Below are 276788 nucleotides of genomic sequence, written 5' to 3'. Positions count from 1 at the left end.
AGACGACCGGCGAGGTGAGGTCAGAGGGCTTTAAAGCCACCGGTGACCAGTTTCTGAGGTGGACGGGCAACCCCCGGAGGGTCTTGAGGAGCGGGGAAACGTGCCTCGAACATTTCTGCAGAAAAAGTGCTGAGCACTTTGCGGAGCACTACACTAAGCGTTTGTGACCGTCCCATCCGTTCCTTGCCCCCTAAAGAGCTTAATTGAACGGAGAGAGCGAGTTGGGGTGGGGGTCGGGGGGCCCGTCTGAAGATGGAGGAAGCCCACCCCCTTTATTATCGCGCTCAGAGGAAACACCAACGAGGACAAAAAAAAAATCTTTTGTTTCACTGCCGGAGGGGAGCGTGCGTGTGTGTCCTGCAGCTGGGGGAAGGAGAGATGGGAGAGCTCCTGTCGTGTCTGTGAGCCTTGTTTTCATTCATGCGGTCGTATTTATTGAGCGCCTCCCGGGTGCGGAGCACTGGACGGGGCGCTGGGAAACTACAGTTCAGCAGCGAAGAGAGGCAATCCCTGCCCGCAGCGGGCTCACGCTCTAGAGGCGGGGGAGACGGGCATCCAAACAAGTCAACGGGCATCGATAAATAGAATTAGAGATATATACGCAGCGGAACAGGCGAAACAGGCATTAACGTAAATAAATAGAATTAGAGATCTGTCCGAATATACAGAAGAGTTGTGGGGCAGGGAGAGGGGTAGAGCAAAGGGAGGGAATCGGGGAGCTGAGGAAAAGGGGGGCTTGGTCTGGGTGTAGTTTGGTAACTATTTCACACAGTGTCTATGTAAATGTGTATATATCTACACACGCAGAGCATATGTGTCTACGTCTACATAAGTTGTGCTTTTATGCCTTAGCATGTAGTAATAATAATAATGTTGGTCTTTGTTAAACGCTTACTATGTGCCGAGCACTGTTCTAAGCGCTGGGGTAGACACAGGGGAATCAGGTTGTCCCACGTGGCGCTCACAGTCTTAATCCCCATTTGACAGGTGAGGTAACTGAGGCACAGAGAAGTGAAGTGACTCGCCCACAGTCACACAGCTGACAAGGGGCAAGCCGGAATTCGAACCCGTGACCTCTGACTCCAAAGCCCGTGCTCTTTCCACTGAGCCACGCTGCTTCTCTTAACGTGGACGCATGCAAGTACGTTGGCATACGCTTACGTGGGTATGTTTGCATACGCCTATGTGTGTAAAGAAGCAACCTGGCGTCCTGGGTAGAGCCCCGGCCTGAGAGTCAGAAGGAGCTGGGTTCTCATCCCGGCTCCGCCACTTGTCTGCTGGGTGACCTTGGGCCGGTCACTTCCCTTCTCTGGGCCTCAGTTCCCTCATTTGTAAAATGGGGATGGAGACCGTGAGCCCCACGTGGAACAGGGACTGGGTCCAACCCGAGTTGCCTGTATCCACCCCGGCGCTTAAAACAGGGCCTGGTACGTAGTAAGCGCTTAACACAAACCGTAATTATTATTATGAAGCAGCGTGGCTCAGTGGAAAGAGCCCAGGCTGGGGAGTCAGAGGTCATGGGTTCAAATCCCGGCTCCGCCGCTTGTCAGCCCCGTGACTTCGGGCAGGCCACTTCACATCTGTGCCTCAGTGACCTCATCTGTAAAATGGGCATTAAGACCGTGAGCCCCACGTGGGACAACCTGATCATCTTGTATCCTCCCCAGCGCTTAAGAGAGTGCTTTGCACATAGTAAGTGCTTTATAAATACCAGCATTATTATTATAATATGCATGCCCGTGTGCTTGTGTGTATATGTATGTGTGTGCATGCACGTGTTTGTATGCCTGATGTGGATGCGTGTTGTGTGTGTGTGACTGTGGAGATGGATTTTTTTTGGGGTGCGTGTGTATGTCCGGGTGTTCGTGTGTGAGTGTAGCTGAATCTGGGCATGTGTGTAGACCTGTACATGTATGTATATCTCTGTATATACATCTGTGTAGGCCTGTGTGTGTGGGGGCCCACCCTTCCCTCCCTCGAGACCAAGCTCTCTGTGGGCAGTCATGGAGTCTTAGACTCTACTGACCGTTCAGTACAGTTCTCCACACAAAGGAAGCGCTCAATAAATACCACCAATTTATGGGTGGGTCTGTATCTGTGTTAAGTGGGTATAGATGTGTATGTGTGTGTGGTGGTGGGAGATTATAGAGGTGTGTACATATAATAATCCTGATGGCATTTGTTAGTGCTTATTATGTGCCAAGGACTGGGATAGATAGGTGGTCATCAGGTTGTCCCACTTGGGGCTCACAGTCTCGATCCCCATTTTCCAGATGAGGTCGCCGAGGCCCAGTGAAGTGACTTGCCCAGGGTCACACAGCAGACAAGTGGCGGAGCGGGGATTAGAACCCACGCCCTCCGACTCCCAAGCCGGGGCTTTTTCCACTATGGTGGAGGGGAGATGAGTAGATGGGGGGTGCAGGGTGTGTTCATTTATTTCCGGGGGGCGTTGTTCTAACGGATTCTCCCAAGCGCTTAGTACAGTGCTCTGCACACGGTGAGCGCTCAGTAAATAGGACTGACTGACTGACTTGTGTGTATGTGTGTATTTGTGTGGTTGGGGGGCGGTCCAGTTGCCAGGACGACGATTCTGAGGACTGAAAAAGGATCTTGAAGAACAATAGCCATAAAGGCCCCTGGGGGGAGGGGGGAGGGGGTTTAACTAGCAATGGGCAGAGCCCTGCGTGGCCTAGTGGGTAGAGCCCGGGCCTGGCAGGCAGAGGACCTGGGTTCCCATCCCGCCGCCTCCGCCTATCTCCTGGGTGACCTTGGGCAAGCCACGTCACTTCCCGAACTCGGGGGTCCCTCAAAGTTCCGTCCTGGGTCTCCCTCTTCTCCATCTCCACCCCGTCCCTTGGAGAACCCATCCGCTCCCACGGCTTCAACGATCACCTCTCCGCGGACGATTCCCAAATCTCCATCCTCAGCCCCTCTCTGCCGTCTCGCGCCTCCTCCCGCCTTCCGGACGTCTCTGCTCGGAGGTCCTCCCGTCGCCTCCAACTTAACGCGTTCAAAACAGAGCTCCCCGTCTTCCCGCCCAAACCCCGTCCTCCCCCTGATTTTCCCGTCACCGTAGACGGCACCGCCGTCCTTCCCGTCTCACGAGGCCGGGACCTCGGCCTTCTCCTCGATTCCTCGCTCTCATTCCACCGCCGTAGTCGATCCGTCACTAAATCCTGTCGGTCCCACCTTCACCACATCGCTAAAATCCGTCCTTTCCCCTCCATCCAAACATGCGCCCACGTTAATCCAAGCACTTCTTCTCTCCCAGCATCAGCCTCCGCGCTGACCTCCCTGCCTCCTGTCTCTCCCCCACTCCTGTCCGTACTTCACTCTGCCGCCCGGATCATTTTTCTACAGAAACGTTCGGGACATGGCCTCCCGCTCTTCGGAAAACTCCACTGGTTGCCCGTCCGCCTGAACTAAGACGCCTCACCCTTGGCTTTAAAGCGGTCCATCCCCTCGCCCCCTCCTACCGCCCCTTATTCATCCGATCGTATTTATTGAGCGCTTACTGTGTGCGGAGCGCTGAACTACGCGCTCGGGAGAGGACAGTCCAACAGTAGAACGGACCCATTCCCTAGGTCACAGGCCTTGGGGGATTTTATTTGAGTCTCTTTCTATTTCGATCCATCAGCGGTATTTCTGAAGCGCTCACCATGGCCAGTCACGGACTCCTTTCCTTCCTCTTCCCCAAACTGACTTCTTGGGCTCCAAGAATTCAGTTTTCTATCCGTCTCCCACCCAGGGGGCGAAAGGGAAAGTAAGTAGCAGGAGGAAGTTCTGGGCTGTAAATCTTTTTTTTTCCTCCCTCCTATCAAGTGCAGAGTTTTTTGTGGTTTTTTTAAGAATGCCCTCTCCCACCGGCCCCCAATCCTCCCCTGGACTTATCCTTCACCTCAACTTTTCAGGCCTAGCTTCTGCATCTGAATGATTTCCTTCCCCATCTTAATGACGAGGAATTATCGTCATTAAGGCTTTGTGCGGCTTAATGACGATAATTAACATCTATAAGGTGCTGGCAGGGCTTGGGTGAATAATAATCCATTATTCTCCCAAACCCCATTATTCTCCCCAAACCGGGAGAGGGGGTGCCAGGGTTGGTCCCTGGTCATGGGTGGGTCCCCCCACCATAATGGTGACCTCTAATTATGTAAATAGAGGCACCCTGTCTGGTATAATAGGCTTTTTGGACACCTATTCATGCATTCATTCATTCACTAAATTGTATTTATTGAGCACTTACTGTATGCAGGGCACTGTAGAGAAGCAGCGTGGCATAGTGGATAGAGCAGGAGTCGGGGAGTCAGGAGGTCATGGGTTCTAATCCTGAATCCGCCACTTGTCTGCTTTGTGACCATGGGCCAGTCACTTCACTTCTCTGGGCCTCAGTTCCCTCTTCTGTAAAGTGGGGATTGAGACTGTGAGCCCCACGTGGCAGTGTGCCCTACCTGAGTTGCTTGGAGCCACTCCAGCACTTTAGTACAGTTCTTGGGACATAGTAAGCATTTAAATATCATCATTATTATTATCAATAATTCATTCAGTCATATTCATGGAGTGCTTACTGCATGCAGAGCACTAAGCTAAGCTGTTGGGAAGGGAGAATAGAACAATAAGCAGACACATTCCCTGCCCACAACGAGCAGACATTCTAGAGACTCTACCCTCCTTCCTGCCGGCCCCTGGTTCCCGAATCCTCAAGTTTTCCCCGTCATTTCATTCATTGATTTATTCGATCGTATTTAATGAGCGCTTACTATGTGCGGAGCACTGTACTAAGCACTTGGGATGTACAATTCGGCAACAGACAGACCATTCCCGCCCAATCGACGGGCTCACAGTCTAAACGGGGGAGACAGACGGCAAAACAAAACAAGGAGTCTGGCGTCGATATCACCGAGATAAATGGAATCGTAGATATATGCACATCATTAACAAAATAAATAAAGTAATAAATAATATATACAAATAGGCACGAGTGCTTTGGGGAGGGGAAAGGGTAGAGCAGAGAGAGGAGGGGGAATGGGGAGGCGGAGCGGAGGGAAAGGGAGGGCTCAGTCTGGGAAGGCCTCCTGGAGGAGGTGAGCTCTCAGTAGGGCTTGGAAGAGGGGAAGAGAGGGCAGAATTAAATCGGTGGTCTTCTCTGACCTTCCTGCTTCTCTAGCCCAGCCCACACACTCCCCTCCTCCGATGCCAACCTGCCCCCCCCGTCCTCTTAGTGGGTAGAGCCCGCGCCTGGGTGTCCGGAGGACCTGGGTTTTCATCCCTGCTCTGCCCCGCGTCTGCTGAGTGACCTCGGGCCAGTCACTTCACTTCTGGACCTCAGTTCCCTCGTGTAAAATCGGTAGAAGAGTGTGAGTCCCATGTGGGATGGGGACTGTGAACAGTGCTCTGCACATAGTAAGCGCTCAATAAATACTATTGAATGAATCAACCCGATTAGCTTGGATCTACCCCAGCGTTTAGAACAGTGCTTGCCACATAGTCAGCACTTAACCCATACTGTTATTGGTATTATCTCGTCTCTCTCACCGCCGCCCTCTCGCTCGAATCCTTCCTGGAACTCCCTCCCCCTCCGCATCCGACAGACCTGGTCCCTGACTCACTCTCCCACCTTCAAAGCCCCCCTCAAGCCACACCTCCTCCAGGCAGTCTTCTCCAAGCCCTCTTTCCCCTCGACTCCCTCTCCTTTCTGCATCGCCCTTGGACTTGGATCTATCCCCCTTTCCAGCGGGGAGATTTTGCCTCCTCCCAACCCCTTGCCGCCTGCCGGAACAAAAAACGGCCCTCCAGGAAACCAGTTCAGCCTCCGTTTGTTTCCAGCCTCCCTTCCTCCCCGGAGGCTGGGAGCCCTTCCCCCAGGCCGGAGCATCGGAAAAGGCCCGGGCCGCCACTTCCTGTCAGGCCTGAGAAACCTCAGGAAGAGCCGTGCCCAGAACCTGAGCCTCCCTCTCTGTCTGTCCCCTTCTCCCCACAGTCTCCTCCTTCTCAGCCTCCCCTCCTCTTCCTCCTCCTCAGCCTCCTGCCTCTCATCCTCCTTGGCCTCCTCCTCCCCTCAGCCTCCATCTCCTCCTCTTCCTCCCCTCTCCTAGGCCTTCTCCCTCTCATCCTTCTCTCCAGCCTCTTCCCTCTCATCCTTCTCAGCCTCCTCCCTTTCATCCTCCTTGGCCACCTCCCCTCCTTCCTCCCTTCTCCTCAGCCTCTTTCCTTCACAGCCCCTTCCCCTCAGCCTCCCCCTTCTCCTCTTCCTCAGCCTCTTCCCTCTCATCCTCTTCCTCGGCCTCCTTTCCCTCACATCCACCTCCTCCTCCCTCTCATCCTAAAGGGAGCAGCGTGGCTCAGTGGAAAGAGCCCGGGCTTGTGAGTCAGGTCGGGAGTTCTAATCCCGGCTCTGCCACTTGTCAGCTGGGTGACTTTGGGCCAGTCAGTTCACTTCTCTGGGCCCCAGTGACCTCATTTGTAAAATGGGGATGAAGACTGAGCCCCCCATGGGGCTACCTGATCACCTTGTGTCCCCCTCAGCACTTAGAACAGTGCTTGGCACATAGTAAGCGCTTAGCAAATACCAACATTATTATTATTATCCTCCTTCCTCTCAGGCTCCTCCTCAGCCTCCTCCCTCTCATCCTCCTCCTCAGCCTCCTTTCACAGTCCCTTCCTCCTCTTCCTCAGCCTTCTCCCCCTCATTCTCCCTCCTCCTCAGCCTCCTTTTCCTCATCTTCCTCCCTCTCATCCTCCTCCCTCTCTTCCTCCTTCCTCTCATCCTCTTTCCTCTCCTCCTCCTCCCTCTCATCCTCCTCCTCAGCCTCCTTTCCCTCCCAGCCACCTCATCCTCTTCCTCAGCCTCCTTCCTCCCAGCCTCCTTTCCCTCACAGCCCTCAGCTGATTTATTGAGGGAGACCACGGCCTTCTCCGTCTCCCCCAACCCACCTTCTCCGGGAGTTGGGGGGCCGGACTTGAGGGGTGTGTGCGTGGGTGGGGGGGTCCCAGAGAGGCGGACCCCGGCCCCCCCCCCATCTCTCTGGGACTCCTGTCAGGTCACCGTGGCGGGGGTCCGAAGGACGGGATGGGGTTTGGGGGGGTGGTCCTTAAAGCCCCCCCGACTTTTCCCTTCATGCAACTGGCCCCAGCTGGAGGGAGCAGGCGAGGAAGAGGGGGGTAGGTGGGGAAGGAGCGGATGACGGACGGGAACGTCGTCCAACGGGAGCCGGAAGATGGGCCGGGGAGGGGCTTCTGCTCCCATGGAGACGGGAGAAGCGGTTTCTGTCCTGGAGGTTGGGGGGGCCGGGGGAAGAGAGAGAGAAAGAAAGAGAAAGAAAGAAAGAGAGAGAAACAAAGGGTCGGGAAATAAGATCCCCCCTCCGGGCCGGGGGGAGGGGGCTCCGAGAGGGCCGGGGATGGGGGGAGGCGGGGTCCGCCCCGCACTGGGGGAGACCGGAGGCCGCCGACCCCGGGACCCGGGCCATAAGCTTCAGCGTCTCATTGTTTGAAGTGGAGGTCTATGAATGGGGCGCCCCGAGGCTGCGCTTCTGGGGGCGCCGGAGGCAGGGGTTGGGGGGGGGGCGTCACCGCTCCCACCCCCGGACCTCCGGGGGTCCCCGCGTCTGTCGGTCGGGCGAAGCCGGGGGGCTTCTGGGGACGAAGCCACCCGTCCCGAGGCTCGACGGGGGCTCTTCCGGACCCTGACGGCGACCCGGCAAGGGATTCTGGGAGGAGGAGAGCTGGGGCCTCTGGGAGATTCCCCATCCCCCCACCCCGACCTGGTGCCCCCCAACTTTCTCACCTGCCCCCCTTCTCTTTCCCCAAGGCCGCCATGAAGGGAGGGAAACGAGACAGACGGGACCGCAACGGGGCGACGGACCTGGGGTTCGTCAACGGGGGCGACCGCCGAGACCCCCACTCCGACTTCCAAGACGCGCCCTCGCCCCCCATCCTGGAAGCCATCGGGGGCCCCGACGTCAAAGGTGGGTCCACTTGGGCCCGAGCTGTGGGGGAGGTTCGCTCAGAATTCGCCTCCGGACCCCTTGGCCTGCGGGGCCCCGGAGGATGGAGGGGCGAGGCGGGGAGGGAGGCGTGAGTCTTCTTGGATCAAGGGGGCTGAGGTGCTAATTTTAGGATTTCTGGGGAGGGGGTTGCCAGGCCCTGGCTGGGGGGAAAACCGTGGGGGTGAGACGAGGATAACTGTCTCTGTCCGTGGTGGGGGTCTCTGGAAGTTGAAAAACTCCCTCTTCAATCGATCGCTCCATCGGTGGCTATTTCACCTGCTGCGAATCGTATTGTCCTCTCCCAAGCGCTCAGTTCAGCGCTCGGCACAGAGTGAGCACTCGATGAACGCCACTGATGCTCCGATCGTGTCTACTAATTCCATTAGACTTCCCAAAAGATTAGTACAGGGCTCGGCGCGCAGTAAGCGCTGGGCACAGTAAGCACTCAAGGAATGCCACTGATTGATGCTAGATCATGTCTACTAATTCTATTAGACTTCCCAAATGCTCGGTACAGGGCTCTGCACACAGTAAGCGCTCGATAAATCCCGTCGAGGCGGGGATCTTGATGTAGATCGATAAACGACGGATCTGGACGTAAGTGTTGCGGGGTGAGGGATGAATCAAGGGAGCAGGTCAGGGCGATGCAGAAGGGAGTGCCTAGTCAGGGAAGGCCTCTTGGAGGAGGAGGTGGCGGGCCTTCTCTAAAGAGGGGGAGACGGACCTGAAGAGAAATAAATTACAGACACGCACGGAGTCGGTAGACACGTTCCCCGCCCTCAAGGAGCCGATGATAGTCGATCAATCGACCAGAGGTGTTTATCGAGCGCTGACTGTGTGCAGAGCGCTTGGGAGAGTCCAGGACAGCGGAGCCGACGGGCCCCATCCCTGCCCATGAGGAGCTGAGTCTGTGTGGTTCTGGGGTACTGCAGCATTGCCTTCTGGTACAGTACCTGATTGGGGAAATCGAGGCCGAAGGCCGCTGGAGAGGGGGCTTGAACCCCACTGGATTGAGAAGCAGTGCGGCCTAGCGGATAGAGCCCGGGCCTGGTTGTCGGGACCTGGGTTCCAATCCCGGCTCCGCCACGTGCCTGCTGTGGGACCTTGGGCAAGTCACTTCCCTGGGGCCTCAGTGACCTGTAAAATGGAGGTTAAGACTGCGAGCCCCAAGTGGGCCGGGGGCCCCGATTGACTTGGATCCACCCCGGCGCTTAGAACAGTGCTCGAAGAGAATCATAATGATGATGATTTACTGAGGGCTTCCCGCGTGCGGAGCACTGTACTGAGCGGTGTAGAGAGAGTCCAGTCTAACAGAGTTGGTGAGTGGAGGGTGTAGGGGGTGGTCCCTGGGCTGGCGATGTGGGCCAGAATGTGGGGTGCGATGGTTGGGTCAGGAGCCCGGCCTGACCTTGGGGAGGGGGCTTCTTCCCACAGGGCCCTCTCACCTCGAAGACGGCTCCAGCGGCGGGAGCAGAAGGCTGAGGAGGGGACAGGCCCACAGAGACTCTTCCTGGACTCTTGGCTACTCGGACGGGGTGCGTACCTGTTACCTGCCTCCTTCCTCCCTTTCCCTCCCTCTCCTCCTTTCCCTTTCCCTCTCTCCTTCTTTCCCTCCCTCCCCTTCTCTCCTCCTTCTCTCCCTTCCTCTCTCCTTCCCTCCCTGTCCCTCACTCTCCTCTCTCCCTCCCTTTTCCCTCCCTCCCTACTTCTCTCTCTCCCTTCCTTCCCTCTTTCTCCTTCCCCTCTGTCCCTCTCTCCCCCCTCACCTTCTCTCTCCCTCTCTCCCCCCCTTCTCTCCCTCCATCTCTTCTTCCCTTCGTTTCCCTCTCCCCCATTTCTCCTTCCCTCCTCTCGAATCCCTTCCCCCTGTCCCTCTCTCCTCTCTCCCTCCGTACTTCTCTCTCCCTCCTCCCTCTTTTCCTTCTTCTCTCCCTCTTTCCCTCCTTTCTTCCCTCCCCATTCCCTTGTCTCTCCTCTCTTCTCTCCTTCTCTCCCTTCTTCATCTCTCCCTCCCTTCCTGTCTCCCTCTCTGCCCCATTAATCCCTCCCTCCTCTCCCTCTCTTGCTACCTCCTTTTCTCTCTCCCCCCCCCTCAGTCTTCCCTCCCTTTCCCTCCCTCTCTCTCCTCTCCCATCTCTGCCAATCTCCCTTTCTTTCCCTATCTCTCCCTATCTCTGTGTCTCTCCCCTCCCTCCCATCGCCTTCCCCACCCTAAGGACCGGAGCTGTCTAAAGGCCGTGCAGAGATGAGGGGTTGTGATTATCCCCATTTCACTAGGATGTGGGGAGGAACCAGCCGGGCTTTGTGACCCTGGACCAGTCACTTAATCTTTCTGGGCCTCAGTTTCCTCGTCTGTAAAATGGGTGTCCTCCTTAGCCCGGGAGCCCCTTGTGGGTAGGGACCGTGTCTGACCTGCTGACCTCGTGTCCCCCGACTCCTCCCGGAGCGCACAGCGTGGTGTGTGTCAGCGTTTCACAAATAACCGCCCTAATTCTCGACGGATTCCCGCCCCCTTCCCCACAGGACCTGGCGGAGGACAGGGAGACGTCGGAGCTGGACGTGATGCCCAAACTGTTCAGGGAGGCCAAACTGCGGTCTGAAAACCCAGCCGTAAGTGCCGCCCCCCAACCCCCACCCCGCCCCGCGCTCTCCTTTGTCCCCCACCGGCCCGGTGCCCCCAGTGACCCGACAAGATGGAGGCCTTGCCTCAGGGCACCGTTTTGCTTCAGGAGCCGAAGAAAAAGCAGCCAGGCCTGGTGGGCAGAGGGACTGGGGTCCAATCCCGGCTCCGCCCCCTTATCTGCTATGTCACCTTGGTCGAGTCCCTTCACTTCTCTGGCCTCAGTTGCCTCATCTGTAAAATGGGGATTCAATCCTTGTTCTCCCTTCTTCCTGAGGTTGGGAGCCCCAGGGAGGACAGGGAATGTATCCGATCTGATTATCATTCTCCTGCCCTAGGGCTTGGCACATAATAAGCACTTAATAGCATAATAATAGTATCTTTTAAAGTGCTTATTAATAATATAATGTTAATAACGTACTGGCGGATTTATCATTACGTTATTATCACCACCACATCATATATTATCATATATCATACGTTATTATATAATTAGCATGTACTACTAAAGCATGGCCTAGCGGAAAGAGCCCGGGCCTGGGTTCTCATCCTGTTTGCTGTGTGACCTTGGGCCAGTCACTTCATTTCTGTGCCTCGGTTCTCTCACCTGTAAAATGGGGATGTAGACTGCGAGCCCCACATGGGACGGGGACCGTGTCCTACCCGACAAAGTTGTATCTGCCCCAGCGCTTAGTACAGCGCCCGGCATGTAGTCAACACTTAACAAGTTGGCCATTTAGGGAAAAAGATGGCGGTAGACAGAGGGGCTGGAGGGAGAGGAGAGATGAATCAGGGAAGGCCTCCTGGAAGAGGTAGAAGTTCAGGAGGGCTGACGACAGTAAAATGGAAGAGGGAGGGAGAAGAGAGATGAATCCGGGAAGGCCTCCTGGAAGAGGTGGGATTTCAGGAGGGCTGAAGTGGCAGTAGATGGAGGGACAGGGTGGGGGAGACAAATGAATCTGGGAAGCCCTCCTGGAAGAGGTGGGTTTTCCCCGGCTCTGCCACTTATCAGCTGTGTGACTTTGGGCAAGTCACTTAACTTCTCTGTGCCTCATTGACCTCACCTGTTAAAATGGGGATTAAGACTTCGCTTAGAACGGTGCTTGGTACAGAGTAAGTGCTTAACAAATACCAAAATTATTATTACTAGAGCTTTGAAGATGGGGAGAGCAAAAGTCTGCCGGGTATAAGGGGGGAGCAGGGAAGGAGGAGATCCATTTGGCAGAGGGAGGGAGTCTTCTGGAAAGTCGGGGGTGGTCCGGGATGGGGCGGGCACTGCCCAAGGCCTCGGGCGGACCGGGGTCTCCCACCCTCCCGCATCCGCTCGCTCTGTCGTCTGAGGCCCGGCTTCCCGGCGCCGGGAGACCCGGACACAAGCCACCCGCCGTCCCACGGAATCGCCACGGAGAAGCGGCGCGGCCTAGGGAGAGAGGCCTGGCCTGGGAGTCGGAGGACCCGGCCTCTCATACCGGCTCCTCCACTCGTCGACGAGGTGGCCTCGGGCCAGTCTCTTCCCCTCTCCGTGCCTCAGTTTCCTCGTCTGTAAAATAGGGATTCAGTCCCTGTTCTCCCCCCTGAATAGATTGGGAGCCCCGTGTGGGACAGGGACTGTGTCCAAACCTGTAACTCTTCCAGTGCTTGTGGCAAATAGTAAGTGCTTAAGAAGATTATCATTATTATTATTATTATTCAGGGTGGCCTGGGACTCTCAGAGGACCTGGGTTCTCGTCCCGGCTCTGTCGCACGTCAGCTGGGGTGACCTTGGGCAAGACGCTTTCCTTCTCTGGGCCTCGGTTCCCTCAGCTGTAAAGTGGGGATCAAAGCTGTGAGCCCCATGTCATTCGGTCAGTCGTGCCTACGGTGTGCAGAGCACTGTACTGAGCGCTCAGGGGAGTCCGCACATGTCTGCTGTGTGATCTCGGGCGGGTCACTTCACTTCTGGGGCTCAGTTCCCTCATCTGCGAAATGGGGATGGAGACTGTGAGCCCCTGTGGGACAGGAACCGTGTCCAACCCGATTAACTTGTCTACCCCAGCGCTTAGAATGGTGCTTGACATAATAAGCGCTTAACAGGTGCCATAATTATTATAGTTAACCGTACTTAACGGACACGTTCCCTGCCCCCAACGAGCTGTGTGACCATGGCTGGGTCACTTCACAACTCTGGGCCTCCGTTCCCTCGTCTGTCAGATGGCGATGAAGACCGTGAGCCCCTCGTGGGACAACCCGACGACCACCTATCTACCCCCGCGCTCAGTACGGCGCCTGGCACGTAGTACAGCCCTGAACAGACCCACTCCCCCGCTCACCAAGCCCTGTCTCTCTTCGATTTTTTAGGTGAGACCCCGAGGGTCCGCTGGAGGGAGAGCGGCCTGAGGCAAAGACCCTCCTCGCGCATGTTCTTTTCAGGCCGGGCCCGCAGTCAACTGCAGGAAACGCAGAGCGGGGCCGTCAGTCGGAGACCCCCAAGGACACCCCACCCGTCCGGGTTTGTTTTCCTCCGGGGACCCCAGTCCGGCTCGAGGCCCGGAACTTTCCGGCCGGGGCGGCCTCTGCCGCCGGTTGGACGCTCCCGCGGGGAGGGGTCGGCCCACCGGCGGCTCCGTCGGACCTCGCCCGGCGCTCGGTACGGAGCCCTGCCCGCGGTGGCCCCTCGGCGGCGCTTCGTAGATACCGTTGATTGGTTGGATGAGCAGCGTGGCCTGGTGGAAGAGCCCAGAGCTGGGGATCAGAAGGAGCCGGGTTCTAATCCGCCCCCGGTCCGCTGTGGCGACTGGGCAGGTCCCTTCACTTCTGGTAGAGAAGCAGCACAGCCTAGTGGGAAGAGCCCGGACCTGAAAATCGGAAGACCGGGGTTCAAACCCGGGTCCGCCCTTGTCGGCCGTGTGACCTTAGCCCAGTCACTTCACTTCTTTTAGAGAAGCAACGCCGCCCAGTCGATAGGGCCCAGATCTGGGAATCAGAAGGACGCGGGGTTCTAATCCCGGCCCGCCCCTTGTCGGCCCGTGTGACCTCGGGCAAGTCACTTCTGTGGGCCCCAGTCCCCTCACCTGCAAAATGGGGATCCGATCCCCGTCTCCCTCCTTCTTAGACTGGGAGTCCCATGTGGGACCTGATGATCTCATATTCACCCCAGGGCTTAGTACGGTGCTTAGCACATAGTAAGCATTGAACAAATACCACGGTTATTATTATCATCGACCCAGCTCAGCCCCTTACGTCCTGCGTGATCTTGTAGAGTCACTTTCCTTCTGGGCCCTCATCTGCAAAATGGGGCTTCAAAACCCATTCTCCCTCCTCTAGCCTGAAAGCCCCCGTGTGGGACCCCGATGATCTTATCGCTCCCTCAGCGCTTAATACAGTGCTTGGCACAGGGTAAGCTCTAAAGCAATACCCCAGTATTCTTATTATTGGAGACCAGACATCTCCCTACTGGGAAAATGGTCAGCTTCTCCCCAACCCACAACCCCTCCCCCGAGGTGGAAGGGCCACTTTGACTGTGACAACTGTGATCAATTGTAATTTATACAGCGCCTTCTGTGTGCAGAGCACTCTGCCGAGCACGTGGGCGGCAAGGTACAGTAGCTCTCGAGTCGCTCACGATCCACCGTCAATCGGGAGTAATTTCTGAGCATCCTCCGGGAGCAGAGGGCTAGTCCGACGAAGTCTCGTAGACCCCGATCCCCGCCCTCAGGGAGGCCTGACGATCCGACGCTGCGCTGACTTCTCTGGTTTTCCTCCTCCTCTGGTTCTCCTGGTTTTCCCTCCGCTGGCTCTTCGGGGCCCCTGTTCTGGACCCTCCCGCCCCCCAGTATGCCTCCGTACGCCTAATCCGGTCTCCTTTCCCCGCTTCCCCACCGTGGAGGCGAAGACGAGAGATTGAGGGTCGCCTGCTCTCGGGTTCCTCTCCAGGGCTCTGTCCCGCGGACTCCAGAATCCTCTGTCTTTCCCACACCCCGAACCCTAAGATGGCAGCCCCCTCTTCTTCCTCCATCTCGAGGAGGGAGACGGGACACTGTCGGGGTCAGGGAACGGGATGGAATCGCGCTCCGTCGTCTCTCCCCTCAGCGAGGCCCTCGTCGTGAGATGATCGTGTCCGTCGCCCGCTTCTCCTCCCCGCCGAGCACTTCTGCTTCCCGCCGACCGCCAGGCTTTCTTTCCGCGTCTCCCTCCTCCTCCTCGCTCTCGGCCTGCTCCTTCCTCACGCCTCAGCCGCGTCTCCGGCCGACTTGGTCGCCTCCGCCCTCTGAGGACTCTGGGAAGGGGCTCGGAGGGAGGGCGGGGGTGGATACTGTCCCGTTTCCCGGTTTTCCCCGTCCCTCCGGCATTCCCGGCTGTGTGTCCCCATCCAGGTGACGAGGAGGCGGGCGGCGGGGGCGGGCCAGGTTCCGGCCGGGAGCGGCTGCCCCCTCATCGACCTCACGGAGGAGGAGGAAGATCCGAAGGTGACCTCGATCCACAGCCCGGACGGAAAGTCTCAGGAGCCCGAGAGCCGGGAGCCGGCTGATCCGGGGGAATACCAGGTCCGGCGGGGCGAGGGAGGGGTCTTCCCGGGGTTGGGGGCGAGGGGTTAAGGGTGTCTGCATCTCCTCTCCTCCCTCCTCTGGGCTCTTAGAATCCTCTCTGTCTCAGGGTTGGTGGCGAGACTGTGGGCCCGGTGGATAGAGTCCCTTGTCTACTCTGTGCCTCAGTTTCCCGCTCTGTAAAAAGTCTCATCTCTTCCCCCTCTCCAGGATGGAAAGGAATTTGGAATCGGCGAGCTCGTCTGGGGGAAGATCAAGGGGTTTTCCTGGTGGCCGGCCATCATCGTGTCCTGGAAGTTGACATCCAAACGACAGGCCATCTCCGGGATGCGGTGGGTCCAGTGGTTCGGGGATGGAAAATTCTCCGAGGTGAGTACCGCGGCTCGCAAGTTCCGCCTCTTCTCTTCTCTCCCAATACCGTCCCCAATCTGTGCTTTCCCCAGTGCTAAATAATGATGGTGCTTGTTAAACGCTTACTCTGTGCCAAGCACTGTTCTAACCACTGGGAGAGATACAAGTTGATCAGGTTGGACCCAGTCCCTGTCCCACGTGGGGCTCGCAGTCTTCATCCCCATTTACAGATGAGCGAACTGAGGCCCAGAGAAGTGATGTGACTTGCCCAGGGCGACACATTCGGCATGTGGGGGAGCCGGGAATTAGAACCCAGGTCCTGACTCCCAGGCCCATGATCTATCCACTAAGCCGCCCCGCTTTGCCTAAGCTGGGTCTCCTCCAATCGATCAATAACCTTGTCTGAGCCCCGACAGCGCGCACTGTATTGGGTTCTAATCCCGTCACCGACACGATCCCTTCCCGCAAGGTAGCTCACAACCTACTGTGTGCAGAGCATTGGGCCGAGCACCTTGGAGAGTCCGATTGAGTGAGGAGACATCTTCCCTGCCCTCAAGGTCTAATTTTCCATGAAATATCTCGTCTTTCTGGAGGACCTCCAAGGACCATTTAGTCATAATAATTATAACTGTGGTTTTGCATAAGCACCCACTATGTGCCAAGCACTGAACTAAGCGTTGGGGAGGATAAAAGATAAGCAAGTCCCACAGGGGTCTCTCGGGCTAACTAGGAGGGAGAGCAGGGATCGAATCCCTATTTTGCAGATGAGGAAACTGAGGCCCAGAGAAGCGAAGTGACTCGGCCGAGGTCACCCAGCAGACGGGCGGTGGAGACGGGATGAGAACCCGGGTCCTTCTGACGCCCGGGTCTGGACTCTTTCCCTTCTCTCTTTAAGAGAAGTGAAGTGACTCGTCCAAGGTCACTCGGCAGATAAGTGGCGGAGCCCAGGTCCTTTTGACTCGTAGGCCCGAGCTCTTTCCGTTAGGCCGCGCTGCTTCTCTAAGGGAAGGGAAGTGACTCACCCAGGGTCACAGAGCAGACGAGTGTCAGAGGGGGGATTAGAACCCAGGTCCTCCCGACTCCCTCCTGTTTGACAAGGTTATTTCCCCTGAGAAATGGAAAAATACCCCCCCGTGGTAATTCTCCCTGCTGGCCAATAGGGGGAACCCTAGGGCCAAGCATCTGATTACCCCCCCCAAAGAAATGACTTGCCCAAGTTCACACAGCTGCCCAAGGGACAGAACTGGGGTTAGAACCCAGGTCCTTCTGACTCCCAGGCCCCGGGCTCTAGCCCCTAGGCCATGCCTCTTATGTGTGCAGTGGTATCTAATTCATTCAGTCGTATTTACTGAGCGCTTACTGTGTGCAGAGCACTGTACTAAACGCTGAGGTGGATTCGAGGCGAATCGGGTTGGACGCGGTCCCTATCCCAGTCCCGTATATCACTGTTATCACTGTGATGTCTGTTAAGCGCTTACTATGTGCCAGGCACTGTACTAGGCGCTGGATTGATTACAACCTGAGCAAGATGGACTCAGTCCCTGTCCCACATGGGGCTCGCAGTCTTATTCCCCATTCCCCATACGTATTATCATTGTCATTATGGTGTCTGTTAAGCTTTTACTCTGTGCCGGGCACTGTACTAAGCCCTGGAGTAGATCCAAACTCATCAGCTTGGACACAGTCCCTTTTCCCAGGTTAATCTCTATTTTACAGATGAGGAAACTGAGGCCCAGAAAAATAATAAATAATTGTAGTATCTGTTAAGCGCTTACCATGTGCCAGGCACTCTACTGAATGCCGGGGTCGGCACAAACCCATCCAGTCGGGTCTCCCGGTCTGAGCCAGCTGGATCTGTCAGGTTGTTGCGGGCAGGGAATCTGTGTCTGTTTGCTGTTCCGTTGTCCTCTCCCAGGCGCTTAGCACAGTGCTGCGCACACAGAAGGTGCTGTGTATGTGATCGAATTCTGTCACGGCCTCTCCAGGTTTCGGCGGACAAGCTGGTGGGACTCACGGCCTTCAGTCAGCACTTCAACGCGGCCACGTTCAACAAGCTCGTGTCCTACCGCAAGGCCATGTTCTATGCCCTGGAGGTGAGGAGGAAAGGCTGCGGCCCTCACGGGACCCAGGACCCTCGGGGGCGGAAGTCCCGGCACCCTCCGGGGCAGGAGCGCCAACATCCCAGGTCGGGGTGGGACATTAAAGCGGCGGCGGCGGACTCCCCGTGACTCCTGTCTCTCCCCCCCTCCCCACCGGCATCTCCCCGACAGGTGGCGAGGAATCGTGCGGGGAAAACCTTTCCTGCCAGCGCCGGGGATTCCCTGGAAAACCGGCTGAAGCCGATGGTGGATTGGGCTCACGGGGGCTTCCAGCCCATGGGATTCGAGGGGCTGAGGCCCCCCAAGACCTCAGGTGGGGGCTGCCTTCCGCCGCCGTCTCGGTCTCCGTCGGGCCCGGGGGGACGGCGACGCGCTGCCGTCGGGGATGGGACCAGGAGGTCAGAGGTCAGGTGTGGGGTCTGCACGGCTGCAGTGCCTCAGTTTCTCTGGCCTTCCCCAGCCTCCTGTGACAGTCTGAAACCTCCTGCCCGTTTTCCTACTCAAGACCCTCCACTGGTTGCCCACCCACCTCTGCATCAGAGAGAAACTCGTCACCGTCGGTGTAATAGCCTTCAATCCCCTCACCCCCTCCTACCTCACCTCGCTACTGTCCTACTCCAGCCCGGCCCGCACGCTTTGCTCGTGTCCACATCCCTCATTTATTTCTATTAATGTCTCTCCCGCGCCAGACCGTCAGCTTCTCGCGGGCAGAGAGCACCTACTTTGTGCAGAGCGCTGTCCTGAGCGCTTGGGAGACTCCAAGCTAAGACTCCCCCGCCCTCTAGGAGCTTCCAGTCAATCAGTCAATTACTATGGGGTCCACAGCACTGTATTAAGCGCTTGGGAGAGTCCAGTCCAACCCCTGGCGGACTCGTTTCCCTGCCCCAAAACCGTCCGCTCCGGACACGAGTTCTGATGGATCGGTGCCGTGTAGCGAGCGCCCGCCTGGCGCGTGCCTGGCTCCGGGGTGTCCGGCCTCGGATAGACGGACCACTGTCCTTGCAGAGAACGGAGCGCCCAAGCCCCGCCCGGCCGACTCGGCCGTCGTGGAGTCCTGCCCACCCAGCAAGAGGCTCAAGACCAACCTGTGCAACAACGGCAAGGAGCGAGCCGAGGAGGATCGTAGCCGAGGTGCCCGCGGAGGAAGGAGGGGGCGGGTGTCGGGCGGAAGACGAGAGTCGGGGTGCCTGGGGGAGGAAGGGGTGGCCGAGGAGAGGGAAGAAGAGGTCATTTCTCTGAGGCGAAGTGACTCTGTCCAAGCTCTTCTCTCTCCTACAAACCCCAATAAACACACACTCCCCAATACTCCCCACAGACCCACAAATCGCACGGAGAAGATGGAGCGAGCTTCCCCTTCCTGCCTCTTCCGTGATTTCCCACCCGCTGCCCCCCAAAGCCCTCGTTCAAGGCATCTTCCGGGGCCGGTCCGTCCGAGGCCCGGAGGACGCCCTCCCGTCTCGGGACAATCTCGAAGCCGTTATTTCCCCCGATCGTGAATTTTCATCAGCCCCGCGGCCATCTCGGGCCACCCGTTAACATTAATTCATTTAGCGAGGGGGCTCCGTCGGCTGTTAGAGAGGGGGAAGATGGCGGCTCCGCGGGGATTGGTTGGGAAGGAATCCGCTGAGTAAATTAGAAGGGGGATGCGTCTGGACCGACGGGAAGACTCTCGAGGCTCACACGTCTCAAAAAGATACCTGGAGCGGGGGGTTTCTTTTTATAAATTGTCTTTTTTTTGTAATGATATTTGTTGGGCACTTACTATGTGCCAGTCACTATTCTGTGAAGCAGCGTGGCTTAGTGGAAAGAGCACGGGCTTGGAAGTCAGAGGTTGTGGGCTCTAATCCCCGCTCCGCCACTTGTCTGCTCTATGACTTTGGGCCAGTCAACTTCATTTTTCTGTGCCTCATTGACGTCATCTGTAAAATGGGGATGAAGACCGTGAGCCCCACGTGGGACAACTTGATGACCCTGTATCTCCCCCAGCGCTTAGAACAGTGCTTGGCATATAGTGAGCGCTTTACAAATGCCATCCTTATTATTCTAAGGGCTGGAGTGGATACATACAAATCAGGTTGGACGCAGTCCCTGTCCCACGAGCGCCTCAGTCCTCATCCACATTTTCCAGATGAGGGAACTGAGGCACGGAGAAGTGAAGCGACTTGCCCAAGATGACGCAGCAGGCAGTTGATTTATAAGCTTTTCCTGAGATGTTCGCTTTGGTTCAGTCGTTCTCTGGGACTGGGGGTGGTGAGAGACAGAGAGACAGAAGTAGAGGGCAGAGAGACAAAAGACTGAAAAGGAGAGGGGAGAGCAAGAAGAGGAAAGGGTAGAGAGATCGAGACAATGAGGGGAGATGGTAGAGAGACAGAAAGGGAGAGGGTAGAGAGACAGAGGGAGGCTAGAGAGACAGCAAGAGGAAGAAGGTAGAGACAGAGAGGGAGAAAGAGGAGAGAGCAAGCCAGTCAGCCGGTGCTGGTGCTCCCTGAAGCTATTTTCTCCACGTCTTTGTCCCCGCCAACAGAACAAATGGTGTCCGACGTGACCAACAACAAGAAGTGCCTCGAAGGTAATGGTCGAAGCCTCCCCTTGCCCCCCAACGGTGGTGGGGTCTCAGCCAGAAAAAAGACGTTTATCCAGCATGTCAGCCAGGTGGTCATGGGTTTCGGCCAGGCAGCCGGTCTGTCTTCCCCTAACCCCCGGAAGGGAGGGAATTGGCCCCCCGGGACGTCGCCTGGGCATCTAACTGGGTCTTGAGCCGCCCCCCTTTTGAGGGGGCTAAGATGGGAACCCCTCTCTACAGTCCTCGGGGAGGTGGGCTGAAGGGTCCGGGGTTGAGTGCTTGGTGTGGTCATCCCACCAAAGTCCTCACCTGGTTCTCTTCCCTGCCTCTTCTCCCACTCCCTGCTCGCTCACCTTTCCTCTCTCCCCCATCTTTCTTCTCCCTCTCCCCCCGCTCCCCCTTCCTCTCCATCTCTTTCCTTTCCCTCCTTTCTTCTCCCCCTTCCTTTTCCTATTTTTCCTTTCCCTCTTACCCTTCCTCTCTTCCATTCCTCTTTCACTTTTTCCTGCCCCCTTTTCCTCTTCCTCTGTATGCCTTTCCTCTCTCCCTTTCCTTTTCCTCCTCTTTCATCACCGCCTCTTTCCTCTCTTCCCCCTCGCCCTGACTTTCCTCTCCCCCACATCTCCTCTCCCCATGCCCTTCCCTCCCTTTCTTCCTTCTCTGCTTTTCTCTCCCTCCTTTCCTTTACTCTCTCCCTCCTTTCCTCATCCCCCTTTTCCCTCTCCCTCCTCTTTCCTCTCCCTCCTCTTTACTCTCACTCTCCCCGCCTTTTCCTCTCCCCCCCTTTCCTCCTGCTCCCTCTTTCTTCTCCCCTCCTCTTTCACCTACCCTCTTCTTTCCTCTCCCCTTCTCTTTCGTGTCCCTCTCTTCTCTCCCCCTCACCTTCCTCTCTGTTCCTCTCTGAGTCTGGAGTGAATATCAACTGCTTAAAGGGGATGGAGCCAAGGGAGAGAGTGGGAGAAGAGGGAATGAGGGCTTAGTCAGGGAAGCCCCCTTGGTGGAGGTGTTCCTTCTGGAGGGTTTGGGAAGCGTTCTCTCTTGGGAAGTGTCCCTTGGGAAGAGGGACGGAATTGGGCCAAAGTCCAGAGAGAGGAAGCCGGGGATCTTCAGGGGGTGACCTTTCGAGGGGGGTGGCAGTAGGGAGACGGGGGTTGAAGGCAGAGTGGATGGGGGCGACGAGAGGAAAAGGGAAATGATGTAATGGCTGCCGTTTGTTCCCCTCACACCCCGCTCCCCTCTTACAGACAGCTGCTTGTCATGTGGTAGGAAGAATTCAGCTACGTTCCACCCGCTCTTTGAGGGGGGCCTCTGCCAGACCTGCAAGGTACGAATCAATCCATCCACCGGCGCTATTTATTGAGCGCTTATGGAGCACTGGACTTGAGCACTTGGGAGAGTCCCAAAACCAGAGTTTTATTGCCCACAGGGAGCTGGCGGTCAAGAAGGGGGGGCAGACATCAGTATAAATAAATCATAGACATAATCAGTCAAATTTATTGAGCACTTCCTGTGTGGAGAGAACTGTACTGGAGAGCGCTTGGGAGGGTCCAACACAGCAGAGTCTCCGACTCGTTCCCCGCTCCCAACGAGCTGACAGTCTAGACTGTGAGCCCCATGTGGGATGCGGATTACATCAACCTAGTGCTTAGGATAGTGCTTGATACGTAGTAAGCGCTTAAGGAATGCCATTATTATAAACCGATTACCTTGTGTCTACCCCGGCGCCTGGTAAACTGCCTGGCACTGGCTCCCTGGGAAGTTCAGAATAAAGAAGAGATCCCCTCTAGAGGTCTAAGTAGTAGACATGGTATTTATCGAGCAGTGCACGCTGTGGTGAGCGCTTAGGAAAAGGCAAAATGGAGAAGGGTTGACAAGGACCTCCTGATATAGTGGCAGCCGTGGTATTTACTGAGCGCCCCTCAGGTCGGGTGGACTGTGCGGGACAAGCACCCCCTTTCTCTATTCGTGCTTCGGGACCCCCACACCGGGCTGCCGGTCGACCCTGCCCCTCTCTTGTTCCCCTGCTCCCCCCAGGACCGCTTCCTGGAGTTGTTCTACATGTACGACGACGACGGCTACCAGTCCTACTGCACCGTCTGCTGTGAGGGGCGGGAGCTGTTGCTCTGCAGCAATACCAGCTGCTGCCGGTGAGAGACCACCCCCCTCTCCTCCTCCCACCCCCACCCCCCAACCTGAGAGCGGGGAGGCCCAGCCGGAGCTGCAGGAGATGCCATTTGATTTCCCCAGCCGCGATGGTGACGATGCCCTTCGCGGTTGGTTCCACCTGCCCCGGGGGGCGGGGGAGGATCTCTGGCTTTCTCTCATGAGGGAGAGGGATAGGGGAGGGGGAAGGAAGATGGAAGGGAGGGGAGGTGGGAGGGAAGTAGGGGAAAGGGAAGGAGGTGGGGAAGGAGTAGAAGGGGAAAAAAAACAGAGGAAGTTAGAGAGAGAAGAGGCAGGAGAGGGAAGGAGAAGAAGAGGGAGAGAAGGGAGAGCGACAAAGAGGGAAGACAAAGGAGAGGAAGAGGGAAGACAAGGGAGAGGAAGAGGGAGAAGAAGGCAGAGAAGGGAGAGGGAAGTTGAAGGAGGCAAAGAGGGAAGACAAAGGAGAGGAAGGGAGGAGAGGATGGAGAGGAAGACAGGAGACAAGGGAGAGGGTGGGGAGGAGAAAGGAAGGAGAAGAAGAGGGAGAGGGAAATGGAGGGAAGATAGGGAAGACAAAGGAGAAGAAACAGGGAGTGGAAGGGAGAGGGAAGTGGAGGGAGAGGAAGAGGGAAGACAAGGGAGAGGAAAGGAGAAGAGGGTGATGGAGGGGGGAGAGGAAGAGAAGTAGAAGAGGAAGGAGGAAGACAAGGGAGAAGACAGAAGGAACAGAAGGGAAAGGAGGAGAGGAAAAGTGTGAAATGGAGGGAGATGAAGGATGAGAAGGGAGAAGAAGCACTGGGGTGGAAACAAGTTAATCATTGGGCATAATCATTTAGTCAGTCCCTGTCCCACACAGGGCTCACAGGCCAAGTAAGGGGGAGTAGGATTCAGCCCCCATTTTACAGATCACAGAGCAGGTGTGGGAGAGGGGAGGGGTGGGAGAAGGAAAAAGTGAGGATGTTGAGGAAGGGAAAGGGGAGAGGTGGGGATGGGGAGGAAGGGAAAGGGGAGAGGTGAGGTGGGGAGGAAGGGAACGGGGAGAGGTGAGGTTGGAGAGGAAGGGAAAGGGGAGAGGTGAGGTTGGAGAGGAAGGGAAAGGGGAGAGGTGAGGTTGGAGAGGAAGGGAAAGGGGAGAGGTGAGGATGGGAAGGATGGGAAAAGAGAAGAGGAAGGGCAGGGAAAAGAGAGGCAGAAAATGGGGAGGAAGGGAAAGAATGAGGAGGGAAAGAAGAAGGAAAGGAAAGGAGGGAGAGGTGAGAATGGTGAAGAAGGGAAGGAGAGGAGAATGGGAAAGGAAAGGAGGGAGAACAGGGAGAGAAGGCAAAGCTCTGGGCTGAGCACCAGGGGTTGGCACAATGTGGGAGTACAAGAAGGGCTGGGGGTTGGGGCGGAGACCACCCAGCGCCCGGCGAGGCAGAGTCGGAGCGTGCCCGACATTGATCCTGCGTGTCTCCTGCCCCTCCGCCGCCGACCCCCGCCCTCCCCTTTCCCGTGGGCTCAGGTGCTTCTGTGTGGAGTGTCTGGAGGTCCTGGTGGGGCCTGGCACGTCGGCCAACGCCAAGGAGCAGGAGCCGTGGAGCTGTTACATGTGTCAGCCCCAGCGTAGCCACGGGGCCCTGCAACGGCGACATGACTGGAACCGCCGCCTCCAGGACTTCTTCACCAACGACAAGGGCCAGGAATACGTAAGTGACTTGCCCAAGGTCACACAGCTGACAAGCGGCGGAGCCGGGATTAGAACGCACGACCTCCGACTCCCAAGCCCGGGCTCTCCGCCGGGCCACGCTGCTTCTCATAATTAGGTTGTTGGATACAGTCCCTGACCCTGTCCGCCTCCCCCTGAGACTGTCAGCTCATTGTGGGAAGGGAATGTGACTGTTGATTGTTCTGTTATACTCTCTCGAGCGCTTAGTACAGTGCTCTGCACACAGTAAGCGCTCCATAAATGGTATTGATTGCATGACAGGATGAATGAAAGCCTTCCCTCAGCCAATGTGAGCATCTGGGAGATTTTTTTTTTTTCCCCCAATCCTCCCCAGATGGAGATCTCCATTCCCTAAGTTTGATCTCTTTCTCTCTCTCCATTTCATTGACAGGAGGCGCCTAAAATTTACCCAGCAGTGCCTGCGGAACGGAGGCGGCCGATTAGGGTGCTTTCCCTCTTTGACGGCATAGCAACAGGTGAGGAGACCGTCCATCGAGGAATCTGTCAGGAGGGGACAGACATTAAAAGAACAAAAATTGTGGTATTTGTTCAGCCGCATGGCCAAGTGGCTCTGCCACTTGTCTGCTGTGTGACCTTGGACAACTCACTTCACTTCTCTGGGCCTCAGTTACCTCATCTGGAAAATGGGGCCCACGTGGGATAGGGACTGTGCTTGTATCCACCCAGGAGTTTAGGACAGTCCCAGGTGCATAGTAAGCCCTTAACAAATGCCGTAATTATCAGTATTATTATTATTATTATTATTCAGCGCTCACTGTGTGCCAGGAGGTGGGGGAGACACAAGTTAATCAGGTTGGACACAGTCCCTGTCCCCCGTGGGGCTCGCAGTCTTAATCTCCCTTTTGCAGATGACGGAACTGAGGCCCAGAAAAGTGAAGTGACTTGCCCAAGGTCACTTAGCAGACAAGTGGCAGAGCGGGGATTAGAACTCAGGTCCTTCTGACGCCCGGGTCTGTGCTCTAGCCATCAGGCTGTGCCACTAAAAGAGCTCACGATCAGTAATTTTTATTTGAGTATCTGCTGTGTGCAGGTCACTGAAATGAGCACATGGGAGAGTGCTATACTGATACTGAGTGCTTAACATGTGCAGAGCACTGTACTAAAAACGCTTGGGAGAGTCCAATGCAGCGGAGTTGGTAGACATGATTCCAGCCCACAAGGAATTGACAGTCTAGAGAGGGAGACGGACATTTAATATCACCACAATCAATGGTAACATGCCCTGCCCTCAATGAATCAATTATTGAGCACTTACTGCGTGCAGAGCACTGTACTAAACGCTTGGGAGAGGACAACAGAGTCAGTAGACACATTCCCCGTCCACAACGAACTGACGGTCTAGAAGGAGAGACAGACATTAATATAACCAGTCAGTCAATGGTATCTAAGGAGCGCTTACTCTGTGCAGAGCATCGTACCAAATGCTCGACAGAGGACGACAAGATTTGCCAGACGCGTTCCCTGCCCGCAACCAACTGACAGTCTAGACCAGGAGACAGACGTTAATTTAGATTAATTATGAATGTGGTCATAATTGCTATGGGGCTGAGAGCGATGGAAGATGCCAGCCGGTGGTTTCCCTCTCCGGGTTTCCCTTCTCCGACAACGGAGTCTGGGACGAATCATGTGGTGATTTTGGTGACACATTTCGGGATGGTCCTCGGGCTTCTCCAGGCCTAGCCGACCCATGGTTTCACGGTCCATGGGATGATGAGAGCCGGGATGGAGTGAAGGGGGAGGAAGTATTAGGGGAAGATGGGTCCCCCGTACCTGAGAATCGGGATTACGGCGGTGAAACCGAGGTCAAACCCGTGCGCTGTGACTTGAAAGATGGAGGCCCGTGGGAGCTCCTCATGGAAATTTCCACCCCTGGGGGGTGCTTGCTTCCTCTAAATTGGTGGAGAGGGAGGTGAATTTCCACCCTGGGAGGGGGCACTTACTTCCTCTATATTGGGGAGGGGATCGATCGATTTCCCACCCTTGAGAGAGGCCCCCTTCTTCCTCTAAATTAGGGGCGGGTCAGTGCAATTTCTTGCTTCCTCTAAATTTGAAGGGGTGGTAATTGAATTCTGTTCCCCAACGACCCCACCCCGTGTTTGCTTCCTCTAAACTGGGTGGGGGGGGGGGGGGCGATCCATTGAATTTCTGCTTTGGGAGACTGTCCCTTCCTCTAAATGTTTGAATTTCTGTCCCCAGAGGGCTACTTACCTCCTCTAAATTGAGGGGGGGAGCAATTGAATTTCTGCTCCCTTTAAATTGGGGGTGTGTGGAATTATTGAATTTCTACACTGGGTGGCTGTTTACTTCCTCTAAATTTTTTTGGTGGTGGTGGTTGGGGGGAAACAACTGAATTTCTGCCCTGAAGCTGCATGCTTCCTCTAAATTGGGTCAGGGGGTCTCTTGAATTTCTGTCTCCCGGGCCTGCCTGCTTCCCCTAAATTCAATAGTTCAATTGAATTTCTTCCCCTGGGGGGCTGCTTATTTCTTCATAAAGGAGGGGGATCGTAACTGAATTTACCACACTTTTAGGGGGCCTCTTACTTGCTCTAAATTGGGGTTGAATTTCCACCCTGGGGGGGCCGTTTGCTTCCTCTATATTGGGTCGGGGGGCTCAATTGAATTTCCACCGCTGGGAGTCTGCCTGCTTCCTCTAAATTAGAGGGGGTATGGATTGAATTTCTCCAAATAAGGGACGGATAAGTTGCAGTTCTGCCCTCCAAGGGCGGCTGTTTGCTTGCTCTAAATTGAGGAGCAGATCAATTGAATTTTCACCCCTGTGGCTGCCTTGAATAATAATATAATAATAATAATAATTTTGGTATTAAGTCCCTACTATGTGCCAGGCACCGTACTAAGCGTTGGGGTGGATCCAATCAAATCGGGTCCGGACACAGTCCCTGTCCCACCTGGGGCTCACGGTGTCAATTCCCATTTTCCAGATGAGGGAACTGAGGGCCAGAGGAGTGAAGTGACTTACCCAGGGTCACAAGTAGAAAGCTTGAAGTTGAGGGGTGAGGTGGCCCAGTGAGCGGTCGGGAGACCGAGCAGGGTGTGAGGGTTGGAAGTGGAGAGGGGTCCCACCTCAGCCCCTCAGCCCTTCCTGGCCCCCGATAGGTTATCTGGTCCTCAAGGACCTGGGGATCAAGGTGGACAAGTACGTGGCCTCGGAGATCTGCGAAGACTCGATCGCCCTGGGCACCGTCCGTCACGAGGGGAACATCGAATACGTCCACGACGTCCGGAATATCACCAAGAGACACGTGAGGGCAGACCCTCCCCCCGGGAGAGGGACCCACACCCGGAGAGGCGTAGTAGGATGGGTGGGAGGGGGTCCTGTAATAATAATAATGATAATGGTACTTGTTAAACACTTAGCACTGTTCTAAGCTCTGGGCCAGGTACAAGTTAAACAGATTGGACACGGTCCCTGTCCCTCACGGGGCTCAGTCTTCATCCCCGTTTGACAGATGAGGGAACTGAGGCCCAGAGAAGCGAAGTGCCAGGCCCACGGTCCCACAGCAGACGTGGGTCAGAGCTGGGATTAGAACCCAGGTCCTTCTGACTTGCAGGCCCGGGCTTTAGGCACTGAGCCACGGTGCTTCTCTAAGAGAGGCGAAGAGACTTGCCCAAGGTCACACTGCCGACACGGGGGCAGAGCTGAGATGAGAAGCTATACCCACTAGGCCCTACATCTTGGCCGCTCTCCTCACCCAAGTTTGTCTTTTGCCAGGGAGGATCCGGGCGGATCCTGTGGCCCGAAGGGGCCACTTTCGGAGGTGATTTTAATTGATTTTTAAATTTTGTTTTCTCCTCCCTTCTCCCTGGATCTAGATTGACGAGTGGGGCCCCTTCGACCTGGTGATCGGCGGAAGTCCCTGCAACGACCTCTCCAACGTGAATCCGGCCAGGAAGGGTCTGTATGGTGAGGATCGGAATGTGGGGGGTAGATCGGGCGCCCCTGGATGGAGGTGGGGCCGGGTTCTCCGTCGTGGGGGCGGCAAGGACGGGGACCACCCAGAAAGGAAGAAGGCTAAGTCGGACACCCCAGCTGTCCGGAAATGAGGGCGGGATGTTAATAGTAAAGCTGTTCCGGTGGAATTAGTTGTCGTAGCTGCCATAATTAATAGTAACGATAATACCCTGTATCTCCCCCAGTGCTAAGAACAGTGCTTGGCACATAGTAAGCGCTTAACAAGCACCGGAGTTATTATTAGTAGGAGCAGCAGTAAGTGCTGAACATGTGCCAAGCCCTCTTCTAAGCGCCGGGGGCGATGCAAGGCAATGGGGTTGGACCCAGCCCCCGTCCCACATGGGGCTCCCAGGCCCCGTCCCCGTTTTACAGAAGAGGCCACTGAGGCCCAGAGAAGTGAAGTGGCTTGCCCCAGGTCACTCGGCGGGGCCGGGATTGGAACCGGCGAACCCCGACTCCCGACGGCGGGCTCTTGACGCTAGGCCGGGCCGTTAGCAATAGTAGCTGAAGCGGAAATAGTGGAACCGGGTAGGAGTGATCATTCGGTGGTGTTTACGGAGCGCTTATTCTGTGCAGAGCTCTGTACTGAGTGCTTGGAGAGCACAGTTCGGCAATAGAGAGAGGCAATCCTTACCGGTAGTCGTAATAATATGAACAGCGGTAACTGTAACAGTAATAGAGATAATAGGAGGGATTGTGATATTCCCCACCCTCCCGCCCCCACAGAAGGCACTGGACGCCTTTTCTTTGAGTTTTATCACCTCCTCAACTACGCACGTCCCAAGGCCGGAGAGAAGAGACCCTTCTTCTGGATGTTCGAGAACGTCGTGGCCATGAGGGTGAACGACAAGAGGGACATCTCCAGGTTTTTAGAGGTGAGCCATCTGGAATCCGTCCTTCCGTCGGGGGGCTTTACTGAACGTCCACCGTGCAGATCACCGGTCTAAACGTCCTCAGTGTTTAGAGATCAGCCAGCCCTCTGCCCCCGCTCTCGGCCCCGGGAGGGATGCTGTTCTTTGAAGCTGAGACAGAAAATGCACGTGGAATCAATGCATTCATCAGTGGGATTTATTGAGCGCTTACTGTGTGCAGAGCACTGGACTGAGCGCCCGGGAGGGGAGATTATAAAAGAGTCGGTGGCGGCGGAGCCGAGAGGGGAACCCAGGTCCTCCTAGGCCCCGGCTTTTTCCGCTAAACCGCGCCGCTTTCTCCGTTCTCCCCGAGCTGTCCTCCCTACGTACCTCCCCGGCTGTGACCCCCGACCTCTAATAACCCTCTCACCGAGGGTCGCCTCCCTGGCTGTGACCCTAGTGACCCCCGACCTCTAACCCGGGCCTTCTTCCCGTTTCCAGTGCAATCCGGTCATGGTGGACGCCATCAAGGTGTCGGCAGCCCACCGCGCTCGGTACTTTTGGGGCAACCTGCCCGGGATGGACAGGTAATCCACTCCCCTTCCCCACTCCCCAACCGTTAGACAGGGCTCAAACTAACAGCCGTAATCATCGTCATTGCGTTGACTCCGTGCTGATCGCTGTGCTCGGCGCCGGGGATCCCAAGGTCGGACACGCCTCCCGTCCCATAAGGGGCTCGTGGGCTAAGGGGGAGGGAGAGGAGGGATGGAAGCCCCATTTTGCAGACGAGGAAACGGAGGTCCAGGAAAGTAAAGTGATTCCCCAAGATCGCCAAGATGGGGAAACAGGCCCAAGGAAGTAAAGTGACTCGCCTAAGGTCCCCAAGGTGGGGAAACTGAGGCCCAGGGAAGTAAAGTGACTCGCCTAAGATGCCCAAGATGGAGAAACCGAGGCCCAGGGAAGTGAAGTGACTTGCACGGGGGACTCAAGATGAGGAAACCGAGACCCGGGGAAGTGAGGTGTCTCTCCTTCGACCCCCAAGTTGGGGGAATTGAGGTCCAGGGAAGTGAAGTGGCTTGCACAGATAGAAACGATCCTTTCCCACAACCATACAATCCGTCAATCGTATTTATTGATCGCTTCCTGTGTGCCGAACCCTTGGGAGAGGATGATACAACAGAGTTGGCCAACACATTCCCTGCCCGTAACGGGCTGACAATGGGGAGACAGACATTAATGGGAATCAATAGTATTTATAATATTTAATTTAGATGTGTGGACGTAAGTGCCGTGGTGGGGAGAGGGTACATGAGCCAGACTCTGTTGGCCACAGAGAGGCCTAGCGAGTTAGAGGAGCTAAGAGTACGAGCTGGAGTGTTGGTGGGAGAGCGAAGGTAGGTTGACCCGATTGGACGTCTTACAGCCGACGGTGAGGAGTTTCTGTCTCATACGGAGGCGGGGCGCTAACCGCTGGAGCGTCTCTAAGAGCTGGGGAGATGTGGACCGAATGGTTTTGTAGAAATCTGGAAGTCTGGACTGAGGCGGACGTCAGCGAGGAGGCTGAAACTAAGCACTTGAGAGTGTCCGATCCAGGCAGTACTCACAGTCCCTCCCCTAACTAGCATAGAAAACTGATTGAGAAGTCACAAAGGGTCTATATATTATTTTTTGAGCGCTTACTCTGGGCAAAACACTGTACTAAGTGCTTGGGAGGGTACAATAGAACATCAGACACATTCCCTGCCTACAAGGAGCTCACAATCTAGAGGGGGAGATTGACATTAATATAAACAAGTAGATAAATTACAGATTTATATAGATGTGTACCTATGTGCCGTGATGGGTCGATGACAAAAGAATAGAAAGTCCCTTCTGGAAACGAAGACCGTTTCTTAGGCGGTCGTCGTCGCCGGAAAGGGGTGTCAGGGAGAGCTCAAGATTATATAAGAAGAGGGCGGTTTTCGGACTGTACGGGGCGTACTAAGTTTTGGCTAATTCTCAGGCCGCTGGTAGCTTCAAAGACCGATAAACTTGAGCTTCAGGACTGCCTGGAGTTCAATAGGATAGCCAAGGTAAGCGTCGTCCCAAAGCATGGTCTCCCCTCCCCGCCCCTGAAAATCCGTTTCCCCATCCGGGGAGAGCAGTCGCTCCGTCGGTGATGTTTGTGGAGCGCCGACTGCATGCAGAGCACTGGACTGAATGCTCCCGTGGCTTCTGACGTCATCCTCCCCCCCCCCCCCCCCCGGCTCCCCGCTTCTGGGAGTCCAAACCGTCTCCAGGACCCGAATATCCGTAACGAGGTCACGGCCCAAAATGGGCGTCTCTTTGCCTCTCCCGTGATGGTTCTCTGGATCCCGGCCCAGTTCTCTTGGCATTTGGATGCATTGGCCCGCCCCCGGTCCCCCTCTCCCATCCTCACACCCCCTCCCGTCTCACCCGCCCCACCCCCCCGTCCACCTAAAATCCACCTCCCCAGTTCTCCGCTTAGGGCTCGCTCCACCCACCCATGGTACTTACTGAGCGCTTACCACGTGCAGAGCAGCGGACCGAGCCCTCGAGGGCGTCCGCTAAGCCGAGCGCTCACTACTCGATGTTTTTCTTCTTCAGTTGAGGAAAGTACGGACTATTACGACCAAGTCCAACTCGATCAAACAGGGGAAAAGCCAACAGCTTCCCGTTATCATGAACGGTAAAGAAGACATTTTGTGGTGCAGTGAGTTAGAAAGGTGAGAGGGAAAAAGGAGAGGGTGAGATTGGGGGTCCGGGGTGCTGGGGGGACGGGAGTCGATTCCCGAAGGAAGGGCGCTTCCGTCCGTTAATCGACGGGGTTTATTGAGCACCCAATTGATGCCGAGCGCTGTGCTGAGCGCCGGGAAGGCACCCGCCGGCCCTGCCCCTCGGAGATCTTCACGGGGGGGGATGACAGGGCCGGCGTTAGAAGGCGCGTCGAAACAACTGACGCCGCTCATCCACTGCGTGACCTTGGGCGAGTCACCTCGCTTTAAGAAGCGGCGTGGCGAGCCTGGGGCTGCGAGTCGGACGACCTGGGTTCTAATCCCGCTCGGCCACTTGGCTGCCGAGTGACCCTGGGCAAGTCACTTCACTACTCGGCCTCGGTTTGCTCATCTTTCAACCGGGGATTCGGACCAAGGATGGAACCGATCCCTTCTCTAAGTAATTGTCATACGAATCCTGTCTATCAGTGGTATTTAGTGAGCGCTTTCCATGTGCAGAGCACTGTACTAAACACTTGTAGGACAATACAATATCAGTACGATGGTATTTTTGGAACGCTTACCGCTTGCAGAGCTGTGTACTTAGCTTTTGGGAAAGGACGATACAATATCGATCAGGACAGTACAGTTGGGTTGGTGGACAGGTTCCCTGCCCACAAGGAACTGACAGTCTAGAGGGGGAGACAGACCTTACTGTTAAGAAATAATTAGGAAATAAGTGCCGTGGGGGTGAAGGGGAGGATTAAAAGGGACAAATCAAATGCAAGGGTGACACGGAAGGAGTGGGCGAAAAGGAAATGAAGAGTTAGTCGGGGAAGGCCTCTTGGAGGAGGAGGCGGGCCTTCAATAAGGCTTTGAAGCCGGGGGGATTCATTTTCTGTGGGATTTGAGGAGGGGGAAACAGTCCGGGCCCAGAGGCAGGACGTGGGTGAGAGGTGGCGGCGAGATAGGTCGGGGAAGGCGTGATTTCAAAAAGGCCTCGGCGATGGGGACTATTCATTTTTCGTGGCGAGGCACCTGAATTAACGTCCCTGATCCGGTCCCGATTCCGACTGCGGTCTCTAGCCCCCGTCTCTCACCCGATCCGCTGTCTGTCATTCCCCGTCGCCTCTGGGATATCTCGGACCGCCCCCACAGCACGACGTCAAACTCGGAAGCGTCGGGAGCCCTCGATCTCTTCCCCCCTCTAAAGCCTTTCCCCTCTTGCATTTTCCCTCCGGCCCCTTGGCCTCTCCGCTCCCCGTCTCACGCCCCATCCCTGCCCATCCCTCCTCCCGGATCCGGCCCCTTCCCGTCTGTCCAAGCTGCTTCCGCCCCGATCCGCGAACCTCCCCAGCCTCTCCTCCGTCCTCCGCCCGGTTCGGTCAATCTTCCCGAAGGGTCGCACGATTCACGTCTCCCCCCCAAACCCTCCCGGCGGCTCCCGGGATCTCTGGGGATTTGGAGACCCCCGACTCTCCTCACACGGATGTTCTCTCCCCCCCCGTTCCCCGGCTTCCTCTCTTTGCCCCTCGCCGTGGACTCTCCCTCTCCCACTCAGTCCCCTCTCAAGCCTTCCCGCCTCTGACGGACCCCCGGCTCTCCCCCACTTCAGATCCCTCCTCGAATCCCACCTCTCTCAGCAGTTCTTCCCCGATTCATCTCCCAGCCACCCCCACCCCAGCCCTCAATTCTATCCGCTCCCGGGTGCGGCCTCCCGACCTTGGGCCAGTAACTTCCCTTCTCTGGGCCTCAGTCTCTTCACCTGTAAAATGGGAATTCGACCGCTGATCTCCCTCCTCCTTAGACTGGGAATCCCGCGAGGGTCAGCGGGACTGGATCCACCCGCTGGGTGACCTTGGGTAAGTCATTTATCTGCTGGACCTCAGTCTCCTCTGTTAAGCGGGGGTGAAATACCCGTTCTCCGCGCCCCCGCCCCCCAACCTTCGACCTCGAGCCCGTGAGGCACGGGGACCGCGTCTGGCCCGACGGTGTCAGCCCTGGGGCTTAACGCAGTGCTCGGCACACAGTAAGTGCTCCACAAGACTCAGATTCAGAGGCAGCAGAGAGAAAAGGGCCGGGATTCTGAAACCGGGGGCGGGATTCAACGCGGTGCTTTCATCGACACCTCAGCTCTGCAAGCTTGATGGCGGGCGCCACACGGCCGTCTCTTGGGGGAGACAGTCGCTTCGCTTCTCCGGGCCTCGGTTCCCTCATCTGGAAAATGCCCCACGGGGGGCAGGGACCGGGTCCAACCCGATTCGCCGGCGTCCGCCGCAGCGCCCGACACGTAGTAAGCGCTTAGGAAATACCACAGTCATTATTATCGTCGTTATTACGTGTGTGTCTGCGTGTCAACATCCCCCCACCCACCACCCCAGCACTCAGAGTGCCTGGCACATGGTGACCGCTGAACAAATACCACAATTATTATCATTATTATGGTAGTTGTGTGGGGTTGTGTGTGTCAACCTCCTGCCGATCCCCCACCCACCCTTCTTCTTTTCCAGGATCTTCGGCTTCCCCGTGCACTACACGGATGTGTCCAACATGGGCAGGGGGGCTCGGCAGAAGCTGCTGGGGAAGTCCTGGAGCGTTCCTGTTATCAGACACCTGTTTGCACCCCTCAAGGATTACTTCGCCTGTGAATAGCCCAGAGCCGGGGGTGGGCGGTGGTGGGCGGCTTGGGGGGAGACGGGCCCGATCAGAAAGCGGGGCGGGACGTCCGTTCCGGAGCCCCATCCCGCCGCCTGACCTCGAAGCGGGTCTTCCCGTGACCCCGTACCTCAGCTTTCCCATCGGCGGAACGGGAACGGCGATAACCTGTCTCCCCGCTCGTTCCGTCCCCCCACCCCCCGCCCCGGATCCCAGGCACTGAAGCGGCCTCGGAGGCCCCCGAGAGCGGCCCGAGAAGAAACTTGAAGAGAAATCGGGGGGACGAGGCCTCCCCGTCGGGTTTTTTTTCCTCCCTCTTTTTCCCGTACCCCTCGGACGACTGCTAAGAAACCAAAACCTCAAGCCCGCGTCCCCTTCGGTAACCGACCGGCCTCCCGCGGCCGTTCGGCCTGCTTTTTTTTATTATTATTATTATTTTCGATCTCCTCTTTCCCCTTTCCTCGTCTCCTCCGTCCGGCCGCGTCCTCTCCGCCGTCGGCCGCCGACCCTTGAGGCGGGGGGACGTGCGGACGGACGGAGCTGTGCTGTGAGGAACGTAGGGTGACGGTCACTCATTCAACCGACCGTATTTATCGAGCGCTCACTGTGTGCAGAGCACTGTACTGAGCGCTTGGGAAGTACAGCTGGTCAACGGGGAGAGACAGCCCCTACCCGGCATCGGGCTCACGGTCTAGAAGGGGGGAAAACGGGGAACGAAAAGCAAGTAGGCAGGTCGTCTTCTAGCCGTAGCGAGGAAAGAAACCGTGCATGTGTGTGCGTGTATGTATGTGCCTGTGTGTTCGCGTGCTTGTGCGTGCCTGCATGTGTGTCGTAGCCATGATTTCGTTTCGAAAGTAATCAGGAATCCCTCTGACGCTTCTTAAAGGAAGTCGCGGCGGGGAGGTTGGAAATGGTCGCTGCCGGGTTTAAGGCAGGGTTCTTCCGCCGCCCCCCCCACCCCGCCTCCGGCCACCCTGTACTGCTTTTATTTTTCGTTTCGTTGTTTTCCTTTTAAAGCGATGAGATCAGCAGGGATGATTTCGTGTTTTTCGGGGATCAGTTCTCTTTTTAAAGAAAAAAAAAAAAGGAAGTCCAGGGCAAGAACCAAGCACAAAATCTCCGTTAGGTCTCTTTCTCCAGGCCGCAGTTTGGGGGGGCGGGCCGGAGGTAGGCCAGCCGGATGGAGAAGCCGTCCGGCCCTCGTACTCCTACCTCACGTCTTCCCCCGGACCCCCCCGGTCCTCCCCCACCCCCGGCCGAGACACCTCAGGGAACGGAAGGGGGCAAGATCGCCTCCCGCCTCTCCGCTTCCTCGCCCGGAAATTCCCCTTCGCCGGAAGCCGGGCCCGCGGGATTCGAACCCAGGACCTCGGGGCCCGCCCACGCTCCGACCGCCGCCGTTTCGGAAGAACTTTCCCCTCCTGCTTGGCGGGAAAGACAGAGGATCTGGAACGGAAGCGACGCCCCCCTCTCCCCCAAATCTGTCTTTTCGCGAAGCTATTTTACGGGGGGTCCGAGGGGAGGACCGGACTGCGTTTTAGAATCACGGTTGTAGTGGGTTTTCGAGGCCCTTCTTACTCTTCTCACTGGTGCTATTTTTTTGGTAGACTCAAGGACGTTGGAAATTTCGGTGGGGTGCTTTTTTTTTTATACAGCCTTTTTTTAAAAAAAATCATCAGACTTCTATTTTTGGGGGTTAATGTTTCATAAACATGTTTTGTAACAGGAGCCGAGTAACAAATAAGAACAAACTCAGAAAACTGTGCCTTGTCTGAACAGTTTGCTAATTTTTAGGATGGAAAAAGACAAAAATAATTAGTAGACCTGATTACAACAGTTTGATTAAAGTCAGTATTTCTCTATGGCTGGACAGCTTTCTTTATCTCTCTTCTTTCCCCTGGTATTAAATGCCGAAGGCCTCCTGAGAAAGGAGCACACGCCTGCATGTTTTCTAATCAGCTCTGCCTCTCTCACACACATTCGCAAGGTTCACAAGGGTCTTCCAATTGAGTTTCGTAATTTAGCTTCTCACACCCAAACGTACGCAGGTTTTCTAAACAGGATTGCGCACGGATACGATTTCTGATAAAGCTCAGTGTTGATGTGGGCGCGCATTTTAACTCAATCGTATGGAGCGCTTACGGTAAGCACGTGGGAGAGTACGAAACAGACGTGTGCGGGCACGCTTTCTAATTCCTCGTCACCCATACGTGTTTTCTAACCAGTTTAGCGTGTGGCACCGGCACACGCGTGCACGGGACAAAACGTAATTGGCTAAGCTTGTCACGCAGACGCAACGTTTACAATTAGGTCCTCGTGGCACCGTCTGCACAATGTCACAGATTTAGCCTAATTTGCTCTCTTTTTTCCCCTGTCACAGGGCACTGATAAAGTTGGCCTGTGTGCTGAGGATAATCCACTGAGGATTATATTTTATTCCAACTCCAGAAGATTTCTGATCACTCTGGTTTGTTCATTCATTCATTCAATAGTATTTATTGAGCGCTTACTATGTGCACAGCACTGTACTAAGCGCTTGGGATGAACAAGTCGGCAACAGATACAGTCCCTGCCGTTTGACGGGTTTACAGTCTAATCGGGGGAGACGGACAGACAAGACGACTCAATACCAAGGGCGATGGGGAGCGGGAGTTGAAGTGGACTCTGCAGCCTGGTTTCGCTGTCCGTGGCCCTGGGTGGACGGTTGTGAGATGAAGCCGATAGGAGCAGGCCACTCTCGATGGTGACGGGTGGGATTTGAAGCATCGCCTAGTGGCTAGAGCCTGGGAGTCAGAAGGTTCTGGGTTCTAATCCCAACACCGCCACTTGTATGCTGTGTGACCTCGGGCAAGTCGCTTCACTTCTCTGGGCCTCAGTGCCCTCATCTGGAAAATGGGGATGAAGATTGTGACCCTGAAACTCCCCCAGCGCTTAGAACAGTGCTCTGCACATAGTAGGCGCTTAACAAATACCAACATTATTATCATTAAGCAGGCAGGAATGAATGAATGAATGAAAAATACCAACATTATTATTAAGCAGGCAGGAATGAATGAATGAATGAACGAACCCACGACCTTCGGACTCCCCAGCCCGGGCTCTAGCCATTAGGCCATGCTGCCTCCCAGGCCCCGCCCCCTGCCTCAGTCTCCGTCCCCATTGGCCCCGTCCCTCAGGCCCCTCCCCCTCCCCTCAGGCTCCGCCTCTCCCATCAGACCCCGCCCCTCCCCTCGGGCCCCGCCCCCTCCCCTCATGGTCCATCCCCATTGGCCCCGTCCCTCAGACCCCTCCCCTCAGGCTCCGCCTCTCCCATCAGACCCCGCCCCTCCCCTCGGGCCCCTCCCCTCCCCTCACGCTCCATCCCCATTGGCCCGCCCCCAGGCCCCGCCCCCTCTCCTCAATCTCCATCCCCATTGGCCCCGTCCCCCAGGCCCCTCCCCTCAGGCTCCGCCTCTCCCATCAGACCCCGCCCCTCCCCTCGGGCCCCACCCCCTCCCTCATGCTCCACCCCCATTGGCCCGCCCCCAGGCCCCGCCCCCTCCCCTCAATCTCCATCCCCATCGGCCCCGTCCCCCAGGCCCCTCCCCTCAGGCTCCGCCTCTCCCATCAGACCCCGCCCCTCCCCTCGGGCCCCGCCCCCTCCCTCACGCTCCACCCCCATTGGCCCGCCCCCAGGCCCCGCCCCCTCCCCGCAATCTCCATCCCCATCGGCCCCGCCCCCTCCCCGCAGTCTCCATCCCCATTGGCCCGCCCCTCCGGCCCCGCCCCCGGCGCCTCCTCTCCCCTTAAAAGGCCGCGGTCGGCGCGCCGGCGGGTGACGTCATTGGACGTGAGGGGAGCGCGCGTTGCGCGTGGCGTCATCGCGCGGCGGGGCGGGGCGGGGCCGGGACGTTTGAACGAGGCGGAGCCGCAGGCGGAACCGGAGCGGGAGCGGGAGCCGGGGCGGGGGGCGGCCGAGCCGGTGAGGGCCGCGGGGGGGCGCGGGGGAGGGGAAGGGACCGGGGCCGTGACCCCTCGGGGGGGGGGGGGGGGAGCGGGGTTTGCCCCCGGAGGACACGTGACCGGAAGTGCGGGGGGCGGGGGCCGCACCACGTTTCTTTGGCCGCCCCCCCCCCCCCCGCACGACCCTGCGCCCGACGCTGCGGAGAGACACCCAGGCGTCGAGCAGGTGCCCCCCCCTTGTCCTCAGGGCGCTTCCGGTGCACAGCACTGTGCGATCGGCTGTGCAGGGAGGGGCCGGGGGAGGGTGTGCGGAGCCCTGTGCTGAGCGCTGCGGGGAGGCAATATAGTTGGAAGACGCTATTCCCATCCCCTAGGAGCTGACAGTCTACTGGGTGCAGAGCCGGTGCTGAGCGCTGGGGAGAGTCCAATAGAGAGTAGACGCAATTCCCGCCCACTAGGAGCCGACGGCCCGCCGTGTATGTGGTGCCCTGGACTGAGCGCTTGGGAGTGTCCAATAGAGTGAGTAGACACCGTCCCTTCCCCCCGAGTCGACGGCCTGATGTGTGCAGAGCACTGTACTGAGCGCTGGGGAGAGTCCAACCGAGTGGGCACCATCCCTTCCCCCTGAGTTCCTGGCCTGATGTGTGCAGAGCACTGTACTGAGCGCTGGGGAGAGTCCGAGTGAGTGGACACCATCCCTTCCCCCTGAGTCGACGGCCTGATGTGTGCAGAGCACTGTACTGAGCGCTGGGGAGAGTCCAACCGAGTGGGCACCATCCCTTCCCCCTGAGTTCCTGGCCTGATGTGTGCAGAGCACTGTACTGAGCGCTGGGGAGCGTCCGAGTGAGTGGACACCATCCCCTCCCCCTGAGTCCCTGGCCTGATGTGTGCAGAGCACTGTACTGAGCGCTGGGGAGAGTCCAACCGAGTGGACACCATCCCCTCCCCCTGAGTCCCTGGCCTGATGTGTGCAGAGCACTGTACTGAGCGCTGGGGAGCGTCCAACCGAGTGGACACCATCCCCTCCCCCTAAGTCCCTGGCCTGATGCGTGCAGAGCACTGTACTGAGCGCTGGGGAGCGTCCGAGTGAGTGGACACCATCCCCTCCCCCTAAGTCCCTGGCCTGATGTGTGCAGAGCACTGTACTGAGCGCTGGGGAGAGTCCAACCGAGTGGACACCATCCCTTCCCCCTAAGTCCCTGGCCTGATGTGTGCAGAGCACTGTACTGAGCGCTGGGGAGCGTCCGAGTGAGTGGACACCATCCCTGCCCTCGAGGGGCTGGGGGGTCTGTCAGAAGCATGTCCTGAGCGTCCCCCCCGGGGTGCAGAGCATTGTGCTAAGCACTTGGGAGACGCGATTCCCTGCCCTCGGGGCTCTTATAGCCTGCTGTGTGCAGAGCGCTGTAGTAAGCACTTGGGAGAGTCCAATCCTACAGCGTCGTGAGACACATTCCCTGCCCACGAGGAGATGACCGTCTAGAGGGGGAGGCAGACAGTAATATAAATAATAATAACGATAATAATGACTACGTGCCAAGCACCGTTCTAAGCGCTGGGGGAGATACGGGGTCATCAGCTTGTCCCGCATGGGGCTCTCGCTTTTAATCCCCATTTTCCAGATGAGGTGACTGAGAATAACAGTAGTAATGACGATGGTATTTGTTAAGCGCTTACTCTGTGCCAAGCACTGTTCTAAACGCTGGGGTAGTTACAGGGTCATCGGGTTGTCCCCCGTGGGGCTCCTGGGCTTCATCCCCATTTGACAGATGAGGTCACTGAGGCCCAGAGAAGTGAAGTGACTCGCCCAAGGTCACACAACTGACAAGTGGCGGAGCCGGGATTAGAACCCACGACCTCTGAGTCCCCAGCCCGGGCTCTTTCTGCTACGTCAGTTGTTTCTCTTGAGCGCTTCCGGCGTGCAGAGCGCCGAGTACAGTGCTTGGGAGAGTCCAATACAACAATATACCAGACACGTTCCCTGCCCACAAGGAGCTTACTGTTTAGACGGGGAGATGGACATGAAGAGAAGTGAATAAATGAGGGCTGTGGACAGGAGTGTCGCGGGGAGGAAGAAAGGGAGCGAGTCCGGGTGATGCAGAAGGGACGGGGAGAAGAGGAAAGGAGGACGCAGTCACGGAACCCCTCCCGGAGGAGGAGGGGGGGGGGGTGTGCTGCTCCTCCAGGACAAGGGCAGTGACTCGCGCCAGGTCACCCCGCAGACAGGTGGCGGAGCCGGGATCGGAACCCAGGTCCTCCCGGGCCCAGGTTCTCTCCACTGGGCCACGCTGCTTCTCTGAGGGGTGAAATGACTGGCCCGGCGTCACCCAGCAGACAGGTGGAGGAGCCGGGATTAGAACCCAGGCCCAGGTTCTCTCCGCCGGGCCACGCTGTTTCTCTAAGACGCGAAAAGACCGGCCCAGGGTCACTCGGCAGGCGGGTGGCGGAGCCGGGATCGGAACCCGGGTCCTCCCGGGCCCAGGTGCCCTCCACTGGGCCACGCGGCTTTTCTGACGTGAAATGACCGGCCCGGGGTCCCCCAGCAGGCGGGAGGCGGAGGCGGGATTAGAACCCAGCCCCGGGCTCTCCCCACTAGGCCGCGGAGCGGCTCACGGCCGGTCACTTGCCGTCGGAAGGAACGGGCCGCTCTGCCGGCTCCCCGGGGCGGGGCCGGTGGCCTGACCCGGCCTCGGGGGGCCCGTGTCTCTTCCCCCTCCCCAGACAATGGCCGTGAACGTGTACTCCACCTCCGTCACCAGCGACAACCTCAGCCGCCACGACATGCTGGCCTGGATCAACGAGTCGCTGCAGCTCGTCCTCACCAAGATCGAGCACCTCTGCTCCGGTGAGACCCCGGGGACGGGCGGACGGAGGGACGGAGGGACCGGGCCGGGGGGGGGGGGTCCCGGCGCCGCCGCGGTCACTTCCCTTGACGCCGAAGGGAGCGAGAGAAGAGAACGGGGCGGGGGAGGGGGCGGCTCGGGAGGGCCGACGGCCGGGGGTCGAGGGTCACGGGTCATGGGTCATGGGCAGGTGCGGCCTACTGCCAGTTCATGGACATGCTGTTCCCCGGCTCCGTGGCCCTGAAGAAGGTGAAGTTCCAGGCCAAGCTGGAGCACGAGTACATCCAGAACTTTAAGATCCTCCAAGCCGGCTTCAAGAGGATGGGCGTCGACAAGGTACCTGGCGGGAATCTATTATGATTATCGTGACGGTATCTGTTAAGCGCTTACCACGTGCCGGGTACCGTGCGAAGCGCCGGGGCCGACCCGAGCAGATCGGGGCGGACCCGATCCCTGTCCCCCGCGGGGCTCCCGGGTCTCCGTCCCCGTTTTCCAGAGGAGGGAACTGAGGCCCGGAGAGGCGGAGGGGCTTGCCCGAGGTCACGCGGCGGGCAAGGGGCGCGGCCGGGATTAGAACCCGTGACCTTCAGACTCCCAGGCCCGGGCTCCACCCTCTGCACCGTGCTCAGCCGAGCCCCCTGCCCCATCGCCACCCCCCCAGAATGGGCGTTTCCACAAAACGGGGCTTTCTCCAAGTGCCCGCTGGCTGCAGAGCACTGGGCTAAGCGTTTGGGAGAGTCCGATAGTCAGTAGACACGAACCCTGCCCTCAAGGAGGTGACGGTCTCCCGGGTGCAGAGCGCTGAGCTGAGCGTCTGGGAGAGTCTGAGAGTCACAATCCATCAGTGAATCGGTGGCGTTTACTACATGCCGAGCCCCGTCGCGAGCGCCTGGGGAGTCCGAGAGTCGGACGCCGTCCCCGCCCTCAGAGCTGACGGTCCGTCGGCGGCGTCTATTGAGCACCCGCCGTGTGCGGGGCACTGTACCGAACGCTTGGGAGAGTTCAGTGCCGCAGACTTGTTAGACACACTCCCCGCCTTCGAGGCGCTCGCAAGCTCTCAGTCCATACCGTGCGCAGAGCCCTGGCCCGAGCTCTTGGGAGAGGCCAGTCCGGTTGTTGGAGGCGGTCCCGGCCTTCGAGGGACCGCCAGTCTACTGTGCGCGGAGCCCCGGGCCGACCGCTTGGGAGAGTCCGGTGGAGTCGGTCGATCCCTTCCCTGCCCGGAGCGCCCGATCTACTGTGCGCGGAGCGCTGGACTGAGCACTTGGGGGGGGGTCCGGTAGAGCAGAGGCAGAGGCGATCCCGCCCCTCGAGGGGCTTCCGCTGTAACGGGGGACCCGGGCACTCCGAGGAAACCTGCGGAGAAGGAAATTTGCGACGGTTCAATATCTGGGAGTGAGAGGCCGAGGGGGACGGGGGATGCTGGGAGACCCTCCCCCCGACTGGGGGGGTTGGGATGGGGTCGGGGGGCTGGGGGAGACCCCCGGGGCCAAGGGGCGACTTGGGGGGCGCACCGGGAGACCCCCGGGGCCGGGGGGAGGGCCGAGGGGGGGCAGGGAGGCGCCCCGGGGTCGACGGAGAGGGGGCCGGGGGCCGGACACCCCCGCCCGGGGGTGAGGTGGGGAAGGTCCGGGGGGCGTTTTCGGGAGGCGGGTTTCGGGGGCGCCCCGGTCAGCTTGGCGAAGGCGGTCCGTGGCTCGTCGGGCAGATCATCCCCGTGGACAAGCTGGTGAAGGGCAAGTTCCAGGACAACTTCGAGTTCGTCCAGTGGTTCAAGAAGTTCTTCGACGCCAACTACGACGGCAAGGACTACGACCCCGTGGCCGCCCGCCAGGGCCAGGACCCCGCCCCCGCCCCCGCCAACGCCAACCCCTCCTCCCTGCTCGCCCCCGGACCCAACAAGCCCAAGAAGACCCTCAGCTCGGGCAGCGCCGGTGAGTCCGGGGGGCCCGGCCCGGCCCGGCCCGGGGAGGTGCCCCTCCAGGCCCACGTGGAGGGCGGGGGTGGAGGGGGGGGCGCCCCCTGGTGGCCACGTGGTGAATGGGGGGGTGGACGGGCAGGGCGGCGCCCCCTTGTGGCCACGTGGTGACAGGAAAGAGGTGGGCGGGTAGGGGCGCGCCCCCTTGTGGCCACGTGGTGAGCAGGGACGGGGTGGATGGGCAGGGTGGCGCCCCCTCGTGGCCATACTGGTGAATAGGGAGGGGGTGGATGGGCAGGAGGGTGCCCCCTTGTGGCCACGTGGTGAACAGGGACGATGTGGACGGGCAGGGTGGCGCCCCCTTGTGGACACGTGGTGACCAGGGAGGGAGTGGCCGGGCACGGCGGCGCCCCCTTGTGGCCACGTCTTGAGCAGGGACGGGGTGGCTGGGTAGGAGGGTGCCCCCTTGTGGTCACGTGGTGAATGGGGGGTGGATGGGCAGAGGGGCGCCCCCTTGTGGCCACGTGGTGGACGGACAGGGGGCGCCCCCTTGTGGCCACGTGGTGAACAAGGAAGGGGTGAGTGGGCAGAGCGGTGCCCCCTTGTGGCCACATGGTGAACAGGGAAGGGGTGGACGGGCAGGAGGGCGCCCCCTTGTGGCCACGTGGTGAGTAGGGAGGGGGTGGATGCGCAGGAGGGTGCCCCCTTGTGGCCACATGACCAGGGAAGGGGTGGACGGGCAAGAGGGCGCCCCCTTGTGGCCACGTGGTGAACAGGGAAGGGGTGGACGGGCAAGAGGGCGCCCCCTTGTGGCCACGTGGTGAACAGGGAAGGGGTGGACGGGCGGGGCGGCGCCCCCTTGTAGCCACGTGGTGAATAGGGAAGGGGTGGATGGGTCGGGCGGCGCCCCCTTGTGGCCGCGTCTTGAGCAGGGACAGGGTGGCTGGGTAGTAGGGCGCCCCCTTGTGGCCACGTGGTGAATGGGGAGGTGGATGGGCAGAGGGGCGCCCCCTTGTGGCCACGTGGTGAACAGGGAAGGGGTGGATGGGTCGGGCGGCGCCCCCTTGTGGCCGCGTCTTGAGCAGGGACGGGGTGGCTGGGTAGGAGGGCGCCCCCTTGTGGCCACGTGGTGAATGGGGTGGTGGATGGGCAGAGGGGCGCCCCCTTGTGGCCACGTGGTGAGCAGGGATGATGTGGACGGGCAGGGTGGCGCCCCCTTGTGGACACGTCTTGAGCAGGGACAGGGTGGCTGGGTAGGAGGGTGCCCCCTTGTGGTCACGTGGTGAATGGGGGGTGGATGGGCAGAGGGGCACCCCCTTGTGGCCACGTGGTGAACAGGGAAGGGGTGGATGGGCAGGAGGGCGCCCCCTTGTGGCCACGTGGTGAGCAGGGAAGGGGTGGATGCGCAGGAGAGTGCCCCCTTGTGGCCATGTGGTGAGTAGGGAGGGGGTGGATGCGTAGTAGAGTGCCCCCCCTTGTGGCCACGTGGTGAATAGGGAAGGGATGGACGGGCGGGTGGCGCCCCCTTGTGGCCACGTGGTGAGCAGGGAAGGGGTGGACGGGCTGGGCGGCGCCCCCTTGTGGCCGTGTGGTGAACAGAGAAGGGGTGGGTGCAGGAGGGCGCCCCCTTCTGGCCACGTGGTGAGCAGGGAAGGGGTGGCTGGGCTGGGTGGCGCCCCCTTGTGGCCACGTGGTGAACAGGGAAGGGGTGGCTGGGCAGAGGGCGCCCCCTTGTGGCCACGTGGTGAACAAGGAAGGGGTGGGCGGGCAGTGCGACGCCCCCTTGTGGCCACGTGGTGAGTAGGGAAGAGGTGGACGGCAGGAGGGCGCCCTCCTGTGGCCACGTGGTGAACAAGGAAGGGGTGGAAGGGCGAGGGGCGCCCTCTTGTGGCCCCCAAATGTCACAGGCCAAGCAGGGAGGCGGAGGAGGGGGTCACCCCCTGTCCGGCCCCCAAATGACAGCACACGGTGAGGAGGGAAGCGGACGGCACTGTTAGAGCCTTTAGGGCGGTTAAGCACCTACACCGCGTCAAGCACTGCGGTAGGCACCAAGGGAGATACAAGTTAATCAGGTCGAACGTGGTCCCTTTCCCACGCCGGGCTCCCGGTCCAAGAAGGAGGGAGAACGGGGATTGACTGCCCGTTGTACAGAGGAGGAGACCTGAGGCACGGGGAAGCGGCTCCACCGAGGTCACACGGCAGACAAGTAGCGGAGCCGGGACGAGAACCCAGGTCCTCCGGGCAGGCCCGGGCGCTCCCCGCCGGGCCGCGCCGCTTCTTAGCGTCGTTGGGAAGGACGCTAATAATTGTGGTGATCGGGGCGTCTGCCAAGAACCGTGCCAAGCACTGAGGTGGATCCCGGATAATCAGGTCAGACTGAATTTTTTTTTTATGGTATTAAGCACTTATCTTGTGCCAGGCACTGTACTGAGCGCTGGGGTAGATCCAAGAGAATTGGGTTTTACGGTCCCTGTCCCATTCACGGTTTTAATCCCCATCTCCCAGATGAGGGAGCTGAGGCCCAGGGAGGTTAGGGTCACCCAGCAGGCAAGGGTGGAGCTTGGATTAGAACCCGGGTCCTTCTGACTCCCAGGCCCTGGGCTCTTTTCACTAGGTACTGATAGAACAGAGTTAGACTTCATTTTGGGAAGAGGAAAAGCGTCAGTCCAGCAGTGGTATTTATTGAGCACTTACCACCGTACTAAACGCTTGAGGCAGTCCGACAGAACGGAGTTGGTGGACACACCTGCCCTCAACGAGCTTCCGGTCTAGAGGGCTCCCAAAATTGGGAAGCAGCGTGGTCTAGTGGGTAGAGCCCGGGCCTGGGAGTCAGGACGACCTGGGTCCTCCTCCCGGCCCCGCCGCTCGTCTGCCGGCTGACCTTGGGCCGTCCCTTCCCTCCTCTGGGCCTCAGTTCCCTCCTCTGTCAAATGGGGATGAAGACCGGGAGCCCCAAGGGGGCAGGGGACCGTGTCCGACCTGATGAGCTTGGGTCTCCCCCGGCGCTTAGTACAGTGCCTGGCACAGAGTAAGCACTCAACAGCTACCGTAAAAAAAAATTGTAATTAAAGTAGCCACATATCTGAGGTGTGTTGAGTTGGTCTTGGTGGGCGGGAGGTGTTAAATGCCCATTTCAGAGTGGGGGGGGTCGCCCCAGCTTCCCGCCGGCCGGAGTCAGGGATCCCTTCCCCTTCTCTCCGCCCGGTCCGGCCCGGCCCGAGGGGCGGGCGGGCGGGCGGCCGCCGGGGGCTTCGGGCCACGGCCGGAACTGCCGTCCCCTTTGCAGAAGACGGCCCCGTCCGGACCCCCGAAGAGAAGCCCCGGGAGAAACAGGCGTCCGCTCCCTGCGGGGACGTCGTCGGTACCGGCGGGCCCGCGCACGCTGTGCTCACACCCCCGCCGTGGGGGACGGGGGACGCCTGGGGCCCACACCACGACCCTCTATCCTCACCCCCGCCTCCTTCTCCTCACTGGTCTCCCCCTCTTCTTCCCTCCCTTCCTTCTCCTCCTCCTCGCTGGCCTCCCCTCCTTGGCTCCCTTCCTTCCTCCTCCCCTTCCCTCCTTTCCATCCTCCTCCCCTTCCCTCCCTTTTTTCCTCCTCCTCTTCCCTCCCTTCCTTCCTCCTCTTCCCTCCCTTCCTTCCTCCTCCACTTGCCTCCCTTCCTCCTCTTCTTTCCTCCCTCCTCCTCTTCTTTCCTCCCTTCCTCCCTCCCTCCTCCTCTTCCCCTTCCTGTCCTCCCTCCTCTTCTTCCTCCTCCTATTCCCTCCCTTCCTCCTCCTCCTCGGGCCGCTTCTCCTCCAGCCCCTCTCCCGCCGGCTCCGCGTCCCTGGCGGGTCACCCCCGGTGTCGTGTGTGCCGGGGAGCGCCGGGTGGGTCGCGGAGGAAGTCACCGTCCCCCCAGAGGTGTACCCGCCTTCACCCCCCACCCCTCCCGGCCGGGCACGTCTCACGCGGCCCCCTCCCCGCCCCCGTCCCGCTGTATTCCAGCCCCGGCGCGGCCCGTGTCCACCCAGAGAACGGCGGCCTCCACCCCCAAGCCGGGCTCCGGGATGGCGCGCAAGGCCCTCGGCGGAGGAGGCAACGGCGAAGACGAGTCGGCCGAGCTGGTCCAGCAGGTGTCTGCCCCCCCACCCTCTCCTGGCCCCCCAGACCCTGAGCCCCTCCTGAGACCCGTCCCCTGCCCGGAACGAGTGTTTCCTCGTCTGAGAGGCGGCGCGGCTTAGTGGCCCGGGCTTGGGCGCCAGGGTTCTAATGTCGGCTCCGCCCCCTGTCCGCCGGGTGGCCTTGGGGAAGCCACTTCACTCCTGGGCCTCAGTGACCTCATCTGGAAAATGGGGATGAAGACTGTGAGCCCCACTGATCTACCCCCAGTGCTGAGAACAGTGCTTGGCACATTGCAAATGCTTAAGAAAAGCCGTTACCATCATTGTTATTATTTATACGTAACCCCGGTCACCGGGGCCATGGCTACCACTTCCTGTTCCCGGCCCACCCGCTCCTTCGGCCTGTGTTTTCTGGGGTGGGGGGTGGGGGGGCCGGGCCGGGGGCCTCCCCAGTGACCGTCGGGTCCCGCTCCCGGGGCAGATCCACGTCCTGAAGCTGACGGTGGAGGACCTGGAGAAGGAGCGAGACTTCTATTTCGGGAAGCTGCGCAACATCGAACTCATCTGCCAGGAGAACGAGGGCGAGAGCGACCCCGTCCTGCAGCGGATCGTGGACATCCTCTACGCCACGGACGTAAGCCGGCGGGGCCGCGGGGAGGGGGCTTCGCCCCCGGACCCCGCCCCCGCCTGACCCTTTCCCTCCCTTCTCTCCCTCTCCCCCCACCAGGAAGGGTTCGTCATTCCCGACGAAAGCGGGCCGCAGGAGGAAGAGCAGGAAGAGTACTGATGGTCACGTCCGTCTGCCCGTGTCCCCGTCCCCCTTCCCCCCCGGTCACGTGTGTGTGTGTGTGCGTGTACGCGCGTGTGTGCGTGTGCCCTGCCCCCCTCAGCGCCTCGACCTCCCCCCGCCCCGGGCCGGCCCCCTCCTCCCCCCCCCCCCCCGCCACCCCAAGGACTGTTTCTGGTTTCCTCCTCTGCCCACAAGCAGCAGCAGCAAGTACCTCTTCTCAAAGTGCACTTGGGCCCCACCCACCCTGACGCGGCCTCTCTCCCCGCCCCGCCCCACGGGGAGACCGAGGCAGAGACGTCTCGGCCAACCGATGCCTTAACAAGTGCTTAGGCGCCCCCTCCTCCCCGCCCCCCATCGTGGCCGGCCTGCGGCGGAGAGAGGCCGGGGCCCCAGGCGCCCGCGAGAGGCCGGCCCCCATCGGAAACGGCCGCCGGGGGAGGGGCTCCGCACCTCCCACCCCGATTTTCAGAAGCAGGCACCACCCCCCCCCCCCCCCACACCCTCCACCTCCGGTCATCCCTCCCGTCCCTCGTCAAAACCCAGTCGGGCGTCGGTTCCGGCCGCCACCTCGGAGGGTGCGACTCCGAGCCGGCCGGGCCCCCTCCCCGCCGGACCCCCCGGGCCCCTCCCGGCCGTTTCGGCCGCGGGAGCGTGGCGGGGGCCTCGCCGGACCCCAGCGTTGAGGGGAGGGCAGGAGCGGCCGGGGATAAAAGTCATTTGATGCGGTACCCGGCCTTGACCGTGTCGTCTGTTGGGGCGGGTGGGCGGGACGCAGAGGAGGCGGGTCTCTGGTCTGAATTAATACTCGTATTTAAAGAAAAAAGGAATCCAAGGCTCCCTCTGCCCTCTTCTCACTCACTCTCCGCCTCTCCCCAGGTCCCCCTCCTCGGTCCAGCTCGGGTCCTTGTCCACCCACCCACCTTCCCCGGGGTTGCACGCCCTGACGTGGGCGGGAGTGAGTGAGTGTGTGTGGGCGTGTTAAAGGCGAGAGCTGGGGAAAGCCCGTATTCAACTACCGAAAACGCCAAAAACAACACGAAAAAATCAGCAAAGAAACCCTCAACTTCCCTTGGGGAAATGGGGAAGGGAGCCACGCCCCTCTCTCTCCGCTCTCTCCCCTTCCTCTGCCCCGTCTCTGTCTCTCTCCTTGTCTCTGCCCCCCCGTCTCTGTCTCCCCTCCCCGTCCCCTTCAGACTCTGGTTGCCCTCACTTTCCCCGGAACCCACACTGTGCCCGGCCTTCTGCCGGGCCTTCCTTTTGCATTGGTGGTGTAAACCATTTCTAAATAAACTTCTGGATTTCAAGAGCCCCCTCCTCCTTCTCCTCCTCCTCCTCCTCCTGCACTCCTCTGGCTTGGGCTGTTTTGTCAGGGTGGGAGGCGTCGTGATCCTTTCTTCACGCCTAAACGTTGCAGCTGTGGCTAGGCGTGCATTGCTCTGACCGGGTAGATGTACTGAGCGCCTGCCACGTGCAGGACAGTGCACGGAGCACGGGGCAGAGGGCAGTAGATATGAGGGACCCATCCCTGCCCTCGAGGAACCGAACGCTTAGCAATCGGGGGTATGTACTGGGCGCCTCTGGGGCACAGAGCGTTTGGGAGCGGCCAGTACAGCAGAGCGAGCGCAATCCCTGCCCCCGAGAAGCCGATCCCATCGATCGGGGGCATGTACCGAATGCCTGCTGTGTGCAGAGCACCGTATCGAGCTGCTCGGGAGAGGACGGAGCACTCGGTAGGCGCGATTCCCCACCCTCACGGAACTTAATCCCTCAGCCAGTTGGATTTATCGAGTGCCCGATGGGGGTAGAGCGTCGTACTGAGCATCCGGGAGGGTCCAAGAGAGTCCCGCGAAGGGTCGGGGCGGGGGCGGAGGTCTGGGTACCCACCCCGCCTGGCGTGGAGAAAGGCATTGTTAAGTGGCCGGGTGGGGGGCGGGGGTTCCTGGGTCCCGCCCTCCCCCTCCTGCACATCGTGTCCCCATTGTTCCCGAAAAGTCGGGGCTCCCCGGGACAATGGGAACGCGGTGTTCTCTCTGCCCGGGCCGGGGTGACCCCGACCTGCCCCGCCACGGCCCCTGACACCCCCTCCCAGGCGGCCTCTAGGGCTCTCGACCCCCTCCGAGGTTACTGGGACTTTCAGTCCTGCCTCACTTTCGGGGGTCTTCCCTGCTCAGGGGCTTATGGGATTTTAGGTCATCCTCCTCCCCCGCAGGGGTCTTCCCTCCTAGGGGACCCCGGAGGTGTGGCTCGGTGGAAAGAACCGGGGCTCGGGAGTCAGAGGTCATGGGTTCAAATCTGGGCTCTGTCAGCTGTGTGTGTGACCGTGGGCAAGTCACTTCACTTCTCTGGGCCTCAGTTACCTCATCTGTAAAATGGGAATTAACTGTGAGCCTCACGTGGGACAAGCTGATTACCCCGTATCTCCCCCAGCGCTTAGAACAGTGCTCTGCACATAGTAAGCGCTTAACAAATACCATCATTATTATTGTTATTATTACTTGCACCACCACCCCCCGCCTCACTTCTAGGGTTCTTACCCACACAGAGACTCTGGAGGCTTCTGGGACTTGTCAGCCACCTCACTTCTTGTGGTTTTTTTGATGGTATTGATTAAGGACTTACTCTGTGCCAGGCATTTTACTAAGTCCTGAGGTAGAAGGTAATCAGGTTGCTTTGGGGGGGTGGTCTGGGTTGCGGGGAGGGGGACCAGGGTGTCGCCTCCGGGTGTGCGTGTATGCGGAGTTGGGACCAGGGGGACGAGGGTGTCACTTTCGGGGGTGGGCGTGTGTGGGTGCGTGCAGCTGTGGGCTTGTGCCTGCAAGGAGGTGCCCCATTGGCTGCCCAGGCCGGGGCCTCCCCGCTTAAAGCCACCCCCACCCCTCTGCCGGTGACCAAACCGCCGGCGGGACCAGCGCTCTTCTCCTGGACCGGGCCTTCCGGCCTCCCGGCCTCCCTAAAGGTTGTAAGTTGGGACCCTTCCTCCCGGGTAAATCGCCCCCCCCTCAGCACCCCACACTTCAGGGAGCAGGACCGCCCCCCTTCCCCTTCAGGAGGCCCCTCTGCCCCAGAGGGATGGGATGAGGGCTCTTCCAGCTGGGAATTCTGGGTTTCCAGCTGCCGCCTCCCCCACCCCATCTCCCTCTTCATGTTTCCCAGTAAGTTCTGAGGCCGTTTTGTTTTTTTTAAATCATACTTGTTAAGCACTTATTTTGTGCCAAGCACTGTTCTGAACGCTGGGGTAGGTACAAGCGAGTCAGGTCGGACACGGTCCCTGTCCCCCTTGGGGCTCACGGGAGAACTGAGGCCCAGAGAAGGGAAGTGACTGGCCCGAGGTCACCCAGCAGACAAGCGGCGGGGCCGGGATGAGAACTCGGGTCCTCTGACTCCAGGTTTGGGCTCTAACCTCTAGACCACGTTGCCTTCGCCCATTGGTGATTCCCAGAGACCGAGGAAGGGGAGAGGGGGAAAGTGAGGGAGAGGAGAAGGGGGAGGAAGGAGAGGAGGGAGGGGAAGGAAAAGGAGGGGGAGGAAAGAGGGAGAGGAGGAACAGGAAGGAAGAGGGGGAGGAGAGGAGGAACAGGGAGAGGAGGAACGGGAAGGAAGGGGTGGGGAGAGGGAAGAGAGGGAGAGGAGGAACGGGAAGGAAGAGGGAGAGGAGAGGGAAGAGAGGGAGAGGAGGAAGGGGAAGGAAGAGGGGGAGGAACGGGAAGGAAGAGGGAGAGGAGAGGGAAGAGAGGGAGAGGAGGAACGGGAAGGAAGAGGGAGAGGAGAGGGAAGAGAGGGAGAGGAGGAAGGGGAAGGAAGAGGGAGAGGAGAGGGAAGAGAGGGAGAGGAGGAACGGGAAGGAAGAGAGGGAGAGGAGAGGGAAGAGAGGGAGAGGAGGAACGGGAAGGAAGAGGGAGAGGAGAGGGAAGAGAGGGAGAGGAGGAACGGGAAGGAAGAGAGGGAGAGGAGGAAGGGGAAGGAAGAGGGGGAGGAACGGGAAGGAAGAAGGGGAGGAGAGGAAGAGGAGGAACGGGGAGATGAGGGAGACGGAGAAAGAGAGGAGGAAGGAGAGGGAGAGGAAGAGGGGGAAGAAAGGAGAGGAAGAGGGGGAAGAAGGGAGAGGAAGGGGAGAGGAGGAAGGGGAAGGAGGGGGGGGGGAAGGGGAAGGAGGAGGAGGAAGGTGGGAAGAAGTGGGGAGGGAGGGCGGGGAAGGGGGGTGTTGGGGGGTCCCGCTCCTTCGTTCCCCCCCTCCTTCGTTCCCCCCCACCCCCCAACTCCCCGGGGCGGCGGAGGGTGAGAGGGGGGCTGTGATGGACCGGTTTTCCTCCCGCTCAGTGGATGAGCCACGCCACAAGGGATTAGGGGAGATTTCAGCTGCTTCTCTCTCCGCCCCCCCCCCCCCGCCCCCGACACCAAGCACTGTGCTGAGCGCTCGGGCACAGGCACGAGGAGCAAGTGCGGCCCGGGCGCAGCTCCCAGCCCAACGGGGAGGGCGGGGATCTGATAGCGGTGGGAACCTATTCGGCGCTCACTATGTGTCAGGCACTGGGCTAAGCCCTGGGGGAGATAGGAACTCATTAATCAGGCAATCGGGGCGATGTAGCCATCCATCTAGGGTATTTATCGAGCGCTTCCTGTGCGCAGAGCACTGTGCTAGACGCTGGGGAGAGTTCCCACACTGGGCTCCCAGTCTGAGGAGGAGGGAGAACAGACGGTATAATGACGGTGGAATTTATTGAGCACCAACTCCGGGCCAAGCACTGTGCCGAGCTCTGCGGAGAGAGACGAGATGATCAGGTGGGATGCAATCCCTGGCCCACCTGGTCTCAAGGGGAGGAGAACAGGGAACGGGTGCGCTAATTTCTCTTGTAGCGTCCTCTCCCCAGCGTTTAGGACAGTGCTCCGCACATAGCAAGGGCTCGATAAATGCCGTGGATTAATGGATGGAATTTGGCATTCATTCATCCGTTAATTCAATCGTATTTATTGAGCGCTTACCGTGTGCAGAGCACCGGATTCAAGTGTTCAAGCGCTTAGGACGGTGCTCTGCACACGGTACGCGCTCAATAAATACGACTGAATGAACAAGCACCAAGCACTGTGCTGGACGCTGCGGGGGAGATACAGGATCACCAGGTTGGACACGGTCCCCGTCCCATCTAAGAGGGAGGGAGAACGGGTGAGTAATATCGGTGGCTCGGTGGCAAGAGCCCGGGCTTGGGAGTCAGAGGTCGTGGGTTCTAATCCCGCCTCCGCCACTTGTCTGCTGTGCGACCTTGGGCGAGTCCCTTCGCTTCTCTGGGCCTCACCTGTCAAATGGGGATGAAGACCGGGAGCCCCACGTGGGACAACCTGATTACTTTGTATCTCCCCCAGCGCTTAGAACAGTGCTTGGCACAAAGTAAACGTTTAACAAATACCATCATCATTATTATTTAGCACTATTTGCCGAGCACTGTGCTGAACACTGGGGCGAGATACAGGATCATCAGGTTGGACACAGTCCCTGTCCCATCTAAGGGGGAGGGAGAACAGGTGTGTAAGAACCATGGAATTTATGGGACATAGCATGGTGCAGTGGGTAGAGACCGGGCCTGGGAGTCAGAGGAGGTGGGTTCTAATCTCCCCTCCTCCACTTGTCTGCTGTGTGACTTCGGGCGAGTCATTTCACTGGTCTGTGCCTCAGTTCCCTCATCTGGAAAGTGGGGATGAAGACCGTGAGCCCCACGTGGGACAACCTGCTCACTTATCTACCCCGGCGCTCAGAACAGCGCTTGGCATATCGTAAAAATACTATTAATAATGTTGGTATTCGTTAAGCGCATACTAGGTGCCGAGCGCTGTTCTAAGCACTGGGCTAAATACGGGGTAATCAGGTTGTCCCACTTGAGGCTCCCAGTCTTAATCCCCATTTTACAGATGAGGGAACTCTTATTATAGGAGATTGACTATTTGATAGATGCGTTAACAGTGTCGATCGCTCCGGGCCTCAGTTTCTTCCTCCGAAAAAAGGGAGTCGCCCCCCATTCTCCCTCCCCCTGAGACGGAGAGCGCCGCATAGGATGGGGGTCTGTGTTTGAACTGATGATCGGCTGTCGCCCCCCCAGGGACCCAGAGACCTCTGTCCCCGCAGGCCGTGGCGGTGGAGATGTTGGGGTTCTTGTGGCTGGTGCTGGGGTGCAGCCGGCTCGGCGGAGCACAGAGCGGGCCCGAACCCAGGCCTGGGGTCCTCTGCTCCGTCAGCCAGTGGGAAATTCAAAATGGTGAGTGGGGGGCTGGGGGAGGGGGGGATAGGGAGACATCCCGGCCCTCGGACCCCCTGACGCTAGGACTTTCTGGCACTGAAGAGCTGACAGTCTAGAGAGCCGTCGTTCAAACAATCGATCCACCCCTGGTATTTATTGGGCGCTTCCTGTGTGCAGAGCATCGTACCAAGCGCCCGGGAGAGTCTAGCCCAACGGAGTTGGCAGACAGGAGCCCTGCCCACAACTAGCTGACGGTCTAGAGAACAATCAATCCATCCCCGGTGTTTATCGAGCGCTTCCTGTGTGCGGAGCTCTGTACTGAGCGCTCGGGAGAGTCCGGTCCAACAGAGTTGGTAGCCGCGATCCCTGCCCACAGTGAGCTGACAGTCTAGAGGACAATCAATGGTATCTATTGAGCACTTTTTATATGCAGAACACTGTACTGAGCGCTTGGGAGAATCCAATCCAACGTTCCTTGCTCATAAGGAGCTGACAGTCCAAAGGAAGCTGTGCATATGTACACATTTGTAATTTATTTATTCATATTCATGTCTGTCTCCCCGTCTAGACTGTCAGCTCCCCGTGGGCAAGGAATGTATCTCTTTATTGTTCTTTTGGACTCTGTCTAGCGCTCAGAACAGTGCGTTGCACTCGATAAATAGGACTGGCTGACTTCCCCAGCGCTTGATCCAGTGCTCTGCGCAGAGGTAACGCTGAATAAAGATTGACTGGACGAATGAACGTTTCCACGGCGATTCTCTCAGTCTGCAGGGATCTGGTCAGGAGGGATGGAGAGCTGGAGAATCAGTTCAAGACGATGCAGCTTCCCGACATAACCCGGGGCAGCGGGATTCTCCTGCCTCTGCTGTCAATTACCAAGTGAGTGAAAGCCACCCCCCCCCCAGACCCCCTCTGCCCTCTGGGTGATAATAATAGTAATAATTAATTATGGGATTCATTAAGCACTTTATATATACCCAGCACTGTACTAGGTGCTGAGGTAATAATAATAATATTAATTATTATGGTATTTGTTAAGCACTTACTATGTGCCGAGCGCTGTTCTGAGCGCTGGGGGAGATACAAGGTAGGTTGTCCCACGTGGGGCTCACTGTCTTCATCCCCATTTTCCAGATGAGGTGACCGAAGCCCAGAGAAGTGAAGCGACTTGCCCGAGGTCACCCAGCAGATAAGTGGTGATGCCACGATTAGAACCCATAACCTTCTGACTCTCGGGCCCGGGCTGTAGCCACTATGCTATGCTGTGTATTTATTGAGCTCTTGGGAGAGTCCAGTAGAGTCAGTAGACCATCCCTGCCCTCCAGGAGCTTCCAGTCTACCGTGTGCAGAGCACTGGACTGAGCGCTTGGGAGCATCCATTACAGTTAGCAGTCACAGTCCCCGTCCTCCGGGAGCTGACAATCTAGTGGGGGACGAGAACTCGGGTCTCTTGACTCCCAGAACCGTGCCTCATCGGCCCACAAGAGGAGGGTGGGTGCTCCCCCAGTCCCCCACCCCCATCCCAACCTCGTGAGACGCCCCCACCCAAAAACACCGGCCCTCCCGGGAACCACCAGGTTGGCCAATCCTGGATGCAACCGGGAGCAGGGGACTGGGGGTCACCGCTACCCCGGGAGGCTCGGGCCACTCTCCGGGTCGCCCCCTCCTTTGCCCTGTGGAGCCAGCGTGGTGTTAGTGGGTAAAGCCCGGGCCTGGGAGTCAGAAGGACCTGGGTTCTAATCCCGACTCCGCCACCCTTCTCCGGCGGGACCTCGGACCGGTCACTTCACATCTCTGGGCCTCCGTTCCCTCATCTGGAAAATGGGGATGACGAGTGTGAGCCCCACGTGGGAGCGGGGACTGAGTCCAACCACACGAACTTGTATCCCACCCCAGCGCTTAAAACGGTGCTCGGCACACAGTAAGCGCTTTAACAACTATCGTGATTATTATTTCCCTCCGCAGCTTGAAAATCCTCTCCATCCGGTTCCTCGAAATCGCAGTGAAGTTACAGCCGCCGCTGGGCATCCGGCTGGCGGTCAACTTGAGGCTCAACATCAACGGCAACTGGTGAGTGGCGTCCCCGGGCCTCCCACCCCGTCCTTCCCGCCTCTCCCAGATCCCACCTCCGGACTCCTTGTGGGCAGGGAATGTGTTTTATTGTTACATCGGACTCTCCCAAGCGCTCAGTCCAGTGCTCTGCACTCAGGAAGCGCTCAATAAATACGATTGACTGACTGCCCCCAAGGAGCCTCCTGTCTGTGGAGCGGGAAGCCGGAAGGAGAAGGGCGGTAAGACGGATTTGAGGTCAGGACCGCGCCCCATCCCCTCACCGGAATTCTCCTTCCTCAGCCTGCTGAACCTCGTGTCCGGGCTGGTCGATATCTCCGTGGATCTGAGGGTGGACGTCCGAGTCCGCCTGGGAGACGTGTCGGCCGGGAGCATCCTCTTCGTCTCCGACGGATGCGATCCTCTCATCGCGGCCGTCAGCGTCAACCTCCTCTCTGGGTAGGCCACCCTCCTGTCCTCCTCAGGTGGGGCTTGGACTGAGGCCTGACCTCCTCTTGACTGGGGAAAGGAGGACGGAGTCCAGCCTTCCTAATGGTTGGGTAAAGGAGAAGGGAGTCCAGCCCTCTTAGTGGTTGGCAGCATGGTGTAGCTTATTATTATTATTATTATTGCTATTATTGGTTTCTTTACAGAATACTTCCTATCCAGGCCCGAATCTTAATTTCAAATAACGTCCGGGAAACGCTTCCGGTTTTGGTAAGCCTCGTCTGCGTCTCCATTCTTCTCTGTGGGTCCTTCTTTATTGCCTCCCAATCTTTTTTTTTTTAAATTGTATTTGTTAAGCGCTATCTATGTGCCAGGCACTGTACTAAGCACCGGGCTAGATACAAGATCCAAGATTGGACGCAATCCCTGTCCCCCGTAGGGCTCAAAGTCTTCATCCCCATTTCACAGATGAGGGAACTGAGGCAGAGAGAAGTGAAGTGACTGGCCCGAGATCACACAGCAGCTAAGTGGTGGAGGCGGGATGAGAACCCGGGTCCTTCTGACTCCCGGGTCCGGGCTCTACCCGCTAAACCTTGCTGCTTCTCGAGCGGCTTCGGCAGCCAGTGGATAGTGATTAGAGGTCAGCGGCCAGAGGACGTTGAGCAATGGTCGGGGGGTCCTGGGCAGCGCGCAGACGTCGGGGGCCGGTGGGCAGTGGTCAGAGGTTCCGGCCTCCTCCTCGGACTTAGCATCGCCGTCACCCCCCACCCCGGGGGCTTTGGGGTTCGCCTTTAGGCCTGCCCCCTGCTGAACGACGCTTTGATTCGGACCAATTCCCAGATGTTTGGCACGGTGAACTGTGAGTTGCCCGTCTACCCCGTAACAGTGATGATAACTGTGGGATGTATTAAGGGCTTACGATGTGCCAGGCGCCGTACTAAGCCCTGGGGTGCCTACGAGGTAATCAGGACGGCCCGGGGACGGGAGGCGGGCCCAGGGGGTTGAGGGGGTGGGGGGCGGGGATCCCCCGGGGTCACGACCTTCCCGTCTCCCCCGCCCCCGGCAGCGCTGGCCTCTCTGGGCACCGCGGGCACCGTCCGGTACCTCCTCGCTCGGCAGCCCCGGGTGACCGGCCAAGCCCTGAGCCTCCACCTGACCGTGAGTACTACCCCCCGCCCCCGGCCCCTGCTGCCATCCTGGGCCACCCTGGGCCATCGCCTCCCCACTCGCTTCACTCCTAAGAATTATAATAACGATGGTACTCGTTCCGCGCTCACTCGGTGCCAAGCACTCTTCTAAGCGCCGAGGGAGAGACAAGTTCGTCAGCTTGGCCACAGTCCCTGTCCCACATCGGGCTCTCACTCTCAATCCCCATTTTACAGATGAAGGAACTGAGAAGTGAAGGGACTGGCCCAAGGTCATACAGCAGACACGTGGAGGAGCCGGGATTAGAACCCATGACCTTCTGACTCCCAGGCCCGGGATCTAGCCACTAAGCCACGCTGCTTCTTCAAGAGGAGAGGTTGGCTCCTCTAATGCCGACCTTCTCACTGTCCCTCAGCCTCGTCTGTCTCGCTATCAACCTCTCACCTCCATCCCGCCCCTGGCCCGGAAGATCCTCCCTCCTCAAATCCCACAGTCGACGACACTCGCCCGCTTCAAACCCTTACTGCAGGCCCGTCTCCTCCTCCAAGAGGCCTCCCGTGACTGCGCCCCCCCCTTTCCTCTCCTCCCACTCCCTTCTGCGTCGCCCTGACCTGCCCCCTTTATTCATGCCCCCCTCCCGGCCCCACACCACCTGTGCCCATATTTATCATTTACTGATTTCTATTCACGTCTCTCTCCCCGTAAGCTGCCAGTGGGCAGGAAAGGTATCTGTGATATTATTCCGTTGGACTCTCCCAAGCGCACAGGAAGCGCTCAATAGATACGATCGAGGAATGAACGAACCCGGGTCTTCTGACTCCCGGGCCCGGGCTCTAGCCGCTAGGCCGCACTGCTTCTGCCTGAAGAGGAGGGAGTCGTTGGGTTGTTCAGCCCGGGGGTCTTTTGGTCGAAGGTGTCTGTCCGCAGGCTGGGAGGAGGCTCGGTCGGTGTTCCGGTCACTTCGATTCAACCCACCCTGCCGGACCTGCGGGGCAAAACGATGTCCATGGGCATCTGCCAGGACTTCCTGTCTGCCGCCCTCTCCGTCCTCGTCAACTTCCCCCCGCAGACCTTGGCTTGCGACCAGCAGAAAGTGAGTCTGGGGTTCCCGGCCCCAGCTTCCCCCTTCCCCCACCTCTTCCTGCAACCATCTCCCCGGGCTAGGATGGGGGGCCGGACCTCCAGCAAACTGGGCGACGATCGCAACCCGTTTCCTTCCCCTTCTCCCCCTCACCCACCCCCATCTCGTGGAGATGAGTCCCCTTTCCGGTGGGGTTTAACTGGGATGGGTTAAATCCGGGTGGGACTTAACTGGAGTCCACGATAGGGAACGGAAATCGGAGCGACTCACTCTCCCTTCTCCCCTTGGCCAGTTTCCTGCCTGCGGTCAGTTGAGGAACACGATTTTTGCCCTGGCCCCTTCGGCGGTGAGTAGGTCAGAGCTTGGAGGACTCTTCTTCAGGCGGAGGGAAAAGGGGGTGTCTTGGGGGTGGTCCCGGGCTGGGGACGGGGCTGCGGTGTCAAGACTTCGGGGGCTCTGGCCTTTACGCTCTTTAAACTAGTCGCCTCCGGACGCTAGGCCGTGAAGACGGGGGTCCCGGGTGCCCAGCTACTCCCGCCTTGATCGGTCTCCTGGTCTTTCCCCCGGTTGAAGAGGGGGACGGCGCCTAAAGCGTAGGGGTCTTCACCCCATCTCCCTCAAGAGATACCACCTGGCACACCTCCAAGGCTCGGTTCCATTCATCTGTGGTTGGGTTTTTCCAACTGGGGGCTGCTTGCTGGGCATTTTCCCTGCTGATATTTGTTCCCACAGGGGCTTGTCGCCGATTCACTCATTCATTCACTCAATCATATTTATTGAACGCTTACTGTGTGCAAAGCACTGTACCGTTGATCATTTTGCCTGCTGATATTTCCTCCCAGAGGGGCTGGTTGCCGATTCACTCACTCATTCATTCAATCATATTTATTGAGCGCATACTGTGTGCAAAGCACTGTACCGTTGATCGTTTTGCCTGCTGATATTTAGTCCCATTCGGGACTCGTCGAAGATCATTTTGCCTGCTATTTCCTCCCACAAAGGCTGGTTGCCGAGTCGCTCATTCAGTCAATCGTATTTATTGAGCGCTTACTGTGTGCAAAACACTGTACCGCTGATCATTTGCCCACAGATCTCCGCCCCAACAATGTGGCGCTGACCCGGCCATCCTCAGCCGGGCCCACCATTAACATCGGTCACAACAGAGCGAGCGGTGCTAGGGCCCCTGGCCCGGGCTGGGGCCGGCCGTGACTCCGGCCTCCTCCTCCTGGCAGGCCTCTTAATTAATGTTGGCATTTGTTAAGCGCTTACTATGTGCAGAGCACTGTTCTAAGCACTGGGGGAGATACAGGGTCATCAGGTCGTCCCACGTGAGGCCCACATAAAATCCCCGTTTTACAGGTGAGGTCACTGAGGCACAGAGAAGTGAAGGGACTTGCCCACGGTCACACAGCTGCCAAGTGGCAGAGCCGGTATTCGAACCCATGACCTCTGACTCCCCAGCCCGGGCTCTTTCCACTGAGCCATGCTGCTTCTCTATAAGAAAAAAATGTTGTTGTTTATTAAGCGCTCTTTACTCTTCCCGGCAGTGCTCCTCTTGCCCAGCGGCTCCTCTGCTGACCCTCACGATCTCCCTGTCCGGCGCCGTCTCGGTCCTGCTGGAGGACGGCAAGGCTTCGGTCAAGCTGTGCGTGTTTATCCAGATATTTATCCGCAAGGCAGACGGCAGCCTCTTCACCCTTCTCGTTCTAAAAGCGGTAAGGGGCTTCCGGGGTCTCCGGTTGGGGTGGTAGGAGGTGGGGGTCATCCAGGACCTGCTTTAGGGTCGGGGCGGGGCCCTGATCTTTAATGATTTTCAGTCAGTCAATTTTACTTATCGAGCGCTTACTGCGTGCACAGAACTGTACCGAGCGCTTGGGAGAGTCCGAAAAAACCATAGGACAGACACATTCCCTTCCCACGACGAGCTGCCAGTCCAGAGGGGAGACTGAGAACTTATAGAGCAATAAATACCATCGATTAATTGATTGTAAGCTCCTTGTGGGAAGGGAACAGGTCAATCCTTTTGTACTGGACTCTCCCAAGCAGTCAGTACAGTGTTGTGGCCACAGTAAGTGCTCAGTAAATAACACTGATGCGTTGATTTATATTAATGTCTGTCTCCCACTCTGGATTGTCTGTGGGCCAGGAATGTGTCTACCATCTTTCATTTATTCAATCGTGTTTATCGAGTGCTTACTGTGTGCAGAGCACCGATATATTAGACTCTCTCAAGCGCTCTGTAGAGTGCTCTGCACAGTAGGTGCCCAGTAAGTGCCACTGATTGATTAAGAGCTTCCTACGCTCTAAGCACTGTGCTAAGCCCGGGGGAGAAATGAGCTCGTCAGGCCGGACACGGTCCCCATCCCACACTGGGTTCCCGGTCTAACGGGGACGGAGAACGGGGATTGAATCCCCATTTTAGAGGAGGAAACGGAGGCACGGAGAAGTAAAGTGACTCACTCAAGGTCACACAGCAGGCGAGCGGCGGAGCTGGGATTTGAACCCAGGTCCTCCTATTCCCAGGCCCGGGTTCTTTCCTCTAGGTCACACCGCTTCTCCTGGCGTAGATTTCTCTTCCCCGCAGAGCAGAGCGCCAGGCGGGAGAGTGAGGGCTGGGAGCTTATCTGCGAGGCCTCCTCCTTCTGCAACGGGCCTCGTCCTCGGGCCGGAGGCTGATTCTCCATCACAGAGGAGCCTTGCGGCCTAGTGGGTAGAGCCCGGGCCTCGGAGTCAGAAGACCTGGGCTCTCGTCACTCACTTCACTTCTCTGGGCCTCAGTTCACCCATCTGTCAAATGGGGATTCAGATGGTGAGCTCCTTGGGGGACAGGGACTGTGACTAACCTGATGAGCTTATATTTACTCCGATGCTTAGTACAATGGCTGGCCCGTAGTAAGCGCTTAAACGGAGACCAGAAAAATAAAAGTAAAAAATTTCTCCTGCAGAACCTGAATCTAAGGGCCCGTTTTACTATTTCTGGGAGTAAACTGATGATTGCTGTTACCCTGGAAAGGTACTAGATTTAAGCCAATCATTACCATTCATTCGATCGTATTTCATTCAATCGTATTTATTGAGCGCTTACCGTGTGCAGAACACTGTACTAAGCGCTTAACCGTATTGGGTGCCTGCTGGATACAGAGCACTGTGCTGGGCTCTCACTGGGTGCTGAGTGCTGTACTGAATGCCAGTTGTGTGCAGAGCACTGTACTGGACGTCTGCTGTGTGCAGAGCACTGTACCGGGTACTCGGGAGCACGCAGTCGAATGGGGTCTCATCCAGTCTCTAATGAGGACTAAGACGGGGAGCCCTACATAGCACGGGGACTGTGAACATCCCGATGATCTTGTATCTCCCCCAGCGCTTAGAACAGTGCCTGACACCAGTAAGCCCTTAACAAGGACCACAGAAATAAAATAAAATAATAAAAATGAAGGACGGGGGCCTGGTGGGGAGACCGATGAGGCTCGCGAGGCCGTGGATGGACCGGTCAGTGAGCTGACCCGAGGCGTCAGACGTCCCTCCCCGCTGCCCCCCACTCCGGGAAACACATCCGAGACCCCCCCCTTAGCCCCCCAACCCAGCGCTCCCCCACTTCTCTCCCGCTGCAGCTCCTCCCTGCTCTTGGTTTCGTCTTCCATCGGCAACATCCCGGTGAGTTCGGGGGCTCGGGAGGGTGGGTGTCAGGGGACAGGGCTGGGGGTCTGAAGTCCATCCATTAGACCACACTACCTTCCCTTCTATGGTCCTTTCCTCCTTGACCCCCAGCACCTGAAAGGAGTTGGGGAAGAAGGTCTCTGGGGGATCGGGGGGAGGGGAGGAGGTGACCAATGGGTTGGGGGGGCGTCCAGCCCTGACGGAGTCCCCTGATTGTAGGTGTTGGATCTCATGCCGCTGATCAATAAGCTGCTGGCGGATCTCCTGGTGCCCAAGATCGACGGTGAGCATCCCCACCCCCCCGCCGCCCTGGATCCGGGACTTCCCGTTGGCAGGAGCCCGGATCCCCCCGAGCCCTCCGCAGACGCGGCCTGATGTTCCCACCCGGCTCCTCCTTAGCCTTCCTGCTTCTACCCTCGGCCCCGCTTCTTCCTCAACTCTCTCCCAGAGCCTTTTTTCTCCCTCACCCCTAACTCTCTCCCGTTGGCTTCTTCCTGCTTCTTCCCCAACTCTCTCCTATCAGCTTCTTTCTACTTCTGCCCCAACTCTTTCTCTTCGGCTTATTTCCGCTTTGCCCCAACTCTCTCCCGCTGGCTTCTTTCTGCTTCACCCCGTAACTTTCTCCCATCTGCTTCTTTCCCCTAACTCTCTCCTCTTGGCTGTTTTCTGCTTCACCCCCAACTCTCTCCTCTTGGCTGTTTTCTGCTTCACCCCCAACTCTCTCCCGTCAGCTTCTTCTCCCCCAACTCTCCCATCAGCTTCTTTCCACTTTTCCCCCAACTCTCTCCCATCTGCTTCTTTCTGCTTCACCCCCAACTCCTTCCTCTTGGCTGTTTTCGGCTTCACCCCCAACTCTCTCCCTTCAGCTTCTTTTTGTCCCCCAATCTCCCATCAGCTTCTTTCCACTTTTTCCCCAACTCTCTCCCATCTGCTTATTTTCACTTCACTCCCAACTCTTTCCCCTCGCCTTTTTCCTGCTTCTCCCCTGCTGTCTCTCAAAAGCTTCTTTCTGCTTCACCCCAACTTTCCGCCATCAGCTTCTCTCCTCTTCTCCCCCAGCTCTCTCGGTAATAACTGTGGTATTTAAGTGCTCTACTCTGTACTAAGCACTGGAGTAGATTCAAGTTAATCGGGTTGGACAGAGCCCTCGTCCCAGACAGGGTTCACAATCTTAATCCACATTTTATAGATGAGGAAACTGAGGCAAAGAGAAGTTGTTATTATTATTATTAATAACATGGTATTTGTTACAAGCTTATTATGTGCCAGGCACTGTACTAAGCGTAGGGGGAGATACAAGCTAATCGGGTTGGACCCGGTCCCTGTCCCACGTGGGACTCACAGTCTTAATCCCCATTTTACAGATGAGGTCGCTGAGACCCAGAGAAGTGAAGTGACTTGCCCAAGGTCACACAGCAGGGATTAGAGCCCAGGTCCGTCCGACTCCCGGGCCTGGGTTCTTTCCACTAGGCTACGTTGCTTCCCTGTCAGCTTCTTTCTACTTCTCCCCCAACTCCCCCCTGTCGGCTTCTTTCTACCCTCATGCCACTCGACCGTGTGCAGAGCACTGTACTGAGCGCTTGAAGGAGGGTCAAATAGAGCCAGCAGACAAAAACCCCACCTTTGAGGAGCTGACAGTCTACTGCGTGCAGAGCACTGGGCTGAGCGCTTGGGAGTGTCCAATAGAGTGAGTAGACACCCCAGGAACTTCCGGGCCTTCAGCTGTTTTTTAGGCCTTGTTGCGGCCCGCACCCGCAGAACCCCTCCTCTGTCTCCCCCGCAGGCTGCCTGGACCCAGGAGTCCCTCTCCCCAGCATCCTGGGCATCAAGTTGGTGGGTCCGGACCTCAAAATCCTCCAGGTGAGGCTGGTGGGGTTGGGAGGGAAGAGGAAGGGAAGGTGGGGGGGTCTCTTCAATTGCTCCCCTTGATGATCATTTACTACAACCCAGCCTACACACCCTGCTCCTCTAATGCCGACCTTCTCCCCGGGCCTCCATCTCATCTCTCTCGCCACTGACCTCTGGCTCACGTCCCGCCTCAAACCCCACAGACCGTCACTCTCCCCCCTTTTCAAAGCCTAATTGAAGACACACCTCCTCCAAGAGGCCTTCCCTGACCACACCCTCCTTTCCTCTTCTCCCACTCCCTTCTGCGTCACCCCAACTAGCTCCCTTTTATTCACCTCCCTCCCCCTCCGGACCACCCACTCATGTCCGCACCACTTATGTTTCATTTATTCCTATTAACGTCTCTCTTTCCCTCTAGTCTGTCGGCTCGTGGTGGGCAGGGAATGTGTCCGTTTATTGTTCTACTGGACTCTCCCGAGCGCTCAGTACAGTTCTCTGCACACAGTAGGCTCATTGAGTGATTGCTTGTCCTCCAGACTGTCAACTCGTTGCGGGCAGGGAACGTGTCTACCAATCCTGTTGTATTGGACTCCCCCAGGAGCTTAGTCCAGTGCTCCGCGCACAGTAAGCGCTCAATAAATCCCATTGATTGACTGATAGGTCAATTGATAAGTGCGGATAAGCGGCGCGGAGGTAATTCTCCAGAAGGCCACAAGATGGCAGAGCAAACCAAGGCACAGCGTGAAACTGTCATTCATTCATTCACTCGCTCAATGGTATTTATTGAGCGCTTACTGTGTGCAAAGAACTGTTCTAAGCGCTTGGGAGAGTCCAGTAGTGTAATAGATCTATTCCTCCCCACAACGAGTTCACAGTCTAGAGGGGGAGAGAAAAAAACATCCCTTAATGCAGGAACCCATCAATCAATAGGGTTTATTGAACGCCCACAGTGTGCAGAGCACTGCTGTAAGCGCTTGGGTGAGTCCAACAGTGTCAGCGGCCCTGATGGCTACCCTCAAAGAGCGTTCCAGAAATCAGCAGTATTTACCGAGCGCCTAGCTTGCGCAGAGCACCGTATTACTATTCATTCATTCGATCGTGTTTATTGAGCGCTTACCGTGGGCAGAACACTGTACTAAGCGCTTGGTGTTTATCCCTAGGGGATGGTGTTGGTGACCGTGTGAGCGAGGCGACCCATCTGGAGAAAGAAGGGCAGATGGTCAGCGCTTCTTGGCTTTGGAAAGAGAGGAGGAAAGGAAGGAAGAAGAAAAGACTCTCCTCAACCCCCTTGCCTCATTTTGTCTCTGTCCTTCAGGAAGCCAGTAAGATGAACCCCCAAACGGAAGCACCCCCTTTTTCCTCAGTCCCCCCAATGGCTTTCCAGATGGAAGCCGTGCATGATGAGAAGGGGGTGGGGGCCAAGGTCTCTTTCCCAATAAATTTCCCATTTCCTCAGCTGAGATGGCGTGATCCTCTCTTGTTTTATAGTATTTGTTGAGAGCTTACCGTGTGCCAGGATCCGTACTGAGCGCTGGAGTGGATACAAGCTAATCGGGTTGGAGAGTACCAGTCCCATTTGGGTCTCACGGTCTTCATCCCCATTTTGCAGGTGAATGAACGGAGGCAGAGAGAAGGGACTTGCCCAAGGCCACATGGCAGATAAGGAGAGGAGATGGGATTAGAACCCAGGACCTTCAGAGGCCCAGGCCTGGGATCTATCCACTAGGCTTCTCTTTCGGGGCTTCCCGGGGCGTGTATGTGTGTGTGGGGGAGGGTTGAGATTTGTGGTGTGGAGGTTCACAGCGAGAGAGGCCTGAGACCTACAGCTGTGGAGGTTGAGGCCCACACTAGTGGAGGCTGAAGCTCAGAGTGTGGAGGCCCGCAGTGGTGGAGGCTGAGGGCCGCGGGGCAGAAGCCCCCAGTAGTGGAGGCCCCCAGTAGTGGCAGCTGAGGGCCATGGGATGGAGGCCCACAGCAGTGGAGACTGGAGTGCAGTGTAGAGGCCTACAGTGGTGGAGGCTGAGGGCCGTGGGGCAGAGGGCCCCAGTAGTGGACGCTGGAGTGCACTGTGTGGAGGTCCATAGAAGTGGAGGCTGAAGCACACAGTGTGGAGACCCACGGTAAGGAGATCTAAGGCTCGCAGAGTGGAAGCCCACAGTGGTGGAGGCTGAAGAGCATAGCGTAGAGGCCCAGTGGTGGAGGCTGAGGTCCACTAAGTGGAAGCCCTCCGTGAGGGAGGCCTGAGGCCCATGGTTTTGAGGCCCACAATGGTGGAGGCTGAAGACCACAGTGTAGAGGCCCTCGGTGGTGGAGGCCGGCCTTTCACTGCAGAAGTCGGTCAGCAATGGGGAGGACCACGATGGGATTCCAAGGGCCGTGTCTGTCCTCCCGAATCCTGGGACCCCCGGTCCTCCCCGACAGCAAGAGACGTGACCGGTGGTGTTTCCACACTGTCTTCAGTCAATCCATCGTATTACATGAGCAACAACTGGGTGCCGAGCACTGCGCTAAGCCCTCGGGAGAGTCCAGTAGAGTCAGCAGACTTGATACCTGTCCTCGAAGAGCTTAAATCTGTCAATCTAAGCAGTGTGGTCTAGTGGGTAGAGCAGGGGGCTGGACGTCAGAAGCATCTGGGTTCTCATCCCAGCTCTACCAGTAGTCTTGGGTGTGACCTTGGCCAAGTCACTTCCCTTCTCGGGGCTTCAGTTCCCTCAACTTTAAAATGAGAATGAAGACTGTGAGCCTCACATGGGCCAGCGACCGTGTCCAACCTGATGAGGTTGTCTCCCCCTCAGCACTCAGTACAGTGCCAGAGAACGTGCCTACTCGATACCCGTCATATTGGACTGTTAAATTGGAGAGTCACCAATTTATCGGACTCCCAAGCACTTAGTACAGTGCTCTGCACCCATTAAGCGCTCAACAAATACCACTGATGATGATATTCCTTGGCATGTGCAAGTTTGGACTGTAAGCTGGTCGTTAGCAGGGAATGGGTCTATTTTGTTCTGTTGGACTCTCCCAAGCGCTTAGTAAAGTGCTCTGCACACAGAAAGCGCTCAATCAATACAATTGACTGATTTAGCAAATATCCGTTGTTTTTTTTTTGAAATAATCAATGCCATTGATTGGTCAAAATAATTTTGAGCCAAGTCTGTGTTCCAGATTCTGGGGTTTGGAGAGATTTTTTCCTACCTGGCATCTCCCTTTGGGTCCACGGGGAGGGTCTTTCTGGACTCCCCCGGGGGCTCGGATGAGTGGGGGACGCCTTCAAGAGTCTGGTCTCTGTGTTTTCACAGACCTAGGTGTTTCGATCGACAGGATTTATTTAATAATTGTGGTATTTGTTGAGCGTTTGCTGGGTGCCAAATCCTGAAGCCAAGATAAACAGGCCGTTTCACAAGGAGTGCCCGCTGTCAGGGAAGAGATATAGAACAAAGATGGTGTTTTTTAAGCGCTTACGCTCTCCCCCCTTCAAAGCCTTATTTGAAGACCCCATCTCCTCCTCCTCCAAGAAGCCTTCCCTGACTGCACCCTCCTTTCCTCTTCTCCCACTCCCTTCTGCGTCGCCCCGACTCGCTCCCTTTCACCTCCCCATCAGGCCCACACCACTTATGTCCGGGTCTGTAATTCCATTTATTTCTATTAATGTCTGTCTCCCCCTTCTAGACTATCAGCTCGTGGGCGGGGACTGTGTCCATTCTATTGTTGTACTGGACTCTCCCAAGCGCTCAGCACAGTCTTCTGCCTACGGCAAGCATTCCATAAATGCCACTGATTAATTGATCGATTGTTCCGTGGTCAATCTGGTGAGGAGAACAAAGGGGCCGAGAGTCAGGGGACCTGGATTCCAATCCCACCTCAGGCCCTGTCCCACCAGGCAAGTCGCTTCACCGTTCTGGGCCTCGGCCTGTACCCCTCCAGGGGGATGTATTGGGGAGAAAAATCCTTCAGTTGATCAGTGGTATATATTGAGTGCTTACTTTGAGCAGGACACTGTACTGAGCACTTGGGAGAGTCCAGTATGACAGTTGATAGTCACAGTCCCCACCACAATAAACTGACAGTCTACAGAGCAATCAACTGTATTTAATAATAATAATAATTATTATGGTATTTGTTAAGTACTTACTATGTGCCAAGCACTGTTCCAAGTGCTGGGGTGGGTACAAGGCCATCAGGTTGTCCCATGTGAGGCTCACAGTCTTCATCCCCATTTTACAGATGAGGGAACTGAGGCAGAGAGAAGTTAAGTGGCTTGCCCAAGGCCACCCAGCAGACAAGTGGGGGAGCGGGGAGTAGAACCCACGTCCTCTGACTCCCAAGCCCGGGCTCTTTCCATTGAGCCATGCCGAGAGATTACTGTGTGCAGGGCACTGTGCTGAGCGCTTGGGAGAGTCCACTACAACAGAGTTGGCAGACACGTTCCCTGCCCAAATGGAGCTGTCTAGAGGGGAATGAGATTGATGTGAAACTACTTCGGAAAAATGAAAATGCTCTCAAACAAAACCAAGGAATTTTCATTCCTGCCCTTGATATTCTCCCCAACCTCAGCCCCACAGCACTTAGATCCCATATTTGTAATTTAGTTGAATATCCTTCTCCCCATCTCTTCTGTAAGCTCCCGGTAGGCAGGGAACGTGTCCACTAACTCGCCCAAGCGTTTAGTACAGTACTCTGCGCCCGGCAAACGTTCACTAAATACCACTGATCGACCGACTCGAAGGCAGAAATCACGTCCCCTACTCAATCCAGTGCTCTGCATACAGCAAGCGCTCGATAAATACCATCGATTATCAAGTTTCCCCGCACAATCCAAGGTGGATCTCTTTGACTCTAAGACCCGGGGAAAACACTTTGGGATTAGATCCAGCACCTCCTCCCCTCCACCCACCCGGGGCTGATCCTCAGACTCCAGCCAAGAATCTCCTCTCTTTCCGGCCCGGATTATCTCTGTTGGCATTCACCAAGAAACCCGAGACCACAAGTTGGTTCAAGGACTGTGTATTTTTGCAGAGATGGGAGGGTGTTTCTCTTCTCCGCTTTCATGCTGGAGAACGTTGGCACCCGAAACAATGCCCTGTCTGGTTTTGTTCTTTTCCCGGTTCGATTACAATCAAGAAACAAGGCCAACATTATGTGGGGGTTCACCTCCGGGGCAAAAGCCGCTCGGAACAAGCTCCTTGGGGGCTGGGGGAGATCTCCCGGAGGGGAGGGAGGTGTGTGGAGACAGACACAGGAGGCGATTTATTCTCCCCTTCTCCATCTCCCGGGTGAAATGGAAAAAAGCGTCGTCAGTCCGGGTCGGCATTGTAATAATAATAATTAATCACTGTGGTATTTAAGCGCTCGCTGTGTGCCAGACACTGTACTAAGTGCTGGGGGAGAGACAAGCTAATTGGGTTGGACACAGTCCCCATCCCACATGGGGCTCACGGCCCTCATCCTCCGATTTACGGACGAGGGATCTGAGGCATGGAGAAGTGAAGCGAAGGTCACGCAAGCAGACGAGCGGCAGAGCCGGGATTGGAACCCGGGTCCTTCTGACGCCCAGGCCCGGGCTCTACCCACTAGGCCGTGCTAATAGTAGAAATAGTCGCGTCGGGGATGGGGGTGAGAGTAGCGAGAATAACAGTGTGGCTCAGTGGAAAGAACCCGGGCTTGGGAGTCAGAGGTCATGGGTTCCAATCCCGGCTCTGCCACTTGTCAGCCGTGTGACCGTGGGCGAGTCACTTCACTTCTCTGTGGCTCAGTGGCCTCATCTGTAAAATGGGGATTAACTGTGAGCCTCACGTGGGACAACCCGATGACCCTGTATCTACCCCAGCGCTTAGAACAGTGCTCTGCACATAGTAAGCGCTTAACAAATACCAGCATTATTATTAACAGTGAGTTATTCTCACTGTTATATGACGGTGGTGGAACTGGTAGAGGGGGTGGTCGTGGCCCGTATCTCCCCCCAGCGCTTAGAACAGTGCCTGGCAAGGAGTGAGCGCTAGACAGATACCGTCATCGTCATCATTATGAGAGAGACAAAGGCCGAGGAGAAGGAAGAGACAGAGGCCGCAAGGATCCGGTCCAACTTTATATCCGAAGACCCCCGGCTGCTAGGCCGCAGGCGGGGGCTGGGGGAGGTGGGGAGGGGTCAGCAGGCGGTGGTCTCGGGCTCTCCCATGGTGCCGTGGGCCCGCACACGGTACAGACACGTGAAACGGGGGTGGCCCCAGTTGGACGTGATTTTTAGTTTTATGGAGCCAAAGGGCTTGGCGTGTTTGTTCTGTAACGAGAGCCAAAGGAACCCGGAGGCTGCCACGGTTCCGGTCCGTTAATCGTGGAAACCCCCTTCCCCTCCCGCCCGGCTCCCCGGACCCTCCCGGTGGGCAGCTGCGGGGTCGGGGCGAAGGCGCCTGATCGATGGCTTCTCATCCCGGTTCTGACGCTTGTCTGCTGCGTGACCTCGGGCCAGTCACTTTTCTAGGCCTCAGTGACCTCGACTGGAAAATGGGGACTAAGGCCGGGATGGGGACTGTGTCCAACCCGACACTACTCAGTACAGGGTGTAAGCGCTTTAAAAGGATGTTATTTATTGAGCACTTACCGGGTGAAGTGCTGAGGACAGTGCTGCGCACGTAGGAAGCGTATAATAATCATAATAATAATGGTGTTTGTTAAGCTCTTACTATACGCCGAGCACCGTTCTAAGTGCTGGGTAAGATACAAGGCGATCAGGTTGTCCTGATCACATGGGGCTCACAGTCTTAATTCCCATTTGACAGACGAGGTAACTGAGGCCCAGAGAAGTGAGGCGACTGGCCCAAAGTCACACAGCTGACAAGGGGCGGAGCGGGGATTAGAACCCACCATCTCGAACTCCCAAGCCCGGGCTCTTGCCACTGTGCCACGCTGCTTCTCCATTAAATATCACATATTCAATCTGCCACCAGATCCTCTCACTTCGACCTTCACAACATCGCTAAGATCGGCCCTTTCCCCTCCATCCGAGTCACTACCACATTAATACCACATTTATTTGTGTTGATGTCTCTCTCCCTCTCCAGTCTGTGAGCTGGTTGACATCCAAGATTGTCACTCTTGTTGTACTGTGCTTTCCCAAGCGTTTAGTACAGTGCTCTGCTGCACCCAATAAGCACTCAAATACGACTGACTGAATAAAATGATCACTCATCCTCTCCCGCCTGGATTACTGTACATATCAGCCTCCTTGATGACCTCCCAGCCTCCTGTCTCTTCACTCTGCTGCCCGGATCAGTTTTCCACAAAAACATTCAGGCCAGGTTTCCCCACGCCTCAAGAAACTCCAGCGGTTGCCAATCCACCTCTGCGTCAAGCAGAAACTCATCACCATCGGCTTCAAAGCCTCCCATCCCCTCGCCCCCTCCTACCTCACCTCGCTGATCGTCTACTCCAGCCCGGCCACATACTCCGCTCCTCTAATGCCAAACCTGTCCCTCCATCTCGTCTCTCGCGCCGCCAACCTCTCGCCCACGTCCCGCCTCTGGCCTGGAACGCCTTCCCTCCTCCGATCCCACAGACGATGACTCTCCTCCACTTCAAAGCCTTAGCGGAGGCCCGTCTCCTCCTCCGAGAGGCCTTCTCCGACTGCACCCTCCTTTCTTTCCTCTTCTCCCACTCCCTACCACGTCGCCCATTTTCCCGATGAGGGAACTGAGGCCCGGAGAAGTCAAGTGACTTGCTCGAAGTCACACAGCAGGCACGTGGTGGAGCCGGGATGAGAACCCGGGTCCTTCTAAGTCCAGGGCCCGGCCTCTTTCCGCTAGGCCACACACATTTCCTGCCCACAACTAGCTAAAAAAAAATCTCTCCTCTTTCCTTCCGGAACCTTCTCGAGCGTCTCAAGACGGAGCAATGGATGGTTCATCTCTCAGCTCCCCCACGGGCCGTCGTCCAAAACACCACCGGGGGTGGGCTCAACTAGTCACCCTTGACACGTACCTTGAGGTCAAATGTCTGGAGAGCGCTGTCGGCTTGGAACACGAAGGCCCCCAAGAAAACGTCTTCCCCGGTGTCGTCGACGCCCTGGGACGGAAGGAGAACGCAGCGAGGAGACCGTGGGCGGGGAAGGATCCATCGAGCGACCGCTCCGTTGGATTTACTGAGCGCTTACTGTGCGGAGCGCTGTACTAAGCGCTTGGGAGAGGAAAATGTGACAGTTGCTAGACATGTTCCCTTCCCGCAACGAGCTGACGGTCTATCAATCCGGCAGTGGTACTGACTGAGCCCCTACCGTATTCAGAATGCTGTACTGAGCGCTTGCGAGAGTCCAATATAGGAGAGTTGGTAGACACTAGCTTTTTGGTTCAGAGGCAGGAGATTAGAACGGGAGTTTGGGAGCCTGTAATATCCCTGGAACGTGGATTAGAGAAGCAGCGTGGCTCAGTGGAAAGAGCCCGGGCTTGGGAGTCAGAGGTCATGGGTTCGAATCCTGGCCCTGCCACGAGTCAGCTGTGTGAGTGTGAGCGAGTCGCTTAACTTCTCTGTGCCTCAGTTACCTCATCTGTAAAATGGGGATGAAGACTGTGAGCCTCACATGGGACAACTTGATGACCCTGTATCTCCCCCAGTGCTTAGAACAGTGCTCTGCACATAGTAAGCGCTTAACAAATACCAACATTAGTATCATTATTATTATTACGGGGTTAGGTCCCAGAGAAGCAGTGCTGCCTGGTGGTTAGAGCCGGGGCCTGGGAGTCAGAAGGACCTGGGTTCTCATCCCGGCTCTGCCATTTGCCTGCTGGTTGACCTTGGGTAAGTCACTTCACTTCTCTGGGCCTCAGTGCCCTCATCTGTACAACGGGGTTTAAGACCGTGAGCCCCACGTGGAACAGAGACTGGGTCCAACCTGATGAGCTTGTATCTACCTCAGCGCTTAGTACAGTGCCTAGCACATAAAAATCATTTAACAAATGCCATTTTTAAAAAAAATAAAGTGGGATGGGATGGCTAGAAAAGTAGTCGACCTTGGGGAACCAGTGCTCCCCCATGTAACTTTATCAACTCTGCACAGACAGTTCCGTTGTTTTGGGCACTCCTAAGAGCTTAGTACAGCGTTGCGCGCATAGTAAATACTACCGCTGGATGGATTGAAACGACTCACATAAACGGCGAAGTCTTTGGGGGCCGCATTGAGGTTTCCGGAGAGCGAGACAGCCTTGGGGATGTGCTGAATGGTGACGTTCGTGAGGTAGATTTTTCTGGCCAGGCGGATGACCACTTGGCCGTGGTGGCCCAGAAAGGGCCAGCAGTTGCCCGGGGTCACGTTGGGCTGGAACGAGAGCAGAGATAAAAGATGACGTGCCATCTGAGCGGTCGGAGGACCTGAGTTCTAGTCCCGGCTCTGCTCCGCCTGCCGTGTGACCTTGGGTCAGTCACTTGCGCTTCCCTCCATCTGTAAAATGGGGATTTAATACTGGCTCTCTCTCTCCTTCAGGATGTACGCTCAAAGACTAAGGAAGAGGGAGAAGGGGGAAGGAAGGAATAGCGAGACTTTAGCGGAGCAGGAACCGGGAGAAACGGTGTGAGGCTTCAAAGGGCAAAAAGGCCGAGATTTGCCATTTTGATCTCTTTAGGCTTGTCGGGTTTAGGTCTGGTCAGAGGAGTCGTTTTGTAGCTCCTCAGCTTTGTCAGGAAACCCTCTGGTTTGGTCAGAGAGCGGGGACGAGGCCACCATCTTATAACTCCTCAACTTTGTCAGGAAACTCTCAGGTTTGGTCAGAGAGTGGAGATGAGGGCACCATTTTGTATCCCCTCAGCCTTGTCAGATAACGCTCAGCTATGGCCATAGAGCTGAGGTGACACCTCCATTAATCAAAATATTATTATTCAAAACCTCCTCAGCCTTGTGAAACTTTCAGGTTTGGTCAAAGAGCGGAGATGAGGCCACCGTTCTGTTCCTCAGCCTCGTCGGATAACTCTCAGCTATGGTCGTAGAGCTGAGGTGACACCTCCATTATTCAAAATATTATTAATCAAAACCTCCTCAGCCTTGTTGGGAAACTTTGAAGTTTGGTCAAAGAACAGGGACGAGGCCTCCACTTTGGATCTCCTCAGTCTTGTTGGGAAACTTGCAGGTTTGGTCAAAGAATTGGGACGAGGCCTTCATTTTGGATCTCCTCAGCCATGTCGGGAAACTCTGGTCGGAGACCGGGAATGAGGCCTCCATTTAGGATCGTCTCGGCCCTGATCGTCGGAGAGCCGGGAACGTATCTAGCGACTCTGTTATACTGGACTCTTTCAACTGGATTCTAGCTTGCAGTCTGGCAAACAATCAATCAACTAATCAATAGTATTTACTGAGCGCTTACTGTGTGCAGAGCGCTTGGTAGAGACCGCTGCGGCAGAGTTGGTAGATACGATCCAGGAGCTTCCGGGCTAGATGGGGGGCATAATACGAAGATCAAAGCCCGATTACCACCCCGGAAAGGAAAGTTGGGAATTCTCACCTCCAATATGACTTCCGGGGAATGGGCGAAATCCCAGAGACGGAACCAGTTCCAATAGGATCTAGCTTTGCTGCAACTGTAAGTTGCCGACGTGTGCTCGAAATCGATGGCGGCACCTGAAATGGAAATTATGGATGCCCCCTCCCCAAGTCAGGGACAAGGAGAAGGTTTGGGGTTGGGGCTATTTTTTCCCCAAGGAGAGGCCGACAGGCTAAAGAAATAATAATAATAATAATGTTGGTATTTGTTAAGCGCTCGCTATGTGCACAGCACTGTTCTAAGCGCTGGGGTAGATACAGGGTGATCAGGTTGTCCATGTGAGGCTCACAGTCTTCATCCCCATTTTACAGATGGGGTAACTGAGACACCGAGAAGTCGCCCACAGTCACCCAGCTGACAGGTGGCAGATCCGGTATTCGAACCCATGACCTCCGACTCCCAAGCCCGGGCTCTTTCCACTGAGCCACGCTGCTTCCCTGAAAGAACTGTAGAGTCAACAAATCCCGAGTTCTAGTCCCGGCCTGCTGTGTGACCCAAGGCGAGTCACTTCACCTCTCTGGGACTCAGTTTCCTCATCTGTAAAACGGGGAGAACTCAGATCCCCCTCCCTCTTAGACTCTGGGGGACAGGACCTGATTCTCTTGCATCTGTTGCAACACTCAGTGTAGGGTGTGACACATAGTAAGAGGCCCAGAATCAGCGCCCTCATCAGAGAAAAATTGTGGCTCAGTGGAAAGAGCCCGGGGTTGGGAGTCAGTGGTCATGGGTTCGAATTCCGGCTCTGCCACTTGTCAGCTTTGTGACTGTGGGCAAGTCACTTCACTTCTCTGTGCCTCAGTGACCCCATCTGGAAAATGGAGATTAACTGTGAGCCTCACGTGGGACAACCTGATGACCTTGTATCTACCCCAACGCTTAGAACAGTGCTCTGCACATAGTAAGTACTTAAAAAATACCAACATTATTATTATTTGTGGGGTGCAACTAAGGGTGGAACAACTTTATTAACGGGGCACCCCCTATAGATTCCTATAGGGTACACTGATTTATGTACCAAGGAGAATAGGCATTTGCAATGCAATAAGCCATGATTTTTTTTTAATGGCACTGAAGTGCTTACTATGTGCCAGGCACTGTTCTAGGCGCTGGGGGAGATACAAGCTAGTCAGGTTGGATACAGTCCCCTGTCCCACGTGGGGCTCTCAGTCTCAAACCCCATTTTCCAGGTGAGGGAATTGCGGCCCAGAGAAGTAAAATGACTGGCCCAAAGTCACCCAGCAGACAAGCTGCGGAGAGGAATTAAAACCCAGATCCCGCTGACTCGCTTGGGCCACGCTGCTTCTTTTTTGATCTGATGATTCACAGCTTTTTATTTAATCCCTCGGCATTTTCGTCCATATCCATAATTTTTTTTATATCTATTAATGTCTCTCTCCCCCTCTAGACTCTTAGCTCGCTGCGGGCAGGAAATGCGCCCGTCGTATTGCTCCGTTCAGTGCTCCGCACACTGTAAGTGCTCAATAAATACCTCTAACTGATCAGTTTAGATTAATGTCCGTCTTTCCCTCTTGACCGGCAACTCCTCACGGGCGGGGAATTTATCTACCGACTCTGTTAGATCGGACCCTCCCAAGCACTCAGTAGAGAGGTCTGCAAACCGTAAGGGCTCAATACGTATCAGTGATCGATCGATCGGTCGATTGACTCACCAATAGATTTTAGGGCAAAGTCAGGCTTCTCTATATAGTCTCCTTGGATCATCGTCAATATCTTCTGGACAATCTTTTGCTAAAATCCCAGGAAACAGAAGAAAAATACAAATATGAACTCTGTTAGATCAATATCGGGAGCAGGACTGTTCGGTAGCTCTAGACCGTCAGCTCCCTGTGGGCAGGGAACTTGTCTACCCATTCTGTGGCGCCGGACTATCTCCTAAGCGCTCAGTACAGCGCTCCGCACACAGTAAGTGCTCAATAAGCATCACTGATTGATGGTTAGACTATCAGCTCCTTGAGAGCAGAGATCACGTCTACCGACTCCTTTTGAATTGACCTCTCCCAAGGGCTTAGGACAGTGCTCTGCACACATTAAGCGTTCAATAAATACCAGACAGATTAACCCTTGTCTTCTTTTTGCTAAAATGAAGAGGAATCGCTTCTGCTGCAGTTGATTCTCCCCAGGGTCAGTACAGCGCTCTGCACACAGTGAGTGCTCAATGATTGATTTTGTTTAGCACTTACTCTGTGCCAAGCACTGTACTAAGAGCTGGGCAGGCACAAACTAATCAGGTTAGACCCAGTCCCCTGTTCCATACGGGGCTCTCAGTCTTCATCCCCATTTTACAGATGAGGGAACCGAGGCCCAGAGAAGTGACTTGCCCGAGGTCACCCAGCAGACGAGTCCCCGTTTTAGACCGTGAGCCCGTTGTTGGGCAGGGACGCTCTCTATCTCTTGCCCAATTGTCCATTCCAAGCGATTAGTACAGTGCTCTGCACACAGTAATCGCTCAATAGATACTATTGAATGAATGATTGAATGAGTGACCGAGCGGGGATGAGAACCCAGGCTCTTCTGAGTCCCAGCCCTGTTCTCTACCTACTAGGCCGCGCTGCTTCTCTAAGAGAAGTGACTGGCCCAAGGTCACACAGCCTGCGCCCTCCACGGAGGACAGACATCCCATCTACTTGTATCCATCCCTCGACAAACACCAGTAAGAAGACCGTGAGCCCCATAAGGGAGTAGGACTGGCTCTAATCCGCTTAGTTTGTCTCTACCCCAGCGCTCAGCACAGTGTCTGCCACATCGTAAGCACTTAAATACCGTAGATGGAGGAGCCTCACCTCATCCGACATGGCTCTGATCTCCTGCAGGGTGGCTAGTAGCTTATCCGTGATGGCTCTGAGGTCTTTGATTTCTCTAGCTTGGAGTTGGACCATCTCCTGATACTCCCTGTTATGGGAGAAGAAACGGGGACCGGGTCAGCCCAGTGGGTAGAACCTGGGGGGGGGGGTCAGAGGATCTGGGTTCTAATTCCAGCTCTGCCACCTGTGGGCTGCATGACCTTGGGTAAGTCATTTCACTTGCCTTAGAGAAGCAGGAGCCGGGTGGAAAGGGTCCAGGCTGGGGCATCGGAGGACTTGGGTTCTAATCCAGACTCGCCTGCCCTGTGACCTTGGGTACATCCCTTCACTTCTCTGGGCCTCGGTCTCCTCCTCTGGGAAACGGGGATTCAATCCCCGCTCTCCCTCCTCTCGTGTGGGACAGGGACTCTGCCTGATCTGATTAACCTCTATCTACCCTAGCATTTAGAAGAGTGTTTGGCACACTGTGAGCACTTAAACACAATAATAATAATAACAATAATCCTGGCTCCACCAAACTCGTTGTGGGCAGGGAATGTGACTACTGTTTGTTATATTGTACTCTCCTAAGTGCTTAGTACAGTGCTCCGCACACGGTGAGAGCTCAATAAATACCGATGACTGACTGTTATTTTGGACTCTCCCAAGGGATGAGTCCAGTGCTCGGCCCACATTAAGCGCTCAATAAATACCACCGATTAATTGCTACTAGTCTCCTTCTTGCCAAAGGGCAGTAACTCCGTTGTATTGGCCTCTCCAAAGCGTTTAGTACAGTGTGCATTAAATGTCACTGACTGCCTGCCACTTGTCTCCGTGACAAAGTGAAGGGGACGGTCTCTGTTGTATTAGACTCCTCCAAGAGCTCAGTACAGTGCTCGGCATACAGTAAGCGCTCAATAAGTAGCATTTAGGATCGACTGAATGATGATGTGACCATCTTTTCTAGGTTATTGGGTGTCTCTGCCTCTCTCTCCCAGAGTCCCCTGTTTGCCCCTAAAAATCCGAGATCCCCACGATCAGAAATATCCACCAGAAGCAGGATTGGGATAAAGTGGAAATTTCCCGGTTGGTTTTTTTTTTATGGTATCTGTTAAGCATTTACTACGTACCAGGCACTGTACTAAGCGCTGGGGGAGATACAAAATCATCAGGTTGGTCAGTCTCTCTCCCACAAGGGGCTCACAGTCCAATCAGTGGTATTTATTGAGCGCTAAGTGCAGAGCACTGTACTAAGCACTTGGGAGAGTCCAACAAAACAGAATTAGCTGAAAGTTTCCCTGCTCCTAATAATAATGATGGTATTTGTTAAGCGCTTACTACGTGCCAAGCACTGTTCTAAGCACATAATGAGCTGACAGTCTAGAGGGAGTAGGAGGGAGAACAGGTATTGAATCTCCATTTCACAGAGGAGGTAACTGAGGCTCAGAGAAGTAAGGTGACTTATCCAAGGTCACACAGCGGACCAGTGGCGGAGCCGGGATTAGAACCCAGGTCCTCTGACTCCCAAGCCCGGGCTCTACCCATCAGGCCGCGCTGCTTCTCTATCTTCTCTCATCACCATTTGCTTTCGGGTTGATCTCGGGATCAGGATGGAGGGACACGATAGGTCATGTGGTCCATCCCCCTGCCTCTGAATTTAGCCTCCTGTGAGGATTACAGGGAGCTGAGTTTCTGAGGAAATTCTCACCTCAGGGCTGTAGAGTCAGGGCCTAAAACCTGGAGGCAAAACAAAAACAAAATCAATCCATCCATGGTACTTACTGAGGCACTTACTATGCCTAGAGCACTGTACTAAGCACTTGGGAGAGGACAACAGCAACGGATCGGGAATACGGAGGCTGGGATTCTACTCCTTGGTCTAATAACGATAACTGGGGTAATAATGATAATAACAATAGTACTTGTTAGGCGCTTACTACGTGCCAGGCACTGTTCTAAACACTGGGGTAGTTACAAGCTAATCAGGTGGGACCCAGTCCCCGTCCCCCGTGGGGCTCCCAGTCTTCACCCCCATTTGACAGAGGAGGGAACCGAAGCACAGAGAAGTGAAGTGACTTGCCCAGGGTCACACAGCAGACAAGGGACGGAGCCGGAATTAGAACCCAGGTCCTCCTGACTCCCAGGCCCAAGTTCTAGCCACTAGGCCCTGCTGCTTCTCTGACCACCCTGACCCGATTTGCTCGCCTCCATCCCGGCGCTTAGTACGGAGCCCGGCACATGATAAGCGCCTAACAATTTTTTAAAAATGGTATTTAAGCCCTTCCTAGATGCCGGGCACTGGTCCAAGTGCTGGGGGAGAGACAAGCTAATCCACAAACAAGCTAACAAATCCCACAGTTACCATCATCGTCATTATTAGTATTATTCTCCGGGCGGAGGTGGGCACGGGGGGTCTCGGCCAGGGGGGCGGGCCCAGTTCTCACCTTCTGCAGGAAGTGCGTCTGCCACTGTCGACTGAAGCACAAGCTCAAACCTGCCAGCGGACGATCAGTCGGTCAATCGATCGATCGGTCAATGGGTCCGTCGAGTCGGCGGCGGCTGGCCCACCTCCCCGGGCACCGGGCCCGAAGGGGGGACTGGCCGCCCACCTCCTCCACCCTCCAAGGGCCACTTGCGGTCAGTGGTCGTCCCCTGCTAGGCTAACTAACCTTCCTCGCCCACCTCCCTCAGAAGTACTTACCTCCTACTCTGAGACGTACTTACCTAGGGCCCCGAGAAGTACTCACCTATCCCCTTGACGATTCGCCTCCCACCCCGAGAAGTACTTACCTATCATCTTGAGGATTCACCTCCCACCCTGAGAAGTACTTGCCTAGCATCCTGAGTACTTACCTCCCACACTCACTTACCCTGAGGACTTACCTACCACACTCAGTCCTTACCTACCACCCTGAGGACTTACCTACCACCTCGAATATTCCCCTACCACCCTGAAAAATCCTTACCTATCATCCTAAGCACTTACCACCCACACTCAGTACCACCTTGAGAAGGACTTACCTACCACCCTCGGTACTTACCCCCCACCCTGAGAAGTCCTTACCTATCATCCCAAGCACTTAGCCACCGCACTCAGGACTTACACACCACCTTGAGAAGTACTCACCTATCACCCCGAGGACTTACCTACCACACTCAGTACTTACCCACCACCTTGAGTACTTACCTACCATCCCAAGTACTTACTCTTGACACTCCAGAGTACTTACCCAACCACACTCAGGAGAACTCACCTCCTTTCCTGAGTACTTACGCTTGACACTCAGAAGTACTTCCCCGCTATCCTGAGAAGTGCTCACCCATCACCCTGAGAAGTACTTACCTACCCCCCCGAGATGACTTACCTATCACCCTGAGTACTTATCCACTGCCCTCAAAAGAACTTACCTACCACCCTGAGTACTTACTCAACGCCCCCAGTAGTATTACCCACCAGTTCGAGAAGTACTTACCTTCCACCCTGAGTACCTATTCCACAAACTCAGTAGAAATTACCCACCACCTCGAGAAGTACTTACCCGTCACCCTGAGTACGTACCCCCCGCCGTCAGAAGAGCTTACCTACTGTCCCCAGGACTTACTCAACACCCTCAAAAGTACTCACCCACTTGCCCTCAAAGGAGCACCTACCCAACCACAGTCAGAAGTACTTACCTACCACCCTGAGAAGTACCTACCCACCACACTGAGAAGGAGCAGCACCTTCAACCTCTTCTGGAGCACAGCCACTCTGAGGAAAAAGGAGGAGGAGCCCGGTGGTGGGGGACAATTTGCCGTGTTTCATCTGCCCGCCGATCAGTTAAGACCATCGACAGGAGTAAAGTCCAGCTCTAGACTGTCAGCTCGCTGTGGGCAGGGGATGTGTCTACCGACTCTATTGGATTGGACTCTCCCAAGCGCTCAGTCCAGTGCTTTGCACGCAGCGGGAGCTCAATAAATGCCACTGATGGATTGATAATGTCTGTCACCCCCTCTAGACTGTCAGCTCCTTGTGGGCAGGTAATGTGTCCACCAACTCTTTTGCACTGGACTCTCCCAGAAGCTCAGTCCAGTGCCCTGCACACAGGAAGCACTCAGTAAATACTACTACTAATTATGGTACTTGTTAAGCGCTTACTATGTGCCAGGCACCGCTCTGAGCGCCGGGGGAGATGCAAGCTAATCAGGTTGGACTCAGTCCCTGCCCCACATGGGGCCCACAGTCTTCATCCCCATTTTCCAGATGAGGGAACTGAGGCCTAGAAGAGTGAAGTGACAGACCCAAGGTCACTCAGCAGGCAAGGGGCGGAGCTGGGATTGGAACCCAGGTCCTTCTGATTCCCGGGCTCACGCTCTACCCACTTGTATCTCTCTTTCCCCCAATCCAGTTTATTTCACTCCCGTGGGTCTCCCCATCCCTTCACCCCACTTCCGTCATACCTGGAGCACTTGAGGAGGGCAGCCTGAGAAGTTTTCTCCAGGTAACTGATGAGGCTCACTCTCCAGGCTGTTGAAACAATCAATCAGTTGTATTTATTGAGCGCTTACTGTATGCAGAGCAGTGTACTAAGCAGTGGGAGAGGAAAGCATAATATAGCAGGGTTGGCGGACACAGTCCCTGCCTGCAACGAGGGGACAGTTTAATAGGGGAATCATGAAGAGAAATCAATAAATGAGGGACATAAGGGATGTGGGGCTTGGGGAGGAAGAAAGGGAGCGAGTGAGGGCGACGCAGAAGGGAGGAGAAGAGGAGGAAAGGAGGGCACAATCAGGGAGGGCCTCTTGGAGACTTATTGAGCACTTCCTATGGGCAGAAGACTGGACTGAGCACTTTAGAGAGTCCGAGAGAGTTCATAAACGTGACCCCTATTCTCAAGGAGCTGACAGTCTAGCAATCAGTATCGATCATATTTACTGAGCGCTTCTTGTGGGCAGAGCAGTGTACTAAGTGCTTGGGAGAAGCACGATCCCTGCCCTCAAGGAGCTGAGGAGGTTACTGTGTACAGAGCACTGTACTGAGCGCTTGGGAGAGCCCGATAAAGTTAATAGACCCAATCCCTGCCCCGAACGACAAACTGAACAAGTACAGTTTTCTTAATTGCTCTCTGAAGAGAAGCCACGCGGCTTTAGCGGCTCGAACCGGGGCCTGGGATTCGGGGGACTGGGTTCTTCTCCCGGCTCTGACACTTGTTTGCTGAAGTCATTTCACTTCCCCGGGCTTCAATTCTCTTGTCTGCAAAATGGGGATTCGATTCCCGCCATCCCCCTCCCCCCTCCATAACCAAAGGACGATAGCTCTCCCCTCTCTTCAAAGCTTTATCGAAGGCCCTTCTCCTCCTCCCAGAGGCCTTCCCTGACTGCGCCCTCCTTTCCTCTTCTCCCTCTCCCTTCTGCGTCGCCCCGACTCGCTCCCTTTCTTCCTCCCCCCTCCCAGGCCCAAGACATTTATGTCTAGATCTTTATTTAATTCATTTCTATTCGTGTCTGTCTCCCCCTCTAGACTGTCAACTCGTTGTGGACAGGGAATGTGTCTGTTATATTGTTATATTGTACTCTTCCCAGCGCCTAGTACAGTGTGCTGCACCCAGTGCTCAATAAATACGACCAAGTGTTCTCCCTCCTACTTAGACCGTGAGTCCTGTGTTGGGCAGGGACTGTGTCCAACCTGATTATCTACCCCAGCGCTTACTACACTGCTTGACATATAGTAAGTGCTTAACAAATGGCATTATTATTATTATTACAGACATAGTAAATGCTTAACATACACCATTATTATTACAGTGCTCTGCCTACAGTAGGTGCTCAATAAATATGATTGCTTGCTAATAATGATAACGATAGTAATAAAACTTTCATACTCAACTCACTTTTGAGGGGAGGAGGAGGAGGAGGAGGAGGAGGAGGAGGAGGAGGGGGAAGAAGAGGAGGAGAAGGTGGAAGAGAAGTCCTCTCTGGGTCTGTACTGCCTGTTTCTTCCCCTGTGGAAAACCACAAGATAGGAATTAGTCAAGCAAAAGACATCACCCCGGGGCCCAGCAGAGAGAATAATATTCAAATTATATCATATTCATTATTATTAATTAATATCAATATAATAACAATGATAAGTGTGGTATTTAAGCGCTTACTATGTGCCAGTCACCGCAACAAGCGCTGGGGGAGATACAAGATACACATTCAGCACGGTGTAGTGGATAGAGACCAGGCCTTGAGAGTCGAAAGGTCATGGGTTCTAATCCCGGCTCCGCCACTTGTCCGCTGTGTGACTTTGGGCAAGTCACTTCACTTCTCTGGGCCTCGGTTCCCTCATCTGTCAACTGGGGATGGAGACTGTGAGCTCCACGTGGTGGGCAGGGATTGTCTCTCTTTATTGCGGAATTGTACTTTCCAAGCAGTTAGTACAATGCTCTGCACACAGTAAGCACTCAATAAGTACGATTGAATGAATGAATGTCAGGGACAGTGTCCAACCCGATTGGTTTGTATCCACTCCAGCGTTTAGAAATAATAATAATGATGGTATTTGTTAAGCGCTTACTATGTGCCAAGCACTGTTCTAAGCGCTGGGGGAGATACAAGGTCATCAGGTGGTCCCACGTGGGGCTCCCAGACTTCATCCCCATTTTTACAGATGAGGTCCCTGAGGCCCAGAGAAGTGAAGCGACTTACCCAAAGTCACACAGCGGACAAGTGGCGGGATCAGGATTAGAACCCACGACCTCTGACTGCCCAGCCCAGGCTCCTTCCTGGCACAAAGCAAGCCCTTAAGAAATACCATAATAATTACTATTGTTGTAATTATCCCCCCATGGGCACACACCCACATCCTCCCCCTCCCCGGCTTCCTTCAGGTTACCTGTACCTGGGTCTGGATGCCGGACCATGACCAGAGAAGTCTGGCTGCTTTGCCTGACGACAGACTCCATGGACACCCCAGGGGGCTCACGGCTCCTCTGGCGATTCCTGGGGGGTGGGGGGAGGCGGAAGAGACCCTTGAGCTGAGGGGGAGACCCCATCCCCAACCCTAGGACTTCCCTCCCCCTCCTTAATAATAATAATAATAATAATGATAATGATGATGATGATGGCATTTGTTAAGCGCTTACTATGCGCCCAGCACCGTTCTAAACACTGGGGTAGAGTCAAGGTGAACAGGTTGTCCCCCATGGGGCTCACAGTCTCATTCCCCATTTTACAGATGAGGGAACTGAGGCACAGAGAAGTGACTTGCCCGCGGTCAACCAGCAGACAAGCGGCGGAGTTACGTGGTGCCCCCCGCAGCCCAGAGTAACCCCAGTGCCCCCCACCCCCCGGGGAAACAATGGTTAATAATCACAACCACCACAACAATCATCATAAATGACCGAGGCGTTTTTTAAGCGCTTACTACGGGGCAAGCACTGTGCTAAGCACTGGGGGAGATAGAAGCTACATGTCGACATCCCAAGATGACGGCGACGGTAGGAGGGCTGAAAGAGCCGGAAAGGGAGAGGGCCAGAGATCCAAAGTGGGACATTTCTTCCAGACCCACGCAGGGAAGGGTCTCTGACTCCATCCGCCCCCCGCTCCCCACCCGTGGGGGCGTCTAGGACGGCGCCAGAAGGAAGAAAGGGACGCTGAGCCCTGTAGGCCTTCACACAGAGGCCTAAATTTGTGCCTGAGGGAAAGGCCTTTGACCTTCCCAGCGCACACTCGGGCAAACCAGGGCTCAAAAAACCGGAATCTAAGGGGAGGGTCTCCCCTTAGTCAAGCGAAAGACATCACCCCGGGCCCAGCAGAGAGAATAATATTCAAATTATATCATATTCATTATTATTAAATATCAATATAACAATGATAATTGTGGTATTTAAGCGCTTACTATGTGCCAGTCAGCGCATTAAGCGCCGGGAGAGACACAAGATACATATTCAACATGGTGTAGTGGCTAGAGCCCAGGCCTTGAGAGTCAGGAGGTCATGGGTTCTAATCCCCGCTCCGCCACTTGTCTGCTGAGTGACCTCGAGTGACCTAGGATCTATCCGCGGAAGGGACCCCCCGAGACCCTCACCCCTTTCCCCAACTTTGAGCCAGAGAAAATACTACTAATCATCATGATTACAATAATAACGGCATTTGTTAAGCACTTACTATGTGCCAGGCACTGTACTAAGCACTGGGGTGGCTACAAGCAAATCGGGCTGGACACAGTCCCCGTCCCCGGTTGGACTCACACTCGCCATCCCCCTTTTACAGATGAGGGAACTGAGGCCCGGAGAAGTGAAGTGACTTGCCCGGGTTCACCCAGCAGACGAGTGAAGCCAGCGGGGCTCAGTGGGTAGAGCCCGGGCTTGGGAGTCAGAGGACGTGGGCAAACTACTTAATTTGCCTGGGCCTCAGTCCCCTCATCTGTAAAATGGGGACTAAGATCGTGAGCCCCTCGTGGGACAACCTGATTACCTTGTATCTCCCCCAGCGCTTAGAACAGTGCTTGGCACGTAGCCAGCGCTTAACCAACACCATTATTATTATTAAGTGGTGGAGTCAGGATTAGAACCCATGACTCCGAGGCCCGTGCCTGTTGATTTTTGTATTGGATTGGCCCAAGCGCTTAGTTCAGTGCTCTGCTCACAATACGTACTAAATAAATACGATTGAAGAAACAAAGATATAGTCACCCGTCTACCACCTGCTAGAGCTGCTCGCCCATCCTCTCGGCAGGCGCTTTAATGAGCCACTTAATCGCAGCTGAGAATTTGTGGATTCCCCTCAGCTGGGACCCGCTGAGTCGCCCCCTTCTAGAGGAATTTGCCCCAGCCCACTGGGGCTACAGTTCAAAACTTCTCTTCAGCCCTGATCCCTTTGGTTTCCCCTTCCCTGTCCCTTCATAATAATAATAATGATAATGATATTTGTTAAGCACTTACTATGTGCCAGGCATTGTACTAAACGCTCGGGTGGATGCAAGCAAAGTGGGCCGGACACAGTCCCTGTCCCAAGTGGGGCTCACAGTCTCCATCCCCATTTTCCAGATGAGGGAATGAGGCCCAAATGAAGTGGCTTCCCTAAAGACACACAGCAGACAAGTAACAGGTGGGGGAATTAGAACCCACGACCTTCTGACTCCCAGGCCCGGGCTCTACCCACTAAGCCAGGCTGCTTCTCGTAGGCACTGGGAGGGTACAAAGTAGATAACTTTTTCGGCCCAAAATGAGTTTACAGTCTAGAGGAGGAGACAGACATCATTAGAAATAAATAAATGATGGATACGTACATTAGTCAACTGAAATAAAGCGAGGGTCTCCGCCACCCCCTGCTCTTTCTAATCCCCCTGGGATCGCCGCCTTGGAGGGGAGGGACGCTGAGCCCACCGGCAAAAAAATTGCGACAAGGACCCAGACTCCCCCCAAACCCCCAAAAACAGGGGAGAGACTCTCTAAAGAGTTAAAAAGGTGGAAACAGAGACCTACCCAACGCCTAAGACCTTGATAAAGACGCTCGCCTAGTCCCTCCCCCCCCCGCCGCTTTAATGACTCGCTAATCACAGCTGAGAATTTGTGGATTTCCCTCCCAGCTGGGACCTGCTGAGTCGCCTCTTTCCAGAGGAATTTGCCCCAGCCCACTGTTCCAAGCGCTTAACAAACACCATTATTATTATTACCCACAAATAATGTCCCATTAGGTCACCTAGGACAATCCCTAGACAGTTCGTGATGGGCAGGGAAAATGTCTGCTAATTCTGTTGGATTGGACTCTCTCAAGAGCTTAATACATTGCTTTGCACTCAGTAGGCGCTCAATAAATACGATTGAATGAATAAATGAATGAACGTCTATCCCCCTCTCTAGCTCCTTAGGGCAGGGATTTGTTTGCTGACTTTGTTGGATTGGACTTTCCTAGTGGATAAATCCCGGGCCTGGGGGTCAAAAGGTCATGGGTTCTTATCTCGGCTCCGCCACTTGTCTGCTGTGTGGCCTTGGGCAAGTCACTTCACTTGTCTTCAAAAGCAGGCGTGGCCTGGAGGAGAGAGCCCGGATCTGGGAATCAGAAGGACCTGGTTCTCATCCCGGTTCCGCCACCCGTCTGCTGGGAGACCTTGGTCGAGTCATTTTACTGCTCTGCGCCTCAATTTCCTCAACTGTAAAATGGGGATTCAATCCCTGTCCTCTCTCCTACCTACCCTGTGAGCCCCATGCGGGACAGGGACTGTATCCGACCTATTTAACTTGTACCTACCCTAGCGCTTAGAAGAGTTTTTGACATTTAGTAGGTGCTTAACAAATACCATTTAAAAATGAAAATAAAACCCCTGGATCTAGAGAAGCAGCGTGGTTTAGTGGAAAGAGCCCGGACTTGGGAGTCAGAGGTAGTGGATTCTAATCCCGACTCCTCCACTTGTCAGCTGCGTGATTTTGGGCGAGTCACTTCACTTCTCTGTGCCTCAGTTTCCTCATCTGTAAAACGAGGATGAAGACTGTGAGCCCCACGTGGGACAACCTGACTACCTTGTATCTCCCCCAGCGCTTAGAACAGTGCTCGGCATATAGTAAGCGCTTAATAAATACCACTATTATTATTATTATGGACTGTTGACAATTGCCCAAGTTCACAGAGCAGGGACGTGGTGGAGGCGGGTTTGGAACTCGGGTCCCTGTCGACCGGAGGCAGACCTAAGTGACATGGAGCTAAAGAGGGCAAAGCCACGTGCAAGAGGGACGCAGAAGGGAGAGGGAGGGGGGAGAAGGGGCCTTACATATTATAAATTATTTATATTAATGTCAGGGGCCATTAATGACATGGGACATGCCTATCAAAATCCCGGGTCCGCCCCTTGTCAGCTGTGTGACTGGGCAAGGCATTTAACTTCTCTGTGCCTCAGTTATCTCATCTGTAAAATGGGGATTAAGACTGTGAGCCTCACGAGGGACAACCTGATTACCCTGTATCTACCCCAGCGCTTAGAACAGTGCTCTTCAAACAGTAAGCGCTTAACAAACACCAACATTATTATTATTATTATTGTGTTGTAGTCTCCCAAGTGCCCAGGACGGTGCTGTGCACACTGTAAGCGCTCACTGCTCCACCCAGCAGGCTCTCCTACCTCTTGGACTTGGCCCTGGCCTTCCTCCCCCGACCCCCCGATCTGGGGGGGCCAGGTCTGCCCCGATCGTCCGTGGAGGTCGTACTCCCCGAACGGGTGAACCTCAGCTTCGGCCTCATGGCTTCCCCCGCCCCCTCGGGCTCCCCTTGACCGGTCAGGTTTGGGGGGGGTTCTCCAAAGCCCCCCCCCCGGGAGTGGAGAGAGAGTCTGGCTCTTTCTGGCCCCCAGGGACAAGAAGCTGGACCCCCCAGAATGACCTCACGGGGCGTGGCTGTGACCTCACAGGGGCAGGAGGGAGGCTGCCAAGCGACGCTTTGACAGAAGGAGGATGCGGGTTGCCAAGCAACACTGTCACAGGGGCAGGATGAGGGTTGCCAAGCAACACCGCCACCGAGGCAGGTTGCCAAGCAACGCTACGACGGAGGCGGGATGCCGATGGCCAAGTAACACTGCTACAGAGGCAGGATACAGGTTGCCGAGGAATGCTACTAAAGAGCCAGGATGCAGGTAGCTAGGCAACGTACGACAGCGGTAGGATGCAGGTTACTAAGCGATGTTACCATCATTTCCAGGCTCGGGAATTCTGTCCCGTGGTGAATTCGACGACCGGAGAGGTTGGAGACATTGCAGTCTGGTCCGAGATTCCATTCCAAATGACTCCGTGGAGTTAATGATAACAATAGCGATATTTATAACGCTAATATCAACGAATGGTATTTATTGAGCAATTACCGTGTGCAGGGCACTGCCCTAAGCAGTTGAGAGAGTCCAATTCAGCAAAATTGGTATACACGTTCCCTGCTCACAAGAAACTGATAGTTTAGAGGAGATTATAATAATAATAACTTCAGTAACTATATTTATGAACACATATATTAATATTTACGGCATTTGTTAAGTGCTTGCTATAATAATTATGGTATTTGTTACGGTATTTGTTAAACGCTCACTATGTGCCCGGCACTGTTCTAAGCGCTGGGATGGAGATAAACAAATCGGGTTGGACCCAGTCCCTGGCCCACGTGGGGCTCACAGTCTCCATCCCCATTTTACAGATGAGGGAACTGAGGCCCAGAGAAGCGAAGCTCAATCATTCATTCAATTGTATTTATTGAGCGCTTACTGTGTGCGGAGCACTGGGCTAGGCGCTTGGAAAGTACGATTCGGCAACAGACTGAGACAATCCCTGCCCAACAACGGCTTTATAATCTATAAGGGGGCTCTCAGTCTAGAAGGCGGAGGCGGAATTAGAACCCACGACCTTCGGACTCCCAGGACCGCGCTCCGTCCACCACGCCATGCTGCTTCTCCAGACAGTACTTTGTGCTCAACGTTGTTCTAAGCTCTTCTTCTTCAAATGCCGTCGAGTCGTCTCCGACCCACAGCGATTCCCTAGACCCACCCTCTTCAGAACCTCCCATTTTCTGCCGTAAAGTCATTTTGGTTCGTGTAGCCAAGGAGTTTTCTCGACAGAGATACGGAAGTGGTTTACACTGCTTTCTTCCGCGTGGTTAAAAACTCGAGTCTCTTGAGCCAATGACCTTGATCAATTATGTGTCCATATCTATAATTCTTTAATAACGAGAATGGCATTTGTTAAGCGCTGTTCTAAACGCTGGGGGAGATACAAGTTCATCAGGTGGTCCCACATGGGGCTCACAGTCATCATCCCCATTTGACAGATGAGGCCACTGAGGCCCAGAGAAGTGAAGTGACTCTTCCCAAGTCACACAGCAGACAAGGGGCGGAGCCGGGATTAGAACTCACGACCTCTGACTCTCAAGCCCGGGCTCTTGCCACTAAACCACGCTGCTTCTTTATTCTATCTACACTGATGCCTGTTTACTTGTTTGGATGTGGACCGTAAGCCCGGTGGGGGCAGGGATTGTCTCTCCTTATTGGCGAATCGTACTTTCCAAGCGTTTAGTACGGTGCTCTGCACGCAGCAGCTGCTCAATAAACAAGATCGAATGAATAAACGAATGAACGAAAGAGAAGCAGCATGGCGTAGTGGCTAGCGCCCGGGTCTGGGAGTCAGAGGTCAAGGCTTCTAATCCCAGCTCCGCCCCTTGCCTGCTGTGTGACCTTGGGCAAGTCGCTTCGCTTCTCAGGGCCTCAGTCGTCCCATCTGTCAAATGGGGATGGAGACTGCGAGTCCCACGTGGGACAGGAACTGGGTCCAACCCGATTTGCTTGTTTCTATCCCGGCGTCTAGAACAGTGCCTGGCACATAGTAAGCGCTTAACAAACACCACAACTAAAGGGGGGAGGCGACATAAATAAATCCGTCCTACCTCTGGCCTGGAATGCCCTCCCTCCTCAAATCGGCCGAACTGGCCCCCTCCCCCTCCCCAGCCCTACCGAAAGCTCACCTCCTCCAGGAGGTCTTCCCGGACTAAGCCCCCCCCTTTTCCCGCTAATCCCCCTCCCCACTACGGCACCCATGTATATACGTACATCCTGACAATTCTATTTATTTATATGAATGATGTGCAGCTCTCTCTAATTCTATTTCTACCGACGCTATCGATGCCTGTCTACTCGTTCTGCTTCGTTGCCCGCCTCCCCCCTTCCAGACTTCCCAGCTGTGGGCAGGGATGGCCTCCGTCTGTGGCCGAATTGTCCTTTCCTAGCGTTTAGACCAGGGCTCGGCACCCAGTAAGCGCTCAGTAAATACGATCGAATGCAAGCGGAGGGGAGGGCGGAATAGACGGGGGAGGGGGGGCAGATCCAGGGATTTGGCTCCGAGTCCGATTACGTGGAAGAACTGCCCGGCTGCTGTTAGGGTGGCACACGTCGCCTCCGTCCTCTGTTTGCCCGGAAAACAGCCCCGACCACAAGCAGATTCAATTGCCCCCCTCCCCTCCCTCTGCCCCAGCCCCCCGACGGCTATAAAGCCTTCAGTGCCCCGGGCCCGGCCTGCCAGATCAGAGATCTCTCTCTGTGGTCTCTGCGGGGCCCGGGGAGACAAGCCCGGGACCGACTCAGGTAGGAAGGGGGAGGTGGGAGGGGACGGCCGACCTTCCCGCTGGGTGTGACCTTGGGGAAGTCATTTCCCCTCTCTGGGCCTCAGGGGTCTCACCTGGAAAACGGGGGTTCGATTAGAGAGGGGCGAGAGGCCGGGCTGGGGAGTCAGAGGATGTGGGTTCTAATCCCGGCTCCGTCGTTTGTCTGCTGGGTGACCTTGGGCGAGTCGCTTCACTTCTCTGGGCCTCAGTGACCTCAGCTGCAAAATGGGGTTGAAGACTGTCAGCCCCAAGGGGAACCAACCTGATCACCTTGGGTCTACTCCAGCGCTTAGAACAGTGCTTGGCACATAGTAAGCGCTTAACAGGTATTATTATTATTCCAGGTGGAGTGACCCTGGGGAAGTCACTTCCCTTCTCTGGGCCTCAGTTGTCTCGTCTGGAAAATGGGGGTTGTCCCACCCACTTAGCCCGGGAATCCCACGTGGGACAGGGATTGGTGTCCCACCCGATGATCTTCTCTCTCTCCCCCAACGTTTAGAACGGTGCTTAGCACAGTACAGCGTTTACTAAATTCCATCATTATTATACACCTGTCCTTCCTCCCGCTTAGACGGGAAGCCCCATGTGGATCAGCAGCTGCGTCTGACCTGATGATCTTTCTGCCTAGCCCAGCGCTTAGCACAGTCCTTGGCACAGAGTAGAACTTCATACACACTTGTCCTCCCTCCCCATTAGACTGGAAGCCCCGTGTGGGGCGGGGACTGGGTCCCAGCTGATGATCTAGTACTTACCCCAGGGTTTAGCACAAATACTATTATTATTATTATTATCCCAGGTGGCGCTTGGCACATAGTGAGCGCTTACTAAATTCCATCATGATTATACACCTGTCTTCCCTTCCCCTTCAACTGGGATCCCCGTGTGGGTCAGGGACTGTGTCCCACCGGCTGATCTTGTGCCTACCTCAGCGCTTAGCACAGTGCTTGGCCACGAGTGGGCACTTAGCAAGTACCAAGTCTCCCTCCCAGAAAACCCACTGAGGTGAGCAACTTTTCTTCCACGCCGAATTGCGACGGCAGGAAGATTCTCCAGCTTCCAGTTCCCTAGAATGAATAATAATAATAATAACGGTGGTATTTGTTAAGCGCCGACTATGTACCCGGCCCTGTTCTAAACGTTGAATGCGATTCTTAAATAGAAATTCGATATTCGTATATTATTCCATCATAGACTGTACTGCGCTATAACTTTATTACACACTACATGATACCCTAATAACGATGATAATAGCAGTAAGAAGAAGAAGAAGAATCACAGTGTTGGTTTATTTATGGTATTTGTGGAGCGTTTACTATGTGCCAGGCACTGTCCTAAGCAGCGAATCAGGTTGGACCCGGTCCCTGTCCCACATGGGGCTACCGGTCTTCACCCCCATTTTCCAGATGAGGCAACTGAGGCCCAGAGGAGCGCCGTGACTTGCCCAAGGTCACACAGCGGACAGGTGGCGGAGAACCCAGGCCCGGGCTTTATCCACACTGCTTCTCTGTTAAGCGCTTTACTATGTGCCAAGCACTGCGCTAAGCACTGGGATAGGTACCCGATAACCAGGTTGGACACAGTTTCTTTCCCACCTGGGGCTCACGGTCAAAAGTAACCTAATATCGTACAGTACGCTCCTCCATGGGGTTACATTCCTTTATATTTCATTTTCTTCTTACACTGATGCTGTGCCTTTATTTTGATTTTCCTTAAGCTCTTACTGGGTGCTAAGCACTGTGCGAGAGACTGGGGGGAGAATCAAAATGATGAGATTGGACACAGCCCTTACCCCACTTTGGGTTCTTGGTCTCGGATCACTCGATCCATCGGTGGTGCTCATTGGGCACTTAGTCGTATTTACTGAGCGCTCACTGAGTGCAGAGCACTGCGCTAAGCGCTCGGGAGAGGACAAAAGAACAAAAAGCAAACACATTCCCTGCCCACAACGAGCTGACAGTCTCGAGGGAAAACGAATACTAAAATGCATTTGAATTTACTTACAAGGCAGGGATTGCTCCTATTACTCTATTGGACTCTCCCAAACACCCAGTACAGCGCTCTGCTCCTATTAGGCGCTCAATAGATACCATGGATTGATTAATTGTCAGCTCCTCGACAGCAGGGATGACGCGTGCTTGCTCTACTGGACTCCCTCAAGCGCTTAGGACAGTGCTCTGCGCGCGGTAGGCGCTCAATAGATGTTCTTGATTACTTGATAGATTGTCAGCTCTTTGCGAACAGGGGTTATATCGACTACTGAGTCTGTCGTCCTCTCCTGAGCGCTTAGTACAGCGCTCGACTCGCGGCAGGTGCTTGCTGGAGAAAAACTGAGGAGAAGGAAATGGGACGAGGCGGAGGAGGGCAAGATCAAGGAAATCGGCGGCCAATCAAGCCGTGGAATTTACCGAGCACTTAACTGTGTGCGGAGCGTCGGATTGAGCGTTTGGGAGGGTCCAGTCGGTGGGCAGGGAACGTTTACCCTCTAGAGAACAATCGGTCGATCGATCGATGGTATTTATTGGGCGCTTACTGGGTGCGGAGCTCTTGGGAGAGTCCAGTACAACGTTTGATTCCCACTGCTTTTCGTGATCGATCAAATCGACGATATTCATTGAGCGCTTCCTTCATGCGGAGCACTGTACTAAGCGCTAATGATGCACCGACAGGTTATTGTCAGGTAGCCCGTAGCTCGGACGAGCCATGGCAGAGATCTACATCTTGGGGCTATTTCTTGGCCTCCTAATCCTGCCTCAGTCTGACACGACGCCGGCATCCGTGGTGAGAATAAACCAAAAAGCCTTGGATTATGGTAAGCGGATCTCTCTCTCTGCTGTCTCTCCCCCCTAGAGAGACACTTGGGTTGCATTTTCCCCCAGTGCCTCTCACTCGTTAGGTGTCCAGTAAATAGCATCACCCCTATTACTCTGTAAATTATTTATGAAAATGTAAGCCCGGGCATGGGAGTCAAAAGACGCGGGTTCTAAGCCCGACTCCCTCACTTGTCTGCTGTGTGACCTTGGACGAGCCCCTTAACTTCTCTGGGCCTCAGTTACTTCACCCGGAAAATGGAGATGAATCATAATGATGGTATTCGTTAAGCGCTTACTATGTGCCAACCACTGTTCGAAGCGCTGGGTTAGATACGAGGTCATCAGGTTGCCCCACGTGGGGCTCCCAGTCTTCATCCCCATTTTACAGATGAGGGAACTGACGCATAAGGAAGTGAAGTGACTTGTCCAAAGTGGAGTCGGAATTAGAACCCATGACCTCTGACTCCCAAGCCTGTGCTCTTTCCACTGAGCCAGCGCTTAGTACAGTGCCCAACCCTTAGTTAGCACTTAATAAGTACTACAAAAGGAAAGCAACTTGGCTTATCAAGTAAGAGCTCGGGCCTGGAAGTCAGAAAGTCGTGGGTTCTAATCCCAGCTCTGCCACATGCCTGCTATGTGACCTTGGACGAGTCACTTCACTTCTCTGGGCCTCGGTTCCCTCATCTGTAAAATGGGGATGAAGAGTGGGAGTCCCACGTGGGACGGGCCGGGTCCGACCTGATTAATTTGTATCTACCCCGGCGCTTAGTACAGAGCCTGTCATATAGTAAGCGCTTAACAAGTACCATAATAATAATTATTACCCCCAACATGGGACAGAGACAGCGTCCAACCCGATCTGCCTGTGTCCGCCCTTGCGCTTAGTACAGGGTCTGGCACACAGTAAGCGTGTATATATTATTTATTAACCTATTTATTTTGTTAATGATGTGTCTATCTCTATGATTCTATTTATCTTAATGATGTTGTTTTGTTTTGTTTTGTTTCGCTCTGCCGTCTGTCTCCCCCGTTTAGACCGTGAGCTGGTCACTGGGCGGGGATGGTCTCTATCTGTTACCGAATTGTCCATTCCAAGCGCTTAGTACAGTGCCCTGCACATAGTAAGCGCTCAATAAATACTATTGAATGAATGAATGAACAATTATGATGATGATGATGAATCTGACGGGAAGCTTTCTCTTCTTTCTAGAGAAGCAGCATGGCTGGGTGGAAAGAACCCGGGCTTGGGAGTCAGAGGTCACGGGTTCGAATCCCGGATCTGCCACTTGGCGGCTGTGTGACTGTGGGCAAGTCACTTAACTTCTCTGTGCCTCAGTTACCTCATCTGTAAACTGGGGATTAATAATAATGATAATAATAATGATGTTGGTATTTGTTAAGCGCTTACTATGTGCAGAGCACTGTTCTAAGCACTGGGGGAGATACAGGGTCATCAGGTTGTCCCACTTGGGGCTCACAGTCTTAATCCCCATTTGACAGATGAGGCACACTGAGGTACAGAGAAGTGAAGTGACTTGCCCACAGTCACACAGCTGACAGGTGGCAGAGCTCTGACTCCCAAGCCCGGGCTCTTTCCACAGAGCCACGCTGCCTCAAGTGGGACCACCTGATGACCCTGTCTCTCCCCCAGCGCTTAGAACAGTGCTCGGCACATAGTAAGCGCTTAACAAATACCAACATTATTGTGTTTCCGCCAGTGTGTGAGGTCGGGAAAGCTCCTCTCCAGAAGCAGCTGCAACTTCTCACCGTTCCCGAATTCCCCAGGGGGAAAATCCCGGAGTCCGATCCCATCCGGTGAGTCTGCCCCTCTCCCCTCCTAGCCCACCCCCGACCCTCTGGACTGGGGGACGAAGATCGGTCCAGAGAGATTCCCTCCACCTTTGAGGCAGTGTGGAAGAATGGGTAGCGCGGCCTAGTAGAAAGAGCCCGGGGCCTGGGGGGTCAGCGGATCCGGATTCTAATCATGCCTCTGCCCCTCGTCTGCTGGGTGACCCTGGACGAGTCACTTCACTTCCTCTTAGAGAAGCGGCGTGGCTTAGTGGCAAGAGCCCGGGCTTGGGAGTCAGAGGTTCTAATCCCGCCGCCGCCACTGGTCCCCTGGGTGGCTTTGGGCAAGTCGCTTCACTTCTCTGGGCCTCAGCGACCTCATCTGGAAAATGGGGACGAAGACTGGGAGCCCCACGTCGGACACCCGATGACCTCGTATCTCCCCCCAGCGCCTAGAACAGTGCTTGGCACGTAGTAAGCGCCGAACAGAAACCATCATCATTATTATTCCCTTCTCTTAGAGAAGGAGCGTGGCCTGGTGAAAGAGCCTGGGGCTGGGAGTCAGAGGATCTGGGTTCTAATCCCGGGTCCGCCACTCGTCTGCTGTAGGACCTTGGTCAAGTCGCTTCACTTCTCTGGGCCTCAGCTCCCTCATCTGTGGAACAGGGATGGGTTCTAACTCGATTGTCTTGTATTTATTCATGCCATCAATCGTATTTATCCAAGCGCTTAGTAAGCGCTCGATAAATACTATTGAATGAACCTATCGAGTGTTGTCTGTGTGCGGGGCACTGTACTAAGCACTTGGGAGAATACAGTAGAACAATAAACCGACACATTCCCTGCCCACAGCGAGTTTATAGTCTAGTAGGGGAGTCAATCAAGAATAGAAATGTAAAAATTGAAGATACGGACATGAGTGCGGTGAGGCTGGGAGGAGGGGGATGAAGAAAGGGAGCGAGTCGGGGCGACGCGGAAGGGAGCGGGAGAAGGGGAAAGGAGGGTGCAGTCAGGGAAGGCCTCTGGGAGGAGGAGATGGGCCTTCGATAAGGCTTTGAAGAGGGGGTAGAGTCCCCGTCTGTGGGATTTGAGGAGGGAGAGCGTTCCGGGCCACAGGCGGGACTTGGGCCAGGGGTCGGCGGCGAGAAAGACGAGATCGAGGCACAGCTTATCCGCCCCAACGCCCGAGCACATAGTAAGCGCTTAACAGCTACCGTAAAAGAGGGACGAGAGTCAATCTACCAATCCGTCCATCGATCCGTGGCGTTTATTGATCTCCCACCGTCTCCATTTCCACCGTGAGGGTCCACCTTCGGGCCGTCCAGGTCCCCCATCTCTCCCTGAAGTTGGTCCCGGACGTTGGACTCCGTCTGTCGGTCAGTTCACTGTTCCACCTGCGGGCCGACAGGTGAGTCCTGCTCTCCCAAAGGATTCGGGGATATCGGGTGGGGGTGGCAAGATGGCAGCCAAAACGACCTGTCCCAAATCAAGACGGGGCTCTTCCCGGGCCTGGACGTTTTGGTCCCGGCCTAGCGCTTAAAGGTCGGTGGGAGGGGTGGGGAACAACCAGTAATCCTTCAATCAACCCATCGGTATCGCTTCGTGAACGTCCACTGTGCGCAGAGCACTGTACTGCGCGCCTGGGAGAGTCCGATAGAGTTAGTACTCATGATTCCTGCCCTCCTAGGGCTTACATCACAGCAGGGGAAACGGACACTGAGATAATTTAGAGACTGCAAGGGGTGGGGAAGCCAGGGAGCTTATCGATACAGACACGAGTGCTGTGGGGAGGGTGAGAGGAGTCTATTTCATAGTGGAATGAGCACAGGAGAAGGAGTCGGAGGACTCGGATTCGAGCCCCAGCTCTGTCCCGGTCCTGCTATGAGACCTTGGGCAAGTCGCTTCTCTTCTCTCAGAGAAGCGGCGTGGTCTAGTGGCTAGAACCCCGGCCTGGGGGTCAGAAGGACTTGGGTTCGAATTCCGACTCCACCACTTGTCTGCAGTGTGACCTTGGGTCGGTCATTTCACTTTGGGCAAGTCACTTCACTTCGCGGTGCCTCAGTTACCCCATCTGTAAAATGGGGACTAAGACTGTGAGCCCCACGTGGGACAACCCGATCACCTTGTATCCTCCCCAGCGCTTAGAACAGTGCGTTGCAAGTAGTCAGCGCTTAACAAATGCCATCATTATTATTCTCTTAGAGAAAGAAGCAGCGTAGTCTAATGGTTAGAGCCCGGACCTGGCACTCTCATAGGACCTGGGTTCTCATCCCGCTTCCGCCACTTGTCTGCTGGGTGACCTTGGGCAAGTCACTGCTCTGTGCCTCAGTTCCCTCATCTGTAAAATGGGGATGAACACTGCGAGCCCCATGTGGGACAGGGACTGCGTCCAACCTGATAAGCTTGGATCTACTCGAGGGCTTAGAACAGTGCTTGGCACGTTGAGCTAAACAAAACAGTATCATTATTATATTATATTATTATAATTATTATTATTACTATTATTCTTGCAGCACCCCTGCTCCTCTAGAACTGAGTCAGGAGGCGACCATCTCGTCCGATATCTTGGTCTCTCAGGGGGTCACGGACACCCCAGTTTTGAGCATTTCAGCTTGCGATGCCGTTTTCCAGAGGGAGAACATCACCTCTGGAAGGAACAGGTGGGTTCCGTTAGATTTCCCTCCCCCTATCTGCTGTGTGTCCTTGGGCAAGTCACTTCACTTCTCTGTGCCTCAGTTCCCTCATCTGTAAAATGGGGATTAATAATAATAATAATAATGATGATGATGGTATTTGTTAAGCACCTACTATGTGCCAAGCACCGAGCCCCACCTGGGACACAGACTGAGTACAATCTGATTTGCTCGTATCCACTCCGGCGCTTAATACAGTGCCTGGCACATAGTAAGCGCTTATCAAATACCACAGCTATTATTATTATTATCGCTTCGACTATCAACTGCTAATATTATTATTATTACCACTACTGTCAATCAATCAATGGTGTGTAAAGAAGCAGTGGGGCCTAGTGGGTAGAGCCTGGGCTTGGGAGTCAAAGGTGGTGGGTTCTAATCCCGACTCCGCCACTTCTCAGCTGTGTGACTTTGGGCAAATCCTTTCACTTCTCTGGGCCTCAGTTCCCTCATCTGGAAAATGAGGATGAAGACCGTGAGCCCCGCGGGGGACAACCTGATGACCTCGTATCTCCCCCGGAGCTTAGAACAGTGCTCGGCACATAGTATGCGCTTGACAAATACCATGATGTTGATTATATACTGAGCGCTTGCTATGTGCCGAGCACTGTTCTAAGCGCTTGGGGGAGGACGGTAGAGGAGAAATAGCAGAGACGTTCCCTGCTCATAAAGAACTGACGACTGTGGCTAGTAAAGATTTGAATATTGTTGGATTTTTGTAGCCTGGAGCCGGAGGAGCTGAAGGCTCTGCTGGAGCATATTCGAAGGGCGTTCAACAACCAAGTGAGTTGGGCTCCCCTGGAGCGAGATGGCACAGGAAGAGGTGTGTGAACGTGTGGGTTTGTGTGGGATCGTGTAGGTGGATTTGTGTGTGCGAGGGCCTCCGCCTGATGGTGAGGGGTCCCCTCTTCCCTCCTGGGGTGTCCAGATGATGGTGAGGCGTCCCCTCGTCTCTCCCGGGGGATCTGGCTGATGGTGAGGGGTCCCCTCGTCTCTCCCGGGGCATCCAGCTGGTAGTGAGAGGTTCCTCCTTCTCTCCTGGGGGGGTCCGGCGGATGGTGAGAGGTCCCCTCTTCTTTCCCTGGGGGTCCGGTTGATAGAGGGGGGTCCCCTCGTCTCTCCCGGGGGCTCTGGCTGATGGTGAGGGGTCCCCTTGTTTCTCAATGGGGTCCATCTGACGATGGGGGGGTCGTCCCCCCATCCTCTCCCGTGTCTCCAGCTCTGCCTCAGTATCTCCAACCTGGTCCTGGAGCTGAACGTGCGCATGAGCACCTTGGCAGGTGAGCACGGCCTGGGGGTGACCCAGTGACGGGGTGAGCCAATCCCAGGGGGACCCTCCCCATCCCTTTACCCCCCCCAAATCCACTGGAGAGCCACATTAGACCCTCACACCTTGTCCCCCCCCCCCAACCGACCCCCATCCGAACCCCAGAAGCGTGGGGGAGGGGGGACGAGGCAAGGACAGACATTTCCCTGCCCCCCAAACCCACCCTTCCTTACCCCTGCCGTGTGACGGGGTGACGGAGAAAGAGCAGTCAGTCGTATTTATTGAGCGCTTACTGTGCGCAGAGCACCGTACTAAACGTCTGGGAGAGTCCAATACAACAATAAAACAGCGTGACTTAATTGGAAAGAGCCCGGTCTTGGGAGTCAGAGATCGTGGGTTCTAATCCCCGCTCCGCCACTTGTCAGCTGTGTGACTTCGGGCAGATCACTTCTCAGCGCTCAGAACAGTGCTCGGCACATAGTAAGCGCTTAACAAACACCAGAGTGAATAGACAAGAAGCTTTCAGTCCTAGTGGGTGCTGAGCGCTGTACTGAGCGCTCGGGAGAATCCAATAGCCTGAGTAGACAAGATCCCTGCCCTCAAAGAACTTCCAGTCTACTGTGTGCAGAACACTGTACTGAGCGCTTGGGAGAGTCCGATAGAGTGAGAAGACAGGAGCCCCGCCTTCAAGAAGCTTCCAGGCTAGGGTGGTAAGAGCCTAAAGACATTTGAGCTGAAGTCACTTTCGGGTCCAAAGCTACTCTCTTGCTCTCGTCTCCCCCGCCACCGACCCCGCCGCGTTTTGGGCTTCAGCTTTGACGCCAGTTGGTCCCGAGTCCCAAATCCTCTACTCGCTTATGGACGCCCCCATCGTCACCCGGGACTACCTGGATTTGGAGATCAAGGTGAGGCCTGAGATGGGGCAGGTGGGCGGGGGGATGGCGGAGATGACTTCTGCCCCCGCCCAGGGGCGCTCACACTCCCCCTCATTCTCGGGGGGCTACCAGGTGGCCGCCCTCAGTTTTTCAATCTATTTATTGAGCGCTTACCGGACGCCGAGCAATAGAACTCCCTCCTTCTAGACCGGGAGCCCATTGTTGGGTGGGGATTTTCTCTGTTGCCGAATTGGGCTCTCCAAGCGCTTAGTCCAGTGCTCTGCGCACAGTAAGCGCTCAGTAAATACCACTGACAATGAATGAATGGACAATAAACAGACATTCCCCGCCCACAAGGAGCTGACGGTCTAGAGGGGGAGACGGACGTGAAGAGAAAGAAATAAATGAGGGAGGTGGACATGAGGGGCGTGCGGCTGGGGGAGGAGGAAAGGGAGCCAGTCGGGGCGATGCAGAAAGAGGAGAGGAGGGTGCAGTCAGGGAAGGCTTCTTGGAGGAGGAGACGGGCCTTCGATAAGGCTTCGAAGAGGGGGGAGAGGGATGGTCTGCGGGGTTTGAGGCGGGAGGGCCTTCAGGGCCGGAGGCCGGACGCGGGCGAGAGGTCGGCGGCGAGAGAGACGAGGTGGAGGCCCAGGGAGAAGGTTGGCATCAGAGGGGCCCAGTGTGCGGGCTGGGCTGGAGCAAGAAAGTAATAATGATAATAATAATAGTGTTGGTATTTGTTAAACGCTTACTATGTGCAGAGGTCATGGGTTCAAATCCCGGCTCAGCCGCTTGTCAGCCGGGTGACTTGGGGCAAGTCACTTCACTTCTCTGGGCCTCAAGGACCTCATCTGAAAAATGGGGTTGAACACTGTGAGCCCCACGGGGCACCACCTGGTCACCTCGTATCCTCCCCCGCGCTTAGACCAGTGCTTTGCACATAGTAAGCGCTTGACAAATGCCATTATTATTATTATTCTCGAGCGCTTCCCGGGTGCAGAGCACTGTACTAAGAGGCATCCAGAGGGGGCTCAATAAATCCCATCCCCGCTCCTACTTCTTCCTCAGGCGACGCTCTTCTTGTTGGGAAAACCAATCGTGCTTCCGGCCGGCTCGCCTCATTTTTCCCTCCCGCCGGACGCTGGATCCCCTCGTTTCATGCTCAGTTTGGGAATCTCCCAGGATGTGCTGGATTCGGCTTTCCTTCTCCTGCAGAAGGCCGGATCCCTCAATCTGGACATCGTGGGCCAGGTGGTAAGTGGACCAGGGCTGGCAGCTTGCGGCCTAGTGGGTAGAGCCCGGGCCTGGGAGTCGGAAGGACCTGGGTTCTGATCCCACCACCAGCGCTTCTCTGGTGGGTGACCTTGGGCCAGTCATTTCACTTCTCTGGACCCTCATCTGTTAAGTGGGGATGAAGACGGAGAGCCCCACGTGGGACAGGGACCGTGTGTCCCACCTGATTAGCTTGTATCAACCCCAGCGCTTAGGTCAGTGCTCGGCACATTAGTAAGCACTTAATACCGTAAAAACCTGGTATCTATCGACCGCAGACCGTGAGCAGAGCGCTGTGCTAAGCTCTGGGAAAGACCACCAACGATCGTTTGTTTGACTGAACTCTTTTAATAATAATGTAATAATAATAATGTTGGTATTTGTTAAGCGCTTACTATGCGCAAAGCACTGTTCTAAGCGCGGGGGGGATACAAGGTGATCAGGTTGTCCCTCGTGGGGCTCACAGTCTTCATCCCCATTTTCCAGATGAGAGAACTGAGGCCCAGAGAAATTACTTGCCCAAAGTCACCCAGCTGACAAGTGGCAGAGCTGGGATTAGAACCCATGACCTCTGACTCCCAAGCCCGGGCTCTTTCCACTGAGCCACGCTGCTTCTCCAATAATAATGTTGATATTTGTTAAGCACTTACTATGTGCAGAGCACCGTTCTAAGCGCTGGGGGAGATACAGGGTCATCGGGTTGTCCCACGTGGGGCTCACAATCTTCATCCCCATTTTACAGTTGCGGTAACTGAGGCCCAGAGAAGTGAAGTGACTTGCCCACAGTCACGCAACTGACAGGTAGCAGAGCCGGGATTCGAACCCATGACCTCTGACTCCCAAGCCCGGGCTCTTTCCACTGAGCCACGCTGCTTCTGCTTTTGTGATGGAGTCTCCCAGGTGCTCAGCACAGTGCTCGGCACACAGTAATCGCTCAGACAGTACAACTGATTGATAGTCTAGAGGAGCAGCGTGGCTTAGTGGAAAGAGCACGGGCTTGGGAGTCAGAGGACGTGAGTTCTAATTCCGCCTCCGCCGCCTGCCAGCTGTGTGACTTTGGGCAAGCCACTTCACGTCTCGGGGCCTCAGTTCCCTCATCTGGAAAATGGGGATGAAGACTGGGAGCCTCACGGGGGACAACCTGATGACCTCGTATCTACCCCAGCGTTTAGAACGGTGCTGCGTACGTAGTAAGCGCTTACCAACCTCACAGTAACAATTACTCTCCTTTGCCCCTGGTTTTAGGAGTCAGACCACAATGAACTGACGACTTCTGCCCTGGGAGAATTGATCCCTGAGGTTGGTGGTGCTTATTTTCCGATTAGTTTTGGGGGGGGGGGGGGAAGAACTGGGAAGGCCAGAAGGAGGGATTTATGGCTCAAATCCTCCAGGCATCACTCCCCCCCTTCCGCTTCCTATAGCAGTCGTAGCAGCCGTAGAAATAGCGGGGGTAGAAGTAAGTACCTTCTATCTAACCCAGCGCTTAGCACAGTTCTCGGCACATAGTGAGCGCTTAACAGAAACCATCATCATTATTATTACTCTTCTGGCAGTAGAAATACGAGCGGTAGGAGGAGCAGCGGAAGGAGAGCGATAGTAGCCGCATGGGCAGGGATTGTCTCTGTTTCTGAATTGTACTCCCCAAGCGCTTAGCACGGTGCCCGGCACACAGTAAACGCCTCCTGAACGCCTCGAGCCCGCCTTGGGCAGGGATGGTCTCTCTTTGTTTCTAAATTGTACTCCCCAAGCGCTTAGCACGGTGCCCGGCACATAGTAAGCGCCTCCTGAACGCCGTGGGCAGGGATGGCCTCTCTCGGTTCTGAATTGTACTCCCCAACCGCTTAGCACAGTGTCCGGCACATAGTAAACGCCTCCTGGACCCCACGAGCCCACCGTGGGCAGGGATGGTCTCTCTTTGTTTCTGAACTGTACTCCCCAAGGGCTTAGCACAGTGCTCCGCCCACGGTAAGCGCTCAATAGATAGGATGGAACGGCGGAATGGCAACCGTCCCGGGGTCTCCCCGCTGCAGATTTCCCGGCAGATCCCGGAGTCCCTGCCGGTGGTGTTGAAAGCCCGGCTGCGGGAGGTGCCCGTGCCCACCCTCAGGGGGGAAGCTCTGACCCTGCAGCTCCACTTCGCCATCTACTTCCAGGCCCCCTCCTCCAGCTCCATCTCCCAGACCCTCTTCACGCTGGACGCCGTGAGTAGCCGGGCCGAGACCCCCCCGCCCCCGACCCCGGGAGGACCCCCCAACGCCCCCCCCCAAACGAGTCAGACAACGCCCACCTCCTTTTCGGCTGGGTGACCTTGGACCAGTCACTTCACTTCTCTAGGCCTCAGTTCCCTCACCTGCCAAATGGGAGCGTGGGACAACCTCATTACCTTCTATCCTCCCCAGCGCTTAGAACAGTGCTGGGCGCCGAGTCAGCGCTCCACGGATGCTTCTAATTCTGACCTCCCCCGACCCCCGTGTCGGGCCCCCTCGCCGAGAGCCACCAAGGGAAGTCTAAGGGGTCGACACGGGTGTGGCTCAGTGGGTAGAGCCCGGGCCTGGGAGTCAGAAGCGGCCCCGCCGCTTGTCTGCCGGGTGACCTCGGACCAGTCACTTCACTTCTCCGGGCCTCAGTTCCCTCATCTGTAAAACGGGGATTGAGACCGTGAGTCCCGTGTGGGACGGGGACTGTGTCCAAGCCGACGAGCTTGCGTCCACCCCAGCGCTTAGTACGGTGCCCGGCACATAGTGAGCGCTCAACGAAACCCACAGCTATTTTGATTATTATATTTATTACTTATACCAATTATATTTTAAATACATTTTTACTAATACTTTTTATTAATAATAATAGTCGATTCTCTCACCCCTTTGCAGGATGTCCTCCTGGGCCTCCGGTTGTCTGTGAACAAAGTGAAACTCCAGGCTTCCCCCATCCTGGACCGGTGAGACCTCTTTTCCTCCTCCTCTCCGCACGGATTCCCTAAAAGAATGGAAGTGACTTGTTCAAGGTCACACAGCAGACGAGGGGCAGAGTCGGGATTAGAACCCAGGTCTCCAGAGTCCCAGGACTGATCTCTAAGGGTTTTCTCCACTCCGGCCACGGGGAGCGGCCAGGGGATTCCATCGACAGAGCCCACATCCGTCCCTTACGCATCAACGGGTTCTTCCCCAGCGCTTAGTAATAATAATAACATTGGTATTTGTTAAGCGCTTACTATGTGCAGAGCACTGTTCTAGGCGCTGGGGGAGATACAGGGTTATCAAGTTGTTCCTCGTGTGGCTCACGGTCTTAATCCCCGTTTTACAGATGAGGTAACTGAGGCACCGAGAAGTTAAGTGATTTGCCCACAGTCACACAGCTGACAAATGGCAGAGGCAGGATTCGAACCCGTGACCTCTGACTCCCAAGCCCGGGTTCTTGCCACTGAACCACGCAGAGCTTGACAAAGAGACGAGGGGTCGCCGTGGCTCAGTGGAAAGAGCCCGGGCTTGGGAGTCAGAGGTCACGGGTTCGAATTCGGGCTCTGCCACTGGTCAGCTGTGGGACTGTGGGCAGGTCACTTCACTTTTCTGGGCCTCAGTTCCCTCATCTGTAAAATGAGGATTAACGGTGAGCCTCACGTGGGCCAACCTGATGACCCTGTATCTCCCCCAGCGCTTAGAACAGTGCTCTGCACATACCAACATCATTATCATTATTATTATTATCAATTCCACGTCTCTCTCCGGTTCTTCCCCAGGGACATCCAGTTGACTGTGGGGTCGTCCAATGTGGGTACCATTGATGTAAGTGGCCGCCATGTTTTCTAACATCATGGGGGCGGAGGGGGGATTTTGGCCCCCCAGGAGAGTGACTGAGGCTCTCTAGGAATCCTGGCTGAGACCCTGGATTCCCCGAGAATTCTGCCTCCCCGGGAATTCTGAGAGGCTCCGGTCCTCCAGGAATTCTGGAAGTGACTCTGGCTCTCTGGGAATTCTGGGACCCGCGGTCTTCCCAGGATTTCTGAGATAACTCTGGCCCCCAGGAACCTAACTCCTGGTTCTCCAGGAATTCTGGAAGTGACTCTGGCTCTCTGGGAATTCTGGGACCCGCGGTCTTCCCAGGATTTCTGAGATAACTCTGGCCCCCAGGAACTTAACTCCTGGTTCTCCAGGAATTCTGCAAGTGACTCTGGCTCCCCGGATATTCTGGGACTGTCTCCCTGGGAATTCTGGGAGAGACTGTCTCCCCGAGAATTCTGGAAAACCTTTGGCTGCCTGGGAACTCTGGGAGTGAATGTATGCCCGGGAGTTCGGGGGTAACTCTAGATCCCTGGGAATTCTGGGCCACCCTGCTTCTCCCAGAACCCCGGACGTGACTCTGGCTCCTCGGGAACTCTGCGCCAACTCTGGCCCCCCAGAAATTCTGGGAGCTTCTGGTTCTCCGGGAATTCTGGAAGTGACTCTGGCTCGCCAAGAATTCTGCGACTGTCTTCCTGCAAATTCTGGGCTAACTCTGGCTCCCCAGGAACTCCGGGACTGACCGTCTCCCCGGGAATTCCGGGAAGAACTGTGTCCCTGAGAATTCCGGGATAACTTCGGCTCCCCAGGAATTCGGGGACCACTCTGCTTCTCCTAGAGTTCTGAAAGCGACTTGGCATCCTGGGAGTAGGCCCGATTCCTGGGGAATTCTGGAAGTGGTGAAACTCTTGGGGTCCTCCCGGGGGGGCGGTGACATTGGCCCTCCCCAGTGGGCCTTTGCCAGGGCGACAGGGGAGGAGAGCCCCCCAACTTTCCCCCGAGGAGCCCTCGGGTGCCACAGCCTGTCCTCAAGACCCCCCCGGGCTTGGCGGTTTGTCTCCCTCGACTAGACTGTGCGCCCGTCAACGGGCAGGGACCGTCTCTACCTGTTGCCGATTTGTCCATTCCAAGCGCTTAGTACAGTGCTCTGCACCTAGTAAGCGCTCAATAAATCCTATCGAATGAATGAATGAACATTTTGGGGGGGGGTCTCTGGGGCAGATGGCCCGGTTGACGGAGAAGATCTCCCCCCTCGTGGAGAACCCGCTGCTCTTCCACTTGAACGGTGAGACGGGGGGGTGGCCCAGAGGCGGGGGGTCAAAGGTCAGAGTTTGGGGCGCGACCCCCGACCCCCAGAGAATCACCCCCTCCCTTGTCCATCTCCCCCTCCCACTCCCTGTGGGCAGGGAACGTGTCTACCCTCTCTGTTGGATCGGACGCTCGCCAGCGTTCAGTACAGTGCTCTACACACGGGAAGCGCTCAATAAATACCCCTGACGGATCGATTAATTGTAAGCTCCTTGTGGGCAGGGAACGTTTCTACCGAGTCTGTTCTAGTGGACTCTCCCGAGCGCTCAGTACAGTGCTCTGCACGCAGGAAGCGCTCAATAAATAGTACCGATGGTTTGACTGTAGCTCCTTCTGTGTCTGCCGACTCTTGGATTGGACTCTCCCAAGCGCTCGGTACAGTGCTCCGCACACAGGAAGCGCTCAATAAATACCACTGATGGATCGATAGACTGTCAGCTCGTTGTGGGCAGGGAACGTGTCTACCGACGCTGTTCTATTGGACTCTCCCGAGCGCTCAGCACAGTGCTCTGCACACAGTAAGCATTCAGCTTGTAGTTGATGGTTAGACTATCAGCTCGTGGTGGGTGGGGAACGTGCCTACCGACTCTGTTATACTGAACGCTCCTAAGCACTCAAATGCAGCGCTCTGCCCACAGGAAGCGCTCAATAGATAGCTCCCATTGACCTCTAGACCGTCAGCTCCTTGTCTGCCAACCCTATTAGACTGAACTCTCCTAAGTGCTTAGTACAGCGCTCTGCCCACAGGAAGCGCTCAATAAATACCTCCCACTGTCCAGTAGACCGTCAGGTCCTTGTCTCCCAACCCTACCGGACTGAACTCTCCTAAGTGCTTAGTACGGTGCTCTGCCCACAGGAAGCGCTCAGTAAATACCTCCCATTGACCAGTAGACCGTCAGGTCCTTGCGGGCAGGAACGCGTCTCCCGACTCCGTTCTGGTGGACTCTCCCGAGCGTTCAGTCCAGTGCTCTGCACGCGGTGAGCGCTCAGTACATAGGATTGACGGATGGCTTAGCGCGGTCGGAGTGGACGAGCTGCTCTCTCGGGTCGGGGAATCTGGGGGGTGAGGCAGTTCTCGGGGGGAAGGGGGTCACTCTGACCTCTGTGTCCCCCTCTTTTCGTTCAGCCATCCTGGGGCTGGGGCTCACCTTACCTAATCTGGTCGGCGTCGACTACGTTCACCCCGAATTCTCCATCCATGAGGTAAGGGGGGGGGGGGGGTTCTTCTTCACCCCCTTCCGGCCCCGCTCATGGCCAGATCCCTCATTTCTTTATTTCTACTCATGGCCGTCTCCCCCCGGCCCCCCAGACTGTCAGCTCCTCGTGGGCAGGGGATGGGTCTGTTTATAATAATAATACTAATAATGACATCTGTTAAGCTCTTACTATGTGCCAAGCACTGTTCTAAGCGCTGGGGTGGATACAAGGTCACCAGGTTGTTCCACGTGGGGCTCCCAGTCTTCATCCCCATTTTGCAGATGAGGCCCAGAGAAGTGAAGTACTGGCCCAAGGCCGCACGGCAGACAAGTGGCGGAGCCGGGATTAATAATAATAATGATGATGGTATTTGTTAAGCGCTTACTATGTGCCAAGCACTGTTCTAAGCGCTGGGGTGGATACAGGGTCATCAGGTTGTCCCACGTGGGGCTCACAGGCTTCATCCCCATTTGACAGATGTGGTCACTGAGGCCCAGAGAACTCAAGTGGCTTGCCCAAGGTCGCCCAGCAGACAAGTGGGGGAGCCGGGATTAGAACCCACGACCGCTGACTCCCAAGCCCGGGCTCTTGCCACTAGGCCAGGCTACTTGCTTATAGTTCTACTGGGCTCTCCCAAGCGCTCAGTTCAGGGCCCTGCACCCATTAAGCGCTCAATAACTACCATCGATCGATTGATTGAATTGTCCATTCCAAGCGCTTAGTACAGTGCTCTGCACACAGTAAGCGTTCAATAAATACCATTGAATGAATGAATGAATGAATGATTGTCCTCTAGACTGTCAGCTCGTGGTGGGCAGGGAACGTGTCTACCCTCTCTGTTCTCCTGGACTCTCCTAAGCGCTCAGTACAGTGCCCTGCACCCACGGAGCGCTCAATAAATACCACCGACGGATTGACCGATTGATTGACTCTCCCTTTCTTCCCATGCCAGGGTCAGGTGGTTATATCCTGCGGACTGGCGGTCCACCAGTGATGCTGATCTTGGGGACCCCCTCGACCCCCCATCCCGGAGATGCGAGACGGAGAGACGCTGCTTGCTTCCTCTCTCTGGAGCCCCCCGAAGCTGCAGCTGTTTCTGGGGGTGTCCGGGGTGGGGGGGGTGGGGTGGGCGGGAGGGATCCCTGGACATCCATTTCTTTCTGTCTCGTCCGTTTTCACGAGCCCGGAGAAAGGCCCTGCCTATATTGTACTCTCCCAAACGCTTAGTACAGTGCTCTGCACGCAGTAAGCGCCCAATAAATACGAATGGATGAATGAATGAAACACCTCCCGCTGCTGTCGTTCTCCTGCTGAAACTCCCCCCGCTTGTGTCATTTTGGAATTGGGTTTCTCAGATTCCCGGCCGGGATCTCCAGTTCCGTTCATTCAGTCCTATTTATTGAGCGCTTACTGCGTGCAGAGCACTGCTCTAAGCGCCGGAGAGAGTGCAATACAACGAGAAGCAGCATGGCGTAAGGGCTAGAGCCCGGGCCTGGGAGCCAGAAGGTCATGGGTTCTAATTCCCCCTCCTCCACTTGTCCGCTGGGTGACCTTGGGCCAGTCTCTTCGCTTCGAGAAGCAGCGTGGCTCAGTGGGAAAAGCCTGGACTTGGTTGGAATCCCGTCTCTGCCACTTGTCAGCTGGGTGACTGTGGGCAAGTCACTTCACTTCTCTGGGCCTCAGTTCCCTCATCTGGAAAATGGGGATTCACTGTGAGCCTCACGTGGGACAAGCTGATTACCCTGAATCCACCCCGGCCCTTAGAACGGTGCTCTGCACCTAGTAAGCGCGTAATAAATACCAACATTATTATTATTATTATTATTATTCTCTGGGCCTTGGTTATCTCATCTGGAAAACGGGGTTGTCTGCTGGGTGACCTTGCACCAGTCGCTTCACTTCTCTGGGCCTTGGTTATCTCATCTGGAAAACGGGGTTGTCTGCTGGGACCTTGGGCCATTCGCTTCACTTCCCTGGCCCTCAGTTCCCTCATCTGAAAAATGGGGATGGAGACTGCGATCCCCACTCGGGACAGGGACCGGATCCAATCTGATTAACTTCTGTCTACCCCAGCACTTTATACGTTGCACATAGTAAGCGCTTTAAAAATACCGTCATTATCATTATTATTCTTCGATCTTCAGTTACCTCGTCTGTCCAGGGCTTAGTACAGTGTCCGGCACGTAGTAAGCGCTTGACGATTACCATCATTATCATCTGTAGCTGCAGTGGGGTGGGCCAAATTCCTCTGGCGATTCAGCAGGTGCCAGCTTGGGGGGGGGGGGGGGGAAACCACAAATTCTAGGCGGCGATTAGCGAGTCATTCAAGGGGCTGAGGGAGGGAATAGGCGAGCGTCTCTATCAAGTCCTGAGGCGTTGAGTGGGTCTCTGTTTCCACCTTTTTAGCTCCTTAGAGAGTCGCTCCCCTGCTCTTTGGGGTGTGGAGGGAGCCTGGGTCCTTGCCTCGATACCATCGATTTATATATTATATACAATATAATCTATATTAATTCACAATATATGATATCATACATACATACAATAGAGCAATAGACACATTCCCTGCCCACCACAACGATATAATAACGACAATAATAATATTTGTTAAGCGCTTACTCTATGTCAGGCACCGTACCATGAGCCGGGGGAGAAAAAAGCCAACAGGATTGGACACTGTCCATGTCCCCCGTTCTAATAAGAATAATAATAATTGTGGTATTTGTTAAGCATGTCGGTCTACTTGCTTTGTTTTGTTGTCTCTCTCCCCCCTTCTAGGCTGTGAGCCCGTTGTTGGGTAGGGAGTGTCTCTCTCTGTTGCCCAATTGTACTTTCCAAGCGCGTAGTACAGAGCTCTGCACAGAGTAAGCGCCCAACAAATACCATTAAATGAAATTCAAGGGCATGGAGAGGACAGTAAAACAATAAACAGACAGATTTCCTGCTCACAACAAGCTGACAGTCTAGGGGGGAAGATGGACGTTAATAGAAATAAAGAAATTACAGATATGGACGTTAGTGCCGTGGGATACTATGCTAAGCGCTGGGGTGGATACAAACAGATTGGGTTGGGCGCAGTGCCGGATCCCCATGCGGCTCACAGTCTTAATCCCCCTTTGAGGCCCAGAGAAGTGAAATGACTGGCCCAAGGTCACCCATCTGACGGGTGGCGGAGCCGGGATGAGAATCCAGGTTCTTCTGACTCCCAGGCCCTGTCTCTATCCTCTAGGCCACGCTGCTTCTCTAGGACAAGTGAAGCGACTCACTCAAGGTCTCGACATGGGGCCGAGCGGGATTAGAACCCAGGGCCTTCGGACTCCCAGGCCCCGTCTCTACCCACTAGGCCACACTGCTTCTCTAGGAGAAGTGAAGTGACTCACCTAAAGGCTCAGGGCCGACATGGGGCGGGGCGGGATTAGAACCCAGGCCTTCGGACTCCCAGGCCCTGTCTCTATCCACTAGGCCACGCTCCTTCTCTAAGAAAAGTGAAGTGAGCGGCCCAAGGTCACTCAGCAGACGAGGGGCAGAGCCGGGATTAGAACCCGGGTCCTCTGACTCTCGGGTCCGGGCTCTTCTCGCTAGGCCGCACGGCTCCTCGTTGGGAGGGAAGGAGAGACACAGGGGAGCGAGGATTTTTTTTTGACCTTGAGATAAATATCTGCTTCTTATGAAACCTCTCATTTTCCTCCTTCCTAATCGGCGGGTTTGGGATATAAAAGCCCGTCCTTCTGAGGGGACCGGGAGACAAGGGAAATCTCAGCCAGGAGAAGACGAGTCACGGTAAGACTGAGTCTTAATAATGTCGGTATTTGTTAAGCGCTTACTCTGTGCAGAGCACTGTTCTAAGCGCTGGGGGAGAGACAGGGTCATCAGGTTGTCCCACGTGAGGCTCACAGTCTTCATCCCCATTTTACAGATGAGGGAACCGAGGCACAGAAGTGACTTGCCCACAGTCACACAGCTGACAGGTGGCAGGGCCGGGATTCGAACCCATGACCTCCGACTCCCAAGCTCGGGCTCTTTCCACTGAGTTTTGGGGTGCCCGAGTCGAGACCCCCGATTCCCGACAGAATCCGCCCCCCCCCGGCTAATAATAATAATAATAATAATGTTTTCTGTTAAGCACTTACTGTGTGCCAAGCACTGTTCTAAGCGCTTGGGAGAGTCCTAGACAGTTAGATGATATGATCTTGCCTCTCGAGTAGCTTACAATCTACCAATCGATCATATTAATAATAACAATAATAATCATCCAGCGCTTAGAACAGTGCTTTGCACATAGTAAGCGCTTAACAAATGCCATCATTTATGTATTTAATAATAGTGACGCTATCTGGTCAACGCTTACTATGGGCCAAGCACTGTTCTAAACGCTGCGGTAGATACAAGGTAATGAGATTGTCCCCCGTGGGACTCACCGTCTTCATCCCCATTTTACAGATGAGGTCACTGAGGCCCAGAGAAGTCAAGTGACCTGCCCAAAGTCCCACAGCTGACAAGTGGCAGAGGCGGGATTAGAACCCACCACCTCTGACTCCCAAGCCCGGCCTCTTTCCACTGAGCCACGCTGCTTCTCCGTCAATCGATGCTATTTACTGAGCGCTTGCCGGGTGCACAGCACTGTGCTGAGCGCTTCTTGCCGATGCTCCGGTATCGTCGCTGGGGCTTGGAAAGACTGGTGGGGGGAATTGGACCCTGGAGGATAAGGAGAAGGAGGAACTGAGACCAACCCGATTTGCTTGTATCCACCCTAGCGCTTAGTCCAGTGCCTGGCATATAGTAAGCGCTTAACAGATACCGCAGATATTATTAATATTATTATCATTAAGCGTCAAATGGGGATTCAATACCAGATCTCCCTCCCCTTTAGACCGTGAGTCCCATGTGGATCAGGATTTCTGTCTGAGCTGATTGTATTGTCTAATAACAGTAATAATAATAATGTTGGTATTTGTTAAGCGCTTACTATGTGCAGAGCACTGTTCTAAGCGCTGGGGTAGACACAGGGGAATCAGGTTGTCCCACGTGGGGCTCACAGTCTTCATCCCCATTTTACAGATGAGGTAACTGAGGCCCAGAGAAGTTAAGTGACTTGCCCACAGTCACACAGCTGACAAGTGGCAGAGCTGGGATTCGCAACCAGGTTGTCCCACGTAGGGCTCACAATCTTAATCCCCATTTTACAGATGAGGGAACTGAGGCCCAGAGAAGTGAAATGACGAGTTCAAGGTCACGCAGCGGACAAGTGGCGGAGCCGGGATTAGAACCCACGTCCTGGGACTCCCAAACCCGGGCTCTTTCCACTGGGCCACGCTGCTTCTATCAGATCTAACCCAGCCATGAATACGGTGCCTAGGATGCGACAGATCCTTAGCAGATATCACTTTTATTATTTATTAGTGGTATTTAGAGAAGCAGCGTGGCTCAGTGGAAAGAGCCCGAGCTCGGGAGTCGGAGGAGATGGGTTCGAATCCCGGCTCTGCCACTTGTCAGCTGTGCGACTGTGGGCAAGTCACTTCCCTTCTCTGGGCCTCAGTTCCCTCATCTGGAAAATGGGGATCAACTGTGAGTCTCACGTGGGACAACCTGATGACCCTGGATCTCCCCCAGCGCTTAGAACAGTGCTCGGCACATAGCAAGCGCTTAACAGATACCAACATTATTATTACTTATCGGCTGTGTGACTTTGGGGAAGTCACTTCCCTTCTCTGGGCCTCAGTTCCTTCATCTATCAAATGGGGATGAAGACTGGGAGCCCCACGTGGGACAAGCTGATGAGCGCTTAAAACAGCGTTTGGCACGTAGTAAGCGCTGAACGAACACCACCATCATCATTATTATTATCGTTAGTGGATTGGTTCTATTTAGACGGTCAGCTCTTTGGGGTTCCGGGAACGTGTCCTACCAACTGCGTTGTTTTGTTCTCCCCCAGGCGCTCAGTACAGCATCGTAGGCGCTCAATAAATACGATCGATCGATTAGACGGGAACCGGACCATGTGGACGACTCGCTTCCTGCTCCTCTCCGTCCTGGCGGCTCCGGCCTGTGGTGACCCCGGTGTCCGCCTGAGGCTCGGGATGGACCTCATGAATCGGGGTGAGGGGAACCCCTCCGTCTTCCTCGGCCCATCCAAGGCCCAGCTCTAATCCCGGCTGTCAGATTTTCCTCTCCCGACCGCTTAGTACAGGGCTCTGCACATAGTAAGCGCTCATTCATTCATTCGATCGTATTTATTGAGCGCTTTCTGAATGCAGAGCTCTGTACTGAGCGCTTGCAAAGTACAATTCAGCAATAAAAAGAGACAATCCCTGCCCACAATAATAATGTCAGTATTTGTTAAACGCTTACTATGTGCAGAGCACTGTTCTAAGCGTTGGGGAGAGCGCAGGGTCATCAGATTGTCCCACGTGAGGCTCACAGTCTTCATCCCCGTTTTACCGATGAGGCCCAGAGAAGTGAAGTGACTCGCCCACAGTCAGCCGGCTGCCAAGGGGCAGACCCCGGATTCGAACCCACGACCTCTGACTCCCGAGCCCGGGCTCTTTCCACTGAGCCGCGCTCCTTCCCGACGGGCTTCAGACTAGGCGGGGAATACAGATATCAGAACAAGTAAACAGGCATCACTGTAAATAAATAAAATTATAGATATATACATAAATGCATACAATATAAATAGAATTCTAGAGCTGTACAAATAGGCATATAAATATATGTAAATATATTTACAGTAAATGTAAATATGATTGATTGGTAGACTGCAAACGCCTTGAGGGGAGAGATAGCGTCTATTAATTCTTTTGGACTCTGCCGAGCGCTTAGAACAGTTCTCTGCTCATGGTAAGGGCTCGATAAATACAACCGATTAGTAGATTGTAAACTCCTTGAAGGGAGAGATTATGTCAGTTAACTGTATTAGACTCTCCCAAGCGCTTAGAACAGTGCTCTGCCTGTGGTAAGTGTCCAATAAATACGATTGATTGACTGGTAGAAAGTGAGTTCCTCGAGGGGCGAGATAGTACAGTGCTCTGCACACAGTAAGCGCTCAGTAAATACGACTGAAGAAACTAACCGTACTGGACTGTCCCAAGCGCTTAGAACAGTATTCTGCACATGATAAGTGTTCGGTAAATTCAACTGATTGATTGAATGGTAGATTATAAACTCCCTGAGGGCAGAGATCATGTCTACTAACTGTATTGGACTCTCCCAAGGGCCAAGAAGCAGGGATTAGAACCCAGATCCTTCCCAGCTGGGCGGGGGGTGGGAGAAATGCCCGGAAATCTCCCCAATCCTTGGACACAACGAACTTTCCTGTTCACTGTAATAATAATAATAATAATAATAATAATGATACAGAAATAACCCCCTGAAGAATCAGGGCCTGGGAGTCCGAGCCCCTGGGTTCCAATCCCACCTCCGCCCCCTGTCTGCAGCGTGACCTTGGACCAGTCCCTTGCCTCCGTTTTTACCCATCGATCCATCGATGGGATTTATTGAGCGCCTCCTGGGTGCAGAGCATTCTACTAAGCGCTCGGGAGGGTTTTATTCTCATCTTACAGCTCCGCATGAGCCAAGGACCGGATCCGTCCGGATCACGCTCAGCGCAAGGCGCCTGGTTCTTCTAGCACAGCGCTCAGTGCCTAATGGGAGCTTAATGAACGCCACCACGAGGATTGTTAACTCTTGGGGTCTTTGGGAATGCGAATTTCAGTTGTCCAGGATGCCGTGGAGGAGAGTCAGGTTCTTCAGAGGATGGCCGCCGAAGCCAGCAAGAAGACTCCTGGAGCCAAAGCCATTAAAGGCATCTCAGGGTGAGTAGGACAAACCCGCCTTCGGGGTAGGGAGGGTCGAGGGAATGTATTGAGCACTTCCTGGGGGCAGAACACTGTACTGAACGCTTGGGAGAGTCCAGGACAACACACTTAGCACATTCCCTGCCCACAGATACATTCCCTGCAGTCTAGAGGGGGAGACACCGTTATTAATCAATCAGTGGTATTTATTGAGCGCTTACTGCGGGCAGGGGATGTGTCTATTATTATACTGGACTCCCCCAAGAGTTTAGTACAGTGCTTCGTACTCAGTAAGCGCTCAATAAATACGATCGAATGAATGAAAGGACAGGGATGAGTCAATCAATTGGATCTATTGAGCACTTCGTGGGTGCAGAACACTGTTCTGAACGCTTAGGAGAGTACAGGACAACACAGTTAGCAGATACATTCCCTGCCCTCAGATGAGCTGGCAGTCTAGAGGGGGAGTCAAACATTAATAACAACAATAATAATAATAATAATGTTGGTATTTGTTAAGCGCTTACTACGTGTAGAGCACTGTTCTAAGCGCTGGGGGAGATACAGGGTCATCGGGTTGCCCCACGTGAGGCTCACGGTCTTCATCCCCATTTTACAAGGTGAGTTAACTGAGGCACAGAGAAATGAAGTGACTTGCCCACAGTCACACAGCTGACAAGTGGCAGAGCCAGGATTCGAACCCATGACCTCTGACTCCCAACCCCGGGCTCTTTCCACTGAGCCATGCTATTAATCAATTGGTCGTATTTAAGGAGCGCTTACTACGGGCAGGGGATGTGTCTATTTATTATTATACTGCACTCTCCCAAAAGTTTAGCGCAGCGCTTGGTACACAGTAAGCGCTCAATAAATACGATCGAATGAATGAATGAAAGGACAGGGACGGATCAATCAATCAATCGTATTTATTGAGCACTTCCTGTGTAGAGAGCACTGTCCCGAAAGCTTGGGGGAGTCCAGTACAGCAGAATTGGTAGACCCGTTTCCCGGCCGCAAAGAGCTGAAGGGGGAGACGGACCTGATCAAGCAACCAATCGGTCAATGGTATTTAGTGAGCATTTACTTTGTGCAGAGCACTGTACTGAGCGCTTGGGAGAGTCCAGGATAACAGAGTTGTAAAGCTCTTACTACGTGCCATTAAAATATAATAATTTAAAGATGTATAATGGGATTGAAACCCCATTTTGCCGATGAAGCAAATGAGGGGTAGAGAAGTGAAATGACTTGCCCAAGGTCACACAGTGAGCAGTTTCTTCACTTTCAAACTCTGCCGCAATAGTTGATGGCACTGAGCCGGTTTATAGGAGGCTGCGTTAGACGGTGTGTGTTGACGGGGGGAGGCTAGGCCCATTAGTTGGTTATATCGGACCCTCCCAAGCGCTTAGTACAGTGCTCTTCACCCGGGGAGCGCTCAGTAGATAGGATTGACGGACCACCTCTCTCCCGGCTGCGCGTATCCGGCAGGATAGCAGTGAAAGGCCTCGGGCCCCCCATCATTACCCTGGAGTTTCTGCCTGGAGTGGGGATTTTCCAGTGCGTGTCCACGAAAATCTTCATCAGCGGGAAGAGGTGAGAAGGTCAATCAGCCACCCTGAAATCCCGAACCCCCCCGGAAAGATCCCAGAACTGGGAGCTTGGTGATCTTATTTTTTTTTTTAAATGGCATTTCACGGTAACGGTAGTTGTTAACCGCTTACTACGTATGTGCCAAGCACTGTTCTAAGCACTGGAGGAGGTACAAGGTCCCTCGTTGTCCCTTGTCGGGCTCACGGCCTTCATCCCCATTTTCCAGAGGAGGGAACTGAGGGAAGTGAAGTGGCTTGCCCAAAGTCACGCGGCAGACAAGTGGCGGAGCCGGGATTAGAACCCACGTCCTTCCGACTCCCAGGCCTGTGCCGTATTGCTTCATTCAATGGTATTTATCGAGCGCTTACTGGGTGCCGACCGCTGTACTAAGCGCTTGGATCGTACAGTTCGGCAACAGATAGAGACAAACCCCGCCCAACAACAGGGTCACGTTCTAAAAGGGGGAAGAAAAATAATAATGTTGGTATTTGTTAAGCGCTTACTATGTGCCAAGCACTGTTCTAAGCGCTGGGGTAGATACAAGGCAACTAGGATGTCTCACATGGGGCTCACAGTCTCCATCCCTCTTCTACAGATGAGGGAACTGAGGCCCAGAGTCCCACAGCTGACGAGTGGGGGGATTAGAACCCACGACCTCTGACTCCCAAGCGCCTGCTCTTTCCACTAGGCCGTGCCCCAGTGTTCATCCCAGTGCCGGGCCCCTGGTCGACGCTCAACCAACACCTCCAGGGAGATGGTTATCCTGTTCATGGGGAGGTCGCAGAGCAAGCAATGGGCAGAGATGGGATTAGAACCCGGGTCCTTCTGATTCCCAGGCCCGGGCTCTAGCCACTGAGCCACACTGCTTCTTGGCTAGAACGGTGCTTAGCACACAGAAAGCGCTTAACAAATACCCTCATTATTATTGACTCCCCCCAGATCCTGGGGGAGTCCTTGGAAAACTCTATTTTTTTCCCTGCCCCGCAGCTTTACAGGGGGAAAGATGGAAATTTCTCTGGTGTTGAACATCACAGCCACGGACAGATTGCTGATGGACAACGACACCGGACTCCCCGTGTTGCAGAGCGAAGGTTGTGTGGTGGTTCTGGTCAGCGTCAAGACCAACCTTCCCAGCAAGTGAGTTCCCACCCCTCATACCTCATGGTGGAAGGCGAGGGGATTGTGTCTCCTTGGATAAGCGTTTAGTACAGTGGCCTGCCCCCAGTCAGCGCTCGACAAATACAGTCGAATGAATAATGGACTGTTATGCATTAAAATACAATGTTAGATTACACTATATTGTGTTATAGTGGACTGTTATTTACCGTTATATAATTTTAGATGCTAATATACTACATTAAAATCGACTGTCGTATTATAGGTAAGTAGATAATTTTAGATATTATTACATTACATGATAGGAGGCGGCTACACAGTGCATTCTCATATAACGTTATATCGCAGTATAATATACTGTTAGAGAATGTATTTTCCTATAGTATGAGATTACATTATAACACACCGTTCCGCTATGTGTTATGTAATGCCAGATTTCTTCGTTTCACATCACGTTATTTTATGCAGGCAATTCTTACCACTGTAAAGCAGAAGTAGCAATGTGGATAGTAACATGGCATAATTATTATGCTTATATTATGTTGGGTTATATTACGTTATATCGTATCAGGAGGTATCAAATCACACGTTAAGATTTAAGGTCGTTTCTTCTAGACCAAGCAGCCTCTCTACAGAGGAGATATTCAGGGACTCGTGGTCTTTTGGGAAAAAGTGGGTTGGGCTTTCCGGAAAGAGAATGATACGGTCTTTTGGGAAAGAGAGTGCCGTTTTCGTTCTGGAAAGGGAGGACCGGGGTCTTTCTGGAAAAGAGCAGTGCGGTCTTTTTGGAGAGTGGTGTGATCAGAGAACACCATGATCTTTCTGGAAAAAGAACAGCATGGCCTTTGTGGAAAAGAGTGGTGTAGTCTTTCTTGCAAAGCACTTCTCCTCTCCCGCCTTGATGAAAGGATCAGCCTCCTCGCTGACCTCCCCGTCGCCCGTCTCTCCAGTCCAGACTTCCCTTTGCCGCCCGGATCGTTTTTCTACAAAAACGTTCCGGCCTGGTTTCCCTTCTCCTCAAGCAAACCCATCTTTCCTCATCTGTAAAATGGGGGTTCAGTCTCCTCTCCCCTTCTACTTAGTCCGTGAGCCCCTTGTGGGACGGAGACGGTGTCCAACCTGGCGATCCGGTGTCTCCCTCTGTCACTTAACACAGCGTTTGGCACATAATAATAATAATAGCCCTCCAGGGGTTGCCCATTCACCTCCACATCAAACAGAAACTCGTCGTCTTCGGCTTTAAAGTCCTAAATCCCCTCACCCCCTCTTACCTCATCTCATTTACTTCTATTAATGTCTCTCTCCCCTTCTAGACCGTCAGCTCGTTGTAGGCGGGGAATGTGTCTGTTATATCGTGTTGCACTCTTCCAAGAGCCTATAAGAGTACTCCGCACACAGTAAAAGCTCAATAAATACAATTGATTGATTGATCGATTAAAGAGTGGTGTGGTCTCTCTGGAAAAGTAAGCTTTGCTTTGTGGAGCCTTATCGTCTGCAATTTTTGGGGGGGGCGTTCTGGAATTCTTGATGTCCTTTCACATTCGTAACTTCATTCACTAACGTACTTATCTCTTCCGTTCTGATCTAGCATGCTTCCCAAAATGGTGAATAAATTTTTGGATAGCACCCTCCAAAAAATGCTTCCCAGCCTGGTAAGTCTGGTGTGATTTCAATCAATCAATCAATGGTATTTATTGAGCACTTACTACGTGCAGAGCACTGGACTGATTGCTTGGAAGAATCCGATATAACAGAATTAGCAGCCACATTCCCTGCTCAGATTGAGTTTACGGCCTTATAAGAAATAAATATACGGTGGGCTATCAAAGGGGGAGGGAGAATGGAGCTTGAACCCATTTTACAAAATGAGGAAACCGAGGCACAGAGAGGTGAAGTGACTCACCCTAGGTCACCAAGCAGACCCGGGGTGGAGCCAGGATAGTAAAAGTAATAATAGTATTTGTTAAACGCTTACTAGATGCCAGGCACCGTACTAAGCGCTGGGGGAGATACAAGCTCATCACGTTGGACACAGCTCCTGTCTCACATGGGGCTCACAGTCTTCATCCCCGTTTTACAGATGAGGGAACTGAGGCGCGGGGAAATGAAATGACTTGCCCAAGGTCACAGAGGAGGCAAGTGGCGGAACCGGCGTTAGAAATCCCCTCCCCACCCTCAAAACCCTAAACCTGGAGCTGAAACGGAAGAGCCGTGTGGCCAGGTGGATACAGCCCGGGCCTCTGCCTTTCCCTGGGCCTCGGTTTCTTCATCCGTAAACTGGGGGTTCAATCCCCATTCTCCTCTCCCCTCCTACTTAGTCCATGAGCCCCACGTGGGACAGCGACTGTGTCCAACCTGGTGATCCGGCGTCTCCCTCTGTTGCTTTACACAGTGCTTGGCACATAATAAGTGCGGGAAGCAGCCCGGCCTGACTTCCAGGCCAGAAAGACCTGGCTTCTCATCCTGGCTCCGCCGCTTCTCCGCTGGGTGACCCGGGACAAGTCACTTCACTTCTCTGGGCCTCGGGTCCCTCATCTGGAAAATGGGGATGGAGACCGTGAGTCCCATGGGGGACGGGGACTGGGTCCAGACTCGATTAGCTTGGATCTACCCCGGCGCTTGATACATTGCTTGACACATAGTAAGCGTTTGATAAATATCATTATTACTATTATTGCTACCAAATACCACTATTATTGTCATTATTATGGTCATCATTGTAATTATCATTAATGATAATAACGATAATAATCATAAGAAGGAATCCTTAGTGCTAGACTAATCCCTCACCCGGGCTTTCTTTCTTTTCCAGATGTGTCCTGCTATCGATATAGTCCTGAAATACGTGAACAAGAAGTGGGAGAATCTACAAAGTGTGTTGGGCTGGGCTCAATTCAACACTTTCTTTCCCTTCCAAGCCCCTCCCCAACCCCCTGTCAGGGACCTTAAAACTCTGATCTAATAATAATAATAATAATGTTGGTATTTGTGTCAAACACTGTTACTATGGGTCGAACACCGTTCTAAGCACTGGGGTAGATCCGAGCTAATCAGGTTGGACGCGGTCTCTGTCCCACACGGCGCTCACAGTCTCTATTTTATAGATGAAGGGACTGAGAGAAGGAAGTGACTCGCTCAAGGTCACACAGCAGACAAGGGGAAGAGCCGGGACGAGAACCCAGGTCCGGGCTCTACCCACTAGGACTCGCTGCTTCCCATCTTCGACCCCACTGCAGGGAAATGTTCATCGTCTAATGGGGGTGGAGCACTGTACTGAATGCCCGCCGTGTGCAGAGCTCTATATTGGCCAACTGCCGAGTGCAGAGCGCTGTACTGAGTGTTTACTCTGTGCAGAACACTATATAGGCCAGCTTCAGAGTGGAGAGCACTGTACTGCCTACTCTGTGCAAAACACTATATTGGATAGCTGCTGAGTGCAGAGCACTGTATTGAGCACCCATGGAAATCAGAGCACGGAACTGAGTGCCTACTGAAAGCAGAGCACTCTACTTATCAATGCTATTATTATTATTATTATTATTATTAGTGTGTGATTGTGAGCCCCATGCAGCATCTGTTACGTTTGTGTCTGCCCCAGGGCTTAGCAAAGTGCTCGGCACAGAGAAAGCCCTTCATGAATACCGCAGCTATTATTTTTATTTATGTGTTTATAGGTGTTTGTGCGTCTCTGAGCAGCTGCGGTTCCTGTGGGTGAGGCGGGGAACGTCACCTACTCAGTCAAACGCACTTGTTGAGCGCTTACTGTGTGCAGAGCACTGCACTGAGTGCTCCGGAGAGTCCGATATAACAATAAACCGATGTATTCCCTGCCCACAGCGAGCTGACAGTCTAGAAGAAGAGAAATAAATAAATGAGGGATGTGGACACGAGCGGTGTGGGGCTTGGAGGGGGAGGAGATGAAGAAAGGGAGCGAGTCAGGGTGACGCGGAAGGGAGCGGGAGAAGAGGAAAGGAGGGCGCAGTCAGGGAAGGCCTCTGGGAGGAGGAGTTGGGCCTTCAATAAGGCTTTGAAGGATGAGGGGAGAGTCACTGTCTGTGGAGTTTGAGGCAGAAGGGCCTTCTAGGCCAGAGGCGGGAAGTGGGACAGAGGTCGGCAGTGAGAGAGACGAGATGGAGGCCCAGGGAGAAAGTCGGCATGAGAGGAGCGGAGCGTGCGGGCCGGGCTGGAGTGAGAGAGCAGCGAGGTGAGGTAGGAGGGTTGAGGGCTTTAAAGCTGATGGTCACCACTCCTGCTTATTGTTATTTTTATTATCACTATGTGTCCGTGTGTCTGTCTGTGTTTCTGAGCAGCTCCGACTCCCATGGGCGAGGCGGGGAACGTCACCTACTCTGTGCAGGGCCCTCTGCTCATCACGCCTGCTTACATCCAAGTGCAGCTCAGTGTAAGTGTCCGGCCGGGTGTGTGTTTGGGGGGTGGGAGGGGAGGGAGGTGCTCTCTGCTTGTCTCTGTTGCCGAATTGTCCATTCTGAGCGCTTAGTACAGTGCTCTGCACAAAGTCAGCGCTCAATAAATACTATCGAATGAAATGAATGAATGCTTGGTGTCGCGGGGGTCTCCAGCTTGGGGGAATGGGAGGGTTTATGTGTGTGTGTGTGTGTGTGTGTGTGAGAGAGAGAGAGAGAGAGAGAGAGAGAGAGACCCCTCTCCCGGAATACCACTGAGTCAGACCCCCAGGCTGGGGCAACCTCTTGTCTCTCTCCCTCTCTATCTCCTCTCCCTCCTACTTTCATTCATTCAATCGCATTTATTGAGCAGTTTTTATTCATTATACAATGTTCGTTCATTCACTCGTATTTATTGAGCCCTTACGGTGTGCAGAGCCCTGTACTAAGCGCTTGGAAAGTACAATCTGACAATATGTATATTTGTACATATTTATTATTCTATTTATTTTATTGATGATGTGTTTATATCTATAATCTATTGATGCCTGCTTACTTGTTTTATTTCGCTGTCTGCCCCCCGCTTCTAGACTGTGAGCCCGTTGTTGGGCTGGGATTGTCTCTATCTGTTGCCCAGTTGTACTTTCCAAGTGCTCTGCACATAGGGAGCGCTCAATAAATACGACTGAATGAATGAATGAATAAATGAGCGCTTACTGTGCACAGAGCACTGGCCTAAGCACTTGGGAGTGTCTAGTAGAACAATAGAACACATTCCCATCCCTCTAATGCCAACCTAGAATAATAATAATAATAATCAGTGGTATTGGTTAAGCGCTTACTATGTGTCAGGCACTGTACTAAGCACTGGGGTGGATACATGCAAATTGGGTTGGATACAATCTCTATCCCATGTGGGGCTCACAGTTTTCACCCCCCCCATTTGACAGATGAGGGAAATGAGGCACAGAGAAGGGAAGTGACTTGCGCAAAGCCACATAGCGGACCGGTGATGAAACTGGGATTAGAACCCAGGTCTTCTGGCTCCCAGGCCTGAGCTTTTTCCACTAGGCCACACTGCTCCCCTCGTAGGGTTAGTAGAACTATTTATCGAGAGGAGAGGCACTATATTAGATGCTTGGGAAAGTTCAAAATGTGAAAGAAACACGTTCTTGGCCCACAAACAGCTTCCATTTTCCCCCAGGCTGACAAGATGTGTTTATTGTCATCAGAAGCCGCGTGGCTTAGTAGATAGAGCCCAGGCCCGAGAGTCAGAAGGGCCTGGGTTCTAATTCCGACTCCACCCCTTGTCCCCCAAGTCATTTCACGTCTCTGGGCCTCAGTTCCCTCAATTGTAAAATGGGGATGAAGACTGTGAGCTCCACGTGGGACATGGACTGTGTCCAACCAGATGAGCTTGCATCTACCCCAGTGCATAGTACAGTGTCTGGCCTAGAGTAAGCGCTTAATAAGTAACACACACAAAAAATTAAGTCCAAGGGCCCAAGCCATTTTCTGTCATTCTTTAGCCCACAGTCCAGGCAGAGTCAGGCCCCCCGATGAAAATTCCGGATGACGGAGCGGTTCATACCCCAGAAGACTTTGCACCGGGTTCTTCGCAACTTATCCTGTCTCCGGCTTTCTTCGAGGCCGGGTTCCTTCTCCTGAAAAACTCCTTCAACGCGGACGTTGTGAGTTGGTCCGGTGGAGCTGGGTAGCGGGGAGGGGGGCCTCAGTTGGAGATCGAAGGGTCGGTGGAGGAAGAGCTTGTAGTTGGGCATCGATCTGATCCATTTTGTTGCCGATCCCTCGCCCACGTCCCGCCTCCCTCCTCGTATCCGACAGTGACCCTTCTCCACTTCAAAGCCTTATCGAAGGCCCATCTCCTCCCAGAGGCCTTCCCCGACTGCACCCTCCTTTCCTCTTCTCCCACTCCCTCCGTGTCACCCTGATTTGTTCCCTTTATTCATCCTCCCTCTCAATCCCACAGCATTTATGTCCTCATCCATCATTTATTCATTTCTATCGATGCCCGTCTCCCCTCTCTAGACCGTCAACTTGTTGTGGACAGGGAGCGTGTCTGCTAACTCTGTTAGATTTACCCTCCCAAGCTTTTAGTACAGTGCTCTGCACACAGGAAGCACTCAGTAAATATGATTGATCGACCTATTGATTGTTTTGAAAATAGTCTCAAAGCTAATGGGCTCCAAATTCCCAAGGGAATTCCGAATAATCGCCAGCCATTTCCACAAACCCGATTTAGGGAACCATGATGTGATGTGGAAGAGGGGCTATCCCCCATCATCACCCACAGTCCAGACCGAGAAAGGGTGGACGGTGTTCTGAACCTTCCTGGGGAGTTGGGGGCAGGTCCCCCAGAAATTTGGGGTGCCGGAGCTAATCGGCCCTCCTAGTCAGAGGACTATCTTCTTGTTCTGGTCCTTTTTCTTCTTCTTGTTCTAGTTCTCGTTCTTTTTCTTCTTGTTCTGGTTCTTGTTCTTTTTCTTTCTTTTCCTCCTCCTCCTCCTTCTATTTCTTCTCCTTCTTCTTCTCTTCCACCTCCTCCTCCTCCTTGCCCATAAGGAGTTGAAGGTCTCACAGTCCATCAAAGGTATTTACCGAGGGCTTACGGTGTGCAGTGCATTATACTAAACGCTTGGGAGAGTCCAACACAACAGAATTGGAAGTCAGGTTCCCTGCTCAGAACGAATTTCCAGTTTAGAGCAGGAGCCTCCGGTTGCTTCTGTAAGTCAGTCATCTTTGTCGAGCGCTTCCTGCGTGCAGAGCACCGCAGTAAGCGCTTGGGAGAGGATGATAGAACGATATGGCCTACGTAGTCGCTGCCCACAAAGAGTTGACAGTCTAGAGGGGCTCCTGTCGGGTTTTGAAGGATTTTCCCCCCTCTCAGCCTCTGAAGATGAGGGTGAAGCTGAACGACCTCCCTAAGATGAGCATGAAGCCATCTAAAAGCCTCCTGCAGTTCCACGGGACGGTGGCCCTGTTCAAATCGAAGCCTTCGCCCCTCGTTGTCCTGAGAGCCGTGAGTGATGGGAAGATCTCCGAGGCAGCACCGGGGAGGGAGGAGGCCGAGGCCCAAGACCAAGAGAGGCCCGTAAAACCTCCGAGGCAGCCCCGGGAGGGGGAAGGGGAAAGGCCCCGTCTCTGGGAGCGGGGGAATGCCCAGGATGACCCTTTAGGAGCACTGTCTGTTTCTTCTCCTCCCCTTCCCCATCATCCGTACTCTTGGATCAGCGGTGGCCACAGGGAGAGGGAAGAAAGAGGCTGGAGTCTGGGGGTGTGGGAAAAGGGGCTCCAGGCTCAGCGGATCGAGGGGGCCTGTCTTGGCTTTCTATCCGCAGCGCTTCAACTTGGGGGTTCAGTTTTCCGTCACAGGCGACAGGGTGCGAATGACCACAGCCTTGGACAGGTACCGGCCTCCATTTTCTCCCTGGCCTCCCTGCCTCCTGTCTCTCCCCACTTCAGTCCACACCTCGCTCTGCTGCCGGGATCGTTTCTCCACAGACGCTTTCGGTCCACGTCTCCCCACTCCTCAGAAACCTCCAGGGACCGTAAACTCGTTGTGGGCAAGGAATGGGCCTCTTGGATTGTTCTATGGACTCTCCCAAGCGATTAGTACAGTGCTCCGCCCACATTAAGCGCTCAATAAATACGATCGACTGACTGCCTGACCCCTCTCTCTAGCAGACAGAAACTCCTCACCTCTAGATGGTCAGCTCCTTGTGGGCAGGGAATGTGTCTACCAACTCTTGGTTTGAACACTCCCAAGTGCTTAGTACAGTGTTCTGCACTCAAATAATAATCTTGGGCAAGTCACTTAACTTCTCTGTGCCTCAGTTCCCTCATCTGGAAAACGGGGATTAAGACTGCGAGTCCCACGTGGGACAACTTGATCGCCTCGTAGCTACCCCAGCGCTTAGAACAGTGTCACGAAGTAAGCGCTTAAACAAAAGCCATTATTATTATATTGATCGATTGATCTATATTTTAGTATAGACTATAAACTCTTACTGTGTGCAGAGCACTGTACTAAATGCTCAGGAGAGTTTGATATCACAGAATCGGTAGAAACTTTCCCTACTCACAAGTTTACAACCAATCAATGGTATTTACTGAGCGCTCACTGTGTGCACAGCCCTGTACTTGGGAGCTTGGGAGAGTCCAGTATGACAGGGTTGGCAGACATGTTCACTTGAGATAGTGGTGTTTGTGAAGCGCTTACTAGGTGCCAGACCCTGTACTAAGCACTTGGGGCGGATACAAGCAAACGGATCTGGGCCCTGTTCCCATCCCACATGGAGACCACGGTCTTCATCCCCATTTTACAGATGAGGGAACTGAGGCCGGGAGAAGTGAAGGGACTGGTCCAAGGTCCCACAGCGGACATATGGCGGAGCCGGAGAAGAACTCAGGTCCTTCGGATTCCCAGGCCCGGGCTCTACCCACGAGGCCGTGCTGTTTCCCTGCTCACAGTGACCCTGCACTCAATCCATCAGTGGTATTTATTAAGCTCCCATTGTGTGCAGAGCACTGTACTAAGCGCTTAGGAGTTGGTCGACTCCCATCCAGCGTGGTCAGCCGAAACGGGAGAGAGAAGGGGCATCGAATCCTCCTTTTATAGGTGAGGAAACTGAGGCCCAGAGAAGTGAAGTGACCTGCAGAGCACAGGTCTGGGAGTCAGAAAGTCATGGGTTCTAATTTGACTCTGCCACTTGTCTGCTGTGTGATCCTGGGCAGGTCACTTCACTTCTCTGTGCCTCAGTTACTTCATCTGTGAAATGGGGATTGAGATGGTGAGCCCCACCCGGGACAGGGACCGTGTCCGTATCCACCCCAGCGCTTAGTACAGTGCCCGGCATGTAGTAAGCGCTTAACAAATACCATGATTCTTATTGTTGTCCGAGGCCATGCAGCAGGTGAGCGGTGGAGGCGGCATTAGAACTCAGACCTACTAACCTGTGGCCCATTTCTTCCTTCTCCTCAGATTTCCTCATTTCTCGGTTGCTTCTTCCTCCATCGGGGGTTTGGACGTAAGTTCTCCCGCCGGCTGACGAGGGGCACAGGGAACAGAGACTGCGGAGGAGCTGTGGGCAGGGGGTTTAGCACAGGGGGCCTGGGAAGACACTTCCTTTGTCAATCGATCAATCCATCCATCAGTGGTATTTAATAAGCGCTTACTATGTGCAGAGCGCTGTACCGAGCGCTGGGGAGAAGTCCAGTATAATAATAATCATGACGATATTTGTTAAGTGCTTAGTATGTGCCAAGCGCTGTTTTAAGCGCTGGGGAAGATACAAGGTGATCAGTTTGTCCCACGTGAGGCTCACAGTCTTAATCCCCATTTTACAGAGGAGGGAACTGAGGCACAGAGAAGTGAAGTGACTTGCCTCAAGTCACCCAGCGGACAAGTGGCGGAGGCGGGATTAGAACCCACGTCCTCTGACTCCCAAGCCCGGGCTCTTGCCGCTCAGATACGCTGCTATAAATTGGCAGACAAGTTCCCTGCGCTTAGGTCTCCCCGTGAGATTGTAAATTCCTCGAGTGCATGGCAGAGTGGATAGAGCCCGGGCCTGGAAGTCAGAAGGTCACGGGTTCTAATCCCGGCTCCGCCGCTTGTCTGCCGTGTGACCTTGGGTAAGTCGTTTCACTTCGCTGGGCCTCAGGGACCTCATCCGTAAAATGGGGATTGAGACCGTGAACCCCATGTGGGACAGGGACCGTGTCCTAACCGATTTGCTCAGTACAGCGCCTGGCAAACAGTAAGCTCTTAAGAAATACTATCCCTGCTGGACTCCCCCGAGCGCTCAGTACAGCGCCCTGGACATAGTGAGCGCTCAATAAATACCAGGATTAATTGACCTCTGGACCAAGGTTGGACCTCAGACATCGAGCCGGGACAGAGGACGTGCAGAGAGCCCGAGCCCCCCCGCCGAGTCACCCCCAGAGCCCCCCAAGCCTCGGTTTCTTGACCGGCCCGTCTCTCATTTTCAGAAGAGGAAGCTGAGAGGACTCCTGATCCGGTCGATCCGGACCGTCTACGTGCCGGCTGTCAATGGTGAGGCCGGGAGGACGGGGAGGGCGCGGGATTGGCTGGATCCCTCAGGAATCTGCCTGACCGGATCCTTGGGCCTTCTGATTGACTAAAACCCTGGGAAGGCGAGTTGGCCGGATCCCTGGGGATTCTGGTTGGCTAGATTTCCCGGGATGCTGGTTGCCTAGATCACCACGGATGCCGGTTGGGGGATTCTAGTTTGCTAGAACACCAAGGACACTGGATTGGCTCTATCTGTTGCCGAATGGTACATTCCCAGCGCTTAGTACGGTGTTCTGCTCATAATAAGCGCTCGATAAATGCGATCGAATGAATACCTGGGGATTCCGATGGGCTAGAACGCTACAGATGGTAGTTGGCTGGATCCCCGGGAATTGTGATTGGCTAGATCCTTGAGGATTTTGGTTGGCTGGATCCCCGAGGACTCTGGTCGGCTAGATCCCGGATCCCCGAGGATTCTGGTCGGCTAGATCCCGGATCCCCGAGGACTCTGGTTGGCTAGATCCTTGAGGATTTCGGTTGCCTGGATCCCCGAGGATTCCAGTTGGCTTGACCCCGGATCCCCGAGGACTCTGGTTGACTAGATGCTGGATCCCTGAGGACGCTGGCTGGCTCGCCGACGGCTCCGGTTGACCGGATCCCTGAGAATTAGATCCCGGATCCCCGAGGGCTCTGGAGGGCTACATCCTGGATCCCCGAGGATTCCGGCTGGCTGGATCTTCGGGGATACTAGTCGGCGACGGTGACGTCCCTCCGCTCACTCCAGGGGCTCTTCGGGCCGGATTTCCTCTTCCCAACGTCTTAGCCGCCAACTACTCACGGTCAGAGCTGTCCCGCCTTCAGGTGAGCAAGAGGCAACCCGCCGGGGGCTGGCAGAACAGTGGAGGAGAGGACTGGTAGTGATGGGAATACTGGTGGTGCCGGTGGGAATCCCGGTTGCGGCGATAGTAGAAGTGGAAGCAGGGTCGCTCCGCGGCGAGAGGCCGGGCTTGAGAGTCAGAGGCCGTGGGTTCTAATCCCGCCCCCACCACTCATCAGCTGGGTGACTTTGGATAAGTCCCTTCACTTCTCTGGGCCTCAGTGACCTCCTCTGGAAAATGGGGATGAAGACTGTCAGCCCCATGTGGGACCGAGCTTAGAACGCAGCGCTTAGAACGGTACTTGGCCCATAGGAAGCGCTTAACGAACACCAGCGTTATCATTATTCTTATTAGTCAAGCGCTTAGTACAGCGCTCTGCACACAAGTGAGCGCTCAATATATCCGAATGAATAAACTGAGCGAATATTCAAGGAAACAGCTGGAGGAATGGCAGGGAGCCCCGTAGAAAGAGTAATGGTGATAGCAGAAGTGGGGGTAAAAATAGGAATAGTAATAAGAGTTTTAGTCGCGGTAGAAATAGTATTTCCTATTTATAAATAAACAGTCATATTTACCGAGCGCTTCCTGTGAGCAGAGCGCTGTACTGAGCGCTTGGGCATACAATTCACACGACGGGCTCCCAGTCTGGAAGGAACTGTAGAGAGTAAATAGTAGCCGCAGGGTAGTAACGGCTTGGTGGAGTGGGTAGAGGCCGGACCCGCCAGTCAGAAGGTCGCAGGTTCTAATCCCGGCTCTGCCGCTTGTCTGCTGCGTGACCTTGGGCAAGACGCTTCGCTCCTCTGAGCCTCAGTTACCTCACCCGTAAAGCGGAGATTGAGCCCGCGCTCCCCGCTTGGGACAGAAATTGTGTCCAGCCCGGTTGGTCTGTGGCCACCCCAGCGCTTAGTACGCTTCCTGGCAAAGTAAGCACTTGGCAAATGCCATTACGATCATTCTCGCAATCCTAATAGCGGTATTTACTGAGCACCAACTGGATGCAGCACCCTGTACTGAGTGCCCCCTCGGCTCAGGATGGAAGCTTACAAGTCCTCACTTCCTGGGTGTGGTTTTTTTTCCTGTCAGAACGCCCTGGTGCTCAACTTGCAGACGACTTGAACCCTGGAAGGACGTCCAGAGGCGAGAGAGACCAGCCCCCGCCCCAAGACGCCGGCCCCCTCCTCTTTCCTGTTTCCACGACCCCCCTCCCCACCCCCATCAGGCCGGGGTAGCCGGGGGTGGTCCCCCTTGCTTCCCGGAGAGGTCGTTTCCACATCCCGCCACCTCCGAGGTGTGATTTCCGAGGTCTATCCGTTTATTGTTATCTTGGACTCTCCCAAGCGCTCAGTACAGTGCCCTACACACGGTAAGCGCTCAATAAATGCGATTAAATGGATGAACGAATGAATTCCTCGCCTTCCTTTGGGGAGCCGGGGGCGGGTGTCAGTCAGGAGGACCATCAGGTCTGGGATAAAACCATTCCGCTTCCAGATCTTTCTCTGCGTCCTTCAGAGGAGCCCCAGCGAGTGGGGGAAAGGGGGCTGGGATGCGTCCGGGGTCTCGGCATCAATCGATCAAGCGGCGCGGAGCGCTGTGCTAAGCGCTCGGGCGAATCCGATGGAGTGAGAAGACGGGATCCCGGCCCTGGGAGTTTCCAAGCCATCAATCAGTAGTATTTATTGACTTCCTGCCGTGGGGAGAGCACTGTACTGAGCACTTGGGAGAGTCTAATAGAGTCAGTAGACACGATCCCAGCCCTCAAGGAGTTGACAGTCTACTGAGTGCAGGACACCGGACTGAGCGCCGGACACAATCTCTGCCTTCAAGGAGCTGAGAGCCTACCGATCAATCAACAGTATTTATTGAACACCTCCTCCCTCGCCATACTCTGGAGCTCGGCAGACAGGAGACGGAGCGTCATTACAATGTTGGTATTTGTTAAGCGCTTATTATGTGCAGAGCACCGTTCTAAGCCCTGGGGAAGATACAAGGTAATCAATTCGTCCCACGTGAGGCTCACAGTCTTAATCCCCATTTTACAGATGAGGTAGGTCACTGAGGCCCAGAGAAGTGAAGTGACTTGCCCACAGTCACCCAGCTGACAGGTGGCAGAGCCGGGAGTCGAACCCTTGACTCGTATCTCCCCCAGCTCTTAGTACAGTGCCGCGCCTAGTAAGCGCTTACCAGATATCAAAAAAAAGAAACAAGAAATCGGCTTTATCCCTACCCCGAGAAGGGAAAGAGACTCATCTTGACAGTAAGCTAAGGCTGAGACCCTTTGTGGCTTCCTTCTAAGACGGCTTCTTGACAGTCATCACGACGCCCCTTTCCAATCCCCGTAATTCCTTCCCTGCCACCCTACTGGACGGAGCCCAATCTCCTGAAAGTCGAGCCGGTCGGAAGGGTGGGCTAGTTCAGGCCCCGAGGCCTATGCCAGAAAACTCACCCCGACTCACTCCGGCCTCAGGGTTGGCCTGGGACAGGCCCGTCGATCCGATATCGATCCCCTCCGTCTCTCCCCGGGAGGAAACGTTTTGGTGGGACGGGGCCAGAAACCACAATTTTCTTCCGACGCCCCACTCCAAAGGGGGGGGGGTCTTCCCTCCCAGTCGCCTTTGACGCTTTCTCCCCTCCCCTTCTCGCAGGGTGGGTACATAAGGGTGACGGCTGGGAGGTTTCCGTCGGAGACGGCGGCCGCGGAGAGTTAAAGCCCGTTAGACCGCGGTCCCGGTAAGTTGAGTTCTGTCGAATCCGATCAGATGTCTGGGTTTTGGGAGACTCAGTTTCCCCATCTGTAAGTGGGAACGTTGGGAAGCAGATGGGAAGCAGAGGACGGGGGGTGGGGGTCCCTTACTTTCCTTCGATCATTCCCCTGTGTCTACCCCAGCGCTTAGAACAGTGCTCTGCACATAGTAAGCGCTTAACAGATACCAACATTAGTATTATTATTATTCGATCGTATTCATGGAGTACACTCAGAGCACTGTACTAAGCGTTTGGGAGAGTGCTTTTTAACAGTAAACAGACCCATTCATTCATTCAATAGTATGTATTGAGCGCTTACTATGTGCAGAGCGCTGTACTAAGCGCTTGGAATGGACAAATGGGTAACAGATAGAGACAGTTCCTGCCCTTTGACGGGCTTACACTCTAATCGATCATTCTAATCGTTCCCCGGTCCACAAGGACCTAACAGTCTTGGGAAAGCTGATGAGTTGTTGGAGGAGGAAAGCAGGGTGGCCCGATGGGTAGAGCCCGGGCGCTGGGAGTCGGAAGGATCTGAGTTCTAATCCTGGGTCTGACACTAGTTGGCTGGGTGACCCTGGACCGGTCACTTCGCTTCTCTGGGAGATCAAGGGAAAACACGGATCAAGACCGTGAGGCCCATGTGGGACATACTGAAGTGCGGTATGGAACAAGCACTTACTAAGTGCCAGGCAGTGTACTAAGCTTGGGGAGGGGACTACAAAGCAGAGTCCCTTTCCTACGTGAGGCTCCCAGTCTTAATCCCCATTTTCCAGATGAGGAAACTGAGGCCCAGAGAAGCCGAGGGACTTGCACAAGGTCCCCAGCAGGTGAGCGGGAGAACTAGGATTGGAACCCAGGTCCTCCGACTCCCAGCCCCGGGCTTTTTACACCAGGACACGCTGGTAAGCCCCTACTAGGTGCCAGGTACTGTACTAAGCGCTGGGGCGGAAACAAACTAATCAGTCCCTGTCTCACATGGGGATGAAGATCCCCGTTTTTCAGATGAGGGATCTGAGGCTCAGAGAAGTGAAATGACTTTCCCGAGGTCACACAGCACGCATGTGGCGGAACCGGGATGAGAACCCAGGGCCTTCTGATCCCACGGCCCGTGTTGTACAGGATGACTGAGAAGGCGCTCAATACATACCTCTGATGGCCTGACTGGTCTCGTTCACAGGTGCCCTGGTGGAAGATGGTGAAAATCTGGTTCATCGTCTGCTTCTGCAGCCTCCTCTCTCCCTCTCACGGGCTCCTGGAGACCGTAGGAAGCATAGCTCGGCTCGATAAAGATGAATTAGAAAAAGGTGAGGGTTTCCGGGCTCCCCCCAACCCTCGTCTGCCGTGTGACCTTGGGCAGGTCACTTCGCTTTGCTGTGCCTCAGTGACCTCATCTGTAAAATGGAGATTAAGATTGTCAGCCCCACGTGGAACAACTGAACTACCTTGAATCTCCCCCGGCGCTTAGAACAGAGCTTGGCACACAGTAAGCGCTTAACTAATATCATCGTCGTCATCATTATTATTATTATTCTCTGGGCCTCGGTTCCCTCATCGGGAAAAAGGGGATGAAGACTGTGAGCCCCACGAGGGACAGGAACTGTGTCCAACCTGTTGAACTTGTATCTCCCCCAGCTCTTAGAACAGTGCCTGGCACGTAGTAGGCGCTTGACAAATACCGCAATTATTATTATCATTTTTCTCTGGGCCTCAGTTCCCTCACCTGTAAAATGGGGAAGACTGTGAGCCTCACGTGGGACAGTGACCGTGTCCAACCCGATTACCTTCTATCTCCCCCAGCTCTTAGATCGGTGCCTGGCACATAGTAAGGGCTTAACAAATACCGCAATCATTATTATTATTGTTATCATCATCATTATTATTCTCCATGCCTCAGTTACCTCACCCGTAAAATGGGGATTAAGACCCTGAGCCCCACATGTGTCCAACCCGATTAGTTTGTATCTGCCCCAGCTCTTAGCACGGTGTCCGGTGCCTTGTAAGCGCTTGACAAATCCCATGACTATTATTATTAATTGTTATTACTATAGAGAAGCAGCGTGGCTCAGTGGAAAGAGCCCGGGCGGGGGAGTCAGAGGGCATGGGTTCGAATCCCGGCTGTGCGACTGTGGAGAAGTCACTTAGCTTCTCTTTGCCTCAGTGACCTCATCTGTAAAATGGGGATGAAGACTGTGAGCCCCACGTGAGTCAACGGGATGACCCTGTATCCCCCCCAGCGCTTAGAACAGTGCTCTGCACATAGCATGCGCTTAACAAATACCAACGTCATTATTATTATACCAGCGACCGGTCGGTTGACGGATGGGAGAGAAGCATAGGCTTCCCGATAATAACAATAGTGTTGGTGTCTGATAAGCGCTTACTATGTGCAGAGCGCTGTTCTAAGCGCCGGGGTAGACACAGGGGAATCAGGTTGTCCCACGTGGGGCTCACAGTCTTCATCCCCCTTTTCCAGATGAGGTCACTGAGGCACAGAGAAGGTAACTGACTTGCCCACAGTCACACAGCTGACAAGTGGTGGAGTCGGGATTCGAAGCCGTGACCTCCGACTCCAAAGCCCGGGCTCTTTCCACTGAGCCACGCTGCTCCTGATCTTAGGGAGGTTTCGGGGGGGGGGGAGTCTTCGCGGGGGTCGGCGGAGGGATTAATTCTCTGTCCCCCTCATTCCAGCCATCCACAACTCCCTGGTGGAGGGACCCCTTCTTCAGGGGGTCCTGGGGACGGTGACGTCGGTGAATTCGGGGTTGATCGGAAGCAACGGCATCTTGGGAGGCGGAGGTCTCCTCAGCACCGGGGGCCTGTTCGAGGTTCTGGAGAACCTCTCCGGGTCAGTTCGTCCACGGGTCCTATTTACCGAGCGCTCGCTGTGTGCGGAGCGCCGTGCTGAGCGCTCGGGAGAGTCCAACGTAGAGTCAGTCAATCGTATTTATTGGGCGCTTAGGGAGGGCAGGGCACTGGACTGACCTGATGGGAGAGGACGATAGACTAGAGTCAGTCGGTCATGCATATTTGCTGAGCGCTTGTTGCACGCAGAGCACGTTTGGGGGAGTCCAAGACAGCGGAGTCAGCGACCAGTTTCTATTTGACGTGGAGGTGGATGGGCAACCCCTGAAGGGTCTTCAGGAGTGGGGAAATCCGGCCCGAACGTTTCTGAAGAAAAAACGATCCGGGCAGCCGAGTGAAAGCCGGACCGGAGTGGGGAGAGACGGGAGGCCGGGGGGAGGAGGCCGATACGGTCACCGAGGTGGGAGAGGAGAAGTGCGTGGATCAGCTGAGGGAGCCGTTTGGATGGAGGGGAAAGGGTGGATTTTAGTGATGTGGTCAAGGTCCATCTGGTGGGATTTAGCGATGGATTGAATTTTTGCCCTCTGTCTCCCCGCTTCCAGACTGTAAACCCGCTGTGGGCAGGGATTGTCTCTCTTTATTGCCGAATTGGACTTTCCAAGCGCTTAGTACGGTGCTCTGCACACAGTCAGCGCTCAGTAAATAGCACTGAATGAAGGAATGAATGAATGAGAGAGGGGAGTCACGGATGATGCCAAGGTTGGCTCGCATCTCCCCCAGCGCTCAGCACAGTGCCTGGCGTATAGCGAGAACTGAACGGATAGGAAAAGCAAACGCAAAAGATACCATTAAAAAAGGAAAGAAAGAGTCGAAGAACTGAACACTCTCCTTCCGTCTCCACCTTGTGTCTCCTTCACTTTGGGGGTGACATTTCTTGTGTCGTCCCCATCCCGACTCCTCCACTTTTGGGGTGCGGCTTCCCGTGGCCCCAGGCTGAAGGTTGAGGAGCTGGTTCTTCCCAAAGTGTCTCTGAAACTGCTGTCTGGAATTGGAATCCGCCTCAACCTAGAGACCAAAGTGGGGCTGAATGGAGCCGGGTGAGTTGGGGGCGAGGGGGGTGGGACTCCGGGGGTCCCCCGGATGAGCTCCTGCTGGGGGAGGAGGCCTACCGGGAGCCGGCCTGGGTCCCGAGCCCAGCTCCTGGCGAGAACGGGCGGCACTTGCAGCGGGAGGGATTGAGGTCAGGCAGCGGGACCGAGGCTGAGGGCGGGGGTGGGGGCCCAGCCCCCTGGGGGGTCTGCTGCAGCTGGGGGTCGAGGTCAACGTGTCGTCCAAGCTGGCCCTGGGCGTGAGCGAGATGGGGACGCCCACTCTGGTCCTGAGGAGCTGCGGGACCCTCTTGGGACACGTCTCCATCTTCTCTGGGTATGTGTCGCGCTCCAGGGTCCCTCCCCACCCCCCGTCGGTCACCCCCGGGACCCCCAATCCACCCCCGGCCCACCCCGGGACCCCCCACCCCCCGGCAATAACTATAACAATGATGCTTACTACGTGCCCGGCACTGGACTAAACGCTGGGATGGGTACCGGCAAATGGGGTTGGACACTGTCCCTGTCCCACGTGGGGCTCACGGCCTCCATCCCCATTTTCCAGACGAGGGAACTGAGGCCCAGAGAAGTGAAGTGACTTGTCCAAGGTCACCCAGCAGACGAGTGGCGGAGGCAGGATTAGAACCCGGGTCCAACTGACTCCCAGGCCCGGGATCTAGCCACTAGGCCATGCCGCTTCTCTGGGCCAACCCAGCCCAAGCCAGGGACTCCTAATAATAATAATAATGTTGGCATTTGTTAAGCGCTTACCGTGTGCAGAGCACTGTTCTAAGCGCTGGGGTAGATACAGGGTCATCAGGTTGTCCCACGTGAGGCTCACATTTAATCCCCATTTTACAGATGAGGGAACTGAGGCACAGAGAAGTGAAGTGACTTGCCCACGGTCACACAGCTGACGAGAGGCAGAGCCGGGCTTCGAACCCACGACCTCTGTCTCCCAAGCCACCCCTGGAACCCTCAGCCCACCCCTTACACACCTGATTCCCCCCCCCCCAACCTTCCCTCAGGACCTCCAGCCCATCCCCAGGACCCCTGGCGCTGGGTGACCTCGGGCTAGGCACCGAACCTTTCTGGTCCTCAACCGAATATCTTGTGAAATGCTCGGAGTCTTCCAACTCACCGGATTAACCTATCCCTGTTCTGCCTCCCACTTCGACCGTGAGCCCCACGTGGGTCAGAGACTATGTCCGACCTAGTTGACTTGTATCTCCCCCAGCGTTTAGTACAGAGTCAGCGCTTAACAAATATCACTTTTTAAAAAAAGAGCCAATCAAAGAAACAAACATTTTCTCTCCATCCTGTCTCCCCCTTGTGTCTCCATCACTCCCCCCGATTAGACTGTGAGCCCGTCAAAGGGCTCTGCACATAATAAGCGCTCAATAAATATCATCGAATGAATGAATAATGTACTAATTACGTAATAATTTAATAATATAATAATATTTTGCTCGGATCCAGCCTACTTCCGTATCCTGTGCTGAAGCTAGCGGAGCGCACACTTTTCAAGTTTCTGCCTAGACTGGTGAGTTTGCCCACCTGCCCACCTAAAGCCCTGAAGTATTCAGAGCAGGAGGAGGAGTAGAAATAACGGTTTTCATTGAACATCTACTGAGTACCCCGCGCTATACTGAGTGTCTTGGACAGTTCACCCCGGGCACCGGGCCGGTTCCCTGCCCACAGGAAGCTCCCACTTGAACTGGGGAGGCGGTCAGGAAAAATTCACACCCACTAGCTGTACGTAGTACTTGTAATATCGGTGGTTGAAGTAGTCATCTGTTACGCGCTGAGTCTGTGCCGGGCACTGTACTAAGCGCTGGGGTGGGTACGAGCAAATCGGGTTGGACACCCACCCTGTCCCACGTGGGGCTCACAGTCTTCATCCTCATTTTCCAGATGAGATCACTGAGGCCCACGGAAGTGACTCGCCCAAAGGCACCCGGCGGACAAGAGTGGCGGAGCCGGGATTAGAACCCAGGACCTCCCAGGCCCGGGCTCTACCCTCTAGTCGCAGCAGTAGCAGGGCAAGTCACTTCACTTCTCTGTGCCTCAGTTCCCTCATCTGTAAAATGGGGACGAAGACGGTGAGCCCCACGGGGGACCACCTGATGACCTTGTATCTTCTCCAGCGCTTAGAACAGTGCTCGGCGCACAGTGAGCGCTTAACGTTATAATCAGTCCCAGCAGCGAGACTAAAAGAGCTGAAGAGCTAACGTCCAAGCACTGGGCTAAACGCTGGGAAAGTCCCGCTGTGGAGAGCAGCAGCTGCATTGAGGGTCCCAGGCCCCCCGCCCCCCGGGGGCTTGGATGAAAAGGTTCCGCAGGTGATGCGAGTGGTTTTGGGGGCCCCCCACCCCCGGTGACCCCCCCAAGATTTGGACAGCTAGATCTTCCCTCTCGCAGCTGTGTCCGGTGGTCGACAGTGCCCTGAGCGTCGTCAACGAGTTGCTGGGGGCCGTCCTCTGTAAGTGGTCCCCGTTCGGCGCTCTCTATGCTGTGCTAAGCGCTGTGCCACTAAACCGTCAGACCCGTCGCAGTTTCTGCCCCACCCGGGGTCCGGCCGTCTGCGGGGGAGGGAAGACGGGGTGGGAATCCCCCGTGATCCGACACGGAGGCTCAGCGAGGTTAAGCCACTTGGCCAAGGTCACCCAGGAGACCAGTGGCGGGCTGGGGATTAGAACCCAGAACCCACTCTGCCCAGCCCCGGGGTAAGAGCAGAGGGTCCAATGGGCCCGGTTCTGGGGTAGGAGCAGCGTCTGGAGCACCGTACCCAGTCCAGGACTAGGAGTAATAATAATAATAATAATTATGGTACTCGTTAAGCGCTCACTATGTGCCAAGCACTATTCTAAGCGCTGGGGTAGATACAAGCTAGTCAGGTTGGACGCCGTCCCTGTCCAACAAAAGGCTCACACTCTTAATCCCCATAACAATGTTGGTGTTGTTTAAGCGCTCACTATGGGCCGAGCACTGTTCTAAGCGCTGGGGTAGATACAGGATCATCAGGTTGTCCCACGTGAGGCTCGCAGTCTTCAACCCCATTTTACAGATGAGGTAACCGAGGTCCAGAGAAGGGAAGCGACCTGACCAAGGTCACCCAGCAGGCACGTGGCCGAGCCAGGATTAGAACCCGTGACCTTCCGCCTCCCAGGCCGGTGGTCTCTCCACTGAGCCATCAGGGCGCTGTACCCAGTCCTGCGGGGGCATTCATTCATTCATTCATTCGTTCATTCAATCGTATTTACTGAGCGCTTACTGTGTGCAGAGATCCGAGCACTCCCCAGGAGCAGCACTGGAGCAGTGAGTGGGAGCACTGTGTGGGTGCCTGGGGGGTCGGGGGGTGGGCAGTTGATGTCTCTTCGCTCGGTTTCCCTCTAGGTTTGGTGCCGATGGGGGCCCTGGGGAGTGTGGAATTCACCGTGGCCGCCATCCCCCTGATCCAGGACCAGTACATCGAACTGGACATCGCGGTCCGTCCCGGCTCCACCCCCTCCAACTCGTCCCGGGGGTGGGGGGCGTCTCCGGGAGCCCCCTCCCCACCCCTCCCCGGGAGACTTCCACTTCCCCACGAGCGTTGAGGGAAGGGGCCTGGGGGTGGACGGGGTGAACCAGAGCCTCCCGGTGAGAGGGCGACGACGAAGATGCTCGGGAGGCTTCGGTCTCCCTTAGCGACGGTCCTCGTTGCCTAGCAACCCCGTCGTGGTCCAGGGGAAGGAGCCCGCCTCTCTTTCCCCTCCAGCCCATCGTCAGGAACGTGGCGGGGGATTTGGTGGATGCCCCCCGGCCCCCCGAGGCCTCGGAACCCACCGAGCCCCCCGAGCCCCTCTCCCTTCCCCCCAAAGAGGACCACGCGTCCCAGGTGACCGTCCCCGCCTACCTCTTCTCCGCCGTCTTCGCCCTCCTCCAGTCGAACGGGGCCCTCGACACGGACATCACCGAGGACTTGGTAATAATAATAATAATGTTGATGTTTGTTAAGCGCTTACTATGTGCAGGGCAATGTTCTAAGCGCTGGGAGAGATACAGGGTCATCAGGGTGTCCCACGTCAGGCTCTCAGTTAATCCCCATTTTACAGATGAGGTCACTGAGGCCCAGAGAAGTTAAGTGACTTCCCCACAGTCACACGGCTGACAAGTGGCAGAGCCGGGAGTCGAACCCATGACCTCTCACTCCCCAGCCCGGGCTCTTTCCACTGAGCCACGCTTTTAGAACCCCACCATCGCCCATTTCTGGTATTTAATAATCACGTTGGTATTTGGTAAACGCGTACTACGTGCAGAGCACTGTTTTAAGCGCTGGGAGAGATACGGGGTCATCAGGTCGTCCCACGTGAGGCTCACAGTTCATCCCCATTTTCCAGATGAGGGAACTGAGGCCCAGAGAAGTGACTTGTCCACGGTCACACAGCTGACGAGTGGCAGAGTCGGGATTCGAACCCATGATCTCTGACTCCCACGCCCGGGCTCTTGTCAATGAGCCACGCTGCTTCTTTATAAGCTGCTTTACTGAGCGCTTACTGTGCACTGAGCGCTTGGGAGACGCCGGTGCCTCAGAGTTGGAAGACCCGCTCCCTGCCCACAACAATCAAACCATAAGTGGTGTGAGCTCCAAGTGGGACAACCTGATGACCCTGTATCTCCCCCAGCGCTTAGAACAGTGCCGGGCACATAGTAAGTGCTTAACAAATACCAACTTCGTTATTATTATTTATTGAGCGCTTCCTGGGTGCAGAGCACTCAATCGAGATCTTTTTTTTTTTATGGTATGTGTTAAGCACTTACTATGTGCCAGGTACTGTGCTAACCGCTGGGGAAGACACGAGCTAACCAGATTAGGCACAGTCCCTGTCCCAGACGCTCAGTACAGTGCTCTCCACACCTATTTACTTTGTTAATGAGGTGTCTATCTCCTTGATTCTATTTATCTCGATGATGTTGTCTTGATTTTGTTTTGTTCTGTTTTGCTTTGCTGTCTCTCTCCCCCGTTTAGACTGTGAGCCCGTCATCGGGCAGGGATGGTCTCTATCTGTTGCCGAATTGTCCGTTCCAAGCGCTTAGTACAGTGCTCTGCACATAGTAAGCGCTCAGTAAATACGACTGACTGACTGAATGAATTTTCGCTTCATTATCGGTAATGATATTACTACTAACAGTCGTAGCCGAGTGAAAGCATTTATTGAACCCCCATTTAACACAATGCACGGTACTGAGCGCTCGGGATGTTCGGAATAGTGAAATATCACGGGCCCTGCCCACATCGAGCTTCCGATCCAGCGGGAAAAACAAAGATAAAAATAAAAATATCCTTATTATTATTAGCATTAGTAACGGCAGCCGAAATTGTAGCGGGAATAGTTTTAGCAGGAGTTGTAACAGTCAGGAGCAATCAGTACAGAGTAGTGGTAAATTCGGGGAGTTAGAAGGCCTGTGTTCGAGTCCCGGCTCTGCCACCGGGCTGCCGTGTGACCTTGGCCGAGTCATTTACCCTCTCTGGATGCTTCTGCGAAAGGGGGATAAGGCGGACTTGAGCCCCGTGTTGGACAGGGATTGCGTCCTACCTCATAACCCCGGATCTTGCCTAGAGCTTAGCAGGTTGTTGGGGGCTGAATAAATGTGCTTGTTATTTTTATTAATAATAATATTAAAAGTATTTTTATTACTAGTATGATCGATGGGGGGGGGGGCATATATCCTCTCTGAAAGTCCCTGTCGGTCTCTATCACACACTGAACCGTTCGATACTACTCAAATCTCAGTCCTCTGCACACGGTAAACGCTCAGTAAATACGTTTGAATGAACTGTGGTAGAGAGGCAGCGCGGCCCGGTGAAAAAAGCCCAGGCCCAGCAGTCAGAAGGACCTGGGTTCTAATCCCGCTCCGCCACTTGTCTGCTGCGTGACCATGGGCAAGTCATTTCACTTCTCTGTGCCTCAGTTCCTTCATCTGGAAAAGGGGGATGAAGACTGCGAGCCCCATTTGGGACAAGGACCGTGTCCACCCCGATGACCTTCTATCTCCCCCAGCGCTTAGAACAGTGCCTGGCACGTAGAAGGCGCTCAACGAGTACGATTATTATTCTTCCTACAGGTTCCCGGCACAATTGCTCTGACCACCACCTCTCTGGCCTCCGTGATTCCTGAGGTGAGGAACCCTTCCTCCAACGCCCCTCCAGATTCATTCATTCATTCAATAGTATTTATTGAGCGCTTACTATGTGCAGAGCACTGTACTAAGCGCTTGGAATGGACAAAATCGGTAACAGATCTTCAGTCACCCCTGCAGCCCCTCTCCAGGAAAATTTCTAGGCGGGGGGCTGAACCGAAAGACCCCTGCAGGGGTAAAATCTTTGCCTTCTGGCCCGAAATGCTCTCCCTCCTCCTCATAACCGACGGACAATTACCCTCCCCGCTCTTCCAGCCTTATTGAAAGCCCGTCTCCTCCTCCAAGAGGCCTTCCCTGATTAAACCCTCCTTTCCTCTTCTCCCACTCCCTTCTGCGTCGCCCTGATTTGCCCCCTTAATTTGCGCCCCCTCCCCGGTAAGCCCCACACCACTTATGTCCAGATCCATCTTTTATTCATTTATCTTCCAGTCTCCCTCCCGCTCCGGATTGTCAGCTCCTTGTGGGCGGGGAATGTGTCTATCAACTCTGTCATATTAGACTCTCTCAAGCGCTTAGTAGAAGCTCTGCGAACAGAAAGCGCTCAATAAATAGAGAAGCAACTTGGCTCCGTGGAAAGAGCCCGGGCTTGGGGTTCGAATCCCGGCTCTGCCACCTGGCAGCTGGGTGACTACGGGCAAGTCGCTTCACTTCTCTGGGCCTCAGTGACCTCATCTGTAAAATGGGGATTAACTGTGAGCCTCAGGTGGGACAACCTGATGACCCTGTATCTCCCCCAGAGCTTAGAACAGTGCTCGGCACATAGTAAGCGCTTAACAAATACCAACATTATTATTATTATTATTAATAAATACCATTGATTGATGACAGTGCCTGGCAAATAGTAAGCTCTTAAGAAATACCACTATAATTATTTTTATTATCAGCCCGCCAGCTCACTGTGGGCAAGGCCTGTGTCTATCAACTCTGTCATATTGGGCTCTCCCAAGCACTCAATACGATTTCTGCTCTCAGGAAGCGCTCAGTAAATACCACTGACGGATTGATCGACTCTAAGCTCATTGTGGCCAAGGGATGTTTCCACCGAGTATCAATCAATCGTATTTATTGACTGCTCTAAACACTAGGGAGAGTCCAACAGAACCTTAAACAGACCCGTTCCCTGCCCACGACGAGCTGGCAGTCCAAAGATCTATCGATCCGGGGTATTTATTGAGCGCTTACTGTGAAGCCAAAACTTCCTCCCGTCCTACTTCTCCCCAGCCTCTGGGGAATTTGCCCCCAGACCAGCAGCTGCTGCTCACACCGAGGGTCAAGAAGACCCCCGCGGTCACCCTACAGAAGGCCAAAGCCACCGTGTCCGTCCCCGTGTCCGTCGAAGTCCTGGCCGGCCCTCAGCTCCAAGTGCCGCAATCCCTGTTCGTCCTGGATTCCGTATGTGCGGTGTGGACGTTCCGGATTCCTCGGGAATGGGAATTCGGCCTGGAGCTGGTCTTAGAGGTTGGGGGGGGGGGGAGGGGGGAGGAAACTGGTCGCGGGGGCCAGTTGACCCCCGTGTCCATCTTCTAATTATAGGACGTTAGGCTGAACGCACAGTTGAGCCCGTCTTCTGCCACGTTACACGTCGCCTTGTCCCTGGACGGGTAATTGCACCAGAAAGTTGGGACACCCGGGGGGGGGGGGGTAGAAAGATCAGCCTGACGCTCAGCAAGCGGCAGGAGAAGCGGGGTGGCCTAGTGGGTATTATTCAATCATTCATTCATTCGATAGTATTTCTTGAGCGCTTACTATGTGCAAGCACTGTAGAAAGCGCTTGGAAAGTACAAATCGGTGACAGATAGAGACAGTTCCCGCCCTTTGACGGGCTTACGGTCTAATCGGGGGAGACGGACAGACGAGAACAATAGCAAAAAATAGAATCGAGGCGATGAACATCTCATTAAAGCAATAGCAAATAAATAGAATCAAGAGCAAATAAATAGAATCAAGTATTAGACTGTAAGCCCGTCAATGGGCAGGGTTGGTCTCTACCTGTTGCCGAATAGTCCGTTCCAAGCGCTTAGTACAGAGCTCTGCACATAGTAAGCGCTCAATAAATACGATTGAAGGAATAGAGCCCCGGCCTGGGAGTCAGAAAGACCTGGGTTCTCATCCCGACTCCGCCACTTGTCAGCTGTGTGACTGTGGGCAAGTCACTTCACCTCTCTGGGCCTCAGTTACCTCATCTGTAAAATGGAGATTAACTGTGAGCCTCACGTGGGACAACCTGACGACCCTGTATCCACCCCAGCGCTTAGAACAGTGCTCTGCACATAGTGAGCGCTTAACAAATACCAACATTGTTATTATTATTATTATCCCGGCTCTGCCACCGGCCTTCTGTGTGACCTTGAGCAAGTCACTTCGCTTCCCTGGGCCTCAGTTCCCCCCTCTGGAAATCGGGATTAAGATTGTGAACTCCACGTGGGACACGGACTGTGTTCAACCTGATTAGCTTGGATCTCCCACAGCGCTTAGAACAGCGCCTGTCACACAGTAAGCGCGTAACGAATACCATTAAAAAAAAGCACTGAAGGAGAAAGACTGATCCCTGTCGGGGCAACTATACTGCAGAACACTGTACTGAGCGCTTGGTTGAATCCAATCTAACAGAATTAGAGAAACAGCGTGGTCATGGGTTCTAATCCCGGCTCCGCCACTTAGCTGTGTGACTTTGGGCAAGTCATTTAACATCTCTGGGCCTCGATGACCTCATCTGTAAAATGGGGATGAAGACTGTGAGCCCCACGGGGGACCACCTGATCGCCTCGTATCCCCCCCAGCGCTTAGAACAGTGCTCTGCACATAGTAAGCGCTTAACAAATTCCATCGTCATCATTATTCTTGTTAATTAGCAGACACGTTCCAGGCTCGTAACGAGCTGACGGTCTAGAGATGAGATTATAGCCTGGAAGAGGTGGGATTTTAGGAGGGTTTGGAAGATGGGGAGGGCGGGGTGGCCTGGTGGATTTGAGGGTGGGGAGGAGACAGAATTCCAGGCGGGGTCGGGGGGAAGGGAGAGGAGGACAATTTTGGGATTTTTCCTGGCGGAAAGATAATGCCAAGCGCCCTTCTGTTTGTTCCAGACTCACTGCCAAGCTGGCTTCCTCCGACAAGGTCTCCTTTGATGTGAGTAGACGTCTGCGTGTGTGCGAATCAGTCAGTCCGAGCGCTTACTGTGTGCACAACGCTGTGCTCAGTGCTTGGGAGAGTGCGCTGTAACAGACACATGCCCTGCCTACAGTTTAGAGGCGGAGACAGACGTTAAGAGTGTGTTTGGATGCGTGTGTGTAAGCATGTGTATTTTTTTTGCGGTATTTTGTAAGCGCTTTCTCTGGGTCAAGCACCGTTCAGAGCGCTGGCGTAAATACATGTTCATTCATTCAATCGTATCTATTGAGCGCTTACCGTGTGCAAAGCACTGTTCTAAGCGCTAGAGAGAGTTCAATATAACAACCAACAGACACTTTCCTGCCCACAGCGAGCTCACGATCTAGAGGGGGATCAGGTCAGACACAATCCCTGTCCCACACAGGGCTCACAGTCCAAGCGTATAATAATAATGGTACTTTTGAAGCGCTTACTGTGCGTCAAGCGCTGTTCTAAGCGCTGGGGTAGATACCAGATCACGTCCCCGGCCCCCTTGGGGCTCACAGTCTTAATCCCCATTTTACAGGAGAACTAACTGAGCCACAGAGAAGTGAAGTGACTCTGCCTGAGGTCCCACAGCGGATGAGGGGCGGAGTCGGGATTAGAACCCAGGTCCTTCTGCCTCCCGGGCCCGGGCTCTAGCCATTAGGCCGTGCCGCTTTCCAGCGTAGGCGTGTACGAGGTGCGTGGGTGTGTACGTGCCAAGCAGCGTGGCTCAGTGGCAAGAGCCGGGGCTTGGTAGTCAGAGGTCATGGGTTCGAATCCCGGCTCTGCCACTTGGCAGCCGTGTGACCGCGGGCGAGTCACTTCACTTCTCTGGGCCTCGGTTCCCTCATCTGTAAAATGAGGATGGAGACTGTGAGCCTCACGTGGGACAACCCGATGACCCTGAATCTGTCCCAGTGCTCAGAACAGTGCTCTGCACATAGTAAGCGCTTAACAAAGACCAACATCATTGTTATGATTATTACGTGCCGTCACTGGGGTGGGGGTCAAGGGGCAGAGGGTGCTGCAGAGGGTCCGCCGAGCCGAGGACGGTTAAGGTTTCCAGGAGATGCGGATGGACCGCAGAGTCGAAGGCAGCCGAGAGATGGAGGAGGATTAGGACGGAGCCGAGGCCTTTGGGGATGGAGAGAGGGAGGTCGTCGGTGACCTTTGGGAGGGCGGTTTCTGTGGAGCGAAGGGGTCGGAAGCCAGATCGGAAGGGGTCGAGGAGAGGAAGTGGGTGTAGACAACTCGCTCGAGGACTCTGGAGAGGAATCGTAGGGGAGAAACGGGGTGATAACCGCAAGGAGCCGAGGGGTCAAGGAAGGGTTTCTTGGGGGATAAGGGAGACCCGATCTCCTCGACTCTACCCTGTAAGCCCGTTGTGGGCAGGGAACGTGACTGTTTACTGCCCTATTGGACTCTCCCAAGCGCTTAGTACAGCGCTCTGCCTACAGTAAGCGCTCAGTAAGTACGACTGAATGAATAAAGGAATGGCGGTGGGGGTGGAGGAGGTGGTGATGAAGGAAGAGGTGGTGGTGATTTCTCTTCCAGGGAAAATGGGGGGGGGCCGGTTATGATGGGGTCTCTTGGATGGTGAGGGTGAGGCGGGCGGACCTGGGGGTGCCTGAAATGGAGCCAGGGGTCCGAGACTGGACTGCGCCTTCTCTTCCTCAGGCGTCCCCTCTGGAAGAGTGGCTGGGAGACGTCTTCAGGACCGCCTACGTGCCCAAGATCAACGGTAGGGACACCACGACTCCACCGCTCCCCTTCCCTCTTCCTCTTTCCCCTCCCGCCTTGGGCAAACCACTTCGCTCCTCTGTGCCTCGGTTCCCTCATCTGTAAGATGGGGATGAGGACTTTGAGCCCCACGTGGGGCCACCTGACTACCTTGTATCTCCCCCAGCGCTTAGAAGGGTGCTTGGCACATAGGAAGCGCTTAAGAAATACCATTATCATCATTATTCCCTTTCCCCTCCCCTTTGGTCCCCTCCTCTTCCCCACCGGGGTGATGAATCACGGAATGGATTCGATTTGGGGGTGAGGAAGAGTTTCCAACCCTGGATCTTCCCTGGAGACTTTGGTGGTGGTGGAGGGTCAGCCAGTCGTACGTACTGAGCGCTTACCGTGTGCAGAGCACTGGACTAAGCGCTTGGGAGAGTCCGATATAACGATAAACAGACACATTCCCCGCCCACGACGAGCTGACAATCTACAGCTGGAGACAGACATGAACAGAAATATATAAAATGACAGATCTGGACAAGAGTGCCGGGGGGCTCGGAGAGGGGGAGGAAGAAAGGGAGCGAGTCGGGGCGACGCGGAAGGGAGGGAGAGGAGAGGAAAGGAGGGTGCAGTCAGGGAAGGCCTTCTGGAGGAGGAGATGGGCCCGCCATAAGGCTCTGAAGCAGGGGGAGAGTCACCGTCTGTCGGAGATGGGGTGTGTGTGGCAGGGAGAGGGGCAAGGGGGGGGACCCTTCCCTGCTCCCCAATCCTTTTCCCTCTCCTTCCTTGCAGCGCACCTAGAAGTGGGGATCCCTCTGCCCAGGGTGCTGGCCGTGAATTTCTCAGGGGCAGAGGTGGACATCATCGACGTAAGGGTCTTCTCTGCTCGGTTCACCTCCTTAGCTCGGGTCACATGAGCCCAGGGGGCAACCGCTCTCCACCATCTTAATAATAATAATAACGTTGGTATTTGTTCAGCGCTTACTACGTGCAGAGCACTGTTCTAAGCGCTGGGGGAGATACAGGGGCATCGGGGTGGTCCACGTGAGGCCACCATGTCAGCGAAGGGGGTGTGGGCCGCTCCCAGCCCGGGCCGGGCCCGAGATCCCGAGGAATCATTGCTGCCCGGCCTAGAAGGAAAAATCCAGAGGGTGGGATGGGGGTGGGATGGGGGTGGGATGGGAGTAGCATGGGGGTGGGATGGGAGTGGGATGGGGGGAAAGTCGATCCGCTCCATCACCCAAGATAGAATGTCCTCAACCATCTTCAAACGACTACTGGCACTATCACTAGTCAGCCCGGAGATCATGGGTTCTCATCCCGGCTCCGCCACTCCTCCGCTGCCTGACCTTAATAATAATAATAATAATAATGTTGGTATTTGTTAAGCCCTTACTATGTGCCGAGCACTGTTCTAAGCGCTAGGGGAGATACAGGGTAATCAGGTTGTCCCACGTGGGGCTCACAGTCTTCATCCCCATTTTACAGATGAGGGAACTGAGGCACAGAGAAGTGACTTGCCCGCAGTCAGCCAGCTGACAAGTGGCAGAGCCGGGATTCGAACCCATGACCTCTGACTCTCAAGCCCGGGCTCTTTCCACTGAGCCACGCTGCTTCTCTAGCCACGCTGCTTTTCGCTTCGTTTCTCTGTGCCTCCGTTCCCTCATCTGTAAAATGAGGATTAAGACTAGGAGCCCTATGTGGGACAGGGATTGTGTCCAATCCGATTGAAGTATTTCCCCCAGCACTTAGAACAGTGCCTGGCACATAGTAAGCGCTTAAATGGCAAAATTATTATTTTTATGAATAATAATGCTATTTATTGAGCATTTACTGTGTGCAGAGCACTGTACTAGGCGCTTGGGACTGTCCAAGAAAACACTAGAACGGACACAATCCCTGCCCACAATGAGCTGACAGTCTAGAGGGACCTGCCCCAGGTCTAGCAAAAGGCCGGGGGTGGAACTGGGATTTGAACCCAGTGCTCTAGCATCAGGCTGGGGTATTGCCCCTGTGGATCTCTCCCAGATCTACCCCAGGGCTTAGAAGGGTGCTTGGCCCAGAGCAAGCACTTAACAAATACCATTATTATTATTATTATTATAAAATGTCTCCCCATTTCCCTTTCCAGAACGCGGTGCTGCTGACAGTGCGGTCCAGCGGTTAGAGGGCAGCGTGTCGACACTTCCTCGCCTGCTGGGGGTGGGGGGATAGGAGACCCCAGAACCTTCATTTTCTCCATCCTGATCACCCAATTTTCCCCCTTCCCCCCCCCCCCCCCACAAGCCCTCCATTTGCCTTTCGATCCCACCCCTCACCCCGCAAGACCCTGAGGTTGATATGTTGCCAACAACCCCTTCCCCCTGCTGGGGTCGGTGGGATTCTCCCAGCCTGGGCTCGCCGGTGACACCAGGCCCAAGTTCCACCACGTCCGAGCATTTCCTAGGACGCTGCTGCGATGAAGACTTCGGACGCCATCGCGATCGATGGTATTTATTGAACGCTTACTGTGTGCAGAGCACTGTTCTGAGCGCTTGGGAGAGAACGATGCAACAATAAAGGCTTTATTTACTTCCCCAGCACACCCACCCCGGTCTTCCTCTCCATCTCCCCTCTCCAGCGGGCTGACTCTTTCTTTTTATGGTATTGGCTAAGCGATCACTCTGTGTCAGACACTGTAGTGAGCGCTGGAAGCAAATACACAAGTGGAAATATATAATATTGATTCATTAAGTCTTCATTCATTCAATCGTATTTATTGAGCGTTTACGTGTGCAAAGCACTGGACTAAGCACTTGGGAGAGCACACTAGAACAACAAACGGACACATTCCCAACAGAGAGACATTCTGATTGGAGTTAGGGGTTTTGTTTTTGTTTTTAAAAATATGTGTTAAGCGCTTACTATGTGTCAGGCACAGTACTAAGCGCCAGGGGAGATACAAGTGAATTAGCTTGGACACAGACCCTGTCCCGAATGGAGTTCACAGTCGAAGTGGGGAGAACAGGGAAACTGAGGCACGGAGAAGTCAAGTTACTGGCCCAAGGTCACATCGCAAGCAATTGGCAGAGCCGGGATTAGAACCCAGGTTCTCTGATTCCCAGGCCCGGGCTCTAGGTTGTGCTTCTTCTTCGTTACCTCTACCTCCAGCAGAAAACATTTCCAGTGGACTATGGAAGATAGCCAATAAACTAGAGAAGCAGCGAATAATAATAATAAGGACAATGATAATAATGATAATAAAAGCAATCTGATCTAGTAGAAAGTCCAGGCCTGGGAGTCAAAAGATCTGGGTTCTAATTCTGACTCTGAGAACTGCTTACTGTGTGACCTTGGGCAAGTGTCTTAACAGCTCCTCAGCTCTACCTTTGTATCCACCCAGCGTTTAGTACAGTGGCTGGCACATAGTAAACACTTAACTTACACATTAATTTTCGTAATTATTATTACCAATCCAAGGGGAAACTACTATCCTGAAGTGGATTATCCTTCACACGGATAATCCGGGGAATTTTCTTTTTTTTTTTTTAAACTCTCCCCCATCCTCCTGGTTCACCCAGAGAGAGAAAACACCTCCCGCCCCCCGCTCACAATTTCCAACACATTTTCTCCTTTAATCCTCCCACCTCGACTGCCGGGATTTTCCCCCTACCTCTCCGATTGGGAATTCTCTTGGAGATAAAGCAGGCTTCCCGGAGTCCCCAGCTGGGGATAAAGAGACAGGAAGGGGTGTTGATATTTCATTGGCAACCCCCCTTGTCAGTTGTCCCCTCTCTAGTAGATCCAACTCCCAGGGAGCATCCAGACCAGCAGCGGACAAAGAATCACAAACATACTCTCCCTCCCTCTGGGCGCCTAAGCCGTAAATTTGTGTATTTTGGCTCTTTTCCTGGCTCGATCGTGTTCCTGAGGTCAAGCCTCCTTTAAGGGGCTTTAATCTCCAGGAAATACTCTTCCGGAGAGAGCCGGGGTGAACCCGCCCCGGCCCATCGAAGTTTGTCGAGGGATCTGAGGCTGTCGGCTTGGATTTTTGCCTGTGTCCGTCCTCCGGGCCCGCGGCGGGGAGGACGGCCGTGTGGAGACGAGACGGCTCGAGGGGTTTCCTGGAATTCCATCCGGACCCTGGATGGATTTCTTTGCTTGTCCCATGTTCCTGGTCTCGGGGAAGCAGGAGGTGCTGCTGTATCCACCCAGTCGGAAATCGATGGGGCCTTTTAAACCGCGCTAGGCCCAGATTTCCATGGGTCCAAAACGTCCAAAGCGCTAGAGAAGTGGCGTGGTCTAGTGGCTAAAGCCCGGGCCTGGGTTCTCCTCCCGGCTCTGCCACTTGTCTACTGTGTGACCTTGGGCAAGTCACTTTACTTCTCTGGACCTCGGTTCCCTCATCTGTAAAATGGGGATTAAAACTATGAGCCCCGTGTGGGACAGGGCCTCTGTCCAACCCGATCTGCTTGTATCCACCCCAGCTCTTAATACAGTGCCTGGCACTTAGTAAGCGCTTAACAAATACCACAGTTGTTATTATTATTAGGTCCAAAATTCCAGAGTTCCACATGCCCCATAATTCTGTAGTCCCACACGTCCCATAATTCCCTAATTCCATGCGTCCCATAATTCCTTAGGCCCACATGTCCTATAATTCCATAGCTCCACACACTCCATAATTCCACAGAGCCATCCATCCCACCATTCCATAGTTCCACATGCCCCATAATTCCAGGCATCCCACAATTCCAGTCACGTATCCCATAATTCCATAGTTCCAAACATCCAATAATGCATTCCATAATTTCCTAGACCCACATGTCCTAGAATTCCATAGTTCCAAACATCTCATAATTCCATGCATTCCCTAATTTCTGGGGCCCACATGTCCCATGATACTATAGTTCCACAGGTCCCATAATTCCGTGCATCCCATAATTCCACAGAACCACGCATCCCATAATTACATAGTTCCACGCATCCCAAAATTCCGTAGTTCCACATGCCCCATAGCGTACAACAGTCCACTTGAAGGGGAACAAAACTCGACTCCAGCCAGATGTCGATCAAGCAGTGCTACTTACTGAACACCTACTGTGTGCACAGCAATACGTTCAGCACTTTCGAAAGAGCAACAGAGTCAGTCGACACCGTCCCTGCCGACAAGGAGCTTACAATCTAGCGATCGATCAATCGGTAATACTTACTGAGCACTTACTGTGTGCCGAATACTGTACTGAGCACTTGGGAAAATACACTGTAACGTCGGTAGGCGCCATCTCTGCCTTCAAGGAGTTTCCAGTCTACTGTGTGCTGAGCACTGTACTGAGCGCTTGGGAGAGTCCATTAGAGTTAGCAGACATGATTCCTGTCCTCAGGGACCTTCCGGTCTATTTTTTGCAGAGCTCTGTACTGAACGCTTGGGAGAGTCCAATAAGGTAAGTAGACACGATTCAGGCCCTCCAGGACCTGACAGTCTACTAAACAGAGCACTGTACTAAACGCTTGGGAGAGTCCGATACAATGGAGTTGGTAGACATGTTCCCCGCCTGTCCAGACTTACAACGTAATGAAGACGCATCTCCCCCAGCGCTTTCCTAGGTGCCAAGCGTAAATTCAATCGTATTTATTGAGCTCTTACCGAGTGCAAAGCAACTTAATGAGCGCTTGGGAGAGTACGATACAACAATAAACCGTCACATTCCCATCATCAATGAGCTGACAGTCTAGAGGAGGAGGCGGACATGAAATGAAAGAAATAAATGAAGGATGTGGACATAAGGGGTGTGGGTTTGGGAGAAGGGATGAAGAAAGGGAGCGAGTCTGCGTGACGCAGAAGGGAGGGGGAGAAGAGGAAAGGGGAGGCCTCTTGGAGGACGTGTGCCTTGAATAAGGCTCTGAAGGGGGGGACAGGAATTATCTTAGGACACTGCTCTGCACATAGTAAGCGCTCAATAAATACTACTGAATGAATGTCAGCCCTCTCCTCCTTTCTTCTTCTTCCTTGGGGCCCCCGGCCCCATCCAACCTGGAGGCCCACCTGCCCAACGGGCCCTATCCTAAGTGTCCCTCCCTCCCACCCCCCAACTCTCTCTGGAACCGGGGTGACCCTTGACAGGCCTTCCGGAAGCCTAAGAATCCAGTCGCCGGGTTAAGTACGGGTTTACGTGACACCCGGTGGGATGGCTGATATTCGGCTAATCGGCCGGGGGCCGGAATTAACCAGTAACCACAAAGAATCCAGGCCTTCTTCCTTCCGAGCCGAGTTTCTGTGGGTGACGGGGAGGGGTTGGGGGGGTTTCTGGTCACCCCCGAGGGGGTGGTCCCAGGATATAAAGAGGCCGCTCTGGTCCGGGCCAGACTCAAGGGAGGCGGAGGGCCGGTCTGGAGTTCAAGAGGAGCCTGTTGACATCTCACTGGAGTAAAAAGGGTCTCGTTCACCTCGGGGGACGGGGTTGGGGGAGAAGGGAGGGAAGAGGGAATGAGGACATAGAGAGAGGGAGGATAGAGAGGGGAGGGAGAGGATGAAGGGAATAGAGAAGACAGAGGAAAGGAAACAGAGAAGGGAGAAAGGAGGGGACGGAAGAAGACAAAGGGAGAGGAGAGATTCATTCATTCAAAAGTATTGGTTGAGTGCTTACTGTGTGCAAAGCACTGTACTGAGCACTTGAGCTCTGTACTAAGTGCTAGAGATGGAGAGGGAGAGAGAAAAAGGAAGCAGAGAGAAAAGAGGGAAAGGGAGAGGAGAGACAGGGTTTGAGGAGAAAGGATGAAGAGAGAGGAGAGAAAGAGACAAAGGGAGAGAGAGAAATGGGAGCGGAGAGGGAGGACGGGGGGAAGAGGGAGAAGAGAGGAGAGATGGTGAGGGAGAGAAAGAAAGCAGAGAGAGGAGAGAAAGGGGGAGAGAAGGGGGAAAGAAAAGACAGCAAGGAAGAGAGAAAGGAAGCAGAGAGGAGAGAAAGAGGAGAAGAGAGAGGAAAGAAAAAGGAAGAGGGAGAAGAGAGAAGAGACAGAGAGGGAGAGAAAGGAATCCGAGAGGAGAGAAAGAGAGGAGACGAGAGAGATGAGAAAAAAGAGAGTGAGGGAGAGAGAAAGGAAGCAGAGAGGAAAGAGAGGGGAAGGGGGAGAGGAGAGAAAGAGGGAGAAGAGGGAGGAGAAGACAGAGAGGGAGAGAGAGAAAGGAAGCAGAGAGGAGAGGAGTCAGAGAGGGAGAGAGAGAGAAAGGAAGCAGAAGAGACAGAAAGGGGGGATGAGAGAGAGAGGGGTGAGGGGAATGGAAAGGAGAGAGAGAGAGAGAGAAAGGAAGCAGAAAGGAGCGAAAGAAAGTGGGAAGAGAAGAAGAGCCTGAAGGGGGAGAGGGAGAAAGAGGGAGAGGTGAGACAGGAGGGTGAGAGAGAAAAGAAGCCGAGAGAGAAAGAGGGGGAAGAGATAAGGGGAGAAAGGAAGCAGAGAGAGAAGAGAGAAAGAGGGGAAGAGAGAGAGGAGAGAAGAGAGAGAAAGAAAGCAGAGAGGGGAGAAAGAGGGGAAGAGGGGGAGGAGACAAGGAAAGAGAGAGAGAAAGGAAGCAGAGAAAAAGAGACGGCAGAGAGGGAGAGAAGAGAAAGGGGAGAGAGAGGGAGGGGTCATGGAGGGAGAGATAAAGGAAGCAGAGAGAGGAGAGGAAGAGACAGAGAAGAGACAGAGGGAGAAAGGAAGGAGAGAGGAGAGAAATAGGGAAAGAGAATGGGATAAAAGGAGAGAGGAGAGAAAGAGAGAAAGAAAAGGATAAAATAGGCAGAGAGGGGAGAGAGAAAAGGATAAAAGAAGGAGGGGAGAGAAAGGGGGAGAGGGAGAAACGGAGCAAAGAGAGAGGAGAGAAAGAGGGTAAGAGAGAAGGAGAAAGGAAGCAGAGAGGAGGAAGAGAGGGAGAGGAGAGACAGGAAGGAGAAAGAGAAAGAAAGCAGAGAGAGGAGAGAAAGAGTGGGAGAGAGAGGGGGCAGGGACAGAGAAAGAAGCAGAGAGAGGAGAGAAAAAGAGGGGAAGAGAGAGAGGAAGAGAGGGAGAGGAGAGAGAGGAAGGAGAGAGAAAGAATGCAGAGAAGAGAGGAAGAGGGTAAGGGAGAGGGGCAGGGATGGAGAGAGAAAGGAAGAAGAAAGAGCTGAGGAAGGAAACAGAGAGGAAGAGAAAGGAGAGACACGAGGGAGAGAGAAAGGAGTCAGAGAAAAGAAAGAGAGGGAGAGAGAGAGGGAGAGGGTGGCAGAGAGGGAGAGAGAGAAGGTAAGTAGAGAGAGGAGGGATAAGGAGGGAGAGAGAAAAGAGGAGGGATAAGGAGGGAGAGAGTAAAGAAGCAGAGAGAAAAAGGGGAAGAGGAAGAGGAGGGACAGGAGGGAGAGAAATAAAGGAAGCAGAGAGAAAGAAGACAGAGGGAGAAGAAAGGGGGATGGGAAAGGAGAGAGAAAGGAAGCAGAGAGAGGAGAGAAAGAAGGGGGAAGAAAGATGGGGAGGAGAAAGAGAAGGAAACGGAGGGAGAGAGGAGGAAACGGAGGGAGAGAAAAGGAAACAGAGGAGAAGAGAGAGGAGAGAGAGGGAGAGAAAGAGGAATCGGAGAGAGGAGAGGAAGAGAGGTGGAGAGAGAGGAAACATGAAGGGAGAGAGAAAGTAAGTAGAGAGAAAAGGGGAAAAAGAGGGAAAGAGAAATAGAGGGGAAAGAGAAGAGAGAAGAGACAGAGAGGGAAAAGACACAGAGAGGAGAGAGAGAGAGGAGAAGAGAAAGTGGAGAAAAGAGACAGAGAGAGAAAGGAAAACAGAGAAAGAGGAGTGTATGAGGGGAAGAGAGAAAGGGAGTGGGGCATGGGGGAGAATGGAAGCAGAAAGGGAGGAGAGAAAGAATGAGGAAGAGAGAGAGGAGAGGGATAAAGAGGGAGAGAAAAGGGGGTGAGAGAGGAGAGAAGGGAAGGTGAAAGCGAGGGAGATGCAAGACAGGGAGGGAGAGAAAAAGGAAGCAGAGGGAGAAGAGAGAAAGAGAGGGGAAGAGAAAGTGGAGGAGAGGCCACCCTGGAGGGTGAGAGAAAAAATAGGGAAAAGAGAGAAGACAGAGAAAAGAAGGGAGAGAAAGAAAGGAAGAGAGGAAGAAGTGGGCAGGGAGGGCGAGAAGAAGCAGGGAGAGAGGAAGAATATGGAGTCCAAAAAGATGTCCTTTGCTCAACCCTGAGAGGTGGTCCCCCTGAGGAAGTGCTGGGTTGGGGGTCTCTGCTTGGAGCCCGAGGGAGGCCAGGGACTGTATCCGATCGGATTCTACCTTCCCCAGCTCTCAGCTCAGTGCTTAGCACCTGTTAGTGCCTAACAAACACCGCAGTTATCGTTAGTAGTGATATTTATGGAGCACCTACGGTGTGCAGAGCACTGTACTGAGCACCTGGGAGAGTAGAGTTGGCGGACACGATCCCTGCCCTCGAGGAGCTGACACTCTAAGGTGAGCAGAGCACTGTGCTGAGCGCTTGGGAGAGTCCAGAAGGGTAAGTAGACAGGCTCCTGGCCCTCCAGGAGCTGACTGAACGCTCATTCCGTCTGCAGGGGCCGGAGCTATGGGGTGGAAGGCCTTTTGCCTGGTGACGTGGAGTGGACTCCTCATTTCCGCTCAGCCTCAGCTGGGAACGAACACCGTCCTCAGGGTCAACAAAGATGTCCTTGGTAACGGTCAGTCGAGAGGGGAGATGGGGACTCTCGAACCGGTCGTTCGGTTCTGACGTTCCGGGTGTGTGCTTTTTGCGGCATTTATTAAGCGCTCACTATGTGCCAGGCACTGTACTAAGCGCCGGGGGGGGATACAAGATCATCGGGTTGGACCCAGTCCACAATGATAAGGGTGGTATTAAGAGCTCACTATGTGCCAGGCACTGGAAGAGAGACAAGATCATCGGGTTGGACATAATCCATGTCCCACATGACAACTGTGGTATTTGTTTAGCGCTCACTATATGCTGTGAGCACCGTACTAAGTGTTGGGGGGAAATTAAGAGCTAATCCGCTTGGACACCGCTGAATTGTACTTTCCAAGCGCTTAGTACAGTGCTGTAGTGAGCGCCACGGAGAGTCCAGGAGAGTAGGTAGACATTATCCTTCCTTGGCTCCCAAGGAACTGTAGATCTACACTGTGCAGGGCACTGTACTGAGCACCAGAGTACATAGACATTATTCATTCGAGCCTGCCAAGGAGCTGACAATCTTCAGTCTACTGGAGGAGAAATTCTTCCTCTAGACCATCAGCTCATTCATTCAATCCTACTTATTGAGCGCTCACCGTGTGCAACGCACTGTACTAAGCGTCCGGGTTTGGGCAATCCAACAACAAAAAGGCACCTTCCCTTCCCACATCGAGCCCCCAATCTAGAACTCACAGTCAGCTCATGGTGGGCAGGGAATGGATTCTCCCAAGCGCTTAGCCCAGTGTCTGTGTCCAGAAAGCGCTCAATTAATACCACTGATTGATTGATTGTCAACGTCTCAGGGCCCAGAGAGAGAGGGGCGATTTTCCCGCGTGGATCATTGCGTGATGGGAAACTCAGCCCTCAGTTTCCTCCCCACCCGCTGCATCTCCCTCCGGGCCGGCGGAGGGAAACGAAATCCGAACAGTCCACCTCGTCGGTCTTCCGGGGGTCACCTCGGAGGTCGCCGAACGGTTGGGGTTCAGGCCGAGGGGTGGGCTGGGGGCTGGGGGCTGGGGAGGGGGAGGGAATGGTAGCCATCCTATCCCACACTGACCCCCTCTCCTTTGTCTACAGCCATTTCAGGCTCCCTGCGGCGAGGAGATGTCCTTCGGACGGCCCTGAGAGACGCACCCCTTGGGGAGGCGGGGGGCGACGGAGGAGGGCCCCTCCTCGGGGGTCTTCTAGGGGGAGGTGGAGGGTGGAGGGGGTGGCCTGCTGGGGGGTCTTCTGGGAGGGGGAGGAGGAGGCCTCTTGGGTGGCGGCGGAAATAGCGGGGGTGGTCTGTTGGGGGAGGACGGTGGCGGCGGCCGGGGTGGCTTGTTGGGGGGCGGCGGGGGTGGCTTGTTGGGGGGCGGTGGGGGTGGCTTGTTGGGGGGCGGAAGCAGAGACGATGGCGGTGGGCTTCTGGGGGGCGGGGGCGGTCTCCTGGGCAGGCGAGCCCAAGTCCCCAGAGGCGCCGGCGGCGTTCCCTACAACGACTTCCACGTCCACGGCCCTCCGGCTCAGACGTCCAACGGGAACCAGCTCGGGGGGAACTACAGATACGGGAGCGTCGAATCCCACGTGGGCCCGGCCCAGCTGGGGGGCAACTACCGCTACGGGGAGATCCTGGAGGCCGACGGGAGCGTCCGTCCCGGCCGGCCGGGGGGCTCTGCCGGGGGCCCGGAGGGCTACCGGAGGGCCGAGCGCCCGGCCGGGCCGGGCCCGCTCCCGGGCGAGATCCCGAGGGGGGTGTCCACCGGGGCGTTGGGTCCCGGCGGCCTCCTCGGGGCCGGAGGGATGTTGGCCAACGAGGGCATCCTGGCCGGGCAAGGAGGCCTGCTCGGAGGCGGGGGACTCTTGGGGGACGGAGGCCTGCTCGGCGGAGGAGGAGTCCTCGGCGTCCTCGGAGAGGGAGGCCTCCTCAGTACGGTCCAGGGGATCACGGGGTGAGGAGAGCTGGGGGCCGGGGGGCTTCCCGGGGGCTTGGGGCTCGGGTGGGCCCGTGGCCCTGCCGGATTATGGATCTCCGGCCTTCTAGCCCTCCGGCCTCTAGCCTTCTGGACTACGAGTCTCTGGGCTTCGGCCTACCGGTCCCTAGCCTTCCGGCCTCTCTCTGGACTACAACTGTCGGGACCTTTGGGCCCTCTGACCTCTAGCCCTCCGACCTCTAGCCCTCTGGACTATCAGGCCCCACTCTAGGGCAGTCAAGCCATCCCTCTCAAAGGCAGCGGCTACCGGGCCTTGGTGGAACTGAGCCGGGTGGGGGGGACGGCGGGGTGACCCCCTTCTCGGTCCATTTGGAGCAACCGGTAGAACCACTTCGTAACCACCCCTCCCTCTCGTCCGCCCCAGAACCCCAGAACCCAGACAGAGCGATAGAGGCCTAATCAAATGGCGGCCTCGGAAGAGCAGAATTCCCGGAAGGGAGAGGGGGTGACCCCCCCAGTCCCGTTCCCAAGGAAGCTCCTTCTTAAAGGACCGTGGGAAGGGGAGCGGGAGACCTAGGGATTGTCACCCGGGGCGGAGGTGTGAGGTGTGACTGTCCACCAGGCTGCGGATCGTGGAGTTGACGCTGCCCAAAGTGTCCGTCAGGCTCTTGCCCGGAATCGGCGTCTATCTGAGCCTCTACACCCGCGTGGCCATCAACGGGAAGAGGTGAGCGGCCGCGACCCGACGCGACTATAACGTCAACAATCATAATTATTATTATTATTATCATTCTGTACCGTAACGAGCATCAACATCGGAGAAGCAGCGTGACGTAGTGGCTGGAGCCGGGCCTGGGAGTCCCAGAAAGTCACGGATTCTAATCCCGGCTCCGCCACGGGTCTGCTGTGTGACCTCGGGCGAGTCGCTTTACTTCTCGGTGCCTCGCTTCCCTCATCTGGAAAATGGGGATTGAGACCGTGAGTCCCAGATGGGGGACGGGGACCGTGTCCAACCCGATTTGCTCGGATCTGTCCCGGCGTTTAGTACGGTGCCTGGCACATAGTAAGCCCTTGGCACTTACCGTAATTATTATTACGATTATCAAGATTATACCTAAGCACTTACTCTAACCCCAATATAAATGATGATTATTATTAATAATCGCGATCATCATTATTATTACAGTCCTCTGACCGTCAGCTCGTTACGGGCGGGGAACGCCTCGGCCAACTCTGCCGTATCGTACCCTCCCCGGCGCTCAGGACAGAGCTCTGCGCATCGTAAACGCTCAATAAATACGACCGCTCGTTTGATTCTCATCACGATGATCATTTCTGACCCAGGGGAAGGGGTGGGAGCCGGCTGAGGTCCGAGGGTCGGATTTCTCCCACCTTCTCCTCCAGTCTCGTCGGGTTCCTGGACATCGCCGTGGAGGTGAACATCACCGCAAAGGTCCGTCTGACCATGGATCGGGCTGGTTACTCCCAGGCTGGTCGTCGAGAGATGCGATACCCTCCTCGGGGGCAATCAAGGTTAAACTCCTCAGAGGGTAAGCGATGAGAGCGGGTGGAGCCCCCGCTTGGGAGTCAGAAGGAGCTGGGTTCTAAATCCTGCCGTCCGCCACATGTCCGCTGGGTGACCTTGGACCAGTCACTCTCCTCAAGAGAAGCAGGGTGGTCCTAGTGGCTCGAGCTCAGGCCTGGGAGGTCAGAAGGAAGCCGGGTTCTAATCCTGGTTCCCGCCGCTTGTCTTCTGTGTGGACCTTGGACGGTCCCTTCTCTTAGAGGACCAGCTTGATCTAGTCGATAGAGCTCGGCCTGGGAGTCAGAAGGAGCCGGGGTTCTAATCCCCGGCTCCGCCACATGTCTACTGTGGGACCTTGGGCAAGTGACTTCACTTCTCTGGGCCTCAGTTTCCCTAATCTGTGAAATGGGGATTGAGAGTGTGGGCCCTAAATGGGACGTGGACGGTGTCCGACCTGCTTAACTTATATCTACCCCTTGCTTAAAATGATGCTGGGCACATAGTAAGCGCTTAACAAGAACCATGATTGTTATCATGAGGATGAGAAGGGGTTGGCAAAGTACTTACTACGTGCCAGGCACTGTACTAAGCACTGGACTGTTGTTCCTATTGCTGTTCGTGGTACCTGTTAAGGGCTTACTTGGTGCCAGAAACTGTACTAAGCGCTGGAGTCTTGTTGTTGTTGTTTATGGTATTTGCTAAGTGCTTATTATGTGCCAAGCACTGTACTAAGCGCTGGGGTGGACACAAGATCACCAGCTCGGACATGGCCCCCAACCCACGTGGGGCTCACAGTCCAAGGGGGAGAGAGAACAGGGGTCGACTCCCCATTTTACCGATGTGGAAACTGAGGCCCGGAGAGGTGAAGTGGTTTACCCCGTGTCACAACACAGGACAAGTGACTGAGCCTCCTTGTTTTTACATCCTTTCTCTCTTTCTGACTCCTCTCTCCTCTCTCTCTCCTCTTTCTGCCTCTATCTCTCCCTCTCTGTCTCTCTCTGTCTCTCTTTCTCTCTCTCCCTCTCTGTCTCTCTTTCTCTCCCTCTCTCCGTCTCTCCATCTCTCTCTGTCTCCATCTCTCTCTCCCTCCCTCTTTCCCTCTCTCTGTCTCTCTTTCTCTTTGTCTCTCCATCTCTCTGTCTCTCCATCTCTCTCTCCCTCCCTCTCTCCCTCTCTCTTTCCCTCTCTCTGTCTCTCCATCTCTCTCTCCCTCCCTCTCTCCCGCTCTCCATCTCTCTCTCCGTCTCTCTGTGTCTCTGTCTGTCTCTCTCCCTGCAGGCTGCTTCCCAACCTGGTGGACAACCTGGTGAACAGGGTTCTGGCCAATGTCCTCCCAGATCTGGTGAGCCCCGGGGCCAGTAGGGGGTGGGGTGAGGATGCCTCATCATCATCATAATTATAACAATAATAATTCTGTGTATGAAACATCTACTATGTGCCAAGCACTGTACTAAACATCGGATACCTGTTGTGTGCGAGGAGAGGATCGGGAACAGCGCTCCCAGCACCCCGAGGGGGCAGTGTGGCCCTAGTAGCTTAGAGCCCGGGCCTGGAAGCCGCAAGACCTCGGCTCTTCATCCCGGCTCTGCCGGTGGCACGCTGTGTGGCCTTGGGCCCAGTCCCTTCCCTTCTCTGGACCTCAGTTCCCTCATCGGTACGATGGGGATTCAATCCCTGTTCTCCCTCAGCCTTAGACGGTGAGCCCTGTGTGGGACAGGGACTCTGTCCGATCTGATTAACTCGTTCCTCTTCCAGTGCTTAGCACAGTGCTTGACACAGAGTAAGCGCTTAACAAATACTGTATAATATATATATATGGTATATTAAGACATAATCCCTTCCCACCCTGGTTTACGGTCTAAATGGAAGGGAGAACAGGGATTGAATCCCCCATTGTAATAATACTGATGGACATTTGTTAAGCACTTACTATGCGCAAGACTCTGCTCTAAGCACTACGGATCAGGGAACTGAGGCCCAGAGAAGGAGGTGACTTGCCCAAGGTCACCCACGGGCACGCGCGACTGATTGGGATCCCAGGAAAGCACAGTTCTAACCACCTCCCCATTGCTCCCTCAAGCCCCCACCCTCTCCAGATCTCCACCCCCCATTCATTCATTTATTCATCCATTCATTCAGTCGTATCTCTTGAGCCCTACGGTGTGCAAAGCCACTGTCCTAAGCGATCGGAGAGTACCGTATAACCACAGAGGAGACACGTCGCCGGCCACAGTGAGCTCAGAGTGGAAAGAGCCCGGGCCTGGGAGTCAGAAGGACCTGGATTCTCATCCCAGCTTTGCCACGTGTCTGCTGCGTGACCCTGGGCAAGTCACTTCTCTGGGCCTCACTTTCCTCGTCTGGAAAATGGGGATAAGATAAACTTCCCCTGCTGGAACTGGACGCTCCGCCCCGGTCTCCTCCCCTCTTTCTCCCCCCAGCTCTGCCCCGTAGTGAATGTGGTCCTGGGCCTCGTCAACGACCAGCTGGGCCTCGTGAACTGTAAGTATGGCCACCTTCCTTCCCTCCCCCTCCCGCCCAGTGATCTCTCCTCGGACCCCCGGGGAATCCGGACCCCCTTCCCAGCTCGTCCTACTGGGAGAAGACATCTAATTCTCGTCCCTCCTGACTGGATGGGGCGGTTTTCAACGTGGCATCGACCAGCGGGATATTCGTGGGATGTACCGGAGCGCGGGGCACTGTACTGAACGCCCGGAAGACACGGCCCGCCATTTGTCCCTGGCAGATGGGCTGTGCTACCTCCAGCCCACCGGGACCGTCCAGCCCTGGTTAGGGTCAGCGTCGCGATGTCTCTCGAGCGCTCACTATGTGTTCCGCACTGTGCTGAGTACCGGGGGGAAAGGAGGCGATGAGGCGGGACACCGTCCCCGTCCCACGTGGGGCTCCCGGGCTGAGGGACAGAGGAGGAAACTGAGGCCCAGAGAAGGGAAGTGCAGAGATAAAAATAATCATGTTATTCCTTAAGCGCTCACTAGGTGCCAAGCACTGTACTAAATGCTGGGGTGGATCCAAGCAAATTGGATCGGACGCAGTCCCCGTCCCAAGTGGGGCTCACAGTTTCGATCCTCATTTTACAGATGAGGGAACCGAGGCCCAGAGAAATGAATAATGATAATAATCACTGTGGTATTTATTAAGCGCTTACTAAGACCGTAAGCCCCCCGATTAGGCCGTAAGCCCGTCAAACGGCAGGGACCGTCTCTATCTGTTGCCGACTTGTTCGTTCCAAGCGCTTGATACAGTGGTCTGCACATAGTAAGCCCTCAATAAATACTGTTAAATGAATGAATGAATGTGTCAGGCACTGTACTAAGCACTGGGGTAAATACAAGCGACTCGAGTTGGACGCGGTCCCTGTCCCACGTGGGGCTCCCAGGCTCAATCCCCATTTTCCAGCTGAGGGCACTGAGGCCCGGAGGAGTGAAGTGACCGGCCCAAGGTCACGCAGCAGACAAGTGGCGGGGCCGGGATTAGAACCCACGACCTTCTGACTCCCAGGGCCGGACTCTACCCGCTAGGCCACGCTGCTCCTCAGAGATGACTGGGGGCAAGTCACTTCACTTCTCTGTGCCTCAGTTCCCTCATCTGTAAAACGGGGATTAAGACTGTGAGCCTCACGTGGGACAATCTGATGACTCTGTATCTATCCAGCGCTTAGAACGGTGCTCTGCACATAGTAAGCGCTTAACAAATACCAACATTATTATCATTATTAGGTGAGAATCCAGGTTCACCGACTCCCAGGCCTGGGCTGATTAACTTACTGCATCGGACCCTCCTGGCGGTGACGGTGGAAGGAGTCGATGGTCAGAGCAGCAGTTCGGCCTAGTGGGTAGAGCCCGGGGCCTGGCAGTCAGAGATCATGGGTTCAAATCCCCGTTTCGCCACTAACCGCCTGCGTGACTGTGGGCAAGTCACTTCGCTTCTCTGGGCCTCAGTGACCTCATCTGGAAAATGGGGACGAAGACCGGGAGCCCCACGTGGGACAACCTGATCACCTCGTGTCCTCCCCAGCGCTTAGAACGGTGCTCGGCACACAGTAAGCGCTTAACAAATGCCCGCATTACTGTTATTGTCTTCTGTGTGACCTGGGACAGGTCACTTACCTTAGAGAAGCAGGGCGCCTAAGTGGACAGAGTCGGGAAGATCTGGATTCGAATCCAGGATCCGCCACTTGTCAGCTATGTGACTTTGGGCGAGTCGCTTCACTTCTCTGGGCCTCAGTTACCCCATCTGTAAAATGGGAGTCTCCCGTGGGACCACCTGATCCCCTTGCATCCTTCCCAGCGCTTAGAACAGTGCTTTGCACACAGTAAGCGCTTAACAAATGCCATTATTATTTTTATATTGTCAGGGCTTATTAAAACCAAACAAAAACTTCTCTGGCCCTCATTCCCCTTATCTGTAAAATGGGGATGAAGTCCGTGGGCCCCACGTGGGACCGGGACCGTGTCCGACCCGATGAGCCCGCGTCCCCGCCGGCGCTTAGGACGCTGGTGGGCACGTAGTAAGCGCCTAACCAACGTCCGTCCTCATCCTTCTGCAGCCCTGGTTCCTCTTGGCATTCTGGGAAGCGTCCAGTACACTTTCTCCAGCCTCCCTCTGGTGACCGGAGAGTTCCTGGAGCTGGATTTAAACGTGAGAGACAGAAATCTCCGTTCCCCTTCCCCTGACCACCCCCTCGTTCGTTCACTCATTCATTCACTCATCCGGCTGTACTTACTGAGCGCTCACTGGGTGCCGCGCACTGGACCGAGCGCTGGGGAGAGGACGGGACGACAATAAACGGACACATTTCCGGCCCACGACGAGCCGACGGTCCAGCGGGGCTGGGGAAGGCGGACAGCAGTGTAAATAAAGGACATATATACCGCACTGAGTGCTCAGAGAGCGCGGAGCACTGTACAGGACGCCTGGCGGGCACTGCAACGGGCCCCGGGCGTGCGCCTCTCCCGCCCCATCCTCACAGACGCTGGTCGGCGAGGCCGGGGGTGGGCTGATCGACTACCCCCTGGGGAGCCCGGCCATCGCCCCCCACCCCCCGATGCCCAACCTGCCACCCATGGGAGAATCCACCAACTCCCAGCTGGGAATTTCGGCCTCCTTCCTGGCTTCCGTCCTCAGGCTGCTCCAGAAGAACGGGGTGCTCAACATCGACATCACCGACGGCACGGTGAGACCCCCCCCCCCCCCGCGCCCCCCTTTCGGAATCAATCGGCGGTATCTACTGAGCGCTTGCTGTGTGCAGAGCACTGCACTAAGCGCTTGGGAGAGTCCAATCCGAAAGAGCAGGTAGACACGTTCCCGGCCCGCAGCGAGCTTAGTCGCGTCCCTCAGTGCTGGGAGGTTTATTTATGTTGGTATTTGTTAAGCGCTTACTATGTGCAGAGCACCGTTCTAAGCGCCGGGGGAGATACGGGGTCAGCAGGTTGTCCCACGCCAGGGTCACGGTCTTCATCCCCATCGTACAGAGGAGGGAACTGAGGCCCCAGAGAAGTGAAGCGACTCGCCCACGGTCACACAGCCGACAAGAGGCGGAGCCGGGATTCGAACCCACGACCTCTGACTCCCAAGCCCGGGCTCCTGCCACTGAGCCGCGCCGCTTCTCTGGTTGGGGGTGGGGTGGTCCCTGACCTCGGACCTCTGACCTCTGACCTGTCCTTTCCTTCGCACAGTTTGAAGAGCTCCCTCCTCTCAGGACGTCCACGCTGGGGGCTCTGATCCCCAAGGTGAGCCGGGACCCGGCCCAGAGGGGCCCCCTGATAAGAATAATAATAATGTTGGTATTTGTTAAGCGCTTACTATGTGCAGAGCACCGTTCTAAGCGCTGGGAGAGATACGGGGTCATCGGGTGGTCCCACGTGAGGCTCACGGTTCATCCCCATTTTACAGATGGGGTCACTGAGGCCCAGAGAAGTGAAGTGACTCGCCCACAGTCACCCAGCTGACAAGTGGCAGAGCCGGGAGTCGAACCCGTGACCTCTGACTCCCAAGCCCGGGCTCTTTCCACTGAGCCAAGCTGCTCCTGATGAGCCCCGGGTTCTAATCCTGCTCGGTACCCACCCCCCCCGAGCCCTGGGTTCTAATCCCATCTGCCACCCTCCCGAGCCCCGGGTTCTAATTCTGCTCTGCAGTACCCTGAGCCCCGGGTTCTAATCCTGATCTGCTGCTCCTTGAGCCTTGGGTTCTAATCCCTCTCTGCCTCACCCTGAGCCCTGGGTTCTAATTCTCTCAGCATTACCCTGAACCCCAAGTTCTAATCTCCCTCTGCCGCACCCCAGGCCCCAGGTTCTAATCCTGCTCTGCCACACCCCGAGCCTTGGGTTCTAATCGCGCTTAACAAGTACCATGATTATGATCATTATCATTATTCTCTGTGCCTCAGTTCCCTCATCAGGAAAATTGGGATAAACACCGTGAGCCCCATGTGGGACAGGGACTGGGTCCAACCTTCTATCTCTCCTGGTGCTCAGTACAGTGCCCGGCACACAGTAAGCGCCTAAAAAACACCATAATTATTGTTATCAGTACCTCAGCACTTCAAACGGTGCTTGACACATTGTTATTATTCTTCTTATTATTAAAGTGCCATCGAGTCATTTCTGATTCACAGCGACTCCGCGATATACTCTCTCCAGAACGTCCTGTCCTCTGCCATAATCCGCCGGCACCATAGTAAGCGCTGAACAAATACCGTAACTCTTAGTCTTCCTTCCTTCATTCAGCAGGATTTATGGAGCGCTTACTACGTGCAGAGCGCTGGACTAAGCGCTTGGAATTTATTACCCCCATTCTCCTCGATCTGTACATTCCAAGCGCTTAGTCCAGCGCTCTGCACAAAGTAAGCGCTCAATAAATACTATTAAATGAAATCACTCGCTTGTATAGCCACCCAGGGCTTAGTACAGTGCCCGGCCCAGAGTAAGCGCTTAAGAAGTACCATTATTATGATTATTGTTAACAAGAAACAAGAAACCCCGAGCCCCTTCCCCGCCCTCACTGCGGGCTATTTTCTGGGCGTCTCCAGGTCTTCCAGCAGTATCCGGAATCCCGGCCACTGACAATCAAGATCCGGGTCCCCGAGGCCCCGACGGTGACCCTGCAGAAGGACAGGGCGCTGGTGCGGGTGCTAGCCAACGCGGAGATCGAGGTGGACCAGCCCAATGACGTGGTGACCACCATCTGTCTGCTGGATGTGGTGAGGGGCCGGGACCCTTCTCCCCCACCCGGGATCCCCCCCCCCGTCCCCCCCCGGCCAATAGCTATCGAGCGCGTCCGGCGTTCAGCGCGCCGGACTGAATGCTCGGCAGAGTCCGGTCCGACCGCGTCGGTAGGCGCGTTCCCTGCCCGCAGGGAGCTGACAGTCTAGAGGATAATCAATCAATCAGTGGTATTTATTGAGCGCTTATGGTGTGCAGAGCACTGTCCTGAGCGCTTGGGAGAGTCCAATACAACAACATCAGTCAGTGGTATTTACTGAGTCCTTACTCGGTGCAGAGCACGGTGGTGAGAGCTCGGAGAGCCAATGCGACAAAATCAATCAGTCGGTGGTATTTACTGAGCCCTTACTCGGTGCAGAGCACGGTGGTGAGCGCTTGGAGAGCCAATGCGACAAAATCAACTAGTCCGTGGTATTTTTTGAGTACTTACTAGGTGCAGAGCACTGTACTGAGCGCTTGGGGGGAGGCCGATACAGCAGTATTAGCAGACACTCCATCCCGGATGGCAGGAGGAGACCGTCAGGAGTGGGAATCAACTGAATCCCCCTTCCCATTCTCCCTTTCCCTCTTTCCCTCTTTCTCTTCCTAGGAGTCCGAACTTCTGGCCACTTTTTCCGTGAAGGAGGATAAACTGATGATCAACACCAAGCTGGAAAAGTAATAAAAACAAAGGCGGTGTTTGTTAAGCGCTTACTATATTCCGAGCACTGTACTAAGCGCTGGAGGAGATACAGGGTCATCCAGGGCCCACATGGGAGACACGGTCTAAGTAGGAGGGAGAACAGGGATTGCATCCCCATTTTGCGGATGAGGAAACTGAGGCTCCAGAGAAGGGAAGTGACTTGGCCAAGGTCACACAGAAGCCAGATCTGTGACTGATTGGAAGCCGGATCGTACGACTCCCAGGCTAGGCCGGGCTGCATCCCCTAGGTACGAGAGTTTCTTCTACTTGGCTCTTGTTCCCGGCTCCGACATCAGTCGATCCATCGGCGGTATTTATTGAGCGTTTATCAAGCACAGGGCACTGTACTGAGCGCTTGGGAGAGGACAATACAACGAAGTTGGTAGGCAGGTTCCCTGCCCACAGAGAGCCTGCAGTCTAGAGGGGGAGACCGACATCAATATAAATCAAAGAATTATGGATATTTAAATAAAAATGATCATTATACTTGTTAAATACCTACTGTGCCAAACGTTGTTCTAAACTCTGGGGAAGATACAAAATAATCAGGTCGGACACAGTCCCCGTCCCCCATGGGGCTCACACCTAAGTGAGATGGAGTCGAATTGGATCCCCATTTTACGGATGAGGAAACTGAGGCCCAGAGAAGTGACTGTTTTACTGGAAAGAGCCAAGGCCTGGGAGTCAGAAGGACCTATGTTCTAATCCCAGCCCCACTGTGTGACCGTGCACAAGTCACTTCACTTCTCTGTGCCTCAGTTACCTCACCTGTAAAATGGCGATCGAGACTGTGAGCCCCACGTGGGACAGGCACCTGATTAGGTTGTATCCACCTCAGCGCTTAGTGCAGTGTCTGGCACATGGTAACAAATACTCTAAAAGATGAATGGATAAATACAGTTGATGAAGACGTTGGAAATCCTTCTCTTTCACAGGACCACCCTGACTTTGAAGACGTCAAATGTCGGAAACTTTGATGTGAGTTGCCTGTTTCTGTTCCCCAAGGAACAAGGACAGGAAGCCAGGATCTCTAGGGGAGAGTTCAGTATTGTCCCGGGAATTTTATTGTCCCGGAACCAAGGAAGTGAGCGTGTGTGAGCGTGTGTGTGAGTGTCTGTGTGAGGGGGGAGGTGTTGAGAGTCGAAGGAGGTGCGCGAAAGGCTGGAAAAAAGAGTGGGGAGGACAGAAGGGGAGAAGGAGAGACAGAAAGATAAGGCAGAGAAAGAGAGATGGAGAGAGGTACAAAGAGAAAGACAGGGAGGCAGAAAGACAGAGAAAAAGAGAGGAAAATGGAGAAAGAGAGGGGAAGAGAGAAAGAGAGAGGAGAGAAAGACGGGGACACAGAAAGACAGAGAGAAACAGGAAGATGGAGAGGGAGAGAAGGAGAAAATGAGAGAAAGAGAGAGAAAAATGGAGGAAGATGGAGAGAGGCAAAGAGAGGGAGACAGAAACAGAAAGATGGGGTCAGAGGGAAAGAGAGAAAAAGGGGTAGAGAAAGACAGGGAGACAGAGAAAGATGGAGAGAGAGAAGGAAAGAAAGTGAGAGGGAGAGAGAAATGCAGGGAGACAGAGAGGCAGGGAGAAACGGAGGAAGGAGGGAGGAGAAAGGAGAGAAAGATAAGAGAGAGGGAGAAAGACAAGAAGACGGAGACACAGAAAGAAACGATGGAAGACGGAGGGGGAGAGAGGGAAAGAGAGGGGGAGAAAAAGACAGGGAGACACAGAGAGAGAAACAGGAAGATGGAGAGAGCGGGAAAGAGAGGGGGGAGAGAAACAGTGAGACAGAAAGGCAGAGGCAGATTGAGAGAGAGGAAGAAAGATAGAGACAGGCAGATTGAGAGAGAAGGAAAGAGAGGCGAGGGAGACAGAAAAAGCGAGAGAACGGCAGAGAAAGAGAAAGAGAGGGAGAAAGAATGAGAGACGAAACAGGAAGACAGAGGAATATGAACGGGGGAGAGAAAAACAGAGAGACAGAGGAAGAGAGGACAATGGAGAGAGAGGGAAAGAGACAAAGAGAGAGGGAGGGAGACAGATGTAGATGGAGAGAAAGAGAGAAACAGAGAAAGATGAAGACAGGCAGATGAGAAGGGGAAAAGGAGAGGGAGAGAGACAGGGAGGCAGCAGGGGAAGATGGAGAGATAGGGAAAGAGAGGGAGTGAAGGAGAGACTGAGAGAGAAAAACAGGGAGACAGAGAGACAGAGGGAAACAGGAAGATGGAGAGAGAGGGAAAGAGGAAAAGAGAGAGGAAGACAGGGAGACAGAGAGAAATAGAAGAAGATAGAGAAAGGAAAAAATAAAAAGAGAGAGGAAGAGAAGGAAACAGGAAGATGGAGAGAGGGAAGGAAAGAGTGGGAAGACAAAGTGACAGATGTAGATGGAGAGAGAAAAAGAGAGACGGAGAAACAGTAAAAGACAGAGACAGACAGGTGTAGATGGAGAAAGAGGGACACAGAGAGAGAGACAGGGAGTCAGAGAAAGACAGAGGAAGATGGAGAAAGTGGGGGAAAGAGAGAGAGATGGGGAGGATGAGAGAAGAAGACAGGGAGAGACCGATGTAGATAACCGAAAGAGGGAAAGAAAAAAAGACAGAGAAACAGAGAAAGACTGAGACAGGCAGATGTAGAGAGAAAGGGAGAAAGAGAGAGTGAGAGAGAGAAAGATAGGAAGATGGAGAGACAGAAGGAAAGAGAAAGAGAGGGAGACAGAGTGGAAGAAAAAGCGTGAGAGGGAGAGAAAGAGAAACACAGAGTCAGGGAGAAGAAGACAGAGAAAGAGAGGGAAAGAGAAAGGGAGAGAGGAGGAAAGAAAAAAGATGGAGAGAGAAGGAGACAGGAAGGAAGGAGGCAGAGACAGAGAGAGACTGGGAGAAGGAGAAAGAGACAGAGAAGACAGAGAAAGAGAAGGGGAAAGAGAAAAAGACAGAAAGGGAAGGAGAGAGAAAGGGAGGAGACAGAGAGAAACTAGGGAGGAAAGAGAGACAGAGAGAAGAAGACAAACAGAGGGGGAAAAAAGGGAGAGAAGCAAAAAGAGAAAAAGGCAGAGGGAAGGAGAGAGAAAGGGAAGGAGACAGAGACAGGAAGAAGACATAGAAGGAGAGGGATAGAGAAAGGGAGAGAGGCAGAAAGAAAAAGGCAGAGAGGGAAGGAGAGAGAGAGGGAAAAGGAGACAGAGACGGAGAGAAGAAGACAGAGAAGGAGGGGGAAAGAGAAAATGACAGATTGAAGGAGAGAGACAGAAGAAGACAGAGAGGGAAAGAGAAAGGGAGAGAGGCAGAAAGAGAAAGACAGGGAAGGAGAGAAAGAGGGAGAGGAGACAGAGACAGAGAGAGACTAGGGAGAAGGAGAGAGACTGTGTGGGAAAAATGATCTCTTTTGAAGACTTGTCTTTAAGTCACGTTCTTCTCCCCTCAAGGTCTCAATCATGGAACTTCTAGTCCGAAAGATCTTCAAGCTGGCATTCCTGCCAGCCATGAATGGTAAGGCAGAACTCCCAGCCGCTGATAGAGCCCGGGGCTGGGAGTCAGAGGACCTGGGTTCTCATCCCAGCTTCTCCACTGTCCGCTCTGTGACGTTGGGCCTGCCACTTTGCTTCTCTGGGCCAGAGACGGTGTCCAGACCAATCTGTCTGTATCCGCCCCAGCGCTCAGTACAGGGTCTGGAGCATAGCGAGCGCTTAACAAATGCTATTATCATTTATTATTATAACTACAAGCATATGGAGTTGAACACTGTCCCTCTCCCGTGCGGGGCTCGCAGTCTCAATCCCCATTTTACAGATGAAGGCACTGAGGCCCAGAGAAGAGAAGTGAAAGTGACTTTCGATTAGACTGTGAGCCCGTCATCGGGCAGGGATTGTCTCTATCTGTTGCCGAATTGTCCGCTCCAAGCGCTTAGTACAGTGCTCTGCACAAAGTAAGCGCTCAATAAATACTATTGAATGAATGAATGAATGAATGAATGAGAGTGACTTGCCCAGAGTCAACCAGCAGACAAGTGGCGGAGCGGAATTAGAACCCGTGACCTTCTGACTCCCAGACTCGTGTTCTATCCGCTAGACTGTCAGCTTCTTGTAGGCAGGGAACGTGGCTACCAACTCTGTTGGTTTGGACTCTCCCGAGCGCTTAGTACCGTGCTCTGCACCCGGTAAACGTTCACTAAATACCGTTGATTGATGGATCGTTAACTTTCTCGCGGGCAGGGTACATGCCTACCCACTATGTGGGATTAGACTCTCCCAAGCGCTTAGTACAGCGCTCTGCCCACAGGGAGCACTCAGTAAATGGGATGGCTCGGTTGGGCTAACCCCCTAGAGTGACCATTAGCCCACAGAAGGGGAACCGGCCCCTCTACCTGACCCCAGGGTCGAAGGGCGCGGCCTGCGGTCCTAAACCCTCCGCCCCCTTGGCTTTCGGACGGACGGGCCGGAGGTCAAAGTTCGAAGGTCAGGAAAGACCGCTCGGTAACGGGGAGGTTATCCGCGTCCCGAGGCGAATAACGGAGCGCTGGTGTCGTCCCTCCAGCCATGCTGGGGTCCGGCGTCCCCCTCCCCAAGCTCCTGGACATCGACTTCGCCAATGCCAGCATCGACGTCCTGCAGGTGAGGTGTCCCTCTGTCCGGCCGGCGCTGCGAGTCCCGGCTGTGGCGTCGGGTGGTCCTGGCTGGGGTTGGGTGGTGGGGAGGGGGGTCCCGGCCTCTCCCTGGCTTCCTCTCCTCGGCTCAGTGTCCCTCGAGGGTTTGTGAGGTGCGGTCCGCCACTCCTAGTGCACTCACTTCACTCCTCTGAGCCTCAGTTCCCTCATCTGCAAAATGGGGATTCGATCCCCCTCTTCTTCCTCCTAATAATAAATAGCGTTGGTATTTGTTAAGCGCTTACTATGTGCAGAGCACTGTTCTAAGCGCTGGGGGAGACACAGGGTGGTCCCACGTGAGGCTCACAGTCTTAATCCCCATTTTACAGATGAGATAACTGAGGCACAGAGAAGTGAAGTGAATTGCCCACTGACGCACAGCTGACAAGTGGCAGAGTCGGGATTCGAACCCATGACCTCTGCCTCCCAAGCCCGGGCTCTTTCCACTGAGCCACGCTGCTTCTCAAGGGATGAAAGACCCAATACTTATAACTGTGGCATTTTTTTGAAGTGCCGACTACGTGCCAGACACTGTTCTAAACGCTGGGTGGATGCAAGACAGTCGGGGCGGACACGGTCCCTGTCCCACATGGGACTCACAGCCCCGAGAGGAGGGCGGACAGGAGCACTGAAATCAGAGAAGTGAAGTGAGTCGACCGAGATCCCAAAGCGGACGAGTGGCGGAGGCTGGATTAGAACCCAGATCCTTCTTTCTGCCAGGCCCGGGCTCTACCCACTAGGCCACGCTGCCTTCCTTAGGCCGCGAACCCCGTGGGCCAGCGACCGTACTCAATCCCATTACCTTGCGATCAGTCGATCGTATTTAGCGAGCGCTTACCGTACGCAGAGCGCTGTGCTAAACGCTCGGGGGAGCCCAGCAGGACCTGTGCTTCACACGTGGCTCGTCTCGGAGTAAGCCCGAGTGCCATCGGGATCTGGGGTATTTTTTATCCCCTTTAGGACCTCCTCGTGTTGAGCACGTAATTCGGAGAAGCCGCCGGGACCCTCGTGGAACGAGCCCCCGGTCCCCCAGAAGAAACCCCTCCGTAACCACCTGTTTGGGAAACCATCAGACACCTCGGTCTGCAAGGTCACGACAAGGTTATTCTCCGATGGCGGTCGAGGAGGAGGGGGGCTCTGGCCTGGACCCCCCCCCCTTCCCTTCGCCTCCGACACTGTCCAAGCTTTATTAAAAGCACATCGCCTCCTCCGAGAGGCCTTCCCCGACTAAGTCTTCATTTCCTCTTCTCCCACTCCCTTCTGCGTCGCCCTGGCACTTGGATTTCCTCCCTCTGTTCCCCCCTCCCTCAGCCCCCCAGCCCTCATATCCACCTCTGCCATTAATTTAATTAATTAATTAATCAATCATGTCATTCTCCCCCCTCTAGCCTGTCAGCTCGCTGTGGGCAGGGAATGTGTCCGTTTCCTATTCCGTCGGACTCCCCGAAGGGCTTAGTACAGTGGTCCGCACACGGTGGGCTCTCGATATTAATAATAATAATGTCGGCATTTGTTAAGCGCTTACTATGTGCCAAGCACTGTTCTAAGCGCTGGGCTAGATACAAGGGAATTAGCTTGTCCCACGTGGGGCTCCCCGTCTTCATCCCCATTTTACAGATGAGGTCACTGAGGCACCGAGAAGTGAAGTGACTTGCCCTAGGTCACACAGCGGACAGGTGGCGGAGCGGGATTAGAACCCACGACCTCTGACTCCCAACCCGGGGCTCTTTCCACTAAGCCACGCTGCTGACCGATCGGTAGATGGCCAGCTCCTTGTGGGCGGGGAAAGTGTCTACCAACTCATACTGGACTCCCCTAAGCGCTCGGTAAAGTGCTCTGCACACAGTAAGCGCTCAATAAATACCACTGATGGATTGATTGGGATGGCTTGTGCAGGGCCGTGTCTAGGATGACGGTAGGATTATCTGGCGATAATAATAACAACCACAATAATGATAAATAGATTTGTTAGGCGCTTACTATGTGCCAGGCTCTGCACTAAGCACCGGGCATCTGTGTTACTCTTCAATAAAAACGGCTGATCCGTCCATAAGTCAGTCAATCAGTCAATCGATGGCATTTTCTGAGCAGTTACTACGTGCAGAGCACCGTACTAAGCGCTTGGGAGACTCCGATACAAGAGTCGATAGACACATTCCTCGCCCACATTGAGCTGACAGTCGAGAGGGAGAGACAGATGTTAATATAAACACGATATATTAAATAACTATGTATTATGCACTTACCGGGGGCAGAGTCCTAATTCCGGCTCCGCCACTTGTCTGTTGTGTGACCTTGGGCAAGTCACTTTACTTCTCTGGGCCTCAGTTACCTCATCTGGAAAATGGGGATTGAGACCCTGAGCCCCAGGTGGGACAGGGATTGTGTCCAACTCGATCCGCTTGTATCCACCCCAGCGCTTAGTACAGTGCCTGGCACATAGTTAAGCGCTTAACAAATACTGTAATTATTATGATTATTAGTACTGTACTGAGAGCCTGTTTTAAACCCAGTTCAGACACAATCCCTCCTCTCAAAGACTATTTACAACGAATGAATCATTCGATAGGATTTACTGAGCACCTCCCTCCTCTCAAAGCTTATTTACATCGAATAAATCATGCAAAAGGCTTTATTGAGCACTTTTGAGTTCTGAGTGCTGTGCTTGGGGGAGTCCAACAGAGTGAGTAGACCCAATCCCTGCCCTCAAAGAGCTGACATCTACCGTGTGCAGAACACTGTGCTGAGCCCTTGGGAGAATCCTAGACAGTAGTCACAGGCTCTGCCTTCAAGAAGTTTACGGTCATAGTCAATCATATTTATCGAGCCCTTACCGCGTGCAGAACACTGTACTAAGCACTTGGGACAGTCCACCAGCGTAGGCGGGCAGGATTCCTTCCCTCAAGGAGCTTCTAATTTAACAGTCAGTGGTATTTATTAAGCACCTATTCCCTTCCAAACACTGTACTGAGCACTCGGGAGAGTCCAAGAGCGTTAGTAATAATGTTGGTATTTGTTAAGCGCTTACTATGTGCCGAACACTGTTCTGAGCGCCGGGGTAGATACAGGGGCATCGGGTTGTCCCACGTGAGGCTCACAGTCTTCATCCCCATTTTGCAGATGAGGGAACCGAGGCCCAGAGAAGTGAAGTGACTCGCCCACAGTCACCCAGCTGACAAGTGGCAGAGACGGGATTCGAACCCATGACCTCTGACTCCCCAGCCCGGGCTCTTTCCACTGAGCCCCGCTGCTTCTCACGTAGACATAATCCCTCCCCGCAAATTTATTAATCTATAAATCGATCGCTAATATTGCTTCCTCGTCCATAAAATGGGGTTTCAATCCCTGTTTTCTCTCCTCCTTAGACTGTGAGTCCCGTGAGGGACGGGGCTGTGTCCGGCCTGATTAACTCGTATCTAGCGCAGCGCTTAGCACAGGGTTGGGCACCTGCCGCCAGAGGCCAACAATCGCCAGCTAAAGAGCAGGAGCTGAATCGATTAATCAATCCCTCAGTGGTTTTTAATCGAGCGCTTACTGCGGGCAAAGCACAGGACTAAGAGTTTGAGAAAGTACAGTCATCAGTCATTCAATGGTATTTAATAATAATGTTGGTATTTGCTAAGCGCTTATTCTGTGCAGAGCACTGTTCTAAGCGCTGGGGGAGATACAGGGGCATCGGGTTGTCCCACGTGAGGCTCCCAGTCTTCATCCCCATTTTCCAGATGAGGGAACTGAGGCCCAGAGAAGTGAAGTGACTTGCCCACAGTCACGCAGCTGACAGGTGGCAGAGCCGGGATTCGAACCCATGACCTCTGCCTCCCAAGCCCGTGCTCTTGCCACTGAGCCACGCGTCAAGTGCTTACTATGTGTCTAGCACTGTACTAATCAAAACTGAATCAACGTAAGAACGAATGAAGTCTGCTGTTTTCCAAGGAGGGGCACGAATATCTTGGGAAATTCTGAAGGCGACGGACGGGTGACTTCGATGACTTTTCGAAGCCGACGTTACCCTTGGATTTCAGCGCTGGGGCTTTGAAATCAGACAAGGAAATCACGTTTGCAGGAGGATCTGGATGCGAAAGGAAAGAACTGCCAGGATTTTTCCCTCTAGGGGCTTTTCAACAACCCAGCGGGGATTTAAGTGTCACTGGCAAAGTATAAACTCTCCTTGTTTCACCCGGGGGCTGTGGTTTGGCAGGAGGGACGGAGAAAGAAGCCCGGACGGCACCTGATAATAATAATAATAATGATTGAGGTGCCTGGTAGGCGTTTACTATGTGCCAGGCACTGTACTAAGCGCTGGGGTGGATAGGAGCAAATCGGGTTAGACGCGGTCCCCGTCCCACGTGGGGCTCGCGGTCTCAATCCCCATTTTACAGAGGAGGCAACTGAGGCCCAGAGGAGTGAAGCGACTCCACCCAGGACACGCGGCAGGCCTGGCACGCCAGAATCCCGGCTCTGCCATTTGTCTGCCGTGTGACCTTGGACGAGTCACTTCTCTTCTCTTAGAGAAACAGCGTGGCCTAGGGGAAAGAGCCCGGGTCTGGGACCTGGGTTCTAATCCCGGCTCCGTCCCACGTCTGCTGGGTGACTTTGGGCAACTCACTTCACTTCTCTGTGTCTCAGTGACCTCATCTGTAAAACGGAGATGAAGACTGTGAGCCCCAGGGGGGACAACCTGATCAGCCTGTATCTCCCCCAGCTCTTAGAACAGTGCTTGGCACGTAGTAAGCGCTTAACAAATACCATCATTTATTATTACTATTATTCCAATAATATTCTCTCATCCCTGAAGGCCCATTTTCCCCAAAGAGCTATCCATCACGTCGATTAGACTGTAAGCCCGTCAACGGGCAGGGACGGTCTCTATCTGTTGCCGAGTTGTCCATTCCAAGGGCTTAGTACAGTGTTCTGCACATAGTAAGCGCTCAGTAAATACTACTGAACGAATGAATCACGTCCGGCGACCCGGCCGAGTTATGAGAGCCTCTTCCACCCATTTCCCCTTCACCCGGACGCCAGGCAGAGCCAACCCCAAAAAGTCACGGCCTCCGAACTTCCCTTTTCTTTGTCACTCGGACGGAGAATCCCTCCTCGTCCCATCTCCTCCGCCGATCATTATTGATATTGGAGAAGGCCTCGAATGGCTCCCAACCGTGTCTGCAGTCCAAATACCGATCTTGGCTTCCCGGGCTTTTCCTTCCTCCATCTCGGAGCGGGTTTGGGGTATTTAGGGGGTGAGCATTTTCCCAGATCTTTTACCCAGGCGGAGGAAGAGGAGGAGGAGAAGCAGGTCCGGGATCAGAGTAGGGTAAGAGCCACCGCTGGTGTCCGGAGCCGTAATTTATTTATTCGTATTAATAGCGGTCTCCCGCTGAAGACTGGAAGCTCACCGTGGGCAGGGGACGCATCTGTTCTGGGGTTATGTTGTTGGTATTTGTTAAGCGCTTACTAGGTGCCGAGCACTGTTCTGAGCCCTGGGGTAGACACAAGGGAATCAGGTTGTCCCACATGGGGCTCACAGTCTTCATCCCCATTTTACAGATGAGGGAACTGAGGCACCGAGAAGTTAAGTGACTTGCCCAAAGTCACACAGCTGACAAATGGCCGAGCCGGGATTTGAACCCATGACCTCTGACTCCAAAGCCCATGCTCTTTCCACTGAGCCACGCTGCTTCTCTTGGAGGGGGGGGGTCTCACTACACTCCCTTTCGCCTTACACCTGTATCCACATCTTTATACAAATACCAACATTATTATTATTATTATCATCATCATACCCTATGACTTCCTCCTCCCGGGGTAAGACAGGGAGGGGGGTTGTCCTTTCCCTAGCGCTTAGGACAGTCCTCTGCGCACAGGAAGCACTCGATAAGTACGTCTGGTTGATTGGCAAACGGCTCAAAACGGTATCTTCCCCATCGGGTTGCAGCGTGGTCCAGGTGGATGGAGCTCAGGGCTGGGAGTCGAAAGACCTGGGTTCTCATCCCGGCTCCGCCCCTTGTCTGCTGTGGGACCTTGGATAGGTCACTTCACTTCTCTGAGCCTCCGTCCCTCGTCTCCAAAATGGGGATGAAGACTGCGAGCTCCGCGTGGGACAATTAGGTCCAACCTAATTAAGCCTGCATCCCCTCCAGCGCTTAGAACAGTCCTTGACACACGGCGCTTAACAGATATCACCGTCATTATTATTAACTTAAAGAGGTGGTACGTACGTTCCGTCTTTCACCTTCTCCCTAGGTCAATGCGATCGCCCGAATCTTTTCTCTTTCATTCTGTTTTTCCGGCTTCTCCACAGGCGGCGAGAAAAGATGTTTCAGTTGTGTGGACTCGTCGTCTTGTGCGGCTTTCTCGCCACGGCTTCGTCCGTCGAGATCTCCACGAGTCAAATCCTTGGGAGTAAGTTCACCCCCCTCCCTGTCTTATCCCGGGAGGAGGAAGTCATAGGGTAGGATGATAATAATAATAATAATAATAATAATAATAATAATGTTGGTATTTGTATAAAGATGTGGATACAGGTGTAAGGCGAAAGGGAGGGTAGTGAGACCCCCCCCCCCCAAGCTTGGGTGATGAGAAATTGCCAAAGTGACAGTGGGGGAGGGAAATAAGGTGGGAAAGGAGAGGTGAATCGGGGAAGGCTTCCTGGAGGAAGCGTGATTTTATTTTAAGGAGGCATTCGAAGGTCGGGAGAGCGGCCATCTGTCAGAGATGAAGGAGGACGGAGTTTCGGGTGGGAGGGAGGACTCGAGCGAGGGTCAGAGAGATGAGATCCAGTCCCGATAAGCACGTTGGAGAAGGAAAGGGTGCGAGCTGGGGGGCGGGGGGAGAGGAGAGAGGATAAGTAGGAGGGGACGAGCTCATCGAGCGCCTCAAAGCCGACGGTGAGGGGGTTTCTACTCGATGCGGAGAGGGGCGGGATGCCGTCGGAGATTTTTGAGGCACGATGTCGTGGACGAGAACGATCCGGGCGGAGAGCGAGCCGCAGGCTGGAGAGGGGAGAGGCTGGAGGCAGGGAGGTCAGAGAGGAGGCTGACGCGGGAATCGAGTCGGGAGGGGACGAGGGCTCGGACCGGCGAGGTGGACGGAAGCCGTGGATTCTGGAGCTGATGCGGAGGAAAAGGCCGAAGGGAGTGGGGGGGGGATCAATTCCCCAAATGCCTATTGTGGGCTTTATGTGGGGGAGTGGAATAATAATAATAACGATGGTATTTGTTAAGCATTGACTATGTGCCAAGCACTGTCCTTAACGCTGGGGCAGATACGAGTTTATCGGGTTGTCCCACGTGGGGCTCACAGTCTTAGTCTCCATTTTACAGGTGAGGCAACTGAAGCCCAGAGAAGCGAAGTGACTTCCCTAAAGTCACCCAGCTGACAAGTGGCAGATCGGAATTCGAACCCATGACCTCCGACTCCCAAGCCCGTGCCCTTTCCACTAAGCTGCTCCTCGGTTTGTTAAGCGCGTACTCTGTGCCAAGCACTGGGGTAGATGCGAGGTCGTCGGGTAGTCCCACGTGGGGCTCGCAGTCTCAATCCAAATTTTCCAGATGAGGTCGCTGAGACCCAGAGAAGTGAAGCGACTGACCCAAGGTCACACAGGAGACCAGGACGGAGCCGGGATTAGAACCCGCGACCTCGGGCTCCCAAGCCGGGGGCTCTTGCCCCTAGGCCGTGCTGCTCCTCTACAGAAGAGAGAAGGAGAAAGGAATACCCTGCCGCCTGTTTCTTCTGTCTCTCCTTCTTTCCTCCTCTGCTATTTTCTCCGGCTCCCCTTCCCGGTCAACTTAATTTCCTGCGTAAAGGCCCATCCTTCTGTTTCCGGTTTTCAAAGATTAGGGCACGAGTTGGGGGCGATTCCGTGAGGAAATGGGGTCGGGATCATACAACCCGAGCTACGACTGATCCCTTGGACCACCGTCTGATCCCCCCGGGCATATTTTTCAGGCATTCAGCAGGGCCTTGATGGCAACAACCTCCTAGGTCAGCTCGGAAACCTGAATCTCTTGAACGTTCTCCGGCCGAAGGGAATCGTGGGTTCGGCGTTGGGCCTCTTGAATAAAATCATCGAGTGAGTGGGACGGGGGAAGAGGGCTCCTGTGGGAGAGGGGAGGACGGTGGTCATTTTGGTGGGATCTGTGGCTTGATAATAATAATAATAATATTGGTATTTGTTAAGCGCTTACTACGTGCAGAGCACTGTTCTAAGCGCTGGGGTGGATCCAAGGTCATCAGGTTGTCCCACGTGGGGCTCACAACTTGATTCTCTCCGTCCCCTGGGGTACTCCCTCGGGGAGCCGAAACTCTGAGCTGTATTTACTGAGCACCTTCTGTGTGGGGAACACCGTATTGGGCGCTTGGGAGAGACCAACAGAGTTAGTAGAAACCACCCCTTTCCTCTAGGAGCTTAGAATCAATCATATTTAATAATAATAATAATAATAATGTTGGTATTTGTTAAGCGCTTACTATGTGCAGGGATAGATACAAGGTAAACAGGTTGTCCCACTTGAGGCTCACGGTCTTAATTCCCATTTTACGGATGAGGTCACTGAGGCACCGCGAAGGCAAGTCACTTGCCCACAGTCGCACAGCTGACAGGTGGCAGAGCCGGAATTCGAACCCACGACCTCTGACTCCCAAGCCCTGGCTCTTTCCACTGAGCTACGCTGCTTCTCTACTGAGCACCTGGCTCGGAAGTGCAGTGTGGAGCGCAGTGCTGAGCACTTAGGAAAGGCCAATGGGGTTGGCAGACACAATCCCTTTCCTCTAGGAGCTAAGAATCGATTAATCATCTATTGAGCACTTATGGGAGCAGAGCACTGTTCTTAAGCATTAAAGAGTTGGACGCAATCCGCGCTCTCCCGGGAATTTACAGCCCGACCATCAGTAGTATTTACTGAGCACCTATTGGGTGCAGAGCACTGTACTAAACGCCCGGGAGAGGACGATAGAGTAGACCCGACCCCTGCTGTCAAGCGACTGACGATCTACCCATCAATTCATAGCATTTATTGAGCACTTACTGTGTGCAGAGCGCTGTACTGAGCGCTTGGGAGAGTCCGGTACGAGGGAGCTATTATTATTATTAAGCGCTTACTATGTGCTAAGCGCCGTTCTAAACGCTGGGGTAGATACAAGGTAATCAGGTTTACCCCGGGGGGGGGGGGGCTCCCAGTCTTCATCCCCATTTTACGGATGAGGTCAACGAGGCCCAGAGAGGTGAAGTGACTTCCCCAAGGTCACAGAGCTGACAAGTGGCGGAGCTGGTTGACACCTTCCCGGCCCACGATAGACCGACAGTCCAGAGGACGATCGATCGTGTTCATTGAGCCCTCGCTGTGTGCCGAGCACTGTACTAAACGTTTGGGAGAAGCCAACAGAGCAGAGGTGGCGGGCACGTTCCCTGCCCTCAAGGACCTGGTAATCAAGTGGGGGAGACGGGTATTAATGGAAATAAACGAATGGGGGATGTGGCGGGGCAGATCTGAGGGGGAGAGTGGGCTGGGTCGGGAGCAAGATGGATGGATGGCTCAGTGGAAAGAGCACGGGCTTTGGAGTCAGAGGTCATGAGTTCGAATCCCAGCTCTGCCACTCGTCGGCTGTGTGACTGTGGGCGAGTCGCTTAACTTCTCTGTGCCTCAGTTCCCTCATCTGTAAAATGGGGATGAAGACTGTGAGCCCCACGGGGGACGACCTGATTCCCCTGCGTCTACCCCAGCGCCTAGAACAGTGCTCTGCACCTAGTAAGCGCTTAACAAATACCAACAGTAGTGTTATTATTATTATTGTCTCCGGTCAGCGTTCAGATCACCGCTGTGGACCAGCTTCCGGTCGACATCCGGCCCTCGGCTGACGGAAAGGAGGTTTCCCTGAGGATTCCCCTCGACCTCAAGGTGGCCATTAAATCGTAAGTCCTGCCGAGCCGTTGCGGCCTCGCTCAATCAATCCATCTGGCGACGGAGGGGCTCCCTGGGCCGTAAATCCATCCATCGATCCGTCTCGTCGACTGAGAGCTTCCCGTGGCCTTGGCCTCCTCCTCCTCCTTTCGGGCTGGGAGGCGGCTAGTAACGTCCCCTGCTGAAAACTCCCTCTTCGGCTGACAGCATTCCTTTTTTTTTTTTTTATGGTATTAGGCGCTTACTACGTGGCGGGCACTGGACTAGCCACTAGCGGAGATACGAGCCACTCAGGTTGAAGCCAGGCCCAACGGGGCTCGTGGTCTTCATCCCCATTTTCCGGACGAGGGAACCGAGGCGTGGAGAAGTGAAGTAGACTCGCCCGAGGTCATCACACAGCAGAGCGGGGGCAGAGCTGGCCCGAATGCCAGTTAAGGAAGCGCTTACAGGCACTGTACTAAGCGCTGGGGTGGATCCAAGCCAAACGGGTTGGACGCAGTCCCCGTCCCACGTGGGGCTCACCGTCTTCATGCCCGTTTTCCAGATGAGGGAACTGAGGCCCAGAGAAGTGACGTGACTGGCCCAAGGTCACTCCGCAGGCAGGTGATGGAGTCGGGATTGGAACCCAGGTCCCGCTGGCTCCCGGGCCCGGGCTCTCGCCACTAGCCTGCCTTTCTCTCCCCCTCTTAGAAGTGGTTTCAGGGGGTTCTCAGAGGAGGGTGATGCTATTTATGGAGTGCCTAAACCGAGGAAGAGACAAGAGAATTGAGTCAGGCCCACCCAGAACTCCCAGTCTAACAGAAGCAGCTCGGCCTAGCCGAACACATCTGGCTCTGGGAGTCAGAAGAGCTGGGTTCTCTGGGAAGAGGCTTAGGAGTCCTAGGTCATGGGTTCTAATCCCGACTCCGCCACCTGTGTGACTTTGGGCAGTCACTTCACTTCTCGGTGCCTCAGTGACTTCATCTGGAAAAGGGGGATGAAGATCGTCAGCCTCACGGGGGACAACTCGATGACCCCGTGTCTCCCCCAGCGCTTAGAACAGTGCTCTGCACATAGTAAGCGCTTAACGAATGCCAACATTATCGTTCTTATCATTATCCCGGCTCCGCCTCCCGTCTGCTGTGTGACCTCGGGCCAGTCCCTTGGCTTCTCTGTGCCTCCTCTCTCTCCTGAAGACCGTGAGCTCCATGTGGGACAGGGACCGTGTCCAACCCGATTAGCTTGTCTCTCCCCCGGCGTTTAGTACAGTGCCTGGCACGTGGTAGGCGCTTAACCGATACCATAAAGAAATAATCGATCGTGTTGGGTCTCCCGTCTTTCCCAGGACGCTGATTGGGCAAGTAGTCCAGGCTAACGTCCATCTGGTTATCCTCGCGGAGGCTAAATACGTCTGCGATGAACTTGGGTGCAAACTGGTCGTCGAGACTTGCCAGCAGGACTCCGGCAGCCTCAACCTACGTGTCCTGGACGGGTCTGTGATGGACACCCTTTTGGGGTTTTTCGGGCCCACCTCGCGATCGGGCGTGGGGGTGGAGCCCTGTACTGAACGCCGGGGAGAGTCCAATAGAGGTGATACTCACCATCCCCGCCCGCAAGGAGCTGACAATCCACCAACGGAAACACCAGTGGTATTTACTGAGCGCTTCCCCGTGCAGAGCACTGTACTGAGTACTTAGATGTGGAAGTCACGATCCCTGCCCGCAAGGGACTGACAACCAATCGACCGATGTTTATTCAGCGCTTACCGTGTGCGGAGCGCTACACCGAACGCTGTTGTCTGTTTATAAGAAGTTGGTATTTGTTAAGCGCTTACTATGCGCAGAGCACTGTTCTAAGCGCTGGGGTAGACACAGGGGAATCAGGTTGTCCCACGTGGGGCTCCCAGTCTTCATCCCCATTTTCCAGATGAGGTAACTGAGGCCCAGAGAAGTCAAGTGACTTGCCCACAGTCACACAGCTAAGTGGCAGAGCTGGGATTCGAACTCACGACCTCTGACTCCAAAGTTTTATTGTTGTATTGTCCCCTCCCAAACGTTTAGTCCAGTGCTCTGTACACAGTAAGCGCTCAATAAATACGATTGAAGATTGAAGACTGCCAGGCCCGGATTCTTTCCACCACTGCTCGCCTCAACCTTTCGCCTAGGCGGGAGATATCCAGCCTCAGACGGATGTTCTAGACGACTTCCAACAACCTCACGTCTCCCCCATTCCGCTTCGTTCGGGTTTTTCTTTCCCGTCTAGGAAACTCCCGTTTCACGTCCAACACCTGGTGGACAACACGCTTTCCCTCCTGAGCGACAAAACTGCCCACCCTCCTCCTGGACGCCGTAAGTCCTTTTGGGAGGGAATGTGAGCGCTGCTGGACTGTTGAGGGTAATAATAGTTAATGATTATTATTTCTGTGGCGCGGGGGTAGATCCAAATTAATAATAATGTTGGTATTTGTTAAGCGCTTACTCTGTGCAGAGCACTGTTCTAAGCTCTGGGGTGGATACAGGGTAATGGGGTTGTCCCAAGGGAGGCTCACAGTCTTCATCCCCATTTTACAGATGAGGTCGCTGAGGCCCAGAGAAGTGAAGTGACTTGCCCACAGTCACACAGCTCACAAGTGGCAGAGCTGGGATTCGAACCCGTGACCTCTGACTCCCAAGCCCGTGCTCTTTCCACGGAGCCAAGCTGCTTCTCCATAGTTAGGCACTTACTATGTGTCAAGCACTGTGCTAAGCGCCGGAGGAGATACAAGATCATCAGAACAGAGTCCCGGTCCCACATGGGGTGAACAGTCTAAAGGGAGAGAGAGAGAACAAATATATAATAATGAGAAGCAGCGTGGCCTAGTGGGTAGAGCCCGGACCTGGGAGTCAGAAGCTCATGGGTTCTAATCCCGGATCCTCCACGTGTCTGTTGCGTGACCTTGGACAAGTCACTTCACTTCTTCTTCTGCCTCACTTCCCTCCTCTGTAAAACGGGGATGGAGACTGTGAACCCCACGTGGGACAGGGACCGAGCCCGACTCGACTTGCTTGCGTCCACCCCAGCGCTTAGTACAGTACCTGGCTCAGAGTAAGCGCTTAGCAAATTGCCCTTATTAATAATCATAATATTATTATTATGGTGATGGTATTTGTTAAGCGCTTCCCATCGAGATCCTCAGGTGGGATAGGGTCCCCTTGAGGTACTGGAAAATTCGTCTCATCCCTGTAACTCTTCCCCGATTCCTGCTTGCTTCTGTCTCTCCAGGTATGCCCGATAATCAACAACGTCCTTGAGGGATTGAATCCCGGTGCCCTAATGGAGCTTTTGGGTAAATCTCCCTCTCCCCTCACCCTTTTCCTCCCCCCACAACACCCCAAAACCTGGCTCCTGGGGCTTGGTCGTGGCGGGGGTCTCGGGGGGCTACAGGAACACAACTCTCTATACTTCCCGGGGCTGGGGTGAAATGGGGGGGATCGCAGTTTGAGGAGAAAAGGCATCGTGGAAGATCTTTCCAGAGAAAAATAGAATAATAATAGCATCTGTTAAGCGCTTGCCTAACAGAGAGGCCGGGCCTGGGAGTCAGGAAGTCGTGGGTTCTAATCCCGCCTCCTCCACTTGCCTGCCGGGTGACCTTGGTCAAGTCACTTTACTTCTCTGGGCCTCAGTTACCTCATCTGTGAAATGGGGATTAAGACCGGGAGCCTCACGTGGGACAACCTGACGACCCTGTATCTCCCCCAGCGCTTAGAACATTGCTCGGCACATAGTAAGCGCTTAACAAATGCCGACATTATTATTGTTATTGTTGGGGAGAGGGGAGGTCTTCCACTTCGGGGTGCAGCTGTGGGAAATTGGAGGGAGGGAGGTGTTCCCAAGTAGTCCTGGAGGCTGAGGAGACCTCTTCCATTGCAGCCTACGTGGTCGTGTGAAGGCGAAGAGGGTTCCGGGAGGTCAGAGACCATCAGGTACGTGTGGCTTTGGGCCGGGGCGTGAGACCCTCCCTCTCCGAAGACACCCACGGGAAATCCGAACCCCGTGGACACTGTACTGAGCGCTTGGGAGATGGCAAGAATAGAAACAGCAGCATGTGTTATTTCCTAAGGCACATGGTGAACGCTTAACAAATACCACTGTTATTATTATTCTTATTATCATTACTACAACAACTATTCTATTTCCTCTCAGGGGAGTCTCGTCCTACATTTCGCTCTCTTGCTACGGTAACTTCACGGAATCCGACTGGAACCTCTGCGGACTGGAGAACTGATTTTATTTTTCAGGGCCCCAACCCCGGCAGTATGGTTCAGAGTAGAAAAACAGAGCGGATTTCAAGGAATCAAATTCTCCTGAGGCAAAAATTATACCTTAACTGGGAGGCTTTCCAGTGACACTGTACTTCCTCCTCCACCAATAAACGTTTCATTTTCTCTGCATTTCATGTTGTCGTTTTCCTTTCTGGTGGCACTAAACTTCCTCCTCCTTCACCATTCACTCATTCAATCATATTTATTGAGCGCCGACTCCGCGCACAGCATTGTACTAAGCGATTGGCTGAATTCAATAGAACGCTAAACAGACCCATTCCCTGGCCACAACGGTCCAGAGGAGGAGACAGACATCAGTGGGAAACAGTGATGGATATGGACGTAAGTGGCGTGGAGCTGGGAGGATGAAGAAAGGGAGCAGGTCAGGGCGACGAGAAGGGAAAGGGAGAAGAGGAAAGGAGGGCGCAGTCGGGGAAGGCTTCTTGGAGGAGGAGATGGGCCTTCCATAAGGCTTTGAAGCAGGGGAGAGTGAGCAGGGTCTGTGGGATTTGAGGAGGGAGGGCCTTCCGGGACAGAGGCGGGATGTGGGCGAGAGGTCGGAGGTGAGATAGATGAGATGGAGGGACAGGGAGAAGGTTGGCATTAGAGGAACCAAATGTGTGGGCCGAGCTGGAGCAGGAGAGCGGCGAGGAGATCGAGGACTTGGAAGCCGGCGGCGAGGCGTGCGTCGAAGAGGTTAGCAGAATCTCTTCAGCGGCTCGTGGGGGATGGACGGAGGGAGGCCAGGCGGGGAGCTTTCACTGGGCAACTGGAGGACTCGCTGGGTATCGCCTCAGCATCTTGGCGGGGACGAAGGGAGAAGTGCCAGGCCGGTAGGCCTGACCGGGCGATCGGAGATTTTGCCGGGGACGAGTTTAGGAGTGACAGGTGGAGAGTTTTTGGCGGGCAATCGGTGAAGCTGTTGGGTGTCTGCTCGCCGGGGACGTACGAAAGAGTGCCAGGCGGAGAGTTCTCAGTGGGCGGTTGGAGAAACTGCTGGGCAGAGGGAGAAATTGGAGCGACAGGCCGAGAGTTTTCGGTGGGCGATCGGAGAATTTGCTGGGAATCTAATGAGGGACGAAGAAGACGCGTGCCAGGCGGGAGTGGAGACTGCCCACTGCCCCCAGCAGACAAAATTTCATCACCTCCCGATTTCTCCATTCCCTCACCTGATTACCTCGTGTGTCTCTAGACCGTTAACTCATTAAGGACAGGGAACATAACTACCAACTCTGTCGCATCGGACTCTCCCAAGTGCTTAGGACGGCTCTCTGCACATAGTGAGCGCTCACTAAGTACCATCGATTGATATGTCGTTGATTCAGACTGTGAGCCCCATGTGGGACTGGCACCTTGTCCAACTCCATTATCTTATATGTACCCCAGCACTTAGAACAGTGCTTGGCACATAGAAATAATTACAATAATAATAATGTTGGTATATGTTAAGCACTTACTATGTGCAGAGCACCGTTCCAAGAGCTGGGGTAGATACAGGGTAATCAGGTTGTCCCACGTGAGGCTCGTAGTTAATCCCCATTTTACAGACGAGGTAACTGAGGCCCAGAGAAGTTAAGTGACTTGCCCACAGTCACGCAGCTGCCAAGTGACAGAGCCGGGATTCGAATCCATGACCTCTGACTCCCAAGCCTTGCTCTTTCCACTGAGCCACAAATACCCCACTTTCATTTTAACCCCAGCGCTTAGTACAGTGCCTGGCACATAGTAAATGCTTAACGAATTTCATTAAAAAAAGAAAAAAACCACGGCCAGCCAGCAGCAGAGTTGGAACTAGGATCCACGTCTCCTGAATCCCAGACCCCCTGACTCTTTCCACTCACTCATACGACCTTTCCTTCAGCCCCAAACTGGCTGAAATCCGCTTGGGCACCGGGCCCAGGGCAGACCAGGCCCCTGGAAGCCCGAGGTCAAGCATCACTGGGTAAATACAGGCCATCCCTCTCACACCTGTTCCCTTCCCCGAGAGGGGAGGAAAACACACAGAGGCGTGGAGCGGGCCAAGGATGGCTGGCACCCTGCCAGCCTTTCACGCCTTTGCTCTGGACAATTGGCAAGGGGTAGGGCCTGGAGGCTCCCGCCCCATTGGCCGGCCGGCGTGACCCATGGGGCCCGTGGGCCATGGCCCATGGGGCGTGACCCCCTCCCAGCACTGCCCTTTTGCCAGCGGGGCGGAGGTAAGGAAGGCTGGTCGTGAACAACGGGAATTTTTGCAAGATGATAGGCCTGAGGTCTCAAGGAACAGGTAATGGTGGAGAGTGGCTACCTTCCATGAGCCTTTGGGAGAGCCTCTGCCGGTGTTGGCAGAGGGCGACTATCTCCCATGAGCTTTGGGGACATCCTATTTCCCAAGTGCCCAGTCAAGGTGGACGATGACTATCTCCCACGAGCCTTTGGGAGAGCCTATGGCCCAAGCACCCGGTGTTGGCGGCGGGTGACTATCTCCCTTGAGCCTTGGGGACATCCTATTTCCAAGTGCCCAGTAATGGTGGATGAAGACTATCTCCCATGAGCCTTTGGGAGAGCCTATGGCCCAAGCACCCGGTGTTGGCGGCGGGTGACTATCTCCCTTGAGCCTTGGGGACATCCTATTTCCCAAGTGACCAGTAGTGGTGGACGATGACTATCTCCCATGAGCCCCTGGGAGAGCCTATGGCCCGGTGTTGGCAGAGGGTGACTATCTCCCGTGAGTCACTGGGAGCAACACCCTTTGGGGAGGGATTTTCAATCTTGCGATTAAATCCACTCAACCCCTCCAAAGGGAAAGCTTCATCTTGTTTTCAGCTATTTCCGGAGAACAAGGTGAAGATGTGTTGTGAACTGGATGGCCTTGGTCACCAGAGGCAGGCCTACACCCGAAACGGTTCCGAGAGAGAAGGGAGCAAATTCACGCACTCATTCAGTCATAGTTACTAAGTGCTTACTGTGTGCAGAACGCTCTACCAAGGGCTTGGGAAAGTCCAATACAACATTAAAGAGGGCGATCCCCGCCCACAACAGGCTCACGGTATCGGGGGGTGGGGGGGGGAGACAGACATTAATCCAGATAAACAGACATCAGTACAAATAAATAAAATGACAACTTTATATGTAAGACCTGTGGGGCTGGGAGAGGGGGGAAGAGCAAAGGGAACAAGTCAGGGCAATGCAGAAGAGAGTGGGAGAAGAGGAAAGGGGGGCTTAGTCCGGGAAGGCCTCTTGGAGGAGATGGGCCTTCAGTAAGGCTTCGAAGCGGGGGAGAGGAATTGTCTGGCGGATTTGAGGAGGGAGAGGGTTCCAGGAGAGAGGTCGGTGGCGAGGCAGGCGAGATGGGGGCCCAGGGAGAAGTTGAGCGGCACCAGAGGAGCAGAGTGTGAGGGCTGGGATGGAGAAGGAGGTGAGGTAGGAGGGGGCGAGGGCATGGAGGGCTTTAAAGCCAGGGGTGAGGAGTTTCTGTTCGATAAGAAGGTGGATGGGCAACCACTGGAGATTTGTGAGGAGGGGGAGACTTGTGAACGCTTCTGGGGAAAGATGATCCGGTCAGCGGATTGAAGTATGGACTGGAGTGGGGAGATGCAGGTGGTTGGGAGGTCAGCAAGGAGGCTGATGCAGTCATCTAGGCGGGATAGGATGAGGGATTGTTTTAAGGAGCCAGCAGTTTGGATGGAGAGGAAAGGGTGGATTTTAACGATGTTGTGAAGGTGGGACCGACAGGATTTGGTGACGCATTGACTAGGGTTAGGGCCTTGACCCTTATGCTTCCACCACAGACATGGTCCTTGCCCATAACGAGTTTACGGTCTAGAGAAGACTGGTACGAGGAGGACTTCAGCGGGTTTGGACATATATGGGAAGAACTAAGACTCTCCAATTCTGAAATTCTACTTTCTGACTACAATCTCTTGACCTGCTTTCCCTCCCACCCAGACTGGCGAATATGAACTTGAGATGTGGATTTCTTCCAGCAGAGAGGAAGAAAGTAGAGTGGAGGATGTGTTTTGTGGAGGTGATCCAGCATTGAGGGTTAGTGGGATAAAATCAGCAGAGGGAAAAGGAAGAAGAGAGAGTTGAGTTCAGTGGAGAGGCAGTGTTGAGGATAAGTATTTATGTGGCAAAAGAAAGTAGGTTAGGTATGGGGCCCAGTTGGGACCTGAAAACTTTTAAAAAAACTGCCGTAGATCAAAATATCGGGGGGACTAGGGAAGTTGGGGGCATGTCGGGGCCGGGAGAGACTTGCTCCCTTTGCTCTTCCCCCCTTTCCTCACCCCACAGCACTTATGTATAGTTCTGTAATTTACTTTATTTATACTGATGTCAGTTTACTTGTATTGATGTCTGTCTTCCCCCCTCTAGACTCTGAGCTCGTTGTGGGCAAGGATTGTCTTTCTTTTTTGCTATATTGTACTTTCCAAGCACTTAGTACAGTGTTCTGCACACAGTAAGCGCTCAATAAATACAACCGAATGAATGAATGAAACATCCGCCCCGTTCTCTTGCTTTCCATCCCCCTCAGCTGCCTACATCTAAATTGGAATTGGAATTTAAATCTCCTTGCCCATCTCTCTCCCCACCTTTCCTTCTGCAAACCACTTTGTTTCACATGCTTGCCCTCTTTCTCTTTCTCCCTCCTTCTCCCTCTACCCCTTCTTTTCCCATCTCTTTCTCCCTCTCCTTCTCTCTCCCCCTTTTCCTTTCTCTTTTCTCCCTCTCCTTCTCTTTCTCCCCCTCTTCCTTTCTCTCTTCCTCCATCTCTCTCCCTCTCTTCTCTTTCTTCCTCTCTCTTCCCCTCTCTCTTTCTCTTTTCCTTTCTCCCCTCTCCCTTTCTCTCTCTTCCCTTTCCCTCTTTCCTTATCTCCCTCCGTCTCTTTCTCTCCCTCTCCCTTTCTTTCTTTTTCTCTGTCTCACCCCTTTTCACTATCCCTTTCTCTCACTCTTCCCCCTCCCTCTCTCTCTCTCCCTCCTTCTCTCCCCCTGCCTCTCATCCTTTTGCTTTCTTTCATTTATTCATTCAATCGTATTTATTGAGCGCTTACTGTGTGCAGAGCACTGTACTAAGCGCTTGGAAAGTCCAAGTCGGCAACAGATAGAGACAATCCCTACCCAACAACGGGCTCACAGTCTAGAAGCGGGAGACAGACAACAAAACAAAACAGGTAGACAGGCATCACAACCATCAAAATAGATAAATAGAATCATAGATAATTGCACATCATTAATAAAAGAAATAGAGCATTGCGTGGCTCAGTGGAAAGAGGGCGGGCGTAGGAGTCAGAGGTCATGGGTTCTAATCCTGGCTCTGCCACCTCTCAGCTATGTGACTTTGGGCAAGTCACTTAACTTCTCGGTGCCTCAGTTACTTCATCTGTAAAATGGGGATTAAGACTGTGAGCCTCATGTGGGACAACCTGATTACCTTATATCTAACCCAGCGCTTAGAACAGTGCTTGGCACATAGTAAGCGCTTAACACATACCAACATTATTATTATTATATACAACTGCTGTGGGAGGGGAAGGGGGTAGAGCAGAGGGAGGGAATAGGAGCAATGGGGAGGAGAGGAGGAGCGGAGGGGAAGGGAGAGATCAGACTGGGAAAGGGAGGGCTGTCCCTATCCTTCTCTCTCCCTCTAGTGTCTCTCTCTCTCTGTCCCTCTTTTTCTCTTCCCATTTCTCTCTCCTCCCTCTCTCCCTCCTGCTCTCTCTCCTCTCTCCCTCTTCTTTCCTCTCTTTTTCTCTGTCTCCTCTCTTTCCCTCTCCCTCTTCCTCTCTCTTTTTATGTCTCCTCCTTCCTCTCCCTCCCTCTCCCCTTTCTCTTCTCAGCTCTTTCCCCTTTCTTCCTCCCTTCCTTTCTTTTCTTTGTTTTTATTTCTCTTTCTTTCCATCTTTCTTTTTTCTCGCCTTCTTTCTTTCTTCCTTCCTCTCGCTTTCTTTTTCTTTCCCTGTCACTGTCTCTCCATTTTTCTCTCTCTTTTTCCCAAATCTCTCATTCTGTCTTTTTCTCTCTTCTTTATGAAATGGTATTTGTTAAATGCTTACTAAGTGCCACACTGTGCTACGTGCTGGGGTAGATACAAGGTCATCTGATCAGACACCTTTCCTATTCCACTCAAGGCTTATGGTCTTTTCTCTTTCTCCCTTTCTTTCTCTGCCTTTTTCTTTCTATTTCTGTCTCTTTCTCTTTTTCCTTTGTATCTTTTCTCTATTTCTGTCTTTTTCTACCCCCCTCATTTCTTTCTCTCTTTTTCTTCTCTCCCTTTCTCTGTCTCATTCTCGCTCTCTCCCTCTTTGTATGTTTCTCTTATTCCTCTTTTTCTCATTTTCTGTCTCTTTCTCTATCCTCTTTAGCTTTTTCGGTCTCTCTCTCCATCTCCGTGTCCCTTTTCTCTTCTCCCTTTCTCTATCTCTATCATTTTCTCTTTCACTCTCCCTCTTTCCTTGTGTGTTTCTCTTTCTCTACCTTTCTGTCTTTATATTTCTCTTTCTTTCTGTGTCTCCTTTTTACTTCTCTCCCTTTCTCTGTCTGTGTCACCTTGACTTGCTCCCCTTTTTCACCCCCCCCCCGCCCCAGCCTCACACCACTTATGTCCAGATCCATCATTTATTCATTCATATTAATGTCTGCCTGCCCACTTCTAGACCGTCAGCTTGTTGTGGGCAGGAAATGGGTCTATTTATTGTTGCATCATACTCTCCCGATTGGTTAACGCAGTGCTCTGCACATAGTAAGCACTCAATAAATACGATTGAATAAATGAATTAATGCTTCAGACCCAGGAGTTGCTCAATAAATATCACTGATGGAATCTGTATCCCTACCTCCCTACCTCATGGGAGTCATCCACGGCGGGGGGTGTGGCGGTGGTAGGGTAACCAAAATATTGGGAAATTCTACTTGGGACAGCAGGATTCCATTTCACCTGAGGTCCAAGCCTGAGGCAGAAAGAGAGAGACAAGGAAGAGACAGAGAAAGAAAAACATAAGGAAAACAGGGAGGGAGAAAGAGAGAATGAGCAATAAAGAGAAAGGGAGATAGAGAGGAAGAGAAATATATACAGAAAGGAGACAAAAAGAGAAAGACACAGAGAAACAAACAGAAAGAGGGAGGGAAAAGAGAATGAGATAGAGAAAGAGAAAGAAGAGAGAGATGGGGAGAGAGAAAGAAAAAGAGAGAATTAGCGAGAGAAAGGGAGAGAAAGAAACAGAGAGAGAGAAACAGAAAGAGGGAGAGAAAAAGAGAGAATGAGAGACAGAAAGAGAGAAGACAAAAGAGAAATAGGGGAGAAGCAGAGAGTAAGAAAGAGAAAAAGAGAGAGAGAAAGAAAAACATAAAGAGAAAAGGAGAGAATGAGAGAGAGAAGAGAGAGTTGGGGAGAGACAGAGAAGGATACAGAGAAACAAAGAAAAAAGGGAGAAAGAGAATTAGAGAGACAGATAAAAACAGAAGAGAAGAGAGTATGAGAGACAGAAAGATACATAGTGAAACAGAAAGAGGGGGAGAAGGAGAGAGCAAGAGAGATGAGAAAAAGGAAGAGACAAGGAGTGAGTTAGAGAGAAGGAGAAAAAGGAAGACAAGGAGAGGCAGAGAAAGAGAAAAAGATAGAAAGAGAAACATAAAGGAAAAGAGGGACAGAGGAAGAAAGAGAAAAAGAGAAAGACAGAAAGAAAAACATAAAAGAGGGAGAAAGAAAGAATTAGAAAAACACGTGGACTAGTGGAAAGAGCTGGGCCCGGGATCTGGGTTCTCATCCCGCCTCCGCCCCCAGTCTGCTGTGTGGCCTTGGGCAAGTCATTTCACTTCTCTGTGCCTCAGTCCTCCTTTTCTCCCTCCTACTTAGATAATGAGCCCCATGCAGGACAGGTATTCTGTCTGACCTAATTAGCTTGTACCTACCCCATTGCTGAGAACAATGTTTGTCACGTAGTAAGGACTTAACAAATACCATAAAAAAAGAGATAAAGAGTATGAAAGGGAGAAAGAGAGATAGAGAAAGAGACAGAGAAAGCGATCCACAAAGAGGAAGAGGGGGAGAAGGAGAGGTAAATTAAAAATGACAGAGCAAAGAGAGAGAAGAGAAAAAGGAGAAAATTGAGAGCAGGAGAAAAGAGACAGAGAAAGAGATAGGTAAAGAGAGACAGAAAGAAAGAGAGAAAAAGAGATATCAATGAAAGGTATTTATTGAGTACTTACTATGTGCAGAGCACTATACTAAGTGCTTGGGAGAGTCCAGCACAGCAGAATTAGCAGACGAACTCCCTGCCCATAATGAACTGACAGTCTAGAGGAACATACAGTCTAGAGAATCAGTCCATCAGTGGTATTTATTGGGCACTTTACTGTGTGCAGAGCACCACACCGAGCACTTGGGAGAGTCCAGTAGAACGCAGTTGGTAGACAAGTTCCCTGCCCACAATGACCTGATGATCTAGAGGACAATTAATGGTATTTAATAAGCGCTTACTATGTGCAGAGCACTGTACTAAGTGTTTAGGAGAGTCCAATTTAACAGAGTTGGTAGACACATTCCCTGCCCACAAGAAGCTGACTGTCTAAGGGGGGAAAGAGACAGAGACTGAGAATGGACTGAAATGGAGCCACGGAGAGATTATTTTCCTTAGTTGTGACTTTGAAGAGCTGGGGAGAGCTGTAATTTATTCATTTATTTATTAATTAAGTATATTGATGTCTGTCTCCCCCTCTAGATTGTGAGCTCACTGTGGGCAGGGAAAGTGTCGATTTATCGTTATATTTTATGCTCCCAAGTGCTTTACACGCAGCACGCTCTCAATAAATATGACCGAGTGAATGAATGCTATATTGGACGCTTTCAAGCGCTGTGCACACAGTAAACATTCAGTAAGTACCACTGATCGACTGAGTCATTGACCGATGGATCGATCGAATGAGAAGGGAGCCTTCTGGATCATCCCTCTGAGAAGGGGCTCGCTTAGCAGAAAATCCTTTTCATCCAAAATCTTTCCACCTTAGCTTTGAGAGCCTATGGATTAACTGTTCTTACCATATTCTAGCCCCGGCCATTATTTTCTTTGGAGGGTACTGAAAGATGTCATTTGATTGCCGTATTGGCCATGGCTATCAGAGATTCCATCAAGCGCTTCGATTTCCTGATTCCTTGGGGAGACTTTCGATATATAAGGGAAAGCTTCATTCTCCGCAGTTAACAGGAAGAGGAGGAAAAGGAAGAGAGCTTGGGAAAAGTCCCTGGTGATCCTCTGACAGAGCCAGGTAAAAACGAACGAAATTGTAGAGATAATTTTTTGGATTTAATTTTCAGCTCTGCGCCAGTCGGTTTAACGAGCAGGGTGTTTATTAAACACTTACCTGCCAAGGCCCGAGGTAAAAACTATTTAATCAGATAGGATCCAGACCTTGTCCCACAAGAGGCTCTCCTTCTAGGAGGAAGGAGGGGAGATTTTTATTCCTTTTTTTCTAGATGAGAAAACCGCAGCCTAGAGAAGTGAAATGACTTGCTCAAGGTCACATAGAAGGCCAGTGGGGAAGCTGGGATTAGAACCCAGATCTTCTGACTCCGGATCTTGGGCTTTTTCCACTAAACACACCGCTTCTCGAAAGCATCTCCTCTGGACTGTAAGCTCGGGTCTGCTAATTCGGTTGGACTGGACTCTCCCAAACGCTTAGTAGAAGCAGTTCAGAAAAGCAGCGCGGCTTAGTGGAAAGAGCCCGGGCTTGGGAGAGGACGTGAGTTCTAATCCCAGCTTCGCCACTTGTCTGCTGTGTGACCTTGGGCCAGTCACTCAACTTCTCTGGGCCTCAGTTACCTCATCTCTAAAATGGGGATTAAAAGTGTGAGCCCCTCGTGGGGTACCCTGATTACCCTGTATCTACCCCAGCGCTTAGAACAGTGCTTGTCACATAGTAAGCGCTCAATAAATACCATTGATTGATTGGAAATTGATTCAAGACGAACTATTCTTTGGGAGACAAATGGACATTTTCTCTCCTTAGATAATCCCCAATTAGTCATGTTTAAATAGCAGGGGGAAAGGAGGAGGAGATTTTACTGGTCCAGACTAGAATTTACTCACAAGAATAATCTATTCCAAGTGGCCATCTAAGGGGAAGATAGTTCTGCTTCCAATCTGGCAAAAAAACAGTAACTGAAGACAGCGAGAATCAGATGGGTTCAAATAACTATCCAGAAAGGCACCGTCCTCGCTAACTAGAGAAAATGGTGGAAAGGACTTAAGTTTCTCTTCTTCCGCTTCTGGGGATCAGACATCTGCTCTAGACCCGGGTAAGAGAACGTGGACGATAGCAAAATAATTTCTATTTCAAGTTTTCACCTTGTTCTCCATTTCCCTCCCTCTTAGACTTTGAACCCCATGCGGGACAGGGATTGTGTGTAACCCACTTTACTTATATCTCCTCCGGTGCTTAGAACAGTGTTTGGCACCTAGTAAGTGCTTAAATAAGTAATTATAAGTAATAAGTAAGTGCTTTGCAGCGTGGCTTAGTGGAAAGGGCCCGGGCTTGGGAGTCAGAGGTCGTGGGTTCTAATCCCGGCTCCACTGCTTGTTTGCTGTGACTTTGGTCAAGTCTATTCACTTCTCTGTGCCTCAGTTACTTCATCAGTAAAATGGGGATTAAAAGTGTGAGCCCCACGGGGACAACCTGATTACCCTGTATCTACCCCAGCGCTTAGAACAGTGCTTGACACCTAGTAAGCGCTTAACAGATGCCATTATCATTATTATTATTGTTATTAAATACCATAAAAAGTAGTTGATTAAATGGCTTACCAAGTGAGTGGGCGAGAAATTCAGGAGTTCTCCTTATGGGTAGGGAATGGGCTGCTAATTCTGTAGTATTGTCCTCTCCCAAGCGTTTTGTACAGTGCTCTGCTCATACTAAGCACTAAATAAATATCATTGTTTGATTTTTTAATGGCATTTGTTAAACACGCACTACGGGCCAGGCACTGTACTAAGCGCTGGAGTAGATACAAGCTAACCAGTTTAGACACAGTCCATGTCCCCCACGGAGCTCACGATCCTAATCCCCATTTTACAGATGAGGAAACTGAGGTGCAGAGAAGAGAAGTGACTAGCCCAAGGTCACGCAACAGACAAGTGGCGGAACCGAGATGAGAACCCGGGTCCTCCTGACTCCCAAGTCCCGGGCTTTAGCCACTGGGGTCATGCTGCTTCTCCGGGATATTTCTCTTCAGACTCACTTTTCTCCACGTTCTTCCAGGAATCAAGGCGGATGATGTCTCTCCTCTGGGGTTTGGTTCTTCTCTGGGGTCTCGTCTCGGCGGGCGAGGCCAAGGTGCTGAAACCTCCAAAGGCTGGTCAGTTCGGTTTCCCCGATGCTGAGTCGGTTCTCATCCAGGGATTTCCAACCGGTGGTAGTTAATGATAATGGTGGCGTGGAGTGAGGGGAAAGAATAATAAATAAATAAGAAGAATGATGGTATTTGTTAAGCCCTTACTATGAGCCAGGCACTGTTCTAAGATCTGGGGGAGAGAGAGTTGATTACCCCACGTGGGGCTCCCAGTCTTCATCCCCATTTTCCAGATGAGGTAACTGAGGCCCAGAGAAGTGAAGTGTCTTGCCCAAAGTCCCACAGATGGCAAGTGGGAGAGCGGGGATTAGAACCCACGACCTCTGACTCCCAAGCCCGGGCTCTTTTCACTAAGCCACGCTGGAGAAGAGAGTGGGGAAGTAGGAAGGAGAGAGCTGACTGAGCAGCTTAAAGTTGAGGACCAGAGATCGATGTGGAGAGAGAGGGGCAGCTTTTGGGGGATTTGGGGGAGACAAATACAGTTTCCATCGATCAGTGGGCTTTTTTTGACCACTAACTGTGTGCAGAGCACCGTCCTAAACGCCTAGGGCAGTCCCTTCTGACCGTGGTCCGTGTCTTCAGGTGTAATCCAGAATCTCGTGCCAGGCGTTTCGGACCTTGGCAAGGATTTGCTCAATGGTAAATTTCCATTATTCACCCATTTTCGCACTCAGTCAATCCATATATTGATGCTACTGATGCCTGTTCTTGTTTTGAGGCCTGTCTCCCCCCTGCTCCACCGTGAGCCCGTTGTGGGCAGGGATTGTCTCCCTTTGTTGCTTAATTGGTCTTTCCAAGCGCTTAGTCCAGTGCTCTGCACACAGAAAGCGCTCAGTAAATACGATCGAAAGAATGAAAAGTATTTATTGAGCACCTACTGGTCTCAGAGCACTGCAATAAATACTTCGCGGAGGGGAATAGAATCAATTGTTCCAGTTCCTGCCTTCAAGGGACTTACAGTCTAGTGGGAGAAATGGATAGTCAATCGAACGATGGTGTTTATTGAGTGTTTACTGCGTGCAGGTCTCTGTACTGAGCGCTTGGGAGGGAACACTGTAACAATATTGGTTGATATCTTCACTGCCCGTAAAGGAGGGGGCTTAGAGTCTACAGTTTCAGAAAGGCGATGTGGGCAGAGAGCGAAGCAAAGACAGAGTGGAGCAGAAGGAAACTTCCAGGAATCTTCTCTTCTCCAAAATGCCCATCGGTTGTAAATTTTCACACGTGAGCGTGTGGGAGAGGGGTTTCTGACTCCGCTCTGTGTCTTCAGGTGTAAGCGACAATCTCATCCTTGAAAATGTTCTGGACAAGGACTTGATCAATGGTAAGTTTCAATTAATCATTCATCCAATCAGTCGATCGAATTTATTAAGCCCCTATGACGTGCAGTGCAGAGCACTGTACCAAATGCTTCCGAGGGTGGAATAGAATTAGTAGTCCCGGTTTCTTCCCTCAAGGGCGTGGGAGAAGTAGATATCGATCAATCAGCGGTTTTTATTGAGCGCTTTCTGCGTGCGGGGCACTGGACTAAGCGTTTGGAAGAGGCCAACACAACACAGTTCATTTATTCAATCGAATTTATCCAACGCTTACTGTGTGCAAAGCACTGTACTAAGCGCTTGGGAGAGAGTTGGCAGACCCGATCTCTACCCACGAGGAGCTGAAATCTAGAGGGTATTTAGAGGTCACAGTTTCAGAAAGACGATGGGGGCTGAGCTTGAAGCAAGGACAGAGGGAAGCCGAGAGAATCTTTCCCGAATCTTTTCTTCTCCGAAACACACTTCGGTTGTCAATTCTCCAATCTGAGCTTGCGGGTGAGGGGCTTCTGACCGTGATCCGTGTCTTCAGGTATAACCCAGGATCTCATTCCGGAAGTTACAGATCTTGGCAAGGACTTGCTCCAGGGTAAGTTTCCATCAGCCAGTCTTTCATTTTCTCCCTCTCAATCCTGATTGCCAGTTTTGATACCTGTCTCCCCCGTTTAAGATTATGAGCCCGTTGTGGGCAGGGATTGTCTCTCTTTGCTGTTGAATTGGACTTTGCAAGCTCTTAGGACAGTGCTCTGCACACAGTAAACACTCAACAAATACGACTAAATGAATGCACAGTATTTATTGAGCACCTACTGGTTTCCAGTCACTGTAATTAATACCCTGGGGAAAGGAATTAATAGTCCCAGTTCCTGCCTTCAAGGGACTTAACAGTCTAGTGGGAGAAATGGATAGTCAACTAACGATGGTGTTAATTGAGCGCTTACTGTGTGCAGAGCTCTGCGCTAAGCGCTTGGGAGGGGACACTTTAACAATATTGGTTGATATCTTCACTGCCCGTAAAGGAGGGGGTTTAGGGTCTACAGTTTCAGAAAGGTGATGTGGGCAGAGAGAGAAGCAAAGAGAGAAACTTCCCCGAATCTTCTCTTCTCCAAAATGCCCATCGGTTGTAAATTTTCAAACGTGAGCGTGTGGGAGAGGGGCTTCTGACTCTGCTCTGTGTCTTCAGGGATAAATGACAATCTCATCCTTGAAGACCTTCTCGACAAGGACTTGATCAATGGTAAGTTTCAATTAATCATTCATTCAATCGATCGTATTTACCGAGCCCCTAGGATGTGCAGTGCAGAGCACTCTACTAATTGCTTCCGAGAGGTTGGAATAGAATTAGTGGTCCCGGTTTCTTCCCTCAAGGTCATGGGGGAAGTAGATATCGATCAATCAGCGGTGTTTATTGAGAGCTTAATCTGTGCGGAGCACTGGACTGAGTGTTTGGAAGAGGTCAGCACAACAGTTCATTTATTCAATCGAATTTATCGAATGCTTACTATGTGCAAAGCACCGTACTAAGCGCTTGGGAGAGATTTGGTAGACACGGTCTCTACCCGCAAGGACCCGACAGTCTAAAGGGGATTCAGAGGCTACAAATTCAGAAAGATGATGGGGGCTGAGAGTGAAGCAAGGACAGAGGGAAGCAGAGACAATCTGTCCCCGAATCTTTTCTTCTCCAAAACACACTTCAGTTGTCAATTCTCCAATCTGAACTTGTGGGTGAGGGGCTTCTGACCGTGATCCGTGTCTTCGGGTATAACCGAGGATCTCGTTCCAGACGTTTCAGATCAGAAGTTTCCATCAGTCATTCATTTTCTCACTCAATCAATCCAAATTGTCAGCTGTGTGACTGTGGGCAAGTCACTTAACTTCTCTGTGCCTCAGTTACCTCATCTGTAAAATGGGGATTAAGACTGTGAGCCCCACGAGGGACATCCTGATTCCCCTGTGTCTACCCCAGCGCTTAGAACAGTGCTCGGCACATAGTAAGCGCTTAACAAATACCAACATTATTATTATTATTATATATTGATGCTACTGAGGCCCGTTCCTTAGTTTTGGTGCCTGTCTCCCCCCTTTTAGACTGTGAGCCCGTTGTGGGCAGGGATTGTCTCTCTTTGTTGCCGAATTGTATATTCCAAACGCTTAGTCCAGTGCTCTGCACATAGTAAGCGCTCAATAAATACTACTGAATGAATTTATTGAGCACCTACTGGTTTCAGAGCACTGTAATAAATACCTTGAGGAATGAAATTAATAGTCTCAGTCCCTGCCTTCAGGGACTTACGATCCAGTGGGAGAAATGGATAGTCAGTTGAACCGTGGTGTTAACTGAGCGCTTACTGTGTGCAGAGCTCTGTACTAAGCGCTTGGGAGGGGACACTGTAACAGTGTTGGTTGATATATTCACTGCCGGCCAAGGAGGGGGCTTAGGATCTGCAGTTTCAGAAGGACGATGTGGGCAGAGAGCGAAGCAAAGAGAGAGTGGAGCAGACGGAACTTCCCGGAATCTTCTCTTCTCCAAAACGCCCAGCAGTTTTAATTTTTCAAAAGTCAGCGGGTGGTTGAGGGGCTTCTCACTGTGATCTGTGTCCAGATCTAAGTAAGGATCTCATTCACCCCATTTCGGGGCTCAGTAAGTTACAGCTACCCGTGGAGTTTATTGAGCGCTTATTGTGTGCAGAACACTGTACTAAGCGCTTGGGAGGGTCCAATACAACGGAGTTGGCAGACAGACTCCCTGCCCACAACGAGTTTACAATGTAAAAGACAAGCTTGCGAATTTCCCCTTCGGCGCGCTCTCTTCGGAGTTCGGGAAGAATTATTTTCCAAGGGCTAAGAAAGTTATCATTATCGTTATTGTTGTGATTCTTGTTATCATTATGTGCTTTTGACTGAAAACTCTCTCCATCCCCAGTCCAGGACCCGATCAATTCCATTTTGGATCTAAAAGAGAACCTGGGCCAAGGTAAGATGACCTTTGAGGAGTCTCATTTCTCTCCTAGAAGACATTGAAACCTCTAGAAATCTCACCAGATGGGGTGGACTGGTCAGCTTCTCAAGTACTGAGTGATCCCTAATCAATCCATCAATGATAATGATTTAGTGCGAACTCTATGGAGAGCACTGTACTGAACGCTTGGGAGAGTCCACTACGACGGAGTTGGGAGATACGTTCCATGCCCGCAGGGAGCTTCCGGTCTCTGATCTCTCTTTCCAGCTCTCAAGAAGGCGCTTCTGGACTTGGAACTACCTAGTATCCTCAACAAGCTTCCGCTCTTGAATATCGTGAATTCCGAGACTTCCCAGTCCGGTGGTCTTCTTGGGGGGATCTTTGGGGCCGTCAACCACCTGACTTCTGGCCTGCGGGATATCGTCAAGTGAGAGTCCACTCGTAAAACTGGCATACCTCTAACCAGAAACGGAGAGATCATTTGGGGGGTGACTTTAGTTGAGGAAGGAAATGCACGTGGAGGGATGGATGGGTGGATGGATTGGAGAGGGGATGGGTGGGTGGATAGGTGGGTGGATGGATGGATGAAGGATAGGAAAGAGCTGACCTTTCCCTTCCCATGGTTGCCGTTTCTTACAGCATCAAGGTGATAAATGGCCATCTTTTAGACATCGGGATTGAATCCACCGAGAATGGACGTGGAGTTTATGCCAGGATCCCCCTCAGCTTCAAAGTTGTGGTCAAAACGTAGGTCTTTTTTGGTGTTTGGGGCGGGGGACTGAGAGCCCTATGCGGAAGGCCCAGAAGAGCAAAGTCACTTGCCCGGGGTCACACAGGAGACAAGTGGCAGAGCCGGGATTAGAACCCCCATCCTCGGACTCCCAAGCCCAGGCTCTTGCCACTAGGCCACACTCCTTCGGGTTGTCGCCTATGATGTTGTCGTGGTTAACGCACAAAGTGACTGGTGCTATTTTCTCCTCTCCTCCTCTCCTCTCTGTCTTCACAAAGCTTCGGCTCAGAGAGAGTGCCTCCTTCCCAGACAGGAACTCTCCCTCCATGCCCACCCCTGGCCCCACTCCCGCCCCGAGGCTCTCTTTTAACGTTCAGTACAGAGCCCTGCACACAGTAGGTGCTCAATAAATACCACCAATAATCGATTGATCATTCCCCTGATTGGTAAACCCCCTGGAAAGTTTCAAAGACCACGGGGAGGCGTTCTAAGAAGCAACGCTAACCTGAATTAGCAACGACTTCCGTCAGTCAGTCAGTCAACCGTATCTATTGAGCGCTTGGGAGAGCCCAAAAGAACAATAAACACACATATTCCCCTCCTACAACGAGCTGATGGTCTAGAGGGAGAGACAGACGTGAAAAGAAATAAATAAATGAGAAATGTGGACATAAGGGGTGTGGGGCTGGGAGGGGGGCGATGAAAAAAGGGAGCGAGTCAGGGCGACGCAGAAGGGAGGGGGAGAAGAGGAAAGACGGGCGCAGTCAGGGGAGGCCTCCTGGAGGAGGAGGTGGGCCTTCAGTAAGGCTTTGAAGCGGGGGAAGAGTCATCGCCTGTCAGATATGAGGAGGGAGGGCCTTCCGGGCCGGAGGCAGGACTCGCTCCCCTCTCACATCCTCTCTCTCGTTTAGACTCTTGAAGTTGGAGTTGCTGGAGTTCGACGTCGCCATGGACCTGATGGCTGAACTGAAGATGGAGAAAGACAAGAGCGGGAAGATCTCTCTGGTCGTCGGGGAGTGTCGCAGCGATCCCATCAGCTTAAATATCGAAGTTCTCAACGGGTGGGTTTCTCCAGGGAGGAACATCTCCCTAGACCGTGGGTCCTCCTCCGCATTCAGCCCACCGTCTTGCTCTTTTAGGTTTTTTTTTATGGTATCTTACTAATCAGTCAGTCGTATTTGCCGAGCGCTTACTGTGAGCAGAGCACTGTACTGAGCATTTGGTGAATACAATATAATAAGAGACACATTCCCTGCCCACAGAGCTAAGGGTCTAATGATGCTCCAGGCAGTCTTTTAAGTACCTGGAGAGATATGAGGTAATCAGGTTGGACCCACATGGGGCTCACAGACTTAATCCCCATTTTTGCGGATGAGGGAATTGAGGTGCAGAGAAGTGAAATGATTTGTCCAAGGTTCAGACAGCAGACGGACAGAAGAATCAGGCTCTATCCACTAGACCACACTGCTTCGCTAAGAGAAGTGAAGTGACTGGCCCAAGGTCACACAGCAGACAAGCAGCAGGGCCACTCACTCCCCTCCTGTATATCCACTTCTTTCTTTCAGGGAGTTGTTCCGGCCCCTGCAGAAGATGGTAAACAGAGTGATGAATGGCTTGATAAATTTTTTACCCAACATTGTGCAAGGACAAGTGAGTTGAAAATTCAGTGCTGGGCTCAACCGGGGTGGGATGGAGAGGGGAAGATTGTCGAGATCCATTTCTTGCAAATATGGGGGACAGGAAAGAGTGATGGAAACAGAGAAAGAGAAACAGAGATGGGAAAAGAGAGCGAAAGATGGGAATGGAGGAGAGAAACAGATAGGAAAGAGGAAGAGAGAGAAACAGAGACAGGAAAGGAGGAAGAGAGAAGAACAGAAAGAGAAAAAGAGAGAGACTGACAGGAATAGAGAAAGAAACAGAGATATAAAGAGTGGAGAGAAACAAAGACAGGAATAGAGAGAGTCAGGAAAAGAGGAAGAGAGAGACACAGAGACAGGAAAGGAGGAAGAGAGAGGAACAGAAAGAGGAAAAGAGAGAGACTGACAGGAATAGAGGAGAGAGAAACAGAGATAGGAAAAGAGGAGAGAAACAGACAGGAAAAGAGAATGACAGGAATAGGAAAAGAGAAACAGAGATATAAAAAGAGAGAAACAGAGACAGAAAAAGAGATGAGAGAGAAACAAACACAGGAAAAGAGAAAAAAACAGAGACAGGGAAGGAGGAAGAGAGAAGAACAGAAACAGGAAAAGAGAGAGACTGACAGGAATAGAGAAGGAGAGAGAAAAAGAGAGAATGACCGGAATAGGAAAAGGGAAACCGAGATATGGAAAGAGAGACAGAAAAAAAGGCCGGAGAAAAACAAAGACAGAAAATGAGAAAGAAACAGAGTTAGGAAAAGAGGAAGAGAAACAGAGACAGAAAAGGAGGAAGAGAGAAGAACAGAAAGAGGAAAAGAGAGACTGATAGGAATAGAGAAAGAAACAGGGATACAAAAAGAGGAGAGAAAGAGACAGAAAAAGGCGAGAGAGAAACAAGGCAGGAAAAGAGAAAGAAACAAAGTCAGGAAAAGATGAAGAGAGAGAAACAGAGACAGGAAAAGAGGAAGAAAGAGGAACAGAAAGAGGAAAAGAGAGAGAATGACGGGAATAGAGAAAGAGAAACAGATTTAAAAAGAGGAGAGAAACAAAGACAGAAAAAGAGGACGAGAGAAACAGACGAGAGAGAGAAATGCAGAGATAGGAAAGAAACAGGGGCAAGAAAAGAGGGTCATTCTCGGTTCGGGGGACTCCCAGCTTTTTTTGGGTGGGGGGAGGTGGTCACGGCCTGCTCTGCTCCTTTTCAGGTCTGTCCTCTGGTCAACCGAGCCTTGAAGCTGGTGGATCTCTCGGGCATCAGCCAAGTCATCGGTATGTCTGGGTCTCCCTCCCTCTTCCCTTCTCTTCCTCCCTCTCGCCCTTTCTCTATCCCTCAGTTTCCTTCTCTTTTCCTGTCACTATTTTTTTCTCTTTTCTTGCTTGTGTTTCTTTCTCTTTCTCTATTCCTGTCTCTGTTTGTCTCTCCTCCTCTTTTCCTGTCTGTTTCTTTCCTGTTTCTTTCTCTTTCTCATTTCCTGTCTGTTTCTTTCTCTTTTGCATTTCCTGTTTCTCTTTCTTCCGTTTTTCTTGTCTCTATGTTTTCTCTTTTTCTCTTTCTCTTTTCCATCTCCATTTCTCCATTTCTCTCTCTTCCTCTTTTCCCAACTCTCTCTCTCTCTTTTCCTGTCTCTGTTTCTCTCTCCCTCTTTTCCTCTTTCTCTCTCTCCTTTTTTCCTATTTTTGTTTCTCTCTCTCATTCTCTCTTCCCGTCTGCCTCTCTTCTACTGTCTTTCTTTCTCTTCCTCTTTTCCTGTCTGTTTCTCTCTCTTCCTGTTTCCTTCCCTCTTTCCCTTCAAACAAGTATATTTATTGAGCACTTACTGTGTGCCGAGCTCTGTACTAAGTGCTTGGGAGAGTCCAGAGCTCTCTGACTGCCTGCCTCCCTACCTCCCTGTCTACCAACTCTGTTCTCTCGGCCTCTCCCAAGCGCTCAGTACAGTGCTCTGCTCACAGGAAGCGCTCAATAAATACTATCAATGGATTGATTTTTCAGAGGGCTTCATCCAGGCTTCTTAAACGTGAGGTCTTCGGCGGAGGAACGCGCGCCCTTTCTTGCGGACGGGTGAGAGTTTGGCATTCCACACACCGACCTTTCTTCATTTTGCAAACAGTATTCAATCGAGGGGTGGGGGGCAGATACGAAGTGGGAAAATGTTTGAGCTCTAAAAGCAGACGGATCCGATCGATCAATCGGGTGGTGGCATTTATTAATACTATTATTTGTTGATAATCATAATGATGGTATTTGTTAAGCACTAGGCCCTGGAGGAGATACAAGGTTATCGGGTTGTCCCACGTGGGGCTCACAGTCTTAATTCCCATTTTACAGATGAGGTCACTGAGGCACAGAGAAGTGAAGTGACTTGCCCAAAGTCCCAAAGCTGACAAGTGGAGCGCTTCCTTATTTATGATTCTTATATATTATTTATTGCTTTATTTTATTAATGCTGTGCATCTATCTATGATTCTATCTATCTTGACGGTATTGATGCCCGCCTACTTGTTTTGCTTTGCTTTCTCCCCCTTTTAGACTGCGAGCCCGTCTTTGGGCTGGAATTGTCTCTATCTGTTGCCCAATTGTACATTCCAAGTGCTTTGTCCAGTGCTCTGCACACAGTAAGCGCTCAATAAATACGATCGAATGGATGAATGAATTCTAAGCGCTGGGGAGAGTCCAATACAGCAGAATTAGCAGACAAGTTCCTCCTCTTAAGGGCTCAATAAATACCATCGATTGCCCTCTAAGCCGTCAGCTCCACGTGGGCAGGGAACACGTCTACAAACTCAGGGGCATTGGACTCTCCCAAGCGCTCAGTACAGCGCCCCGCGTTCCGTAAGTGCTCATTAAACACCACCGGTGACGATGACGACGATGAAGCGCTTGGCAGATAACACAGTTATCTTCGTTATTTCTCCTCAGGGATGAACCCTACCGTCTCTCACCACCTCCACGGTTTCCAGGGGAAACGTCGGATTTCCTGATTTCCCAATTTCTCTTGGTGGCTGCCGCTGTTTGCCCAAGGATAATCCCCTACTTCTTGGAGAAACCAGCCTTGGGGGGCGTCGTGTCCCTGAACCGTGGATAGTGGATCTCGAATTACTCGTTTCCTCCTTGCAATAAAAACTGCGCGTTCTCTCCAATCAATCCGTGACATTTATTGCGCGCCGTGAACCGAGTACCAACCCTTCAGTCAGCAGGATTTACTGAACGCCCGTTTTTTTTAAGCGTTATTTGTTAAGCGCTTACTACGTGGCGCGCACTGTGCTAAGCCCTGGGGTAGGGTGGTCTCTGCCTGACTCGGAACTCCCAGTCTAAGCCTGGGAGGGAGAACCGGCTCTGCCACTTGCCAGCTGGTTGACCGTGGGCAAGTCACTTCACTTCTCTGTGCCTCAGTTACCTCATCTGTAAAATGGAGGTTAACCGTGAGCCTCACGTGGGACAACCTGATGACCCTGCATCTCCCCCGGTGCTTAGAACAGTGCTCCGCACAGAGTAAGCGCTTAACGAATACCGACATTAGTATTATTATTGTTAACCGGGATTTCATCCCCATCCCCGGGCAAGGAAACGGAGCCCCGGAGAGGTGAAGTGACTCACCCAAGGTCACGCAGCGGTTACGTGGCGGAGCTGGGATTAGAACCCAGATGACTGGCGGTCCCCCAAGCCTCTGCACTAGATGCCCTCCCCTCCCCGTCGCCCGGGGCTGGGAAAGAGCCGCCCCTGCTGGGGCTGGAGGCCCCTGGGATTCCAGCTCCTGAAGGAAACAGACTCCACCATTGTTCTGTCGACGCTCTGGGACGTAGCGAGGCCTAGAGGATAGAGCCCGGTCCTGGGAACCAGAGGACCCGGCTTCTCATCGTCTGCCGGGTGACCTTGGGTTAGTCACTTCACTTCTCTTGGAGCAGCAACGAGGCCTGGCGGATAGACCCTGGCCCCGCGAGTCAGAAGGACCCGGCCTCACATCACTTTTCCGCTGGGTGACCTTGGGCCAGTCACTTCACTTCTCTGGGCCTCGGTTCCCTCATCTGGAAATCGGGGATGAAGTCGGGGAGCCCCAGCGTGGCTCAGTGGAAAGAGCTTGGGCTTGGGAGTCCAAGGTCAAGGGTTCGAATCCCGGCTCCGCCGCTTGTCAGCTGTGTGACTGTGGGCGAGTCACTTCACTTCCCTGGGCCTCAGTTACCTCATCTGGAAAATGGGGACGAAGACTGTGAGCCTCAAGCGGGACAACCTGATTACCCTGTAATGATGATGATGATGTTGGTATTTGTTAAGCGCTTACTATGGGCCGAGCACTGTTCTAAGCGCTGGGGTAGACACGAGGGAATCAGGTTGTATCTACCCTAGCGCTTAGAACCGTGTTCTGCACAGAGTAAGCGCTTAACAACACCAACATTATTATTATGTGGGACAGGGACTGGGTCCAACCTGATTAGCTTCTGTCTCCCCCAGCGTTTAGAACAGGGCCCGGCGCCTAGTAAGCGCTTAACAAGAAAATGAGGGCTAATCAAATGCCGATTTTCAAAAAGATGCTTAACGAATACCATTAAAAAAAAAAACTCTCTGTCACCGAACGGGTTCACGGACCATAATCCTCGCTTCCCCCCCCCGCTCTAGACCGTCAGCTCGTTGTGGGCAGGGAATAGGTCTATTATATTGCTCTTCCGTCCTCTCTCAAGCGCTTAGTCCAGTGCTCTGCACACAGTAAACGCTCAATAAATACAAGTGACTGCCTGAGACACCCTGAAGATGCGTTCAGTGAGGGCAGAGCCGGATCCTCATCCTCTTCGAAGAAGATTCAGTGGGCATTCGGAGGGGGACGGAAGGTTGCTCAGAGAGAAAACCCTGGGAGTCAGAGGTTGTGGGTTCTAATCCCGGTTCCACCGCTTGTCCGCTGTGTGACTGTGGGCAAGTCGCTTCCTTTCTCTGGGCCTCAGTTCCCTCATCTGTGCAATGGGGATGAAGACTGGGAGCCCCACCTGGGACAGGGACTGTGCCCAACCTGATTAGCTTGGATCGACCCCCGCGGCTGGCACGTGATAGGCGCTTAACGAATATTTAAAAAAACAACACTGGCCAGTCACTGGTCAACAATTCAACATTTCCTGAAAGGAAGCAAGTGAGCAAGGTGGTAGGACGGTGACAGGGCTAGATGGTAAAAATAATCATAATAATAATACGACGGTACTTTTTGAGCCCTTACTATGTGGCAGGCACTGTACTAAATGCTGGAGGAGGCACAAGCAAATCAAGTTGGACCCAGTCCCTGTCCCATATGGGGCTCCCAGTCTCAATCCCCATTTGACAGATGAGGGAACTGAGGCCCAGAGAAGTGAAGTGACTGGCCCAAAGTCACACGGCAGCCAAGTGGCGGAGCCGGGATTAGAACCTGGGATCTTCTGACTCCCAGGTCCCAGATCAATGCCTAGTAGGCAGGTACGGTGTCTTCTGACTTTTTAAAAAATAATATTCGTTAAGCATTTATTATGTGCCGGGCACTGTACTGAGCGCTGGGGAAGATCCAAGCTAATCAGACTGGACACAATCCCTGGCCTTCAGGGGGCTCATAATCACGGTCTTTGATTCTCTCCCGAACGTTTAGCACGGCACTCTGCACCCAATAGGAGCTCCCTAAATACTTCCGATTTCTCCTCGCGGGCAGGGAACGTATCTCCTGCCCCTCTTGTCCTCTCCCGAGCGTTTAGTACCGTGTCCCGCTCCGGGTAAGCGCTCAATAAATACCTACTGATCGAGAGCTTGTTGTGGGCAGGGAATACGTCCGTTATATTGTTCTTTTCTCCTCTCTCAAGAGCTCAGTCCAGTGCTCTGCACACAGTAAGCGCTCGATAAATACAAGTGACTGCCCGAGACACCCCGAAGATGCCTTCGGGAAGGGCGGCGCCGGATGAAATACCACAGATTGATAGATGGGTAGACTCACTGAGGGCTGGGATCGCGTCCGCTGATTCTATCGGACCCTCCCAGCCGCTCAGTACAGTGCTCCGCGCAGAGTGGAGCTCAGTAAATACCAACGACCGACGCAGAGTAGGCTCGTTGAGGGCGGCGACCGTGTCTGCTGACTCCGTCGGACTCTCCCAAGTGCTCAGTCCAGTGCTCGGCAGGCAGTAGGCGCTCCCCAAACGCCCCCCGAACCATGGATTAGTGGACGCCCCCTCATCCCCGTCCAACGACTTCGTCCATTTGCCTCCGAGAGCGTTGAGTAAGAAGGCCGGCTCCCAGTCGTCGTCCTCATTCGTAAATCAATCTCTCAACGTGACGTCCGATCGGAAAGTATTTACTTTGGAAGGAGCTGAAAGATGCCATTTGATTTCTCGCCCTGCGTTGGCTAATAGGGGATCCCATCAGGAATTTCATTTCCTGCTTCCCGGGGTCGATTTGGGGTATATAAGGAAAGATGCAACTAAGAGGGGCAGGAGAGGAAGAAAGAGCTTCTAGAAGCCTCGGAAAGGTCGTCTCGGAGATTCAGGTATAAAAACGCTCGAAAATTGCTCCCTGTCTTGGGCTACGGGTTGCTTCGGTTTTGCGAGAGAAGCAGCGTGGCTCAGTGGAAAGAGCCCGGGCTTGGGAGTCAGAGGTTATGGGTTCGAATGCCGGCTCTGCTACCCGTCAGCTGTGTGACCGTGGGCAAGTCACTTCACTTCTCGGTGCCTCAGTCACCTCATCTGGAAAATGGGGATTAACTGGGAGCCTCACGTGGAACAACCTGATGACCCCGTATCTCCCCCAGCGCTTAGAACAGTGCTCGGCACGTAGTAAGCGCTTAACAGATACCAACATTGTTGTAGAGAAGCAGCGTGGCTCAGCGGGTTGAGCCCGGGCTTGGGAGTCCGAGGTCATGGGTTCTAATCCCCGCTCCGCCGCTTGCCAGCTGTGTGACTTTGGGCAAGGCACTTCACTTCTCTGGGCCTCAGTGACCTCATCTGGAAAATGGGGATGAACACTGTGAGCCCCATGTGGGGTTCCCCGATCCCCTTGTATCCCCCAGCGCTTAGAACAGTGCTTGGCATATAGTAAGCGCTTAACAAATACTACCATTTATTTCTTTTGACGGTATTTGTTAAGCACTCACTACGTGTCAAATACTGTTCTAGGCGCCAGAGTGGGTACGAGCTAATCGGGTCGGACTCAGTAGTGAAGTGAAGTGACTCGCCCACAGTCCCACAGCCGACAAGTGGCAGAGCGGGGATTCGAACTCATGACTTCTGACTCCCAAGCCCGGGCTCTTTCCACTGAGCCACGCTGCTTCTCTCTTTACTAAGCGCTTACTCTGTGCCAGTAGAAAGAGCCCGGGCTTGGGAGTCAGAGGTCACGGGTTCCAATCCCGGTTCCGCCGCTTGCCAGCTGGGTGACCCTGGGCCAGTCGCTTCACTTCTCTGGGCCTCAGTTCCCTCATCTGTCAAATGGGGATAAAGACGGCGAGCCCCTCGGGGGACGGCCCGGTGACCCCGGACCTCCCCCAGCGCTTAGAACGGTGCTGGGCCCACCATTATCATTACAAAGTGTTGGCACTGTACTGAGCGTTAATACCAGCGATGGACTGATGGATTCTCCTTCTGTGTCCGCGCCCTCCGCCGGCAGCAGACCACCCCCGTCCCGTGTCGGGAATGAAGATGTTCCACTTTTGGGGTCTCCTCAGCTGCTCCTTGCTCTTGGGGGCAACAGCTCAACTCCCGCTCCCCACCGGTCCTCCACCGCCCAGCCTTGGGACGGATCTGGTAGACGGTAAGTTTTGGGGTGACCCTCTCTCTGCCACCGTCCCCAGACACTTCTCTCCCAAACCCCTCCCTCCTACCCTTTTTGTTAGGCGCTCACTACGTGCCGGGCGCCGTACTAAGCCCTTGGGCGGGGGGGGGGGGGGGGAGATACGAGCTAATCCGGTTGGACTCGGTCCCTCTCTCACATGGGGGTCTCAGGGGATGAAGACCCTTTTTTGCGCTTGGTCAATCGCAGTCGAGGGATTCTGGGTTGATCACGCTTGAGGGATTCCGGGTAGATCACGGTCAGGGGATTCGGGATTGATCGCACCCAAGGGGTTCTGGGTAGATCACGGTCAAGGGATTCGGGGTAGATCACATTCGAGGGATACCGGGTCGATCACACTCGAGGGATTCTGAGTCGATCTCACTCGAGGGATCCTGGGTCGATCACAGTCAAGGGATTTGGGGTTGATCGCACTCAAGGGATTCTGGGTTGATCACACCCAAGGGATTCGGGGTAGATCGCGCTTGAGGGATTTTGGGTTGATGGCACTTGAGCGGTTCTGGGTCGATCACACTCAAGGGACTCTGGGTTGATTCATTCATTCAATCAATCGTATCTTTTGAGCGCTCACGATGTGCAGAGCACTGTACTAAGCGCTTGGAACGGACAGTTCGGCAACAGAGAGAGAGACGGTCCCTGCCCAATAATGGAGTTGATCATACTCAGGGGATTCGGGTAGATCACACTCAAGGGATTCTGAGAATAATAATAATAATGATAATAATGGTATTTGTCAAGCGCTTGCTATGTGCCAAGCACCGTTCTAAGCGCCGGGAGAGATCCAAGGCCATCAGATTGTCCCCCGTGGGGCTCCCAGGCCTCATCCCCATTTGACAGCTGAGGTCCCTGAGGCCCAGAGGAGCGAAGTGACCGGCCCCGAGTCACACAGCCGATACGCGGCGAAGGCGGGATCAGAACCCCCGACCTCCGACTCCCCAGCCCGGCCTCTTTCCCCTGAGCCCCGCTGCTCTCCGGGGGGAACGCCACCGGGGGTAGACGAGGTTGGGAGGGCATTTTCCCAGGTGATTATCGGGTGACTCCGGGTGAGGCGAAGGAGCGCAAGCCCAGCGGCCTCTGGGATCCTTCTCCAGGGTTGAGCCGGGGCCTTCTTCGCTTGGATCTGGCTGGAATCCTCCAGAAGCTGCCTCTGTTGGATTCTCTGCTGAATGAGGGGACCCCCTCTGGGGGACTCCTGGGGGGTCTCCTCCCGAAAGTCATCAAGCTGCTGCCCGGCCTGGAAGATCTCGTTGGGTGAGCGACACCCCCCGGGGACGAGGGAGAGGGGGGAAGGAGGGCGCCCGGGTCCCCCTGACGGTCTCCGCCGTCGGCAGGATCAAGGTCGCCGACGGTCGCCTCCTCCAGATCGTCCTCCATCACACTCCGGACGGACACCGGCTCCTCGCGAGGATCCCGCTCAGCCTGGTCCTCAGCGTCCAAACGTGAGTCGGCCGGGGCGCCGCGGGCCACGCGTTGCGCTGGGCGCTGCGGGGAGGGTGGGGTCGTGCGCCTGTGCCTTCCAAGCGCTCAATAAATACGATCGAAGGAACGAATCCGACCAGAAACAGTCCCTGACCAGCCCAGAATTCCCAGGGAAAAGGCCTAGTGGGTAGAACCCGAGGCCCGGGCGTCAGAAGGACCTGCCGTTTGACCTCGGGCTGGTCGTTTCCCTTCTCTGGTCCTCAGTTACCTCATCCGTAACGTCTACCCCGAGGGTTTAGAACAACGCCGGTCACAGAGCACGCGCTTAAGAAATATCGTCAGCAATAATCATGACGAAAGCATTTATTAAGCGCTTACTATGTGCCCAGCACGGTAATACACTCTTACAAAGCGTCCCACGCTGCGCTTAGCGCTGGGGGATAGACGAGATAATCAGGGAGGACGCGGTTCGTTACCAATCCGAGGGGTAATGGGGGAGGCGCAGAGAGGTTGATGGCCTGCCCGACGGCACCCAGCAACCGGAGCCTAGAACTCCTTTCCTGCTCTAGCCGTAGCCCGTGAATCCGTCGACCCCGTCCGACCGGACCCTCCCAAGCGCTCAGTACAGCGCTCCGCACCCAGTCGGCTCTCCATCAGTACGACCGATAAGGGGGCGGGCGAAGGGGGATGGAATTTCCATTTTCCCGTCGGGGAGGCCGAGGCCTAGAGAAGGAAGGCGACGGCAGGCCGGGGGGGGATCGTCCGGCCGGCCGGCGCAGTCCATCCTCTCCCCCAGGCCCCTCACCGGACAGTTAATCGAGCTGGGCGTTAGGCTGGACGTCGTCGTGACCCTGAAGGTGGAGAAAGACGCCAGCGGGAAGACCTCGCTGGTGGTGGGAGATTGCGGCAACGACCCCGCCAGCTTAAATATCACACTTCTCAACGGGTGAGTGTCTCCGGGGGGCGGGCGGGGGGCTCCCACTCCCAGCCCCCAGCTCCTCCTCCACATTCAGCCCGTCATCATCATCATCGTAATAACGTTGGTATCTGTTAAGCGCTTACTATGTGCAGAGCACCGTTCTAAGCGCTGGGGGAGATACAGGGTGATCAGGTCGTCCCACGTGAGGCTCACGGTTAATCCCCATTTTCCAGATGAGGGAACTGAGGCCCAGAGAAGTGAAGTGACTCGCCCACGGTCACTCAGCTGATAAGTGGCAGAGCCGGGATTCGAACCCGTGACCTCTGACTCCCACGCCCAGGCTCTTTCCGCTGAGCCACGCTGCTCGCTGTGCGGGATAAATATTATCACCATCATCGTCGTCGTCACCGCCATTATCCTCTGGCCTGCAGTGTCGTCCTCTAGACCGTCATCGACTCCTCTTGGGCCGGGACTACGTCTGTTTGCTGCGCTTTTGGACTCTCCCAAGCGCTGAGTACAGCGCTTTGCACGCAGTGAGCGCTCAATCGATAGGATTGAATGAATTGTTATTATTATCGTGACGTTGTCGTTAGAATTGTTATCAACATCATCATCACTATACGATGCCGGGCCTGGGAGTCAAAGGATGTGGGTTCCGATGCCGGTTCCGCCGCTTGTCTGCTGAGTGACTTGGGGCAAGCCGCTTCACTTCTCTGTGCCTCCGTTCCCTCATCTGGAAAATGGGGATTGAGACTGTGAGCCCCACGTGGGACAATCTGATTCCCTGTATCTCCCCCAGCGCTTAGAACAGTGCCTGGCACATAGTAAGCGCCTAATAAATACCGTCCTTATACATATTATTATCCTGAACATTTCTATCGTCATCCTCATTACTGTTATTGTCATTAACATCCTCATTATTATTATATTATCGTCATTATCATCCTCGTTATTGAGAAGCGGCATGGCCTGGTGGCAAGAGGCCGGGCTTGGGAGTCAGCGGCCATGGGTTCTAATCCCTCCTCCGCCACTTGTCTGCTCTGCGACCTTGGGCAAGTCACTTCACTTCTCTGGGCCCCAGTGACCTCATCTGGAAAATGGGGATAAAGCCTGGGAGTCCCATGTGGGACCACCTGATTACTTGTATCTCCCCCCGCGCTTAGAACTGTGCTCAGCACATAGTAAGCGCTCAACAAATGCCATGATTAGTATTGTTATCATTATCTTCATCGTTATCATGATATTTTTATCATTATTATTATCAGATCCTCTGACTCCCAGGCCCCGGGTTCTTTCCCAGGGCTAGGAGGTGCTCGTTTACATACTTCTAATTATTTGGGTCTCTTATTTTTACCGAAAACTGAATGTCCGCTCTTTCTTTTCAAGCTCCCTCCCAGAAGCGGCTAACGCTTTGGTGAATAACCTGACCGGCATCCTAGACGACGTTCTCCCGAAGCTGGTGCAGGATAAAGTAGGTCATTCTGATCCCAAATCCCCTCTTCACGGTGGTGGTTAAGCGCTCACTACGTACCAGGCACTGTACTAAGCGCCGGAGGAGATCCAAACGATTCAGGATGGACACGGTCCCTGGCCCACATGGGGCTCAAGGCCTAAAGTAGGAGGGAGGACAGGGATTGAAACCCTTTTGGGCAGACTGTTGTGTTTTTAGGGTATTTGGGAAGCGCTTTCTCCGTGCCGGGCACTGTACTAATCGTTAGATGGATACGCGCTAAACAGATTGGACGTAGCCCATGTGCGTGGCTCAGCGGAAAGAGCCCGGGCTTCGGAGTCATAGGTCATGGGGTCGACTCCCGGCTCTGCCACTTGTCAGCTGTGTGACTGTGGGCGAGTCACTTCACTTCTCTGGGCCTCAGTCACCTCATCTGTAAAATGGGGATTAACCGGGAGCCTCACGTGGGACAACCCCGTATCTCCCCCAGCGCTTAGAACAGTGCTCTGCACATAGTAAGCGCTTGACAAAGACCAACATTATTATCCGCGTTCGGCAGATGAGCTAACCGAGGCACAGAGGAGTGAAGTGATCGTGCGAGCTCCCGCAGCGGACGAGCGGCGGAGCCGGGATTAGAACCCAGGTCCTTCGGACTCCCAGGCCCCGGGGAGGGTCTAACCACTAGGCCAGCCTCCTTCTCTAAGAGGAGTGAAGTGACTGGCCCAAGATCACCCAGCAGACAAGTGACAGAGACAGGATTAGAACCCGCGTCCTCCGTCGCCCAGACCGGACCTCTATCCATTAGGCCGCACGGCTGACCCCGGATCGCTGAGCGATTTATCGGCTGACGGAAAAGATCGAAGGGAGAAAACATTCAGGTTGAGGAAAGCAGAGAGGCCTAGTAGAAAGAGCACGGGTTTGGGAGTCAGAAGGTCCTGGGTTCTAATCCCTGTCCCCCGCCCCCGTCTGCTGTGTGAGCTTGGGCAAATCGCTCCATTTCTCTGCGCCTCAGTTCCTTCGTCTGTCAAATGGGGATGAAGACCGTGAGCCCCATGTGGGACAGGGTCTGGGTCCAACCCGATTAGCCCGCATCTCCCCCAGCGCTCGGCACAGTGCTCTGCTCACAGTAAGCGCTCAGTAATTACGATCGAATGAACGAATGAAGCTCTCTGGTTTGAATTCGTGTTTCAGGTATGTCCCTTGGTCAACAAGGCCCTGACCCTCTTGGACAACTCCCTGCTCAACGACCTGACTGGTGAGGAGATTCTTCTTTCTTGCTCCCCTGGTTCGAAACCCCTCGGCCCCGTCACCCCCAGACACCCCGCCTCCCCCACAGTGCTCTGAGCTCATCTCTAGGCTGTCAGCTCGTCGTGGGCGGGGAAGGTGTCTGTTTCTTGTTGTTCTGGCCTCTCCCAAGCGCTTAGTCCAGTGCTCTGCACACACTAAGTGCTCAATAAATACGACTGACTGACGGTGAAGGTCAGCGTGGCTCCCCGACATCTGTTGGGGTTTCGGCTGTCATCCTCTCCGGACACTTTCTTTTCCTCCTCCTCCCTTTCCTCCTCCTCCTCCTCCTCCTCCTCCCCCTCTTCCCTCTTCTTTCTTCTCCTCCTCCCTTTCCTCCTCCACCTCCTTCCCTCTTCTTTCTTCTCCTCCCTTTCCTCCTCTTCCTCCCTGTCTTCTTTCTTCACCTCTTTTTCCTCCTCCTTCTTCTCCTCCTCCCTCTTCTCCTCCTCCTCCTTCCTCCCCCTCTTCCCTCCTCTTTCTTCTCTTCCTCCCTTTCCTCCTCCTCTTCCCCCCTCTTCCCTCCCCTTTCTCCTGCTCCTGCTCCTTCTCATCTTCTTCCTCCCTCTCTTCCCTCCTCTTTCTTCTCTTCCTCTCCTCCTCCTCTTTCCCTTCTCTTCTCTCCCCTTTCTCTTCCTCCTCCTCCTTCTCGTCTTCCTCCTCCCTCTCTTCCCTCCTCTTTCTTCTCTTCCTCCCTTTCCTCCTCCTCTTCCCCCCCTTCCCTCCCCTTTCTCCTTCTCCTCATCTTCCTCCTCCCTCTCTTCCCTCCTCCTTTCTCCTCAGCCTCCCTTTTCTCCCCTTCGCCCGCCCTCCCTTCCTCATTCTTCACCTTCTTCTTCCCTCCTACCCATCCCTCATCTCCCCCTCACCATCCTCCTCCTCCTCTTTTTTTATGGTATTGGTTAAGCGCTTACTATGTGGCAGATACTGTACTAAACATCCGGGTAGATACATGTGTACATATCCGAAATTTACTTATTTATGTCAATGTCTCTCTCCCCCCTCTAGACTGTAAACTCCTTGTGGGCAGGGAATTTGTCTTATTGTCCTCTCCCAAGCGCTTAGTACAGTGCTCTGCACACAGAGCCCAATAAACACGATCGAATGAATGAACGAATACAAGATCGTCATGTTGGACCCGGTCCCCGACCCACGTCGGACTCCCAATCTTCATCCCCATTTTCCAGACGAGGGAACGAAGGCGCAGAGAAGTGAAACGACTTCCCCAGCTCACACAGGAGACAAGTAACAGAGTCAGGATTAGAACCCAGGTCCTCCTGACTCCCAAGCCCGGACTCTAGCCGCTAGGCCACACCATTTCTTCTCTTCCCCCTCTTCTTCCTTCCTCCCAGCCTTCCATCTGCATCAGTCAATCGATCAACCACTCAATCCGTAATACCTTTTCATTCATTCAATAGCATCTATTGAGCGCTTCCTGTGTGCAGAGCACTGTACTGAGCGCTCGGGGGAGTCCAATGCAACCGAATCGATAGATACGATCCCTCCCTTCTGGGAGTTTACAGTCTATCAATCAATTAGTCACATACTGCCTGCAGTAGGACGTATATTAGCGGCAGTGGTATTTTTTGAGCGCCTACTGTGTGCAGAGCACTGTACTAGGCGCTGGGAGAGCGTAGACTGGCAGGAATTAATCACGGTCCCTAGCCATCCAAGGGGTTCACGATCTAATGCGGTGTGATGTCCGCTCTTCACGTCAGATCAACTACTGAAGGGGCTCTCAGCCAACATTACAATCTGAATTTTCCCGGGGCAGAGGCCGTTTCACCAGAGCCGGTAAGAGATATATTTCTTTGTTATCCCGGACAAGAACTCCGGAACGAATTCGGTGCTTTCCCCGTCCGTCCCGAGGGGAAAGGGAGAACAGGGATCGAATCCCCGTTTGACGGATGAGGAGAATGAGGCCCAGAGAAGCGAAGTGACTTCTGGATTTTTCAGATTTGGCATCTGCCGCTACCTCGCCTCCACTCCCGCCCAGAAGACTCACGAATCCCCGGATTGGCTGACTTCGAACCCAGATCTCAACGCAGCTGATTTGATGTAGACTAGATCTTTCCCGAATCACGATTCCTCTTTCCCCAACCGGGTCGGGTACTCGGAACTCTGTGTATTTCTCCTCTGCCAATAAACCTTCTCCTCTCTCTAAATCAGTCGATCCGTGGTATTTATTGAGCGCTTACTATGCGCAGAGCACTGGACCGAGCCCTTGGGAGAATCCAAAAGAGGATGAGCAGACGCGTTCCCTGCCCGTTACGAGCTGACGGCCTAAACCGGAATTGACCTTTCTGGATCTTTCTGGAAGCCCGGTTCCTCTTTCCCTAACTGGATCCGGGATGTGAGCTCCCTGCCGGGACTTGGAATGCCGTGCACTTCTCCTCTGCCGATAAATATTCCCCCCTCTCCAGGTCGGTCGCGGATCTGTCGTTTTCACTGCAGAGCGAGAGAGGAGCTCTGATCATCCCTCCTGCGTTGCTCAATCCATCGATTCATCAATCAACCCATCCTATTTACTGAGCGCTTACTGTGTGCAGAGCACTGGACTAAGCACTGGGGAGAGCCCGATACAACGGGCACAGTGAGCTGACGGTCTGTTAAGCGCTTACTTTGTGCCAGGCACTGTACTGAGCGCTGGGGTGGATGCAGGCTAATCAAGTGGGACACGGTTCCCTTCCCACACAGGGTTCACGGTCTTCACCCCCACTGTACAGATGAAGGAACTGAGGCCCAGAGAAGTGAGGTGACTTGCCCGAGGTCGCACAGCAGACAGGTGGCGGAGTCGGGATTAGAACCCAGGTCCTTCGGACTCCCAGGCCCGGGCTCTACCCACTAAGCCAGGCTTAGAAACCTAATAAACCCGGAAATCCTGGGCTTTGGAGTGGTTAAACGTGGCACCAGAAAAAGCAGGTTAATGGTCAATTAGAATAATAATAAGAAGAAGAAAAACAATCATAACAGTTATGGCATTTACCAAGCGTGTACTAGGTGTAAAGCACCGTGTTGGGCACTGGGACAGTCATTCGATCGTATTTCTTGAGCACTTACCGTGGCAGAGAGATGTACTAAGCGCTTGGGAGAGTCCAGTAGATCAAGAAACAGACACATTCACCCCCCACAGAGAGCTGACAGTCTAGAGGGGGAGACAGACATGAATAGAAAGAAAATTAATATTAAAAATGATTATAAACACATACATTACAGACGTAAGGATTAAATACAATACGACCAGATCGGACCCGGGCCCTGTCCCGCGTAGGGCTCGCAGTTGAAAGAGGAAGGAGATTTCAATCCCTGTTTTGCAGGTGAGGAAACTGAGGTCCGGAGAAGTGAAGTGACTTACCCAAGGTCACACTGCAGGCAAACGGTGATGATGATGGTATTTGTAAGTGGCAGAGCCAGGATTAAAACCCAGGTCCTCTGACCGCCAGACCTGGGCTCTTTTTTTTTTTTAATGGTATTTTGTTAAGTGCTTGCTTTGTGCCAAGCACTGTTCACAGCACTGGGGGAGATACAAGGTTGGACACAGCCCCAGTTCCACACGGGGCTCCTGGTCAGAGGAGAAGAGAGTATTAGGCGGCTCCGCTTCTCTAGTTCTGAAGTTAAATGGAGAATTCACCCAAGTATTAGGATCGTCTTCCGTTTGTTCCGTGTTTTTCCAATTCTCCTTATTTGAGAAGCGGAAAGAGCCCGGGCCTGGGAGGCAGAGGACCTGGGTTCTAATCCCGGCTCCGCCACCTGTCCGCTCTGTGACCTCGGACGAGTCACTTCTCTTCTCTGGACCTCAGTTCCCTCATCTGCAAAATGGGGAGTCCATCCCCGCTCTCCTTCCTACTTAGACCGTGAGCCCCATGCGGGGCCTGATTATCTTGTCTCTACCCCAGCGCTTGGAACAGTGCAGGGCACGTAGTAAGCGCTTAGCCGGGGAAGCGGATGGAGAAGGGGCCTGGGAATCAAAAGGTCAGGGGTTCTAATCCCAGCTCCGCCACTCGTCTGCAGCGTGACCTTGGGCCGGTCACTTCGCTTCTCTGGGCCTCGGTTCCCTCATCTGGAAAATGGGGATCCAGACTGGGAGCCCCACTTGGGACAGGGACCGTGTCCGAGCCGATTTCTAGAGGAGCGGCGCGGCTCGGTGGAAAGAGCCCGGGCTCGGGAGTCAGAGGTCATGGGTTCGGATCCCAGCTCCGCCACTTCTCAGCTGTGTGACTGTGGGCGAGTCACGTCACTTCTCTCTGCCTCGGTTACCCCATCTGAAAACTGGGGATGAAGACTGTGAGCCCCGTGTGGGACAACCCGATGACCCTTAGAACAGTGCTCTGCACATAGTAAGCGCTTAACAAATAGCAACGTTATTATTATTATCATTATCCACCCCAGGGCTCAGCACAGTGCCTGGCGCGCAGTAAACCATCCCAAATCCCACAGTCATTATTATTAACAAATACTATTATTTTATTTAGCATTTAATTTAATATTTAATGATAATGATGATCTGGGCTCCAAAAACGGCACCTCCGAAGTTCCTTAATTATTAGCAGGCTTGATCATTAATTCCTTTGGGAATAAGGATCTTAAAATATCATCTCTTTCCAGGCTTGCTGTGTGATTTCCCTGACACGTTTGCATGAATCCAATCTAACCAGCAAAGGGGAGATCTCTCCTCATCTAAATAGCAAACAGAAAAGCTCTGCCAATCTAAATAGCGAAGGGGCTGCCTGCTAATCTAAACAACGAGAAAGAAAACTATGGCAAACTAATTCTCTACTCATCTATAGAGCAAACAAGCTCCCTTCTAATCTAAATGGCAAATAAACTGGCCCTTAATGGAAACAGCAAAGGGAATTTCTTTGCTAAAGTAAATGGAAAACTATCTCTGCATCTAAAAGGCAAACAATTCCTCGGCCAGCCCTAGTAGCGAGCAAAATCTCTCCAAACGACACCGTCCATCTGCTAATCTGGACTTTCCAAGCGCTTAGTACAGTGCTCTGCACATCGTAAGCGCTCAATAAATACTATGGAATGAATGAATAATCTAAGTAGCAACCGGAATCCTTTGGCTCCACTAAATCAAAGATTTAATAATAATAATAACGTTGGTATTTGTGAAGCGCTTACTATGTGCAGAGCACTGTTCTAAGCGCTGGGGTATACAGGGTAATCAGGTTGTCCCGCATGAGGCTCCCAGTTTTAATCCCCATTTTACAGATGAGGTAACTGAGGCACAGAGAAGTGAAGTGACTTGCCCACAGTCACACAGCTGACAAGTGGCAGAGCTGGGATTCGAACCCATTTCACTCACTTTTCAACCCATCGATCAATCCATCATCAGGAGTTGTGGAGTGCATACTATGTGCAGAGCACCCCGCTACTGAACCTGGAGAAGCAGTGGGGCCTGATGGTTAGAGGACCGGCCTGGGAGACCCGGGACCTGGGTTCTAATCCCTTTCTGCGCCTTGTCTGATGGGCGGGTCAGCGCTTGGAACAGCGCTCTGCACATAGTAAGCGCTTAATAAATGCCATCATTATTATTATAGAACAGCGCTCTGCACATAGTAAGCGCTTAATAAATGCCATCATTATTATTATGATCACTTCTCTGGGCCTCGGTTCCTTCATCTGTAAAATGGGGAGGGAGGCCGTGAGCCCCACGTGGGACGGGGGCTGTGTCCAACCCGCTTGGCTTGGATCTACCCCGGCGCTTGATACAGTTCTCGGCCCATAGTAAGCGCTTAACAAATACCATAATTTATTATTATTACTGTTGGGGGAAAAAACCTCTTGGAGGAGAGGGCGTTTGAAGGCTTTGAAGACGGGAGAAAGCGATCGTCCGGCCGATGCGAAAGGGGAGCGCGTTCCATCCGTTCTTTCATTCGTTCGATCGTATTGAGCGCTTACTCTGTGCAAGCACTGTACTAGGCCAGAGGCGGGACTCAATTAAAGCCCTTGATCAGTGGCTCCATCTTAATAATAATAATGTTGGTATTTGTTAAGCGCTTACTATGTGCAGGGCACTGTTCTAAGCGCTGGGGGAGATACAGGGTCATCAGGTTGTCCCACGTGAGGCTCACAGTTAATCCCCATTTTTCAGGTCACTGAGGCCCAGAGAAGTGAAGCGACTCGCCCACAGTCACACAGCTGACGAGTGGCAGAGCCGGGAGTCGAACTCACGACCTCTGACTCCGAAGCCCGGGCTCTTTCCACTGAGCCACGATCTTACCTCACCTCGCTGCTCTCCCACTCCGACCCAGGATTAATGGGTTAGGAGTGCGGATGGAGAGGAAAGGGCAGGTCTTAGCGAGGTCACGGAGCTTGAACCGACAGGATTTAGCGAGAGGTTGAATATGTGGGTTGACTGGGAGAGAGGAATCCAGGAGAATGCCAAAGTTACGGGCCTGGGAGACAGGAGGGATGGAGGCGCCGTCTACGGAAAACCGGGGGGGGGGGAGGACAAGGTTCGGGTGGAAGACGAGGAGCTCTGTTTTGGACGTGTTAAACTCGAGGGGTGGGGAGGACATCCGAGGAGAGCCGTCCCGGAGGCGGGAGGAGATGCGAGACGGCAGGGCCGGAGATGGAGATTTGGGAATCATCCCGCACAGAGGTGGGAGTTGAAGCCGTGGGAGCGGATGAGTTCTCCCAGGAACGGGGTGGAGATGGAGAAGGGGGCCCAGACCCCCACAGTTAGAGGGCGGGAGGCGGAGGAGGAGCCCCCAGAAGAGACGGAGGACGAGCGGAGGGATAGGAGGAGAACCAGGAGAGGACAGAGTCGGTGAAACCGAGGAAGCTCTACTTCGACGGGGCTCTAATTCCTGCCCTCGAAGAGCTGACAATCCATCCAGCAATCAGTAGCATCTACTGAGCACCCACCGCGTGCAGAGCACCGTCCGGAGCGCTCGGGTGAGTTCAACGGGGCCGTGATCCCTGCCCTCGAGAAGCTGACAATCTCGCCGTCTATGCAGCCTTCCCTCCCTCTTCGGGAAGGCTAAAGGGGTAATAGGGGAATGACGGTATTTTTGAAGCGCTCACTATGAGTCGAGCGCTGTGCTAAGGACTGCGTGAGAAGCAGCGTGATGTCGTGGATGGAAAACAGGCCTGGGCGTCAGAGGAACTTGCGTTCTCCTCCCTTTGTCTTCTACGTGACCTTGGGCCAGTCACTTTACTTCCCCGTGCCTCAGTTACCTCATCCTAAAACGGGGGTTAAGACCGTGAGCCCCACGTGGGACGGGGACGGCGTCCAGCCCGATTAACTCCCACCCGCCCCGACGCTTAGAACGGGGCTCGACGCTTAGTGAGCGCTTAACACATAGCACGTCGGCGATAGGATGGACACAGCCCCCGTCCCCCTTGGGACCCCCAGACGGAGGGGGTCTCGGTCGTTACCGAAAGCAAACAAGCCGTGAAAAGACCGTGGGCTGTGAGCCGGTGACTGTCATCTTCCTTCCCTCATTTTCCCTCCGCACGGCAAACACCCTCCAACGTTTTCTGTCAGCCCAGTACCTCGATAAAAGCGAACACCCCACCGTCCATCGCGCCACCCGTGGTATTTATTGAGCGCTTCCTATGCGCCCGGCCCTGTCCTAAGCGCTTGGGAGAGCCCAATCCAACGGAATTAGGAGTTACGGTTCCCGGCCCGTGGCGAGCCGACAGTCTAGAGGGCTTAGGTTAGACTGTAAGCCCGTCGATGGGCAGGGATCGTCTCTATCTGTTGCCGGATTGTCCCTTCCAAGCGCTTAGTACAGTGCTCTGCACATAGTAAGCGCTCCATAAATACTATTGAATGAATGAATAGGTTCGGGTGGAGGCCCGGTCTGGCGGATAATGACTTCAGAGCCTGATCGAAGGCGCTTCTCCTCCAAGCGGCGCAGATTGTGGCCTGTTAGGTGATGGCTGTCAGCGACCGGGTGGCTCAGCGGAAAGAGCCCGGGCTTGGGAGTCAGAGGTCATGGGTTCGAATTCCAGCTCCGCCACTTGTCAGCTGGGTGACCTTAGCTCAGTCACTTCACTTCTCTCAGAGAAGCAGCGTGGCGGATTGGTTAGAACCCGGACCTGGGAGTCCGAGGACCTGGGTTCTCATCCCGGCTCTGCCTCTCGTCTGCTGGGTGACCCTGGGCAAGTCACTCTGCTTCTCTGGGTTTCTGTCAACGTGGCTCAGTGGCAAGAGCAAGGGGTTGGGAGTCAGAGGTCGTGGGTTCTAACCTCTGCTCCGCCACTTGTCTGCTGCGTGACCTTGGGCAAGTCACTTAACTTCCCCGTGCCTCAGTTACCTCATCTGGAAAATGGGGATTAAGACTGTGAGCCTCCCGTGGGACAACCTGATTACCCTGCATCTCCCCCAGCGCTTAGAACAGTGCTCGGCTCATAGTTGGCGCTTAACAGATACCAACATTATCATTATTATTATTATTCTCTGGGCCTCAGTTACCTCATCTGTCAAATGGGGATTACAAGTGTGAGCCCCAAGTGGGACAACCTGTTGACCTTCTATCTACCTCAGCACTTAGAAGAGTGCTTGGCACGAAGTAGTGCTTAGCGAATACCGAAATTATTATTATTACTATTAAAACGGGGGTGAAGGCTGTGAGCCCCATGAGGGGCAAGGACTGTGTCCAGCCTGATGATTTTGTAACTGCCCCAGTGCTTAGTACAGTGCTTGGCACATAATAAGCACTTGAAAACACTATTCTTTTTTTTAAAAAAGAACCAATCTAGACCAACAGCGGGGCCGCTTCAGTCAATCCCACTGTGGGCCGGGATCGTCTCTGTCTATTGCCGAATTATACTTCCCAAGCGCTTAGTACAGCGCTCTGCGCACACTAAGTGCTCAGTAAATACCGAAGAATGACTGAATTAATGAATCAATCATACTTATGGAGCGTCTACTCTGAGCAGGGCACCGTACTGAGCGCCTCGCCAGGAGCAGGACGGTCTGGGAGGAGGACGTCAATCGGTCGGCCAATCGTATTCACTGAGCACTTGCCGCGCGCAGAGCACTGGACTAAGCGCCGGGGAGAGTCCAATACAGCCCCGTAACGCACACGTTCCGTGCCCGCAGCGAGCCGACGGGCTAGAGGGGGAGACGGATGGGAAGAGAAATTAAAAAATGACGGATCTGGACGTAAGGGCCTTGGGGCTGGGAGCGGGGAGATGAAGACGGGGACTTGTTTAGTTTTGTTGTCTCCCCCCTTCTAGACCGTGAGCCCGTTGTTGGGCAGGGGTGGCCTCTATCTGTGGCCCAGTTGGACTTTCCAAGCGCTTACTACAGTGTTCCGCGCGCTCAATAAATACGCCTGAATGACTGAAGGGGCAGGGAGGAGAGAGGATGTGAGAGGCAGGGAGAGGGAAGGAAGGATACGCTTGACCTCCCGGCCATGACGCTCCGTGACTCCCTGACTCCGTCTTAGCCAACTTGCTCGTCTTCTCCCACCGTTCACGCTCAACGGCCGAGCGCCGGGAGGAGCCGGGGTGATTCTTCCCGCCCGGAGATCCTTCCTCCCCAACTTTATTCCGGTTAAGCAGCGTGGCCTGGTGGAAAAAGCCCGGCCTTGGGAGTCAGAGGATGTGGGTTCTCATCCCGGCTCCGCCCCCTGTCAGCTGCGTGACCTTGGGCCAGTCACTTCACTCCTCCGGGCCTCGCTTACCTCATCTGGAAAATGGGGATTGCGACTGTGAGCCCCACAGGGGACAACCTGATCGTCTTGCATCTACCCTGGCCCTTAGAACAGTGCCTGGCACATAGTGAGCGCTCAACAAATACCATAAATTATTATTACGTTCCCTTGCGGCTGCTTTTGATTTGTTTTTTCACGGTATTTGTTCAGCGCTTCCCGTGTGCTAGGCCTTGTTCTGAGCGCTGGGGGAGATTGAAGCTCAGCAGGTTGGACCCAGTCCCTGTCCCACGTGGGGGTCCCAGTCTTCCTCCCCCTTTGACAGATGAGGGAACCGAGGCACAGAGAAACAGTAATGCTCGGGCGATGATTTCTGCGCCGGGCACCGTTCTAAGCGCTGGGGGAGATCCAAGCCCGTTAGGTGGGATCCTGTCCCTGTCCCACCTGGGGCTCCCGACCTTCCTCCCCATTTGACAGATGAGGGAACCGAGGCACGGAGAAACACTAACGACCGTAGTACTTGAGCGCTTACTACCTGCCGAGCATCTGAACTACAAGCTGATCGGGTTGGATACGGTCCGCATCCCGCATGAATAATAATGATGGTACTTGTCAAGCACTCACTACGTGCCGGGCACCGTTCTAAGCGCTGGAGAAGATGGAGGCTTAATCGGGTTGGACCCAGTCCCTGTCCCACGCGGGGCTCGCGCTCTTATCCCCATTTTACAGACGAAAGAACTGAGGCCCAGGGGAGCGAAGTGACCCGCCCAAGTTGGCCCCAGCCGACGAACGGCGGAGCCGGGAATTGGGACCCAGGTCCTTCCGACCTCCGGCTCTACCCATTAGGTCACACCGTGTCTCTCGTGACTCGTTCCGTTTCACGATATCAGGTAAGCGCTCACTATCCGCCTCTCTAGGCCGTGAGCTCGCGGGCGGGGACCGGGCCTACCAACCCTCTTCTTTTTTGGACGCTCCCGAGTGCTTAGTACAGTGTTCGGCACTCAGCGAGCACTTATTAAATGCCACCGACCGACGGGAAGACTGGAAGTTTGTTGTGGGCAGGCTCCGCTGCACTGGACTCTCCTAAGTGCTCAGTCATGCGTTGGTTCATTCAATTGTATTTCTTGAGCGCTTACCGTGTGCGGGTGAGCGCTCGCCGAATACCCCTGAGGTTGACGCTCTAGAACATCAGCTCTCCCCGGCGCTCAGTCCAGCGTCCGGCGCCCCCTAAACGCCCCCCGATGACGAAGGCCGACCCGGGGCCTCTTCCTCTCCGGGGTCTCCAGGGCCCAAGCGCTCAGCGCCCGCTGCCCCTCACGCCGGGTACGACCGGACGGACGAACGGAGAGCAGAGAAAGGGCCGTTGTGAAAATCCCGGGGCCGGGATCGTGGCAGAAAGGAGGCATTGTTATCCAGGAAGCCATTGCTCCCGGAGGCTTCTGGGAGATTTCCAGTGATCCCTCCCGGCTTCACTCAACGCCCCGACCGATCCCCGGCCTCCGGGAGGGAGCCGGCCGGTCGGCCGGTGACTCCCAGTCTCCCCGGTTCCCACGGGCCGGCCCTCCTCAACCTCCCGCCCCCCCCCCGCCGAGTACGCCTCGACCTTGACATCTGAAGTGAAGTTTACCGGTTCACCGGCTCCTGCGATTATTTACTCTGGAGCTTAGGACCCCCCTCCCCTTTCCCCCCGTCCCACCCCCGACTCCAACGGCCGACGTGGAGAACGGCCTCTCTCGGGGCTGAGGGGGGTATATAAGGGACGCCCCTCGTCGGAGGGGACAGCGGGAGACGGTGAGGATTTCGAGGCCCCATCGCGCCGGCGGGTCGCCGGTAAGGTGGGGAAGACGTCCGGGGGAGCGGGAGGGCGGGCCGAGCGGAGGGAGCACGGCCCGGGGGCGAGAGCCCGGGCTCGGGAGTCGGAGAAGTGAAGCGACTTGGCCAAGGCCACACAGCGGACACGGGGCGGAGCCGGGATTAGAACCCACGACCTTCCGACTCCCGGGCCCGTTCTCCGTCCACTACGCCGTGCTGCTTCGGTGACGCGGGCTGTCAGCTCCTTGTGGGCGGGGAATGCGTCTGTTCTGCTGGACCCTCCCGAGCGCTTAGTACAGTCCTCCGCATACGACTGACTGACTGTCTGGGTTCCAATCCCTCCGGCCTGCTGTGAGTCCCGGGGGCACTTGCTCAACCTCTCTGAGCCTCCGTTTTCTCAACTGGAGACGTGGGTAGGGCCTGGGGGGGGGGGGTCTCTGCCCTAGAGGAGTTTGTGATCCATCAATCGATCGATACTATTTACTGGACACCCACTGTGTACGGAGCACTGTCCTGAGCGCTTGAAAGAGTCCAGTAGAGTTAGCGGACGGTATCTCTATTCCCGAAGAGCTGATAATCCATCGATGGACCGATAATATTTATTGGACACCCACTGAGTGCAGAGCACTGTCCTAAGAGTTTGGGAGAGTCCGGTAGAGTTAGCGGACGGAATCTCTACTCTCGAGGAGCTGATAATCCATCGATAGATTGCTAGGGTTTATTGGACACCCACTGGGTGCCGAGCACTGTCCTAAGCGCTTGGGAGAGTCCAATAGAGTTAGTAAAATGGCGCGTCGTCCCGAAGAAACTTAGGGCAAGGAGCGTCCAGTAAATGTTCCTCACGCTCTCTCCAGGTTTCGGGAGCGGGATGATTTTTCCGATCTGCGGCCTCGCCCTCCTCTGGGGTCTGTTCTCCGGAACGGCGGCTCAAACGACCCGGAACGTTCCGGCTGACAGGGTCGTGCCCCCCAACACCCAAGCGGTTCTGAACCTCGGGCCCGATGTCCTGAAAGAAGGTGAGCTTCTTCATAGTCGTCATCGTCGTCATGATAATGACGATGATGATGACGATAAATGCGGCCCCCCCGGCCTCCTTCCCCGTGGCACCCTGACCCCCGAGGGAAGCTCTCCGCCATCTGCGACTCCCCTGCCTCTTCTCCCGTGGCACCCCGACCCCCACCACCAACCGTGGCACCCCCGCTTCCCCTCCCGTGACACCCCGACACCCCCCTTCTCCCGCTCCCCACCCTCAGTGGGTTCGGAGAACACCGAAATCTCGGCCCGGCGCCTGCCATTCTCTGGCCCAACTCGAGCCCAGGCTCGTCGTGGGCAGGGAACGTGTCTGTATATTGTCGCGTCGGACTCTCCCAAGCACCTCGTACGGCGCTCTGCACACCGTCAGCGCTCAATAAATACGATTGAATGAATGAATGAATGCTCCCTAGCCCCGAAAACGACTCTCCACCGGTTCAGAGCCTTGTTGAAGGCCCACCTCCTCCGCCAAGAGGCCCTCCCTGATTAGGCCTTCCTTTCCTCTTCTCCCGCTCCCTTCTGCGTCGCCCTGACTCGCCCCCTTTCTTCATCCTCCCCCCCAAGCCCCACGCCGCTCACGTCCACCTCCCTCATTTATCGATTTTCTATAAGCGCCCGTCTCCCCCTCAAGACGGTCAGCCCGTTGCCGGTAGGGAATGTGTCTGTCCTATCTATTGGACCCTCCCAAGCGCCCAGTCCAGTGCTCTTGAACAGAGTAAGCGCTCAGTACCGACGAATGACTGACCGGCTGATTGAGAAACACCCGGAGAGAGGACTGGGCTCGGGAGAGAGGGAATCTTCTGCCGTCTTTCGGCCTGATGCGGGACGCAGACACCCGAGCTCGATGGTTTTCCGGCTCCGACGCGGTATGATTTCCCTGGTTGGGTTCAGCTCTCTCTCAGGCCCTCAGAGACCACGACGCCGTGAAGACCCTCAAAGACCTTCCCCTCCTCAGCGAGATGGAGAACGCCGCCTCCAAAGGCTTCTTAGGTAGCCTGGTCAGCAGCTTCTTAAAACAGATCGTTTGGTGAGTGATCGAGCGCTGATCCGTCACCGGTGATGGATGACCGTTTTTCTCTTTTTTTAATGGTATTTGTTCAGCGCTTACGTCTACTACTGATAATAATGTTGGTGTTTGCTAAGCGCTCACTATGCGCCGAGCACTGTTCTAAGCGCTGGGGGAGATACGGGGTCATCGGGTTGTCCCACGTGAGGCTCACGACAGTCTTGATCCCCATTTTCCAGGTGAGGGAACTGAGGCCCAGAGAAGTGAAGTGATTTGCCCACAGTCACGCGGCTGGCAAGTGGCAGAGCTGGGATTGAGTGCTTCCCGCGTGCAGAGCACTGTACTAAGCGCTCTGGAGAGTCCAACACAACACATTCCCTGCCCTTCGACGAGCTCCGGTCTAGAGGAAGGCCATAATCACCACCCTCCCTCAAACTTCAGAGGGATTTCTCGGGCGCTCACCGTGCGCAAGGCACTGGACTAAGCGCTTAGGATGGTCTCCCCGCTCCCCCCGCTGACCCTTGACCTTTCTGTCTGACCAGGATGAAGGTCACCAACGCGGACATTCTCCCTCTTCAGTTGGAACAGTCCGAGGATGGTCAGGGCCTGACCGTGAAGATCCCCCTCGATTTGGTGGCCGGAATAAAAACGTGAGTCTCCCCCAGCCCCGGTACAGTGGTTGGAATAAAATCGTGATTCCCCCAGCCCGATTTAGAGGCTGGAATAAAACCGTGAGTCTCCCCCCGCCCCAATTTGAGGCTGGAAGAAAAATGCGAGACTCCCCCAGCCCCACTTTGAGGCTAGAATAAAAACGTGAGACTCCCCCGGCCCCAAACTGAGGCCGGAAGAAAAACGTGAGTCTCCCCCAGCCTCAATTCGAGGCTGGAATTCATTCAATCGTATTTATCCAACGCTTACTATGTGCAGAGCGCTGTACTAAGCGCTTGAATAAAAACGGGTCTCCCCCCGCCCCACCAATTTGGTGGCTGGGATAAAAACGTGAGTCTCCCCTAGCCTCAATTCGAGGCTGGAATTCATTCGATCGTATTTATCCAACGCTTACTATGTGCAGAGCACTGTACTAAACGCTTGAATAAAAACGAGAGTCTCCCCCCACCTCAATTTGGTGGCTGGAATAAAAAAGTGAGACTTCCCCAGCCCCAAATTGAGGCTGGAAGAAAAACGTGAGTCTCCCCCAGCCTCAATTTGAGGCTGGAATTCATTCAATCGTACTTATTGAGCGCTTACTATGTGCAGAGCACTGTACTAAACGCTTGAATAAAAACGAGAGTCTCCTCCCGCCCCAATTTGGTGGCCGGAATAAAAACGTGAGTCTCCCCCAGCCCCAATTGGTGGCTGGAAGAAAACCGTGAGTCTCCCCCAGCCCCGATATAGTAGTTGAAATAAAAACGTGATCCTCCCCGTGACCCAGTTTGGTGGTTGGAAAAAACGTGAGTCTCCCCCGGCCCCAGTTTGAGGCTGGAAAAAAAAAAAAAATGAGTCTCCCAAAGCTCCAATTTGAGGCTGGAGTAAAAACGTGAGACGTCCCCCGCCCCGATTTGGTGGCTGGAAGAAAATCGCGAGTCTCCCCCCGCCCCAGGTGGTGGCTGGAATAAAAAAGGGAGTCTCTCCCAGCCCCGATATAGTGGTTGGAATAAAACCGTGAGTTCCCCCAGGCCCAGTTTAGTGGCTGGAATAAAAACGTGAGTCTCCCCCCGCCCCAATTTGAGGCTGGGATAAAAGACGTGCAACTCCCGCCGCCCCTATTTGTTAGCCGGAATAAAAACGGGAGACTTCCCCCCGCCCCAATTTGAAGGTGGAATAATCATTCATTCAGTCGTATTTACTGAGCGCTCACTATGTGCAGAGCGCTGTCCTAAGCGCTTGGAAAGGCCAATTGGGCAACAGAGAGAGAGAGAGACCATCCCTGCCCAATGACGGGCTCATTCATTCATTCATTCATTCATTCAATCGTATTTACTGAGCGCTCACTATGTGCAGAGCGCTGTCCTAAGCGCTTGGAAAGGCCAATTGGGCAACAGAGAGAGAGACCATCCCTGCCCAATGGCGGGCTCATCCATTCATTCATTCAATCGTATTTATTGAGCGCTCACTCTGTGCAGAGCACGGTACTAAGCGCTTGGAACGTGAGTCTCCCCCAGCCTCAATTTGAAGGTGGAATAAAGAGGGGAGTCTCCCCCGGTTTGCACCCGAACAAGCACACTTATGCGACGCTCTTCCCCGCCCCCCGTGCGAGCGCTCTCCCTGTGGTCCCTCCGTCTCTGTCCGTGTCTCTGTCGGTCCGGCCCCTCCCAGGCCGCTGTCGTGGAAGGTGATCGAGCTCCACATGCTGCTAGACGTTGTGGCCGAGGTGGGAATGGGCGCGGACGGCGAGGGCCGGATCCGCCTGCAGCTCGGCCACTGCGGCGTCAGCAAAGGAAGCCTCCGCGTCAGCCTCCTCGACAGGTGAGGGATGCTCAAGCCCCGCCCACAGGCCCGGCCGCGCCCCCCCGATCCCACCAATCACCGCCCGGTCCCCCGGCCATCTCCCTGGCAACGCCCCCCGATCCCACCAATCACCGCCCGCTCCGCCGGGAAACTCCCAGGCAACGCCCCCCGGGCCACACCCAAATGAGAACCAATGGAGAGCTGGACAGTTATAATCACAATGTTGGGATCTGTTAAGCGCTTCCTAGGGGCCGAGCGCTGTTCTAAGCGCTGGGGGAGGTACGGGGTCATCAGGTCGTCCCACGTGAGGCGCCCGGTCTTCATCCCCATTTTCCAGACGAGGTCACGGAGGCCCAGAGAAGCTAAGTGACTCGCCCACGGTCACGCGGCTGACGCGTGGCAAAGCCGGGATTCGAACCCGTGACCTCCGGCTCTTTCCACCGAGCCCCGCCGCTTCTCTATGCTGGGTCACGGGTTCGAATCCAGGTTCCGCCACTCGTCCGCTGGGTGACCGTGGGCAAGTCGCTCCTCTGGGCCTCCGTTCCCTCATCTGGAAAATGGGGACTAAAGCCGTGAGCCCCACGGGGGGCGACCCGATGAGCCCGTATCTCCCCCAGCGCTTAGAACGGTGTTCTGCAACCTAGTAAGCGCTTAACCAATACCAACGTTCTCGTTATGACTATTACCGTTATTATTATCGTTAGCCCCCATAGCCACGCCCACATGACCGCGGCCCCCGCGCCCCCAAGCCCCCTGATCCGACCAATCACAGCCCAGCCCGGGCACGTCCATCATCGCCTCTGGCCACGCCCCCGGCCCCCACCTCTAGCCTCCCCGGCCATTCAGCAGACGCGCGCTCCCCGCCCTCCAGGAGCTTCCAGTCTACTTTGCGCACAGCACTGTACCGAGCGCCCGGTCCAAAAGAGTCCGCAGATACGCGCTCCCCGCCCTCCGGGAGCTTCCAGTCTACCGCGTGCGGAGACCGTACTGAGCGCCTGGTCCAATAGAGTCAGCGGACGCGCTCCCCGCCCTCCGGGGGCTTCCAGTCTACCGCGTGCAGAGCGCCGTCCTGGGCGCCTGGTCCGTCAGAGTCAGAGCAGACAAGCTCCCTCCCCTTCAGGAGCTTCCAGTCTACCGTGTGCCGAGCACTGGACCGAGCACTCTTTCCAATAGAGTCGGCAGACTCGATCCCCCGCCCTCCGGGAGCTTCCTGTCTACCGTGTGCAGAGCACTGGACTGAGCACTTGGAAGACTCCAAGAACAGTCGGTAGACACAGTCCACGCCCTCCAGGAGCGTCCAGTCCGCTGTGCGCGGAGCACCGTACCGAACGCTCGGTAGACTCCGGTAGAGTTAGCCGACAAGCCCCCTGCCCTCCAGGAGCGTTCAGTCTACCCTCCCGCCTCAGAGCCCATCGGACACCCTCCACCTTCCCTCCCGTAAGGTCTAGGAGAAGCAACGGGGCTTAGTGGAAAGAGCCCGGGCTTGGGGAGTCAGAGGACGTGGGTTCGAATCCCGCCTCCGCCCCTCGTCTGCTGGGTGACCTTGACCCTTGAGAAGTGCTCTGGGCCTCAGTGTCCTCATCTGTCAAATGGGGATGAAGACGGGGCGCCCCCCGTGGAGTACCCGATGACCTCGGAACCACCCCAGCGCATAGAACAGTGCTTGGCACCCAGTAAGCGCTCAACAAATGCCACCGTCATCGTCATCATCATCATTATCATCGTTGTTATTATTTTGATCACTGGGCCCGTTCGTTTCCCGAAAGGATCTCGTTCATGGCCAACCGATTCGCCGACAGAGTCATCGACACCCTGGTCCCCGCCTTTCCTCAACTGGTGAAGAGGCAGGTCAGAGTCTGGTCGCCCCCCGGGGTGGGCCGGGGGTTGGGGGTCGCGGGGGGACGGAACCCTTTCTCGGGGTGCCAATGCGATGGGGGGGCGGGTTCCCCTTGGGCCCCTAATGACGATAATTCATTCGATCGTATTTATTGAGCGCCTACTACGTGCAGAGCACTGGACTGATACTAACGGAGGTCAGCGCGGCTCAGTGGCAAGAGCCCGGGCTTGGGAGTCAGCGGTCATGGGTTCGACTCCCGACTCCGCCGCTTGGCAGCTGGGTGACTGTGGGCGAGTCACTTCGCTTCTCTGGGCCTCATCTGTGAAATGGGGATTAACTGTGAGCCCTGATGACCCTGTATCTACCCCCAGCGCTTACAACAGTGCTCTGCGCAGAGTAAGCGCTTAACGAATACCAACATTATAATGATCATTCGTTCATTCAGTGTGGTATTTATGGAGCGCTTCCCGAGTGCAGAGCACTGGACTACGCACTTGGAAAGTCCAATTCGGCAACGGAGAGAGACAATCCCTCGGTGGAAAGAGCTTGGGAGTCAGAGGTCGTGGGTTCTAATCCCGACCCCGCCGCCTGCCGGCTGTGTGACTTTGGGCCAGTCACTTCGCTTCTCTGTGCCTCAGTTCCCTCATCTGGAAAATGGGGACTAAGACTGTGAGCCTCATGTGGGACAACCTGATTATCCTGTATCTACCCCAGCGCTTAGAACAGTGCTCTGCACATAGTAAGCGCCTAACAAATACCAACATTCTTATTATTATTCCCTGGGCCTCAGTTCCCTCATCTGTAAAAACGGGGATTAAACTGTGAGCCCCACGTGGGACAACCTGATGACCTTGTATCGCCCCAGCGCTTAGAACAGTGCTTTGCACATAGCAGTAAGCGCTTAACAGATGCCATCATCATTATTATTATTATTCTAATCGCGCCTCCGCCACTTGCCTGCTGCGTGACCCCGGGCAAGCCGCTGCAGTTCTCTGTGCCTCAGTGACCTCAGCTGGAAAATGGGGATTAAAACGGTGAGCCCCACGTGGGACAACCTCATTACCCTGTATCTACCCCAGCGCTTAGAGCAGTGCTTGGCACATGGTGAGCGCTTTAACGAATCCCACGATAATAATCCCGACCCAACAACGGGCTCCGAGTCTAGAAGGGGGAGACGGACAGCGAAACAAAACAAGTAGACAGGCATCACTGCTTACAACAGCCTATATTATCAAATGATTATAATAGAATATACGATAGCGTGTTATCGCCTATGATATGCGGTGTCTTAATAATAACGGTGGTATTTGTTAAGCGCTTATAATGTGCCAAACCCTGGTCTAAGCGCTGGGGGAGATACAGGGTGATCAGGTTGTCCCACGCGGGGCTCCCAGTCTTCATCCCCATTTTACAGATGAGGTCACTGAGGCGCAGAGAAGTGAAGTGACCCGCCCGAAGTCACACCGCTGACAAGTGGCGGAGCCGGGATTCGAACCCACGACCTCTGACTCCCAAGCCCGGGCTCTAGCCACTGAGCCACGCTGCTTCTCAAGGATACGGAGACAGTTTACTCGTTGTGAGCAGGGAACGTGTCCACCAACTCTGTTCCATGGGACTCTCCCGAGAGCCTAGTACAGTGCTCTGCCCATAGTAAGCGCTCAATAGATACCATCGATTTCAGCATGGGCCTGGGAGTAAGCAGGACCCGAGTTCTAATCCCCGTTCCTCCACTCATCTGTAGCGTGACCTTGAGCAAGTCACTTCCCCTTCACTGTGCCTCAGTGACCTCATTCGTAAAATGGGGATTACGACGGCCAGCCCCACGTGGGACAAGGACCGCGTCCGGTCCGATTCACTTGTATTCAACTCAGCTTTTAGCACAGTGGCTGGCACGTAGCGAGCGCTTCCCAAAGGCCATAATTATTATTAGTATCATTATTAAGTGCTGTGGGGCCGGGGGTGGAGCGGGGATCGAACGTTTAATATTTCCGTTTCAGTTTTGTCCAGTCATCAGTGAAGCTTTCATCGATTTGAGTGCCAAACTACTGAGTTCTGTAAAAGGTAGGTCCCCCACTCCTTTATTTTTATTTTTTAAATGGTATTTGTAAGCGCTCACTATGCGCCAGGCACTGTACTAAGCACTGGGGAAGCTAATGAGGTTGGACCCAAACCCCGTCCCACGTGGAGCTCACAGTCCTCATCCCCATTTGAGGCATTCGTTACGCCCTTACAACGTGCCGGCCACTGTACTAAGCGCTGGGGGGGGGAGACAGGCCCGTCTACCCGTGTCCCACGTGAGCCTCACCGTCTTAATCCCATCTTCCAGATGAGGGAACCGAGGCACAGAGAAGTGAAGTGACTTGCCCCCGGTCGCACGGCCGACCCGTGGCCGAGCGGGCATTAGAACCCGGGTCCTTCTGACTCCCCAACCTCGGCTGGACCCGCTCCTCCGCCCCGCGCCTGGGTGGAATATGGTCCGCTGTGAGTCGCCCGTGGGGTTACAGACGTGAACCTTTGACAACCGGGTGGTGTGGCGTTGCTGAGTGAATGATTTCAGTTCCAACAAGGACTCTGTGTGGCTTTGGGGTGCCCGGTTGGGTGATTGTGTGGTTCCAGGCCTCATCTCTCTCCCTCTCCGCCGTCTCGCATCTCCTCCCGCCTTCGGGTCTCCTCCGATGTCCTCCCGTCCCCTCCCGCGTCCCAAACAGAGCTCCTAAACCCCGTCCTCCCCGTCGCCGTAGACGGCACCGCCGTCCTTCCCGTCTCACGAGGCCGGGACCTCGGCCTTCTCCTCGGCTCCTCTCTCTCATTCGACCCACGCGGTCAATCTGTCACTAAATCCCGGCGGTCCCCCCTCCCCTACGTCGCTAAAATCCGTCCTTTCCTCTCCATCCAACTGGCCACCCCGTTAATCCGATCGCTTCTCCTCTCCCGCCTGGATGACCGCATCAGCCTCCTCGCTGACCTCCCGGCCTCCCGTCTCTGCCCTCTCCGGTCCGGACTTCACTCCGCTGGCCGCGTCGTTTCTCCACAGGAACGTTTCACGCCGCTCCTCTAAAAACCCCAGTCGTTGCCCACCCACCTCTGCATCGAATAAAACCTCCTCACCCTTGGCTTTAAAGTCGTCCGTCCCCCAGGAATTTGACTGTTTCTTGTTCTCCTGGACTCTCCCAAGCGCTCAGTACAGTGCTCAATATCGACTGAGCGACTGAACGGTGTGCGGCGTGTGGTTGCGTGAACTACGGGACGTTCGGGGATTGGCGGCTCCTTTCCCCGTCTCTCCGCAGCCCCCGTATCGGTCGGATCCAGCGACCTCGTGTTCGAGGTGTTGTCTTCCACGATCGTGGATAAAGGGATTCAGGTGACTCTGGGGGTGAGTATCGCGGCCTCGGGGAGAGACGCCAACCTTTATGGTATCTTTTAAGCGCTTGCTACGGGTCAAACACTGTTCTGAGCGCCGCGGTAGGCAGAAGCGAATTCGGCCGGGCGTCTTTCCTTATCCACTTGGGATTCACAGTCTAAGGGGGGAGGGAAAATGGGGATTTAATCCTCAGTTTACAGCTGGGGAAACTGAGGCACCGAGAAGTCAAAGTCACGCAGAAAGCAGTCGGCAGAGGCGGGATTAGAACCCAAGTCCTCTGGCTCCCTAACAGTAATAATTACGACTACATGAAGAGAGACGGGGTGGCCTAGCGGAAAGACCTCATTCCCGGGAACCGGGTTCTAATTCCCGCTCTGCCGATTGCTCGCCGTGTCACCTAACGCTATTGTTAATCGTAAAATGTGATAATTATATTTGATCTAGCAGACAATGATACGAACCTAAGGATATATTATCCAGTAATATCGTTATTATCAACAATAATAAAATCTCTGTGGTTTCTATTAAGCAATCATGATCCGCCAAGCGGCATTCTCAGGGCCGGGGAAAATTCGTCACCAACGGCTCAGACCCATTCTTCGTCCCGCTAAGAGAGGCGCTCGATCCATCAATCGGTCGATCGATCGATCCATCGATCGACGGGTCCATCCGTCCCCCGACCCCGCCGTCTCCTTTCTTACCTCTTAGAGAAGCAGCGCGGCTCAGTGGAAAGAGCCCGGGCTTGGGAGTCCGAGGTCATGGGTTCGAATCCCGGCTCTGCCGCTTGTCAGCCGGGTGACCGTGGGCGAGTCACTTCGCTTCTCTGTGCCTCGGCGACCTCATCCGTCAAATGGGGATTAACTTTGAGCCTCACGTGGGACGACCCGATGACCCCGTATCTCCCCCAGCGCTTAGAACGGTGCTCTGCACATAGTGAGCGCTTAACAGATACCAACATTATGATTATTACCTCGTCTCCCATGGGGCTCGCAGCCCAAGGGAGGCATTCGACCGGCGAGTCGATCGGTCGGTCGATCCATCGACCATCGATCAGCCGGTCGATGGGTCCGCGCGGCCCCTCCCCGCGTACGGTGGGGAGCGGCGTGACGTAGCGGATAGAGCCTGGGAGTCCGAAGGTCACGGGTTCTAACCCCGGCTCCTCCACTTGTCCGCTGCGTGGCCTTGGGCCAGTCGCTCGCCTCGGCCACCTCGTCCCTAAAATGGGGATCGAGACCGCGAGCCCCCCGCGGGACCGCGTCCGACCCGACTGGTTGCCGGTATCCGCCTCGGCGCTCGGGACAGCGTGCGGCCCATCGGAAGCGCCCAACAAGTACCGTCGTGATGACGACCGCTGTGTCTCTTCAGGCCCTGCTCAAGGACGGGAAAGGACTGGTGAACCAGGTGTTGAACCCGTCCGGCGGGACGTTCCCCGTTCCCCAGTTGGGTCGATCCGCCGTCAATATGGTGGTGGGAGAAGACGTGGTCAACGGGGTCCTGGGGGCCACCCTGCCTCCCGAGGCCTACTCCGTCCGCCTCAACTCCGTGGTGAGAATCGGGGTCTCCTCCCCACCCCCGCCCCGGGGGGTTGATCGCATTCGGGTCCGCCCCACGGCTGGCCCGTCCCCCGGCCGCCGGCCGTTGACTGGACCGGACGCGGAGTGGGTTCGACCCGATTAGCTTGCGTCTCCCCAAGACGCCCGCCACGTAGTAAGCACCCCCTCCCGGCCCGCGGCGCTCGCGTACGTAGCCGTAATTTACCTCTGCACATTAATATCTGCCCCCGCCTCTAGACCGTCGGCTCGTCGTGGGGAGGAAAAGGTACCTGCTGGTTGTTCTGTCGGACTCTCCCGAGCGTTTAGTTCAGTGCTCCGCCCGCAGTAGGCATCCAGTCAGTACGCCCGAATGACTACGGGAATCAATGACTGCGATGCCCCGTCCACTCGGCCATCCCGAAGGGCACGACGCAAGGTCGGGGACCCCGGCGTTGAGCGAGCAGTGATAGTAGAGAAGCAGCGCGGCTCAGCGGCAAGAGCCCGGGCTTGGGAGTCAGAGGTCGTGGGTTCGAATCCCGGCTCAGGCGGCTGTGTGACTTTGGGCCAGTCGCTTCCCGTCTCTGGGCCCGTCACCCCATCTGTAAAACGGGGATGAAGACGGTGAGCCCCACGGGGGACAACCTGATCACCTCGTGTCCTCCCCAGCGCTTAGAACAGCGCCTTGCACATAGTAAGCGCTTAACAAATGCCATCGGAGAATGCTAGGAGAGAAGCAGCGTGGCTCAGTGGAAAAGAGCCCGGGCTTGGGAGGCAGAGGTCGTGGGTTCTAATCCCGGCTCCGCCGCTTGTCAGCTGTGTGACCTTGGGCAAGTCCTTTAACTTCTCTGTGCCTCCGTGACCTCATCTATAAAATGGGGATTAAGACTGTGAGCCCCACGTGGGACAACCTGATCCCCTCAGCGCTTAAAACAGTGCTTAACAAATACCATCATCATTAATAATAATAATAATAATAACGGTGGTATTTGTTAAGCGCTTGCTATGTGCAGAGAACTGTTCTAAGCGCTGGGGGAGATACAGGGTCATCAGGTCGTCCCACGTGAGGCTCACAGTTAATCCCCATTTGACAGATGAGGTAACTGAGGCCCAGAGAAGCGAAGTGACTCGCCCACAGTCACCCAGCTGACAAGTGGCAGAGCCGGGAGTCGAACCCGTGACCTCTGACTCCCAAGCCCGGGCTCTTTCCACTGAGCCACGCTGCTTCCCCATAATATTACTATAACGAGTAGTACTAGGGAGGAGGAGGAGTGGGAAAAAAGGGGAAATAATAGCGTAATAGACACAGAAGGTCCTGGGAGAGCCCGGCCCACAACGAGCCGACAGTCTAGAGGACCGTCTTCATTTTCCTATCAATTCAACGATCACCGAGCGCTCGCCGTGTGCCGAGCACCGTCCCGAGCGCCCGAGGTTTAGCACCGCGGCTCATCCGTGCCCTTCCCTTCCAGCTTCCTGATCTCGGGCAGCGGCTCAAGTCTGACCTGATCAGAGCCAACCCAGAGGTGAGCGGGCCTCCCTTCTCCCCGGCCCAGCCGGCCCCTGTTGAGGCGGGTCCCGGCCCCTGAGCGGTCCGTGCGGGAGGATCTATCCCGGCCCCGGTTCTCCAGCCCCAGATGGCTCCCGCTGGATCGATCGATCGATTCCGGCTCCTCCCAGGTCTAGCTGGGTGACCTCGGGCCGGGCGCTTCGCTTCTCGGGGCCTCGGGTCCCTCATCTGGAAAATGGGGACGGGAACTGGGAGCCCCGGGTGGGACGTGGCCTGGGTTCATTCATTCATTCATTCGATAGTATTTATTGAGCGCTTACTGTGCGCAGAGCACTGGACTAAGCGCTTGGAATGGACAGATGGGTAACAGATAGTGACGGCCCCTGCCCTTTGACGGGCTCACGGTCTGATCGGGGGAGACGGACAGACGAGAACGATAGCAATAAATAGAATCGAGGGGATGAACGTCTCATTAAAACAATAGCAGATGAATCGAATTAAGGCGATGTACATTTCATTAACAAAATAAATAGGGTAATGACCAAATAAATAGGGTAACGGGTTCGCCCGGACTAGCTTGCATCTCCCCCAGAGAGACTTAGTACAGTGCCTGTCACATAGTAAGCATCCCCCTCCCGGCCCCACGGCCCTTACGTACATACCCCTCCCGCATATAAATAATAATAATGTTGGTATCTGTTAAGCGCCTACGATGTGCCGAGCACTGTTCCAAGCGCTGGGGGAGATACAGGGCCATCAGGTTGTCCCACGTGAGGCTCCCAGTCTTCATCCCCATTTTACAGAGGAGGGAACTGAGGCCCAGAGAAGTGAAGTGACTCGCCCACGGTCACACAGCTGACAAGTCGTGGCAGAGGTGGGATTTGAATCCATGACCTCTGACTCCCAAGCCCATGTTCTTTCCACCGAGCCACCCCGCTTCTCTATATTAATGCCCGTCTCCCCCTCTAGACCGTCAGCTCGCTGAGGGGAGGAAATGTACCCGTTTATCGTTCAGCCGGACCCTCCCTACGGCCTAGTCCGGCGTCCTGCCCACGGTAGGCAGGCGATAAATACGATCGAATGAATAAATGAATGAGCGATTCCGATTATAGGCTGTCAAGTACCTCAACAAGTCCGAGATCCTGAAGGTCACGACCCAAGAGGCCCCGGTGATCTCCCTGAAGGACGGCAGTGCCAACGTGGCCCAGCTGAACCTGATCGAGCTGTTCACCGACAGCCAGGCGCATCGCCCCCTTTTCACGCTGGGAGTGGTGAGTGCCGGGCCGAGGCGTCACGGCGGCGGAGGGCCGGGGCGGGAGGGTCCTCGTCCCCCGCTTGGGTCCGGAGGGGGAGTCTCGGCGGCGGCCCAAAGAGCGGCCAGTCAAAACGGCGGCCGATGAAACGGCCACGCGTCGAGGGGCCGAGGGACGAAACGGCCGCCCGCGAAACGGCCACCGATACGTCGGCTAAGGGACAAAATGGTGGCCGATGAAATGGCCACAGATAGGCTAGGGAGCAAAAGAGTGGGCCACAAAATGGACACGTACACACCGGCCAGGGAACGAAACGGCAGCCGACAAAATGCCACGGACGCGGTGACTTGGGGAACAACACGGCAGCCGCAAAATGGCCATATAGACGTCGGTTAGAGTTGCCCCCCCTCCCCCTTAATTTGCTATTTTCTCTCACCTTCGCGTCCTAAAGTGTGGGCACTTTTTGATTTCAGGAGTCCAGCTCAGAAGGACAGTTCTTCACTGATGAAGACAAGGTTAAGCTCAACTTAAAAGGAATCAAGTAAGAATTAATAATAATAATGATAATAATGTTGGTATTTGTTAGAGCACCGTTCTAAGCGCTGGGGGAGATACAGGGTATTCAGGTTGTCCCACGTGAGGCTCACAGTTAATCCCCATTTTACAGACTGAGGCACAGAGAAGTGAAGTGACTGGCCCACGGTCACACAGCTGACGAGTGGCAGAGCCGGGAGTCGAACCCGTGACCTCTGACTCCGAAGCCCGGGCTCTTTCCACTGAGCCATGCTGCTTCCCAAGATCAGAATTCCCAGGATCAGAATCCGGGGCGGGGCGGGGGATGAAATATTGACCAGTCCATCCACCGGTGGTATTTGTTGAGCGCTTACTCCGCGCCGAGCTCTGTACTAAGCGCTTGGAAAGGCCCGGTGTAACGGAGTCGGTGGGCGTTATTCCTGCCCGCAACGAGCTCACGGTCTAGAGGGCCAAGCTGTGATGCTATCGATGAAGCGTTTACGCTAATTCATCAGGCCGGACGCAGTCCCTGTCCCGCACGGGGCTCACGGTCCAAGGGGGAGGGAGGACAGGGATTGAATCCCCGTTTTACAGATGGGGAGACCGAGGCCCAGAGCCGGAAAGCCACCCTCTCCAGATCGCAGAGCAGCCAGGCGGCGGAGCTGGGAATTAGAACCCGGGCCCAAGCTCTGCCCCGATGGGAATCTCTTAGGTCCGATCCGGGGGCTGGGAGGAGGACACCATGTTGAAATCGTCGGGCCTGACCGTCCAAGAACTGAGTAACGTCAACCTCCCCGCCCTTGCCAGGTGCTTAGCCCCCAACCAATCAGTCAGTGGTACTTATTGAGCATTTACGATGTGCGGAGCGCTGCGCTAGGCGCGTACGATAATATCTGAGTTTCTACCTGCCGCTTTTATTGCCTTACGTGGGTTATTTTCCATTTCCTCCCCGAGACACCCCTGTGAGGTAGGGTTCGGGGGTTATTATCCCCATTTGACAGCTGGGGAAACTGAGGCTTGGGGCCAGTGAAGTGCCGGATGGGAGAGCCGGGAAGCAGCGTGGTATAGCGGACAGAGCACGGGCCTGGGAATCAGGAGGTCGTGGGTTCCTAGAACGGCGCCTGGCACATAGTGAGCGCTTTACAGATGCCGTCATTATTAACCCCGGCTCTGCCACTTGCCCGCTGCGTGACTTGAGGGGCCTCACTTCACTTCTCCAGCGCGGCTCGGTGGAAAGAGCCCGGGCTGGGGAGTCGGGGGTCATGGGTTCGAATCCCCGCTCTGCCACTTGGCAGCTGTGGGACTGTGGGCAAGTCACTTCTCTGGGTCTCATTTCTCTCATCTGTAAAATGGGGATTAAAACTGTGAGCCCCACGTGGGACAACCTGATCACCCTGTATCTCCCTCAGCGCTTAGAACAGTGCTCTGCATATAGTAAGCCGCTTAACAAATACCAACATTATTCTCCAGGCCTCAGTCCTCTCATCTGTAAAACGGGGATTGAGACTGTGAGCCCCTGTTGGGGCGGGGACTGGGTCCGGCCCGATTTGCTCATCTCCACCCCGGCGCTTAGTACGGTGCCGGACGCATAGTAAGCGCTTCACGGATATCATCATCGCTATTATTATTTATTAGAACGCAGAACCTCCAACTTCCAGGGTTGCGGGTCTCCCACTATGCCACGCCGACGCCCCAGAAAGCGCGTTTAGCACCCAGAGCGCTCTGAAGAAGCGCCTCCCTCCACCCGTGCCCTACTGTGTTTACGATCTGCTAAACGTTCAGCACCGAACCTTGGCCTCCTGCTCGTCCCAGGGTGACGACAGATATTTTATCTGCGATTCCCCTCGTAGGTCTGACCGGATCCATCTGCTTAAATCCGACATCGGCCTGTTCAGGGTGAGTTTGTCCTTCCCCTCCCGGAGCGGGGACCAACGGAGGTCTCAGGGGGATCTCCTCCCCTTCCCCCCGCCACGAAGAGACCCTCTCAGGGTCAAGGGAAATCAATCCATCGATGGTATTTATTGAGCGTTCACAGTGTGCAGAGCACCGGGCCGAGCGCTTTGGGAGAGTCCGAGCCGGGATGGCTCCTGCTCTGATGTGGGAAATGGCATTACATAGTGGACAGAGCCCGAGCCTGGGAGTCAAGAAGGTCACGGGTTCTAATCCCGGCTCCGCCGCTTGTCTGCCGGGTGACCCGGGCCAAGTCGCTTCACTTCCCTGGGCCTCGGTCTGCTCGTCTGGAAAATGGGGAGTGAGGCCGTGAGCCCCACGGGGGACGGGGATTGGTTGCTGGTATCCACCCCAGGGCTTAGTACAGGGCCTGACACGTAGTAAGGGCTTAATAAATACCAGAATTATCGTTATTAATATCGTGCCCCGTCAGCTGACCTCTGTCCCCCTCTCCCAGACGGACCAGCTCAAAGACATCGTCGACGAAATCCTCACCACCGTGCTGCTTCCCACTCAGAATGGTAAGCCAGACCAGACCTTTCTTTTCAAACGTATTTCATTCGTTTCTTCATTTATTGAGCACTTCCTGGGTGCAAAGCACTGTATTGAGCACTTGGGAGAGGACAAAATAGCATATTTTTACTAAGCCAGCGCTCCGTACAGTGCCTGGCACTTAGAAAGCCCTTCCCAAATGCCACGATTCTTTCTTTCTGGACGTTGTCAAGTGCTCGCTATGCGCCAGACCCACGGGCCTCTCTTTTTCAGCCAAAATCGGGGACGGGATTCCCACCGAGCCCGTCAAGCGCCTGGGCTTTGACAAGATCAAAGTCTTCCCCGTTGCCGTAAGTTTGGCTTCCCCACGGGATTCTCCCTCACGGCCCGCGTCCCCCCTCTGGCCTGGGGCCCTCTGCCCCTTTACTTCCCGCAGACCGGCGCGCTCCCCGTCTTTAAAGCCCTTCTGAAATCACCACTCCTCCAAGAAGCCTTCCGGGCTTAACTTTTCATCGCCCTCATTTTATCCCCCTCCTCGCCGCTCTCTTACTCCGGTCCGCACGCTCCGCTCCTCTAATGCCAACCTTCTCCCTGGGCCTCCGTCTCGTCCATCGGCCTCAAACCCCGCAGGCCATCCTTCTCCCCCGCTTCAAAACCTTATGGAAGGCCCATCTCCTCCTCCAAGAAGCCTTCCCCGACTGCACCCTCCTTTCCTCTTCTCCCCCTCCTTCTGCGCCGCCCCGATTTGTTCCCTTTCTTCCCTCGGCCCCACAGACGTTATGTCCAGATCTGGGATTCATTTATTTCGATTAACGTCCGTCTCCCCCTCTGGACTCTGAGCAGCGAACGTGTCAACCAACCCTGTTCTATTGTCCTCTTCCAAGTGCTTAGGACATGCTCTGCACCCAGTAAGCCCTCAATAAATACCATTGATTTAACATTGATCATAATAATGATGGTATTTAAGTGTTTACTATGTAGCAGGCACTGTTCTAAGCGCTTAGGCACTGTACTAAGCACTGAGACACTGTTCTAAGCGATTAATTGATTTATAATATCATTAATAATGAGTGGTACTTGTTAAGCGCTTACTACATGCCGAGCACTGTTCTCAGCACTGGGGGAGATGCAAGTTACTCAGGTCAGATACAGTTCCTGTCCCACTTGGGGCTCACACTCTTATCCCCGTTTTACAGATGAGGGAACTGAGGCCCAGAGAAGCAAAGTGACTTGCCCAAGATCGCACAGCAGACAAGTGGAGGAGCCGGGATTAGAACCCAGGTCCTTCGGCCTCCCAGGCCCGGGTACCATTCTCTGGGCCACACTGCTTCTCCAGAGATATTCATGTCTATCTCCCGCTTTAAACTGTCAGCTCCTTGTGGGCAGGGAACGTATCTCCCAATTGTGTTCTACTGGACTCTCCCAAGCGCTTAGTACAGTGCTCTTCACACAGTCAGCGCTCAATAAATAAAGTTGATCAGTCTAGGTCTACTAAGGAATTTTGGGTACCGGCTGTCCCACAGCATAAATGTCCATTTCTTTACACTTAATTGTTTCCTCTCAGCCGGGATTTATAGTAATTAACTCAATCATTCAACAGTATTTATTGAGCGCTTACTATGTGCAGAGCACTGTACTAAGCGCTTGGAATGAATCCCCGGCTACAATTATCTCTGTCCTCAAGGAGTTTACAACCAGTCAATCGATTGATAATATTTATTGAACGCCTGCTGCGTGCAGAGCACCGTACCGAGCACTTGAGAGAGTCCGGTAGAGAGGCACGATGCTCTGCACCCAGTGAGCGCTCAATAAATACGTTAGACTGATTTTATTTTGCCTCTTCAGGGTGCTCTCCTGGTGACTCCAGCTTCCCTAATCTAACGCCACCTCCTCCCTCCGGATCCGGAGACGGAAGACGTCCGGAAAGCCTCCGAGATCCATCCCGAGAGGGTTCAAGCTGCTATTTCCCGGTCGTGATGGGCGGGTTGATTTTCATCGAGACCCGCGCTGTTGGGTTTTCCTCGTTCCTCAATAAAACATCTTCCCTCTCCCGCATCAGTGGAAGCGGCCGGACCTGCCCAGAATTCTTGGGGAATTGGGGAGGGCGGCACGGAGGCGGGGGCCTCTCCTTAATGACCCCAGATTGGAGGTCAGGAAGCGGGGAGGGGGATGCGGAGCAGGAGGGGAGGAAGGGCAGAAAGGTCAAGCCACTGGGCAGGGCTGCATTTTTATACTATCTGTTAAGCGCTAAGTGCCGGGCACTGTATTGAGCGCTGGGGTAGATCCAGGCTAATCAGGTGGGACACCGTCCCTGTCCCGCTGTATGAAAATAATGATAATTATAACGGTGGGATTTGTTAAGCACTTACTATGAGCCAGACACTGTACTAAGCACTGGGGTAGATCCAAGCTAATCAGGTTGGACACGGTCACACGGTCTTCATCCCCATTTGACAGATCGAGATTTTACAGATGGAGATGCAGCGTGGCCTAATGGCTAGAGCTCGGACCTGGCAGTCGGAAGGACTTGGGTTCAAATTCCCTTTCTGCCTCTCGTCCGCTGTGTGTGACCTCGGGCGGGTCACTTTGCTTCTCCGTGCCTCCGTTCCCTCATCTGGAAAATGGGGATGAAGACTGTGAGCTCCATGTGGGACTGGGTCCAACCTGATTAGCTTGTATCCACCCCAGCGATTAGGACAGTAACTGGCACATAGTAAACACTTAATAAATGCCCCCCAAAACCCCCCAAAAACCCTGTAGGGTCTTGAGGAGTGGGGAGTCGTGGATTGAAGGTTTTTGTAGAGAAATGATCCAGGCAGCAGAGTGAGGCCTGGACTGGGCTGTCAGCTGTGTGACTTTGGACAGGCCACCTCACTTCTCTGTGCCTCAGTGACCTCATCTGTAAAATGGGGATGAAGACTGGGAGCCTCACGTGGGACAACCTGATTAGTCTGTATCTATCCCAGCGCTTAGAACAGGGCTCGGCACAGAGTAGGCGTTTAACAAATACCAACATTATTATTATTATCAAATATGGAAGGCAGGGAGGCCAGCGAAACGACCGGTTCAATAGTGAAGGCAAGAATTAATAATCTAAAGGCAAGAATGAATAATCTACCCACAACATTTTCTCTTATCCACCAGTCAATAGTTTTTTTTCCCACTATTTGTTAAGCGCTTACTATATGCCAGTAGTGACTGAGCCCCCTCTGTGTGCAGAGCACCGTACTGAGCGCTTGGAAGAGTCCAATGGAGCTGTTAGACATAATCCTTGCCCTCGAGGAGCTCACACCGCTAATCGAAGCGGCGAAGAGCCGGGATTAGAACCCAGGTCCTTCTGACTCCCAAGCCCGGGCTCTACCCACTAAACCGCGCTGCTTCTCTAGGAGAAGCAAAGTGACTTGCCCAAGGTCACGCAGCAGACGGGTGGCGGAGCCAGAATTAGAACTCAGGTCCTTCTGACTCCCAGGCCCGGGCTCTACCCACTCGACCACGCCGCTCCTCAAGCTAATCAGGTCGGACATAGTCCCTGTCCCACGCGGAGCTCGGGGTCTAAGGAAAATCTATAGCGACAGCTCTTAGAACAGTGTTTGACACAGAGTATGCGCTTAACAAACACCCTAAATTTTTTTAAATGATGGATTGATCTACAGGCCCGTTCCGAGTCCCTTCTGGTTTATGCTCTCGCTTTTGCACCCGGGGTTCGTCCGGCCTTCCTCTCTACCTCCCCTTATTTCTGACACCTTGACAGAGCCAACATAAACGCTCAACTTTATTCCACCGTGGTTTGGCGGGCCCCAAAAGGTCTCCGTGTTCAAGGGACATTCGAGGCGGTCAATTCCACTGTGTGGGAAGCTTGGAAACATGTCCTTTGCCCTCCGGCGGCTTACGGGGATTTAGATCGCTCAAGGAGGAGAGAAAAGGAGGTTTGGTTTCTTCGACCGAGAGGCGGAGAGATCAAAGGACACAACAGTCGTGGGCTCGCGGTGCTTTCTAATCGCTCTAGAGGGTGAAACCAGAAACGCGGAAACTCTTCTCGGCCTGCACCCCAAATCCACACAAAAGCACAGCGCTGGGTATGCGGATTAGAAGGGAAAACGTTTGAAAAGTTAGGAAGACGGGCCCCGGAGCTGACGCATAAAAGCTTCCGATTTCTTGCCAACGTTGGCGGAGATGATATCATCAATATACATAGCACTATTTCTACTACTATCCCGCGAATTATTTAACAAATCCCATAAACAGCCATTTCTTTCCAGTGATTTTAGGATCCTGGTTCCTCCTTCTGTTTCTAAGAGTCTGTGCATGGCAACTGTCCTGATTACTGTGGTGTCCATAACGGGCCAAGCACCGTGCTAAGCGCTGGGGTTTATACGGGATCAGACCCCATCCACGCGGGGCTCGCCTAGGAGGGAGAACAGCCGTCGGATCCCCATTCTACAGGCATTGAAGTCACGCACACACGCTGAATAAACCCCTCTTCAGTATTAAAGCCAGAAACACGGTTCGTTCAACACCCACATTTGAGCCGGGAAGAGATTCCGCTTGCTTAATACCCACGTCATTAATCCACGAAACAATCGCCTCAAGGAAGCCCAGCTCTCTGCGGCATCTCTGATCTGGGTTTTCAAAGACAAGACGGTAGACTCGCCAGCCAGATTGCCAGAAAACTAGGGCTCTGTTCCAGCTCCCTCTTTATTTATTATGCCTCCGCGTCTGATGCCTTAAGCCTCTTCTTCAAGGAAAAGGTCACTTTTGTTTATCCCGAGCGATAATCGGTTTCCACAGAAGCCATTATGGGTTGTTTCTTGGCTGGGGAGATAATTCCTCTCCCAGATAATGGCTCTCTCTGCCCCCCAGTGCACTGTAGGATGCTCCCTCCGTGCCTAGGCCCGAGGCTTCGCCCAGAGGTTGCTCGGTGATTTTGTGATCAGTCTTTTTTTAAAATCATTTCCCTTCCCGGAGAGAATTTCTCTCATAGATAATGGCTCTCTTCACCCCAGTATACCGTGGCACGCTTCCTCCGTACCCAGAACCGAGGCTTCACCCAACAGCTGCTGGGTGATTTTATGATTACTGTCTTTTTTTATTTGATGATGATTTCCCTTCCCGGAGAGAATTCCTCTCACAGATAATGACTCTCTTCACCTCAGTGCCCTGTGAGATGCTTCCTCCATACCCAGACCCGGGCTTTCACCCGAAGGCTGCCGGGTGACTTTGTGATTACCGTCTTTTTTTATCTCCTGCCCGCGAGGAACTTCCACCCTACTTGAAGACAGATCAAGCAACTGATGGATGGTACTCACTGAGCACTTACAGAGCACCGTAATCGCACGGTGGGAGAGTTCAAGAGCGTAAGTGGACGGGATCCCCGTCTCCCGAAGTTTATAGCCTTTGAGAAGGCAGGGCAGTCCACTCTGTTAAACGTTTACGCTCTTGTCGTGCGTTCTTCTCCAAACTATCAGGCGTGATCTCCTGAAAATCTCTCCCGATCCTTCTCAATCCCTCCCTCCTCCTGCCCCTTCTTCAATTCTCCCATCTATCCCAGCGGTACTTGCAGAGGCGATCTCCTGCCTTCTCTCAAAATCCACCCCCTCCACCTGCGCATCCGACCCCATCCCTTCTCACCTTATCCAAACGGTTGCCCCTCCGTCCTTCCCTCCCTGTCGGCCATCTTCGACTGTTTGCTCCCCACTGTTTTCCAACAGGCCCATGTCCCTCCTAACCTACAAAAACCCCTCCCTCGACCCCACGGGTCCCTCCGGTTACCGCCCCATCTCCCTCCGACCTCCTCCTCTCCAAACTCGGTCTCCACCGGCCGTCTCCGCTTCCTCCCCTCCCATTCTCTCCTCGGCCCGCTCCCGTCTGGCTTCCGTCGCCTTCGCTCAACGGAAACGGCCCTCTCGGAGGTCACCGACGACCTCCTCCTCGCCAGATCCAACGGAATCGTCCTCGGCCTTGACCTGTCCCCCGGGGAGGGCTCACAGTCTCAATCCCCATTTTACAGATGAGGTGACTGAGGCCCAGAGAAGTGAAGCGACTTGCCCAAGATCTCATAGCAGACACGTGGCGGAGCCGGAATTTGAGCCCAGATCCTTCTGACTCCCGGGCCCGGGCTCTACCCACTACGTCATGTTGCTTCTCTACTGTGACTGCTGCTGATAATCCTGCTGCGAAATACGTAGCAAGCGCTCAACAAATACCATAAAAAATAGAAATGACCTTCCTCCCCACCATCCCCCTACCTCTTCCGAGGTCAGGAGGGGGGCACATCATAACTGTGGCATCTGTTAAGCGCTTACCGTGTGCCAGGCACTGTAATAGCAATAATAATGTGGGTATTTGCTAAGCGCTCACTATGTGCCGAGCACCGTTCTAAGCGCTGGGGGAGATACGAGGTCATCAGGTTGTCCCACGTGAGGCTCACGGTCTTCATCCCCGTTTTACAGATGAGGTCACTGAGGCACCGAGAAGTGAAGCGACTTGCCCGAAGTCACCCAGCTGACAGGCGGCGGAGCCGCGATTAGAACCCGTGACCTCTGACTCCTAAGCCCGGGCTCTTGCCACTGAGCCGCGCTGCTAAGCGCTGGGGTGGACGCAACCAAATTGGGCCAGTCCCTGTCCCCCTTGGGGCTCCCAGTTTCAACGCCCGCTTTACAAATGAGGTCACTGAGGCCCAGAGAAGTCGAGTGACCTGCCCAGGGTCACCCAGCAGACAGGCGGCGGAGCCGGGGTGAGAACCCATGACCTTCTGACTCCCCGGCCCGGGCTCTTTCCCCTCCGCCATGCCGCGGGGAAGGCTGATATTCCAAATTCCCGTCAGCGCCTCACCCGGGCCAGAACCCGTCCCCTCTGACGGCTGATGGAAATGTCATATTGATTAGGGATTATTTATATTGGAAGAGAGTGAAAGGACGCCCATCTCAGCCCGGTCCTGGGCTCCCCTATCAATCACGAGTCGGGGGGGCGGGGGGGACAATCTCTCTTTGTGTCCCATCCTCGCCCTGTCCATCGGATTCGTCCATAAAAGGGGCCGCGTCTCTCCCGCTTCCATCTCAGAAGAGGGAGGAGGGAGAGAGGAGGAAATCCCGAGGACCCGAACCGACCCAAGACCGAGAGCATGGTGAGACCCAGCGGGTCCCCGAACCTTGTCGACGGATCGATCGATCCTATTGACCCAGCGCTTACCGTGGGCGGAGCCCTGGGCTAAACAACTGGGAGAGTCCGACGTAAGAGCGGGACGGGAACGATCGGTCGACGGTATTTATCGAGCGCTCACAGCGTGCAGAGCACTGTACGGGGCGCTGGGGAGGGGATAATAAAACCGAATTGGTAGACGCTTCCGCTGGAATAATGGCGATGAGCGCGTTTGTTACGTGCTTACTCTGCGCTAAGGGCTGAGGGAGACGGAGGATAATCAAGTCGAAGCCCGGCCCCCTCGGTCCCCCAAGGGATTCACGAACTAAGAGGCTCTCGGCTCCGGTCGGTCAGTCAATCGATCGTATTTACTGAGCGTTTACTGTGTGTAGAGCACTGTACTAAGCGCTGGGGAGAGAACAGTATAGCAATATAACGGGCACCTTCTTTGCCCCCAACTAGAGGGAGAGACGGACATGAAGAGAAATGCATAAACGAGGATGGGGGCGTAACTGAGGGGGGATGCAGAGAGGGAGCGAGTCGGGGCGACGCGGAAGGGAAGGGGAGAAGAGGAAAGGAGGGCGTAGTCAGGGAAGGCCTCCGGGAGGAGGAGATGGGCCTTCCGTAAGGCTCGGAAGTGGGGGAGAGTCATCGTCTGTGGGATGCGGGGAGGGAGGGCCTTCCGGGCCGGAGGCGGGACGCGGGCCAGAGGTCGGCGGCGACCTGGAGGAGACGGAGGCCCAGGGAGAAGGTGGGCGTCAGAAGGGTGAAGTGTGCGGGCCGGGCTGGAGGACGACCGACGCCGGAGTAGCCCCAGACGGGCCAGGCTGAGGACCCTGTACGATGGACTGTTGCCAGGGCAGAGGCCGGGCAGGGGATATCCCCTCTCCGGGTGGTGGTTCCCCATCCCCGAGTCGCCCCCCGGGAGGCGGGGACGGTTCCCCCTCCCCGGGCCCGGCCCCCGGCGACTGGGTCTGGGACGGATTGTTGTTCGCAGGATCGCGGACGGAAGAGGCTGCTGCTGGGCTGCTGCCTGACTGTCCTCCTGGTCTGCCCCGGCGCGGTCTCGGCCGCCGTGGGGCCTCTGCCCGCCTTCGATCAGTCCCGACTTCTCCTCACGCCCGATCCGCTGGAGGGTCTTCAGGGGGGCGTCCAGGGGGCTCTGTCTGGGGGTGTCCAGGGGAGTCTGTCAGCGGGGGGACCCGCAGATCTTAAGGGGAGTCTGTCCGGGGGGGCGACTGGGGGTCTCCAGGGGAGTCTGTCAGGGGGGTTACCTGGGGTCCTCCAGGGGGGTCTGTCAGGGGGAGGATCTGGGGGTCTTTCAGGGGGTCTGCCTGGGGATCTACTCTTCGGTCTGCCGGGGAGCCTGTCTAACCTTCTGGTAGGGAGTCTTCCGGGGGGTCTTCCGGGGAATCTGGCAGGGGGTCTGCCAGGAGGTCTGTCGGGGAGTCTGACTGGGGGTCTGCAAGGGGGCCTGCCTGGGAGTCTGTGGTGGGCTATGTCAGGGAATCGACCGGGGGGTCCCTCAGGAAGTCTGTCAGGGAGTCTATCCGGGGGTCTCTTAGGGAGCCAACCGGGAAGTCTGTCAGGGGGTCTATCCGGGGGTCTCTTAGGGAGCCAACCGGGAAGCCTGTCCGGGAATCTACCGGGGAGTCTGTCAGGAGGTCTATCCGGGGGTCTCTTAGGGAGCCAACCGGGAAGTCTGTCCCGGAATCTACCGGGGAGTCTGTCAGGGGGTCTATCGGGGGGTCTCTTAGGGAGCCAAGCGGGAAGTCTGGCCGGGAATCTACCGGGGAGTCTGTCAGGGGGTCTATCGGGGGGTCTCTTAGGGAGCCAACCGGGAAGTCTGCCCGGGAATCTACCGGGGAGTCTGTCAGGGGGTCTATCGGGGGGTCTCTTAGGGAGCCAACCGGGAAGTCTGTCCGGGAATCTACCGGGGAGTCTGTCAGGGGGTCTCTTGGGGAGCCAACCGGGAAGTCTGTCCGGGAATCTACCGGGGAGTCTGTCAGGGGGTCTATCGGGGGGTCTCTTAGGGAGCCAACCGGGAAGTCTGGCCGGGAATCTACCGGGGAGTCTGTCAGGGGGTCTATCAGGACGTCTCTTAGGGAGCCAACCGGGAAGTCTGTCCGGGAATCTACCGGGGAGTCTGTCAGGGGGTCTCTTGGGGAGCCAACCGGGAAGTCTGGCCGGGAATCTACCGGGGAGTCTGTCAGGGGGTCTATCGGGGGGTCTCTTAGGGAGCCAACCGGGAAGTCTGGCCGGGAATCTACCGGGGAGTCTGTCAGGGGGTCTATCGGGGGGTCTCTTAGGGAGCCAACCGGGAAGTCTGGCCGGGAATCTACCGGGGAGTCTGTCAGGGGGTCTCTTGGGGAGCCAACCGGGAAGTCTGTCAGGGAGCTCACCGGGAAGTTGGTCGGGGAGTCTACCAAGGAGTCTGCCAGGGGGTCTCTTAGGGAGCCAGCCGGGAAGTCTGTCGGGGAGCCCGCTAGGGACTTTGTCAGGGGATCCGTCAGGCAACCTACAAGGGGGTCAACTGGGGAGTCTTCCAAGGGGTCTCTTGGGCAATCTGCCAGGGGGCCTTCCAGGAGGTCTGACGGCGAGTCGTCCGGGGGGCCCGTCGGGGAGTCTCCAAGGGCGTCTGCCTCTCAGTCAGCCGGGCACCCTTCCGCTCGGCCTCTCGGTCAATCACCTCGGGGGAAACCCTTCTCCCGACGCCCTCCCGGGAGCCTCCTTCTCGCCGCTGTTCCCCGCGGGCCCGGCCGGGGGGCCGAAGGGACCCCAACCCACTCCTAGGAACCCGGCCCAACGATCCCCCGGAGCCGACGGGGGCAGGTGCTCCGCCGCCTCCGTCACCGTCTGCGCGGACAACGGCCTACTGGGACACTGTGAGTTGTGACCCTCTGGCTCGGCCCTCCAACTCCCCTCCCCGACCCCCCGGACCCTCGGACAACATGGAAAACCGTCCCCCCGATCCCGGATTCTCCCCCGCTACCCGGGGGCTGTGCGTCTCAATCGAGACTCTCGGCTCCCCGGAGCCCCCGTGGCTTCGGCCTCCATTTCGGTCCCCGCCGGTGGAGGCCCAGAGGCAGCCCGGCGTAGCCGACAGAGCCCGGGGCCTGGCGGAAAGAAGGCCCTGGGTTCTAATCCCGGATCCGCCGCTTGTCTGCTGTGTGACCTCGAGCAGGCCGCTTCACTTCTCCGGGCCTCAGCTCCCTCATCCGTAAAATGGAGATCGAGGCGGCGAGCCCCACGTGGGACGGGGACCGCGTCCAACCCGATTTGCTCCTATCCACCCCAGCGCTCAGTACGGGGCCTGGCACATAGTTAGCGCTTAACAAATACCGTAATTATTATTCTCATTTCCCCCTTCCAGACCTGGACGAGCACTTCCGGACGGCCATCCCGGAGATGCTCCAGAGTCAGGCCTTCGACCTGGCCGGCCTGGTCGGCGACACCCTGACCTCCTTGAGCGGCGTCCTCGATCTGGGCGGCCTCCTGGGGGGCCTGACGGGGGGCTTGACCGGGGACGGGGGTCTCCTGGGCTCCCTCACCGGTGGGCTGGGAGGGAGGTCCGGCGGCTCCGCCGTAGGCGAGGTGGCCGGTGGCGTTCTGGGGACCCTGCCCATAGTCGGGGGCCTGACGTCCAAACTCACCCAGGGTTCTCTGAGTCCCGGCGAGTTGCTGGGAGGCTCGCTGGCCGCGGTGAACTCGCTCAAGGGGACGGTGGGGGGGCCGGTGAACGATCAACTCGGGCTAGTGGCCGGAAAGGTGGGCGGCCTGGTCCCCGGCCTGCTGGGGCCGCTGAAAGGGGTCCAGAAACTCACCAGCGGCGTCGTGGACGGCTTGGACGTCTCCAAGGTGACCGATTCGCTGACCGGCCAGCTCGACTCCCTTCTCAGCAACCCCCTGGGCGGTCTGCTGGGGTGAGTGACGCGGGGGCCGGCCGTCAATCGATCCGGGGGCATCTGTGGAGCCCTCACGGGGTGCGGAAGCGCCGTCCCCAACGCTCGAGAGAGTCCCATACAGTGGAGTCGGGAGGAGCCACCTAGCAGTTCCATTTGCTGCTCGCTAATCCGTCGGGGGTACCTATTGAGCGCTCACGGGACGCGGAGCGCTGTACTGAGCTCTTGGGGGAGTCCAGGACAACAGAATCGGTAGAAGCGATCGCTGCCCACGAGGGGCAGACAGTCTGCTGGGGCAGCACCTCGCTTAATGGCTGGATTTACAGTCTCAAGGTTCCACCTGCTCCTTGCTAATAATAATAATGTCGGTATTCGTTAAGCGCTTACTACGGGCAGAGCACTGTTCTAAGCGCTGGGGGAGATACAGGGTCATCAGGTGGTCCCACCTGAGGCTCACAGTTAATCCCCCTTTTACAGGTGAGAGAATTGAGGCCCAGAGAAGTGAAGCGACTCGCCCACAGTCACCCAGCTGCCAAGTGGCAGAGCCGGGATTCGAACCCATGACCTCTGACGCCCAAGCCCGGGCTCTTTCCACTGAGCCACGCTGCTTCTCTAATCCATCGATGGTATTTCCTGAGCGCTTACGGGGTGAAAAGCTCTGTAGCGAACGCTTGGGAGAGTCCACTACGACGGAATTCGAACACGCGTTCCCCGTTTATTGTTCTAATCCACTCTCCCGAGCGCTTAGTACAGCACTCTCACGGTGGAAGCGCTCAATAAATACGATGGAGTGAATGAATGAAGTCCAAGTCGTGGCTTCACCCGCTTCTGCGAACTTCTCTGCCTCCCCTCCATCTGCGACTGGAACTCTCCACATTCACAGAGAAGCAGCGTGGCTCAGTGGAAGGAGGCCGGGCTTGGGAGTCGGAGGTGGTGGGTTCTAATCCCGCCTCTGCCACTTATCAGCTGTGGGTCTTTGGGCAGGTCATTTCTCTGGGCCTCAGTTCCCTCATCTGTCAAACGGGGGTGAGGATTGGGAGCCCCACGGGGGACAACCTGATGACCCTGTGTCTACCCCAGCGCTCAGAACAGTGCTTGGCACAGAGTAAGCGCTTGACAAATACCAACATTATCATTCTTCTTCTTATTATTATTTTGTGTTGCCCTACTCCTTCCTCTCCACATCTCCAAATCCTTCTGAGGGGAAAAGCAATCCCACCTCCTCCAAGAAGCCTTCCTTGACTAACCCCTCACCTCCCCGCCCTATTCTCGCTCCCTTCTGCCCCACCTAAGCGGTTGAGTCTGTACCCTTAACCTCTTAGGAAATCACCCTCACTCATCCCTCACCCCCCTTTTTTTTTAAAAAAATGGCATTTGTTAAGCACTTACTATGTGCCAAGCACTGTTCTAAGCGCCGAGGTAGGCACAGGATAATCGGGTTGGACAAAGTCCCTGGCCCACATGGGGCTCCCAGTCTTAATCCCCGTTTTTCAGGATAGGTCACTGAGGTGCAGAGGATGGTAAGGGTGGTGTCTGTTAAGTGCTTACTGTGTGCCAGGCACTGTTCTAAGCGCTGGGGGTGGGCTGGTGAGATGAGGGAACTGAGGCCCAGAGAAGTGAAGTCATAATAATAATAAAATAATACTGGTGTCTGTTAAGCGCTTACTAGGTGCCAAGCGCTGTTTTAAGCGCCGGGGGAGATACAAGGTGATCAGGTTGTCCCACGTGGGGCTCCCAGTCTTCATCCCCATTTTCCGGATGAGGTCACTGAGGCCCAGAGAAGTGAAGTGACTTGCCCAAGGCCAAACAGCAGACAAGGGGCGGAGCCGGGATTAGAACCCATGACCTTCAGACTGCCAGGCCGTGGCTCTTTCCACCGGGCTAGGCCGCTTCTTGGCACGGCGCCCAGCGCTTACTACGGTGCCTGGCACATAGTAAGCACCTAACAGATACCATAATTTCTCCTTATCGTTATTATTTTTATTATTTACGGTGCCTGACACGTACTAAGTGCTTAAAAATATCATCATCATCATTATTATTATTAAGGGTGTTCGACCCACAGTAAGCGCTGAACGAATACCATAAAACAGAGAGAGGACCCGGGGCTCTCCTCGGCTTGTCTTCCAGGCTTCAAGTGTCTAACGTGGTGACGGACGGCGTGAACACCACCGTCGGCCCACGGGGGGTGGATGTCACCAGTCAAGTAGTGGTGGATCTCAAAGGGGCCGGGTAAGAGACCCCCGTCACCCTCTTGGACTCCTCTGGGTTTCTCTCTCTCCCCCATTCTCTCTCTCCTCTTCTCCCTCTCCCTCATTATTTCTCTCCTGCTCGCTTTCTACCTCCTGTTCTCCCTCTCCCTCATTATCTCTCTCTCCCGTTCTCTTTCTATCTCCTTTCCTCCCTCTCCCTCCCATTGTCTCTCTCCTGCTCTCTTTCTATCTCCTGTTCGCTCTCCCTCATTATCTCTCCCTCCTGTGCTCCCTCTCCCTCATTATCTCTCTCTCTCTCTCCTGCTCTCTTTCTATCTCCTGTTCTCTCTCCCTCATTATTTCTCCCTCCTGTTCTTCCTCTCCCTCATTATCTCTCTCTCCTGTTCTCTTTCTACCTCCTGTTCTCCCTCTCCCTCATTATCTCTCTCTCCCGCTCTCTTTCTATCCCCAGTCCTCCCTCTCCCTCATTATCCCTCTCTCCCGCTCTCTTTCTATCTCCAGTTCTCCCTCTCCCTCATTATCTCTCTCTCTCCTGTTCTCTTTCTATCCCCTGTTCCCTCTCCCTCATTATCTCTCTCCCTCATTATCTCTCTCTCCTGTTCTCTTTCTATCTCCTGTTCTCTTTCTATCTCCTGTTCTCTTTCTATCTCCTCTTCTCTCTCCCTCATTATCTCTATCTCCTCTTCTCTTTCTATCTCCTCTTCTCTCTCCCTCATTATCTCTCTCTCCTGCTCTCTTTCTATCTCCTCTTCTCTCTCCCTCATTATCTCTCTCTTGTTCTCTTTCTATCTCTTGTTCTCCCTCTCCCTCCCGTTGTCTCTCTCTCTCTGACGATTCTCTATCTCTCTTTCCCATTCCCTCTCTCCCATCCTCTCTCTCATTCTCTCTCGTCTGTCTCTTTCTCCCATTCTCTTTCTTTCTTGTTCTCTCTTTTCCATTCTCTCTCTCCCACTCTCTCTCCCATACTCTCTCACTCTCTCTCCTATTTCCTCTCTCCCGTTCTCTCCCATTTTCTCTCTCCCACTGTCTCCCTCTTCCATACTCTCTCCCGTTCTCTCTCTTGTTCTCGCTCCCATCTCTCTCTCCCATCGTCTCTGTCCCATTCTCTCTCTTCCATACTCTCTCCTCCTCTCTTATTCTCTCTCCCATTTCCTCTCTCTCCCACTTTCTCCCATTGTCTCTCTCCTGTTCTCTCTCTCTCTCCTCTTATCCCTCTCCGGTTCTCTCTCCCCCATTCTCTGGCTCTTGTTTTCTTTCTCCCGTTCTCTCTTCCACACTCTCTCTCTGCCGTTCCCTCTCCCGTTTTTCTCTCCCGTTCTTTTTCCCATCCTCTCTCTCACCCATTCTCTCCTTTCCCGCATTTATCCAATTCCTCCTAATGGCGGAAACATTACTACTGGGTCTAGGTCTGCTGAGGTGATCTCGCTCGGTGCAGTGTGCCTAACGGATACCACAGTTCCGATTGTAACTGTCGTATCGTATTGTACTAACGCCACACCGCCGGGGTCCCCCGGGGCGGAAAAGCGGACCCCCTTTTGCGGACCCCCTCTTCCGTCCCCCAGGCTCCTGGCCCCCGTGACCACCCTGCTGGGCTTCAAGCTGACGATGGTCCTGGGGTTCACCCTGTCCGCGTCCGTCAACGGTTCCCGGTGTGCGGCCTTCCTCATCCGACAGGGAGACGTGGAGGTCGTCCGCAGCGAGATGCTTCTGACCAGGTGAGGTGGGGGTCGTTGCCCGGACCCCGTCGCCGGGCAGGGCCGGTCTCTCTCTGTTGCCCGGTTGTCCGTCCCGAGCGCTTCGGACAGTGCTCTGCACCTCGTAAGCGCTCAGCAAGTACCACTGAACGACCGGATGACTGACAGGGCGCTCCAGGCCAGAGGCAGGACGCGGGCCAGGGGTCGGCGGCGAGACCGAGGGACGGCCGGGTGGTCGGTCCTACTTACTGAGCGCCTCCTGGGCGCACGGCACTGTACTAATCGCTTGGGAGGGTCCAATAGAACGACAGAACGGACACGTCCCCAGCCCGCTACGACCTGACGGTCTAGAGGAACGGCGAGAAGGTCGGCTTCAGAGGAACCAAGTGGGCGGGCTGGGCTGTAGTAGACGATCGGAGAGGTGAGGGAGGACGGGGACGGGGGGGGTCGAGAGCTTTCAAAGCCGCCGGGGCTCCTTTTACCTCGGGGGTCCCCTTCTTTCAGACTCGCGGATTCGCTGTCCGAGACCCTTCCGCTCCCGCTGGAGGCGGGAGACTTACTGAACTCTCTCTTATCGGCGTCGATATCGGAGAAGGTAAGCGGGATGCTCGGTGAGTGACCGGAATGGAGAAACCATGCCCGTGTTCTCGGGGGCTCGGCCTGGTTTTGCCAAACCTAGAGATGAAACGCCGAAGCGGCGCGGCCTAGCGGGTAGAACCCGGGCCTGGGAGTCAGAAGGACCTGGGTTCTAATCCCGGCTCCGCCGCAGGCCTGCTGGGTGACCTGGGGCCTGTCACTTCTCTTCGAGAAGCGGCGTGGCCTAGCGGGGAGAACCCGGGCCTGGGAGTCAGGAGGATCTGGGTTCTAATCCAGCCTCCGCCGTTGGCCTGCTGGGTGACCTCGGGCCTCTTCGAGAAGCGGCGTGGCCCAGTGGGTAGGACCTGGGCCTGGGAGTCAGAAGGATCTGGGTTCTAATCCCGGCTCCATCGCAGGCCTGCTGGGTGACCTTGGGCCGGTCACTTCACCTCTCTCTGTCTCAGTTTCCTCATCTGTAAAATGGGGATTAAATCCTACCCCTTCCTAGACCGGGCAAGTCCCTTCCCTTCTCCGGGCCTCAGTTTCCTCACTTGTAAAAAGGGGGTGAAGGCTGTGAGCCCCGTGCGAGACGGGGACTGCGTCCAACCTGATGTCCGTGCATCTCCCCCAGCGCTTAGAACGGTGTCTGACACGTAGGAAGCATTTAACAAATATCGTGTTAAAAAAAAAGAGAGTCACAGCAAGGAGTCCCCACCCCGGGTGAGGCCCAGAGAGGAGGTGAGCGGCAGAGGAGCGGAGCGCGCGGGCCGCGGAAGGGGAAAAGGGAGGTGTGAGGGAGGAGGGGGCCGGGGGCCGGACAGACTGTCGTAGACGCCTCTTCCGTGGGTCTCTTCCAGGCGGGAGACTCTTTCCAGTCGCTCGTGGACCCCATCAACGCCTGTGACAGCGGTGAGTTTCGTTCCCTCTGGCCGTCCCACTGGCGTCGACGGCTGGACTGGACGCTGCCTCGATGTCCCCAATTTGGGGAGGAATGGAGGGTTTGGAGAGGGGACGGCAGAAAGCCCCGAGCGGAGGCGGTGCGCGTGAAATGACGATAATAACGGCGGTGTTTAATGACGTTGGGATTTGCTAAGCGCTTCCTAGGTGCAGAGCGCTGTTCTAAGCGCTGGGGGAGAGACAGGGTCATCGGGTGGTCCCACGGGAGGCTCCCGGTTAATGCCCATTTGACGGATGAGGGAACTGAGGCCCAGAGAAGTGAAGCGACTCGCCCACGGTCCCACAGCTGACGAGTGGCGGAGCCGGGATTAGAACCCACGACCTTTGACTCCCAAGCCCGGGCTCTTTCCACTAAGCTACGCTGCTTCCCTGGGAGATGCATCTGCGGTAGGCGCTTGATCAGTAGCCACAGGAAAAAGCTTTAGGCCGGGAGACGAAGGGGCAGAACTGAAGACTCCGGACTGTCAGCTCGTCCCGGGTGGAGATCGAATGTGCCAACTCGGCTGTAGTGGACTCTCCCTACCGTTTAGTCCAGCGCTCTGCACGCGGGAAGCGCTCAATAAATACCTCTGACGGACTGTGGGCGAGTCACTTAACTTCTCTGAGCCTCAGTTCCCTCATCTGTAAAAGGGGGATTAACTCTGAGCCTCACGTGGGACCACCTGATGACCCTGTATCTCCCCCAGCGCTTAGAACAGTGCTCGGCACGTAGTAAGCGCTTAACAGATATCGATATTATTATTATTACTGGACTCTCCCAAGCGCTTAGTACAGTGTTCTGCACACGGTAAGCGCTCAAGCAGTACCGCTGATGAACGAATTCATATGATAGTGTCGTTTCCCGCTTTACACAATGAGTTGGTTAGGGGCAGGGACCGTGTCTACCAGCTGTGCCGTATCGGGCTCTCCCAAGCGCTCAGCACAGTGCTCCGCGCCCAGTAAGCGCTCAATAAATACCACTGAATGCTTTTGGCCTCTAACGGTAGAGGGGATCACATCTGTAGTGGACGTGAGCGGCTTGGCTGTCACCGGGCGTCAGATTGAGGGCCCGGGTTATTCCATATCGGTTATTCCGCCCTGCCGCTTGTCGGCTGTGTGACCGTGGGCGAGTCACTTCCCTTCCCTGGGCCTCAGTGACCTCATCTGGAAAATGGGGATGAAGACCGGGAGCCTCACGCGGGACAATCTGATGACCCCCGTATCTCCCCCAGCGCTTAGAACGGTGCTCTGCACACAGTAAGCGCTTAACAAATACCAACATTATTATTATTATTATTATTATTATGATTGCGTCTGCAGCGGCCACAGAGGGAAGACCACTGAGCTACTCTCTCCTGGAGGTGAAGTTTACCGAGGCCTGCTTTCTGAGCGTCTACTGTGTAAGTCCTCCGCTTGCCGGGGGCGGGAGGAGATGGGGTGGACGCCTCTCGGGGGGTCGGCCGGGACGCCTGGGTTCCGGCCCCGCTCCTGCTGGGGGGCCAGAGGAAAGACCCCCTGGACAAAAGAAGCGCTCAGCAAATACCCTAAGAAAAAAAAGCAAACCTTCTCCGGGCCTCGGTTTCCCCCTCTGTAAAATGGGGATGAAGACCGTGAGCCCCGCGGGGGACCACCTCATCACCTTGTATCTCCCGCAGCGCTTAGAACAGCGCTTGGCACATAGTAAGCGCTTAACAAATACCAAAATTATGATTATTCCTATATCTCCCCCAGCGCTTAGAACAGCGCTTGGCCCATAGTAAACGCTTAACAAATACCAAAATCATGATTATTATTATATCTCCCCCAGCGCTTAGAACAGCGCTTGGCCCATAGTAAGCGCTGAACAAATACCCAGATTATTATTATCATTATTATTATATCTCCCCCAGTGCTTAGTAGAGCGCCTGATACATGGTAAGTGCTGAAGAAATACCATGAAAGAACCCTCTGGGTCTCAGTTTCTTCATCTGGAAAAGGGGCATTAAAACTGGGAGCCCCGTGTGGGACAGGGACTGTGTTCAACGTGATGAGCTTCTATCTGCAGTGCCTAGCACATAGTAAGCACCGAATGCCAAAAAAAAAAAACCCTCTGGGCCTCAGTTTCCTCATCTGGAAAATGGGGACGAAGACTGGGAGCCCCACGTGGGGCAGGGACTGTGTCCGACGAGATGAGCTTCTATCTGCAGTGCCTAGCACATAGCACCGAATACCCAAAGAAACTCCCTCCGGGCCTCAGTTTCCTCATCTGGAAAAGGGGCATGAAGACTGTGATCCCCAAGCGGGACAGGGACTGTGTCCGACGTGATGAGCTTCTATCTGCAGTGCCTAGCACATAGTAGGCACTGAATACCAACCCCCCCCCCCCCCGCCCCGGGCCTCAGTTTCATCATCTGGAGAATGGGGATGAAGACTGGGAGCCCCACGTGGGACGGGGACCGTGTCCAAACGCGATGAGCTGCTATCTTCAGTGTCTAGCACGTAGTAAGCACTGAATACCAAATAAGGAACAACCCTCTGGGCCTCAGTTTCCTCATCTGGAAAATGGGGATGAAGACTGGGAGCCCCAAGTGGGACAGGGACTGGAGCCAACCCGATGAGCTCATATCTCCCCCAGCGTTCGGTCCGGTGCCCGGCACATAGTAAGCGCTTAACGAATGCCAGTGAGAAATAATAATAATAATAATATTAATTTCTCCCGGGCAGACCAAAGTGACGTACGGCCGGACGGCCCTGGCCGTCCCCGCGGGCCCCGCGGCCCTGCCCGGCCGAAGGGCCGGCCTGGTGGCCGTGCTGGCCCCCACCGTCATCGGAACCATGCTCTCCTGCGTCGTGTCCGCCTCGTCGCTCAAGGTCGGTGCTCCTTCCCCCGGCTGCCCTGTGACCTTGGGCCGGTCGCTTCCCCTCTCCGGGCCTCAGTTCCCTCATCTGGAAGATGGGGACGACGAGCGGGTTCGTGGCGGGCCGGGACCTGGTCCGGTTATCGTTATACTCTGGTCCCCCGGAGCGTTCAGGACGGTGATCCGCACCCGGAGTCCGACTGAATGAGCGAATGACCCATTTGGATCTGCCCCACTGCTTAGAACAGTGTTTGGCACGTAGTAAGCGCTTAACAAGGACCATCATCTTGTCGAATTATGACGTTCATACCAACTTAGGGGAGATTGCTATCGTTCTTGTCCGTCCGTCTCCCCCGGTTAGACCGTGGGCCCGTCAAAGGGCAGGGCCTGTCTCTGTTACCGATTTGTCCATTCCAAGCGCTTAGTACAGTGCTCTGCACATAGTAAGCGCTCAATAAATACTATTGAATGAACGAATGATCATCGTTATTGATTCTTCCCCTACGCTCGCTCTCCTGCCCTCCACCTTAAGACTGTCAGCCCACCGTGGGCGGCGGAGGTGTGTCCTGTCCCACTGTCCCCTCCCGAGCGTTCAGTACAGTGTTCTGCACGCTTTTAAGCGCTCAGTAAGTACGACCGACCGATTTTCTCCCCCCAACAGAGGAACGACTACACCCTGGTGATCCGGAATACGTCCCTGGCCTTCCCGGCGAAGAACACGGCCATCCTGACGTACGCGACCTCGGTCAGGGGGTCGGGCCGCAGTCCGGTAACGGTGACCACCGTAAGTGTCTGGGGTGGGGGGGGGGGGGAGGTCGGAGGCTGGGGACTGGCCCTGTTGGACGAGGGAGGGAGAACGGAAGAGTTGGCGGGAAGGCAGTCAGAGGGCCTGGGTTCTAATCTCCGCTCCGCCTCCAGTCTGCTGTGTGACCTTGGACGAGTCACGTCTCTGGGCCTCAGTTGCCTCATCTCTAAAATGATGATTAAGACGGTGAGGCCCCACGTGGGGCATCGACTACGTCCGACCCGTTCTCGTATTTCCCTCGGCGCTTAGTACAGGCCCTGGCACGTAGTAAGCGTTTAAAAACTCGTTATGGGCAGGGAATCGGCTCATTTCTTTGGCACTGAACTCTCCCGAGCGCTTAGAACAGTGTTCTGCCCAAAGTAAGCACTCAATAAATACCACGGACTGATTAACCAGTACCGTGAAGCGGCTCAGTGGCTGGAGCTCGGACCGGAGATTCAGAAAGACCTGGGTTCTAATCCCGGCTCCGCCACGCGTCTTCCGAGTGACCTTGGGCGAGTCACTTCACTTCTCTGGGCCTCAGTTCCCTCATCTGTGAAAGGGGGATGAAGGCTGTGGGCCCCACGTGGGACGGGGACTGCGTCCGACCTGATTAACTTGTATCTATCTTAGCACTTGGAACGGTGCTTGGCACTTGGGAAGTGCTTAATAAATACTATTATCTTTATTAATAGTAATTACTTTTAATATATTTTACTTAGTAATTTTTAAATTTTTATTGAATAATACGTTTTTTATCATTAATAATGATAATGATAATAAAACTCCGGCCCTCCTTTTCCTCATCTGCCAAACGGGGACGAAATGCCTGTCCTTCTCCATTTGGGACTTGGGTCCTATTTTATCTAACCCTGAAGTCAGCACAGTGTATCACACATAGTAAGCGCTTAACGTATCGTTACTATCCTTATTAAGTCAGACGGGTCCCCACACTCCCTTTCTCTGGAGAGCCGTGGGGGGATTTCCGTTGAGGCTGGGGGGCCAATCTTGAATCCCCCAGCAGAAATCGATGGCCTTGGGTTCGAGAGCAGCCGATGAACTTCCGGTCGGTGGGTTCTAGAAACCGTCTCTCCACCGAACCGTTGGGTCTCTGGAAGATGGAGCCGTGACCCTCTAATTCTAACTTCCGTTTTCTTCCTCCCCTTCCCACTCCCCTTCTCACTCTTTTCCTCCTCCCCTTCCCACTCCCCTTTTCCTCCTCCCCACTCTTTTCCTCCTCCTCTTCCCACTCTCCTTTTCCTCCTTCTCTTCCCACTCTTTTTCTCCTCCCCTTTGCACTCCCATTTTCCTCCTCTCCACTCTTTTCCTCCTCCTCCTCTTCCCACTCTCCTTTTCCTCCTTCCCTTCCCACTTCCGTTTTCCTCCTCCTCTTCCCACTCTCCTTTTCCTCCTCCCCTTTGCACTCCCATTTTCCTCCTCCCCTTCCCACTCTTTTCCTCCTCCCCTTCCCACTCCCCTTTTCCTCCTCCCCACTCCTCTTTTCCTCCTTCCCTTCCCACTTCCGTTTTCCTCCTCCTCTTCCCACGCTCCTTTTTCTCCTCCCCTTTGCACTCCCATTTTCCTCCTCCCCTTCCCACTCTTTTCCTCCTCCCCTTCCCACTCCCCTTTTCCTCCACCCCACTCTTTTCCTCCTCCTCCTCTTCCCACTCTCCTTTTCCTCCTTCCCTTCCCACTTCCGTTTTCCTCCTCCTCTTCCCATTCTCCTTTTCCTCCTTCTCTTCCCACTCTTTTTCTCCTCCCCTTTGCACTCCCATTTTCCTCCTCCCCACTCTTTTCCTCCTCCTCCTCCCACTCTCCTTTTCCTCCTTCCCTTCCCACTCTCCTTTTCCTCCTTCCCTTCCCACTTCCGTTTTCCTCCTCCTCTTCCCACTCTCCTTTTTCTCCTCCCCTTTGCACTCCCATTTTCCTCCTCCCCTTCCCACTCCCCTTTTCCTCCACCCCACTCCTCTTTTCCCACTCCTCTTCCCACTCTCCTTTTCCTCCTTCCCTTCCCACTTCCGTTTTCCTCCTCCTCTTCCCACTTCCGTTTTCCTCCTCCTCTTCCCACTCTCCTTTTTCTCCTCCCCTTTGCACTCCCATTTTCCTCCTCCCCTTCCCACTCCCCTTTTCCTCCACCCCACTCTTTTCCTCCTCCTCCCACTCTCCTTTTCCTCCTTCCCTTCCCACTTCCGTTTTCCTCCTCTTCCCACTCTCCTTTTTCTCCTCCCCTTTGCACTCCCATTTTCCTCCTCCCCTTCCCACTCCCCTTTTCCTCCACCCCACTCCTCTTTTCCCACTCCTCTTCCCACTCTCCTTTTCCTCCTTCCCTTCCCACTTCCGTTTTCCTCCTCCTCTTCCCACTTCCGTTTTCCTCCTCCTCTTCCCACTCTCCTTTTTCTCCTCCCCTTTGCACTCCCATTTTCCTCCTCCCCTTCCCACTCTCCTTTACCTCCTCCCCCTCAGGTTCTTGAGATCGCCTACAACACGGTGGTGAGCAGCAGCACACTGGAGACGGCCCTGAGGATGAACAGGTAGCCAATCGATCGGTCCTATTTACTGAGCGCCTCGCGTGCGCAGAGCACCGGACCGGACGCTTGGGAGAGGACGACGGACACGTTCCCTGTCCCGAGTCTAGGGTCTAGAGGGGGAGGCGGACGTCAATAGAAGTGAATAAATGACGGATCTGGCCTAAGGGCCGGAGGAGGGACGATAAAGGGGGTAAATTCAAGCGCAAGGGCGACGCAGAAGGGGGCGGGAGGGGAGGAGATGGGGGTTTAGTCGGGGAAGGCTTCTCGGAGGAGGTGGGTCTTCCGTAAGGATTCGAAATGGGGGGAAACCGAGTCTGTGGGATTTGAGGAGGGAAGGCCTTCCGGGCCAGAGGCGGGACGCGGGCGAGAAAGACGGGACGGAGGCCCAGGGAGAAGGTCGGCGTTAGAGGAGCGGAGAGCGCGGGTCGGGCTGGACTAGACGATCGGCGAGGGGAGGTCGGTGGGGGTGAGGGGACGGAGCACTTAAAGAGGAGATATGTCAGCTGGCAAAGGGGAAAGTTGGCAAATAATAATAACGCTGCTATTTGTTAAGCGCTTACTACGTGCAAGGCACCGTTCGAAGCGCTGGGGGAGGATGGGTGATGAGGTCGTGCCACGTGGGGCTCGCAGTCTTTAGGCCCATTTTCCAGACGAGGGCACCGAGGCCCAGAGAAGCTACGTGACTTGCCCCAAGTCCCACAGCTGACACGCGGCGGAGCCGGGATCTGAACCCGCGATCTCCGGCTCCCCAGCCGGGGCTCTCGCCACCGAGCCTCGCTGCCTCTCGAGCGAGGAAAAGAGGCCGGACCGGGGGAGGCGGGAAGGGGTTCGCCCCGAAAGCTATTTGGGGGGTGAACGGGAGTCGAGGAGGAGCCGGAAAACGGGGAGCGCTCCGCGCTCTTTCCCTAATCAACGGCGACTCTTCTGCTTTTCCACAGAGCTACGCACAGCGCTGAGGATCCCGACGTGGTAACGGGTTTTTCCTTTCCCGATCCCAGTCGGGCAGCCGGTTCCCACGAGGGCGTCCATCTTCCCGGGGGGGGGAGGGTGTCACCGCTACTCCGGCTTGCGGCGTGGTTCCCCTCGATAGGTCGGGGTGCTATTTCGCGAGCGCTTCCCAGAGTTGGCCGACGCGGCCCGGAGGGGACGCTCGGTACATAGCGGCGACTGACGGGCCGCGATCCCCCTCCGGAATAAAGCTCTCTCTCTCTCTCAGTTGGCCGCGCTGATCCCTTGGTGTGAGGAACAGTCCAAGAAAGTCTTCGGCAACGTGCGGGGTGAGTTAGGAGACGCTCGTCCCTCCCGGGGAGAAAATGGGGAACCTGGGAAAAGGGGCGTCTTTAACGCCGCCGTTCCCCGGCAGCTCAGGGACGCTTAGCCGAGCGGGCCCCCGGCCACCTCCGACGGACACGAAACAGCATCTCCTTTTCTATTTCGGGTCGCGACGTCCGTCTCCCCGGCTTGCGGGCAGGGAACGCGTCTACCGAGTCTTCCGCATCGTGCGCCCGCCGAGCGCTCGGTACAGCGCTCGATGGAGGCAGGGACCGGAAGGTGGCGGGCAGGGTCGGGGGGAGTCTCTTACTGTCCCCCGCCGGGGGTCCGGCCTTCCCTTCTCCCCTCCTGCCGCAGCCATGTTTTCGAGGGTGAACCTGCCTCCCGCGCCGGTGCTGGGATCGTTTGCCGGTGGCTCGGCCGAGCCCGATAAGGTATCCGCTCGGGAGCGGGCGGCCGAGTGGGTGGGGGTCAGAGGTCTCGGGTTCTAATCCCGCCCCCGCCGGCCGGGTGACTTGGGCCCAGTCCTTTCTCTGGGCCTCGGTTCCCTCGTCTGTCAAATGGGGATGAAGACCGGGAGCCCCACGTGCGACGACCTGATGACCCCGTATCTCCCCCAGCGCTTAGAACAGTGCTCGGCCCGTAGCAAGCGCTTAACCAACACCATCACTATTATTTGCACTTTGACCCGCGACCCCTGGGCTGTGGATGTTCCCCCCCCCCCTCGGGGTTCCTTCCGCGACTATGAATTATTTCTTAACTTCTCTGGGCCTCAGTTCCCTCATCTGTAAAATGGGGAGCCCCACCTGGGACAACCTGATGACCCTGTATGTGCTCTGCACATAGTAAGCGCTTCAATACCAACATTATTATTACTGATGCTAATGTGTTTCCCCCTCCAGACTATCACTTCCTTAATCATCATCACTGCGGTATTCGTTACGCGCCTACTGTGCGCCAGACACTGTAGCGAGCGCTGAGGTGGATAGAGGTAAATCAGGTCGGACACAGTCCCCGTCCTACTTGAGGCTCACGGCCTCAATCCCGCCGTAAGCGCTCAATAAATACCACCGATGAGGGTAAGGGCAGAGACGCAGCTGCTTCCTACTAGGCTGCTAGAACCCTGAAGGGAAGGACCCGGTCTACTAACTCTATTGGACTCCCCCAGCGCTCAGCACGGTGCTCCGCACACAGGAGGCGCCCAACAGATACCGACAGTCCGCCGGCCCCTCCAGGGCGGAGATCGTGTCTAACCTGAGGGAGCTGCTCTAGATCGAGAGCTCGTCGTGGGCAGGGGATGTGTCCGGCGCCTCCGCGACGGTCCATTCGATCATATCTATTGAGCGCCTGCCGGGTGCGGAACACTGCCCCAAGCGCTCGGGAGAGCACGCCAATAAAGAGTGACGATCCCGGCCCACGGGCAGCCCGGGCTAGAGGGGGAGTCCAGTGCTCCGCACACGTGAAGCACCCAATAAATAGCACTGATTGAGGGGGACCAGATTTTACAGACAAGGGAACTGAGGCACAAGGAAGTGACCGGTCCAAGGTCACCCAGCAGGAGAGGGGCGGAGCCGGGGTGAGAACCCGGGGCCCCCTGACGCCCGGGCCCGACGCGCTAAGGCCGCCCCGCTTCCGAGACTGACGCGTCCTCCCCGTCTCTCCCTCAGGACGGGGCTGTGGTGGTCACCTGCCTCAATTAACCCGCCGGGAGGAGGCCGGGGTCCAGCTGGGGCCACGCCGAGGGGCTCGCCCGCGTCCCCCTCCCTCCCGGCCCGCTTCCGCTCAAGGCCGGCCCCCCAACCAACGTACTCTCCCCACCCCTTCCCTGTCGGCGGCCAGCGAGGCTGCCCACCGGGGTGGGGGGGGGGGGAGGGGCACCGGACGCGGGGTCGACAGGGGTGGGGGGCGTTCAATAAACGGCCCAGCCGGCCTCGCAAGACCAACGCGTCCTGAATTTCTTCCCGCCGACGGCCGCTACGCTCCGGCGGGGAAGGGGTTTCGTCCGCGCGGCTGCCCCTCGTCTTTCTCCTCCCGGGACCCTTGTCCCCCGTGGGCCCAGAGGGTCCCCTCCATCCTCCTCCCCCCACCCCCGCCCTCGGAACGAGAACCATCAGGGCACTCGTTAAGCGCTTACTCCGTGCCACGCGCCGTTCGAAGCGCCGGAGTAGACGCGAGGTCATCAGGTTGGTCACGGGCCCCGGCCCACCTGGGGCTCGCGCTCTTAATCCCCGTTTTCCAGAGGAGGGAACTGGGGGGCAGAGAAGTGGCTCGCCCAAGGTCACACGGCGGACACGGGGCGGAGGGGGGATTAGAACCCAGGTCCTCCGCGGTCACGAGGGGCTCCCCCTCACCCTTCCCCGCCGACGGGGTGGAACCCCCCCCCCCCCCCACATCGGCGGCTTCTACCCTTCTAAAAGGCTCCCGGTAACTCAAATCACCAGACGCAGCGTGGACAGAACCCGGACCTGGGAGTCAGAGGTGGCGGGTTCTAATCCCGGCCGCGCCCCTCGCCAGCTGCGTGACTTCGGGGCAGCCGCTTCACTTCTCCGGGCCTCGGTTCCCTCATCTGTCAAATGGGGACGAAGGCCGGGAGCCCCACGAGGGACGACCCGATGAGCCCGGCTCTCCCGAGCGCTTAGAAGGGTGCTCGGCCCGTAGCCAGCGCTTAACAGATACCGTCATCGTCGACGGGCGGGCGCGGGGAATCGAACCCGGGGCCCGTCGCGGCCCCAGGGAGGACCAGCCGATCCCGCGGACACGAGCCCCCGGCGGTGACCGTCCCACCCCGGGCTTCCACGCCGGGAGGAGCGTCCCGGGTCCGCGGGGGCTTCTCAATGACGACGACGGTATCCGGTGAGCGCTTACTATGTGCCGGGCACTGTTCTAAGCGCCGGGGGAGGTCAGGTTGTCCCTCGTGCCCACGGAGACCCCCGCGCCCCCCCCAACGCACGCGTGCTCATTCACCCGCGCCAGAGACCCCACCTCTCCCCCCCAAATTCACACAGACAGGGTACGACCGATTGGATTGTTTGGGGAGACCGATCCGGTTTGCGGAATTCCTCCTTCCATCGGCACCGTTCCTCATCCGCTGGAAAAAGGCCGCGTCTGGGAGGCGGCGGGGACCCGGGTTCTAATCCCGGTTCCGGCCCGCCGGGTGACCCCCCCGGCGCCTGTCGTTTCCCTTCTCCGGGCCTCCGTTGCCTCCTCTGTAAAACGGGGAGAGAGCGCGAGGGGATGAGTTCCGGGTGGGGGTCAAGTCCGGAAAAATGTATCCAGCCCAGTGCTTAGCGCGTAGTTGGAACTTCATAAACGCCGTCACGTAATGACGACGACTGCGGCGTTTGCGAAGCGCTTACGGGGTGCCGAGCGCTGTCCTAAGCGCCAGGGTAGACACAGGGTCATCGGGTTGTCCCCCGTGGGGCTCACCGTCTTCACCCCCGTTTGACAGACGAGGGAACTGAGGCCCGGAGAAGTGACCCGGCCCAAGTCCCACGGCCGATGAGCGGCGGAGGCGGGATCAGAACCCACGACCTCCGACTCCCAAGCCCGGGCTCTCGCCACCGAGCCACGCTGCGTCACCACCCTCTCCCGGAGCGCATCTCACGCTTGGGAGATCCAGGAGCGGTGACCCTCCTGGACCCGGGTTCCAATCCCGGCTCCGCCGCCCGCCAGCCGTGGGACCTCGGGCGGGTCGCTTCACTTCTCTGGGCCTCGGTTCCCTCATCTGCAAAACGGGGATTAAGAAGGGGAGCCCCATGCGGGCAGGGACCGTGTCCAACCCGATGAACGAGGACCTACCCCGGTGCTCAGAACGGTGCTCGGCCCGTATTGAGTCCTTCACGAGTGCCGTTAATATTATCGTTAGATCATTACTGTACTTTAATCACCCGCTCGGTGCCGAGCGCCGAGGCGGATACAAGATCGTGAGGTCGGACACGGTCCCCGTCCCACGGGGGCCTCCCGGGAAGAGGGAACGGGCGGACGCCACCCCCCGCCCCCCGTAGCGACCTCGCCCGGGAGCGGCCCGGAGCCCCTAGATGGGGTGAGACGGCGGAGCCGGGCCCCGAACCGGGTCCCCCGCCCCCGGGGCGCTCAGCGCAGCGTTCCGCGCCGGGGGAGGCGCTCCGTAAGACGCCGCCCGCCGGCGGATCTGCCACGAGGCCGCGCCGCCCCTCGGAGGACGTCCCGCTCCCCCCCGCCGGGAAGAGCTCCGGGGCCACCCGACCGGAGCCGGAGAGGCAAAACGAAAAGGCATCGCGCGTTACCGTCGCTGTTCCGGGGCGTTCCCTCCGCTCGGCGTCCGTTTCCCGCTTAAGATGGCGGCGGGAGTGGGGCGGCGGGGCCGCCCCCTCCCCCTTCCTCCGCCGGGACCCGGGCGTCGCGCAGGGTGGTCCGCCGCAGGGGGAGGCCCCGCAGGGTCTGGGAGCCGGAGGCCGTGATCTGGGAGGGACGGGGGCGGGTGAGCGGGAGGCCGCCGCCCATCCGCCCCCCCCCGGGGGTCTCCCCCGGCCTCCCCCGGGGAAGGGTCGGTCACCTGGACCAGCACGTAGTCCCCCGGCTGGGCCCGGACCAGGCCCCCGCCGACGGTCCCGTCCTCCATCTCCGTGTCCGGGAAGACCACCCGGAGATTGCCGTCGTTCCGGCCGCACAGCTCCGACGCCGAGCGCTTGCTGGTCTGTGGGGGGACACGCGGGTGGCGGGCGGTCGCTCCCCAAAATGGCAGCTCCCTCCCGCCCCGGGAGCGCGCTGCTCGCCTCCTCCCCTCACGCCGACCTCCTCCCCGTCCCTCCGCCTCCCTCCCCGCCGACCCCGCGTCCGCCGCGCGCGCCCGGGGGCTCGCTGACCCCCTCCACCAGCACCAGCTGGGCGCGGCCCTCGAAGGCCCGGTTGGCCGCGGCGGCCTCCCGGCGGAAGACGCCGATCAGCTCCTCCAGCCGCCGCCGCTTCTCCTCGGCCGGGACGTCGTCCCGCAGCCGGTGGTGGGCCCGGGTCTTCTGCCGGACGCGGCCGGTCCCGGGGGCGCGGCCGGGGAGAGGAGGAGAAACGACGACGCGAGGTGAGCGCTCGGCCCACGCCGTCGTCACCGCCGTCGCCGGGCGACCCGGGCCAGTCGCTCGGCTTCTCTGGGCCTCAGTCCCCCCCCCCCCCCCCGGCCCCCGCAACACGGGGACGGGGCCCGGGGGCCCGAAGCGGGACGGGGACCGGGTCCGATTTGCTCGGATCCACCCCGCCGCGCTCGGCCCGCAGCGCGGCTCGGCGGAGAGGGCCCGGGCCTCCGAGCCGGAGGCCGTGGGTTCTAACCCCGGCTCCGCCGCCCGTCGGCTGCGTGACCCCGGGCGAGCCGCTCCGCCTCTCTGGGCCTCAGTCCCCTCCTCTGTCAAATGGGGATGAAGACCGGGAGCCCCACGCGGGACAACCTGATTATCCCGGATCTCCCCCGGCGCTCAGAACGGCGTTAAGCGCTTGACGGATACCGACGTTACCATCGGTACGGCGCCCGGCCCACGGTAAGCGCTCGCCAGACACCGTCATCGTCGCTATTAACGTATGGAAATGGATGAATCCGGGCGGGTGACGGTCCCTCGGGCCCCCCCTCACCTGCCGCATGCTGTAGGCGAAGAGGAAGGCGGCGTTGTAGCCCACCTCCCGCAGCAACGACACGGTCTGCCGGTGGTCGTCCTCGCTCTCCCCGCAGAAGCCGGCGATGAAGTCGCTGCTCAGGCTGACCCCTGGACACGGAGGGGTGGACGGGACGCCCCCCCC

At 54.8% G+C, this 276788-nt stretch overlaps 12 protein-coding genes and 1 long non-coding RNA gene across 19 annotated transcripts in view; 11 read left to right on the top strand and 2 right to left on the bottom strand.

The window, feature by feature from the left end:
- Window positions 1–7816: 7816 nt before the first annotated feature.
- On the top strand, window positions 7817–36067 carry DNMT3B (DNA methyltransferase 3 beta). Of its 2 annotated transcripts, none has more exons than XM_029049396.2 (20): window positions 7817–7967; window positions 9423–9523; window positions 10512–10598; window positions 14961–15131; window positions 15342–15500; window positions 17468–17575; window positions 17753–17894; window positions 18587–18712; window positions 20106–20150; window positions 21389–21468; window positions 22179–22291; window positions 23791–23974; window positions 24386–24470; window positions 27130–27275; window positions 27847–27928; window positions 28712–28860; window positions 29338–29423; window positions 30839–30908; window positions 31444–31562; window positions 34061–36067. In XM_029049396.2, exons 1-20 carry the CDS (start codon window positions 7817–7819, stop codon window positions 34200–34202), a joined length of 2346 nt encoding a protein of 781 aa, XP_028905229.1. In that variant the 3' UTR covers window positions 34203–36067. The 2 variants fall into 2 exon arrangements, with proteins under 2 accessions (XP_028905229.1, XP_028905227.1); XM_029049394.2 differs by having other exon boundaries at window positions 27847–27937.
- Window positions 36068–38081: 2014 nt separating this feature from the next.
- Window positions 38082–47923, top strand: MAPRE1 (microtubule associated protein RP/EB family member 1). 4 transcript variants are annotated; one of them, XM_029049403.2, is made up of 9 exons: window positions 38082–38166; window positions 38522–38666; window positions 40866–40989; window positions 41178–41323; window positions 42696–42921; window positions 46192–46266; window positions 46894–47021; window positions 47491–47643; window positions 47737–47923. In XM_029049403.2, the coding sequence occupies exons 3-9, from the start codon at window positions 40869–40871 to the stop codon at window positions 47794–47796; spliced, it is 909 nt and encodes a 302-aa protein (XP_028905236.1). In that variant the 5' UTR covers window positions 38082–38166; window positions 38522–38666; window positions 40866–40868; the 3' UTR covers window positions 47797–47923. The 4 variants fall into 4 exon arrangements, with proteins under 4 accessions (XP_028905236.1, XP_028905237.1, XP_028905239.1 ...); XM_029049404.2 differs by lacking the exon at window positions 38522–38666; XM_029049406.2 differs by lacking the exon at window positions 46192–46266 and having other exon boundaries at window positions 38085–38166.
- Window positions 47924–54798: 6875 nt separating this feature from the next.
- On the top strand, window positions 54799–65681 carry LOC107547649 (BPI fold-containing family B member 4-like). Its single transcript, XM_029049397.2, has 14 exons — window positions 54799–54905; window positions 55992–56096; window positions 56379–56534; window positions 56729–56792; window positions 57318–57381; window positions 57589–57680; window positions 58582–58761; window positions 59042–59095; window positions 60297–60464; window positions 61695–61762; window positions 62361–62403; window positions 62626–62689; window positions 64190–64266; window positions 65415–65681. Exons 1-14 carry the CDS (start codon window positions 54844–54846, stop codon window positions 65436–65438), a joined length of 1221 nt encoding a protein of 406 aa, XP_028905230.2. The 5' UTR covers window positions 54799–54843; the 3' UTR covers window positions 65439–65681.
- Window positions 65682–70321: 4640 nt separating this feature from the next.
- Window positions 70322–88875, bottom strand: SUN5 (Sad1 and UNC84 domain containing 5). 3 transcript variants are annotated; one of them, XM_029049399.2, is made up of 13 exons: window positions 88659–88875; window positions 84441–84541; window positions 83446–83556; window positions 82016–82082; window positions 81274–81326; window positions 80020–80069; window positions 79284–79312; window positions 77576–77684; window positions 76445–76523; window positions 74736–74851; window positions 73391–73558; window positions 72229–72312; window positions 70322–70531 (listed from the first exon to the last, which is right to left on the bottom strand). In XM_029049399.2, the coding sequence occupies exons 1-13, from the start codon at window positions 88775–88777 to the stop codon at window positions 70400–70402; spliced, it is 1218 nt and encodes a 405-aa protein (XP_028905232.1). In that variant the 5' UTR covers window positions 88778–88875; the 3' UTR covers window positions 70322–70399. The 3 variants fall into 3 exon arrangements, with proteins under 3 accessions (XP_028905232.1, XP_028905234.1, XP_028905235.1); XM_029049401.2 differs by lacking the exon at window positions 88659–88875 and adding an exon at window positions 86832–86975; XM_029049402.2 differs by lacking the exon at window positions 88659–88875 and adding an exon at window positions 86236–86330.
- Window positions 88876–94366: 5491 nt separating this feature from the next.
- On the top strand, window positions 94367–109646 carry BPIFB2 (BPI fold containing family B member 2). The gene is made up of 13 exons (XM_039910062.1): window positions 94367–94475; window positions 96195–96291; window positions 97568–97672; window positions 99680–99740; window positions 100177–100237; window positions 101038–101129; window positions 102168–102353; window positions 103617–103670; window positions 104402–104572; window positions 105242–105309; window positions 106712–106836; window positions 108582–108658; window positions 109605–109646. The coding sequence occupies exons 1-13, from the start codon at window positions 94367–94369 to the stop codon at window positions 109644–109646; spliced, it is 1248 nt and encodes a 415-aa protein (XP_039765996.1).
- A 4999-nt stretch (window positions 109647–114645) lies between these two features.
- On the top strand, window positions 114646–130518 carry BPIFB6 (BPI fold containing family B member 6). Its single transcript, XM_029049558.1, has 13 exons — window positions 114646–114745; window positions 116361–116460; window positions 117928–118032; window positions 119017–119166; window positions 120734–120797; window positions 121958–122018; window positions 123456–123547; window positions 125078–125239; window positions 126439–126588; window positions 126908–126975; window positions 128551–128596; window positions 129558–129621; window positions 130271–130518. The coding sequence occupies exons 1-13, from the start codon at window positions 114646–114648 to the stop codon at window positions 130516–130518; spliced, it is 1410 nt and encodes a 469-aa protein (XP_028905391.1).
- Window positions 130519–130520: 2 nt separating this feature from the next.
- Window positions 130521–150883, top strand: BPIFB3 (BPI fold containing family B member 3). The gene is made up of 16 exons (XM_039910061.1): window positions 130521–130541; window positions 134401–134527; window positions 135912–136068; window positions 137018–137122; window positions 137310–137450; window positions 138593–138656; window positions 139535–139595; window positions 140510–140601; window positions 140871–141077; window positions 143219–143272; window positions 144515–144685; window positions 144827–144894; window positions 146377–146419; window positions 148103–148166; window positions 148943–149019; window positions 150282–150883. Exons 1-16 carry the CDS (start codon window positions 130521–130523, stop codon window positions 150315–150317), a joined length of 1488 nt encoding a protein of 495 aa, XP_039765995.1. The 3' UTR covers window positions 150318–150883.
- Window positions 150884–157692: 6809 nt separating this feature from the next.
- BPIFB4 (BPI fold containing family B member 4) lies at window positions 157693–174980 on the top strand. The gene is given in 18 exon segments (XM_029049556.2): window positions 157693–157810; window positions 158896–158946; window positions 159263–159749; window positions 160354–160458; window positions 161136–161214; window positions 161216–161257; window positions 161259–161281; window positions 162535–162598; window positions 163695–163755; window positions 165821–165912; window positions 166244–166447; window positions 166950–167003; window positions 168302–168472; window positions 169084–169151; window positions 170112–170154; window positions 172589–172652; window positions 173697–173773; window positions 174766–174980. Coding segments are annotated over 18 exon segments (1821 nt in total). The 5' UTR covers window positions 157693–157698; the 3' UTR covers window positions 174790–174980.
- A 32758-nt stretch (window positions 174981–207738) lies between these two features.
- Window positions 207739–209081, top strand: LOC114806135. Its single transcript, XR_003754223.1, has 2 exons — window positions 207739–208002; window positions 208861–209081. It is a non-coding gene; the product is annotated as an uncharacterized LOC114806135 (long non-coding RNA).
- A 4482-nt stretch (window positions 209082–213563) lies between these two features.
- Window positions 213564–220551, top strand: LOC114806173 (BPI fold-containing family A member 1-like). Its single transcript, XM_029049555.1, has 7 exons — window positions 213564–213681; window positions 214812–214971; window positions 215052–215159; window positions 215936–216085; window positions 217445–217529; window positions 218700–218763; window positions 220511–220551. The coding sequence occupies exons 1-7, from the start codon at window positions 213564–213566 to the stop codon at window positions 220549–220551; spliced, it is 726 nt and encodes a 241-aa protein (XP_028905388.1).
- Window positions 220552–229985: 9434 nt separating this feature from the next.
- On the top strand, window positions 229986–249210 carry LOC103168107 (BPI fold-containing family B member 1-like). The gene is made up of 16 exons (XM_007662312.3): window positions 229986–230236; window positions 231073–231234; window positions 232142–232277; window positions 232799–232906; window positions 234573–234722; window positions 236471–236552; window positions 238539–238602; window positions 239829–239914; window positions 241268–241447; window positions 242901–242954; window positions 244051–244209; window positions 244665–244732; window positions 246555–246600; window positions 247112–247175; window positions 247420–247496; window positions 248992–249210. The coding sequence occupies exons 2-16, from the start codon at window positions 231087–231089 to the stop codon at window positions 249025–249027; spliced, it is 1458 nt and encodes a 485-aa protein (XP_007660502.2). The 5' UTR covers window positions 229986–230236; window positions 231073–231086; the 3' UTR covers window positions 249028–249210.
- A 12477-nt stretch (window positions 249211–261687) lies between these two features.
- On the top strand, window positions 261688–272889 carry LOC103168108. The gene is made up of 11 exons (XM_029048691.1): window positions 261688–262113; window positions 262597–262687; window positions 263526–263577; window positions 264925–265004; window positions 266308–266454; window positions 267103–267225; window positions 269689–269756; window positions 270692–270722; window positions 270970–271030; window positions 271383–271459; window positions 272693–272889. The coding sequence occupies exons 1-11, from the start codon at window positions 262004–262006 to the stop codon at window positions 272723–272725; spliced, it is 873 nt and encodes a 290-aa protein (XP_028904524.1). The 5' UTR covers window positions 261688–262003; the 3' UTR covers window positions 272726–272889.
- Window positions 272890–274192: 1303 nt separating this feature from the next.
- The window catches only part of CDK5RAP1 (CDK5 regulatory subunit associated protein 1), a 9396-nt gene continuing 6800 nt past the window's right edge, over window positions 274193–276788 (bottom strand). Inside the window, exons 10-14 of the mRNA XM_029049554.1 lie at window positions 276624–276754; window positions 275870–276019; window positions 275560–275700; window positions 275291–275465; window positions 274193–274231 (exon numbers count right to left, since the gene is read on the bottom strand). Of these exons, the coding sequence (XP_028905387.1) occupies window positions 275337–275465; window positions 275560–275700; window positions 275870–276019; window positions 276624–276754 (551 nt within the window). The 3' untranslated portion in view covers window positions 274193–274231; window positions 275291–275336. The remainder of the gene's footprint in view (window positions 274232–275290; window positions 275466–275559; window positions 275701–275869; window positions 276020–276623; window positions 276755–276788) is intronic.

The sequence above is a fragment of the Ornithorhynchus anatinus genome, chromosome 21 (assembly GCF_004115215.2).
Source record: "Ornithorhynchus anatinus isolate Pmale09 chromosome 21, mOrnAna1.pri.v4, whole genome shotgun sequence".
NCBI classification, from domain to species: Eukaryota; Metazoa; Chordata; class Mammalia; order Monotremata; family Ornithorhynchidae; genus Ornithorhynchus; species Ornithorhynchus anatinus.
This window is presented reverse-complemented; position numbering and strand designations above follow the sequence as displayed.

Excerpts from the sequence above, each read along its gene's own strand:
- DNMT3B (XM_029049394.2), top strand. The coding sequence starts at position 7,817 with ATGAAGGGAGGGAAACGAGACAGACGGGACCGCAACGGGGCGACGGAC. Across the intron at positions 21,469-22,178 it reads GCCTCTGCCAGACCTGCAAG|GACCGCTTCCTGGAGTTGTT; the intron begins GTACGAATCAAT and ends TGCTCCCCCCAG. Across the intron at positions 24,471-27,129 it reads CTTTGACGGCATAGCAACAG|GTTATCTGGTCCTCAAGGAC; the intron begins GTGAGGAGACCG and ends GGCCCCCGATAG.
- MAPRE1 (XM_029049404.2), top strand. The coding sequence starts at position 40,869 with ATGGCCGTGAACGTGTACTCCACCTCCGTCACCAGCGACAACCTCAGC. Across the intron at positions 46,267-46,893 it reads TCCCTGCGGGGACGTCGTCG|CCCCGGCGCGGCCCGTGTCC; the intron begins GTACCGGCGGGC and ends GCTGTATTCCAG. Across the intron at positions 47,644-47,736 it reads ACATCCTCTACGCCACGGAC|GAAGGGTTCGTCATTCCCGA; the intron begins GTAAGCCGGCGG and ends TCCCCCCACCAG.
- LOC103168107 (XM_007662312.3), top strand. The coding sequence starts at position 231,087 with ATGATTTTTCCGATCTGCGGCCTCGCCCTCCTCTGGGGTCTGTTCTCC. Across the intron at positions 231,235-232,141 it reads GCCCGATGTCCTGAAAGAAG|CTCTCTCTCAGGCCCTCAGA; the intron begins GTGAGCTTCTTC and ends GGTTGGGTTCAG. Across the intron at positions 234,723-236,470 it reads CGCGTCAGCCTCCTCGACAG|GATCTCGTTCATGGCCAACC; the intron begins GTGAGGGATGCT and ends GTTTCCCGAAAG.
- BPIFB6 (XM_029049558.1), top strand. The coding sequence starts at position 114,646 with ATGTGGACGACTCGCTTCCTGCTCCTCTCCGTCCTGGCGGCTCCGGCC. Across the intron at positions 126,589-126,907 it reads CCCTCGTTGTCCTGAGAGCC|CGCTTCAACTTGGGGGTTCA; the intron begins GTGAGTGATGGG and ends TTCTATCCGCAG. Across the intron at positions 128,597-129,557 it reads CCTCCATCGGGGGTTTGGAC|AAGAGGAAGCTGAGAGGACT; the intron begins GTAAGTTCTCCC and ends TCTCATTTTCAG.
- LOC103168108 (XM_029048691.1), top strand. The coding sequence starts at position 262,004 with ATGGTCCTGGGGTTCACCCTGTCCGCGTCCGTCAACGGTTCCCGGTGT. Across the intron at positions 263,578-264,924 it reads CATCAACGCCTGTGACAGCG|CGGCCACAGAGGGAAGACCA; the intron begins GTGAGTTTCGTT and ends TTGCGTCTGCAG. Across the intron at positions 271,460-272,692 it reads GCTCGGCCGAGCCCGATAAG|GACGGGGCTGTGGTGGTCAC; the intron begins GTATCCGCTCGG and ends TCTCTCCCTCAG.
- BPIFB2 (XM_039910062.1), top strand. The coding sequence starts at position 94,367 with ATGGCAGAGATCTACATCTTGGGGCTATTTCTTGGCCTCCTAATCCTG. Across the intron at positions 94,476-96,194 it reads CCAAAAAGCCTTGGATTATG|TGTGTGAGGTCGGGAAAGCT; the intron begins GTAAGCGGATCT and ends TGTTTCCGCCAG. Across the intron at positions 100,238-101,037 it reads GCGCATGAGCACCTTGGCAG|CTTTGACGCCAGTTGGTCCC; the intron begins GTGAGCACGGCC and ends TTTGGGCTTCAG.
- BPIFB3 (XM_039910061.1), top strand. The coding sequence starts at position 130,521 with ATGGGAATACTGGTGGTGCCG. Across the intron at positions 143,273-144,514 it reads TGGCCTCCGTGATTCCTGAG|CCTCTGGGGAATTTGCCCCC; the intron begins GTGAGGAACCCT and ends ACTTCTCCCCAG. Across the intron at positions 144,895-146,376 it reads GTCGCCTTGTCCCTGGACGG|ACTCACTGCCAAGCTGGCTT; the intron begins GTAATTGCACCA and ends TGTTTGTTCCAG.
- SUN5 (XM_029049399.2), bottom strand. The coding sequence starts at position 88,777 with ATGAGGCCGAAGCTGAGGTTCACCCGTTCGGGGAGTACGACCTCCACG. Across the intron at positions 82,083-83,445 it reads TCCTCCTCCTCCCCTCAAAA|CCTGGAGAGTGAGCCTCATC; the intron begins GTGAGTTGAGTA and ends TTGTTTCAACAG. Across the intron at positions 76,524-77,575 it reads TCAGAGCCATGTCGGATGAG|CAAAAGATTGTCCAGAAGAT; the intron begins GTGAGGCTCCTC and ends CTGGGATTTTAG.
- LOC107547649 (XM_029049397.2), top strand. The coding sequence starts at position 54,844 with ATGCAGCTTCCCGACATAACCCGGGGCAGCGGGATTCTCCTGCCTCTG. Across the intron at positions 60,465-61,694 it reads CCCTTCTCGTTCTAAAAGCG|AACCTGAATCTAAGGGCCCG; the intron begins GTAAGGGGCTTC and ends TTTCTCCTGCAG. Across the intron at positions 61,763-62,360 it reads ATTGCTGTTACCCTGGAAAG|CTCCTCCCTGCTCTTGGTTT; the intron begins GTACTAGATTTA and ends CTCCCGCTGCAG.
- LOC114806173 (XM_029049555.1), top strand. The coding sequence starts at position 213,564 with ATGAAGATGTTCCACTTTTGGGGTCTCCTCAGCTGCTCCTTGCTCTTG. Across the intron at positions 217,530-218,699 it reads CGAAGCTGGTGCAGGATAAA|GTATGTCCCTTGGTCAACAA; the intron begins GTAGGTCATTCT and ends TTCGTGTTTCAG. Across the intron at positions 218,764-220,510 it reads CCTGCTCAACGACCTGACTG|ATCAACTACTGAAGGGGCTC; the intron begins GTGAGGAGATTC and ends TCTTCACGTCAG.